The 226,894-nt window shown below is 37.8% G+C and overlaps 21 protein-coding genes and 1 long non-coding RNA gene across 37 annotated transcripts; 14 read left to right on the forward strand and 8 right to left on the reverse strand.

The window, feature by feature from the left end:
• Positions 1-4,506: 4,506 nt before the first annotated feature.
• Positions 4,507-6,092, forward strand: si:dkey-228b2.6 (uncharacterized protein LOC563918 homolog). The gene is made up of 2 exons (XM_058415856.1): positions 4,507-4,742; positions 5,802-6,092. The coding sequence occupies exons 1-2, from the start codon at positions 4,614-4,616 to the stop codon at positions 6,078-6,080; spliced, it is 408 nt and encodes a 135-aa protein (XP_058271839.1). The 5' UTR covers positions 4,507-4,613; the 3' UTR covers positions 6,081-6,092.
• A 445-nt stretch (positions 6,093-6,537) lies between these two features.
• LOC131369291 (uncharacterized) lies at positions 6,538-8,999 on the reverse strand. Its single transcript, XR_009207250.1, has 3 exons — positions 8,903-8,999; positions 8,314-8,439; positions 6,538-7,699 (listed from the first exon to the last, which is right to left on the reverse strand). It is a non-coding gene; the product is annotated as an uncharacterized LOC131369291 (long non-coding RNA).
• A 22,808-nt stretch (positions 9,000-31,807) lies between these two features.
• On the forward strand, positions 31,808-48,540 carry dub (duboraya). 3 transcript variants are annotated; one of them, XM_058415443.1, is made up of 7 exons: positions 31,808-31,944; positions 44,035-44,112; positions 45,040-45,117; positions 46,259-46,324; positions 47,043-47,237; positions 47,335-47,815; positions 47,896-48,537. In XM_058415443.1, exons 1-7 carry the CDS (start codon positions 31,939-31,941, stop codon positions 47,901-47,903), a joined length of 912 nt encoding a protein of 303 aa, XP_058271426.1. In that variant the 5' UTR covers positions 31,808-31,938; the 3' UTR covers positions 47,904-48,537. The 3 variants fall into 3 exon arrangements, with proteins under 3 accessions (XP_058271426.1, XP_058271428.1, XP_058271427.1); XM_058415444.1 differs by having other exon boundaries at positions 31,879-31,944; positions 44,038-44,112; positions 47,896-48,540; XM_058415445.1 differs by lacking the exon at positions 44,035-44,112 and having other exon boundaries at positions 31,872-31,944; positions 47,896-48,540.
• A 233-nt stretch (positions 48,541-48,773) lies between these two features.
• Positions 48,774-54,209, forward strand: guca1d (guanylate cyclase activator 1d). Its single transcript, XM_058415448.1, has 4 exons — positions 48,774-49,817; positions 50,652-50,801; positions 52,530-52,617; positions 53,325-54,209. Exons 1-4 carry the CDS (start codon positions 49,623-49,625, stop codon positions 53,468-53,470), a joined length of 579 nt encoding a protein of 192 aa, XP_058271431.1. The 5' UTR covers positions 48,774-49,622; the 3' UTR covers positions 53,471-54,209.
• An 845-nt stretch (positions 54,210-55,054) lies between these two features.
• Positions 55,055-60,914, reverse strand: alg8 (ALG8 alpha-1,3-glucosyltransferase). The gene is made up of 13 exons (XM_058415441.1): positions 60,731-60,914; positions 60,069-60,147; positions 59,735-59,928; positions 59,503-59,609; positions 59,329-59,396; positions 58,927-59,053; positions 58,069-58,172; positions 57,854-57,974; positions 56,814-56,953; positions 56,123-56,262; positions 55,942-56,039; positions 55,778-55,850; positions 55,055-55,440 (listed from the first exon to the last, which is right to left on the reverse strand). Exons 1-13 carry the CDS (start codon positions 60,817-60,819, stop codon positions 55,212-55,214), a joined length of 1,569 nt encoding a protein of 522 aa, XP_058271424.1. The 5' UTR covers positions 60,820-60,914; the 3' UTR covers positions 55,055-55,211.
• A 401-nt stretch (positions 60,915-61,315) lies between these two features.
• Positions 61,316-66,765, forward strand: ccdc90b (coiled-coil domain containing 90B). The gene is made up of 9 exons (XM_058415446.1): positions 61,316-61,733; positions 61,890-62,009; positions 63,948-64,051; positions 64,131-64,232; positions 64,593-64,634; positions 64,745-64,816; positions 64,913-64,966; positions 65,417-65,531; positions 66,659-66,765. Exons 1-9 carry the CDS (start codon positions 61,631-61,633, stop codon positions 66,712-66,714), a joined length of 768 nt encoding a protein of 255 aa, XP_058271429.1. The 5' UTR covers positions 61,316-61,630; the 3' UTR covers positions 66,715-66,765.
• A 2,386-nt stretch (positions 66,766-69,151) lies between these two features.
• On the reverse strand, positions 69,152-80,135 carry pcf11 (PCF11 cleavage and polyadenylation factor subunit). 2 transcript variants are annotated; one of them, XM_058414855.1, is made up of 16 exons: positions 79,742-80,135; positions 77,014-77,139; positions 76,577-76,759; positions 76,329-76,481; positions 75,205-76,187; positions 74,912-75,095; positions 74,263-74,494; positions 72,590-74,046; positions 72,400-72,466; positions 72,204-72,317; positions 71,816-71,936; positions 71,551-71,734; positions 71,238-71,393; positions 70,939-71,031; positions 70,821-70,856; positions 69,152-70,136 (listed from the first exon to the last, which is right to left on the reverse strand). In XM_058414855.1, the coding sequence occupies exons 1-16, from the start codon at positions 79,907-79,909 to the stop codon at positions 69,921-69,923; spliced, it is 4,473 nt and encodes a 1,490-aa protein (XP_058270838.1). In that variant the 5' UTR covers positions 79,910-80,135; the 3' UTR covers positions 69,152-69,920. The 2 variants fall into 2 exon arrangements, with proteins under 2 accessions (XP_058270838.1, XP_058270839.1); XM_058414856.1 differs by lacking the exons at positions 76,577-76,759; positions 77,014-77,139.
• A 1,393-nt stretch (positions 80,136-81,528) lies between these two features.
• ddias (DNA damage-induced apoptosis suppressor) lies at positions 81,529-88,353 on the reverse strand. Its single transcript, XM_058414857.1, has 4 exons — positions 88,118-88,353; positions 83,689-83,850; positions 83,490-83,595; positions 81,529-83,329 (listed from the first exon to the last, which is right to left on the reverse strand). The coding sequence occupies exons 1-4, from the start codon at positions 88,231-88,233 to the stop codon at positions 81,782-81,784; spliced, it is 1,932 nt and encodes a 643-aa protein (XP_058270840.1). The 5' UTR covers positions 88,234-88,353; the 3' UTR covers positions 81,529-81,781.
• Positions 88,354-89,657: 1,304 nt separating this feature from the next.
• On the forward strand, positions 89,658-107,869 carry polq (polymerase (DNA directed), theta). 2 transcript variants are annotated; one of them, XM_058416114.1, is made up of 32 exons: positions 89,658-90,074; positions 90,680-90,791; positions 90,882-91,515; positions 93,275-93,457; positions 94,409-94,539; positions 94,717-94,873; positions 94,964-95,072; positions 95,927-96,131; positions 96,228-96,369; positions 96,676-96,822; positions 97,460-97,672; positions 97,790-97,932; positions 98,339-98,519; positions 98,604-98,746; positions 99,514-99,707; positions 100,186-100,310; positions 100,418-100,661; positions 100,910-103,347; positions 103,475-103,615; positions 103,707-103,909; positions 104,387-104,627; positions 104,728-104,921; positions 105,043-105,177; positions 105,476-105,650; positions 105,750-105,876; positions 105,959-106,077; positions 106,164-106,348; positions 106,476-106,587; positions 106,675-106,799; positions 106,886-107,027; positions 107,108-107,214; positions 107,526-107,869. In XM_058416114.1, the coding sequence occupies exons 1-32, from the start codon at positions 90,016-90,018 to the stop codon at positions 107,637-107,639; spliced, it is 7,680 nt and encodes a 2,559-aa protein (XP_058272097.1). In that variant the 5' UTR covers positions 89,658-90,015; the 3' UTR covers positions 107,640-107,869. The 2 variants fall into 2 exon arrangements, with proteins under 2 accessions (XP_058272097.1, XP_058272098.1); XM_058416115.1 differs by having other exon boundaries at positions 103,710-103,909.
• A 7-nt stretch (positions 107,870-107,876) lies between these two features.
• birc2 (baculoviral IAP repeat containing 2) lies at positions 107,877-113,159 on the reverse strand. 3 transcript variants are annotated; one of them, XM_058416116.1, is made up of 9 exons: positions 113,022-113,158; positions 109,930-111,575; positions 109,745-109,844; positions 109,578-109,656; positions 109,443-109,485; positions 109,067-109,309; positions 108,720-108,974; positions 108,382-108,423; positions 107,877-108,207 (listed from the first exon to the last, which is right to left on the reverse strand). In XM_058416116.1, exons 2-9 carry the CDS (start codon positions 110,909-110,911, stop codon positions 108,014-108,016), a joined length of 1,938 nt encoding a protein of 645 aa, XP_058272099.1. In that variant the 5' UTR covers positions 110,912-111,575; positions 113,022-113,158; the 3' UTR covers positions 107,877-108,013. The 3 variants fall into 3 exon arrangements, with proteins under 3 accessions (XP_058272099.1, XP_058272100.1, XP_058272101.1); XM_058416117.1 differs by lacking the exon at positions 113,022-113,158 and adding an exon at positions 112,616-112,714; XM_058416118.1 differs by lacking the exon at positions 108,382-108,423 and having other exon boundaries at positions 113,022-113,159.
• A 1,349-nt stretch (positions 113,160-114,508) lies between these two features.
• cfap300 (cilia and flagella associated protein 300) lies at positions 114,509-125,689 on the reverse strand. Its single transcript, XM_058416119.1, has 7 exons — positions 125,518-125,689; positions 123,761-123,842; positions 123,612-123,684; positions 123,357-123,514; positions 123,089-123,261; positions 116,563-116,629; positions 114,509-116,037 (listed from the first exon to the last, which is right to left on the reverse strand). Exons 1-7 carry the CDS (start codon positions 125,640-125,642, stop codon positions 115,888-115,890), a joined length of 828 nt encoding a protein of 275 aa, XP_058272102.1. The 5' UTR covers positions 125,643-125,689; the 3' UTR covers positions 114,509-115,887.
• Positions 125,690-127,038: 1,349 nt separating this feature from the next.
• On the forward strand, positions 127,039-131,446 carry angptl5 (angiopoietin-like 5). The gene is made up of 8 exons (XM_058415854.1): positions 127,039-127,249; positions 127,558-127,729; positions 127,844-127,947; positions 128,032-128,125; positions 128,318-128,421; positions 128,522-128,642; positions 129,326-129,511; positions 131,054-131,446. The coding sequence occupies exons 1-8, from the start codon at positions 127,181-127,183 to the stop codon at positions 131,371-131,373; spliced, it is 1,170 nt and encodes a 389-aa protein (XP_058271837.1). The 5' UTR covers positions 127,039-127,180; the 3' UTR covers positions 131,374-131,446.
• Positions 131,447-134,405: 2,959 nt separating this feature from the next.
• Positions 134,406-145,631, forward strand: trpc6a (transient receptor potential cation channel, subfamily C, member 6a). 3 transcript variants are annotated; one of them, XM_058415853.1, is made up of 12 exons: positions 134,406-135,081; positions 136,247-137,000; positions 137,090-137,269; positions 138,529-138,693; positions 139,735-139,951; positions 140,072-140,299; positions 140,452-140,716; positions 141,005-141,200; positions 142,643-142,841; positions 143,098-143,142; positions 144,676-144,751; positions 144,841-144,981. In XM_058415853.1, exons 1-11 carry the CDS (start codon positions 134,939-134,941, stop codon positions 144,735-144,737), a joined length of 2,454 nt encoding a protein of 817 aa, XP_058271836.1. In that variant the 5' UTR covers positions 134,406-134,938; the 3' UTR covers positions 144,738-144,751; positions 144,841-144,981. The 3 variants fall into 3 exon arrangements, with proteins under 3 accessions (XP_058271836.1, XP_058271834.1, XP_058271835.1); XM_058415851.1 differs by having other exon boundaries at positions 134,407-135,081; positions 142,643-142,864; positions 144,841-145,631; XM_058415852.1 differs by having other exon boundaries at positions 134,409-135,081; positions 142,643-142,846; positions 144,841-145,631.
• Positions 145,541-187,620, reverse strand: arhgap42a (Rho GTPase activating protein 42a). 5 transcript variants are annotated; one of them, XM_058415845.1, is made up of 25 exons: positions 187,259-187,620; positions 183,779-183,874; positions 178,832-178,893; positions 171,869-171,940; positions 166,090-166,191; positions 165,886-165,996; positions 163,442-163,546; positions 162,030-162,159; positions 161,213-161,313; positions 160,946-161,055; positions 160,630-160,689; positions 158,718-158,796; positions 156,352-156,391; positions 156,194-156,256; positions 154,594-154,668; positions 153,940-154,024; positions 153,798-153,856; positions 153,559-153,664; positions 152,851-153,010; positions 152,488-152,644; positions 151,333-151,761; positions 150,330-150,486; positions 149,411-149,473; positions 149,019-149,098; positions 145,541-148,055 (listed from the first exon to the last, which is right to left on the reverse strand). In XM_058415845.1, exons 1-25 carry the CDS (start codon positions 187,410-187,412, stop codon positions 147,967-147,969), a joined length of 2,745 nt encoding a protein of 914 aa, XP_058271828.1. In that variant the 5' UTR covers positions 187,413-187,620; the 3' UTR covers positions 145,541-147,966. The 5 variants fall into 5 exon arrangements, with proteins under 5 accessions (XP_058271828.1, XP_058271829.1, XP_058271830.1 ...); XM_058415846.1 differs by having other exon boundaries at positions 151,333-151,731; positions 187,259-187,619; XM_058415847.1 differs by lacking the exon at positions 160,630-160,689 and having other exon boundaries at positions 187,259-187,619.
• A 1,239-nt stretch (positions 187,621-188,859) lies between these two features.
• fbxo40.2 (F-box protein 40, tandem duplicate 2) lies at positions 188,860-193,724 on the forward strand. 2 transcript variants are annotated; one of them, XM_058415843.1, is made up of 4 exons: positions 188,860-189,050; positions 189,242-189,277; positions 190,072-191,961; positions 192,560-193,724. In XM_058415843.1, the coding sequence occupies exons 2-4, from the start codon at positions 189,275-189,277 to the stop codon at positions 192,761-192,763; spliced, it is 2,097 nt and encodes a 698-aa protein (XP_058271826.1). In that variant the 5' UTR covers positions 188,860-189,050; positions 189,242-189,274; the 3' UTR covers positions 192,764-193,724. The 2 variants fall into 2 exon arrangements, with proteins under 2 accessions (XP_058271826.1, XP_058271827.1); XM_058415844.1 differs by lacking the exon at positions 188,860-189,050 and having other exon boundaries at positions 189,057-189,277.
• Positions 193,725-194,157: 433 nt separating this feature from the next.
• fbxo40.1 (F-box protein 40, tandem duplicate 1) lies at positions 194,158-197,387 on the forward strand. Its single transcript, XM_058416453.1, has 4 exons — positions 194,158-194,294; positions 194,495-194,541; positions 194,633-196,453; positions 196,541-197,387. The coding sequence occupies exons 2-4, from the start codon at positions 194,539-194,541 to the stop codon at positions 196,739-196,741; spliced, it is 2,025 nt and encodes a 674-aa protein (XP_058272436.1). The 5' UTR covers positions 194,158-194,294; positions 194,495-194,538; the 3' UTR covers positions 196,742-197,387.
• A 54-nt stretch (positions 197,388-197,441) lies between these two features.
• Positions 197,442-199,060, forward strand: c1qa (complement component 1, q subcomponent, A chain). Its single transcript, XM_058416455.1, has 3 exons — positions 197,442-197,576; positions 197,712-197,884; positions 198,271-199,060. The coding sequence occupies exons 2-3, from the start codon at positions 197,722-197,724 to the stop codon at positions 198,864-198,866; spliced, it is 759 nt and encodes a 252-aa protein (XP_058272438.1). The 5' UTR covers positions 197,442-197,576; positions 197,712-197,721; the 3' UTR covers positions 198,867-199,060.
• Positions 199,061-199,881: 821 nt separating this feature from the next.
• Positions 199,882-201,708, forward strand: c1qc (complement component 1, q subcomponent, C chain). The gene is made up of 2 exons (XM_058415493.1): positions 199,882-200,113; positions 201,029-201,708. Exons 1-2 carry the CDS (start codon positions 199,951-199,953, stop codon positions 201,577-201,579), a joined length of 714 nt encoding a protein of 237 aa, XP_058271476.1. The 5' UTR covers positions 199,882-199,950; the 3' UTR covers positions 201,580-201,708.
• Positions 201,709-203,597: 1,889 nt separating this feature from the next.
• c1qb (complement component 1, q subcomponent, B chain) lies at positions 203,598-205,121 on the forward strand. The gene is made up of 3 exons (XM_058415491.1): positions 203,598-203,752; positions 203,982-204,153; positions 204,440-205,121. The coding sequence occupies exons 1-3, from the start codon at positions 203,735-203,737 to the stop codon at positions 204,979-204,981; spliced, it is 732 nt and encodes a 243-aa protein (XP_058271474.1). The 5' UTR covers positions 203,598-203,734; the 3' UTR covers positions 204,982-205,121.
• A 137-nt stretch (positions 205,122-205,258) lies between these two features.
• On the forward strand, positions 205,259-210,205 carry si:dkeyp-69c1.9 (uncharacterized). Of its 3 annotated transcripts, none has more exons than XM_058415494.1 (6): positions 205,259-206,196; positions 207,390-207,545; positions 208,266-208,388; positions 209,008-209,242; positions 209,364-209,490; positions 209,581-210,205. In XM_058415494.1, the coding sequence occupies exons 2-6, from the start codon at positions 207,392-207,394 to the stop codon at positions 209,614-209,616; spliced, it is 675 nt and encodes a 224-aa protein (XP_058271477.1). In that variant the 5' UTR covers positions 205,259-206,196; positions 207,390-207,391; the 3' UTR covers positions 209,617-210,205. The 3 variants fall into 3 exon arrangements, with proteins under 3 accessions (XP_058271477.1, XP_058271479.1, XP_058271478.1); XM_058415496.1 differs by having other exon boundaries at positions 205,259-206,103; XM_058415495.1 differs by lacking the exon at positions 205,259-206,196 and having other exon boundaries at positions 206,214-207,545.
• Positions 210,206-210,597: 392 nt separating this feature from the next.
• bud13 (BUD13 homolog) lies at positions 210,598-216,315 on the reverse strand. The gene is made up of 11 exons (XM_058415490.1): positions 215,952-216,315; positions 215,715-215,814; positions 215,098-215,182; positions 214,845-214,887; positions 214,016-214,743; positions 213,668-213,915; positions 213,061-213,169; positions 212,812-212,950; positions 212,376-212,566; positions 211,187-211,268; positions 210,598-210,938 (listed from the first exon to the last, which is right to left on the reverse strand). Exons 1-11 carry the CDS (start codon positions 216,095-216,097, stop codon positions 210,845-210,847), a joined length of 1,965 nt encoding a protein of 654 aa, XP_058271473.1. The 5' UTR covers positions 216,098-216,315; the 3' UTR covers positions 210,598-210,844.
• Positions 216,316-219,002: 2,687 nt separating this feature from the next.
• On the forward strand, positions 219,003-224,522 carry LOC131369165 (uncharacterized). The gene is made up of 4 exons (XM_058415640.1): positions 219,003-219,064; positions 219,261-219,296; positions 221,553-222,042; positions 224,017-224,522. The coding sequence occupies exons 3-4, from the start codon at positions 221,583-221,585 to the stop codon at positions 224,505-224,507; spliced, it is 951 nt and encodes a 316-aa protein (XP_058271623.1). The 5' UTR covers positions 219,003-219,064; positions 219,261-219,296; positions 221,553-221,582; the 3' UTR covers positions 224,508-224,522.
• Positions 224,523-226,894: the final 2,372 nt, after the last annotated feature.

Raw genomic sequence — 226,894 nt, forward strand, 5'->3', positions numbered from 1 at the left:
AAGAGATAAAAAGTGATGGGGGATGAGGTTGAGGAGGGGAGAGAGGAGGAGGAAAGCAGAAACGATAATGAGAAACCAAAAAAACGGATAAGAAATAAAGAGAAAAGCACCAAGACAATGGATATGAAATGAAATTCTGGTTCCTGTCAGTAAGACAAATCTCAGTTAGCTCTTCCACCTCAGAAACAGTTCAGAACCAGCAATTTCTACTATTTGTGCTCTTTGCTATCTGCGTTTCTAGTAGGATTATGTTATCATGTTGGCTCAGGTTTATACAGATAATAAAAATGATCTCCAAAAAAAATTTTCAATGGACATTTGCTGAATCTTTCAAAAGTTTTCATATAGCTTTTTTGCAATACAAGAATTCTCCTGTAAAGGTCTTAATAAAACAACTTGCTAAATTATTTTAATATTGCAGATTTATTATTCTCAAAAGCTCTTTTCCAAAGCCAAAGGGATGTACAAAAGGAGCTATCGCACACACACAAACAAACAAGCTGCTACACATCTTACACACATCTTACACACTTATACACATCTTATCAGGCTTTAGTCCAGCATCTTAGTACACTTACACAATGTCTTTAGCAGTTTAGAAGTGTTGTGGAGGAACCTCTGATTGTCCCGACTGAGTAAGATAGACTAAGCCGTCCCTGATATTTTTTAAAAACAACCTAAATGAAGACAAGAGCATTCATTTCTCGTACTGTACTAACTTTAATAGTTCCATGCGTTTAGGACTGTGCTCAACTTGATCTAACTGAAACTCGGGTGCTGTATTTGCCATTTGATACATGCCATGGATAAATATATGACCCTTTCAGTATTTTTTCTGCAGTTCTTCCTCACTCATTCAGCTGCTGTAATCTCCGTAGTTAATAAACAGCTGCTATGTCAAAGAGTACTTGAAAGATGACCAGAAGACCAGACCCAGAGACATGTATACAGGGATCCCAGAGGCACACTTAGATTTCCTGATTATTTGGAAAATGGCAACTCACAACCACAAGAGGGAGGCAAACATACCAAATAATACAGTGTAACTAATTTATTCCCACCTCACACTCAGTGTTACCAGCATAGCCTCCAGCTCCACCACAGCCCTGACTAGGATAAATCATTTACTGAAGATAACATTTTCATTATCAGCTCTGAATTGAACATAAGGGAACATCCATCATTAAACTGGATTCAGACACGCTCATGCATCTCTCATGGAAGAAATGTTACATATACAATAGAGAAAGACAGAAAGACAGATCACCATCATATTATAATTCAATGAAGTGAACACTAGGATAGTAAGAAGTTTAGTTGGGTTTCCTGCAGATCTGAATACAGCATTGTGACCAAAGAGGAAATGACTTAACAAGACAGATAATAAAAGCAGAAAGACACCAGACCACAAAATAGAAGTGAGAAGCAGTAGAACTTTATTAGAAAGAGCAAGATTCTTTGGTCAATTATAGATTTATACATATAATAAAAGTGTCTCTAAAAAGGCATTTGAAAAACAAATATAGGGTTTAATATAGCTTTTGTACCAACATTATCTGTATTACATTATCTATATATTATTAGCCATTGCTGCGTCACTTCTTCAGTTTGAGCTCGAGGTACTGTGCATGTTTTCACACTGTTATTGTCTGCATGCAGGCACATTTCACATGTTCTTCAGCATTTCCTGTTGATGTCTCACTGATCTTTGCTGGTAGTTTTTCTCTAGTCCATATACAACACATTTCTGCACACTTGGGTCAATGCTGTCTGAACCGTTAATAATTTTATAAAACACACCAGACTTTTTCTATATCTATGTCCTCAACACAGTTACACAGACACCTGAAACTCATCTTTATAGTTTACCCAAATAATCACTTAGGAGAGGGCGGGGCACAACCTAACACTTTTTGTCTTTTTTGGTTTGTGTACTTAGAGTGTACTTAGGGTTCAAAGCATTTTATTTCTTTCACATGTTTTTATTTTATTTTATTTTATTTTATTTTATTTTATTTTATTTTATTTTATTTTATTTTTATTTATTTATATTTTTATTTTTTTATTTATTTATTTATTTATTTATTTATTTATTTATTTATTTATTTATTTATTTATTTATTTATTTATTTAGTCTTGTTTTATTAATGAAATATATGCACTTTTATATCACTATTGACACCAAAACAAGAGAAGTATGATGTTAGATCCTACACCACAGATGGGGCATGTGGTAAGGTGTGAGGGGTACATTGTAACATGTCCATGTCCAGGGATGTGGTTAGTAGCTTAGTTCAGAAGGTTGTGAGTTAGAATCCCAGGTCCACCAAGCTGCTGGGCCCCTGTGCAAGGTTCTTAACCCTCAGTTGCATAAAATGACATAAATTGTAAGTTGCTCTGGAAAGCATCTGCCAGGAATGTAAATGTCCATGTGATAGCTTGAAGCCCACTGTATCAATTAAATGTGATTTAATTAAAAATCATATGCAATAAACTATGCCAGTAAAACATTTAAAATTCTAAACAAACAAACAAACAAATGGCATGGCAGATGCTATTTAAAAGTACTGGCTTAGTATCTTGAGAATAACTACCTCCTGATCTTCTCTATATGTAACCTATAATCCTCCCAATCTTCCTGATCATTTTTTTTATCTGTTATGTAACAAATTGCATTTAAAAAACCCTAAAAGTTATTAGCTTTGTAATTATGTAAGTATGTAAGGATATATATTAATATCATTGAGCATTCACCGCTCTTTCGATCCTGAGCTCTGGTCCATTCCTCCGATGTCCTCCTATACGTGCAGGTAGGCAGATTGGCTATGCTAAGTTGTCCCTAGGTGTGAATGAGTGTGTGAATGGTGCCGTGAGACGAGCCGGAGACCCCGGCTGTATTCTCATGCCTGTTCCACTGCAACCCTGACCAGCATAAAACTTTTTGTGGTGAAAATAGTATATAAATTACAACAGAATATTAATAATTCATCCTTATATAGTGTACATATGCCTGTTTCCTTAGATAGGCCTACTTACCAGGAATTTACAGATGGATTTCATTCTGCATACAGATGAAATCAAGTAATATACAATTAGTAAAGCCACATACACTATATTGTCAAGAGTTTTGGGACACCAAATCTTTGGATTCTGGTGTTCCAATCACTTTCATGGCCACAGATGTATAAAATCAAGCACTTCTACAAACATTAGTGAAAGAATGGGTCGCTCTCAGAAGCTCAGTGGATTCAAGTGTGGTACTGTGATAGGCTGCCACCTGTGCAAGAAGTCTGTTCATGACTTTACCTCACTACTAAATATTCCATGGTCAACTGGAGTGACGAATCACACTTCTCTGTCTGGAAATCCAATGGATAAGTCTGGGTTTGCCAGGAGAACGGTACTTGACTGACTGCATTGTGCCGAGTGTAAAGTTTAAAGGAAGGGGGATTATGGTGTTGGGTTGCTTTTCAGGAGTTGGGCTTGGCCCCTTGGTTCCAGTGAAAGGAACTCTTAATGCTTCAGCATACCAAGAAATTTTGGACAATATCATGCTCCCAACTTTGTGGGAACACTTTGGGGATGACCCCTTCCTGTTCCAACATGACTGTACACCAGTGCAAAAAGCAAGGTCCATAAAGACATGGATGAGTGAGTTTGGTGTGGAGGAACTTGACTGGCCTGCACAGAATCCTGACCTGACCTCAACCTGATAGAACACCTTTAGGATGAATTATAGCAGAGACTGCGAGCCAGGCCTTCTCACCCAACATCACTGCCTGACCACACAAATGCTCTTCTAGTGGAATGGTCAAAAATTCCCATAAACACACTCCTAAACATTGTGGAAAGCTTTTATAGCTGCAAAGGGTGTGACAACTCCATCCATATTAAATTCATGTGCATGTCCCAAAACTTTTGGAAATATACTGTAAGTGTACTTTCAGTTACATTAATGAAAAAATTCTCAGTTTCAGTTTAAATGGGCTTGTGAATATTTCATACAAATGTCAATACTGTAAGAAATCATGTTTGTCTTTGTCCTAGAAGTAAGAAAGGAAATCAACTGCTGAAATATATTTACCTGCTAATATATATATATATATATATGTACATGATATCATTACCAACAACAGAATGAACTCTTCTCAGTTTTGGTATTTTGAATAATATAATACATTTATTTATATGGTTATATATTATTCTTAAATAAGTGCATTTCTTTTGTCCTTCCAAAGTAAAGAAGGTGGATGTTTCGATGTAAATGAGCTGCACATTGACAGCTGTATCGATGTTAATGGCCCATTAAGAGCACTTTCTGCTCATTAACGCCTTTAGGAAGATTAAGAGGGAGCTGTGTGAACGTTCCTGCTATAAACTTCTCGGTCTCTGCGCTCCTTCTCATTGCGTCGCCTTTAAACACCAGGTACATGATGAGTACATGTGAAGCTTGCGGGAAAACAGAGAGACACGGTGTCACGCTGCACAGGTAGATAGACATAAGAAAACACACTTTACTCACAGTGTTGGTGTTTGAATGATGAGCATGTGGATATTTCTCCTTTTACAGATTCCCACAGGAAGAGGAGCAGCTCCAGCACTGGATCTCCAGCATGCCGACTGCTGCAGGATTGAGACCTTCAGAGTCTGCACTTTTATGTTCAGATCATTTCACCTCTGACTGCTTCCACGCATCAGGACGTTTACACTCCTATGCTGTCCCCTCTGTGTTTGAGTCCACGGTAGGTCATTTTGGAGACCTCTTTACATGTGAAATAAATTCTGTTGACCACTTCATCCAGACAGATATATTTACTGAATATTTTATTTTACATCTTTTTGTAGATGTGTAAAATTATATTATGGGTTTGATACATCATTTTGTTCCTGAACTTTCCAGCAGGAAAGCACTATAATTTGACATTAGTCAGTCTTGCCTAGATATATTTATTGAATATTTTTGATTAAATTCAATCAGTGACCACTAATCTCAGCAAGGAATATTAATATAATATAATATGTTTATGGACATGTCTTGTGATTTTCACCATTATAACAACACAGACTCCCTGGCTCACAGATCTGTGAATCATTATGGCAAAAGTTTTTCATTCTTAAACATATAAAAGAGGTTATGAACATGAGTTTACCAACAGAATGAACAGTGCTGTTACTTATATGGAATATACTTTGCATTTACTTTTTTTCTTTAACATTTGATGTTAAAATTCAGTGGTCTTTGAAACTGAAACTCTGAATCACACACCATCTATACCGTCTGAATACATCTATATATATCTGATATCTGATATATATATATATATATATATACATCTGAATCACACACATCTATTACATTATGATGTAATTTTAAGACATACATAACATCACAGTTTCAAATATGTTTTGATAGTTTTGATCTCATAGAGAAAATAAAAATGGTCAAACATTTCCAACTGTTTTTTTTTTTACCTCTTATACCACAATAGTATGCTATATATTATATTGTATATGAATACCATCATAATATTTTATCTATAATATCTATTTAGTGCTACATTTCTTGACCAGTTTTGTTAGGTTATACACTTAGGTTAAATTAGGTTAGGTTATAAACAGTAATTCCCTGACCAAGTAATTCCCCTCCTCCTATCAATACAACAAAATGACAGACCAAAACACTTGATTGTTAAATAAACAACAAAACGCAGATTGTTTTTTTTAATCTTGTAGCAACCAACCTGCTGTACCTAGCAATTTATTTGCGACATCAATATATTCATCTTTTGATTCATTTATAGGAAGAAACATCAGCTACAAGCCCAGAAACTTCAGAACACGAAATGTGTGATGGTTGTGAAAAACGCCTCCATCTAATTAAAAAGTCGTACAAACTAAAATTGCTTTCAGCCCAACTGAAGGCGAAGAAATATGAAAAGGAGCTGAGTGAGCAGTCCCACAGGGTGACAAAGCTACAGAGAAAAGTGATCGTTTTACAGACTGCATTGAAGGTCATAAGCATGAAAAGAAGACAAGAATCTTCATCAAAAGACCGCCAAGTTGATGCAAAACTGCCCTGATTACAGAAGCGAGAAAGGGGCATGAGCTAAACATTTATACATTTTAAAAGGCTTTACTTAGATTTCATATGACTCGATAAAAATGTAAACATTTCATATGTATACAACACAAACTCTGTAACAAGTTTGCAGCTTTCCTTTAGACAGAATGAAAAACAGATAAATATAGTGATATAAATGGACATAGAATTCCAAACACAGTTATTAGAGAAGAAATAGTGTAATATAAAATTGGGAGCACCAACTAATGTGATCTTCAGTCTGAACATGTGCTTAGTCGCATTAAATAAACACCACACTGTGTGGCACACTAAATATGTTTTTACTGAAATATTTGTCATGTTTTCATAATTTCTTGCTTACTGTATTTTCATTATTAATAAAATCCTATTTCATTAGTCAATTCCCACTCACCAGTCACTCAGGGAGGGTGAAGGCTAACTTTCAATATACAAGAGTTCACACATGCCAGTGATTGGTTAGAGCTGCCCTGACTGACCGGGGAGAGAGAAATCCTGTCCCTCTCAGAGACAGCACAACCAGTTTTTCTCTCTTGTCTCATAACTATGGTGTTGAATTTGTAATTTCTTAATGACATGTGAAGCACTTTTCTCTTGCACCACTTATTAAGTGATAATGGTGATTAATAGGAGGAGATATAATGGTGATTAATGTGATCTATCTAACATATGGTCAGTGTTTGCTCCTCAAAAAAATATCTTCTTTCCTGCCTCACCATTTTCCAGTGATGCTCAAGGTCCTATTAGAGAGAAATCCCGTGTATAATGGGATTTGTATAATGGAGACAGCAAACACAGTGCAGCTATTCAACACGGTTGGGTCAAAGACTCAGCTCGGCTAGTCAGTGATCTATGGGATTACAAATGTGATAATGCTGAAAGAAGCTCAGAGTCCACAGATGAGGAAATGTGTGGGCTGGACACAATAATCCCCAGCTACATTACCATTTCATCATTACACTACCAGTTCAGGTTAGTTATAAATATGATGGAAAAATCTACCCTGAATGACTTCGTAATCTTGGCAGAGGCTGAGTATTTTATTTATCTGAAGAAATTTAGCAAGGCTGATGAACACCAATACAACTTTACAGAAGTTTATAAGAAACTTCTTATATTATAGACTGGTCAACTTTGGGGTTTTGATAGTGACTTAAATGTTATTCAGGTCTATGAGTAGCATTTGCTTCTGCTATTTAAGCACCGCTTCAGTCACTGTCACTTATCTAGGGCTTAAATATGGAGATCTATATGAAATTTAATGTGGAACATAATTATAATTAACGCAAGATTAGAGTGGTACTTTGGTTCTTACCCACATTCAAATAAAACTGATGAAGGTAAACTCATCACACTGTACTGTGTAAAAAAATGCACACCGGTGTCTGTGTGTGTCCTGCATCTCCTCAGTTTCGAGTGTACAGGGGTTCAGATGGCTGAGTGAGCTCTGAGTGAGCTGCGGCTGAAAGGCAAGCCCCCAAACACACTAGCATAGGAAGCTTTGAGGAACTGCACGTAGTTCTGCAGACTGTTGGTGCTGTCCGACTGTTCCAGGCGGTACTTCACGTCCCGCAGACAGCTCTGGTACCTCCTCTTTGCCTGAAAATACAGTGACAATGGACCCAGAAGAATGAATGCAGACAAAGGTTTATGAAATCTACATCTCCTTGATTAGTACTGCAGACTCTGACAAGCCTTGCACTCCTAATTTATAGCTATTTGTTCCTAGCATTATACATTGTTTTTTTCAGACACCATGCTGTAATAGTTACAGACCACAATAGTGTGTGCTATTGCACATTATATATTTGTTTAAAGCTAAAAGACTTTTTCCGTGGATTTGAAAAACAATATTCTCTTTTTACACAACAAACATGGAGGACAGAGTGGCATGAAAAAACAAACTGGCAATAAGTGATGTAAGAATATTATCATATTAAGTTGAAATGTAACTCATCTTATTTTTGAGACATTCACTGGTACATGATGAGACACACTTTGGCTACACACAGGTGTATACTTCACATCCTCATCACTAGTCTTTATCTCATCTGCATTACTGATAAAAAAATAAATCTGATCACGTTATAAGCAAGGCTAGTTAGCTGATCCTGGTTAGGACTGGTAAAGAGTGTCATTATGGCTACAGATTGCATGATGGCTGAGACACATGGTCAGTTCTTTTCTTTACACCAGTCCATCATTAAGCTTACCTCGTCTTTGGTTCTCCGCAGCTGATTGACCTCTGAAGTGGCTCAGGACAGTTGGGTCTCCAGCTCAATCATTTTGGACTGAGAGGCTCGCTCTTTAGATGCTGCTCATTCCCTTGTATTGGACACCTGTCAATGATGACTAAAAACATCAGAAATGCACAGATTCCAGCCATTGGTTGCAATTGTATAATGGACCGTTAGTTTTTCTGTATATAAATTTTATAGACAAATAAAGACAAGACAAACCATTCAATTATCATAAAAGTAATGGCACCCTATACAAGGCAGAAGTATTTGTGTCTATGGTAGCAGGCATGCTGCAATGGCTGAGCTGCATTACTGGATAAGATTTGCTAGTTTTGTCGACATTTTGCCATTTGAGAACTGTTGGTACAACCTAAGAAGCAAATGCTATGTTAAAACCTCCATCACTCTGTATAATGTGCTTTTTTTATTTAAAAATAATAGGCAGATAAGAGAGAATGTATAGTGTATTACTTGCACAGTCTTAGTTAAACACACAGACTGCTGTTCTGCTATAAGCATATAATAAGTTTTATGTAGTCTTAGGTATTGTAAATTTACAGACCTTTCATCTGGTGTCCTCTAGTGTCTCTTCTAGCTGCCGGTTTAGTGCGTTGCATTCGCAAGACTTCTGCTCTAAACGCATCTGGTTGTGAAGGATGGTCTCCTCTCACTTTACTATCATTTGCAGCTCAGCCACTACAGCATAGACCTACTCACTTCCTCCTTTTAAGGGGACATGTTACTTTTGTCCTAATTGAATGTCTTTTTTTCTTTAACTAGCGATTTGTTTTGAATCACATTGTCATTAATATGAAACAACTTAGTTCACAAAAATGTAAATTAAATTTCTGTGTAACTAACTGGATTTTCATCAATACCATATTTCTGAGGTAGATACTTCTGTGAACGATTTACAAATGAATTGCTTTGTATCTAGTTTGAGAAATGTGGCATAATCAGCATTAACAAGGTGCTGCTTGTTGTATTTGGTGTACATTGCTGTAGAGAGTGACCTTTCAAGGGACTCCACTTGGTGCTTGAGCTGGTTGTTCTCCTCCATTAGCAGTGTGTTCCTCTGTTCAACCTGCTCAAATACATCAACACATCACACCAAATACAGACCAAATTAATTTACTCATGCACCGATCCTATAGGTACTTGGAATATGACACTGTGGTAATCAGTTCCTGTGCAGAAAAAAGAAGTGGGGAAAAGCATCGCCATCTCTAGAGTTAAATCTTATTTCGTCCTTATTACTGATAATAATTAATATTTGCAGTTTGACTCCTTGTAGTGACTGCTCCGGTCATGGGTTATTGATGGTTACTGTGCAGAATTTCTTTAATTCTTATGAGAATTTATTGTATCTATATAGCTTCTAAAGTGAAGCAGTTATACACAAATTACATTAGCCATTAATCAATGTGAATACTGGTTGTGTGATATGTATGTTATGTGCTAGGCTTTGCACTAGCTCCACTGGTCATTTGGCAAAGAAAGAAATAAATGGAAGAAATTTGGAACCAACAGGACTCTTCCTAGAGTGGGCCTCCCGGCCAAACCGAGAGATTGGGGGAGAAGGGCCTTAGTCAGGGAGGTGACCAAGAAGCCTATGGTCACTCTGAAAGAGCTCCAGTGTTTCTCTGTGGAGAGAGGAGAACTTCTTTCCAGAAGAACAACCATCTATGCAGCACTCCACCCATGAGGCCTGTATGGTAGAGTGGCCAGAGGGAAGCCAATCCTCAGTAAAAGGCATGTGACAGACCATCTGGAGTTTGCCAAAAGGCTCCTAAAAGACAAAATTTTCTGGTCTGATGAAACAAAGACTGAACTCTTTGGCCTGAATGGCAAGTGTCATGTCTGCAGGAAACCAGGCACCGCTCATCACCTGGCCAATATCATCCCTACAGTGAAGCATGGTGGTGGCAGCATCAAGCTGTGGGGATGTTTTTCAGCGGCAGGAACTGGGAGACTAGTCTGGATCAAGGGAAAGATAAATGTAGCAATGTACAGAGACATGCTTTATGAAAACCTGCTCCAGAGCGCTCTGGACCTGGGGCGATCCTTGTTCACAGGACCAAAAGTACAACGATCCTAAGAACACAGCCAAGATAACAAAGGAGTGGCTACTGGACAACTCTGTGAATGTCCTTGAGTGGCCCAGCCAGAGCCTAGACTTGAACCCGGTTTAACATCTCTGGAGAGATCTGAAAATGGCTGTGCACTGACGATCCCCATCCAACCTGATGGAGCTTGAGAGGTCCTGCAAAGAAGAATAGGGGAAACAAAAATAGGTGTGCCAAGCTTGTAGCATCATGCTCAAAAAGACAACAAAGTATTTCATGTATATGTGATCCTGTGGAAATAAGAAAGCTGGCAGCAGGATTTTATACAGATTTATATGGTGCTGAAAGTTGTGACTCTAACTGATTTCGAGAACTACCTCAGTTGGAGGATGAGCAGCGGAAATGTTTGGACAATCCAGTCACATTCCAGGAGCTTACAGAGGCAATGCACCTGCTATCCAGTGGCCGATCCCCTGAAATTGACAGACTGTCTGCTGAGTTTTATTAACATTTTTGGAATATTTTAGGACGGGACTTATATGAAGTACGTCCAGAAAGCATCAAAAACAAGTTACTTCCCTCAAGCTGTTACAGAGTGGTCTTGTCCCTGCTTTCCAAGAAGATTTAGGACTTGGAGACCAGTGTCTTTGCTGTATTCAGATAATAAAACATTTTCAAGTGTTTAGCAAACAGGCTTGAGGCTCAAATGTTGTCTGGCCTCACTGATTCAGAATGACCAAACATACTGTGTACCCTAAAGATCAATTATGGACAGTCTCTTTTTAATAAGGGATGAAATTGCTTTTGATCATATAAATAATTACAACCTTGGTATTTTTCATTGGACCAAGAGAAAGCATTTGATTGCATTGATCACATGTAACTTTTTAATGTTTTAAAGAAGTTTGGGTTTGGTGACCAATTTGTTTCTTATATTCAATTGCTATACTCTGAAGCCTTTGTGACTGTTAAAACTGGTTGTGGATTACGTGCACCAGTACCTGTGTTAAGGGGCATTAGGCAAGGTTGTCCACTCTCTTGGCAATTATACAGTCTCGCTATTGACCCACTGCTGTGTGATAAGGAGGAGGATAAGGATAAGGAAGGACCTCAGTGGAACTTTTATTTCAGGCATAGATACTAGGATTAGTGACTTTAGCAGCTTATGTAGATGACGTCACATTCTTTATTACAGGACAAAACGATGTAACAGGGTTTATTATTGGCCAGTGGGACAGAACAGGACCCCCAAAACTGCTAGAAATGGTGTCTGCCCAATTGTCTAAGTGGAAATGGCTATTACAGCAATTGTCATAAAGAGGGAGAGTTCTGATTATAAACAACCTGGCTGCTTCTACCCTGTGGCATAGAACCAGGACGAAGGACAATCGTGAACTTCTTTTTGAGTGGAGAGCACTGGATTCGTGTAGCAGCACTCTATCTTCCTGTCCAGGAAGGTGGAAATGGCTTGGTGTCTGCATGCCTAGGTGCTTCATTTTATACACCTGTGGCCATGCAAGTGATTGAAACACCTGAATTCAATCATTTGGAGCTGTGTCCCAAAACATCTGGCAATATAGTGTACATTCGATCAAGCTATAAATCTATCTATAAATCTAGGTCAAGAAAGTACATTGTATATATAACAGAAACTTGTACTGGCATGACAGTAGTTTAACTCGTAGTCCGAACAAGTTTATCTGCAACTGCATTCATGTTTGCCTTATGAACGTTAACAGTAATTAGTTAACACATATCAGAAAATACAGTAGTTTTTGTTCCAGATCATGTATTAGTTACTAACTCTTCCACCAAAGTAACTGTGTGTCTGTGGATAATGAAACTCCCTGAAGCACAGAGGTCATTTTTAATGGACCATGTCAAGACTGGTGAAATTTGGCATATAATCAATTCTGATTGATTGATTTGATCTGATTGATTGATTAATTTGTGTGTGTGATGTGTCTATTTTGTAACAACTGTATTTCTCACTCCATTGCATCTTTGGTGTATTAACACTGGTGCTTTAATGTAGTTGATAGTTATATATTAAAAATGGAGCTACACTGCCATAGATTTATGCTTCTCATATCATTTTGTCTTTAAAAAAATAGTTATAATTATTATATTATTATTATAGTTATATTATTATATTAATAATTATTATTTTATTTTGTTTTATTTTTATTTTTTTTATTTGGGCCAAGCACATTTTTTCTTTATACATTTTCTTTGTTAAGGGATCAAGCACTGAATTTTATTTTTTATTTTGTCAGGTTTTTATTCTTGATTTCTATAATTATTATTATTATTATTATTATTATTATTATTATTATTATTATTATTATTATTATTGATGATGTTGTTGTTGTTATTATTATTATTATTACTTCTTCTTCTTCTTCTTCTTCTTCTTCGTCATAAACCTGGTTCCTTCTCCCAAACAAAAAAGCCTCGTGAAGAATGTGGCTCCACCCACTTAGCTTATTTGCATAATGCACAAAACCTACTTTTAAACTAGTTCTAGGATTTTTGCCGTATGTTCACAAACCTAATGTCAAACTACAATGGAGAGTTTAACCCTCCATAATTGTCAAAATAGGTCAACGTTTGTAAACAATATGGCCACCACAAGATAATCATATCTAGCAAAGCAAAGTCTAATGAAGCTGTTGTAACTCATGATTGATTGCAGTGATTTACACGAATAATGAAAGACAGGACAAGATTCTGAGGATGTCTCCAAAATGTAGGCTGGGGCTATGTTTAGTTGAAAGCCTTATTCAGAACTATATGCTGATGCTATGTGTAAAGGCTGGGGTGTGGACATTTACGGGGCAGGCGTTCGTTCACATTACATTACAGTTTGTCAGGCCCCATAAGTCTGATCAGGCTAAAATTTAGTGTACTGCATTGTTGTGCTAATCTGTGAGGAACTTTCTACTGTTAACCTGGTTCATTCAGGAACATAGTTGCTATTGGCCAATCAGCTCTTAGTGTGCACTTCACAGTATGCTACCATCACAAAACTTTTTAAAGTATACTCATCTATGGTTGCTGTTGCGTTCTATGCATCTTGGTAAGAAGTAGCCACTAGGGGGTGCTATTTGCAAAGGGTGCTTGGCAAGATTGCTGCTTGAGACTATATTTTTATTTATTTTTTAATAGTTTGACAGATTATTGTTGTGAAGATGTAAGAAAAATAAATGACATTGAAGTTTCACATCATGTCCCATTCAATCAGGGACTTCATAAATCCTTAATGCATTCATTGTAGCAGATTAAAATGTGTGCATGTGTAACAATAGTGGTATAAAATCTGGCTGGGGATGTGGAGTGTGTAGAGTTAAGGAGAAAATGCTGCAGAACAGATAAACTAATAAAAAATGCTGTTAAACCAATACTTTTTTATTCATTATCTTATTTAGATTAGGTTATTTAGGTTATTTATTTAAACTAAAATAAAATAAAATTGTGTTTAATATGAATAGAAAAAAACGATATGGACATTTTGATATGTTTTAATTGAATCATACATTATTTAAATATTTAACCATATTGTATCATACTATACCAGACTAACAGACTTTTTAACATTATGCCTTTTATAATATAGTTTTAAAATAAAGTCTTGTTTTACAGGTGCCTAGTTTGCATGCTGTAAACTTACAAAAGTTTCCTAATGTGTGACGGTTTGCGCAAAAAATTGTGTGCATGCGTCGTAACACATCAAGCAACAATTGAATGCTTTTAGAAATTGTACTACTGTAAATCCTTTTTGTTCTAAAAGTTCAATAAAGAGAGGTGTTTAACTTCCTGATGCATACAACATGTTTGGACTTACTGACCATTATACTGTTATACGGCTATTCATCTTAGAACTCTGCAATAGCATTGTTGAAAACGGACATTGAAAAATCTCCAATTCTATGACCTTACAAAAACATTAAGAAATGAAATATGTTGTTAATAAGTAAAAAAACAGACTATTCATATCATATATCTGTGTGCTGGAGGACTGGAGAGAGAGCATGGTGCAGTGCAAGGTGGAATCAGTGTTTGAAGGTAGGTGGGTGCTGGTTCCTATTTGGCTTTGTAGGCAAGTTTCAGTATTTGTAATCTGATGTAGTCAGCTACAGGAAGCTAGTGGAGGGAGTGTAGCAATGGGGTGGTGTTGGTGCACTTGAAAAGCAAAGTTAAAACACAGCTGTATTCTGGATCCGTTGCAGAGGCTGAATGGGGCACAGAAGCAGACCTGCAGAGTTGCAGTAGTCCAATCTCGAAAGAAAAATGGACTAAACAAGCACCTGAGTGTCCTGTGTGGTTAGAAATAAAGGAATTCTTCTGATATCGTGAAGCGGAAATTGATACTAGCTGGTCACCTTAGATACAGTACGTGAGAAGAAAAGGACAGCTGATTGTCCATGGTTACCCCTAGATTACATGCAGATTCATCCCCACATTTTTAAAAAACCATTAATCTCTATTGTATGAGGTTATTTTAATTGAGGTGTACGAGTTAAATGAGGTATATTGTTGGTAAAAGGTGGAAGTAATATGTTTTGAGACTCTTACAGGTTTGACCAGAAAAGAGGCAGAGAAGAGAAGACAGGAGGCAGACTTGAGACAGCTCAAACAAGGCTCATTATTTTTTCTTTTCTTTCCCTTTTCAGTGATTCTATCTGTTCTGCTCAGCTTTCTCTCTCTCTCTCTCTCTCTCTCTCTCTCTCTCATGCTCCTTACCATGTCTCACCTCCACAACTAGATTTAATGCCACTGTAGCAAGTTGGTGTTTAATTGTTGTTAATTTGATGAAAATACTTTTACAGTTTTGTCAGTATTTCATAGTAAAATGTTTGTGTTTATAGAAAAATGCTGATGCAGAATGGGATGCAGAATAAAACAGTAAGAATATAAATGCAAAAACACAGTTTGTGGTTAATTTGTGCAGGTAATTGCAATTTATAATACTGCAATTATAATTTTATACATAACTGCTCTATCACAATAAACAGTACTACCAAACTTACCATAAACAGAGCAGCAGCATTTCCTTTTTACAATTTGCAATCTAAAATGTTCATTCAGGAAATATAACAATCTGCATAATGCCATGGTTAATCAGTAAGTATTGTAGAAAGGAAATGCAAACACTCCTGTCTACCTGACCACAGCATTACTATCTTTTCTTCCATATTCAGAGTGGACGCAACTCGGTGCAATCACTTGTGAGAATGAACATAACAATAAAATCACACACTGAGATTCACATGTTATCAGTTTATTTGGCATTGCATTCATTCTATACACCAGATTATTATTAGTTCAGACTGTTATTACTTCTGTACACCAGAGCTTCAACTAAAAGTATACTTCCATGTAACTGTACGTAAAACCAATGAGAAATGCTTATAGTGTTTAGAGTTAGAAGCAGAGTAGTAGTAATGCACTACTGGTGTGTTAATCCTCTTTAATCTTAAAAACTTATGATATACATATTTACGACAATACATAAATATTTCCACCAATATACGTAACACTAAAATGAACAGCCTACACATTTTATAAAAAGAAATTTGATTTATATAAAATATAGAAACTACGTCCTTAATATACAACATCCTTCTGTAAAAGGTCTATATATTTAACACTAACTAGATGTACACAAACAAACAGGCATCAGAAAATCAGAAACAACAATTATATTAAAATCACAGTCAGAAAAATGCTGTAAAAATGTTAGATCTATTGGCAACTTTTGAGGTTATAAAGTGGAGATCAAAATTAGAAAATACTTCATAAATACTTGATTTTTCCTGAAATATTGTTCATCTTCATCGCTCAAAATGTAAAAGGAATATTAGTTGTGGATATATCACTGTTCTACTAGCATGTTTTATTAAATTATCAAGGCACTTTATCAAAAACCTTTATGTTGTGGAAAACTCAGTCATCAGAAATGAAAGAAGATTACTTTCACAATTACTAAGATTACTACAATAATCTTCTTTTGTGCTACAAAACTGTTCTCTGTTACTGTTCTCTGATATTGATCACTGTGTTTCTAACAACAGAAAGGTTTTTCTGAAGTGCCTTGGTTATTTTGTAAAACATGCCAGTAGAACAGTAGTATACCCACGGCTAATATTCCCTCAATCCCCAAATTTTGAGATTAACAATATTTCAGAAAAAATAAAGTGTTTAGAAATTCTCTCATTGTGATCTCCACTCTGCAGTAGCTACTACACAGAAATCTCCAAAATGTAACTGAGATCTGACATCTAAATGGCGAGATAGACGAAGGGGAATAATGTTTTTGTGACAAGAGATCGGATGAGTAGGTATCAAGCTGATTCTCACCACCCCATACGGTTAAAGGAATAAAATAATTGACTTAAACAGATAAAAAAAGGACTAATGCTCATATTACTAATGCCATCTGATGAGTGGCCAAACACGGTGACGTTAGTGTTGAAATGCACACGTTGTCGAGACGCAGGAGGCACAGACGGTGGGCTCATTGAAGTGGCTGGCCTCTTCAATGGGTCTCGATGTCGTGGAGGAGATGGGCTCCTGGAAGGTGGTGAGCCCCAAATAGGGGACAGGCCCCTCAGAGGTGGGGATGGGCTCCTCACAAAAGCCTCTCGCGCCTCGCCTCCATCTCGCTCTTCCTCCTGCTGACCAGACCCGCTGTCATCATCCTCATAATCGCTGAGCTCGGTGCTGTAGTAGAGCTTGCTCTGAGGAAAAAGGCCAAATGGCTCCCTCCGTCTCCCTGTGTCAAAAGATATGAACAAACCATGAGACACATCTTATAAAAAAAGAAGCAGAAACCTTTATTGTAATAGCACAGAATCTGTTTTTGTTTACCTTCCACTACACAGTCCTTTACACAAAAAGTATTTACACAAGTTATATGAATGTAATCTTCCCGTAACAATGCATACAACCTCAGTATTTACCGAACAAAACCCACAGCCTTAGTGATCATACTGTCAACACTCCTTAAAATGCTTTAATAAATGCTATAACGCTTACTTAAAAAAGTTCATTTCTGTCCACTTTATCACACAGATAAACATATAATAAACAAATAATAAGCTATTCATGTTACTGTGAGAGTTTTAACTTGTTCTAACATTAAAAACAACCTCTGAAGACTGAACACCGGCATTAGCTAGGCTAACTAGCCGTCTAGCTAATCTTCGCTAATATTCCTCCTTTGACTTTAGTGTACTTTTAGTAAACATGTTAATTATACCAGCTATTTGTCTTAAATATTCTACTCCAAGTAACTCCTTGACTTTACACAACTTTATGTCCGCTAACTTTAGGATAATGAGCCAGTAGGTGAAACCATTAGCCAAAAGCTATCGAACACACTGCTTTTCCCAAAAGCACCCAACCTTAATAAACCACTATTTCTGATTGTGTTTCCCCCTGTTTAGAGCTATTTTCACCCCTTTCTACTTAGGTTACTTTATGGAAAAGGAGAAAACTCACCATTCCAGGGGTCGTAGGCTCAGGGTTAGCACATAGATGGTCCACACCAGGATCATGACAATTAGATAAATCCTCCAACTCAGAGCTCTCTCCTCTTATTGCATTTAACAATCTTTCAGCTCTTGACAATGAAATATGCCCTAGAAATGTATCACAGAAGAAGGAAAAAAATAAAACCAAAGGAGACTCATGTTTACTACATGCAAGAAACTGTTGGTTTCTTCTCAAATCTTTCCTAGCTATGTGCTCTTACTTGAACATGTTCACATTGCATTTATACCATTATAAAGTCCCAATGTCCTCAAACGAGTACTGCCTAATTAAAAGCATCTAATCTTGTTACTATTGATAAAAACTTGTTAAATTTGTAAGCCACGTGAAACTTTAAATGTTAGTAAGCATAAATAAACAAGTTTTGACCATAGGCATTGATGATGTTTTGTACCAGTTCCACTTTTATCTCTGAATCCACTGCATTATGTGCTGACTGAGATCCAAGCCATATTGTATTTCAACTAATAAGCTGATTGTGCTTTAGCTACCACTAGATGACACTACAAAGTGTCTACAAACGAATACAAATGTCTCCTTATGAGGACGCAGGGTCTTAGGACGTTAAACCCAAACATTCCAATTCCAGCCCGCAGAGTCACGTGACATTACTGAGCCAATGACGAGCTGTTCAGACTGGACTCCGACACACACACACTCTCAACTAAATTTTAGTATGTATATATATATATATATACACTATATTGCCAAAAGTATTCGCTCACCTGCCTTGACTCGCATATGAACTTAAGTGACATCCCATTCCTAATCCATAGGGTTCAATATGACGTCGGTCCACCCTTTGCAGCTATAACAGCTTCAACTCTTCTGGGAAGGCTGTCCACAAGGTTTAGGAGTGTGTTTATGGGAATTTTTGACCATTCTTCCAGAAGCGCATTTGTGAGGTCACACACTGATGTTGGACGAGAAGGCCTGGCTCTCAGTCTGTGCTCTAATTCATCCCAAAGGTGTTCTATCGGGTTGAGGTCAGGACTCTGTGTAGGCCAGTCAAGTTCATCCACACCAGACTCTGTCATCCATGTCTTTATGGACCTTGCTTTGTGCACTGGTGCACAGTCATGTTGGAAGAGGAAGGGGCCAGCTCCAAACTGTTCCCACGGTGTTGGGAGCATGGAATTGTCCAAAATGTCTTGGTATGCTGAAGCATTCAGAGTTCCTTTCACTGGAACTAAGGGGCCAAGCCCAGCTCCTGAAAAACAACCCCACACCATAATCCCCCCTCCACCAAACTTTACACTTGGCACAATGCAGTCAGACAAGTACCATTCTCCTGGCAACCGCCAAACCCAGACTCATCCATCAGATTGCCAGATGGAGAAGCGCGATTCGTCACTCCAGAGAACGCGTCTCCACTGCTCTAGAGTCCAGTGGCGGCGTGCTTTACACCACTGCATCCGACGTTTTGCATTGCACTTGGTGATGTATGGCTTGGATGCAGCTGCTCGGCCATGGAAACCCATTCCATGAAGCTCTCTGCGCACTGTTCTGGAGCTAATCTGAAGGCCACATGAAGTTTGGAGGTCTGTAGCGATTGACTCTGCAGAAAGTTGGCGACCTCTTCGCACGATGCGCCTCAGCATCCGCTGACCCCGCTCCGTCAGTTTACGTGGCCTACCACTTCGTGGCTGAGTTGCTGTCGTTCCCAAACACTTCCACGTTCTTATAATACAGCTGACAGTTGACTGTGGAATATTTAGGAGTGAAGAAATTTCACGACTGGATTTGTTGCACAGGTGGCATCCTATCACAGTTCCACGCTGGAATTCACTGAGCTCCTGAGAGCGACCCATTCTTTCACAAATGTTTGTAAAAACAGTCTGCATGCCTAGGTGCTTGATTTTATACACCTGTGGCCATGGAAGTGATTGGAACACCTGATTCTGATTATTTGGATGGGTGAGCGAATACTTTTGGCAATATAGTATATATATATATATATATATATATATATATATATATATATATATATATATATATATATATATATATATATGTCAGATCTAGTTTTAGTTACTAGATTTAACCAGATTTAGTTAATAAAACATGACGACCGCCTAGATCTGACCTTTATATACAGCTCTGGAAAAAAAGAGACCACATCTCCAGATGTGAACCCTATTGAAAACCTCTGGAATGTCATCAAGAGGAAGATGAATGGTCACAAACCATCATGCAAATCTGAGCTGTTTGCTTTTTTTGCAAAAAGAGTGGTATAAAGTTACCCAAAAACAATGTGAAAAACTGGTAGAGAGCATGGAGCCAAAATGCATGGAAATCATGGTTATTCCACCAAATACTAATTTTTTAATGTTATTTAGCGAAAGCATTAACACAATTTGTTTACAAATTATTTGCATTTTTTTAATTTGAGTTATTAGAGCTCTGCAAATACTGCATGATCTTGGGTTATTTTGAGGTGTTGTCATTTCCTTTAAATATACACTCTAAATAACAATAGTTATATTTTGAATTTAGGAGAAATATTGTCAGCAGTTCACAAAAAATGAAACAAAACTGTTCATCTCACCAATACATGAACATGTAAGAAAAAAAACTAAAAAACTGATTATTTTGCGATTATTTTATCTTACGTTACTTCAGAAAATGAAAAGTGTATACATTCTGGATTCATTACATGTAAACTAAAATGTTCCAAGCATTTTGGATTTTAATGGTCTACACCTAAAAAAATGAATAAGCATATCTCAAAACATAAAGTCAGTGAAGACATCCGCTAGCTGGTCTGCACATTCCCTGAGCACTTTCCATGGTTTAACACTGCATGAAGTTTTCCTCACATCAGCTGTGGTTAGACAAAGTGCTTGACCACGCAAAGGTGGTCTTCCTCGCCGCCACATTTGTCAGATTTCAGATGTGCTGATCTAATTCAATTAATTTAATTCAATTTGACAAATCTGACAAATGTGGCAGCGAGGAAGACCACCTCTGCTTCACTGACTTTATCTTCAGCATCTTCAGAAGTGCTTGGAGAGGCTTGTCATGTTGCATGTAGAGACCCTACTGGAGCCCCTGCAATTTGCATGATGTCCCAAATGCTCAACAAACAATACAATTCCCACCACCCTGGATCTGGCATTTATCCACCTGGACAAAAAGGACACATGTATGCTGTTCACAGACTAAAGGGAATAGTGCACAGCATATCCCACACCACCACACTGAGTACTGGGCCCCCAGGGCTGTGTGCTCAGTCCACTACTGTTCACTTTGCTGACTCATCAATGCACAGCTTGAACCACATCATCGTATTCACCGTTCACATGACCGTGGTGGCTCTCATCAGAAAGAATCAGCATAGATAGAGGATGTGCAAAGGAACAGCCTGCTGTAGAGCCACCAGTAGATGACATGGCACCCCAAATCATCACTGACTGTGGACACTTAACACTGGAGTTCAGGTAACTTGGATTCGGTGCCTCTCCTCTCTTTCACCAGACTCTGGAACCTTCATTTCCAAACAAAATGCAAATTTTACTTTCATCTGAAAAGAGGACTTGGACCAGTGAGTAATGCTCCAGTTCTTCTTCTCCTTAACCCAGGTAAGACGCTTCAGATGTTGTCTCGGGTTCAGGAGCGGCTTGAGGTGGTGGCTCTTGATTCACTGACTCCAGCCTCAGTCTACTCTTGTGAAGCTCCCCAACTATATATATAAAATATATATATTTTAAAATTTAGTTGATAGTGTGTGTGAATCTCGGAGTCCAGTCTGAACAGCTCGTCATTAGCTTGAGAAAATTCCAGTAAAACTTGCAAGATTTCAACAACAAGCTCTCATGGCATGGACATTGGCCTATAAACATAACTTTTCCCCTAGAAGATATTATATTTGGAATAACAAAGACATTATAATATAGTTTTGGTTAGTCAGTTGATGAATAATGATTCTTGACAAATTTAAAATCCCAGTTAGATCCAGAGAATATGCCATTGTAATGGATGCTATACCGAGAAAGGTATTATATCTTCTTAAAAATGAATGCAATGAAAACCCTAATTTGGTCTATATAACTAATACAATTTTTATTGGTAATATTAATGTTTTAAAAAAACAACATACCAAATATATACATTGGAAATTTAATAAACGATGTTATATATCCTCCAGCTAGATTTTTCTGGTCATCAATATTTGGAGATTTAAATTGGCATAAGGCCTGGAAAATGGTTGATAAATTCTTTGTTAATAATAAAATAAAGGAAGTTTTGTAGCCTTTCGCCCTATGTGCGCTGGGATAGGCTCCAGCAGACCCCCGTGACCCTAGGAATCCTAGGAATAAGCGGGTATAGACAATGAATGAATGAATGAAAGTTTTGTATAAAATATTGCATAGAATTTATCCAGTGAAACATGTATTGGAACGTTTTAAATTGAATATTGACTACTCTTGTGTATTTTGTAGTAATGAAAAAGAAACAATTTTTCATATATTTTTTCATTGCATTTATACAAAGATATTTTGGGTTGATGTCGAGAATTTCATTACAAGAAAACTTAATAGAGTTGTTAAATTGGGTGGGTCTGATATAATGATATAAGTTAATGACTATGGGATAGAGAAGGATAAAGTGTATATTATTAGTTGTAATGGGGAAGTTTCATATACACAAAATGAAGTGGTCAGGGGGTAAGCCAAATTTCTTTCATTTTATCAATGAATTTAAACAATACTGCAATTTGGTAGATACATGTAAAGCTACTAAAAATACTACAATAATTATATCAAAATGTATTAAGATCATGCACACCTTGTAATTTGATTATTCGTTGTGGTATAAAACATACTAAGACTTTTATTAATGTACACTTTATTCTAAACTTTCAATAAATATATATTTTTGTTCAGCACTCGTGTCTCAAGTGTCTCTTTCTTATAAAACACTATAAGCATTTCTCATTGGTTTTACGTACAGTTACATGGAAGTATACTTTTAGTTGAAGCTCTGGTGTACAGAAGTAATAACAGTCTGAACTAATAATAATCTGGTGTATAGAATGAATGCAATGCCAAATAAACTGATAACGTGAATCTCAGTGTGTGATTTTATTGTTATGTTCATTCTCACAAGTGATTGCACCGAGTTGCGTCCACTCTGAATATGGAAGAAAAGATAGTAATGCTGTGGTCAGGTAGACAGGAGTGTTTGCATTTCCTTTCTACAATACTTACTGATTAACCATGGCATTATGCAGATTGTTATATTTCCTGAATGAACATTTTAGATTGCAAATTGTAAAAAGGAAATGCTGCTGCTCTGTTTATGGTAAGTTTGGTAGTACTGTTTATTGTGATAGAGCAGTTATGTATAAAAATTATAATTGCGGTATTATAAATTGCAATTACCTGCACAAATTAACCACAAACTGTGTTTTTGCTTTTATATTCTTACTGTTTTATTCTGCATCCCATTCTGCATCAGCATTTTTCTATAAACACAAACATATTACTATGAAATACTGACAAAACTGTAAAAGTATTTTCATCAAATTAACAACAATTAAACACCAACTTGCTACAGTGGCATTAAATCTAGTTGTGGAGGTGAGACATGGTAAGGAGCATGAGAGAGAGAGAGAGAGAGAGAGAGAGAGAGAGAGAAAGCTGAGCAGAACAGATAGAATCACTGAAAAGGGAAAGAAAAGAAAAAATAATGAGCCTTGTTTGAGCTGTCTCAAGTCTGCCTCCTGTCTTCTCTTCTCTGCCTCTTTTCTGGTCAAACCTGTAAGAGTCTCAAAACATATTACTTCCACCTTTTACCAACAATATACCTCATTTAACTCGTACACCTCAATTAAAATAACCTCATACAATAGAGATTAATGGTTTTTTAAAAATGTGGGGATGAATCTGCATGTAATCTAGGGGTAACCATGGACAATCAGCTGTCCTTTTCTTCTCACGTACTGTATCTAAGGTGACCAGCTAGTATCAATTTCCGCTTCACGATATCAGAAGAATTCCTTTATTTCTAACCACACAGGACACTCAGGTGCTTGTTTAGTCCTTTTTCATTTCGAGATTGGACTACTGCAACTCTGCAGGTCTGCTTCTGTGCCCCATTCAGCCTCTGCAACGGATCCAGAATACAGCTGTGTTTTAACTTTGCTTTTCAAGTGCACCAACACCACCCCATTGCTACACTCCCTCCACTAGCTTCCTGTAGCTGACTACATCAGATTACAAATACTGAAACTTGCCTACAAAGCCAAATAGGAACCAGCACCCACCTACCTTCAAACACTGATTCCACCTTGCACTGCACCATGCTCTCTCTCCAGTCCTCCAGCACACAGATATATGATATGAATAGTCTGTTTTTTTATTTATTAACAACATATTTCATTTCTGAATGTTTTTGTAAGGTCATAGAATTGGAGATTTTTCAATGTCAGTTTTCGACAATGCTATTGCAGAGTTCTAAGATGAATAGCCGTATAACAGTATAATGGTCAGTAAGTCCAAACATGTATGCATCAGGAATTTAAACACCTCTCTTTATTGAACTTTTAGAACAAAAAGGATTTACAGTAGTACAGTGATAATATTCTAACTGCAATAACTTTCCACAATACAACTATTTTTTGCCAAATTAACTTACTGGACATGCACATAAAAAATGCCCATAAAATATTTTTAAAAAATTGCCAAAATGTAGAAAACCAATTTCTAAAAGCATTCAATTGTTGCTTGATGTGTTACGACGCATGCACACAATTTTTTGCGCAAACAATCACACATTAGGAAACTTTTGTAAGTTTACAACATGCAAACTAGGCACCTGTAAAATAAGACTTTATTTTAAAACTATATTATAAAAGGCATAATGTTAAAAAGTCTGTTAGTCTGGTATAGTATGATACAATATGGTTAAATATTTAAATAATATATGATTAAATTAAAACATATCAAAATGTCCATATCGTTTTTCTATTCCTATTAAAAACATAAATAAATAACCTAAATAACCTAATCTAAATAAGATAATGAATTTAAAAGTATTGATTTAACAGCAATATTTTATTATTTTACCAGTTCTGCAGCATTTTCTCCTTAACTCTACACACTCCACATCTCCAGCCTGATTTTGTACCACTATTGTTACACATGCACACATTTTAATCTGCTACAATGCATGCATTAAGGATTTATGGCCGGATTGAATGGGACATGATGTGCAACTTTAATGTCATTTATTTTTCTTTCTTCTTCCCAACAAGGTCCAATGATCTGTCAAACTATTAAAAAATAAATAAAAATATAGTCCCAAGCAGCAATCTTGCCAAGCACCCTTTGCAAATAGCACCCCCTAGTGGCTACTTCTTACCAAGTTGCATAGAACACTACAGCAACCATAGAGAAAGATATTAAGTATGCTCATGATCATGTGATGTTTAAAGATAATGTAGATTATTTGTAAAGTGCAGGCAGGGACTAGCTATGACAGCGTAACTAAAAGGGAGAGTCAGAAGGTGACAGACATGAAGGCTTCCCGGGACATAAAGCATCCAACCACTTCACAGTCAGCAAACCTGAGCGACTTGTGAGGGTGGTAAGATGACAGCATCCAAACATCCCAGTACACCAAACACTCTGTGCCCATGAACCTTCCAGATCAGCTCCTTTACCTAAGAAAAACTATACATTGAAAGCTTGACTAAACAAATGCGTCTTCATTAAAACATAGAGACTGTGTCTGAATCCCGAACACTAATTGGAAGGCTGTTCCATAACTGTGGGGCTTTGTAAGAAAAAGCTCTGCCCCCTGCTGTAGCCTTTACTACTTGAAGTACTACCAAATAACCTGCACCCTTTTGATTGGAGTCAGTAACAGGATTTTATAGGTCAGTAACAGGATTTTATAAACAATGTGAAATGTGACTATGAGCCAGTGCAGTGTGGCTAAGATAGGAGTGATGTGTTCATATCTTCTGGTTCTAGTTAGGACTCTAGCTGCTGTATTCTGGACTAACTGGAGCTTGTTTATGCTGCTACAGGAACATCCACACAGTAAGGCATTACAATAATCCAACCTAGAGGTAACAAAAGCATGAACTAGTTTTTCTGCATCATGAACTGACATCATATTTCTTATCTTAGCAATATTTCTGAGATGAAAGAAGGTAACCTAGTGATATTATCTACATGAGCTTCAAACGAAAGACCAGAATCAATAATCACACCAAGATCTTTTACTGCTGGACAAGATAAAATAGAAAGACCATCCAGAGTTACTCTGTAATCAGAAAGCTTACTTCTGGCTGCATGTGGTCCTAGTACGAGCACTTCTGTCTTGTCAGAGTTAAGCAGGAGGACGTTATTCAGCATCAACTGTCCACACATCCACTGTTCACCACTGCCCAAAATATAAATACTGATTTAAAACGTCCTGATTGAGAATGTCCTGAAATGCAGCATCTGCATCAACCCTGATGTGTAGTCTTCCTGTAAAACATTCACATTCAACGAACCTTTAACTGGTAGCTGGGAAATGCAAAATAAGACTTCATGCCCATGTCAGCTGTTTCTGTCTAATCTCTAATGCTAATGACACAGTTGTCTGTGAGTGAAATTTATGAATGTATAAAATGTTGGGGTATTTTGAAACATCCAACATGGGTGGATTGAATTCTTGAAAAAGCAAGTGTGGCAAACATTTCCTTCTACATTTAGCCCACACATAGCTGATGTGCTTATAAAAAGTACAAACAGCTGAAGGTGCAGCAGTGAAGAATCTGAAAGGATTTATAACCATAACCTTTTTTAATGAAAAAAAGAGAAAGCTCGTTTTACACTGTATAATTTTCTGTTAAGTTGTCTTTATTTGTCACATATACATTACTGCACAGTGAAATTATTTCTTCACATATCCCCATCCTTAGGGGTTGGGGTCAGAGTGCAGGGTCAGCCATGATGCAGCACCCTTGGAGCAGGGTGGGTGGGTTGGTCTTGCTCAAGGGCCCAACGGTGGCAGCTTGGCAGTTATGGGACTTGAACCCTGATCTTCCTGTCAACAACCCAGAGCCTTAACCACTTGAGCTACCACCCCCAGTTGAGGTTATTTAAATGCAAAATAAGTTGTGCTCATTGGTGACTGCCAGTTTAGTGTCATTGTGAGCAAAGACAGCTGAGGAAGTCAGAAATATTGGAAATTCTTTTATTAAAATCTCATGGTGTGACCTCTGTTAGGACACTCATCTAAATACCACCTGTAGGAGGACAGTGTAGGGTAATGTGAAAATCATGTGAGTGCTACAAATGTCACCCAGTGATAATGGACAGATGTTTATAACCTCAAATTCACCTTGAAAAATGTTTGTGTCAGATCACAAGCTGGTGCATGCTGGTTGGTGATGTAGAAAACCCGAAGCAGAAAGTAATTATTAAGCATTATTATTTTCTTTGAATCACAGGTACAGTACCAGGCAAAAGTTTGGATTCATTTTCTCCTTTTTTATTACTTTCAACATCGTACATTCATACTGAAGACAAACAAACTATGAAAGAACACAAAAGAAATTATTTAATAAACAAAAAATTGTTAAGCAACCCAGAATATGTTTCATTCGAAGTAGCTTAGCCTTGATGACAGCTTGGCACACTCATGACATTCTCTCCTCAGATTCATGAGGTAGTCACTTAGAATGGTTTTAATTCAAATGTGTACCTTGTCAAGGGTTAATTTCTGACATTTCTTGACTTCCTAATTTGATTTAGACGATCAGTTGTCTTGTGGAGAGTAAGAGTGGGTCAATAGCGCTATTAATGCTACAACAACTACTGTATAAATCCATATTATGAAAAGAAACACTCAGTTAAATAAAGAGAAAAGACAGTCCATCATTACTTGGCGGTCAGTTGATCCGAAAAATCTCAAGATTTTTGAATGTATCTCCAAGTGAAGTTCGCAAAACCATAAAACACTATGATGAAACTGGCTCTCATGAGGACCATCACAGGAAAGGAAGACCAAGAGCTACCTCTGTTGCAGGGGATAAGTTTGTTAGAATCACCAGCCTCAGAAACTGCCAATTTCCAGCACTTCAGATTATAGCCCACATAAATGCTTCTCAAGAGCTCAAGTAACAGGCATATTTCAACATCAAGTGTTCAGAGGAAACTCTGTGAGTCAGGCCTTCAGGTTGAATTGTGGCAAAGAAACTATTTCTTCAGAAGAACAAGTAGAAAAGACTTGCCTGGGACAAGAAACACAAGGAATAGACATTTGATCAGTAGAAAAATGTCCTTTGGTCTGATGACCTAAATTTCGTGTCTTTGTTTAATGTAGAGAGGGTGAACGGACAGTTCCTGAATGTGTGGTTCCCACTGTGAAGCATGAAGGTGTGATAGTGTGGCATTGCTTTGCTGGTGACACTGTTGGTGACTCTGCCCTCAAAATTAAGGGCACACTTAACTAGCATGGCTACCACAGCATTTGGCAGTGACAAGCCATCCCATCTGGTTTTCCATCATTTGTTTTCCAACAGAACAATGACCCCAAACACATCTCTATGTAATGTAAGAGCAATTTCAAGGACTTTCTCAAATAGTGGGTATTTCAATTCAATTCAATTCAATTCAATTTATTTTGTATAGTGCCTTTTACAATGAACATTGTCTCAAAGCAGCTTTACAAAAGAAGAAAACAGAGAAGGGGGGGGAATGAAAAATAATAATAAAAAATAAAAAATAACTAATTAACTAGAAATAAGAATAAATTATTAAATTCTATAATTAGACTATTTTATCCTATTTTATTCCTATTTTATCCCTAATGAGCAAGCCTGTGGCAACGGTGGCAAGGAAAAACTCCCTGGGATTGAAAGGAAGAAACCTTGAGAGGAACCAGGCTCAGAAGGGAACCCATCCTCATTTGGGTGACACTAAACAGAAAATAATGTAACTGTAGCTGATTAATGTCCTTTCTACAACAGCAATCAATGACCCATAAGGAACTATTAGGTCAGTGTAGTTTCTAAGGTCATTATAAACACTAGTTCTTTGCTGTCACGGGCTGACAGATGAAATGGCATATCTGTGATGGTGTGAAAGTCCCCAAGTGGCTCTGTCCATGGCTGTCTCCTGGTCCACACAGATCCATCAACAGCATCAGTGGGCACCATCAAGCGGCGAGACTCCGGCCTTTGGCTTATTCAGTACTCAAATGTTATACACATCTATGCAATACAGTGGAATGCTGCAATATGTTTACCATCCTACCCAGTTAGTCAAATGTTTATTTTATTTTATTTATTTATTTTACTATTATACCCTCATTGGGGGCTGAGCCCCCCTTAAATGAAAATCCTAGAATCGCCCCTGCTCTTGCTCATTCACTTGCTTGTCAGGTTCTGCACATTTGCAGTTGATGACAGCTTGTGCTCCTTTTTCCCCAAATTTGGTCACTTGCCAGTTCGCACTCACCAGCCAGCTCTCCCTTATCATACAGCAGTTATCAAACAGGGAGGGTGAAGACTAACTCATTGGAGACAAGTGATGGCATCTAGCTACCTCTTTTCACACTGGTGCTCATGCCGCATCACAAGCCAAAATAAATATGGATACACAGTGTAGGTGATTTAATACACAGCACCTAAATAATAATACAATTTAAAGCCTCTGTCAGTCAGTTGTGCAAGAATTGTTTACCGCTAATATTAAAAAAAAAAAAAAAAAACCTGGATTTTATCTGTTGCCATTTTAGATAAACAATAAGCTACTTGAATGTATCAGCTACAGTGATTTTGTCTTGGATAAAAGTATTCTTAGGCACAACCTGCCCCTAATCTGAAGTTGGTGATTAGTTCCTTGCAGAAGGAACTGCAGTCCAGATCAGACCACCACTGAGGGAGCATGCTTAAATCTTAGAGAAAGAAGCTGTCTATATATTAACATTATTATTGAAATAAACAGATTGTGGTTGGATGTGGGGGGGGGGGGGGGTCCTTACTAAGAATAAAAGGTGTGACATTTTGGAAAAATTGGTTAGATGTCGAGGGATATTGGGTTAATTCCAGGAAAGTGTCAGGAATTCTAATAAAAAGCTTTTTTTAAAAAAACACCTAATGACTTTGGCAACCTTCTGAAAATGATGTGGAAATTTTGTATTGACTCTTCCTACCCGAAGCTAATTAAATGCGGTGGTAAAGGCAGTCTGCATGTTTAATCATGCTAACTAAGTGTGATTTTCCAGTAGTAGTAGTAGTAGTAGTAGTAAAAATGTCTTTGAATATCTAGTCTTAATATCAAACATCTCTGAGATATTTTTAAGTTTATTTTAGAATTGTCCCTTTGCAAGGATAGTGTACTGTACTACATACATGCATGTGCACTAGCTAAAACAGATTTACTTCCTGGTTCCACTGACCACAACAAAGAAACAGGTGAGCAAACATTAGTCAAACTCTTAATACATGAACATTACTAGTTATCTGTGTGAAAATGTGACTCTAGTGCTCAGAAGGTTGTGAGCTCAAATCCCAGCACAGCTAAGCTGCCACTGCAGGGCACTTAAGCAAAACCCTTAACAGTCACCTGCTCAGTTAATATATAAATAACATCTCTGTGGCTCTGGATAAGGACGTCTGACAAATGACACAAATGTAAATGTAGGACGGACTGAGAATTAAGCAAAAGGTCAATCCAGCTGATAAAACAGAACACACAATGATATGGATGTACTTCAGTAATAAGCATTTGTGCTTTACTTATTAAGTAAAAAAAGAAAAGAAAAAAATGACCAGGCACCACTGGGGTGGTCAGTTTTTTATGGACGAGATTAGTGTCTCTCCTACCCTCGACTTCCACTGTAAAAAAGTTTCTAGTTTTAAATAAAAGGTCTGACCCATGCTGAGATGCTGAAATTAAAAATGATAAAAAAAAATTGATGTGAAGGGATTTTTCCAGAGCACAACTTAAATGTGACTGATGAATGTTAATAGCAGTGCTAGCAAGCCAGAGGAACAATAAGTCCTTATGGACTGATGTGCAACAGTAATGATGATTTCATGTGACGCAGATATCGATGGCACTTGACTGAAGTGAAGTCACTTTTTCTAACATTAATGTCATCCCCTTCCCCCACCACCCAGCGTCTGTCAGAATGCAGCTTCCTCTTTCTTTTCCTCCATAAATGGTATTGTACTTGACACATCACAGAAACCTCAAACTGCCGTCTTTAAGCTGATCCCGCCCCTTAAGTGGCAGCGAAAGTGAGCAGTTTGTGAGCCCTTTATCTATGCACATGCTCATTATTACTGCATGTCCACATTACATTAATGAGCCATGTTATTATTATTAGTTATCATTATTAGTCCATGTTATTAGTCTTTTTACAACTTTTACAACTTACATTAAGTCACTTTGAAATTTTATTTACTTACTTATTTTTTTTATATCATTATTATTGTTGTTGTTAATGTTGTTAGCTGTTCAATTGATATTATTAGTTTTGGATATTTATTCATGTAGTTATTATTATTGATAATGATATCATTATTGATCCTGTGTGCTCCTTCACTTTCTTCTTGAGCAGTGGTCTCTCGTAGTCCTTCTGTGAGAGGCACAGCTAAATATAACTGCACTACAGCCACTCAGGCCTTCCTCATAGACACGAGGGGGCTGGTATGAGTACAGGGTTGCCAGATTGGGAGTTTCATGATTGTTACACACTTGACTACTATCACGTTAGATCGCAGTGGTTAATAAAGAAATGTTGCAGGGGTGCGAGGTAAAGATAGCTCATCATATTGGTATTGAGAGACTTCATTGTTAGGGAAGTTTTTACTCCAGGTCTTATCTAGAAACAATAAGCATCAATCTGGCAACCCTGGCATTGGGGTGGAGGGTTAGAGGAGAGCTCCAGCTTTAACTTCAGCTAGTTGATAAACTAGAGAGAAGCAAGTGTGTTCAGGGGAGCTCTCCAAACACAGGAGGGAAACATGGCGGTAAGCACCAAAAGCATGATTTAATTTGGGGTTTGTTCGTTAAATTGAGTTCAGTGATCATCTGCAGAGCTTCATGTGATAAGAACTATGTGTAAACAAACTGTTTGAGTTTTCTTTGCTAAAGTCAAGTCAAGTGAGGCAATATGATGATGAGAGCTGGATTGGCAGCATCACGTTGCGTTCAAATGGCACCAGATATAAAACAACAAAATAGAAAGACAGTTGGGAAAAGTAAATATCTGTCAATGCTATATATATATATATATATATATATATATATATATATATATATATATATATATATATATATATATATATATATATATATATATATATGAGATGTAATCATAATAGTAGATTATGACACTGGTATTGCATTGTATTATGGCAAAAATTGGCCAATGATAAAAGTAATAGCAGATTATGGTAATATCAGAAATTTAGTAAGAAAGTAAGAAGTAGTGAAAATCAGACAGATTTCACAGACTAATTTCACTTCCTTTTCTGTTATATAATTTCTAAACTCTTCTTTCCAAAAATACAGGTTCCATTAAGCTGTTATATGCTATGTATTTATATTATTTCAGTCCACATTAATAAAGTGGTCCTTCAATGGGCACATTTTTGTGTTGTGCTGTAGGACCAACCACAATTGACTTTTCACTTAAATTTAAGCATGGCTGAAATTGCAGTTAGCTAACTGCAACAGGAAGTGGTGTAACCTCATCCGCTGAAAAAATCAAAATGGCCGGGTTTATGTGTCATGCTGGTGTAAGCATGAATGTGTGAGAATGGACAATAATACAGATATGATCATAATATTTATTATGGTATGTGCAAGGCTGCTGAAGTGAAAGAGTAACAAACAGGTAATAGCAGTCACTTTAAATAGCCTGTGGCTATTTTGAGGTTTATGCCAGCAGAGATGGCCGCTGGTAAACAGGCTTTGGCTTGGCTTTAATAGATATTCATGCTGTTTTCAGGGAATGTGGGGAGATCACCTGCTCCATAATGCATAACATATTTGTATTTATGGCGTATAAAGCCACAAATGATAAATATTGATTTCATTATGAGAAGGTTATTATATAATGGGTTTGATTCTGAGGCCTGAGAGTTTTTTACTTAAAATGTTTCAACTAATGCATTTAGAAACCTTACAGCATATAACCAGCATTACTGATGTGTGCAGTGTTTATTTTAAGTGTGTGGTGTTACCAAAATGTAAATGAGGATTAAATCATGTCTGGCCATGCCGTTCCAGAAAAATAAACAACAGGGTGGTGTGGTGAAGTGGAATTTTGCTATTGCTACCATTCAAAACCTGATTATTTTCCCCAGCAACAGCATGTAGCAAAATATTTTGCTCCGGGTTATACCAAGCTAATTATTTTTACATACTAAAGAATTACTTTCTCTTGATTAGACATTAAACTTAAACTTTCATGTTACCGAGAAACTGCAAAACTCTTCATCCTGATGACCTTCCTAAGTTGGAAGCTTAAGGTTATACAGTAGCTTTACTTTTGCTGATACTGGAGACTCCTTTTTCAAGTTTCAAGATTCACTGTCACTATAGAGTACAGCGAAATCAGAGCATTCCTTACTGTGCAATTCACATATAATGTGGTGCAAACTATACATCCATTTTAACAAATGAAAAAATAAGATAAAACCAACTGCAGTCAAGGCAGTAGCAATAAATAAGTCCATTATTGCAAGTGATGTGTAAGATATAAATAAGCATGCAAATACTATTTATTACTATAGATATGAATAAATTATTACACAGTAGTTGAACATAAGGATTTGCATGTAATGAGAGGGTATTAAAATGTCGATGGGATATAAAAATAATATAATACGTCATAATAATAATATGTCAAATAATATGGAATATGAAGTGCAGCAGAATGTAAACATATTGAGTAATATATGAATAGACACATACTGAGGTATACAGAGAATGTAAACGTTTTGTGAGTGTTGTGTATAAAAATGCGTAATGTATAAATATGTAAAATATATTGTGTGTAAATATAAATATGGAGCGTCTGCCTCAAAATTTCCTGCGTAAGCTGCTACTACAGAAACTATAATGCAACGGCTGCCGCAACAATAACTGACTCGTTTTGTATTATCGTTTAAAAAAGAAAAAGTGTTACCCAATATTATATTGTGGTGTAATAACTTGCCAATCATTAGATGTTGAGCGTCTCAGATTTTCATGTAAATCAGAAATGAAGTGAGGTCAGCTCTGTCACGTGTGTAAATTAGTGCTTGCAGGTTTGTTCCACTGGCATATGGCTGCGGCTTTAAGAGCTCTGAAGTGCCGCTGATGCTGTAAGATAGTGGGTTTTACTTAATCTTTTGAGCAGCACATCAGAAAATAATGCAAACACTATACTCTTTTGTGTGTATATATAATATAAACGAGTAAATTATAGTATGTAAACAAAATACAGCAAAGCCTGAGCCATTGTTACCATTCAGCTGCTTCAAGTGAACAGTTTAATTGGCTTGAATGTGTCATGTGTGAGTAATACAACTGCGAGCGTCAGTGCTGCTACATCATTAATGTCATTACTGGCTGTTTATTCGTTTAGAGACACCACAAGAGAATTACACACACTAGCAATCACACACACACAAAAACCCCACCATGTTCCATTTTAACTGCTCTATACTTTTAAAAAGTTAAGCCTAATAATAGTAATTCATCAGCCAATATATGTTGCAATCAAGTACAGGAAGCTTGTAGCTGCCGATTTAGCATCATGCAAACAGCAGGTGTGTAAATCATCACACACTCTACCCAAAGGAATAACGTGATTTGTACATAGACTGTTTAATGAAATAATTCTGTGGTAAATAAATGTTCCTTCTGTACTGTATGTCGTTTGTGAATGTTAAGACGCATTATGTTGTCGAATCTTTGCAGAAGTGTTAGGATATCAAACTTGTTAGCTTATCAAATAAAATATTATCAGCTGGTCATTTAGCTAGCTTGTGATAGCGCGTGAGTTCATGCTAAGCAATTGCTAAAAATACATTACAATAAGTATTTTGTGTAAAAGAGTGACCTGGAATAAGCATTTCCTCCACATCAGGTCTTCCACAAAGACATAACCCCAGCTCTGTGCTCTTGTTTTCAGGATTTTACAGGTAAATTTCATGTTTTCTATCAGCTCACTCTTTCAATATTCACAGGGTTAATTCATCTACAGCTGTGTTTCTCAACCCTGGTCCTGGAGGTATCACAGCACTGAACACTGAGGTGTTTTACCTGCACCCTTTTTAGTAAGCTTTAAAAAGGTGTAAGGAGTGAGTTAGCAGAGGGAAAACACCAAAATCACAGGACAGGGATGTAAAGTTAACTGGAACTTGAAGCATATCCCTTTTTCACAAATCATATCCTCTTCCATTTAAGTGAAAGGTGTTTTTTTTTTTATTATTATTATTGTTATTTTATTTACCTCAGGTGTGATTTACAGTTGAAATGAACATGTATGAAGAACAACAAAGTCATTTCTCTTCAAAATGGAACTACGACTGTTATCAACTCTATGCCTGTCGGCTTTTATTTATAACAATATCGCACTTACATGCAGTCATATAGTCCCCTGAAAAGATGCAAGTACCATTTGTGCAAGATTATTATTAAAGCTTGGTCTGTCATGCAATATCAACTAACGAAACCAGCTCATCATCATTCAGATCTCTTCTAACATTCTACCTACAAATTAAGATCTCGCAACTAATGTTAGCATGAAGTTACAACAAGCAAGATGCTAAAAAAGAAAGTGATTTTAAAGTGTCGTACAGTGTCAGTAACCCCATAAGTGCAGCTGTTTGAGGTTATATAACATTTTGGTTTGATTTGACTTGTTTGCGGATTTAGCATGATGCTAATCTAGAACTGTAGACTGGGTTAGGGTTAGGTTTAGGTTTAATGGAGTTACTTGTTACTTGTTAGTAACATTAGAGTTGTGACACCAAACACACAGAGACACACTGAAGTGTAGCTATACTGCGTCTTTCTGTCCAGCTGTTGGCAAGTTGCTCTAGTTAAGATGAATACACCACATAAGGATGTGGTGTTAAAAGAAAATAATCAATATGAGGGAGGTAAGCTTGTGTTACAGTGTAAGATTCCAATATGGTGGACATCCTGTAAAGGAAATCCTGCAGTCAATGATTACTATGTGTTGTTATAACTAATCCCATCATGAGCTGATGTTAAAGGGCTGGTGCTAGGTGAGGGGGCTCTGTGTGTACGTGTATGTGCATGTGTGTGTGTGTGTGTGTGTGTGTATGTGCGTGTGTGTGTGTGTGTGTCTGCACCTTCCAGGCTATTTGAGTTCATTACATCCTGCATGTCAGCTATGTGAAAACTCTGGCAGGACCGAGTTATCGTCAGTCCCACCTCAGCAGCTGTCCCTGGCATGCACACACACACACACACATGGACACTCACGAAACAGAGAACAGAAAGGGACATGATCATGACTGATTACAATTTAAAAAAGAAAAGCAGTCAAAAAGTGGTTGCAGCAAACCTTCCTTCGGGAACAGAAGTCAGGCTCGACTTTCACAAGCTCTTTTCCGTTCTCTGTGTGCTGGTGAAACTTATTTATGCATGCTAAAACTTTTTAAGTTTTGTAATGGATGATGAAATAATATATCGTAACCATTTTTTTTTTTACATCAATTTTTTTTATTTCTGTTCCTCAAAATGCCATTTTGAGTTACTTCCACAGAGAAGACGCTGCTTTAAAATGGTGTTTCAGCTGGTTGGAGATCCTTTTTTTCTAGCTAGAGGGGTTTCCCATGAATCCATCACTTGCCTAAATTTCTTGTGTGTTTTATTTGGTAGAATGTATTTTCCATAACGAACAAAATAGGAATCTCTATAACACCAGTAGCGTGTATGTATTGTGCAGAGTGGCATGTGATAACTAATTGCATTACAGCTCCAGTCCATTAGCTTGAGATTTGACCTGAGCATATTCACAGAAAGCTTTTTTTAGGCCATGCAGACTGGGTGTTAGTGTGAATATGATTGCACATTCCGGCCCAGCCCTTTTGGGATGTTGCTTCAAATTGAGCAACACAATTGTATTAGGAAGTTACAAAATTCTTGTTAAATAACTCTTTTGCATGTTGTTGATGCATGGCCTGGCAGTTATTTCACTGTTGCTGACACCAGGGTTGCCAGGTCTGGAAAACACAGTACAGTGATCATTTAAACCAACTATCTAAAAGATAAAATCACCCAGACACTGAAAAAAACATTCTACTGCACTATGTACTGTACTATATTCACAAAATAACTTGTAATATTTTTTATAATGGATCAGTATTTCACATTTCCTAAACAGTTACACTGTGTACAGTATCTCATATCAGAGTAAAGTTGTTATGATGCTTGGGTAAAATATATGCAATTATAGGAAATAAGAAAAACAACAGGTGATGTGTTGCAGCCCAGTGTGAAGCGGAGTTACAGTAACCATCATGAAGTTGACTGTTTTCCAAAATGTCAGGAAATGTGTTATTCCTGAATATACCACAACATTTTGCCAACAAATAATTATAGAACAGCACATTACATTAAATGTTGTGGAACATCCACAAAACAAATCATCATCTTAAAACAGTATATTTACAGCCATGTCCATACCAGACTATTTAACAAGACAGAAAAATGCAGCTTGCCATGTTACTTAGAATCTGCCACGCTCCCCATCCTCAATATTATCCTCGGTAAGGAAGCGTAAATCAGAATCAGAATCAGCTTTATTCGCCAAAAGGTTTTTTTAAGGTGCTCATGGTACATACATGCATACATACATACATACATACATACATATATACCTATCTTGCTTGAGAACAGAAAACACTTAAATAGTGAGACTTAATAAATAATGTGTATGAGTCTGGAACAGAGGATTTATGTGCAGATTTGTGCATTATACACTCTATTTACAGCTGTATAAATAAAGATATATGCATATGTATTTACATGGTACTTGAGAAAGAGGCAGTAATTAGAGATGGAGAATGAATTACAGAACAAAGGTAATAATTCCTGTGCTAGCTGTTTAAGCTGGAGATGACATGAGGGGAATCTAGATGTTCTAGATGTTCTAGTGCACAGAGATCTGTAAAGTTACCGCAGTGTCGCTGACTGTTCGTCAGCGTTGACACTTGAGACCGTTTACAAATGCTAATGATTTATGTGGAGTGGCCACGATAACAAATTAGAACGAGCATACTGATATAAATCTTGCGGCCAGAACTAGCAACGAATCAGAATTGAGAATTCAAGATCACTGTGGTGTATATAATTTATAAAGAAATGATATACACATGTGCTTAAGCTCAATAGCGTGTATACTAAGTCATTCAAAAATCTGTAATTTGTAAGAAATAAGAAATCCAAAGTTCTGTTGTAGTTTCTTTTATTATTATTATTATCAAGTATTACAATTTCTTTACACAAGTGGTGATAAGGTCATGACGAGTGCAGGGTGAAATACAGGCATGAGGCATTTGTACCACTGACTCACACTGCATACTTTAGAGAAGGCACTAGTTTTCCGACCCAACAGCCACCTATAACAACCTGAGCCAAAGCATGAGGTCACACCTAGATAAAAGAATCTCAGAGAAGGTTCTAGCAATGAGCCGACAGCCAGGCAATACTGGTCCTTAAAGAAAGGAAATCATACTTCCATAAGTCAAATCTGCCCATTGCAACTGCATCTGGTAAAATCCAGCACAGAACCAATGGCAGCTAGTCACAGCTTTCAACGTAGAGTCTAGTATGTTTTTATCTGTCTACTTTTTTGACAGACGCTACAGACAGCTAATCACATATCACATAACTGCTTCAAACAAAACTATGGAAAAACTTTTCCCAATTCTGTCCAATGATTATATTTTCCTCCAAGAAACTCACTGTGTCACAATGGTCAAAACAATTCATGGACATTTCTTACTTTTGGTTGCAAATCATGCAAATCGTCATTTGCAAATCACTGCAAATGATGTTCATGGACCCAGTGTTTTTGGTAAGATAAGTCAGGCTGCATAAAGATGCTTAAAGACTTCGCTACTTAAGTGTGATGTCTTGACACAGTGAATATCAAGTTGCTGGAGAGTTACATGCCTTACTGAAATGGACATAAGTCAAATAAGTTCAGTTTGGAATCAGATACCGGCTGTCAAAATGTCTGAAATACTCCGCCACTAGAGTAAATAAGCTTCACTGTAAGTTGATACTAAAAAAACGTCTTGAGCTCAGAACAAGCTGTAATGTATCTTATACATTGTGTAATTGTTGTTTATGACGATGTTCCAGTGTGTAGTAGTGCATCTATGTGTGAAGTTGTAAAAGTAGCTCATTTACTGGAAATAGAAAAGAGCTATCAGAGTCCTACGTACCCTTGTGTCATGATTACACTTCATTTCAGCAACCAATGGGTTCTAATGGGTAGTTAAACACAAGTGCTGGTGTTTGCAGTATACTAGATTGTCTACTTTGTTATGATGATTCTCTCCCTGTTGCTACGATGAAGTTTCTGTTTAGTTCTGCTTTTGTTCTGCAGAAGGCTCCTGAAGCACGAGGGTACAGTTTGTGTCTGTGAAGGTTAAACAGTGGTGTGCTCCAGACTGATATAATCTACACAGGTCATTTGAAACAGAATGGGTAATATTAGAACACACTGAGAGATAAGCAGCAGAAGCAACACCCTCATACACACTGCAAACCCGTCCACTTGTTCTCAGGGGAGAGGGTCCACACCCTGCCATAGAGAGGAATGCCTGAAGCTAACTGCTCTGTTAGTCAAACCAGGCAGATCAGGACAGTCTGCACTATAACCCCTCAGTTTTTGAAACATGATATTTTAGTGCGTACAGAGAACATTTGAAGTAAATGAATTCCATTTTGCTTATATGCAATGGATATGATCAAACAAGATCTTTGCTTCTTTAGCTATATATTATAATGCAATTACACAGCCAAGTCATATTGGTATCTGACATTAGTGGTTGCTCTGTAATTAATACTTTGGGCTATTAATCAATAGATTAGTATCAGATTAGTTCAGGTCCTTGCACATGATCCACAGTTTTTATTTCTCTCTTAGAAACAAGCAATTATATGAACATAGAATTTTTCTGAATTATTTTTAGTTTGTCAATGGAGCAAAAGAGTGAAATTGAACAGAAACTTACTGAGGTGGAAGATTCATTGTTGTTCCAGTTGCTGCTGTTATAAATAGCCACTATTTATTTGGGCTGCATGAAGTAATGTAATGTGTAAAAAGACAAGATTGCTGCTTAATGCTGACAGCTTAAAAAATACTCGTGTTGTGCTATTTGAACCTTCTTTTTCATGTTTGGGTCCATAAACAAGGCCCTTAACCCTGCTCCTGTTCTCTGACCTCAACCTTCAAAGCTGGGATATGTAAATGTATGTGCTGTAATGTATGTGTGGCAATAATACTAATAATAATGCTACTACTACTACTACTACTACTACTAATAATAATAATAATAATTACTGCTTGATGTGACACTTAAATCAAGTCTCAGAATTTACCTTTACCGTGAGGTTTCTATTGCTGCTGTAAAAGTGATTGTAGAAGATTATACAGTGTATGTTAATCATTATTTTTGTGTGTCCTTATGATTGTATACACAAAGTAACAATCTGGTCAGCAGCAATGAGTCCTAGCACATTCATGATGCACACAAAACCACATTCGATCGATTCACACAGGTCGATGGTGTGACGGATGCTGTAACCAGATGCTGTAACCAGTCTTTTGCTTGTGTAAGATCTAAATATTTTCGGTTGCATCTTTTTGGAGTTTGCAATATATTAATTGTCGTATTCTGGTATGCATGCTTTTATTGCGGTTTACCAATTTCGGCTGACACATGAAGTAAAATCACATGCTGTAATAACCTAAAGCTAAGCTAAAAAAAAATCTCTGACAAGCACCTAGTACCTGAGCGTAACATCAATCACAGAAAATCACAGCTACGTGAAGTATGCTAACTGATATGCAACTATGAGACATGCTATCAGAGGTGAGAAATCTGTAGCAATATAAATATAATTATAGATTCACTGTAAAACTAGAACTACAGTATGTATCAAACCTATGTGGGATGTTACGCTGCAGTTGGCTTGGTGCTACAAACAAAATTTCCTTATAATTAACATAAGCTGAAATTAGCAGAAGTAGTCAGATAAACAACAACTAGTGATTAAGTGAATGTAATTAAGTGTGAAGTTAAAGTCTAATGTTGGTACTTTCAGACCTGACAAGGACTGTAGTAAAGGCTTCAGCTCAGGAAATAAAAGAGCATCGAATGAGAATAGGACAAACACTAAACTAGCATACACCTAGACAGATGTTTCAGAGGGAAAAAAACATGTGTAATATGGTTAAATTCTCTCTAATTCAAGTTTGGAGAGATTTGGTATGATGACAGGAGCTCAGTCTTTAACTGTTGCCTAAATAAAAACAGAAAGACAAATGGAAATATATTTGTTTAGCTTAAATGAGGTCAGAACTCTGACAGATTGTGAGAGCAGAGATCAGAGATGTTGGGTCATGCTCAGATTTTATACTCATTCCTTTTCCCTCTTGCTGGCTGCTCCTGACATCCTGGTCCAGGAAAATCTGCACAGCAGTACATGAGGTGCTGACTGACAGGAACAGATATAGTGAAGTAAACAGAACCCTCCAGACATGATACCATCTCTCTCCAGAGCTCTTTTAAACTCTTAGCAAAGACAGGTTTCCTGTCAACTCTAATACTGATACCACCAATGACTAGCCATAGAGCCCAGAATGAGCTGGGATGTCTGAGCTGGGATTTTAAAGACCAAAGGTCATGCCCATTGCAACTGCATCTGGTAAAATCCAGCACAGAACCAATGGCAGCTAGTCACAGCTTTCAACGTAGAGTCTAGTATGTTTTTATCCATCTACTTTTTTGACAGACGCTACAGACAGCTAACCACATATCACATAACTGCTTCAAACAAAATTATGGAAAAACTTTGTAATTCTGTGACCCAATTCTGTCCAATGATTATATTTTTCTCCAAGAAACTCACTGTGTCACAATGGTCAAAACAATTCATGGACATTTCTTACTTTTGGTTGCAAATCATGCAATCGTCATTTGCAAATCACTGCAAATTCAAAACCTCTGTTATTAAAATTCACATTTAATTAATAGTAATTTTGTTACCAAAATCCTATAACCTCCCAGACTGAGCCTACAGATTTAACTGAAGATACAAAATCTAGCCCAGGAAACTTTTCTTTCAGCATGTTCTGGAGGCTTCACAGGATGGTCTCGTATTATGATACTGTTGACGTGATTATCTATCTCAGATCAAACACAAACAGCAAACGCTCAAGCTGTTGCGTGTGCGCATACTGTGGTTCTGATGCAAATGTAGTGAAAGGGAACGCATGTAAGAGTAGAAATGAGAGAAAGTAGAAATGAGACACCCCATGGTCTAACACATTGCTTGCAGAGCATTGCATGGCATCTTGCACTCATTTTAATGACCATGCGTACTGATACTTGCTCTGTATACTCGTCAGCCACACTAATACTCTCAGTTAGGAATGCTGTTTAAAAAGCATCATAAATCATCATAAATATTAAACCCAGCATGAAGAGCAGCACATGACAACAACCGACATGTTCCTCATTTTAGTACTGTGTATCACTGAGTACATGTTTAAACAATAATATTGAACACAAGCTCACTTTAGGATTCCACAGCATTCTTTCTGAATTTTTTTTTTTTTTTTCAACCGCTTGAGCCAACACTCAGCACAGCTTATCGTGGTTTCCTGTTTTCTGATCTGTGCAAGGCATGTGGCAGCGTATCATAATGTCGTCTCTGGCAAGAAATCACATAAGTGTATTTTTAAGTATACATAAAGATTTTTGGATGGTGTTTAAGCATCATGTGACCTAGCTGTTGTCTTTGGAGCGTTTCTGAATCACAATTCTTTGTTCTTTCAGTGAATTAGATGTCTGATAACAAAATCTGACTAACCAGAAAACTCCAGTTTGCCAATGTAGACCATTCCTCATCAAACTGATGTGTATATCTTAATTGCTTGTAGTAGTGCAGATAATGGGCAAGGTGTTTGTGCTTGTTATTTTATTTTCTCTTGTTATATTATAATGAGCAAAATGTGCATGTTCCTATATTTTCCTATATATGTGTCCTATATTCAATTCATTTATAAGTAGCTTTATATTATTGACTGCAAGTTTGCCCAGCTTTAGTGAAATCTGAAAAAAGAAAAATATATTTAGTACCTGATTTACTAAGATTCCAAACAATTTGCTAAATTGTGGGAGAAATTCATGTAAAATTTGGGCATATTGTGGGTGATTTAAAAAGAATAGTTGTGTGTGAAGTAGGAGTAGAAAACAATATAACGACAAGAATATCACAATTTGTGATATTCTTGCCGTTATTTTAAGACATATATTTTTTTAGAATTCCCAGACCATCTCAATTAAACACCTCATTATAAAAGCCTAGGCAATTTTGTTTATCTGACTGAAACTTGTACAGTAATACTTGCTCTCTGGATGTGTTATTTTGCACATTTGATTTAATTTGCAAGTTTGCACTATAGGAGTCTAAAAAATATCTATCTACGTACTTATTCACTAACTTATTTACATACTTATTTATTGTTTTATTTTATCCATTATAGAATGGTGAAAACTACACACGTATTTTATCGTCTCATGACTGACACCAGGAATTTGGTTTGCCTGGTTCTTTCTGTCATTTACAGGTTTTAACATTTTAATAAAGCGCTCAAGGGGGTTAAGACTATTTCTGTCTTCCTGCCAGATGTCTGAAACGATGTGTGACACACACACACACACACACACACACACACACACATGCACACGCACACATAAACCAGTGTAAAAAGTTTAAGTTCCTTTTCTTCCCATTTCAGCTGGTGTTGTTGTGTGCATGCTTTAAACTCCAATAACACTGATGTATTTCAGAAGGGGTCGAGAGTCTCTGTGGCTGAGCTGGCTGGAAAGTTTTCATGTCAGACTCCCCATCGTTCAGAAGATGAAGCGGTGAGGCTTCCCAAACTGTAACTGATCAGTCTCTCCATCCTTCCTCATGCAGACTGCGTGTCTTCCTTCCTTGCGCTTACGTTTTCACTCCGCTATCTGCTTAAACAGCCTCTCTCAGTTCCTCCATCAGCCTACCCTTCCATTAGACTATTAGTCTATTATTAGTTGTTTCTAATTCACTGGTCACCGGAATAGAATAGGATTTATTTAAAGCTCAGGAACTCACAACAAACATCAGAACTGTCGTTTTGGAATCTTCACTTGCAAATGTTTAAAACAGAAAAAAATGACCTTAAATATTTGATTTATTTGTATTTAATTTGCATAATAAAGCAGTGTAACTGGTTCTTTATGTCCAAAAAAAAAATTGGTAAAAATAAATAAACAACTAGTCTCTTGAATTGAATCGGTTCAATCCAAACTTGATTAACCTAAAAATGTAATGAAAATGGCATAATTTTTTTGTATTATTATTTTTTTTTGTTTTTAGGTAAAGGGGTTCCAGGCCTCAAGAACTTTGAGTATCTTGAATCAGGCTGCTGATCTTTGCTATTTTTCCCCCCCTGCAGTGGAGCTTTGAATGAAACTATTTTTCTGCCTCTGTTTCTCACTTTCAATGCTATTATCACCAGCGATACTTTCTTTTTTCCTGATTTACTGCTTTTCTCATCCATCTCTCAATCAATCATAATGAATTTCGTAACAGACACATCACTCTGGCATTCTTTGTATTTCATTTTTTTCTTTAATTTGTGGTGCTTTCTCCAATACCTGTCTGTATTCCAATAGGGTGATAAATGATTCTTAGGTAAAGTTATACCTAATTTTCCTTTTATTGTCAAACACTTTTTACCAGCCATGTTGCCTCAGATCCAGACCTGAGAGAAACAGGGTATTTTAATATCTTGTGTTTGCTTTGTGTTTCAGAACAAGCCTGTACGGAGGAGACCTCCACGCACACTGCCACTTCTGGTCAATAATGATGTGGATAAGGGGCAGGACGAGGTGAGATGAGACGAGAAGCATGAGAAAAACCGTCTTGCAAGAACACATCTGCATGTGTTTTCTCTAATAAGCGATTTTCTGTATCTACATAATTAATGTGGTCGGTTGTACTTGGATATTTTTTCTGAAAGTAAAACCCTCTCCTGTAGGGTTATGCAATTTATAAATCATTTGAAGTTGTGCTGTTATAGGAAAGTAATCAGCAAGGGCGGAGTGGCGTTACTGTTACCACCCAAAGACAATCATTTTCATTTTTAACAGCATGGAGGGTTGCCTGCATTTTTATTTAACAAAGAACAACACAGCATACAGATATTTATCCATTTATGGTGATGTTTAATGCTGTGGAAGCCCCATAACAAGTTAGTTCTTGTTATCACAGCTCATTCCTTTATATGCCTTTAATTTTTTTTTTTAATAAGACAAAATCAGAAAGCAGAGAGAGAAATCGGAAAGCAGTCCTCTCTCCTGATAAATTGCTCTTTTTGTTAAATAATAATATGGTTTGGTCTGTTTATTGGACTATTAAGCTTGGATTATCTTGACCACTGACCATACCACTACTACTACTAGTAGATACTACTTCATGCTAGCACAATTTCTACTATTTGCACTTGTGGTAGATGCTGAACGTAGATGCTAAACAGCATTTCATTGTGCCATTCATTCATCCATCTATCCATCTATCTATCTATCTATCTATCTATCTATCTATCTATCTATCTATCTATCTATCTATCTATCTATCTATCTATCTATCTGTCTGTCTGTCTGTCTGTCTGTCTGTCTGTCTGTCTATCTATCTATCTATCTATCTATCTATCCACTAGTCCCTGTGAATGAGCTGTTACTATAGAAACAATTACATATCTGAATGAGTATGTTAATATAAACCTTGCAAAGCTGTTGTTGTAGGAAATTAATCAACATCTTCTGACAGGTCCGAGTTCAACAGCACTGCTGAAGCACGTTTAAGAGACAAACTTTAGAATGCTAAATGGAACCGTTGTTTTGTGCATTCGTACTTCTTCATCTTCTATTCTTCTGACATGATGCAGCTTTACATTTTGCATACAGCCATATCATCTTAGGGTTATTGATATGATACATTAAATGCATTATATATTTTTTTAAATAATAGAAAGCAGAAGTTGGTTCCCAGCCACCGAGAAAGAATCGAAACTCTGCCCTCATTGAGAAACTACAGGTGGGTGTGTGTTTACCACAAAGCATCTTAACGTGTTCACCAAATACAGCACTCTATCATACCATCCTCCACAACACACACACACACACACACACACACTCTAGTGGCAAGATATGTATATAGCACCTGCAAAGACAGATGTTCTTTGAAATAATGTATACAAATCCCCCCCATTGGTCTGGTTGTTTTCACATAATTCAGTTCTCGAGGTTGATGTGTTGGAAGCATGAAAAATGGGTTAGTGTAAGGATCTGAGAGACTTTGACAAGGGCAAAATTGCAATGGCTAGACTGGCATACTGGCCGATTCAGTGGCCGGTTCTGAGTCCACTCTTAACCAACCAAATAACTGAAATCAAAATTGTTCACTTCAGTGGCATCACCCTGACAGCATCAGGTTCAAATCCTTGTCTTAATGCATAAGGACAGTGAAGAAGCACATACTGTAACTTGAGCTGTGTCACTCCAGAATAGACAATAGAATAGACAAAGCTGATAGGATCAAGGGTTAGACACTGTGGCCATGGTAAACTCTAACACCAAATTCTGTGTACCCTATCAAATGTACCTCAATTCAAGGACTGCATCAAAAACTGAGACTCCAAAGATCCTAGAAGCTCTAGAGAAGAGAACATTGACATTAAACAAGAAAAATTTGATTGATTACACTTGTGGTATAATTGTGTAAGTTAGATTTTTTGATTTGATGTTTCTCACAGGCAACTCTTTCACCAACGGCCCTCCTGCCTTCCCCGTTGAGTCCAGGAGCTGGGAAACCACAGCTGCCATTTTTTCCACCTCAGTCACCCTGTAGCCCGGTCAGCCCCTCCTCAGCACCCAAACTGAGCCAGTTAGAGAGCCCAGCTAGCTTCGAGGCCCCTGCAGAAAGTCTCACCCTTCCAAACATCAACAAGGTTAAAAACTACATCTTGGTGTTTAATTAAAAACAATTTTAGAGATTTTATATTTGGAGCTTTTAAAATGTATCTGTTGCTCTGGATATGCACACAGGGTCGTGCTCGTCATTCTATCAAACGCCGTCCTCCATCTCGCCGACTCAGGAAGTCCAGCGGGGACGAAGGTGGGACTGAAGAGGAAAATGCCACCACGCCTGTCTCTGGTCCGACAACTCCAGACGGAAAGGAGAACGACGTGTTCGAAAAAAAAGAGGAGACTGACGGTGCCGACTCTGCATCTGCTACATCTCAGCAACAGCAAGATCAAGTGCAACATGAAGCTTTAGCAGATTCAGAGCAGCAGCCCGTAGCTTCAGCAGGAGGAGAAGAGAGCAGGGAGTGTGTCGTGTTGGCTGAGAAAGAGGAGACAGTAGAAGAGGAGAAGAAGACTGAGCAGCCTGAGTTAGAGAGCAGTAAAGAAGAGGCCACAAAACAAGAACCTGATGAGGAGACAGCCGTAGAGGCACAGAGCGAACCAGTAACAGCAACAGAGGAGGAGAAAACAGAGGAAGTGAAAAAGGAAGAAGAAGACAACAGTGAGTCTGTGTTTGTTATAAGAATTCCTGCTTCTTTATTTCTGGATATCTATCTAAATAGTCTGTCTCTTATATTACAGGAATGTAAAAGCAATGAAAATATGAATTCTACTCAAGGGACAGTTCACTAAATCCTAGCCATGTGGGAGAACAACAAGGCTGAAGCAGAGGCCCGGTAATAATGTGAATCAAATGCCCTCAATCAAACCTCCTAACAAAACTTTAGCACCAGTTAAAGTTTTTTAGTATTTTTTTTTTCTTTGTGTACATTAGTGCAAGTTAATCAGAAAGAAAACCATTTTTTTTCTTGTACAGTTTTGCTAAAATCTTTTTTTTTGTGATGGAGGATTTTTTTCAGATTCAGTATTTTGTATATATATGGCACTAAAGTTTAACGTTGTAGTAAAAAGATGGATGGATGTTGACAAGAACATGTTTTTTTTAATTTAAAATGCAAAACACTGGGATTTAGAGCAAGTGTATAATGTGTTGCCAGATACACAGTCAAGTATTATGTTTATAATAAAGGTTTAAATCAAAGATAAAGAAAGAAAGCATTTTTATTTTTTATTTTAATGACACCCTAGAGTGAAAAATCTTGAAAAAGTGTTGTCCTCATGTCCCAAAAATGTGTGTAGGATTTTGTGTATCTAAAGATTTCACAATATCTCTGTCACCGAAAATATACCTTTCCACATTGAGTTCTGCGTTAAATGAATCAAAATCAGTTACCATACAGCTATTTAATAATAGTACACTGAAAATATGTTCATTTATTTAAAAAAAAAAAAAGAATTGGAATAATTTTTTTAAAGTATGTGAATAAATAAAAGTCATATTGATTGTTGTGTACTTCTTTACTTCTTCCTGTAGTAGGTAACATTAGGAAAGTGGTATCATGCCATCTTGATTATAACACTACTGAGAATCTGAGGCTATGATGAGCACAGGGTCATTGAAACCGGGCAAAATCAACTGGTATTTTTCTAAACTGTCCAGTTTGGGTGAGTCTGTGCCCATGATAGCCTCAGATTCCTGTTCTTGGCTGTCAGGAGTGGAATCTGATGTGGTTGTTGTTTTGTTGTGCATGCTGAGATGCTTTCTGTTCACCAGGGATGTATAGACTGATTATTTCAGATACTATACACTTCTTATCAGCTCAAATCTGTTGTGCTTGAAATTCCCAGGAGATCAGCAGTTTCTCAAATAATCAAACCAGCCCTTCTGGTACCAATAACCCTGCCACGGTTAAAGTCACAGACATCACACTTTTCCCTCATTCTGATGTTTGATGTGAACATTAACTGAAGCTTTTGACCTGCATGTACATTTATGATTTTTATGCATTTCACTCGACTGGCTAATTAGATAACTGCATTAATGTGTAGGTGTAAAGGTGTTCCTAAAATAGTGGACGGTGAGTATAAGTGCATAAGGGTACTTAATATAGCAATGTTTTATCTATTTCAAATTTTAAAGCTTCATTGCCAAGACAAACGTAGCTGATTCTGAGCATGGAGGTGAGGTCAGGATATCTTACATAAGCATTCTCTTTTTCTGTGCCAGTTCCTCCTCGTAAAAATACACTCTGTTCGAAGCCGCCATTATCCTATTACAGGTTATTTCAAGTGATCACCCCTTTAGTATGACACCAACATAAGAGGTTTAGAAACCCTGTCTTGAGCTCAGTGTGCGACTGGTCAGCAGTGCTAAAAGAGCCACGGGCTACAGGAGGCATGTTAAATGCCTAGCTGGAGACCCGGAGTGCGAACCTGAAGAAGGTGTGGCACGAAGAATTTCCTCAGACATGGGCAACAACCACGCCACCCTGGACGACATCCTGGCCGAGGACATGCACCACTGGTACAACAAGTTCATGAAGGAGTCTCCATCAGGCTTGATCACACTCTTTGAGCTGAAGTCCATCCTCGGGCTGCAGGGGATGCCTGAGGATGCTAACGGTTATGTGGACCAGGTCTTCCACACATTTGACATGGATGGGGTGAGGACAGAATATGAGAAACCTATAATGTACCATCACGTCAAATGTAGAGCTTGGTTGAGTTTTTGCTGTCTGTGACACTGGCCGTGTCACCTAAGCCACAGCCATTATTTACTTGGCGTCAGTTTAAACGGGGTTATATACAGGTTTCTTTTATGGAATAGTCTTTCCAGAATGTGCTGTCTGAAAAATGCTGACATGGCAGATTCTGACAGGAATAAAATATAATAATAATTTCATAACCTGTTTAAACCCAATTCAGTCCAAACAGGTCTAAAGCTGAAATTATTGCATGATACAGCGAAATATGATTTTGCTTATAAGATGCACACAATAATCTTAAAACTCTTCACTGACTCTACATGTATCAATGATCATACTAAAAATACTATATGTATAATCACCTTTGCAGTTGCTTTGTATCATCCTGAATGAGAATGTGTTAAACAATAAATCTGTTACAATTTTATCACAGGGCCTTGCCTTATTTAAATATGTATGCAGTTGCTTTTATACAAAATTGCACACAAGGTAATGTAATGTAATGTAATGCAACATACAAATGTTATGTTTAACTTGTTAAAGCACTTATTTGGATGTAAAAGAGACCACATTGAAAGTATACATGCTTTGAATAATCTGATTACTAATTAAAATCTGGGTGTGTTTATTTAATCTCTGATACCGGATTTAATCCAGTTTAAAGTTGGCCGTATCCTTTGCGTGATCGCTTGAATAGGTCTGATAATGATCACATTAATACAGTGCCTGTAGATGCTCTTAATACCTGCCTCAGAGAACTGAATCCAGCTGACATCATGTTTTTCTGTTCAGGATGGATACATAGACTTTGTGGAATACATCGCTGCAATCAGTCTGATGCTTAAAGGTGAAATCAACCAGAAATTAAAATGGTATTTTAAACTCTTCGACCAGGACGGCAATGGAAAAATAGACAAAGAGGAACTGGAGACAATATTCACGGTATGCTGGATAAAACAATCCCATGTTATATATATGCGTATTAAAGTTAAAGTTCTGGGGAAAAATAAAAACTAAATACATGAGATTGAGTAATTATGACACTGATATGATATTATGCATAATAACGACAACAACAGAAAGTTATATTTATGAGAACCAGCCGCATAAACCTTGATTTCAAAGATTCTTTGCTCTGGAGTTAAGATTGTAGGCAGTCTAATATCAGAGTGAAGAGATTAAAAGAACATCATGCATTTTCATTAGAGCCGCACTGTTGTGTACAGGATATGTATCCAATCCAGGACTTAATAACAAGTTAATTTTCTTTTTATTTAAATGACTAAGCCGATGTGTGCTAATTTTTTCATACCAGCAACAAATCTCCTAACATCCTCACAGAAGCCTAAACATCAGAGGGTTTTGATGCAGTGACTGATGCAAATTGAAAATGATTCCCAGTGCATCTTGAGTGTACAAATCTTTAGCAATAAAAAGTACAGTTGACCTAAGTCATCATTTTGCCTTTTCTAAATTATGTGGAAGCTCTGAGGGTTTCTCTGTTTACCATGAACCACAGAAAATCATTTTCCCTCTGACTCCAGACGGGATGTGAAATATGATTTTGTATATTCTTTTGTATTCCCACAATATCTGATCTTGGCATGTCATTTGTCCTATTCAATTTGATCTCAAACTCTCAAAATGTACTTACAAAGTCATTTTTATAGTTATGGGACAGCTTTGAGTTTGTCCAAACCTTTAAATCTGAAATATTTTGTACATATAAAGCACACGCTAACCTACAACTTCATTTCAATTTCACTGCTCAGTTGCTCACTGCTTTACACTGTATTTTTAATGAACCTTTATTGTTATTAATATTGTCATGGTCATGGTCAGTTCCCACCCTTCATTCAGCTCTTTCTTATCGTAAAACAGCTACCAATCAGAAAGCACGAAGGCTATCTTGCACTTCCTCAAGAGTACAGGAAGTCAGCCTGCTGCTTCCTTATCATGAGCTGCTTATGCAGCGTCACAGGGTGGTGTAACAATCCATTTATTTATGCATGCATGAGCTGACAGACATAATGAATCCTTCCCTGAGGGCATGGCATTACTCTCAGGTTTAATTCTCTTGGGCTCCCCACCATGGATGGCTGTAGCATCATCAGGATTTGAGCTCATGATGTTGTTCCAGTCAGGAGCCTTGTATTTTAACTGTTTTTTGGTTTGCTTTTTTTCTGGATTTCTGTTCACACTAGAGAGCATTTAATTGGACATACCTAAGAATGATACAGGATAAGTCAGCAAAAATATTTTTGCTGTCATATTGGAAACCTAACACAAAAGCTATAAAAGAGAGAGAGAGAGAGAGAGAGAGAGAGAGAGAGAAACAAGATGCAACTAAGAATCTATTTTTTCTCACAGGTAATTGTATAAAATATGTTAATGGATTGGATCATAAAAATGATTTTTTATGTAAATATGTTAGAGTTCAGAGCAGTCCAGCATTTAAGGCCAATACTGGTCTATACATGATACCAAAACAGCTTCCTATTTAGAAACCACTTAAACGTGACAGATGTGATTCTGTCAGCAGGGCCAAGAGGTGATAGTTTAAAGGACAGACGAACAGAGAGACGGAAAGTTCCAATAACCCACCTGCAAGTCTTCTCAACCAGATGATAACAAGCCATTTTATCTACTTTTTATTTTTCATTATTACAGGCCATACAGGACATCACACAAAACCGGAGCATTGTACCAGAAGAGATAGTAGCACTTATATTTGAAAAAATTGATGTCAGTGGAGAAGGTAAACATCACTACACTTTTTTTTTTTTACATTAAATTGCTTGCAATTAATTAAAGCTTTTATTAACTAAGTTTATAGACTGCATTACATTTAATTTATCTTAATTAATCAATAAACTCTTGAAGATGATTTTGGCAAGGCACTTTTCGTGCTTGATTCTGATTGGTCAGGAGGTGATTCTTTATTTTTTTTTCTATAACAGCACCTGACAGTTTGACAAAGTATCTCAAAATTATATTTGATTCTATATTTTTTTTAAAAAATCATTATTTAACGAAACAAAAGTATAATACTAAAGTTTTCTTTACCTTGAGTCTGCAGAGTCAGAATTACAGCTGCAGATTTAGGGTTTTTGGCAAAGGAATATCTCGCAGAAAGCAGGCCTTTCCCAATTTGCTTGGCAGATTGCTGTGGTTAATGAATTAAATGTGACAACAGTAACTCCTCTTCGTCCTGGGCCACATTATATCACCCTGTTGTTCTTATCTTCCTATAACAAGAACGCCTGCTAGTGTTGTTTCTATTTTTTTCATATGATCAGTCGTTAATGTTCTGCTTTTGGTTCCTTTCTTTGGATTTTTTTTTTTTTTTTTGGTTTTGGGTCAGTCATGCCTTCTTCTGACAGACTGTATATTGAACAGTATTCAGTTTGTTTTTGTCAGCTGGACTAAATGCTCCTTTTTGCACCATTTGTTTTTCCACTAAAGGTGAATTAACACTTGAGGAATTCATTGAAGGAGCCAGAGGGCACCCAGATATAATGGAGATGCTAAAGAAAATAATGGACCTGACACCAGTGCTAGAGATTATCGTTGAAGGACGACAGAAACCAGGCAACGGCGAACAAGGCTAGACGGGAACTTAAGATCAATTTCATTCTGGAGAGGTTCACTGACACTTTAAAAACCTCATTGACAGCACAAGGCACTACAGCACAGCAATGGTACTGGAACACCAGCATAATGATGATAATGCTCAGCAAACTTCATTGTATTGAACAATAACTCTAAGAACAGTAAAAGCTAAATCACGCGTAAAAACAAAATGATAAAACCCAGAAGATTCAACCACTAACATCAGCTAAAATAGTTTCTTCCTTTCTTCTTTCATGCATCTTGAGATTTCTGATGAGCCAAAGTGTAACTTTAAGCCAGCCAGCTACTGTAACTAGCTAGACCAGAAGCTAGCTGTCCAAAACATGCAGACTTCATATACTATTCTTCAGAAGAAAAAAAAATGTTTATGCAGCTCAGATGCATAAACTGGAGGAGCTTCCTCGGGTATTTGACTGAAGAGAAGCAATGGAAAGGTAGACTGATCTTTTAATGCTTTAAGGGGCTCAAAACACTGAGAGTGACATGACAGAACTTGGCAAAGCAGTGACTGGCAACATGTTGCTTTATAAGGAAAGGCTTAGCTGTGAAAAGTCTGTGGAGACAGCAAGTGCACTAATTCAAACTTACGTTTATATTAAGAATTTATACTTTTTCATAGAGAGAATAGAAAATCCATTGGTTTTGTTACAGTACAGTCAATTATATCTTAGTATATATCTCTATATGTTAGTACAAAAATGATGGACATGGATCATACAGAAAAGCAGTTAGGGGAAGAGGTCTAGTGGAGGGCAGTGTGACATAGGATACACAGAAAGTATTGCTTTTTGTGTGTTAGATGAAGACAAAGTGCTACTCTGAAAAGCAAAATCACTATTTTGCATCAGAAATGAATGTAACTCCCCATGTGCTGCTATTGTGCCACACTGAAATGCAATCTGAAATGCAACCACTGTCCAATCACAGATATCTGGGGCATGTGTCAGGACCTCAGTGTAATTTTCCAGGAGTTCATATAAATAAATGCTACCTAGTTTCTTATATATTGCATCATTCCTATTACCATGAATTCGTAATCATCGATCCTTTCCGAATTATTACTAAACATGATAAAAGTGTTATTATGATTATGACCTAGAGCTCACAGTATGATCTAGTAGTTCTGTGTTGCATCCCACAGTCTTCAATTAAAGCAAAAAAATATCCATGGGAAAGGACGGCAAAATACAGCCATTCCTCTTAGTTTTGCTATAATCTAACCCATCTCGATTTGCCATTTTATTTCATTAAACTATGTAAAAAAAATTTCTATTAATGTAATGTTGGATCATGAAAAACGGGCTTCCCTTCAACTGTAATCTTTGAGAGACACATTATAATACACATACACATTTCATCTCATGCTTTAAAACACAGAAGGAAATACTTTTGTATCCACTTTCAAGAAAAAGTTGCGTCTTTGCCTTATTAGGAATAAAATATGGAAAGATATGAGTGTTGTATTTTATGCTCCTGGACTACAATATTACTGTATTACATTAAAGCCAAGAAAAAAATTGATGGAAACGTGAAAGTATTAGTTCTTTAATTAAAATATCACATTCAGTAGAAAATGATTGCGTACCAAAATAAAAGTACTTATACAAAGTGATAGACACCCCATCAAAAAAAAAAAAAAAGTAGTTTTATGGGTCCAAAGTAACATTTCATTGTAAACGAAAGGTAATTTGAGTGTAGTGTTTCTACTTTGTTCCTGCATTACTGGGTTTTCACTTTGCTGCAGGGAGAAGTGAACACTGATAGGTAGAGTCTGATGAAGCAGTAGACCACACCCAGGGCACAGTAGACAGAGGTGAGGAGCAGAGGGATGAAGGGAAGCGTCTGCTGCCAGCTAGTCAGTGGGTAAACAATCTCACAGATGAGCTCCAGAGGAACCAGGCCCAGGAGATACACAGCTTCCATGGAGTTCACCAACCAGCCAGCTTTACTGCAAGAAAAATGAAAAATAACAGGTCTAATGAGTCAGAGGTACTGCGCCTTTAACATGATTAACACAAAGGAAAAATTTTATATAATTACATACATATAATCTTCCTACTCCTCCAATACTTTTGGAGGAGATGGTTAGAGCACATAGTCATTTAAACAAAAAAATATCAGCACTTTTGGAAATTTTGATTATTCCTCAGAGACATGTATATTTTTGTGCCAACTTAATTGTAACATATGCATATTTGTAGCGTGTGCTACAGTAAGCCTAATCCCACAGTTACTGATCAGAATTTAAGCCGAATGTATTGTCTTAAAAAATATCTTGAACTGACCTGAAAAGCTTCTGGAATGCGGTAAAACTGAAGACCGTAAACATCAGCATAAATAGTATTTTGATAGGCAGCTCTGCATGGGAAAAAAAGAGGATATGTTCATAAAAATAACTAGACTTCGGTAATGTTGAAGCTGACAGCATGATGCAGAAATGTGTCCATACCTGGAGTCGTAAAGATTAGCGGAAAGAGGGAGAAATGGCCTGTAGTGCTGAGGATCAGAAAGGTTCGAGCATCTTCCTTACTCTCTACCGCTAACAAGCTGGAGAGAAACAGACCAAAAAAATGTACGAGCAACGAAATAAAGTTCAGTTTCTGTTCTAAAATTGTAAAGTAGAATATTACCTTAGAGGAAGTATTGCCATTAAAATGGCTTTCTCATGGACATGCCAACCAAACATGAAAGATCCCAGGGCACAAATGATCATGCAGCGCAGGAATCCACGGGCTCCGGTAGGTCTTTGCCATGTAATGAACACGACAGGCTATACGCAGGGAAAAAAGGGGGGGAAATATTGCAGGCAAAACTTTCTAGAATCTTCTGATTAGCATGATGCAGGGGGTGTGGACAAGAATTTGAAAGGATTTGATTTCTAGGGTTAAACTACTCTTTTAACAAGTACAACACGGCTCATTCAATTCATTTAAGATCAATAGGAATTCTGGTTTCTGTGTATAATTAATATAGCAATTCAAAGATGAACTGATGATTCTTAAAATTCTTAAAAACATAAATGTGCAGGTATTTTTAATTACATTTATTTCTGTTGTATAAAGAAAGCTAATATAACTTAGTATGTAATCAAAATATATTGAAAACATTTTTAATATTTAAATGATAACTATTCCTCAAGAATGCACACTTTTACTTCTTCTTTTTCCAAGTTTCACATTAGTGGAAAACATTAAGCGGAAGGCTTAATGAGGTTTTGTTATCCAAAAGCTAAGACAGTGTTGTAGTACCTTATCAAGTTATTTTAAATCACACCACCACCACCACTGTTATTTAATGAAAGTGCACAGCCAAAACACTCACCAGGATTGACAGTAAAGTACAAACAAGCGTCACTAGAGGAGACACGGGTGGAAGAACGGAGTGTTGAAATTCCTGAACCAAACCTCCAGTCATCGAGGCTTTGGGTAGTTTGTTCTGGTCAAGCAGTTTGAATTTGACACCTAAAATAAGCAATATGTGTTAGGCTGAGTTTTACTGTTAAATCATTGTCGAATTCTCAAATATGAGCAGATCCGTTTTCTTGAACTTTTTCATCTCACCATGTTGCTCACCTGCCATTTCCCACCCTCCAACCAGCTCTCTCCATCATACAACAGCTTTAAACTGGAGAAGGTGAGGGTTTACAAGACCTTCCTCTGAGATACTAAACCACATGTTTTCCAGCTGCTGCTCATGCTCTGCCACAAGGCAGCGTAACACGTACAGACTCGGATGATAACAGTGATAACTGCCTCCTTCCACACAGATGAGCTCACAGACACCTCGGATTAGCTAGGGTTACTATTATTCCTCTCCTTTCCTAATATTGCCTCTGGGAGTTTTGCTTTGCCACCGTCACCTCTGGCTTACTGAGGGATACATTTCAATTTTATCATTTATATCCTGAATTTATATATTTCTGTAAAGCTGCAAAGCTTTGTGACAGTGTCTAATGTGCTATACAAATAAAACTGAATTCAATTCAATTTAACTGATTGATAGGGGGGAGAGAGAGAGTATGTACTTCCCATCCAGATAGCATGGCTAATTTAGTCTCTTGGCACTTCTGGGTTTTGAACTCACATCTACAGATGACAGGGTTAATGAAAGGATTAATTTAATAAATAAAAAATGACTCACTCACAAATTTCTGAGGTATAAAAGGAATAAAGCACTGTATTGACAGGATGTGTTATAGGAAAATCGTCCAGGTTTGGTGTGGTTACAGTCATTGTGCTTTGGTTCAGGATGCATTACTCCACCATTACACCATTGTTGACTATCTTCCTATAACAGCACATTCCCAAGTTTTATTCCTAACAAGCAGAATGTTATACATACAGTACATATAGTTTTCTTACCAAGGACAGATAGAGCTTTGTCTGCAATGTTGTACAGTGCCCAGATATTAGGAGCCCAGTAGGCATGACATAACCCACGCTTGAAAGGGAAGAGTCTGGAAAGGACTTGTGGCATTTGACCCTTTAGAAATAGGAGAGAAAAAAAATCAATAATATTGTTTCGACAATCAGACAGAGAGCTTTTTATCAAAGAGAGAATCAAACAAGATACATACCAGTATGATAAAGGGTCCAAAAGACACAGCAAAAGTGGACAGAACAATAAACCCAAGAGCTACTAGGCGGAAAAGGCTGAAACTCCTCCACCTCACTGAGCCATCTAAAGAGAATACAAGAGTCGTGTTAGGAGGATTTTATTATTCTTTAGATTGCATGTAGTTTTGTTCCATGAAAAAGTGGACTTCATGCAAAAACTGGAAATTTCATGGTATTTATTTAAATGTTTTATAACACAATTTCTTGTAATTATTTATTCACATACAACAATTAATGAGATTGCTAAAAGGTTATGGATTCTGTTTAACATATGTAAAATAATGTTTAATTGATAAATGTTTGGGGTTTTGGAACATGTTTCATGAATGTTCCACATGAAACATTATTATTATAGTATGATGTCATTTTAATAAATAAAAATGGTATATGTTGGTAAATTGCTGTGGTTTAAAAGGGATAAAACACTGCAGGGTGTTCTGCTATTTTATTTAAATGCTGGACTGATAATTGCAGGTCTAATCGAACCTCCATGCATCCATTTTCTGTGCCACATATTCTACACATGGTCACTGGGAACCTGGAGCCTATTCCTGGTGGACACCTTGGACGTGATGCCAATCCATCACAGGGCCCAATCACACACACACACTCTCACACACTATGTTTTTGGACTGGGGAAGGAGACCAGAGAACCCAGAGGAAACCTCTGAAGCATCGAGAGAACATACAAATTCTGTTTGTCCAAACTAACATGTGAAAGTCTGAGAAGAAATATCTAATTCTTATTACTCAAACCACACTTCATAATGTACTCCATAAATGTAACAGGGCACCCAGATGTTTTTAAAAATCCATACCTGCATTATTCTCTGTGAAGCAGAAACACCTGAGCAGGAAGATTCCATAGGCAGGAGCGATGTACAGGTATATGTGCTTCATGTTTAGCAGGATGGCAAATAGTAGGGCTCCCTCGAAGTGTCTGTTCTGTTTAAACACAAGCAGAGAGAGAGAGAGAGAGAGAGAAAGAGAGAGACAGAGAAGACAAACATTTGAGAGTATTTTTAAATACATTTGCTATTTTTAAGTATTTCATATAATGATTTTGATATTGAACAGCCTTGTTTTTTTTTGCTTGCAGTCATCCTAAACTGTTAGTTGTTTTAAATAAAAGCATGTGATATGAATATAATTATGAATATGTAGATATAAAAAAAAATAATGACGAAAAAATTGAAGAGAGAGAAAAGAATCATTCACACCTGAAGATGTCGTGCAACTGACAGCAGAAGAATTCCAAAGAGGAAGCCATTGTACTGGAAATGAATGTCTACATGATGTTAGTTAAGGATTTAACACACCGACTTGAGCAGAGAAACACTATTGGGTTATTTCATATTTATGAGTAAGTCAGTGTGTCAGTTTAATAAGGATACGATCAACGATGAGAAGTCCACAGTTCCACAGCAGCAACGTGGCCAGGATGAAAGACGGCTTTGTCATCAGGTCCTTTCGTTTGTCTTCCCATGAACATTTACAACATCTAAAAACAGCACAAAATATAAACAACTGAACAGTATACACCAGTTCAGAATAATGCCAAAGGTATTTAGTTTACTGGGTCAATGTGGTGCGAGTAAGACATGATTGTACTCAACACAAACGTACTCTCTAACTGCATAAATGAAGACTACATCACTGATAATGACAGAAAGTCTCTGGAACAGCACAGTGGCAGGACTGGCATAATTCAGATTCTCAACAACCAGCATCTTCGCATCGAAGTATTTGGCGATGTGTGACAGTCCAAATTCAAACCATGCAAACAGGGGAGGATAATCCAGTGTCCACTCAGATGTGGCCTGAAAACATTAAGGCAACAAAATGAAAAACTTTCAACCTCTTAGTTGATTGTGCCGACGTAAAAAGGTTGACAGTAATTACTTAAGGATAATTCAAAGGCATCAACAATATGAGAATATCTGTAATTATTTATTGTGACCTCATAATACCACTTTGACACAGGCAGAGAGTGAGTGATAGCCAGCCAGTTCCGGTGGACTTCGAAATCTGTAGAGTGACTGGAAAAGAAGCCGTTTACGCAAATTACAAATAGCTATAGATAGAAATAAAAATCCTAAAATGTCACAAGAAAGCTATTATATCTATGAATCAGTTAAATACGTTGTTGGGTAAGTGGAGGACAAGGTTTACATTTCCTGAGCAGTTACCAGCTGCTAAAACAGTGGGTGTGGTGGTCAAACTGGTTTTGATAGCTGGTAAGTTTAGATAAAGCTGGATTTTTTAATCACAGAAATAAAACGATTAGTACTGAAATAGTTGTACAAGATGTAACTAGTTACTCTTCACAGTGATTATCAGTGGAGTTTTGGCAATACTTCATTCAAATTTCATTTACATCATTAAAATGAAGCTAATATCCTAATGTCATATTGACATTTCCTTCAGCCCTAGAGAGTGATTAAGTCTAGGTGTTATTATAACAACTGGCTGGTTGTTAGAACAAGACCCTTTTTAAAAATATATCTTCGTACAAATAGAGCAACAAGAAACCCTTTTTTTTGGTTTTGTTAAATCACTGATCAGCGATCAGACCCTGAGACATGTCGAAACTCAGTGTTGCAGGTTAAACTGTTCACTCACTATGCATTGATCAGCAGACATTTCAGAAAAGAAACTCCAAGAGCCAAGGCGACAAACCAGCTCCATCCCTGGCTTGTGGACGCCGCCATGACAGCTCACTGAATCAATAAAGTTTACTTTATTTAAAAATACACCTCACGCTAAAACGCTTGTTTCCGGAAGTATGACGAAAGTCATAAGAAATAATGGCTCCATCCCAAATGCCTTCCAACTGAATACGAAGTGCACTGAACAGGGTGCAGAAGGGTGTCGGATTCGAAACATTCAACTCCAAATCCGATTCAAGATTCTAAAGCAAATCAGGTGGTCGTGTCACTCACTACTCGAGCCAAACATGCAAACATGCGCGAAACAACGCGTTATAACATTATATGATTAGTAGTGTTATAACAGTATTATAAATACATGCCGTATAAATAAACTGCCATAAATCGTTTCAGACGAGTAGTAGATGCATTTCCGCGCATGCGCAGTACAAATCGTGTTTCCGATACGGCTTCGAGTAGTGACAAGTCAAAGCTTTGGAATCGACTCCTTATTACCCAATGCAAAGGATCGGAGAGTCGATTCTTCTGACTGGAATCGATTCTTGGCCCTAACGAAACGTTGCTCTTAGAGTATGTAGGAAGTTTAGAGTGATTTAGGATGGAACCGATATAAAGTGGTGTTATAAAGATTAGGCTGATGTGTTTCAACTTTGGCTTCTAGTATCTTTTAGAAAGAGTGACAGATTGTTAGATATTTGCGTTTTAACCCATTATTTTTGGTCTATTCATTTCCTTGCGTTAGGTCATTCAGCACTACCTCAAATGTAATGTCAGTGCCATGTTGACGAGCATACAAGTGTAATTATAGTTACTGTTTTAAAACCCTAAATAATCGGATAAATAGTTTAGAATCATGTATTTGGGATCGCTTCTGCGCAGATACTGTGCTGTTCAGATCAGACAGCAAGTCGGATCTCTACAGAGAGTCATGCCGACATCCTGTCTCTCTGCTAGAGGTACTGTAAATGGTTTTCAACCCATTTTTTCTTTTTTATGTTACGTTATTTATTTATTTGTTTGTTTGTTTGTTTGTTTGTTTATTGCATAACTGATATTATATTACAGTTTGTAATATGTACAGTTGTTTGAGCTGGTTGTATATTTGTATTCAGGGTTCCACGTGACTGACAGTAGAAGGACGTATGATGTCCGGAAAGTGGAGCTGACTCCACTGGAACAAAGAAAACTGACCTTCGACAGTCATGCTCTTGTCAAAGAGCTGGAATTAAACGGTACACTGGTGCTAAAAAGTTTGTGAACCCTGTAAATGGTTAGATACATGAATTTGACCCAAAATACACTATATTGCCAAATGTTTTGGGACACCCCTCCAAATCATTGAATTCAGGACTTGGGCTTGACCCTTTAGTTTCAGTGAAAGGAACTCTTAATGCTTCAGCATACCAAGACATTTTGGACAATTCCATGCTCCTAACTTTGCGGGAACTTTTTGGGGATGACCCCTTCCTGTTCCAACATGACTGCACACCAGTGCACAAAGCAAGGTCCATAAAGACATGGATGAGTGAGTTTGGTGTGGAGGAACTTGACTGACCTGCACAGAGTCCTGACCTCAACCTGATAGAACACCTTTGGGATGAATTAGAGCGGAGACCAAAACTGGGACGTCTGCCTTTACATGCACATGAATGTAATATGAACTTGGCCCACGCTTTGCAGCTGTAACAGCTTTAAATCTTCTGGGAAAGCTTTCCACAATGTTTAGAAGTGTGTTTATGGGATTGTTTGATCATTCCACTAGAACCTCATTTGTGAGGTCAGGCACTGATGTTGGACGAGAAGGCCTGGCTCGCTGTCTTTGCACTAATTCATCCCAAAGGTGTTCTGTCAGGTTGAGGTCAGGACCTCTTTTAAGGAAGATAAAAATACAAAATGTCAAAACTTTTTCTTTCATTTCATTTGCTGAACAAAATCATTCATTCATCTTCAGTGACACTTATCCTGGTCAGAGTTGCATTAAACCTGGAGCCCATCCTGGGACCCTGGGACATCAGGGTTACTCCCACCTAGGGGTGATTTAAAGTTATTTGCATGAGGTGGGTGGAAACCGGAGAACCCAGAAGATCCCTCACATGGACATGAGAAGAACATGCAAAACTCCACACGGATAATAACCTGAGCTCAGGATCAAACTGAAGACCCTGGAGTTATGAGACAAGCAGTGCTGCTCGTTGCACCATTGTGCTACAGTGGAAAAAAGAATAATTTAATAGTAAAATATCTGTTGAAGGGGGTGGGGTGGTATGGTGGCTCAGTGGGTAGCATGTTTTCCCTGCATCGCCAGGGTTGGGGGCTCGATTCTGCCTCTGTAATATGTGTGTGGAGTTTGCATGTTCTTCCTTTGCGTGTGGAGACCCTCTCCAGGGTCTCCTTTGCCTGGTACCCCAAGTCCTCTGGATAGATTCCAGGTTCCATGTGACCCGGATGGAAAAAGTAAGAAGCTATGTATTTTTCTGTCTGGGGTGACCCTTATGGGCAGTAATAATTGCAGGCAAATATCCAGGGCATTCATAGGTAATGTGGAGCGTTTTTAGTAATGAGTTTTGGTTCTATTTTACCCCTGTCTTATAGGAAAACCGTCTGTTGTAGGGTTTTGTATTAAACATTTCCAGCATTTGGCATACACCCTTATCCAGAGCAACTTAGATTTATCTTATTTATACAGCAGAGCAGTACAGGGTTAAGGCCTTTGCTTAAGGGCCCAGCATTGGCAGCTTGGTGGTGCTGGGATTTAAACTCACAGGCTTCCAGCACCTTAACCACTGAGCTACCACTTCCCACAAACCTTTGATGATTCCTCCATAGAGACAAACCTTAGAACCCTTAATAAGTGTACCATGGGCATGGACAAATGTTTTTGTACTGTTTTTTCCTGCCTGAAATTAGATTAAACTCCGGACTTTCTACAGTCTGTCTGGCATCTGTTTTATTGGGTATCTTGGTATGATGAACTCAAGCTTCTGTTGAAGCAATAATATTAAAGTCGAATCGTTTGGACTTTTATTGAGAACCCCTCTAGCATGTGCTGATACAATGTTGAATGGTCTTTTTTATGATTTTTGTTGAATTTATACAAAAATAAGGAGAGTTTTGAGGATCCTGTATGTCATATTTATGTTGTTTAACACTACTAGCTCCATTTTGTGCAGGGTTCGAAAAGAAGCAGGCAGAGTTGATCGTCAGTGCACTGGTCACTCTCACAACAGCCAACATGGACATTGTGTACAGGGACATGGTAACAGGAGCGCATCAGGTAAAGAATCCAACAAGAAAACGATGTAAACGTACACAAATTACAGTGTGGATTTACTTCACTGGTGCTTCTGTTGCAGGAAATTGTTCTCCAGCAAATTATGGCTCATCTGGATTCCATTAGGAAGGACATGGTTATTCTGGAGAAAAGTGAATTTGCCAACTTGAGATCGGAAAATGCTGTAGGTTTCTTGTAAACAAAATCATTATGTACACAGTGACATATACAGCTTTATATGATATATACAGCTTTATATGAACTTGAATGAAGCGGTTGTCGAGTTTTAGACGCTGATGCTGCAGCGTATTTTCAAAAGAATTATATAGAAGAACAAACAGACAAAATATTGTCGTGTGTGAAAAGTTCTCCCTTTGCGTTGGGCTTTTTTTCCCCTAAACTGTTAGCTATAGACTTGCCTTAGTTTTTAGCCTTGTCTAAAATTTGTCTTGAAATGATGCCTTGGATAATGAGTTGTGTTTTTGATTCATGGAAAGGTTTTTGTTTTGTTTTATTATTTCAACTTTTAAACCTTTCTGTTTAGAAAATGCAGACTGAACTTGAACAGATCAAGAACAGGTTGCTTGTGAGTAAAGGCTTTTCTTCCAGAATGAATAGTGGAGTTTTCAGCCAGATATTTTTCCCAACCATTATTAAAGTTACGTTGATGTTTAACATTGTGTCTTTCGATTGAAGGAGGAAAGTCAAAAAATCAGAGCAGACACAAAGTTGGATATTAATCTTGAGCGAAGTCGAGTAACTGACATGGTAAGTCAACATCTTGCTCATGTGTCCTGGTTTGTAAAAAGCATAATTAGAGACTATATTTATACATCAAATATGATTCCATTTCAAATGCCTCAGTTTACAGAGCAAGAGAAAAAACTGATGGAGGTCAGCTCTGAGTTTCATAAAAAGGTAGGCTTTTTTCTTCTCTGTTGGCACCTAGAGCCATCCTATTAAAATGGAAGGATCCCCACCAATCCACACATATTCACTTGGATTAGAGAAATGACGTCTTGTCTCTACCTTGAAAAGATTAGGTACTCATTAAGAGTACTTTAAGATGTGGCGCCCTTTCATTGATTGTTAACCACTTTAGATAATTATTATTGAACCATCTCTCCCTTATTTTTATTTTTATTTTATTTATTTTTTAACATCTGTAATTCTTATCGGATTTAATGGACAGCATGAGCACTGCTCTAGGGTTTTGTTGATAAGGGCTGGGTTTTTTTTTTTTTTTTTTAAATGTTTTCTATATGTATATTGAAAATTCCATAAAAATATTTTTTAAAAACAGCTGTTCATAAAATGTAAGAAATCAGATATATTTCGGTTCAAATCTGTCTTTTTTCTAATGTTTAGAACGCTGAAATCGAAACTAGTGCAATTGAAACCACCAAGAAAATAGACATCGAAGTGGCTTCACTGAAAACACTCCTAGAATCACTGAAGCTCCAGACGATCCGATATCTCGCAGGTACACTGAGATTAGACGCTTAAGTCATTTTGCCTTATGTACAATTGAAATCATAAGTTTACCTGCGCCTTGCAGAATCTGCAAAATGTTTATAATATAAAAAAAAAAATAATAGGAAGAAGGATGATAAAAAAGATTGCATGTAAGTTTATTTAGTTCTGCCCTGAATAAGCTGTTTTCACATAACAGATATTTCCTTATAGTCCACAAGACACAATAATAACTGCAACACAAATGAGCCAGTTGAAAAGTTTATATACACTTGATTCTTAATATTGTGTGGTGCTACCTGAATGATCAACGATTGCTTTTATATTTTGTAAGAGGTGCTCATGAGTTGGTTGGTTGTCCAGGAGGAGGATGATACTGTTGATGATGATGAGCAGTTAAAAGCACACCATTCTTAATCATCCTTCACTTTGTGGTCCTGCACATTCTTTGCTTTTCCAGCATCTTTTGTGTATTTTACCTGTATGACTTTCAGATCTTTTCAGGACGATTGATGGACTCGTAAACTACTATTACAAAAGCTGCAAAAATGCTTAAGAAGGCAACACGATTAAGACATTAAGAGCCAAGGGGGTGTGAGCGGGATGATCAGTGTAAATTATTATTTTGCTTAAATATCTTATTTCATTTAGTAATGCCCTTTAGAAGTTACATCACTTGCATATTTCAGCTTGATTTCAGCTATGGAGGAAGACTCCATCCATCTTTTGGGAGATGCTCCAGGAAGCATGGGGTGAAATCTCATCAGATTATCTTGAAAAATTGACAGCTAGAATGTCCAGGCTGTAATTGCTGCAAAAGGTGTCTTTTTTTTGATGGAGGTAATGTTTGAAGAAAACATTTCCATCAAAATCATTATTTCTAACTCTGACATGTCAGCATGTCCTGTTCTTTTGCTATATTTTCTATTAAGACTAATTTTGTGTGTTTCCTTGGAAAACTATACAATTTTTGAGTGGTAGTGTATATGAGTTATGTTTATCAGTAGACAGAATACTTGAATAAATTATTAATATTTTGCAGATTCTACAAGCCATATGGAAACAAGTGACCTCAACTGTATTACTGAATTTATCAATCCACAAAATATAAATATCTTTCTTGATCTTTTTCCACAGTGTGCATCTTCTCCTGTTTGGCAGTTGCCCTCGGGGTCTATCGTTCATGGAATTGAAATAAGTTGTCTTTTATATTCTATTCGGTCATGTACATTTTTTTTTTTAATGAACATATCCTCTTTATATTATAAATGAGTGTTGATGCACCTTCAACACCAGTCATTCCCCACTAAAATATCTGAGCAGCGTTTTTGATTCAACTTGTTCAGAGTTATTTTGTGCTTTTAACCACTGAATCCTCCTGGTCTGGAAACCTCTCTGAGGCCAGCCTATTAAATAATAATAAAACACACATTTTGATTTTGTTTGGTCATTTAACATGGACTGGAGTTTAACAGGGAATTCTTTATTGAATATCTAAACGGTAAAATATAGGTAATGAATATGTGTGCAACAATTAGGATTGATCCATACATTTAATTGCTTGGAATTAAATGAGGCAACAATCAAAGTGATTAGAAATGGAACAGGGGATAAAGTACAAGTGTATAAAAGTAATTCTTAATTTTACATTTGCGTACATAATTTAAAAAGCTAGCAAAGTGTCACTCTAATCATTAAAAACAGATCTCGTCTCAGTTATGATTCCTAAATTAACTATATTAAATAAGTTTATTCTGGGAAAACTTGACCCCTTAATAACAAATCAGAAGCTACTAAATCCTACTGGAACATACAGTGAGGGAAAAAATTATTTGATCCCCTGCTGATTTTGTATGTTTGCCCACTGACAAAGAAATGATCAGTCTGTAATTTTAATGGTAGGTGTATTTGAACATAACAAAAAAATCCAGAAAAACGCATTTCAGAAAAGTTCTACATTGATTTGCATTTTAATGAGTGAAATAAGTATTTGATCCCCTATCAAACAGAAAGATTTCTGGCTCCCAGGTGTCTTTTATACAGGTAAGGAGCTGAGATTACAGTAGGAGCACTCTCGGGGAGTGCCCTTAATCTCAGCTCATTACCTGTATGAAAGACACCCTGTCTACAGAAGGAAGCAATCAATCAGATTCCAAACTCTCCATCATGGCCAAGACCAAAGAGCTGTCCATGGATGTCAGGGACAAGACTGTAGACCTACACAAGGCTGGAATGAGCTACAAGACCATCGCCAAGCAGCTTGGTGAGAAGGTGACTACAGTTGGTGCGATTATTCCCAAATGGAAGAAACACAAAAGTACTGTCAATCTTGGTCTGGGGCTCCATGCAAGATCTCACCTCATGGAGTTTCAATGATCATGAGAACGGTGAGGAATCAGCCCAGAATTACACTGGAGGATTTTGTCAATGATCTCAAGGCAGCTGGGACCACAGTCACCAAGAAAACAATTGGTAACGCACTACTGAAATCCAGTAGCGCCCACAAGGTCCCCCTGCTAAAGAAAGCACATGTACAGGCTCATCTGAAGTTTGCCAGTGAACATCTAAATGATTCAGAGGAGAACTGGGTGAAAATGTTGTGGTCAAATGAGACCAAAATCCAGCTCTTTGGCATCAACTCAACTCGCCGTGTTTGGAGGAGGAGGAATGCTGCCTATGACTCCAAGAAAACCATCCCCACTGCCAAACATGGAGGTGGAAACTATGCTTTGGGGGTGTTTTTCTGCTAAGGGGACAGGACAACCGCACCGCATCAAAGGGACGATGGACAGGCCCCTGTACCATCAAATCTTGAGTGAGAACCTCCTTCCCTCGGCCAGGGCATTGAAAATGGGTCGTGGATGGATATTCCAGCCTGACAATGACCCAAAACACACGGCCAAGGCAACAAAGGAGTGGTTCAAAAAGAAGCATATTAAGGTCCTGTAGTGGCCTAGCCAGTCTCCAGACCTTAATCCCATAGAAAATCTGTGGAGGGAGCTGAAGGGTCAGCCACAAAACCTTAATGACTTGGAGAGGATCTGCAAAGAGGAGTGGGCCCAAATTCCTTGAGATGTGAGATGTGTGCAAACCTGGTGGCCAACTACAGGAAATGTCTGATGTCTGTGATTGCCAACAAGGGTTTGCCAACAAGTACTAAGTCATGTTTTGCAAAGGGGTCAAATACTTATTTCACTCAATAAAATGCAAATCAATGTATAACTTTTTTGAAATGTGTTTTTCTGGATTTTTTTGTTGTTATTCTGTCTCTCACTGTTCAGATAAACCTACCATTAAAATTACAGACTGATCATTTCCTTGTCAGTGGGCAAACTCAGCAGGGGATCAAATAATTTTTTCCCCCTCACTGTATTCACAGCCATAATTCTGACATGCTCTGAAAGATGTATTTGCCATGGAATAAATATCTTTTCTTGTATTTTACATTTTAGTAAATTATCGTTACAGCTTCAGACACCCCCCCCCTTCACCCCCTCAGTCCGCATCGATGTCAGATGGCTGAACTGATATCACCTTGGATGGAATTCTAAAAATAAATACACAGCTGTCATTGTTGCCACAACATGCACAGTGTCAAGTTTAAAGAAAAGACAGACCTCATGAGCCATGTATCATTAACACTAAAACTTTTATTTAGGATAAACATTTCAAAAAGCACACACGTAAACACTTTGCACACACAGACACTATTTTTTTAAATGATGATTCACTTTATTGAATATTCAGTATGTCAAGCAAACCTCTTCAAAAATTTCTGCAAAAAATGATTTTTCTTTTCTTTTTTTCCCCTATTAAACTAAACACAATTTTATTTACCAGAACCAAAAAAAAAAAACATTAGTAAACTCAACGGGCTTGACACGCATTTCATTACACATTTAGCTTAAAGATGGGGGAGAAAACTAGATCCATCTTTATCCTTAATAACTGAAAACTTCTGCCTTGTAGGAATTTCGAAAGACTGAAAGAAGGGATTATAGAACTATCGACGTGTCCTCTGTAAAAACTAGTCCGTCATCGCTGTACACTTCTCAAAAATCTATGTACAAATACCTTAGCAGGAAAACCGAAAATTCTTGGAGGATTTAAACCCAAAATTTTTGATTCTCAATATTACACAAAGAATACCAAAAATATTTCTTTATTTATAAATTAAATTATACACACATTTACCCCCAACATACAGATTTTTAAAGTACATTTCACTTGGCATTCACACAGCAAAAACACCTGAAAATTGCAGGCAGTTACAAATACAAAAATGTATTTAAATGTATGCATAGCTGAGGACCCTGCCTCAGAGCCGTCCTGTATAAAAATAGTTTTACAGAAACTCAAGTAATGACGAGAGAAGGAGGTTTTAAAGCAGCAGCACAGTTTAAAACGGAATTGCACTAATTGTTTGTGACCCTCCTTCCGAATCATCCTGAACCTCCTGTTTTACCGTTACAGCCTCGGTGTCTCCCTCAGATGGCTCTTCTTTAATACTGGAGCAAGACCCCTCATCTTCTCGCTCTTGTTTTATGAAAGCATTTAAAGGGTTTTCTGTGAGCATCTTATTGGGAGATGGGGTGGAATCCACAAAGGAAGATGTCTACAGAGTTTAGGTAAGAGGAAAAAAGAAAAAAGAGGTGTTTCGAATGAAGAACAAACACAAGAACTTCTTTACTACATCACTGACAATAGGGACTAAAAGGAGTGGTTCACAACACAATGTACTATAATCAGCCAAGACATATCTGGTGTCCAGCACTGGCTTCCTTACTTCTGCACTGGACATGTGTGCAAGTCCAGCTCATCTTTTCCAGAACCATTAATATTTACACAAGCCAACTCATGAATATTTTCAATAAGCAAATGTGTAAAAGTTGAAATGTTTGAAGAACAAGATCGCCTTCAAACTCAGATCTAAATCTAAGATATAACAGTATAGAAGACTGCTACTGGATATAGACCTGAATGTGGTTTGTGCCAGACAGGCTTGTTAGCTATATTTGTCTCAGGGAACCAGACACCATGATTTGACGTATTCTGAATCTTTAAAATTGTAAAATATATTTAAATATATTTCTAGTAGTTTTATTTCTCCTTATTCTGTGTTGATTTGTCTTAACATAATATCAGAATCACGAAACTACTTTTGTATATCATCGAAATATATCACCCACACCTATTAGAGCTTCTCTGATAGTAAATGTCAGTTAACAAATACAAATTTACTAATTATCAGTGTGTGGATGTGAATTATTCAAATTTCCAGTTTTAACCCATTACTTACATTTCTGTAGTCTTCATAACACAAAGGATGGTATGTCTGAAAGAAAAAGAGTGAATCATGAGTCTGTTGTCTGCGCTGACAAAGCCCTGATAATGAACATGTGCTTCAAATTTCATACCTTTCCATCAACTCGGATGGCATTCTTCAGATGCCATTCCTCCTCGTCTTCTTCCCAGTACATCTCAAACTGCTCTTGGCAAATCTCACAAGACTGGGGGGGGGGGGAAAGAACACATGTAAAATGCCTTTTCACGTATTTACAGGATTAATTAATCCAGCTGGCATGACTGACACAAGGGCTGGCATTATGATAAATCCAGAATGCAAGAAAGTAACAGCAAAAGATGCATCAAGTGTTGGTGGGAGGAGGCGGTGGGGAAGTTGTGTTAGGGGTTCAGCTTTAATGTGTGTACTTACTTCATGAACAACATCGGCAGCAGCCTTCACACTCTGGAATTCTCTCTCTTTGGCTGCTTCCTGGTTTTTCTGTACAACCTCCTCATGTACTTTTTCAAAAAACTGGCTCTTTGCCCTCTCCTCAAGATCAGCGATTTCTTCAAATTCAATCCAGTCCTAAAAAAAGAGCAATTTGCTTGAAGTAATATTTCATTAAGAGCATGTCTTAAGGAACAAAACCATGCCAGCATAGAAGCAGCTCACTGAGCCTGCCAATACACTGTATAGGTTCTTAAAAATAAGAAAACAATGCAGAAATAAACACTCTGCTTACTGTGAGACTGTAGTACCACCGTCTGTGCGTTATTTTCCTACTGATGTCCTTTTCTGAGCGGTTTTGTCTGTAGTGCCAATCCAAGTGATCAGCGTAAATATCAGTCTGAGATGCAGTAAAGCGCATGCCACAGGAGTAGCACTGAATTCCTGTGTACAGCTTGGTGATGACACTTTCATGTCTCCTATTAAGTGAGACAGAACCAAATCCAGTTTAAAAACACAAGACAAAATGTAAACCTAAAGACTAATTAGTGAACACGTACTGTTTCATGTCGTCTACAACGAAGCCAGTCAGGTCAGGGAGAGTATCATCCTCCTCCTGTTCCTCCTCCTCTGGTTCCTCTTCTTCTGGTAAACTTTGAGACTGAGTCACAGATGTGGACTCTGAAATAAACATGGAACATAGAAGAAACATGTTCACATATACAAAATAATCTGATAAATGCAAAATGCACTAATTTCAAGACAGACATTACATGTTTAATTCTAAAGAAAAAAAATACGCTGTGAAACCCTGTGGAATCACTTCTTCCTACATCATAGTCGTTTTTAGATTTACACACACAAACAGATCTGATGATATTGCTAGTGTGCATGCAAGTCAATCCATGTTTCCAAAAAAAAAAAAAAGCAAACAAAAAAGATGCTTACCACTGCTCGAATCCGTTTGTGTTGGTTTGATAATTCCAAAGTCTATCAGTTTAGCCATCAAATCATTGACATCCATTTGGCCCAGATGACTGTCAGGCTGCAAAAACTGGGAACCTATCATAAAAACATCTCATAAGTCGTCTTCTCAGATCACTTACCTATAGGACTTGCCTATGAAAATGTTCAAAAATCCTACCTGGTGCATTGAAAGCAGCTGGGTTTTGTTGTCCAAAGTTCTGAACCGAAGCAGACATGACGGGCATCTAAAAAAAAAAAAAAAAAAAAAAAATCATTACAAGTCTTCAAAGCCAGCCACATTCAACTATAAACTGGTTAGATTCCAGCTTTAAACTGGTTAGATTCCAGCTATAATTTTTGATACTCACATGCTGAGGGTGGTTTGCAGGAGCAGCACCAGGAAATGGAGCAACAGGCCTGTATGAATTCTGAAATCCTGATGGTGTGGGTTCTGGCACATTAAAGTTAGCACCCTGCGAGACGTTTTGCTGCACATGAAATGGCAGTGGTTGACCATCGAATGCATTAGGTGCTCCCATGTTATAATTATGGGGTGGAACACCTGAATTTAACATTGGACCCTGATTCTGAGGTTGATCAATCATCATCTGCCCTTGTGGTCTATATGAATTTTGCATGTTTGGAGGTCCACGGTATCGTGGTGGACCCTGTGGAGCAGAGTCAAATCTGGGCATGCCAGAGGGCTGTCCTTCAAATCTCATCGGTGCTGGTTGTGCTGAATTGTCAAAGCGCATCATGCCTGACTGATTGCCTGGCCCTTCATGTCTCCTTGGTCCCTCGTAATTGACCATCCCAGAAGGATACCTCATTGGGCCATCAAATCCTCCAGGAGGGCCTTGTGCCATATGGGGATTATCAAACCTGGCAGGGCCATCAAATCTATTTGACTGCATTGGGTTGGTGTAACGCATGGGTCCTGGGCCATCAAATCTTCCTGGACCTTGATGTCCCAATGGACCATCAAAACGACCTGGCCCTTCAAATCGGCTATGAGGCTCTGTAAACCTCATTGGTCCATGTGGCACTGACTGGTTATCATATCTTCCAGGACCTTTCAGCAGTGGAGGTCTTTCAAACCTGTGTGGTCCAGGACCTTCATATCGACCATGCCCCTCAAACCTAGCTGGACCGTGGGCACCAGGACCATCGTATCTCCCTGGGCCTGCATTTCCCTCATACCTCCCAGGAGGATGAGGTCTGGACGGACCTTCTGACCGTGTCTGTCCCGTAAGGCCATGTGTTCCTTCAAACTGAGGATGAGAACTCAAATGGCCATCAAATCGTGCCGGGGCATTTGCACTGTCGTGTCTCGTCATATTTACCTGCGTGTTAGGTCCATCAGAAACATGAGGTGGTGTTTGGCCAGGAGATTCATTAAGGTTTCTTCCACCTCTCCCTGGTCCTGGCATGATTTCATGTCTTGAAGAAGCATCTAAACCTAGTGGAGCATCATTGTCTGGACCTGTATCAGAGTGAACACTGTTAGGACTTTCAAACCTTGGAATGATGTCTGCATCCTCAAGTTGATCCAAATCCATGGATTGAGCTGATCCTTCAAATGGAAGACTTGAAGATTTCCCAGTGTTTACATCACAACCAGCTGGACTTGGGGAATTTCTGAAAGAGTTTCCTGTTTGAGATGGTGGTCTGTCATTTCTTCTAGGGTCATCAGACCCTGAGAATGTTTTAAAGGTGTCACTTCCCTTTTTAAGTGCATCTGAGATGAATGGATCCTCATGTTCTTGTTGAGGCCTAGTTTGTTGCACATTCTCTCTCAAAGGTGAGTTCTGGTGAATTATAAGGGCTAGAAAACATAATTAAACATTAATAACCAAACACCACAAAATATGAATAGTACATACATACACACAAATTATATATATATATATATATACACCTATATATATACCTATATATATATATATATATATATATATATATATATATATATATATATATATATACACCTATATATATACCTATAACAAATAGTGTTCTACATGAATACTTTGTATAATACCTGGGCGTTGCAGCTGTGTTCTTTTCAGCTTTGATTTGTGCTCCAGGTAAGAGAGTTCAGCATCAGACATATGTCCATGTTGTTTCTTTCTTGTGCATGCACCATCATCTGGTCCCTCCCAAGAATCAGAGCGCTGTTTTTCTTCTTGATACTGAAATATTTGCTTGATTTGATGGGCCACGTTAAGGAATTCTTCCTGAGTTAGCTCTCCATCAGCCAATCGCTGGCTAGCCTGAAAGATGACAAGATTTGCAGGTGAATAATGTGAACTAGTACAAAAAATTAAGCTGGACCTCATTTGTAGGCTGTACTATGATCTAAACATGATCAGGAAGCACATGATTTGTACAAATGGGTGTAGACGTGTATCTGGAGCACCCACAGGATACAGTGTTGTTAAAAAGATCACAATCAAACTGGTTTTGTCTAGTAATGAGAAGTGGTGCAGAGTGCATTTAGTGTGTCAGCATAAAGAAACGGTAAATCTTAGAAGACATTGAATTAACTCACTGTTACATGTAATGCAATTCAATATGACCAAAGTATATAAACAGAACTGGGTAATATGACTTTAAACAACAAATTTCAAATTTTGCTAATAGGGCACTTATTTAAAATAAATAAACAAACTTGAAAGTTTGTGTTATACCTTTCGTAAAAGATCTCTCTTGCTGGCAGAATGGAGCACGTCTGGAATCTGTAGATTGGCGTCGACACTCAGACGATGCTGTTTCGGTGTCCGTGGTGTCGGAGGTCTCTGATAGCTGTTCCATGCTTTGTGTCTTTGCAGCCCGGGTTTGCCATGTGAGGGATCTGGGTCAGGTTGTTTTAGACTGTAAACAAAAAGCATAAAAAACTACTTAAATTATGCCGTTACAAATGTACACATTTCATACAAGCTCATGCCATAAAAGGGTGAGGGTCATATATGAGGCTACTTACGGTTTATTTTCTTCCCATCCACTCCTCCATCTCTTCATGTCTTTAGCACTTTTATGCTCTACAGGTGATGCTCTCTGTGGCTGGACATCTCTGTGCTCAGGAGTTCTATCTTCCAGTGGTCTTTTTAACCGCCTCAGCTCAGAAACATTCTTCTTTGGTGTACTCCGATCCTCCCTGACATTCGCTTGATTATCGCCTTCGTTATGTTTGCTTAACAGCCTAGCCTTTCCTGATTTTGGAGGCGGAGTGATGCTCCTTGTTCTTCTCTTTGGGGACCGTCTCTCTTTTCGTTTAGGAGAGTGCTGAGGTGGAGAACGAGACCTTGACCGAGACCTTTTCCTGATGTTTGTTTTACTAACTTTGATGTCTTGCTTTTGAAAAATATCAAATCGGTCATGCTTATTCAGAGACCCATTTGCTAGCTTGCCTCTGGAGTTGCTAGATCTCGGTGGGTCGGGGCCTTTGCCGACATCTTCCCGTTCTTTCCTCTCTGTACTTCTTTTCTTTTCTTTGACTTCTTCCTCCTTCAGATCTGTCTTCTCATGCATCTGCTTTCGCAACCTTGGGTCCTTTTTATTAGCATCTAATGTCTTTGGGTGCTCAGGCTCAGAGTCTTTGCTTTTATGAAGGGCTCCTTTGCTTAATGGTGACACCGACTTGGATTTCAATTTTTCGTCGGTTGCAGAGGTATCTTTTTTTGGTATTCTCATTAGCTTAGGGGGCCTTTCTGGGGGTACATGAACTCTCTTTTCAGGTGCATTGACAACAGGTGGTGTGACATGGCTCTCCTTCCTGAATCCTCCTTGCTCCTTTGAATTTACGGACGGGCCGGAACCTCTGTTTAATCTAGGATCTCTGTTTGGTGGTGGTTTGTCTGCTTGTGGTGGATGCCATGACTTGTGTTGTGTAGAAGCTGGCTGACTCGCAGCCGGTGGATCGAACTGGGCTGGACCACTGTGGGGTGGGTGGTTTGTACTGGCCGCCTTGAGAAGAAAGAAAAATAACGTAGAGATTTACATTTATGGGCACTTTAGTTCAATACATGATGTTTTCCCCCCATTTGCAGGTTGGAATGTTTGCCAAAGTACAGACATAAAAATTCCATGATTCTACACAAGGCTTACCAGTTGTGCTTTTGTTTGCTCAAGTTCAAGCTCTATCTTCTTCTGCTGAAGTTCTAACAACTGTTTTTGCTTAGCAAGCAACTGCTGCCTTATTATTTGTTCCTCTTCCAAGTTCTTCTCACTGACTGGGGGAGGAGGAGCTACTTCTTCAGTCTACACAAAGAGAGAGACATTATGGTTAACTACTTTCCTTTCCTACAGCGAAAATTTAAGAACCAAGTTACTGTTTACTTGTTCCACAAGCTTACCGCCTTTAAAAATTTAGGGTTGACATGAATGCTCGCGTTCACATTTGGTGGTAAAGGCTTAATGGGCCAAGCAGGATCTACGGAATTCACACGAACATCCAAAGCATACAGCTTCTTCAAGGGGAAAATCTCGTCCCAGGTGGAACGCAATTTGAAGAGACATTTTCTAGTGTTTTCATCCACCTAAAGCAAGGCAGAAAAAATTAACACTCCGACATCTGTTTTTTAGTAACTATAAAAAACTATCCTAAAGTGACTAATATGACTCAACAGCCTGACCAGCAATAAGAAGTGTGCAAACCTATAACCACCACTATACCATCACGAGTTAAGGAAACATCACAGTACAGAATACATGAACAACCTAAACAAATGGAAACACTAGACACTTAATGTTCAGCAACATCATAAGAAGAAATAAGTGGAAAATTAAGTACCTTTTCAAACACACATATAAAGGATGTGATTAGGTTTTTAGTAAACACTTCAAGGTACTGTCCGCCAACATTCTTCACTATGGAATCCACTAAGTACAAAACAGGAAGCTTCTCGGCAGGAGGCGCCTACAGCGATAGAAAACTCACAAGTTTAGTACACAACATGACAAATGTGCAGTTACAGTGTCATATTAGCTTGTATGCTTCGGTGTTTTTTTTTTTTTGTTTGTTTTTAAAGGGGGGGATGAGGAAAAAAACGTCCCTCCAGCTGCCCAAAAATGCATTTCATGAAAAAAATAAAAATAAACAAAATTCTCTTCGTTTTCTTCCAAATGTTTCAGCCCTTGATTGAAAAATAAGGAAAAAAAAACCTTGAGGGGAAAAAAAGTAGACTTGCGTAGATATGGCAATTCAAAGCACCATATATTTATTCTAAAAAACACAGGAAAAATAAAGTTGTATTCCTCTTCAAAAGGAAAAAAAAAAAAAGCTCCAGTGATGAATCTTCAGTGCAGAAACTCCAGGTCAAAAAGATACACAAGATGTCCATATTTTTATTAGTTATTTGTTAAAGTCACCATTTGAGAAACATTTTGGAAATTGTTGTTTTTAAAGTAGGAATGTCTTTTATGAGGGGGGGAAGGGTTAAAAAAAAAAAAAAAAAAAAAAAAAAAAAAAAAGTCTTATTTTATTTTTAATATTTCAACAATTGACCATATTCACCTTTTGAGGAATCAAATAAAAGATTAAAAGTTGGCTTAAAAAAAAAAAAAAGTCCATTGCACTTTTAATCAAAGGTTGTTTGGAGTTTGTCCTTTAAAGTAGAGTTGGGTTTGTCTTAGAATTTTTGCCCTTCTTCCCAGGGCCACATGGCTGGCAACTTTGTTTAAAAGGATAATTAACATTTGGTTAAATTGTGGCGTTACTACGCAAAGACACTGTAGACATCTGAAGCAATGACTGATTGAAAGACCATTTCTCACAAACAAACTCAAAAGAACAGGCAGATGTTCCCACAAAAAAATTACACTGGTAAAGAAAGACAAAAGCATATTTCATATAGTTTATTGTCACATTTGTGCAGCATTTATTAACAATGAAAAAAATCAATAGAGAAAAATTACTCAGCAATCTAAAACACGCCATGAACCCTTTATTCGTTAGTAAATACAAAAATAGAAAGAGCTCGTTTTTTTATGGCCCACCAAAGTTACGACCACAAGACTATGGCATGAAAGCGATCAATAGCATGTTGACGATTATGCCGACACTTTTACATGGACAGCGGTAGTTACAGTTAGTGCAACTTTTATTGATCCGGTCACACCTTAAAAATAAATTTAACTTACAACCCCAGCTCATCTCTACCCAGTGTAGTGGCTAAGATCACTAATAACTGGTACTTGTACACTGGAAGGCATAATCTAAATTACTACTTGGTCAAACGATGATCCAATCTGCCGCGAGTCCACTGTAATTACAAGACAACAGAAAGGCAGGCTGTCTGTGTGGACCTTGCAGCTAGTCAGTGTCATAACTAATACTGGTCAGTCAGTTTTCTGGCAGTCAATGGGAACAAAGCCACAAGTTAGATTATCATGTATTCAGAATGGGGGATGGTTGGCATAGCAAGTTTTATTAAACATTAGCCACAATTTTAAAGTTAAAAAAAAACTTTGTTTTTGATATTCATCTTTTTTTGGCTCTAGTTCAGTGAGCATTTTTCCTAGAAAACACACCTACTGCTATTAGATGGATATATATATATATTTTTTTTATGTTAGAGGTTTTTGCAGCCAAACCTTTTAACTTTCAGTAAACATTGGATCCAAAAATTTTTTACGTAATAAGGTCTGAATTAATCCATTTAGTTGAAGTGACCAGTCAAACAGATTAAGATATCAAGACATCAGTACACACCCTTTAGGATCTCAAACATATGGGGAAGATCTGAATAGCCTAAAATGCAAAACTGACTGAAACTAGTGACCACTTTACAGATCAGACCTGACCGCTGGGTAACAGACACTGGAGAGGGTGCGTTGTCTTTATTTCTTTTAACCTTTTTACGTGAGATAAATCTGTGGTAAATTACCTGTACATTAATTGACATGGTATTAAAAATATATATTACGGATAAACGTAAATGCAATTTTAAAAATGGCGCCATTACATTTATTAGAGCCGTAAAGATAAATATAAAAAACGTACTGCGTCCATTCTCTCGTTTAGCTAAATTAGCCAACCTGAATTATTTTAATAATAATAATAATAATAATAATAATTCAATGTTTAGGACACTGACAAAGTTTGAAATTTACGACTAGATGTTATGAAACGATACTAGAACTGATTGAGATCCATTTTGTACAATTTTCAGTCGTTAATGCACCCTTAGCTAGGCTAACAGCTAGCTTCTTAGCTAGCGAGTCAGTGAGAAAAGAAGTTAGCTCACGTGCACGAGGCAACACATAAAGCAAAAATAAACGGCCAGAATTAGGCTCTGCGACAAAGTTGTGGACATCTCGTTAAAACTGCTCAATGTTGATGTTTAATCTTTTTTTTTTTAACGACAATTACATGTACATGTAAATGCTCGTATTATAAATAAAGGCCTTAACACACTTTCGCTGACTCTGCACATGCGCGTGCGGCCGTATTCAACGAGGACAATATGGCTGCTACGTGACAAAACAAAACAAAAAAAAAAAGCTATTTTCATAAAAACCTTGGCGATTTGTGCTTCAATTATAGCGACGATATCCTCGGCGAACTGCAGATTCTCTTCAGCGAGGATGGTCAGCATGTTGATGTGCGGTTTGCTGTTGAAAGTCAAGTCTTCCAAAGACGACTGATACTCTCGACAGGCGTCTTCCCTCGCGGCGTCGGCCGACATCTTTGAGTCGGATTTCTAATCTAAAGCAGATTAAGCGGATTTCTGATGATGTACAAGTATGAAACTCGGCACAGTCCATTTACATATTCTTCATCCTTTTTTTTTTTCTTTCGCGCTTCAAAAGCCTTTTCTTGAACAGTACCGCTCGCGCTTTCCTCTTCACTTTCAGCTCGGGATCAGACGCTAGAAAATGTCCGTCCTCCTTCAACAGTTGTTTGCGTCATACGAAATGGTTTATACGGGCCGGACGTCACCGCCTTCTGATTGGCTAATTTCCTTAGTTTTCCGGTTTGTCTTTGCAACAAGCAACCAATCAGCGTCATGTCCTCAGAGTACGGAACAGCCTTGCACACGGTCCTTCGCTGAATCACACCTGACCCTCCCGACCTCTATGTTTCAGCCTGTTTACGCATCAGGAGTGTCTGCTGCGGTCACCTGCTACACTGAATCACTGCTGGAAGTTTCCGAAATGATGTTGTAGTTATTCTGAAAAGAAAAGCACGATCCTAAAATACAGTTTACCGACGTCCACTTTATTAGGAACACCCATACACATGTACATTCGTGCAGCTGTCTAATCAGTCAACCTGGTGGCAGCAGCAGTGCAATCCATCAAGTTAATATTCACATCATACATTAGAATGAAGGAAAAAAAAAAGTGATCTCTGTGCTCTTTTTTTTTTTTTTTTAAGGCTCTGGGTTGTTGACCACAAAATTGGGATTCAAGCCCCAGCACCGCCAAGCTGCCATCGTTAGGCCTTTGTGCAAGGCCCCCAACCCACCCCCTGCTCCAGGGGTGCTGCATCATGGCTGACCCTGCGCTCTGACCCCAACCCCCAAGGATGGGATATGCGAAGAAAGAATTTCACTGTGCAGTAATGTATATGTGACAAATAAAGACTGCTTAATTGTGGCATGTATCAGAAAAGATACTTTGAATATTTTATATAAACTGCTGGCTGATCTCCTGGGATGTCTTTAAAGTTTACACAGAATGATACAAAATACACACAGTGTTTCAACATTGATCAACAATTCCAGCAGTTGTTGTATAGTGCCTCTGAAACCACTCATCCGGTTTTGTTTTGCAAGGACATTTTGTGCCAGACTGGCTTCAAGCTTGTAGGCTGTATACTAGGACTTGGAACAAACCATGAGAATTATTTGCTAACTTTTTTTTGTTGTTGTTAACAGCACTTGATGCCAACAGATTGCGATACCAGCAGAAGAATATTCAATCACATGGAAAATTTCTTTTATTATTAAAATCGGTATTGCATCAAACTTGTCCATTATACAAAAATATACCCAGTGACGTCTATTTAAATCCATACACTTTGTATATACACTTTGTATTACATTAAAATACTTGAGTTCAACATGCCCCAGCCATCATTACACATACATAGTGTTGAAGGAGGCTTGCTTTACATTACCAAAGGCCTATACTACAAAACTATATGAATTGTTACATTGCTGAGTAATCCTAGTTGCATAATAACCAACGATTTAGGTTTTGTTTCTGTCGAGTCGATATTCTCTTTCAAATAAACTTCAAATCAGAAATCATCATAGGTCTTTTCTGAAATACAAATGACTCAGAAATCTTACAGGAAGCATGACTGAAATAATTATTTATTATTGGGTCCGTCGTAGGTAAAAAAAAAAATACATCACAATCCCCTGAAAATATTTTCACATATAATAATTACTAGTAAAACAACATACCTCTGAAATTAATTTTTTACAACTCACAAAGTCTCTTCAGTAATATCTGTCATGTGTGAATTTAGAAGCTCAGCTCATAATATTTCAGAATATTAAATTGAAAAAATAATAATAAAAATGGGAAAAAAAACCCTCAATCTATACTCAGAATGAAGGATCGAAAAGGTCTCTAGAGCAGTCGTTAATGTTGGTGGGTAAAGCAGATTCTCCAGGTGTGTGTTTCACATCCACTTTCAGCTCAGAGCCACCTGCTGAAATCTCAGAGGTTTCGATAATGGGATCAGAAGTTTGAATAAATTTAGATTTGTCCAGCTGTCTTTTATTATTAGTGTTGTTTTGCAGAACTCTGATAAGGCTTGTTCGAGTAATGTTTTTTTTAGACCAATGCAAACCTGACCATTTTTTGCTGAGTTTATGTGGCTGTCTATATGGATGCTGGATGGATGGGTCCACAATAGGAGTTGACTGTAGAGAAGGAGCAAAATGGAAACTGGAAATATTAGGCTCAGAAACTTTGATATCAGCAAGACAGTCTTGCTTTTTTATATCAGCGTTCGAGAAGGAGCTCTCAGACATATCTAAAGTGTTCATGCTACTTTGGTGAAATAGGTCTGCAGAAAAATTGTAAGCATCCTCATAGCCACTGGATTGATTTTCTTGCTCTTTTGTGGCATGACTTTGCACAGGAGTACCTCCATTTCTGTTTGAGGCCACATCCTTTATATCACAGGAGAGCAACCTTTTCGAGACGCAAGATAATTTCGTCATACGCTTACACGCTGTGAAGGATTTTCGCTTTCTATTCTTTCTTTCCAGTGACTTCTCATTATTAGTAACGTCACGCAATGGTGTGAGAACAGGAAGATAAGAGTGCAGTGATCGGACTATTGAGGGATCAGTGGTGTTTTCAAGGAGGACACGGTTTTCAGTTTTGGCTTGAGCTCTTTCACTGGTGGGACTGCGTACTTTCCGGTTAACAATCTGCAGCTCTGCAGTGCTGACAAAATCTCCTAACGTTTCTGATAGCGGTGCATCCTCTAAAGTGAAACTGGTGTGATTGAAAAGTGACTTTTCAGGAAAAGATGCATTTATTTGGCTGAGACAGTCTTTTGAAGCCCACTGATTTAAGTGTTCTGATGCATGATCACAGGAGGTGGTTTTTATAGGGGATATAAATGAGGCATTAAACAAAGATTTATGAGAGGTAGAGAGTCTATTATGCTCTGAATGTTTGGATTCAGAAAGCATGAAGGGATAGAATTTGGTACTTTGCACATCATTTGGATATTGCAAGACCAAAGACTCTTGTGAGTCACTGTGTGTGTCCACTGAAACCTCGGGTAAAGAGCTTCCTCTTGTTTCCTCTGGAGAGAAACATAAGTCCAGGTTTGACACTGCATGCCATGGAGGCGGGAGCATTAAGCCGTCATCGCTGTTTATGGAGCATGACTTCTGACACAGAGGCAGAGTGTGGTCAAAGCTGCTCACCAGGGAATCTTTTTGCTGCCACTGACCGCCAGCTTTCAGGGAACAGTCCGAGCGAGCATTTGCCTGCATAAGGCTTTGCAAGTATGCAAAAACAGTGACGCCAAGAAAAGCTCCATGAGGAGGAATGACTTGACAGGACACAAACTGCACAGATTCAGCAGTATGTTGACCAAGTAAACAGCTCTCTGCATCACGGCCGGAAAGCTGTAGGACAGAAATACAAAACAACTGACTAAATCAAACTGAGATCTTCCCCCATTTTGCTCAACTACTATCTGATCACAATCAGTCACATGAGATATAAATGGGGCCATGTTCTACTTAAAATACCAAATTAGAAAAAATACCAAATAGACAAACATACCTTAAATCCAAAAACTAAACATTTTCCAATGAAGCAATCCTCCACGGCTTTGATTAGCAGTTGTTGTAAACTCTGTGGGCCTTCAAACTTTTCTGACTCCAAAAATCTAAAAAATTAAAACACAAAACAAAGTGGCAAATAAAACCCACTGGGAATTATGCACATCCTGTGCATTTGAAAGAACGTTTATGAAGCGTACCTCTGTAAGGCGCCAGCCGTAATGCCAAAAAAGGGATTCAGACAACCTCCAAAAATCGTCACCCCAAACAGACTTGTATCCCGAGACACTTTTAGTGACAGCCTGAATCGGTAGTCCACATTTTGGGTATCACACGTGAAGCCACACTTATGACACCGACTTCTGTAAGAGAATATGGTATACACTGCTAATCTGAAAATACAGTTCATACACAGGCAGATGGACAGATAGATAGATAGATAGATAGATAGATAGATAGATAGATAGATAGATAGATAGATAGATAGATAGATAGATAGACATACAGACAGACATACAGACAGACATACAGACAGACATACAGACAGACAGACATACAGACAGACATACAGACAGACATACAGACAGACATACAGACAGACATACAGACAGACAGACAGACAATCCCCCTTGGGATTACTTGGATTTCTGCATAAATTGGTCATAAAATGTGTTCTGATCTTCATCTAAGTCACAACAATAGAAAAACACAGTCTGCTTAAACTAATACCGCACAAACATTATATGTTTTCATGTTTTTATTGAACACAACATGTAAACATTCACAGTGCAGGGTGGAAAAAGTATGTGAACCCCTAGGCTAATGACTTCTCCAAGAGCTAATTGGAGCCAAGAGTCAGCCAACCTGGAGTCCAAACAATGTGATGAGATTGGATGTGGTTGGTTAAAGCTGCCCTGCCCTATAAAAAAACACACACCAGTGCAGTTCTCAAGAAGCATTGCCTGATGTGAAGCCTCACACAAAAGAGCTCTCAGAAGACCTACGATCAAGAATTGTTGACTTGCATGAAGCTGGAAAGGGTTACAAAAGTATCTCTAAAAGCCTTGATGTTCATGTGTCCACGGTAAGACAGACTGTCTACAAATGGAGAAAGTTCAGCACTGTTGCTACTCCCCCTAGGCGTGGTCATCCTGTAAAGATGACTGCAAGAGCACAGCACAGAATGATCAATGAGGTGAAGAAGAATCCTAGAGTGTCAGCTAAAGACTTACAGAAATCTCTGGCACATGCTAACATTTTTGTTGACAAATCTACAATAAAGTAAAACATTAAACAAGAATGGAGTTCATGGGAGGACACCACGGAGGAAGACACTGCTGTCCAAAAAAAACATTGCAGCACGTTTGAGGTTTGCAAAAGAGCACCTGGATGTTCCACAGCACTAAATATTCTGTGTACAAATTAAACCAAAATTGTTGTTTGGAAAGAACACAACGCTATGTGGAGAAAAAAAAAGGCACAGCACACCAACATCAAAACCTCATCCCAACTGTGAAATATGGTGGAGGGGGCATCATGGTTTGGGGCTGCTTTACTGCCTCTGGGCCTGGATGGATTGCTGTCATCAACGGAAAAATGAATTCCAAAGTTTATCAAGACATTTTGCAGAACAACTTAAGACCATCTGTCCACCAACTGAAGCTCAACAGAGGATGGGTGATGCAACAGGACAACGACCCAAAGCATAGAAGTAAATCAACAACTGAATGGCTTCAACAGAAGAAAATACGCCTTTTGGAGTGGCCCAGTCAGAGTCCTGACCTCAACCCGATTGAGATGCTGTGGCATGACCTCAAGAGAGCGATTCACACCAGGCATCCCAAGAATATTGCTGCACTGAAACAGTTTTATAAAGAGGAATGGTCCAAAATTCCTCCTGACCGTTGTGCAGGTCTGATCTGCAACTACAGGAAATGTTTGGTTGAGGTTATTGCTGCCAAAGGAGGGTCAACCAGTTATTAAACCCAAAGGTTCACATACTTTTTCCACCCTGCACTGTGAATGTTTACATGTTGTGTTCAATAAAAACATGAAAACATATAATGTTTGTGCGGTATTAGTTTAAGCAGACTGTGTTTTTCTATTGTTGTGACTTAGATGAAGATCAGAACACATTTTATGACCAATTTATGCAGAATTCCAAGTAATCTAGATAGATAGATAGATAGATAGATAGATAGATAGATAGATAGATAGATAGATAGATAGATAGATAGATAGATAGATAGATAGATAGATAGATAGATAGATAGATAGATAGATAGATAGATAGATAGATAGATAGATTATATTGCCAAAAGTATTCGCTCACCTGCCTTGACTCGCATATGAACTTAAGTGACATCCCATTCCTAATCCATAGGGTTCAATATGACGTCGGTCCACCCTTTGCAGCTATAACAGCTTCAACTCTTCTGGGAAGGCTGTCCACAAGGTTTAGGAGTGTGTTTATGGGAATTTTTGACCATTCTTCCAGAAGCGCATTGTGAGGTCACACACTGATGTTGGACGAGAAGGCCTGGCTCTCAGTCTCCACTCTAATTCATCCCAAAGGTGTTCTATCGGGTTGAGGTCAGGACTCTGTGCAGGCCAGTCAAGTTCATCCACACCAGACTCTGTCATCCATGTCTTTATGGACCTTGCTTTGTGCACTGGTGCACAGTCATGTTGGAAGAGGAAGGGGCCAGCTCCAAACTGTTCCCACAAAGTTGGGAGCATGGAATTGTCCAAAATGTCTTGGTAGGCTGAAGCATTCAGAGTTCCTTTCACTGGAACTAAGGGGCCAAGCCCAGCTCCTGAAAAACAACCCCACACCATAATCCCCCCTCCACCAACTTTACACTTGGCACAATGCAGTCAGACAAGTACCGTTCTCCTGGCAACCGCCAAACCCAGACTCGTCCATCAGATTGCCAGATGGAGAAGCGCGATTCGTCACTCCAGAGAACGCGTCTCCACTGCTCTAGAGTCCAGTGGCGGCGTGCTTTACACCACTGCATCCGACGCTTTGCATTGCACTTGGTGATGTATGGCTTGGATGCAGCTGCTCGGCCATGGAAACCCATTCCATGAAGCTCTCTGCGCACTGTTCTTGAGCTAATCTGAAGGCCACATGAAGTTTGGAGGTCTGTAGCGATTGACTCTGCAGAAAGTTGGCGACCTCTTCGCGCTATGTGCCTCAGCATCCGCTGACCCCGCTCCGTCAGTTTACGTGGCCTACCAATTCGTGGCTGAGTTGCTGTCGTCCCCAAACACTTCCACGTTCTTATAATACAGCTGACAGTTGACTGTGGAATATTTAGGAGCGAGGAAATTTCACGACTGGATTTGTTGCACAGGTGGCATCCTATCACAGTTCCACGCTGGAATTCACTGAGCTCCTGAGAGCGACCCATTCTTTCACAAATGTTTGTAAAAACAGTCTGCATGCCTAGGTGCTTGATTTTATACACCTGTGGCCATGGAAGTGATTGGAACACCTGATTCTGATTATTTGGATGGGTGAGCGAATACTTTTGGCAATATAGTGTAGATAGATAGATAGATAGATAGATAGATAGATAGATAGATAGATAGATAGATAGATAGATAGACAAACAGAGATAGATAGATAGATAGATAGATAGATAGATAGATAGATAGATAGATAGATAGATAGATAGATAGATAGACAAACAGAGATAGATAGATAGATAGATAGATAGATAGATAGATAGATAGATAGATAGATAGATAGATAGATAGATAGACAAACAGAGATAGATAGATAGATAGATAGATAGATAGATAGATAGATAGATAGATAGATAGATAGACAAACAGAGATAGATAGATAGATAGATAGATAGATAGACAAACAGATAGATAGATAGATAGATAGATAGATAGATAGATAGATAGATAGACAAACAGAGATAGATAGATAGATAGATAGATAGATAGATAGATAGATAGATAGATAGATAGATAGATAGACAAACAGAGATAGATAGATAGATAGATAGATAGATAGATAGATAGATAGATAGATAGATAGATAGACAAACAGAGATAGATAGATAGATAGATAGATAGATAGATAGATAGATAGATAGATAGATAGATAGACAAACAGAGATAGATAGATAGATAGATAGATAGATAGATAGATAGATAGATAGATAGATAGATAGACAAACAGAGATAGATAGATAGATAGATAGATAGATAGATAGATAGATAGATAGATAGATAGATAGACAAACAGAGATAGATAGATAGATAGATAGATAGATAGATAGATAGACAGGCAGACAGATAGATACACAGACAGACAGACAGACAGACAGACAGACAGACAGACAGACAGATAGATAGATAGATAGATAGATAGATAGATAGATAGATAGACAAACAGAGATAGATAGATAGATAGATAGATAGATAGATAGATAGATAGATAGATAGATAGACACACAGACAGACAGACAGACAGACAGACAGACAGACAGACAGACAGACAGACAGACAGACAGACAGACAGACAGATAGATAGATAGATAGATAGATAGATAGATAGATAGATAGATAGATAGATAGATAGATAGAGTAATAAAATGGCGAATCTACCTGGAATGAGACTCCTCTGTTAATCTGGACAGACAGAATTCACAGCACGGATACACAAACCGAGTGTCCTGCAGTGAGATAACAGTACAGCTGAGGAGCACTCGTTTAGTGGTCATGAATTCACCGAGGAATGGACATTATTACACATGCAGAATAAAATCACAACTCTGTGAAAGTGGAGTTACTGGCAAAAGAAAACAGGAAACCAGAGGTGGCTTCTTCTTTGGTGGAAAGATGTTAGCGCCACCTACTGAACTGGAGTACGTGGAGTGACCCGTGGGGGGGGCAGAAAAGTGGGCAGGCAGAGAGAGAGAGAGACAGAGAGACAGAGACATTGGTTTGTTGTTTATTGGATCCTGTTGATCCAGTAATTGTGCTGTCTATTAAATTGAGAATAACAACTACTCAACACGTTTTATGTGTGACTTCATAAATAAATCTAAATAAAATAATAGTTTGTGTTGAATATATACAACAATTGTTGAATGTGTGTAATAAATCTAAACACAAAGCCTTGTTATATATGTTTGTTATATAATGTTATATACACTAATCAGTCATAACATCATGACCACCTGCCTAATATTGTGGTAGTCCCCCTTTTGCTGCCAAAACAGCCCTGACCCGTTGAGGCATGGACCCCACTAGATCCCTAAAGGTGTGCTGTGGTACCTGACACCAAGATGTTAGCAGCAGATCGTTTAAATCCTGTAAGTTGCCAGGTGGGGCCTCCAGGGATTGGACTTGTTTGTCCAGCACATCCCACAGATGCTTGATTGGATTGAGATCTGGGGAATCTGGAGCCTCAAACTCGTTGTTGTGCTCATCAAACCAAGGTTTTCCAGCAGAACATTGCCCAACGCAGGACACTGCCTCCGCCAGCTTGCCTTCTCCCCACAGTGCATTCTGGTGCCATGTATCCCCCAGGTTAGCCACGCACACACACCCGGCCATTCACATGATGTAAAAGAAAACATGATTCATCAGACCAGGCCACCTTCATCCATTGTACCGTGGTCCATTTCTGATGCTCATGTGCCCATTGTTGGCGCTTTTGGGGGGTGCACAGGGGTCAGCATGGGCACTCTGACTGGTCTGCAGCTATGCAGCCCCATACCGTATTCTGACACCTTTCTATCAGAACCAGCATTAAGTTCTTCAGCAACTTCTTCGGCCCTTTGTTAAACTCGCTCAAATCCTTACTCTTGTCCATTTTTCCTGCTTCTAACACATCACCTTTGAGGACAAAATGTTCACTTGCTGCCTAATATATCCCACCCACTAACAGGTGCCACGATGAGGAGATCTTATTCACCTCGCCTCTCAGTGGTCATAATGTTATGCCTGATCAGTGTATATTTGTCATAAATATGTAAATGGGATTTCTCCCTTTTTTGTTTCCTTCCTTTTATTCTCACTGTTTTCCTGGCAATATTGCACTATATACAATATTGCATTCTGTACTGTTTTGTTAGAATTCTAGCATTTTTGCCCTGCAACTGTACGAGACCTGATTCCGGAACCTTTCACCCAGATCGTGTGTGTACCAACCCGGACAAACACGGTGAAACACCGCGGTCTTTTTAAGAAATTTTTTTGTTTGTTTGTTTTTATTTTATTTGCGGTTGATGTGTTAAAACTAGCGGTTTTATTTTTACACAAACACGGCCAGCTAAATGTTAAGACCTTGTAAATAACGTTTAATATTTAGTCATTCGCAAATAGCTTGTCTAAAAAGGAATATGATTGTGATACGGGATGATTAGCTGACTATATTCCGATCTCGCAAACATCTGGAAATGCGGAATTAAGAAAAATATTGTTCTGATCTCAAACACATCTGGCTTTTCTCGGTCACTGAAGAAGCTTGTAAGATTTTAACTGGCAGTCTGTGTGTGATGAATTGTTCATCAAGGACTTTCTACCTTGGACAACATCCTATAACAAAGAAAAATGGGTAAGAAAAACAACCTGTATCTAATATTTTACTTCTAAATGCTTTCTGATTGTTCTGATCACTTTAAAGCCAGGCTTCTCAAGCTTCATGTAGGCTGAGACCCTTTTAGCTGTCACAGACCCCCTTATTCAGTATTTCATGAATATTATTTAAATGTGTGCAATAATATTTTGACATTTTATTAAAATCATAGCCTTTTCCATTCTTGTACTTTCCAGCAGATGTATTACTTTCAAGTGTCCATTGCTTAAGTGAGTTGATATTTGGAGTAATCCCATTCAGTGATGTATGAAATGTCTAATCGTTTATATGGAAAGAGTCTCCAGTATGTTTTCTGTCTTATTAGACAGCTGCTATGGCATAAGTAACAGGATTTCAATTATTTTGTGGATGTTGCACAACATTGAGGGTCACTGTAAACAGTATAACGTCTAATTTAAATTAAAACATTGTGGCATAAGATGAATAATAAACACTTCAGGATGTGGTGTACTTCTAGTAACGATAACTCTGCATCTTAACATCGTGCTGTTGTTTATTTTCCTATAACATCACGCCCGCAAGTGTTTTATGCCTTCATCAGAGAGATTATTTATTTCTGTTAGATTGCCTGTGGATGAAAAACGAACGACTAGACGGTCAAGCCGTTCCCATTGTGCTAAGCCTTCCTACCATGGAATGCAGAATAGGGGAAGCTGTAATAGCACTACTACTATGGTACGTGTAAATGCTTTCATGCAGCTCAGATACAAATGTGCTACTGTTTCATCTTACCGTTTGGATCTAAAAAAAAAAATCTAATTTCAGCAAAATGAGAAGAAACAGTTGATGCCTGTGGATTCAGCATCATTGACTGATGCAGAGAATATACAAGAGTCTAAATTGTCCAAAGGAACATGTAGTATGCCTGTGAAGACGCCTAACATACCAGAGAAAAGAGCTCACCTTTCTGAGATCAGTGAAACTGGTCATCATGAATTACAAGGGCAAAGTGCAGAAAATATTACGCCTTCAGATCCAGGGCTATCAACGCCCTTAATGGAAAATGGAAGAACTAATATACATGGCAAAAAAGCAAAGGACTTGAAGGACCTGGCTCAAAGGTTGCTGTTCAGCGAAACAAAGAGCAGCAGCAGCACAGGAAGGCGTGATCACGAGTCAAAATTTGAGCAGGACACAGAAAACCGTTCACCACACAAAAAAACCTCAGAGAACAAGCCAAAGTTAAAATTCAGAAAAGAGACGTCTGCAACTGGCTTGAATGGATCTATGAACCGTTCGAAGGATTACATATTGTTTAGTCCAACACGCATGGCTGCTGCCAAAAAAAGATCTGGTTTCCAGCGACAGAAGCCGAAACATGGGAATCTGTCCGTCTCCATCCTCACTCCTCCACCTGGCCTGGATCTCAGCTCTCTGTGCAGCTCACCAACAGATGCAGGTAGAGTCATTTTGCACTCAGCACCATTAAAACAATGAAACAAGAAAAAAGTTTGACCAAAAGTAACTTTTACACAATTTTCCTAGAAATGTTTGGTGTCTATTGCACAGACTCTATGAGATTTTACTAATAAATAATGAATTCTATCAGTGTAGCATTGTCTAAATCATCACATGCCCACCTTAAAAGATAGTTTCTAAATAAACAGTTTAAAAAAAGATTGAAACGGTCTCAATCTTCACTCCCAGGGCATCTTGCGAAAGCGCGATTTACCCTCTTCTGCATGCATGAGCATACAGACTCCCACTGTTGGTTATTTTTGCTGTGATTGACAGAAGAGAAGGAGTATATCATGACTGTTGTTGCTCAGTGAACAGCTGGGCATGGATGGCAGCACTGTTTGGGATTAAATGCAACAATTCCTGATGACAGGACAAGCGTTTTTCTGTTATACTGCTTAGGAGCCCATCTGAATCACTTCCAATACACAGTTCCAGCTTCTTTGTAACTTGACGTTTATGCTTGTTTTGAGATGGAACTACAAGCTGAGGAAGAAAGTAAATGTTTAGATGATGGTTGTGCATATAAGCAATGGTCTTCCCTTCTGGAATGCATAAATTCACCTTACTTTATTTTGTACATTTTATAGATAAGTGCATTAGAAACAATATAAGCAATTAGTGTGTGATGATGTATAGATCGTTTGGATGATGGGTAAATCCCTGGTTTGATCTTAATCTCAGGTTACAGTTCTCCTTTTACAGTATCAGAAGGATTTGTCTATTTCAATCCACACAAGCCACTCAGCTACTTGTTGAGTCCTAAATTCTCCCTATCCCCTGCATTGCTACACTCCCCCCACTGGCTTTCTATAGCCACCTGCATACGATTTAAAACACTGATGCTTTCCTACAATGCCAAAAATAGACCAGCTTCCACTTTCCTTATCACCCCCTGGATTGCACCACTCTCCCTCCGATCCCACAGCAGTGCCTGACTGATCCAGGGCACATGGAAAGCATGCATTAAGACTCTTCTCTGATCTAAAACCTTTGTGGTGGAACGAACTTCCCCTAGATGTGCCCTATCCTCCTAAGACCCAAGCTTTGGTTTGGCTTGCATTTTAGATTTCTTCTAGCTATTTGGATTTAGGAGGAACTAATAAATATAATAACCAGATATTATCTTTGAACATGAAGCCACTTCTTTTGTGTACAACAGGTTTCAGTTACAAAGAATTAAGTATTATGGTGCACACAACCAAAAATGTGATGTCCATGTATTTGGACGCCAGGTTGGAGGAAGCTATAGTCACTGGCTCTCTTTATATTATGTCCTACCACTTCCTGAAGTACTTAAACTAGCACTCCACACACATACATTTATGTTGTATTTATGCTTTTCTTGTTATCTTACCTTATGAGGTAAAATAGTAGAATGTAGATTTTTAGACTGATGGTATTATTAGTCTGTGATCTAGTGAACCAGTATCACGGCGTCTTCCAAATGCCGTGAATGGAAATGGAAATGCATGGTGCCCTGGAATGGATTGACCTCCCATCCAGTGTGTATTCCTGGGAAAGACTCTGAATCCAGCACAACCCTGACCAAAATAAAGTGCTTAATGAAGATAAATAATTGTATGAATGTTTGGACGATGCTAAACTGGTGTCTGCAATCTTGTCTTTGTTTCTTCTTCCTCTTCTTGATGATGATGATGATGATTATTATTATTATTATTATATTAATCCTAAAACAGGGCACAGCATCCACATGGCAATTCCTGCTGATCAGTCAGACAAGCTGCTGCTCTCCAGCTGGGGTCTGCCCAAACCTGTTCTGGAGAAGTACCAGAGTCTGGGTGTGAAGCAGATGTTTGAGTGGCAGGCTGAATGTCTCACTCTGGGCAAAGTGTTGGAGGGAAAAAACCTTGTGTACTCGGGTAATTCAACTTTTATTTGTCTTTATTTTTTTTTAATTATATTTATTAGTGGAATATTAGAATATGTAGTGATGAAGACTTCACACTAATCTGAGATGGACATGCATAAGAATTTGATTCAACAAATGCATTTTAGTAAACACGCTGTTCATTCTCCTTTAGTTTCTTGGTCTAATCAAATTGCTTAATCAGTCAAAGGCTTTCATTTATAAACAATTTTTTTTTTTTTTCATGGGACATTTCAAATGATTCAGCAGCAACTCACGATGGCGCATGTTGTAAAATGATACCATTTGCAGCTTCGGTGCAGAAGGATGAAATTTTTATATTCGTGAATTTCACGCACTTTATAGTGTCATGGAGGCAGTCAGTCTGTGGATCCTGGATTCTTCCCTAAATTCATTTCTATGCTTTTATTGATCTGTGGCCAAATAACAATTGTGTGGTGCTCATCTGGGTCTATAAACCAGCAAAGCAAAAACACCAACCAAAATTTCAATATGTAGATATTTTCACAGATTGAGATTTATAGTATACCGCACAAACCATGAAAACTGCTTCTATATGCCACTGAGTGGTGCTGTTGAGTGAGACTGATCACAGCTTTTTACCAGTACTAGTTTCGGTTTCGGTGGGAAACCATTTCGCAAGAGGCAAAAGGATGTTTCACGTCAATTCCATACTATTAATAATGTATATAGTAGTGTAAGATCATCTTTGGATTATTACTTCATCATATCACTTATATCTTATAGTCTAGGATGAGACACCACAACGATTACACTAAAAGGCCAGCAGCATTGCTCATGAGCTCTGTGGTTGCATTGTACAATTTCTGCACTGAATGTTTCCTTATTATGAAGCTTTTATTGTTGAGCAAACAACACATAAATAGTTCTTTAACATTTGCAGTTGGTCTGTTTCACCATTGTGACCTTGGTGTCTTTTCAGCCCCAACAAGTGCTGGGAAAACTCTGGTTTCTGAGTTATTAATCTTAAAAAGAGTTTTGGAGACTAGACGTAAAGCCATATTCATCCTCCCGTTTGTTTCTGTGGCCAGAGAGAAAATGTTTTATCTACAGGTTAGTTCTCACCATTGTTCAGCATGACTATCACATTCACAGACCGAGAACCACTTATCTAGACGATTCAGATTTTATATTTTTGGAATAATTGTCATGTTCTTTTGCTGTCAGTTTTCTCACCAGTATCAATTCATTAAATACTGTGTAAGAGTTTGCATTTGTGCTTGTTACCAGAATGTGTTTCAGGAGGCAGGGGTGCGAGTCGAAGGCTATATGGGAAGCACTTCAGCCGCTGGTGGCTTCTCTGCACTCGATGTGGCTGTGTGTACAATAGAGAAAGCCAATGGACTCATCAACAGGCTGATTGAAGAGGACAGAATGGATTTGCTTGGTAATTTGCTGCACACTGCTTTATGTATTATCTGATTCATGATATCATGCATAAGGTTCCACTGTTTTATTTTGGCCTATTGCCTCATAGGGATTGTCGTGGTAGATGAGCTGCACATGCTGGGCGACTCTGGCCGTGGATATTTGTTGGAGCTCTTGCTGACTAAAATCCAGTACATTGCAAAGAAAGCAGCAGAGAAGTACGACATTTTATTAATAAATAAATATCATGGTGCTAGCTCTAACTATGCTGCTGGAAGACCTGATCCAGGACCAGATAGTTACAGATTTATCTGATAGTGTGCCAAAAAAACACCCCAAAATTAGTCACTCAGCCTAGGTTTTCGTGTGTATGGTTTTATGAATGTATTTAAATATTAATGCGCCTATAATGTTACACTGTGCATGTGTAAACATCAGGAGTAGCACAGCACTATACAGTACATTCATAACACACAAACCTTAGAGGGTGCACATTGCATTGGTTTTGTTTTCAAAGAAAATCCCTAATAATAATTTCATCATAATCTTGGTTGGTGTTATCATAGATGTTTGGTCTTCAAACATACAGTTAGGCCATCTCAAATACACTACATACAGTATGCTCACTTCCTAGGTGCTCAAACATTATTGCATTGTGCCCTATGTAGTGCACTTCATGCTCAGTAGAACATTATTTCAGTTTTATCTACTGCTCTCCTGATAACTAGTTATATATAGTAGTATTTTTAACACACAAACATGTTGTATTCATCAAAATTTAAAATATACTATTCATAATTGCAAAATTGGGCTTAAATACATAAGATTAAATTTTATTTAAAGTCTGTAACAGTAAAACAGTAAAACTGGAGATATCTGGGTAAAAATATGTCCAAGAAATGGATACTGATTTTACAGCTACCCAAAATCGCAAAACAAAAATGAAGTATGATGTGTATACAAAATACATTCTTAAATATTTTACTGTTCGGCATTGGATCGTTGGAGCCCATGTAATAATTCAGATTTAAGCTGCCCAAAAATGTAACTGGTAAAGTTTTCCCTCCTGTAGGTGCTCTGATAAAAGTGCTGTACAGCTCGTGGGAATGAGTGCCACTTTGCCAAACTTGGATCTCCTCGCTGGCTGGTTAAACGCTGAACTGTACCATACAGATTACCGTCCTGTGCCGCTGATGGAGTGGGTCAAGATAGGTGCTAAGATATACGACGGCACTATGAATCTTGTCAGACCTTTCACTCCTGCTCTCCCCGTTAAGGTGAGGAATTACAACTTCAATCAACATGCGCTATTGCTGCTGTATAGAGCTTTAAAATGTGAAGAGTATGTTTTGTGTGTGTATTTCTGTATTTAGGGTGATGATGACCACATCGTGAGCCTCTGCTTTGAGACGGTGCAGGCTGGTCACGCTGCGCTGTTGTTCTGTCCCTCGAAGAACTGGTGTGAAAAGCTGGCAGACAGCATTGCCAGGGAGTTTTACAACCTTCATCACCATGGTGTGTACACTGACCCGCTCTGAATGAACTATTATAAAAACAAGGAAAAAACCCTGATGTAATGTATTGTAGTTTACATATGTTTTAATGCTCCTGATTTTGTAGTTCAGCAACTTTTCACTGATCAACAACATAGGAAAAATTAATGATAGCATTATTTTTTACTAATGACTATTGGTGGTAGTGTTGAACTAGGTTTCATACAGAAATGTTTTGAAAGCAATTCAAGATAAGGCCATTTGAATGTAAATGGTGGTTCTATAAGTTTGAATGGTGCTGAAGATTTCCCCGTTTTTTGTGTTTTAGAGAAGCAGTCAGAATCTGGAGTGCACTCTGTGTCTCTGGACCTTGAGGGTCTCCAGGATGTTGTGGCACAGTTAAAACGAACGCCTGCAGGCCTTGATGAAATCCTGAAACGCACAGTTCCCTGGGGTGTAGCCTTCCACCACGCAGGTACCTGCAGTTTATACCAACCATCATTATCATCAGAACATAGAGGAGTGTCCAGAAAGTGTCAGTTTATGTTTTTGCCAGTGCTAATTAAACTTATTTATATATATATATATATATATATATATATATGTCCTAATAATGCAGAGAAGCATTTTTCTTTTTTTTTTTCATATAATAAAAATGGAAATAGTACATTTCCAAATTTTAATACAATATAGTTCAAACTGTATAATTGGAAAGCATATAAAGTTGTTTATTGTTTCCTGATCTTTCTGTCTGTCTGTCTGTCTGTCTGTCTGTCAGGCCCAGTCTATTTAAATTTATATGTTGACATATCAAGGAATGTAAAGTGTTTTTCTAATGTTCACCAAGTATGAATGGGCTTTCTTTCTTTCATTCTTCCTTCCATCCTTTGATTCATATCCCTTCTTTGTCCGTCTAATCTCTTTTCAGTCACTTCACTGATTCATTAAGGAAACGTATTGAATGGATGACAAATTTGTAGGAATGTATGCTTATATTATACAGTATGTATAGACAGGCTGTTTTCTGTAGATTTAAAGCAAATAAAATTAGATTTGTGTCTAATTCGGTTGAACAATTGTGATTAAATAAATGAACAAATGTTTTGATTTAGGTTTGACATTTGATGAGCGAGACATCCTGGAGGGTGCTTTCCGTCAGGGCTTCATCAGGGTCCTGGTCGCCACTTCCACTTTGTCCTCCGGTGTAAATCTGCCTGCACGCCGTGTGATTATCAGAACCCCAGTGTTTAATGGACATCTGCTGGACATACTGACCTACAAACAGATGGTGGGACGAGCAGGACGTAAAGGAGTGGACACTGTTGGTGAGTTCTGTTTTCTTTAAATATATTTTTGAAAGTAACAATGTAAAGATGTCAAAAGATGTTTACTATATCCGAATGAGCTCTCATCATCGATTATCCTTGTATATTTTGTCTCAGGTGAGAGTGTCCTGGTGTGTAAGGAATCTGAACGCATGAAGGGTATGAGTTTAATTCAAGGCTCTCTAAAGCCCATCAGCAGCTGCCTTGTGAAGCGTGAAGGAGAGGGAGTCACCACCAGCATGCTCCGAGCCATCCTGGAGGTTACAGCAACAATACAACCTTTCACCCTCATTTATGTGCTAGCTACAATGCATGCAAACTACAGTTTAAAGAAGTTTGCAGTTTGTGCAATAAATGTGGCTTGACAAAAAAAACATCAGCACTTTATTCCTGTAAGAGTAGACAAAAATAGACTAAACCCTAGACAAAAATATGTAGCATGAGAAATATCTTCCACTTGGTTATATCTCATCATAGTGAAACAACAGCATCAACCCTATGAGGTGTCGACTTAATTTTTAGTGTGGGTGCACATTTTTTGCACAATTGCCCCTTTTGCCCTCTACAGTTGTTAATTCAGAAAGTGCAAGTGTGTGTTATGAAAAGGTGAGCTCAGAGTATGACCATCTGCATCACTGTTAACTCTTTAGTCTGATCTGTCCTAAGATCATAGTGGGTGAAGTTGCCAGCACACCAGAAGAGGTGAGGATGTATGCATCGTGCACGCTGCTGGCAGCCAGCATGGCGTCCGATCAGCCCGGAGCAGCTCAGAGCCAAGGAGCCATCGAAGCCTGCATGGACTGGCTGATGGATAACGAATTTATTCATATCCAAAAGGAAGGAGACGGTGAGGAGACGTTTAGATACCGCAGATGTGTTTCACATCGTTTGGATGCCAACATGTGTGTGCAGCTGTGCTGTTCTCTTGCAGAAGAGAAGTATTGTCCTTCTCATCTGGGTTCTGCCACACTGTCGTCATCTCTGTCACCTCCAGAAGCTCTTGGGATTTTCGCCGACCTACAGAGAGCGATGAAAGGCTTTGTTCTTGAAAATGACCTCCACATTCTTTACCAGGTAGAGTTCAGTTGTTTTCAAGAGCAGAAAGTACAGTCGAGTACTTTATTAATCACTAAGTGGAAATTTGCCCCAACACAAGAGCAACACAGGGGACTAAGACTTAACAGCTCACATAACTTTAACAGTGCACAAACTCGCCACCAATAAGAAAGAAAATGTGAATTAAATATACATATGAATAAATGAATCCCTGTTATTTAAAGACTGAGATTTCGATTTTATAGGCTGCCAGGTTTTTCTTTCAGTGTTAGTAGTAATGACTTGTTAGATCATTCACCTGTTTATACCATCCACCCATCTGTCCATATCCAAGGTCAAGGTCCAGTAGTTTTTATTGTCATTTCAACCATATACATCTGGTAAAGTACACAATAAAACGAAACAACGTTCCTCCAGGACCATGGTGCTACATACAACACAGAACTACAAGAGACAACACTGAAGTACTACATGTGTGTGAATGTGTACAAACAGTACAAGACAGTGTAAATGCATAGCAAGCAAGATATGGCATTTCTTAACATTAGTTACGATTATCTAAGTAGCATAGATTCTGAGGTTTCCCCAAACATTTTATCCTACATTGTTCCCTCTATTATATTTATATGATGTCCTAATTTCCAACAGATTTGTAATGATGTAAAGTTGAAAATGCTCATCCATGATGCACCCACAAGCCTAATAGTAACGTTTGTCATTTCTAGTACAGGTTTACAATAAAAACTTTGAACTGGTTTAGAAACTGATGTCTGACTGCTTCTCAGATAACACCAGTATACGTCGACTGGACAACAATAGACTGGTACCAGTTCTTCTGTCTGTGGGAGCAGCTGCCTTCTGCCATGAAACGAGTTGCAGAGATGGTTGGAATTCAGGAGGGATTTCTGGCACGTTCTGTCGGCGGGAAATTGATCGCCAAAACAGAAAAACAGCGAAGACAGATGGCTATACACAAACGGTAATATCACATTTATTTTAGTGTAGGATTTTGAAACAAAATTGTTAAACACTCACATTTGACTAAGAAATAGAAATAAATGTCTAATTTATGAGTATTTTGCTCATTCGTGTATGCTGGTCATTTCTACTTTGGAAAACATGAACAAAATCCTTTTTTTTTCTTAGCCAAGACAAATCAGTCCCTCATTGAACATGAGTACAGTTATCATAGAAAGTAATTACATATGTGTCTTTACTGGTAATAGAAGAATCCTGTGCTTGCAGTTTCACTGATTCAAGTGGTTTTCATCAAAAAAGACCACAAAACCCTGCCAGTTATATTACAAATTACAAAAACTTGCAGGAAAATCAAGCATTTTTGGCCACAACAATCAGACAGGGACTGCTAAATGTTGGGGAGGAGTTGCCTTTCAGTTTACAAAAATTTTCCAAAATAAATGTAAAGTAATAATGTCACTTTTTTTGTTGTCTTGTAGTTTTTTCACCACGCTCGTATTGTTTGATCTGGTCAACGAGGAACCTCTTGGAGTCGTGGCGAAGAAGTACGGCTGTAGCCGAGGACAGCTGCAGTCACTTCAGCAGTCTGCCTCAACCTACGCAGGTTTCCCCTCTGTTTATTACTTCCAAATGTAAAACTGTGCAGTATTTTGTACAGAGCTATTTTAAGAACGGAATTCTGGCAGTAAGTAACATTATTCTGAATGGCAGGTATGGTTACAGTTTTCTGTAATCGACTTGGGTGGCACAACCTCGAGCTCCTTCTGGCTCAGTTCCAAAGTCGTCTGAGCTTCGGAGTGCAGCGAGAGCTGTGTGATCTGGTGCGTATTTCTTTGCTGAATGCCCAGAGAGCACGAGCACTCTACAGTGCTGGGTTGGTTACCGTGGCTGAGGTTGCACGTGCAAACGTTCCTGATGTGGAGAAAGCTTTGAGGAAAGCCGTTCCTTTTAAAAGGTAACTTGGATCATTGATCTTACAGAGGAAAGGTATTGGTGACCAAATGACTAAATGTTAAACTGACAGCCATGAGGGATTTTACTAAACTTGTACTTTTGGTTTTGAAAACAATATTTAAACAGCAAGCTGCATTCATAATGAGAGAAGCACATTTATTGATTTTAACTGTGAACAGAAATATTCAAGACTGGACACTGGATCTGAGCACTTACCTAACTAACCGCTTATGCTTTCTATTATGATAGTTCCCGGCAGGCAGTGGATGAGAGTGAGGAGGAGGCTCAGGAACGCAGAAGCATGCGCTGTATCTGGGTCAGTGGGAAAAAAGCTTTGACGGAGAGTGAGGCTGCACACCAGATTGTGTCGGAGGCCAGGCTGCTCCTCCAGCAGGACCTGGCCCTTCTCGGTGTGGAGTGGGACCCCAACTCGCCAGAAGCTATAACAAATTCTTCTGATGAATCAACAGATTCCAGTTTACAGTCTAATGCTGAGGGTTCATCCAGTGAGACTAACGGAAGAACTGAGAAACTGAGGAAGCTCGGGAAAGAACCTCATATACCAGCTGATCAAAATCCTTCATCTGATAATGCTCAAAGTCATACAAACTCAAAGTGTATGACTGTAAATGCAGAAAACACGACGGCTCCTGAACAGCAATCTAGTGCTTTACAGAAAGTTCTAAAATCCATAAGTGCCAAAGACAAAATAGGTCAGAATGGCTGCGACACTAATGAGATTTCTGCATCAGTATTTCTGGCAAACTGTAACCTCAATTCTGATTTACATCGAAACTCATGCAATGATGATCAATCTGCCACTCGATCAAGTCCATTATCTAAACGCAGACGGGTGGGGAATGAAGAAAATGAGGTGAATAATAAGGCCAGAGAAACTGAAGAAGAAAAACCCCATCTACTAACAGATGCAGATAATAGGCCAATGTCAACTGCTAAACCTGATAACAGTAGGCCACAGACATGCTGTTCATCATCTATTCCATTTCATCTTGGTAAGGCATCAGCTTTAACTAATCAGCACCAATTTTCATCTGCTGATGGAATCAGAAATGAATATCAAAGTTTAAATGAGATCAACAGGATGGCTGTTTTAGAAAAGGAAACAAAAAAGGGGAAATACACAGACAGCTACCAGAAAAAACCCAAGATTTTAAAAGAACCTTGTCCTAGTTCTTCTATGTACTTTTTGGTGAGCTCAGATGTAAAGTCTCGAGTTTTGTCTGAAGAAGTACTAATTTCAGGGGAAAAGTGTAATTCTCCAGATTTATACACTGGGGAAGTAGAAGAATTTGGCGATAGTTTTCAGCTTGACACTCAGACCGAACGAATGTTGCTGCAAGAAGACAAATTGCCTCATGGCAATAGCAATTCAAAAAGTAATCATAAATTCAAGACTACACAGAGTAATGTTGGGACTCACCAAATCTCTCATTCTGAAAATGATAATTTATTCACAGAGAAGAGGTATGAACCGAAAAACCCATATAAATCACCTTCGATTAAAGCCAAACCAAAATACAACATTTCCCTGACGGACAGTCAAATGGAGAACCTTTTGAACTTCACGAACCAAACAACTGAAACACACTTAAGTCCAAAACCCCAAGCTGAAACGGACAAGTCAGACACTGTAACAAAAAAATTACCTGAAGACATTGTAGACAACAGTCCGAACAGAAGCAGCAGTTTTCTCTTTGATAGTCTGTATGACAGCTCCATCTTGGAAGCCATGGAGGACGAGGCAGTCTTTGCTGAAGAATCTGACAATGACAAAGCTATAAATGCAGATACAAGTTCACGTTCACCAACCATGCCATTAAACGATGAGAACAAAGTAGTAGTGGAGGTGGAAGATCAAGAGGCAGTACAATGGGGCGAGTCTTCTTTTAACCTGTCCGAATGGGGCGATTCGTTACTCATAGGAGAGCACTATCTGGAGAAGCGGAACAGCGGATTTAAGGTCTGTCCCGGACCAAAAGATAAGCCTTGCTACACAGATGATGTTGTATCTGAGATACAAGTGTCTCAAACTAACGTGCCTCGTTCAGAAAGTGCCACCGATTCTTCGTATCATCTGAGCCCGGGAATGCAAGACATTTTCGATAAGTGGTCTGATCAGTTTTCAACCTTCCATGAACCTCCAGGGCAACTAGATACAAATGTGACAGAACAAACCGTGGAGTCTGCTGAAGCTGAGCCTGAGCATGCAAATCAAAAAGGTTCGGAGGATTTGCATATAGTAAAACGAAATTCGGTGAACTATGATCTTATACCTCCCACACCCGTATGTGAGCCCGTCACGCCACGAGTCAAAATGACAACTTCGGTTGTACAGTCTCCTCTTAATCACCAAACTCACATAAAGTCTCCATCTCCAAATTCTGGCCTCGAGGACAATCGGCAACTTTGTGTGGAACTGAAGGCCAAGTCACAATCAGAGACGTCCCTGACCGACGAGGGCTTTTCACTGCAGCTTTCACAGGATGCCTCCGCCTTTAGCAGTCCAGAATCCTTCTCTATTATTGACGTGGCAAGTGATAAAAGACTTTTTGAAACGTTTGTTAAGGAGTGGAAAACAAAGAAAAGATTTTCTCTAGCTGTTGCCTGTGAGAGGAAAGATGGCACAGCGCAGCCTGAATTGGTTATAGGGAGCAAATTTAAAAAAGGTAATTTGTGTATGTTGTTAAAATTGGGCATGGTATGCTGGGGGGTTTTTTAGGTGACAATCCAGATGTTTTTTTTTACTGTTTCTTTAGTAACACAGGAACTTAGCTTAATGTTTTATGTTTAAAGCAACCACACCAATGAGGACCAAAAGAAAAGATGGCTTTGCCATGAAAGGACACGAGAACCTAGTTGTAACTGGCTTATCTATATGCTGGGGAGGAAAGGATGCCTATTATATATCACTACAACAGGAACTAGCAGACACAGGTATGAAATGCATGTTTCACTTTAAATGCTCAACCTTACCGTACTCCCAATAACACTTTAAAAAAAAAAAAAAAACCCTGATATTTTCCAGCAGATATAAGTGCAAGCTTAGCACCACCTCCACTTGATGAAAATCTGGCAGTGGAAGAGAGGATGAAGAACATTCAGACCTGTGTCACAAGGTCCACTTCTGGTGCTGAGGGTGTGACCGTTACGTATGACTATATTCAGGTGTATAAGACTCTCGTCCTGGCATGTGGACTTTCAATAAGAGGCGTATTTGAGGATCCAAAGGTGAGGAACCCAACAAATCAATCCTATCATCTATGTGCCTTACAAATGATACAATGATTATATTTTCTATAACAGCAGCTCTACATGGACACAAAAAAACGGGCACAAATACCACTTTTCGGCCTCTGATAAAAACAGTTAATGCGGTCATTCTACTTAGCAATCAGTCATTCACAGAGACTTGTATAGCTCAGTAGTCTTAAACCTAAGACTAATATTACAAATTATTTACGGAAGGAGTGTCTGTGGTCAGCACTTTGCATACTTCAACGTTAGCATAATTTCTGTTTTGGTTTCTTAATAAATTCAAGAGAGGGAAAAAAGAGACGCAAGAAGATAAATAAAAGTCAGTCTTAGAAAACTGCATCATTCATTTTTTAACAGCACACCCCAAAGTATTTTTTTATTTTATCTTGGGAAAACTATGAAAGGAAATTACCTGTAAATCCTCTGAAATGAGTTGTTTGTTAATGTTAGGTTGCTTGCTGGCTTCTGGATCCTGGCTCCAAGGAACGCACCCTTCACAACATGGTGACAAACTTTACTCCGCACGACCTGCCCTTGTTGGAAGGAATTAGGACGGGACAAGGTGTGGAAAGTCTGGGAATATATGGAGACTCGGGTCATTCCGGTCGATACAGAGCAGCAATCGAGTCTGTTCTCATCTTCAGAGCCATGGCACACCTCAATGTGCTCATGGAAGAAGAAGGTTTCTTAGGTGCTTATCACAGATTTTGTGTCGCATTACATTTATAATAGCTGCTGTATAATAGTTACTGAATTGCTTGCTGTATGTGTTTGTTTTTTTTGATTGTCAGATGTATTCCAGCGAGTAGAGATGCCCACTCAGTACTGCTTGGCTCTCTTGGAGCTGAATGGTATTGGGTTTAGCGTCACTGAATGCGAAGCTCAGAAACATGTGATGCAGGCTAAACTCACTGACCTGGAAAACAAAGCCTATCAATTAGCTGGTCACAGCTTCTCTTTGACCAGTCCAGAGGATGTTGCTGAGGTCTGTTTCAATCCAGACAAACCTTATAAAAAACTGTCCATGGATTGTTTGGTGTCTGAAATGACCATGGAATCTTTACGTTTTTTTTATTTCCCCCTTTATGAACGGATCTGTTGTGTAGGTCTTATTCCTGGAACTGAAGCTACCTCCAAATGGTGATTTAAATTCTCTGAAGAATAAAAAAACCCTGGGCTACACCAGACGAGGAGGAGTAGGTGCACATGTCAAACTTTCCAAACAGTTTAGCACAACGAAGGTATTTGTCACTTGTTTATTCAGTCTAACCTTTTCCTGGCTGGTCTTTCCTATAAAACGTATCATTTACAAAAGTTTCTATCATTATTTTTTAATAAGGATATGAAAGAGGCTGGAGGAAGTGATAAAAAAAGCACAGATGTTACCAAAGAATTTTCACCTCATTTAGAAACTGATCTTTTGTTGTTCTTATGTCATTTGACCATTTTTGTGCACAGAATGAGAAGAAATTTCTACATAATTTCATTCAGTGAAGTCATTTCCAAACCATGACATATACTTACTTTTCATTGTAATAGGATGTGCTAGAAAAACTCAAGCCATTGCATCAACTTCCAGGAATCATTCTAGAGTGGAGAAGGATAACGAATGCCATGACCAAAGTGGTTTTTCCACTACAAAGAGAAAAGTGTTGGCACCCTACACTAGCGATGGACAGAATTTACCCAGTATCTCAGTCTCACACAGCAACAGGTGAAGCTTCATAGACAAGGAAGATTCATAGATAATATGCTTTCTCTCTTGTATCTGCTCGTTTCAACATATTATTTTGTCCCTCTGTGCCTCATATAGGGAGGGTGAGCTTTACAGAACCCAATATCCAGAATGTACCAAAAGACTTTGAAATCCAAATGCCAACTCTTATTGGAGAAAGCCAACCATCACAAAATAATATGGCCATTATCTCAAACAAGACAAGGTCTGTGCAAGTGGCAACCGAAAATGCAAAAATAATGCATCATGTTTTTCTATTTACTCAGGCATTTCATGTTTTTCCAAAGGGCTAAAATATCCCGGACACGCCATCAGTTGGTGTCGCTGATCAAAGATTCAGACGGGTCCCCAGAGAAGGGGATGGCTTTTTCTGTCAGCATGAGGCATGCTTTTGTTCCTTTCTCAGGTAAAGAACTACTTTTTTTGGATGGATAGATGAGTATAAAAGGTTTTAGTAGCCTTGATTAATCATTATGCTCCTTGTTTTAATAGGAGGATTAATTTTGGCTGCAGACTACTCCCAGCTGGAACTCCGTATCTTGGCTCACTTGTCCCGTGACAGGCGGCTTCTTCAGGTCCTCAACAGTGGCGAAGATGTTTTCAAAAGCATTGCTGCAGAATGGAAGATGGTGGATCTGGAGTCAGTTGATGATTGTATGAGACAACAAGCTAAACAGGTGAGACACTGCTGTGCCCCAGGGAAGTTGCAGGAAACTCCGATTACGTTCAATTTAGGTTGGTCATAATGCTGGTCAAAATTGATTCTTAAATTGAAATTAGGAAGTTGTGCTTCTGTTCCTACAGATTTGTTATGGAATAATCTATGGCATGGGAGCAAAGTCATTAGGAGAACAAATGGGTATCGATGAAAACGATGCTGCCTGTTACATTGAGACATTTAAGTCCAGATACACAGGTACATTCCAGAGCAGTTCTCAGATTTGTTACACCTTCTTGTTTTATAATTCGGTCTTGTCATTCTTTACTTTATTCTTCCTCAAAGGCATACAGGCGTTTCTTCGTGAAACCGTAAAGAACTGCAGTAAAAATGGCTTTGTGAAGACGTTACTTGGCAGGAAGCGGTTTCTGCCAGGAATCAAGGAGTCAAACATTTACATTAAGTCTCATGTAAGGTTCTTTATTAGATTTGATGGAAAGTAAAACAAACAAATAAAACTGTTCTTCCCAAGTTGACCCCCCCCCCCATTCTTCAGGCAGAGCGACAGGCAGTGAACACAACAGTCCAGGGCTCTGCAGCAGATATCGTCAAACTGGCTACTATCAATATCCAACGCAGACTGGAGGAGACTTTTCCTGAAGTGCTGCTATCACATCAGCATTACCCCAGTGGGACAGGTAAATCCTCCTGTCTTAAAGTGAAGGTGATCATTCTGCCATCAGGATATTCATGACTTATGATTTTGTTAATTTATTAGACAGAGGAAGGGGCAGGTCTCGGTCCAGATCTTTTCGAGGAGCCTTCTTTATACTTCAGCTACATGACGAACTCATCTATGAGGCGGCAGAGGAGGATATCATCCAGGTGTGTAGACTTATTTAAAATATTAAACCTCAAAACCTTACAGGGATTGATGAAGCCAGTGTCTGGAAGTCACAAGAGAATATAACTGCCCAAAAACTCTGAGGAAGAAGGGACGGCATTATTCTTTCACCCGTCAATCTTGGGTGCCTTAGGGCTCGTATACATACGAAGGCACTTACGTGAGAGTGAAAAGCCTAACTAATGAAAGACCTGGCAGATGATCAAAATTGGGAGGAAATAAGTTTTAAAAACATTAAATAATGGTCTGGTGTTTTGTTTTTTTATTTTATTTTATATCTCCTTTTCATCAGGTTGCACAAATTGTGAAACGGGAAATGGAAGCTGCTGTGAAACTGTATGTGAAGCTTTGCGTGAAGGTTAAAGTGGGCCCAAGCTGGGGAAACCTTCAGGAGTTGGATATATAATATCTATTACTATGTATTTCTTCTTCCAAATGTGCTGCTTAACAAAACCAATTCTGTGATAAGTGAATGTAAAGTCTTTAAATAACTCAAATGCACTTTCCTCATGCCTGGCATTAAACAACCATCTTAAACCATCCTTGAATTTTTAAAGAACGACTAATCATGGATTGCATGTACAGGTACTGTATTCTAAACATGAATTTTTAATCCTGTAAATAAAAACCAAAATAAGACCAATTTCAAATGACTGTTTAATAAAGACGTCACCAACACTTGCCTTTCTGATGCGAGTCTTTGAGAACTACAATATTATGCAATTATACTTCAAACAGAATGTATCTAAAGCACTTTGCAGAGATAAGAACTTTGCACAGTTAAGATAGGAATGTGCGTACAGTGCCTTTTACCAAGCCTCTACATATGGGGCACTTGCGTAATGAAGGTGCACACTCTTTACACACCACCAGGTGCCCACATGGTATAAAGACAATGTTGACCTCTTTATCCATGCATACTTTACATGTCCGTTCTTCTTGAAGTCTTCGCAGCTGTTCCTCCATTGGCAAGTCTGTAGAAAAAAAAACCCCAGAACATATTACTTTAATAAAGAGTTTCCAATATTACGCAGTCTTTCAGGGTGGGATCTGTATCTGATTCCCTTAGTGAAAAAGCTACAAACTAAACAAAAAAAAATCCCCAAAAGACTAAAAACAAAAGCAAAAACTCTCATATTTGAGGATACCTGAAAGATCTTGACTCGGTGATACAGCTTCATTTGTCTGGGCTGAAATTGCAGCGAAAAGAACATAAAATGGATTGTCAGTAATATGCTGTGGTGTACGTTTTTTTGGAATTCTCCCTGCATACTTTAAAAAAATAAATAAAAAAATCTACAGTGTCCTTTGGGCATCACCTTTTTTTTTTTTTTTTTTTTTTTTTTTTAAGGGGTATCCCCTTTGTGTGTTCCTACCCACTATAACATGTCAACTGTAACAGGTTTTACAGACACAAACACACTGAACACTCAATTTACAGACAAAAAATATAACTAAAAAAAAAATGATATAAAAGGTTAAATACCCATTAGCTCTCTTAAGAGGTACACATCATTCTTTTTGATCCAGTTGCGGAACACCTCTGCTGCCGCATTCCCCTTTGACAAGACCAAGTCGATGAGCTGACCCGTCTGCTGCTTGACTGATGTGCAGTTGCGTATCGTGTCATACTCCTTCTGTGAAATGACGTTCTCCTCCAACAGATGATCCATTAGGCTCTGGACGCTTTTCAAACGCTGTGTCAGGGCAGCATGGTGCTTCTTCAAAAATGTAAATCCATCTACAAACAAAAAAGGAAAAAAAGTTACACACTGACATTCACCACACTGGATTTGCACTGGCAAATGAACCTGCATGACGGTGAAGACACACCTGACGCCATTGCCTCTGCAAACATTTCTCGTTCCTCCTCTCTTTTTTCATCCTCAGCACTCAGCAGGTCAGACACCAGTTCCTGGACGGTTTTATAGTTCTCTCCACTAGTGAGAATTTTGCTTTGGACAGTCTGCTTCACTAAACTGCGGTCAAAGCCCATTTCTAAGGCTGCTTTCACCACAGGTGTGTTCATCATTATAGCATCTTCTGAGCGCTCTTCTCCTGGACCCAAATGTACAACTACGAATACAAATGAACAGAAAATAATCAGACACAAGTACCACTCGTTTAAACCACGGTGCTACTGAATTCTCAATCCAGGTGCCAATTCATTTTCTACAACAGCATGGAATTCTTCATATTCTTTACTTACCAGGTGGATCAACAAATTCTCTTGAGTCTCCATTGTTCAGCAGCTATGGGGATAAAATTAAGATTAAGATGAATCTCCTGTGGTAATAAAATGTTATGAAGCATACAGTATACAGATTTCTTTGCCGTGACATACCTGTTCAAACAATCTTGGAAATCTGGCTTGGATCTGATGAACAAACTCTTGCCCCTTTTCTTGCAAAAGATACTCGCATCTAGAACCAGAAAGTGATTTAATAAGAGAGAGTTTGAACCACAAAAAACTGAATAGAAAGAGACATTGAGAGACAAAAATCACTTTACCTTGGAAACCATTTGGCATGTTCAACCCAGGGATCGTCTCCTGATTCCCAACATCTGAGTCCTCCGTCACAACAGAAGCACTTTACATCATCATTGCGGCCTACAAACAAGCAATGTTCCTTAGATCTCATGCTGAACAAATACAAAAGACAAACGAAAATGAATGAAAGCTCTACTGTACTCACCAACGTAGTAAAAACCAGCCTTAGCTAGCTGGTCTGGGCGGACAGGTATTCTTGCAGGCCAGTTAACAAATGTAAGCAGCCTTTCTTCACACTGCTGCATTGCTGGGTTGGACACATTGGCCAAACCACCAGATATTGGGATGTTATCAGCTCGGTCGCCTCTCACAAAGCGGCAGTTAGGGTAATGCCTCTGGTGCTCAGATAAAGCCCTATCTCCAGGCTCCCAGTTGCTCAGATGCCCACCACAGCTGAAGCAAGCCACTCTGTCTCCTTGGCTGAGATAATAGAAACCAGCCTTGGCAAGCTCGGCAGGGGTGATTGTAGCAAGCGTCCAGTTTTGAAAGCTGTCTAAGCGGTCCTGCTCACGTCGCATACTGGGATTGTGGCAAGCGGATGGCCTCTGATGGGACATGTCTTCCACACCACGAGATGACAGAGGGCTGGAGGGGGCAAGGTTGCTCATGTTTAGATACCCAGCTTGCTCATCTGTTGGGCCTGAAGCTGAAGTGACTGCAGGAAGGTTTAGTTGCAGGATAGTAGCATTGCGGAGAGGTGAAAAGGCTGAATGGGAGGAGGACAGGAGATTGGCAGTGGAAGGCAAGCTCTGAATGAAAGTGCAGTTGGGGGACATTTGCTTGTGCCTCTCGGCTGGACATTCTCCAGACTGCCAGTTGTCAATGGTGATGTTGCAGCGGAAACACTGGACTCTGTCACCTAGGCCAGTGTAGAAAAACCCGGCACGGGCAAGGCTTCTCTCGGTCACTGGTGCTGAGGAGGGGAACTTTGCAAAGGTCGATATGCGAAACAGTTCACTTGTATTATCATATTGTAGGTCTGCTGGTGCACTCGTACGACACAGACCTCTAAGGAAAGCACTATTTTGTAAGATTTCCATTATGGAGAGAAAAATAGGGATGCCCTCAGGGAGAAGGGCTTTATTCAGCACAACCAGGGTCTTATGTACACACTGGTGACTATACATGTGAGGTAAGCACTGAACTTAGGAGAACAACTGAGCAATGATGACATAACAATAAAACCCCTACTGTAACTTTCTGATCACAAGACTAGTGGACTAGTCATGAGCTGAACAACTTCTTTTCCCTTGACTGAAAAGGAATTTCTGACTGTCATAACACAACTGATACCAACTTTCCGTAAAGTCAAACCTGAATCACACCAAACCAAACTCCAACACCAGTGTTCCACCAATAATGAGCCAAAATACCAAATCGATGCAAAAACATTGCTGCTCATGACGTCTAAACGTGAACTCAAATCCACCCACAAGCAAAAAATGTGAGTTCTGTTAAAACAGAAAACTGAACTGAGCGAGTGTTATGTGAAAACTGAACTGAGTGACCAAGTCTATCTGCCTTCACCCAGGATCATTAACAAATTCAATAAACCACCCCAGACACGATCGAAACTTTAAACAAGACATCATGTGTTAATGACAAACCCTACAGTAACAGACTTCCTGGATGCGGTAAAGAAAGCCCTTCTCCCTGAGGACATCCCTTATGGTTGGATTTACATATCCATGTGTGAAGGTTTAAGATAATTATGAAATTAAATTATGTTCCTTTGAGAGGCAGAAATCTGATTTGGTAGGAGAAATCCCTTTGCCTCAGCAGTGCAGTTACCTGGGGATAAAAACAAAAATGTCATTTGATGTTCCACTTTCTAATTGCACTGACTACACAAAGGTGTCCAGTATTCTACACAAAGGGCCAGTGTGGGTGCAGATTTTCATTTTTAACCAGCGGAATCAGATGTCATCAACTGATCTTGCCTTTCAGTAGACTCAGTTGTTGCTTCCACTTGGTTGAAATGAAAACCTGTGTCAGTATCGGCCTTTTTACTGACGCATAAGACAAAGATGATTGCATGTGGATGAACAGTATGTGTAAGCCTCCTGCCCTTATTACTCAGCAAGCATGTGTTAGTCATGGGGCTGTGTCTTAAGAACAAAATGTTTTATACAGAGGAAGTTTTGCTTTGGTGTTCTGAGTGGTTCTTCAAATAGCGTTCTGATTGGTCCTGGTCCTTCAATTAGCGTTCTGATTGGTCGTGGTCCTTCAATTAGTGTTCTGATTGGTCCAACACAATACACCATTTAAAAAAAGCCTGGTATAGCTATAATAATAGGCTTGTATGTTTGACTTACCCCACCTAGCTAGATATTAAGTATATCTAGATAGTAATTCATTATACAGTTAAAATCTGTGTAGGACATCTAGTTTAAACAAACAATGGAACGCCATAGTGACCCTATTTGGCATTGTGTAAACCGCTCACTTCCTTACAATGACAAAGAACTTCCCGGTATCTATTCAAATTACCGAGGTGTTTTACTGGCTCTTACATTTATTAAAGCTTTCAACCAAAAACGTCTAACTCAGCCCTATACATCCCCTTAAAAGCATTGCCTTCATTTCTTTCTTTTTTTTGTGTGTGTGTGTGTGTGTGAGAAAGACCACAAATTTCGCCATCTGAGCTCAGACACAGCCGAATCTGTCAGTCTCCATTTTGGAGCTGGTTTCTCTGTATCCGTATTGAGAGAATACAACGAGTAAAAACAACGATACTGAAAAAGAAACCAACAAAAAACAACAACAACAAAATCCCACTGGCTAATATTCATCGAACAAAGACTGTTTAAAAGAGTCAGAGTTAGACTCACCACATAAGGTCTACAACTGAAGACAGACGACGCTTCGAGGTTATTGGTGTTTCTTGTTCTCAAAATGGCTCCTGACGCCAGCCGAAATACTCCCTAATGTCACGTAAAGGCAATGCTATGCCAATTATGTATAGACATAGATGTATACTACAGGTATTATTTAATTACTATTTTTCTAGAAAGAGATTTTTGTAGATGGTTTTTTTTTTTTTTTTAAATCACGTTTGGTTCGTTGAAACGCCTCAGAACAGTATTATAGAGTAAAAGCTCTCTAGCGCTAAAGTTTAGGTTTATATTATTATTATTATTTTAGAATTACGTCATTAACATCGCTTAATGTGCTTTATGAATGCAGAAAGGATACTAAATATAATTTAACTGCAAGCAGAAATAAAATTTAACTTACCGTAACTTATTTGAACTTAATCCAGAAGGCTGGGTTAGTCAGCAGGTCCTCCGTATCTGCGTGCTGCTGCGGATGTGGCGTACATGGAACGTTGTGTAACTTGTATATGATTACTGGGAAGGAAGAGTCAGGTACTTTCCAGCGAATTCACCCAATGAGCGTGTACTGGTTACGTATGATTTAAACTTAGTTTGTTTATTCTTTGATCGTTTATTTTAAATATACGCAAAAAATACACTGCAAAAAAATTATAACACGGTTTTGTTTTTTTTTGTTTTTTTTTAATGACATTTTGATTCTCCATAATTGGCATATCTTGTAAACACATACACGTAGTCGCCTTTCCCATTCACACACAAAGATTTTCCGGATTATTTTCTGTTGGGGTTTTTTTTTTTTTCTTCTTCAAGTGAATTCGAATGAGGAAGAGGATCGAGGTAGACATTTCTCACTACATTTTTTATTATTTTTCTTTTTTGTAGACGTGTGCACTTTTATATCAACTATGTTGATGGACGAATGTAAACGGGATTAAAATGATTCGGAGCAATTGGATAAAACAAACAAACAAAAACGAAATGACCACTGCTGCTGTTTCCATTGCTTACATGATTAAAACGATTTTTTCCAAGCTATTTGCATACCGTTTTGCATTTTCGTTTCTTCGTTAAAGGAAACCCACCGCATACTACGTGGTTTGTACCAAAAGTTCCGTTTCCACTGACGTTGCAGTAGTTCATGAAATTCTGCTAAACAAGAACTGATTGGGTAAACAGAGTAAAAGCAATTATTTAAAAAAAAAAAAAAATTATTTTGTTGTTAAATTCAAAAATGGATATTAATTCGAATTGTTCAGTTTGTAATAAATCTGATGAGATATTTTGGGATTGCTCTCATGTAAAGTAATTTGTGTAGATTAATTGAATTGACAATATTTATGGGACTTTTTCTTTGGAATTAGAAAATGATATATTATGATTTTTCTATCTATCTATCTATCTATCTATCTATCTATCTATCTATCTATCTATCTATCTATATATATATATATAGCTAAACATCATATACATAACTGGAAATACAGTAAAACCAAGCCATTGTTTTTGATTCTTGAGATTAAATATGCAAGGAAATGGACAGTCGATTGGATTGTCCATGGTTACCATAAGGTTGCAAGCAGTGGCTGAAAGGGAGATCAGAGAGTTGTGTAGGGATATCACAAGACCCTGACCTTGGGATGAATCACCTGGAATGCCCCATATTTCAGTAGTTTCGGGTTCATAAACCATCATTTATGCTGAGATCTGAGCAAAAGCTGTGGTATGGGAGGGAAGGAGAAGATGAGTCGAGGGTCATCAGCATAACAGTGTGAAGAGAACCCATGTGAGGATATAACACTATATATATATATATATATATATATATATATATATATATATACACTTAGGATATATATATTCTACATATATAAGTATAGAGGGAGAATTGTATGTACACATATATATCTTTATCATACAAAAAAAAACAATTTTGTGGATCAGGAGTATTATTTTGAAAAAAAAAAAACATTTTTATTTGATTAAAATAACTTAAAACTTGCATTGGCTAGAGGCAATTATTGTAAATAAGTATAAATTATTTTATGTGAAAGTTGGCACAAATCCTGTGTTCGTGTGGTTGGAAATGTTGACTGATGATTACGATACAGGTACATGATGTATAGAAACAGATCACTAACCTTTCCTACACAGTGTCAAAACAAGTAACATTCTCACGTCTGTACAGCATGAACTTTAAAGCTTGCTTATCAAATGACTAAGTGTCTACGTTTATTTTCTAGATGACCTTTAGGTAAAATTATCCACCTGGTCTCTGCTGCTTTTTCTACATAGGTTCACACAAAACCTAGACACCAACTCACCACACCCACTCAGTTATTCACTATACTAACACTATAGACAATTTAGAGATGTCAATAAACATTTGTCATTCAACATTTGCATGGGAAGGAAACGCCTCAAGCTCAGGGGACAGAGTACAGGCAAATGTAATAACCACTAAGACTCCTTATATTATGTAAAATAAGTTTGGGGTTTTTTTTCTTCACACCCATGTGCATGTCCTATCAAGATCTAGGGTGTCTATAAAACATGATGACATATATATAAAATATCAACTATTGCACCTTTATCACACATCAGTTAATTAATATCCCACTTGCCCAATGAAAGCATCCAACAGAAGGAATTGATTGATGGTTGAATGTTTAAACAAAAAAAAATCCATTGTATTTTGTGTAATTAATTCTTGTATTTAAATAATGTTCCTGCATTTTAAAAGATCTTGACTTGATTCTTTGTCAAAGCAATCCAAAGACCAAGCTATAGTAAAACATGAAACTAAAATGTTACATTAAATAATCGAAAAGAGACGAGATGAGAAATGTTATATAATGGTAGCTGGAAATGATTTGTGTTGTAGAGAGGTAAGATTGTGAGGTTGTTAATGTTTTTGGACGGTATAGATATAATTACAAAAATGTATGTTGCTAACGATGGTGGGAGATGAGAGATGTGGAGATGAGGGAAGAAGCAAGGTGAGACGAGATTTTTTGTTCTTCCTTTTTTTTTTTACTGACTGTGACGTAAGTGTGGATAGGTATAGAAGGTTATTTTTCTGGCGTAGTTCAAAGTCACAAAAATTTCCCAGTGTCAGCAGGGGTTTCCTTTGTGTTATCTGTGTCAGTTCCTGCTGTAAAAACACATTTATATATGTTTAATATTTGCTACTTATATATGTAGGTAAGACTAGTTGGCAGTATATTGACAAAAGAAATACACCAAAGAAAAAAATGCTCATGAATTGTTCAGGAGCACACAACACCATTATTAGAAAACAGACCAATGCCAAAACAGTGGTATAAGACATATACGTGTCTTTTGAAAGGATCAATGCACAGATAGGCAAATGTCTGCTCGCTGTCTCTTCCAGAGGGATAACACAAGCCGTAAACATCCTGGAGAAAAGTGGAAGAGAAATTAAATACAAGAATGATATCCATTTTCTTTATTGCATTACTCTTTTATATGATTAATCTTTAAAACCAAAAGGCAGACAATGAGACATGAGAGCAATAAACAACTATTCCAGAGTATTTCATCTAACGCACTAGTCCTAAGTATAGAGTATACGTGTCAAACTGGATCCACAAGGGGCCGGTGTGCGTGCAGGTTTTCATTCTAACCAAGCAGAAGCCACGCCTGAGTCTACTGAAAGCCAAGATCAGTTGATTAAACAGGTGGAATCAGGTGTGGCTTCTGCTCGGTTGGAATGAAAACCTGCACCCACACCGGCCCCTTGTGGATCCGGTTTGACACGTAGGGTACAGAGGATCAAAAGAACAAGTGATCTTGAGCTTTGTAAAATTACTACGTGAACAGAATTGGCAAATATGTTAACTTTCTATGTGTGTATGTAATATTAAACAACAGAGGAGTGTATATATTAAAGCTCAACTTTAAATTGGATTGTAGATACATACGTAAGCAGAGACTTTCAAAATCGTTGATACGACACTGATCTCCTTTGTCTCCGAATCTTTCTGAACACTATGGAGCAATGAAATTGCATCATTAAGTTTTCAGTGCAAACATTACTGTACAGTTGACATGATGTAACTCTTTCAACATCCATTTCCGATACAGAACATACCTATACAAACAGTTCCATCTGTGCCAAAATATGTTGATTGCCTCGAACAGTTATTTATTTATAACAGTTAGTTATATATTTATTTCAAAAGCGGTTTCTGATGAGTATTTGCCTCGTCATTGTGCTCTTCTGCCTGTTGCCTACTTATCTTTTCCACTGTAGCTTCATTTCTTCTACTGTTGAAAATGAAACTTCCTACATATAAAATCCATTAGTGCCTGACTGATGATTCATTGACTATTCTTTCTTAAATAGGTTTCTGTATGATGTTAATCTTCAGGCATGTGACATCATAGTGTTAGTGATGTTATTAACAAAAGGAATTCCCAATAAGATTTACCAGCTTTCATTGCGTCATGGCATCAAAGTTTCAGGCACACTTCCACAATTTTATTGAGTTAACTCGAGTAAAAAAAAAAAACCCATGACTGCATGAGGATGTGGTTGGGAGTCATCAGGTCTCAGGTAGTTACTGATGTATTCACTGTGACATGAAAATGAGTGCTTTGAGTCTTTGTTAATAACAACACTTTTTCAGATTGGTTTATTATTCCTCTTAGATTATGTGAAGTATTCCTTCTATACATCCTTATGTCAGTTGTTGCTATAGAATTAACATAACCAATATGATCTAAAAAAAATGTCCTCATACTTTTGGCCATACTGTAGGGGTGTAAAAATACACTCTGATCACGATTTGACTTTGAAATATTTTTTATTTGTATAAATTTGAATGAAAAATTATGACTAATGATATAATTATATAATTATAAAGGTCGACATTTACCCAGGATCAGTTCATATCTTATTAACCTCTTCAAGCAAAGGGATAAGGCTTGGTCCAAATATCATTTATCTTGGGACTCTACTGAACTACAGACAACTGAGGAGTTAATGCAAAACTAAAACAAAAAATGCAAAATCCAGCTATTATAATGATTAATGAAATTATTACTGATCCTTTACTTTTTTCTTTTTTTTTTTACTTATTTTTTACTTTTTATTTAAAAGTAAAAAATTACTTTTTTTTTTTTTTTTTTAATTAAAAGTACTACTAATAGTACTATTTTTAAGCCTCAAGCATTTCTCTTCTACCTGTGGCTCCCAACCTTTATATTTATATGGTATATCTAGTTGATCTAGTTGATATATAACTGGCATATTTCATGCTACATGTATGTTTAAATCAAGTAGTAGTGCTGGCTTCCATCAAATGGTCTGAACTGGCTGCTCATGTTTTAATGTATTCCCTAGCTGACATATTTCATTTGTTTTTGTCTACAATTCCTCCATTATTGAAGTGTGCCAGTAGAGTTGGGTGATATGTCCTAAAAATTGAATCTACGCTTTTTTAAAACAAAATTCGATTTTAAAACGATTATTTTTCTGTAAAAAAAACCCCCCAAAAAAACACTAGAGACTACCTGATAGATTTTTAAAAAAAAAATTTGAGCAAAAACAATAGAACCACACATATGAACTGCAAACTTACTTTCGCTGACAAGTTTTTTGTTGTTGTTGTTATTTTACAAAATCAATAATCAACATAAAAAACCTTTTTTGGGGATTAATAAAGTGCAAACTTTCACCAGTCTTTACAAGTTCTAATTATTCTAGCAAAATAAAGTAATATAACAAAATATGAGGGATTTGTGATGTGCGAACTGCAGACTTAACTTAAATCACTTTTTTTTAAATAAAATAAATAGTTGTCACCTGGAAAAAAAAAATCCCTAAAAAAACTATTTTGTAAAGCAGTTCAACATTCAACTAACATGATCAATAAAATCAAACAGGAGCCAGACATCATTTTACAACTGTGTACATGGACACAATCAGGGGCGTGAGGGTGATAATGAGGGTATAATAGTAAAACATATAAATAAATAAATAAATAAATAAATAAATGTTTGAATAAAAGGGTAGGATGGTAAACTTATTGCAGCATTCCACTGTATTGCATAGATGTGTATAACATTTGAGTACTGAACAAGCCAAATACGATGCTTCCTGATCTCGCGCGCGCGGGCGGACACACACACACACACACACACACACACACACACACACACACACACACACACACACTTGTCCTCTGATCCACGGAGAGGACCCGTTTTCGTCGCCATTTTTAACATTTCTACTCAGAATTCTGCGATTCTTCATAAACTCTACACAAATTCATGATTGCCTCAGTTCCCTTTAAATGTCATATGAACACGGCGGCAGACTTCCGGCTCCTCCCCGTCTATCAGCGCGTTCAGGAAACTCAGAACTACGAAAGCTCCCTCTGCCAAACCACAGCGAAATCGTAAAATCGATTTTCATTTTCGACATAAACCATAAATTCGAATTAATCGCGCAGCTCTATGTGCCAGAGTTACCCATCTTTTGAAAGACAGAGAACCATCTGATGTGATTAACTATATAAACTGATTTAAATCATTTGTACTGTTGCAAAAAAAAAAAAAAAACTATTTAAGTACGTTATCTTTCATCAGTTATCACAACATATTAATTTGTTAAACTAATTTAACCACATCCCAGTTTGGACCTAACTATCCCCACCACTAGAGCTACAGAGAACATCAACGATTGCAATTTTTTTTTATTTAACCCTTTCAGTTTTTGACATGGTAGATCACCATGTTCTCCCTGATGAGCTTGATTCTAAAAGGTGAACACTTCTGGTTTAATTCCTATTATTATAATAGATACCGGTATGGTGTATTTCAAGGTTGTCAGTCTGATCAAGGGTTCCACAAGGCTACATCTTTGTTCTGTTTTTATTATTAAAGATTTACCTAAAATGTCTACAAACTGTTCTATTAACCTTTATGTGGTTGACACTGTTATTTACACCTCTAATTACAAATCCAGAATTCTGTCAGATTTGGTTCAGGACAGGTTTCATTACAAAAAAAAAAAACAAACAAAAAAAAACTTGTATTAAATAAGAAGTCCTGTGGTGTTTGCTATGTGACGGTCATCATTATCTTTTGATTTTCATATTATTTTTTAATGATAATTAAATAAATGAGCTTTTTTTAAACTATCTTGTACTGGATTGACCCTGAATTCTCCTTTATGAATCATATTGATTTCAATACAAAAAGAACATATGGCTATCTGAGCTCTCTTTATCGTTCAGTTATATCGTTTGCTTTCCCGTTTATGTCACGAAAAGAATAACTGACCAGTTAATATGACCTATTATTGTGTATTAAAATACCACCAACTCTTACATTAAATCTCCCAATGGTTTATACAATACTTGTTTCGAGGTGTCCTCATCATTGTTTTTTTGAACAAATCACTTAACTGGTTGTATGGAATAAAATCACTGTCAAAAATAATCGTAGGTAATTCAGAACATTTGTGTGTAATTTTAATTTACTCGTGCGTAATTTAAAAGTATTGTATGTAATTCTCTGTTTTGTCCGAGTTGGATTCCAAAATCTACGACCACGTCAGTTTACAGATACGAAATTTTGTGTTTGTTAGAGTACAACTCCAAAATCTACGACCACGTCAGTTTACAGATACGAAATTTTGTGTTTGTTAGAGTACAACTCCAAAATCTACGACCACGTCAGTTTACAGATACGAAATTTTGTGTTTGTTAGAGTACAACTCCAAAATCTACGACCACGTCAGTTTACAGATAAGAAATTTTGTGTTTGTTAGAGTACAACTCCAAAATCTACGACCACGACAGTTTACAGATAAGAAATTTTGTGTTTGTTAGAGTACAACTCCAAAATCTACGACCACGACAGTATACAGACACAACGCTAGTTTTCACAGTCTAGTTTTCACTGTCGTGGTCGTAGATTTTGGAATCCAACTCGGACAAAACAGAGAATTACATACAATACTTTTAAATTACGCACAAGTAAATTAAAATTACACACAAATGTTCTGAATTGCGTACGATTATTTTTGACAGTGATTTTATTCCATACCTCAGAGAGCAATTCGTTCATTTTGTATTGACCTCCTATAGGTTCTGTATGGGAAACATGATTATCTCCTAAATCATTTGTTCATCATGTGACGAGAGAGGCTTCGGTTATGCAGTCTGTTTTATTGTTCGATATTAAATATATGAAATATTGGGAAATATTAATTAGTTAATTTGCTCTTTCTCTGCTTTTGACTGTCTGTAAACAATTTTTTCCCCCTAGTGTTTGTCCTGCATGAAGGCAGGGTCCGCTGTTTTTTTGTTTTTTTTGTGACGGATCAACTGACCCGCATGATTTGGCACAGGTTTTACACCGGATGCCCTTCCTGTCGCAACCCTCCCATTTTTTATCCGCTGGACCACCAGGGTTCGTCTGTCTGTAAACAAATATTACTTAATAAAATAAACTGAGCCTACAAACATAAAGTGCCTATTGTTTGTGATTTTGCTGGTATTTCTGATTTTCCTATGCAATCTGGACATATTGTTCTAACATTTGCATAAATTGTATAAAAATTTTTTTGTATAATTAGTATAAAAAGATTTGTCATAAAGGACACAGTGGCATAACATAAAAGCAGATAACAGTATGGATTTAAATAATTAATCTAATCACTAGATTGGAATCCACTGTGAACAAGAATCAAATTTGTGTGTCCCATCATACGGATAAAGTTTAAAGCATTAATCAACTCTAACCCTGCTAAGTAGTGAATTAATCATTTCTGTTTTCTACAATTTGGCCTTGGTTGATTTATAGTTTTGTCTTACTCTAAATGTGCTCAACCTTTTGTATAAGTAGACGTGTCGAGGTAATTGGCTATTAACACATAACACTAATTATATTCTAATAAAATGAACGAAATGACCTGCACAGTGGCCAGAGGGATTTTGAGTCATTCTTCTTGCAGAATAGTGGCCAGGTCACTACGTGATGCTGGTGGAGGAAAACATTTCCTGACTCGCTCCTCCAAAACACCCCAAGTGGCTCAATAATATTTAGATCTGGTGACTGTGCAGGCCATGGGAAATGTTCAACTTCACTTTCATGTTCATCAAACCACTCTGTCACCAGTCTTGCTGTGTGTATTGGTGCATTATCATCCTGATACACGGCACCGCCTTCAGGATACAATGTTTGAACCATTGGGTGCACATGGTCCTCCAGAATGGTTCGGTAGTCCTTGGCAGTGACACGCCCATCTAGCACAAGTATTGGGCCTAGGGAATGCCATGATATTGCAGCCCAAACCATCACTGATCCACCCCCATGCTTCACTCTGGGCATGCAACAGTCTGGGTGGTACGCTTCTTTGGGGCTTCTCCACACCGTAACTCTCCCGGATGTGGGAAAGACAGTGAAGGTGGACTCATCAGAGAACAATACGTTTCATATTGTCCACAGCCCAAGATTTTCGCTGCTGGCACCATTGAAACCAACGTTTGGCATTGGCACGAGTGACCAAAGGTTTGGCTATAGCAGCCCGGCCATGGACATTGACCCTGTGGAGCTCCCGACGGACAGTTTTGGTGGAAACAGGAGAGTTGAGGTGCACATTTAATTCTGCATTGAGTTGGGCAGCTGTGGTTTTATGGATACAATCCGGGTTAGCACCCGGACACCCCTTTCAGACAGCTTCCTCTTGTGTCCACAGTTACTCCTGTTGGATGTGGTTCGTCCTTCTTGGTGGTATGCTGACATTACCCTGGATACCGTGGCTCTTGATACATCACAAAGACTTGCTGTCTTAGTCACAGATGCGCCAGCGAGACATGCACCAACAATTTGTCCTCTTTTGAACTCTGATATGTCACCCATAATGTTGTGTGCATTGCAATATTTTAAGCAAAACTGTGCTATTACTCTGCTAATTAAACCTTCACACTCTGCTCTTACTGGTGGAATGTGCAATCAATGAAGATTGGCCACCAGGCTGGTCAAATTTAGCCACAAAACCTCCAACACTAAATTGGCCAGTGTTTCAGTTTCATTGTCCAACCCCTGTATATCTGAACTCTATGATGGAGACCTCTAGTGTTCAAACAGTGCAATTGCATTAGATACATAATCCATAGAATGATTTGCAGAATGTGAATTACACATTTCCACGACACACATTGTCAATTTTTTTGCATCGCAATCTATCATATAGTGTATTAGTGTATCGTACATTAATATGAACATTAATATGAACTTGTGATTTGAATTCTAGATGGAACTACTATCAGAGCCTCTATTATAGTAAATTAATCCATACCTTCTGATCATATGAGAATTCAGAATCTGTGTGTATAATCTAAATTAAATTAAGTAAATGATATCAAGATAATTTGCCAATTAATTTTTTTAAGATAGTGATATTTTGAGTATACTATTTACTCAAAGACTTACCTCACCAATTCTTTATAAATTGTTTTTGCAGTTTCAATGTAGGGACTGATCACGTCTTCGTACTGGCAGAGTTCGCCACCCAGGACAAGGTGCTTAAACAGCCTAAACAGGAACTCCTGCCGGTCACACGGACTGACCACATGATAGTTTTCAGAAACCTCTTCAAGCAGCATCTAAAACACATCAATTAGTACACAAGGCATTTTGCTTAAATGGAGGTTAAGCAAATGTCGCCAGATCTAAAATGATTTGAGTACTGCATGTTTACCATCCGCAACTCATCAAAATCAGGATGTACTTCATGGTAACATTTGGCAATGTGACCAGAAGGATGCACAATTCCATTGGAGAAAATTGGATCAAATATGTCCAGAGACACTTTAGTGCACGGAACAAGTTCCACCTCCACACGTATAACTTCTCTGTCTATTGAAAAAAAAAAAAGGCATTTAGCAACATGTAATTCTTAACTGTACACAAACTGAATCTAAATGTAAACCTAGCTGTGACAACACCAGCTTACCCAGAGGTTTCCACACGCCTGATGTGTCCAACACACGCAAGTTGTTTTTCACACAAGGGTCCTGAAAGAATTTCTAAACAAAATACAGGTCACCTTAACAATTAATAAAATAATACTGCTGTGAATAAAATAACTAAAGCAGAACTCACCAGAGTAAAGTCATCCTTCATGTAAGACTGAAACATCTGGTCAAAGTTAAAGGCCTGGATGGAAATTCTCCCCAACATGGACCTGAAATAATATACAGAAGGAATTATAACATCAATCAGAATCAGAAACAGCAAAGACAAGATCTGGTCACATGAAGAGACTGATAATGCTTGAATCAAGGCTATATTATGGGAATAAAGGAGCTGGGTAGGCTTTTTGTCATGATAGCCATTAAATTAGTGGTTTGAGATACAGCCAGGGGCCTGCCATTTGGTTGAACTACTATTAGGCCACAGTTTGACTAGTCACTTGAATCAAATGGCTTTTATTTAAATGTCAAGGCAAATGATGATTGCTTGACCCTAAAGTCTTCTGTCCTTGGAAAGTTCAGGAATATGATTGAAATCATATTATCGTATACACTTGATTAATATTCCTAAAATAAAGCTGAGCTGAAAAGGGCTGTTAAATTCATTGGGTACAAATCATTTGAGAATCCCTAGCATTATATTTCTATACACTTAGTGTAAATGGGTTTAAACACAACAGAGCCATGTTATATTAGCTTAGACACTATTATGCCACAAATAAAACAAAAAGAAAACTATAAAAATATTAACCAGTCTTCCAACAAAACCCAAAACCTTTGTACTGAAGGTATTATTAAGAGGTTACACTTAGATCTTGGGACTGTGAATGATAATAAAATGGTGCAGTTGGTTTAAAAGGTCAGTTGTTAAACAAATATACAGTAGCACACTGCTGGGGTATTCTGACATTTTCCATCCAGAGACTGATTTAATTGTAAATTAAAGTCTACAGACACCCTTTAACACAGATTTCTTTCATGAACAAAATATAGATTGGGATTTCCAACTGTGTGCTGTACATCACAGATCCCTCTGGTCACATGAGCTCACTTTGAGAACCACCGATTTAGAGGTATCAGAACCCTGGCTATATCTATATATATATATTTAAATAATCGATTCTTAATTCACTTATTTCTAAATTTTCAAATTTTAGAGAACTTACAGTAATACCTATAGCTTGATGTTTAACCAAATATGATTTATTTAAAAATACACTATGTTGCCAGAAGTTTTGGGACACCCCTCCAGATCATTGAATTCAAGTGTTGTTTTTCAGGAGTTGGGCTCGGCCCCTTAGTTCCAGCTTCAGCATACCAAGACATTTTGGACAATTCCATGCTCCCAACTTTGTGGGAACAGTTTGGGGATGACCCCTTCCTGTTCCACCATGACTGCACACCAGTGCACAAAGCAAGGTCCATAAAGACATGGATGAGTGAGATTGTTGTGGAAGAACTTGACTGACCTGCACAGAGTCCTGACCTCAACCCCATAGAACACCTTTGGGATGAATTTGAGCAGAACCTGCGGGCCAGACCTTCTCGTCCAAACATCAGTGCCTGACCTCACAAATGTGCTTCTAGAGGAATGGTCAAAAAGTCAAACCTTCCTTAACCTAATGGAAAGCCTTCCCAGAAGAGTTGAAGCTGTTATAGCTGCAAAGGGCGGACCAACTCCATATTATGTTCATGTGCATGTAAAGGCAGACGTTCCAAAACTTTTGGCAACATAGTGTATAAAACTGTATAACGAGATTCTAGCACGTGTAGCTAGGTGACTTGGCTTGTTGCCTAGCTACCGTTTTCTGCGTTATGAGAAACCGAACTAAATAACTAGCTAAAGCGTTTAAAGAAAAAACACAGTTAACAGCGCCGTTTCCTCACCATTTCATCAACAGCTCCGATATACACGGATCTTCCAGGAACTTAAATTTTTTGTTGGGAAGCTGATTAAATATAAAGGTTTGACCGATTTCACGAGTTTCACTCGCCATGTTGGCTGTTGCCATGGAAACACTGGAACGAGCTTGTCGTGTCCAGGGCAAACGTTTTCGCTTCCCATGATCCCTTGCACCTATTACGCACACTGTAAACCTTGAAAAAGTCTGGGTTTTTTTCTATTGGAAATTATATAAAATTTACTCAAAATATTATGTCTATTTACTGCTATTAATTTATTTTCATTAATTTTCAAATGAAATTGAATCAGAAAGAAGCAGTAACAAAAATTATGCAATTAAAAAAAAAAAAAAAAATATATATATATATATATATATATATATATATATATATATATATATATATATATATATATATATATAAACACTATTATTAACAGTTATTTAATAATAAATAAATAAATAAATAAATAAATAAATAAATAAATAAATAAATGTGTAAACATTATGGAGTATAAACAAACAAACAAACAAACAAATAATCTTCAAAAGTCAGGGTCGAGTCGGAGTGAATCCAGAGCCTATCCTGGGAACACTGGGCATGGGCAGGGTAAACACCCTGGATTGGACGCTTGTCCACTGCAGGCCACCATACATACACCTAGGGGCAATTTAGTGTAGACGATCCACCCCCTGGGAGGTGGGTGAAGAAAATCTGAGAACCAAGAGGAAACCCACACACAGGGACAACATGGACTGCAACATGAGCTCAGGGTTGAACCAGAGACACTGATGGTGTGAAGTTGCAACACTTCCTGTTACATCATTGTGGCACCTAATAAACATACAAAACAGAAATACACACAACTAGGTACACACCAATTGCCTGTGTCATAGGTGTTGATAACCGTAATGTTACAGTGTACAGTATCAAATATTTTTTAGATTTCTATAATATTTCTTTAAAGAAGAAATAACTAAAATATTGTGTTTTACAGCATATAATAGCTTTGTGTATCATCTTAAACCTCTCTTAAATCACACTAGGCTAATAATTCTGCCTACGTAGATGTGGTACCCATCCGTTCCTGGTGAAAGTGCGCTTACTCAGCACAGCTATGTAATGCCCAACAGATGTGTTCCCAGAGCTCCTCTGATTGTGATGAGATTTTTTTCATACAATGAAACACACTCAGTTCTGTGTGGGCAATAATGAGGGCCAACAAAAGCAACGTCCACTTTTGCTGACATCCCACCTCACAGTGTTACTTTTGCAAAGCCAGGCTGGACCCTGCTGTGCTCCTGGAAGGAATGTGTTTTACATATGCTCCTCTCTGAGCCCTGCTGCTTTCCACCGCTTACATGGCAATCCAAAGTGTCACATTTCCATCCAACATCTGGATTTCATAGCTCATACAGGATGTTGTCAAAGTGCAATAAAACAACAGTGGTTTACAATTGTTATTGTATAGATTGTGGACAGAAAGCAAGAGAAAATTTGCCGTGGTCCAGACAGCAGTGCAGTCGCTCTTTTCTTGTACTGCGGCCAAAGAGGCAGTCCCAGAGCATACGGCTTCTCAGTATCTTCACCTTTCATTGAGAGGTGTACAGCTTCATGCGCTCACTGAGCTCAGCATAACTCAGAAAACATGATTTGGATCATCTTGTTTTGGCTTCATATGTTCCCAAATCTTCTTGCTTTACCCAACATGACTGTGGTGAGTCTTTTTTATCCTGTCAGCTCATGTTTTGCCTTGTTTTCATCCTTCATTTCAGTTTCTACTTGGCTGAAAAAAATATTCTAAACAGATTCGAAGATATGCCTTCTTGTGTTCTTGGATTGTTTCTGTTTCACTGCTATTTCGGTGTATGACGTACTCTACTGAGCATGAAAAAGTTATTTTCTTTTTTTTTTCAAACCACAAGCCTTAAGCAGACCAGTTAACATGCCATGGAATACAAAGGAATAGTTTTGCTTTTTAATTACTGTTTAATGTGCAGATCACATGACATTCTCCTAAAACAGGACATAAACAGTGCTCCACTTGATGAGCCCGTGACGTTCGCTGAGGACTTTGAGGATGCATCTGCTCGGAACCAGAAAGAAGAAATTGTCAGAAATGTGGATAGAGAAAAGTGTACAGTGCCATGTGAGATGACAGCAAAACTCATGCAGGATGAGAAGCATTCTTGGTGCAGTATGTATTTCAACATATGAATGTTTCTTAGTGTGCTTGTCATTGAGTCTGAATCAATTAGGAGATTATTAAGGTGGTTACTGTACACTTAAAAAGTGATTTGATGTAAATTAGGTAACCTCCAGCATGCCCTGACAACATATACCAGGAGCACCAGAAAACTGATCCGAGATTTGATTGATGAACAGCAGAAGACTCTGGAATTCCTCTCTAACCAGGTATTTAAGTCTCCATACTGGACCGATTTTTCCAAAGACAGTGAAGTTCCACTGCATGACATTTAACTTTTCTCCTCTTCTGAGGTAATGGAACTTACAACCAAAGTCCACAGTCTCAGTCTAGATGTGCAGAGGAGCAACAGCGAGATGTTTTCTATGAAGCCCATGCATGCTCATGGTAATAACAAACAAACAATCAAACAAACAAACAAACAAACAAACAAATAAACAACAACAATTTTTGGTTATTGCTCTATGAGTTTATAATAATAATAATAATAATAACAGTAATTGTTATTATTATTATTATTATTATTATTATTATTATTATTATTATTATTATTATTATTAAACACTAGCTTGTTCACAGGTAGAGACTGCAGTGACATCAAGGAAACACTAGAGGCAGTAACACCAAAAATTCCAAGTGGTGTTTATATTATTCAACCTGACAACTCTGAGCTTTTGTTTGAGGTAAAATGCTTTCTTCATTACATAAAATTCTGTTTTTATTCAAAACCCAAATGATAACTTGCATTTGAGTTATAAACATAAGACTTTCCACTTAATCCAGGTATTTTGTGAGATGGATTACATGGAAGGAGGCTGGACAGTCATCCAGAGGCGGACTGATGGCCTGACTGACTTTAAACGTGCATGGTCAAGCTATCTGGATGGATTTGGACCCCTTCCAGGTCTGTGGCTTAATTATCTAAATAGGGCCTTTGGCACATTTTGTTGTTTTTCGTGCTCAAACACGAACATTAATTACATGATTAGTTGAAACATGTGTGAAGGGAGAAAAAGAACAGGACAAGGGGTGCTTGAGTACCTCTGTAGCCTCAGATTCCTGTTCCTGCCTGACCCGATTTGGTTTTCTACTGTTATTGCCCATCCACCTCAAGACTTGATATGTTCATAGATGCTTTTCTGGTCAATGCAGTTGTAAAAAGTGTTTGTTTAAATTGACTGCCTTCCAATCAGCTTGTACCAGTTTGGCCATTCTCTTCTGCCACAAAACACCCTCTCATGGCATGGTTTATGTTTTATATTTTATTTATTTCCATTATATTCAAACTCTAGAGACTGTTGCACATTAAATATTCCAGGAAACGTCTGAATTCCAGCAGTTTTTGAAATACCCAACCCAGCCCATCTGGCACCAATAACCATGCCACGGTCACTGAGATCACATTTTTCCCCTTATTCTGATGTTTGTTGTGAACATTAAGAGCAGCTCTTGATCTGTATCTGCATGGTTCCATGCACTGCACTGCTGCCACGTGACTGGCCGATTGGATTATTACATGTACAGGTGTGCCTATTATAGGGGAAATAAACACAGTATTCTTGCCTCTTGTTTCTGTGTTTACTGAAGGAGAACACTGGCTCGGTTTGAGGAAGGTGCACAGTATTGTGAGTCAGAAGAACACACGCTTTAAGCTTCAAGTATCCTTCGTCTCTCAAGATGATTCCACGGCGTATGCCTCTTACGACAACTTCTGGCTTGAAGACGAGAGTAAATTCTTTGCAATTCATCTCGGCAGATATGCTGGTAGTGCAGGTGAGATACTTTGCTATTCTTTGCCACACCTGTAAATATCTGGATTAAGCACATTGGCTATGATTAAGGAACTGTTTAGGAAGGAGGTATATGCAGTTTATGTGACATGTTGATCATGGGTTATTATGATCGTATAATAGTACAAGAAAAAAAGTCTTTTTGCATTTACAAAGTCATCCCATCCAAGTATATTATAAACTCACCTTGTAATTTTCATTTATTATATGCATTTGCAAATTTGGTCTAACTTCAAAAGTCAGTTTTATTCAATACTACTTAGTTAGATTAAAGAAACACCCTTGCTAATGTTTCAAAGAAAATTATCTAGCTAAAAGACTTGGTTTTAGTGGTCCATTTGAACAATACATACAGTACCTTGTGTAAGTATTCACCCCTTGAACTGTTTTGCATTTTGTAGTCTTACAGCCTGGAACTGAAATGCACTTGATCAGGATTATATCTTAAATGTTGAATGTTGTCATTGCATAAGTATTTACCCCACATGGCTATGATTTTTTTCTGGTGCAACCATTTGTCATCAAAAGTGACATAGTTAGTTAAAAAGAGGCGACCTGTATGCCATTAAAGTGTCATGTGATCTTAATATACGTATTGTTCCTGTTCCTGGAAGGCTTCTGAGTTCGTTATTCGTTACTTCATCATGGTGCTATCAAATCAGGTCTGGACAAAGTTGTGGAAAACAACTCAAAAGGTTTGGTTAGGAAACAATGTCTCAAATGTCCCACAGATTGCTGTTAAACCCATTACTAAAACAAGAATGCAGCACATCTGCTTAGAGGAGTCTGGGAAGCAAAAATCAGTTACTGTGAATGGATATGATTAATCAAAAAAGATGTGGGAATTCCTGATTTAGTGTAACTGAATCTAAACACATCCATGGAAAGCGCATTTTAACATCTGTGCTGTTAAACTGGGACATGAGTTATTGGGCGGACATGGAGCACAGACAGCAGGCACAATAATTCCTTTAATGCATGGATTCTTACACATTTGTACTGCCTGTGTGGTTGAATATCTAAAAGATAGGGTAAAAGTTTATGTAACAGGTTCATCAGCAGTCCAAATATCACAGACTTTAGAGAGAGAGAGAGAGAGAGAGAGAGAGAGAAGAAATGGCTGTGAGCTTTTTTAGGGAGCTAAAAGTGTAAACTTTTATTTGTGAGTCGATTCACTGAAGCAGCTGAAATTCACATTAATAATAAAATGGCTTCCTTAGCGGTCTAGGCATAACCTCAAATAGGAGGGGTTTTAGTTTAACTTTACACTGAAGTAAAATACCATATGTAAAGTGTTTCTAAAATATTTTTTTCAATGCACTTGACAGAAGGATCTCTCTTAGACTGATGCATGAAATGTCTCAATACTTTATATCCTGTTTTTAGGATATAAAAAAGTCATAAAGATATGACTTTAAGTCCTGTATAGTGATGGTCAGCACATAATGGGAACTATTCTAAACTAAGTTATAATTGTTAAGCCTTTCATCACACTCATGAAGCTTTTTTGTTTCTTTACCGGCAGGTGACGCTTTTAGAGGATATGAGCAAGAGCAGAACCAGGACACGGCACCTTTCAGCACGTCAGATGTGGATAACGACGGCTGCATTCCTTTCTGTACTTTCGATGGGAAAGCCGTCGAGAGCTGCAGCGTGCAACACAACAACACAGGCTGGTGGTTTAATCAGTGCGGCCGGGCGAACCTCAACGGCTCACCGCTGGATCAAGATCGTTCTACTCAGCCGCACATTCACTGGGACACGTGGACTAAGAACGGAGAACCTGTCAGCATCAAGTCAGTGACGATGAAGATCAGGAGAGTTGAAGGCTCAAATCTGAAATAGGCGTTTCACGACTGTAAAGTTAGCAGATTGTGGAATATTTCATTTATTTCTAGTCAATTAAATCAGTCAAAAATATTGATGCAAATTTTTAAACAAACCAAAAGCATATTCATCTAATATTCCTCTTTTGATCTGAAATGTCAATTTCGTCTATAGGAACTGTTTATAACAAATTGGTATTGCAATTGATGATGCAGTGCTGGATGACTGAGAACATTCTTTAGCAAAAAATTCAGAATTGTAAATTTTTTTATTGTGGCACATTAACAGTGCATTAGTCTGCACTAAAAAAAAAAGAAAAAAGAATTAGCCATCTGAGCAGGTTTACACATAATTTAAACTAACTTGAGATAATGTCATTCCTAAGGGATCTAATTGAATGTGTTGAGGTGTAATGCAGACCATCACAAACAGTTCATCTTACCACCCTGAAGTTGAATATTTTGATCTGAATGCACACCATAAAGCGGTTTATTTCCCCAAAACAACAGCAACTTGCTACCACACTTTTCTATTCATTAAAGAACACATTACACTTGTATAAATTTAGTTGTATTTAATGATGTCTGCGAAACAAGTTCATGCTATCACGTATGTTAGAGCAGCTCTAAACTTCTTTCCATCACTTTTTTCTCTTTTATCAGTAAGGAAAAAAATCCCAGAAAACACATAGTCTTCTGTTCTAAACAATTTCCTGGGGAAACTTCAAAAAGTAAGCCAGAAAAGGAAGATAGTAAGATAGAAAACCTAGCGTCTGTTAGGAAGCACTGACACTGGAGAAAAAGAAAAAAATCTGAAAAAATTCCAGTTCTTTTTTTTTTCTTTTGGATCAGACTGACCAATCATACTTGACAATTAAGCAGCATTGTGGCATAACATAAGTTAAATCATTCTAATGTAGGTCCATTAACCTGGTAGACAAATGAAAGTAGCTGCATAGTGTGTGGCCCTCGGGTCACATCGCTGTCCTAATGTAAATACATCAGCAGTTATCTGTGTGTGTTAAACCATCTGTACAATGTCTGTTCAGAGCACTGTGATCATTTTGTCCTTTCTGAGACTAAACAAAACACCAGAGCTTCAGGGAAGCACCGTATGAACAGGATCTTACATAGCACATGACAGATAGCTTGAACATTTGGATATGAGGAGGGTCCAGACAGTAGGGACAGATAGCATGCAGTACACCTGCACCCCAGTGATGCAGAGACAGCCATTGCAGTCTGGCCTTACTTTACTTAGTTTAGGAATCTCTAAAAAGACATTGCTATGGGTCTGTGTTTGGTCTGTCTTTTTTTATTAGCAATATTAAGTATAGCAGGACATACACTATATGTCCAAAAGTTTTCGGACACTTGATCATCACATCCATATGTGGGCTTACCCCCAAAATATTGCCACACAGTTGTTTTTTCATGCTGTAGTATTAATTGGTATTTCCCCCTCACTGGGATTCAAACCTTTTCCAGCATGACAGGTTTGCCAAGATACTTGTGGTGTGGAGACCATTGACCTCAACTCCACAGGACGCCCTTGGGATGAACTGAAATGCCGACTGCACCTCAGGCGTCCTCACACAGCATCACACCTCACTAATTTTCTTTTATGGTCCATCCATCCATCCATCCATCCAAATTCTGTACTGCTGTTCCCACACAGGGTCACAGAGCGTTAAGTCTATCCTAAGGTACCCAGTGCTCAATGCAGGGGACACACTGGACAGGGTACCAACCCATCACACACACTTACACACCATTCACATGCTATTGACAATTTAGAGATGCCAATCAGCCTGTCGGTCAAATGCATGACTTTGGTCTGGGGAGGAAACTAGAATGCCTGGAGGAAACCCCTGAAGCAAAGGTGTAGGGCAAACATGCTATTTACTAATCAACTGTGCCCTACTGAATGAGCAAAGATCCAAATTACATGCCTTCCGAAAAGAATGAAGCTTAACAATCGCAAAAACGGAAATAAATCTGAAATAAGATGTTCGACAAGCATATAATGGTGTGGTGATCCGGTGTCCACAAAACATCTGGCAAAATAATGTATATGATCATGTTTTCTTTATAAAACACTTTGTAAACTTTCACAGAAAACTGGTGTTTCTTGTGAAAGCAACACGATGGAATTTAATGTTTTGTTTTAATATATATAATAATACATTTAGTTAAAAACCCAACGTGATCGAGCAGTTTTTGAAGTGGGATGATAGTGTCAGCAAAGATGCCTTATTTCAGATCTTCTTTTCTTCTGGGGCCTTATTTTATTCAAATGGAGCTTGTGGTTCAAATAAATCTTGTGAATTAATTTTTCTTGAAGCAACATATGCTCACTGTTCAAGTGATAAAAGCTGTGAGAACAAATGTTGCTATGTATAAAAAGTTACTAGAAATGAGTTTATCAGACTATTGCAAATGGCAGTAAAACATACATCAGTAACATTTACCTCAGATACGTTGGATCAATTACTGAGAAAAGACAACGAATGCTATGACTATGAATGGAACACTGAATGAACAAATATAGCATTAACATCTGTGAGGTCCACCACATTTACATACGTCATCATTGTGCCATTTTTTCCTGACTTTGTTGTCATGAGTAGGTGAAATATATGAAATGTCATAAGCTTGAACATGCCTGGAAGCCCAGTCCCTAGAAAAGGAGCTTAAAATAGTCTCTGATTGCAGCAGCCATCTGTATCAAACACTATCAACATGAGGAATGAACCAAGACAGTGGCTTCCCATGACCCTCTCTGTGGTATTTACCTTTTGACCCCATCCGTTGGGCTTATATATCCTCGAGGAGCATTTTGGACACCGGCGTAGCTGTGTGCGCACGTAGTCAGCTAATTATGTGGGTCTGCATACAAACACATAATTTAGCGGAAAAGGGAGGACTAGGAGAAAGTGAGCTACAAAATGGAGTGTCTAATATGATTGGTCAGTGTGGAATTCCATTGAAGGCATTTCCCACAGCTGGATCTGCAGCCCAGAACAAACAAATCACTTTCTTGGGAATAGAGATACGAACTCATAGACTTCTTCTTCTGCATCTTCATAGTAGGTTTTGCTGCATATGGGAAGCAAATTTTGTTCAACAATACTGTTAGTGTCTGTTTTTCTAGGTGATTTTAGCCAGTTCAGATAGCTAGCAAACAATTTTATTGTTTTTTGACCTGTTAAAAAATGTCACTTTTAAGTTGTTTCGAAGTTACTTTCCAGAAGAGTTGCATTTGAGTTAAAAAAAATAAAAGGAAAAATGCCGAGTCTCAGTCTAATTGTAGAACGTAAACAGAGGATTAGATAGACCAAGCAAAGATGTTAAATGTCTTGTTTGTTGCCAAAGGATTGAAGATGCTGCCACACTGCCAAAATTCCTAGATACTCTGTATTACCTCAAGTTTTAAACAGCAGCAGCGCACAGGACGGTAGGAGAAGGTGTTTTGTCTGAGCGTAGTACACAGTCCATCCATTCCTGCTTGATGTTTGGATTATGAGTACTGGCGGCTAATCGTGCCTTAGAGGCGCTTGGGTTTTATTGCTTCGGTTGGAAAAATGAATCAAAGGAGACCTGTTTTGGAAGAAAATAATACATCAGAATTACACTCGAATGGAAGGAGGAACAGAAGTAAAGACTGTCTTCTGGTGAACGCTGACTTCGGTGAGGACAGTTTTGGATACTATGGACATCACTATAGGTGAGTTTCCTCCTGATTTAGGGAGCAAGAAAATTACTTGAATGTAATCAACATTGTACTTAGGAAAGCTTTAGGACCGTTTAATTCATTTTCATACAGTTTAGCACTTCTCAAATAGGGTAACTATATATGCTCTAAAAGCTAGTTTATACAACAGGCAAAACGTCATAAAAAGGAAGCATCCTTAAAACATGATGTCTATAATCCAAAGCTTAAAAATATTTTTGCAAAAGCACCCTTAATGTAAATGTTTAAAATGAAAACTTCAAGAAGCTGGAAGTCCTTAAATCATTTTGGTTAGGCATTATCATATTGTACTGCATATGATTATATAAATTTCATTATCTATACATGTTTGTAAAAGTGTTTTGCTATCTTAGATCTGGGATAAATATCTGTGCTGGAGGAATATGAACTATTTAATTTTTAAAATTGAACAATACAGCAAAGAATTTTTTGGCTTAGTCTGATTAAAGGATAAAGCTATACTGCTTGCATGACTAGTTTTCCTAGTAGCTAATGAAAACTGGTAAAGAATCAAAGAATGAAATGAAACGATTTGTTACAAACAATTACGAAATGCACAGACAGGATAACTGTTGCATACTTTTTCTCAAATTTGTGTAAATGTCATAATAAGAGACAGCTTTTAACAATACCAACCATTTTAAAAGCCTGATCACAGAGCTGGTGAATTCTCTCAAAATTAAAACTCTCAAATTGGTCAAAAAGGGGTTGATTAATTGTCTAAAACTGTAGCTCTAACAGTTTTGGCTGCAAGGCAAATCACAAAGGTAAACATTAACAAAAGCTAACTTATATACTGTACATTACAGTACAATAAAATAAATATAAATATAACTATACAAAGTTACATATACCTCTCCGTAAAAATATATTACACAATTGCTATGGGTTAAGATGAATAAAACATTTCAGGACATGCTGTTATGCCAGCACACCCCTATGTGTTACATTTATTGTTTTATTACATAACAATCATGCATCCTGTATTTGTTAGTAATCATCTGACACTCATTTGACAATGATTATGCACAGTGCAGCAACTCCTTAAATTATTACCATAAATTCAAATTTTTCTGTAACTATAGAACTATTCTGTTCATATTCATTACATACTCTTACTTATACAATATGCTTTTAGTGACTGCACACATCAGTCTCGGCAGCTTGTGGCCAAGAGCAGGAGGCAGGCCTCCAGGGGTGCAGCGTATATGTTCAACGCACACCCCAACAGCCTGACAGCTGTGGAGGAGCGTTTCCTCGACGCTGCTGAATATGGAAACATCCCTGTAGTGCGGCGAATGCTTGAGGAGATCCCTGGGCTGGATGTGAACTGTGTGGACTACATGGGCCAGAATGCCTTGCAGATAGCAGTTGCGAATGAACATCTCGAGGTAACAGAACTCCTGTTGAAGAAGGACAACTTGTCTCGGATTGGCGACGCACTCCTTTTAGCTATAAGCAAAGGCTACATACGAATTGTTGAGGCCATCCTAAGTCACAAGGCCTTTGCTGACTCCCGTAGACTAACCGCCAGCCCAAGAGAGGCAGCAATGCATGATGACTTCTTTGCATATGACGAAGATGGGAGTCGCTTTTCTCATGACATCACGCCAATCATCCTGGCATCTCACTGCCATGAGTATGAGATCGTCCACATCCTCCTGGGCAGAGGAGCTAGTATCGAGCAACCCCATGACTATTTCTGTACCTGTGACACCTGCAATTACCACCAGAAATATGATTCATTCAGTCACTCATGCTCACGTATCAACGCCTACAGAGGCCTGGCCAGTCCAGCTTACCTCTCTCTGTCCAACGAAGATCCAGTGCTGGCTGCTTTAGAGCTCAGCAATGAACTTGCCTGTTTGGCAAATATTGAGAAGGAATTCAAGGTACGTCTAATATTATAGTTTAATTTTACTCCTATATGACTATATTTCTGCTTTACTAAATGGTATCCTTTATTAACCACTTTCCTAAGAATGATTATAGGAAACTCTCTATGCAATGCAAAAGCTTTGTAGTTGGGCTTCTGGATCTGTGTCGGAACACAGAGGAAGTGGAGGCCATTTTGAACGGCGAAGTCGATGAGAGCTCTGAACTACCCGGCCGACCGAGTCTCGCCAGACTGAACCTTGCAATAAAATATGAACTTAAAAAGGTAAAGTGAAGCACTATGGGGGAAGTTAAGACACAAAGGGAAGGTATTTATTATCAGGATCATCTGCATGTAAGCAATAAACATTCTGGACATCCAGAACATTCTGTTATAGGAAAATAATCGACAACCATGTAGCGTGACATTGACTTTTACCACCCCAAAGTTGATTATTTTCCTACAGTTTAATGTGGTGGAATGTCTGTGAAACAAACCATCCCTTAATCAGCCTCTTTTGTTCTTCTTCCTGAAGGTAATATGAAAAGAATGCTGCTTGTCATGTTACCAAGTAACCACAAAATCCCCTGTCCTGAAGACTATCCTATGTTTGAACATTTAAAGCTTAGAAATAAACTTTTTGGCTGTTTGAAAGTACTAACACTGGAGGCTTTTTCCAAACATGCTAAATAAACTAAATCTGCTTACAGAAACCCTCAACAATCATACTTTTTTGGAACATGTGCATTAATAGAAACCTGTGATTTGTCACAGCTACACTCAACACTTTGCAATCAATAAGAACTGAGAATTTAGCAGCTCTTTGGTATAAATAAACATTGTAGTATTTCATATTGAAGCTTGGAGACTTGGAGATTTGTGATTGGCTATAAAATGTTAGTGGTGCTTAAATCTCAAGTCTGGTGTTGGTCACGTTGTTCAGATCTGGACAGCTGCGAACTTATAACCCACCTTCCTGAAAAGGAAGAAACATGCTTTTAAATTTTGCTAGAAGATTGTGTTTTTGAGATATAGAAATATAGGCTTTTATTCTAAGAGAGGATGTGTTATGTTATGTATGAAGTGTGATTCGATACTGACACCATCTAGTCGTGAAGTTTTTTGATTAATTGTTTTAAATGCTAGAAATAATGTTTTGACTTTGTCCCTTTTTACACACATTCCTGTGACATGTCCTAATCCCCAAAGGCCTTATTACTGACCACTTAGTAGCTTTGTATGTCCATGGTTTAAATCAAATATTGTAAGTAATGGTGTCTGATTCGGAAAGTATTAGCAAAAATACTTTTATGGTGGATTCTCTGGATGATGAAGTATTTATAGAAAAATCTTAGTATACTAGCATGTAAACTCTAGTGCATGACAGTTGTTCTAGTCTAGTAGGTTTATAAACAGTTTATTAAACTACACCTCAGCTTGCAAACTCCTGAGTGATTTGTCAGGAAGACACTTATATAAAGGATATTTTCCAGTTTTGTTTAAATCCTGAATGCTGATCAATTCCATTTTTTTGTGCCAAACAGTTTGTAGCACATCCTAATTGCCAGCAGCAGCTGCTCTCAATTTGGTATGAGAATCTGCCCGGATTGAGACAGCAGACCACATCTATCAAGTTTTTGGTGGTGCTGGGTGTTGTGATAGGACTGCCCTTCTTATCCATGGTGTACTGGGTGGCACCGTGTAGTAAGGTTAGTGAACTCATAGATAACTTCATGACAAAATAGACTTCATGATAAAACTTCATGCTGATACACTCTGTTGACCCTATAGCACACAGTTATAGAAGGGACATTATTTTATAGGATTATATAGTATTACCAGGCTATCCAGTGTTACTCAGATGAGGATGAGCTCCCTTTTGAGGCTTCTTCTTCATACTGACCACTGTTTAAAGCACTATAGGAATAAAATAGAACTGAATTGAAAATAAATGCTCAGGTTACACTGTGATTAAAATGATCCATAGAGAGGCATACATTATGGTGGCTTAAAGCAAAACACATTAACAAACATCAAATCCATGAAAACACAAAACCACATTCATAAAATGAACTCAAGCGGAAAGGCCAGGTCTGAAAGACAGCAGAAAATGGAGAGCTGCAGGATATTTACTGTAAAAGGAAATGAATCTAAATGAATGTAATAATGCTTTTACTATTTTAGACCTGCTATCAGCTTATCTTTCACCCTAAAGGAAGCTGGGTTATTCAGAAGAAAAATGATTCCTCACTATAATAACATACGTTACGTCACATTAAATCATTTTTCATGATATAACAGACTGGAATTCTTCCTGGAGATAGTCACATGCTGTGTCCTATCAGCAATGATCATGTGATGTTTCATCAGGAAATCTTTCATTTCCTGAATTTGCTGTCATGTTTCCGAATTTGCTGCAGTGTTTTTTTTGGTGTGTTTATTGAGTGCTTGTCATCTTTTTGGGTTGTTAATGTGTTTTTCACTTATGAGCCTCCTTAATACAGTCTTTTTTTTTCTCTTTTTTTTTTGAAGAAGGATGTCCTTCATAGTTCCCATGGTAATTAAAAATAGCAGTGCTTAAAATAGTTTATCATGTGGCTTCATGTGAAATAAATCTATGTAAAATAAATACAACAAAAAAGCCAGTCCAGATAAACAAATCCACTAAATGAAGTTATGTACAATGATTTTAGATATACAAAAAAGCCCTTTCAGCCCTTCAGACTTTTTTTTTTTGTTCTTCTCTACAGCTGGGGAAAATTATGCGAGGCCCTTTTCTGAAGTTTGTGGCTCATGGAGCATCTTTCACTATTTTCCTTGGCTTGTTAGTGTTCAATGCAGCTGATCGCTTCGATGGGAGCAAACTGCTGCCAAATATGACCGTCCAGGACTATCCAGCACAGCTGTTCCGCATGAAAACAACTCCCTTCACATGGATGGAGATGCTCATCATCTTCTGGGTAATAGGTCAGTCTGAGACTCATGTTCAGTGACCTTGAATAATACCAGTCAATAGCATGTTCTGCTATAACTCAAAATTCTGTAAGTACATACAGTCTACCGATGACTGGCTTTTGTTTCTTTAAGGGATGATCTGGGCAGAATGCAAAGAGATCTGGTGCCAGGGTCCGAGAGAGTACCTCCTCGAACCTTGGAATATGTTGGATTTTGGAATGTTAGCCATTTTTATAGCTTCCTTTGTGACAAGGTTACTGGCTTACTGGCATGCATCGATAGCACAAAGTTATGTTGATAAATACTACACGGATATAACAAATGTAACTTTACCAGAGGAGGTTGAATACTTCAGACTGGGTGAGTAAAAGCTTATAGTTAATCCAACATTTAGGTGGAATAAATATTGGCCAGTATTTTTGTATTTAATACAGGGAATCATCTCTCTCTCTCTCTCTCTCTCTCTCTCTCTGTCTCTCTCTCTCTCTCTCTCTCTCTCTCTATCATCCTAGCTCGTCTCTCCTGGCTGCCATCAGATCCACAGCTGGTTTCTGAAGCCCTGTATGCCATTGCAGTGGTTTTGAGTTTCTCTCGAATCGCATATATCCTTCCAGCCAATGAGAGCTTTGGACCACTGCAAATCTCTTTGGGAAGGACAGTAAAAGACATCTTCAAATTCATGGTGATCTTCATTCTGGTGTTTCTAGCCTTCATGATCGGAATGTTCAACCTGTATTCGTATTATTTGGGAGCTAAACAGAACGATGCATTCACAACGTAAGTAGTCGAGAAGATGTATGGAATAAAATACTATGAGTGCAGAAAAATGATCAGTGACTGGTGATGTTCAGCAGAAATACTGTCACCAACCTGAACGTAATGTAATATGACATAATTTTTTTATATACCTTATAAAGTGACTTCATTAATTGTTTGTTACCATACACTATACTATATCAGTTCTCTCAAACAACGTTATGTTTTTTTGGTTGTAATTTGGCTGATGTGAGGAGAGTATTGTTATATAGTACATGCCATTTAAAAGCCCTCTTACAAATCCCACAGTGTAGAAGAAAGCTTCAAAACACTGTTTTGGGCCATTTTTGGACTCTCTGAGGTCAAGTCAGTGGTTGTGAACAACGGACACAAGTTCATCGAGAACACCGGTTATGTGCTCTATGGAGTGTATAACGTCACTATGGTCATTGTGTTGCTCAACATGCTGATCGCTATGATCAACAGCTCCTTTCAGGAGATTGAGGTATTTCACTTCCTTTCATTTCACATTCCTGCATGATGAGAAGAAGAATGGCTTGCCAGTTTTAGTGAGAGGAGGTGACATTTTGCTGATGTAAGCCATCCCTAAACATGCAAATACTCAGACAATGATAGGAATACTTCAGTGGCACAATATAAAACTGCAAAATCCATCTAAGTGTGAATGTCTATAAGGAACTCAGAAAATACACAGTTCATGTGACTATAAATATTGAAGACATTTACATTTACATCATTTACTGTCTGGTGTCACCCAAATGAGGAAGAGGTTCCCTTCTGAGCCTGATTCCTCTAAAGGTTTCTTCCTCATATCATCACAGGGAGTTTTTCCTTACCAGCATCGCCTCAGGCTTGCTCCTTAGTAATTTAACATGTTTCTATACTTCTGTAAAGCTGCTTTGAGATGTCAGTTGTTAAAAGCGCTTTACAAATAAATTGAATTGAATTGAATGGATACAAGAAAGTTTCATAAAGGCCTGTAACCATGCAATAATTTTAGTTTTAGTGTAACTTTAAATTAGTCATGCACATAACCATGAACAGACATAAACTAATGCTAAGTGATAATGACTAGCTCTGACGATATAAACCAGCTTGCCTGTGAGCTCCTAGCTATAAAACGTTCTAGCTATAAAAGCTTGGCTACATAAATACAAAATGCAGCCAACATGTTTTATCATGGCTTTTGCGAATATAAACAATTACTGTTCTTCTGTCCGGTCCGTCACATTTGTTAGAATTTCTTCAAACGTTTAATCAAAGATTCCTTTTAAGAAGTCAAAATTATTGAGATGGAAGATTTTGGGATTTCACCCTCTCTAGTAAACAAATGCTATTGTGAACTAATTATAAAGAACATGGGTAATGTCAGTTGTGCTGTACTCTTCCTCCACTGTGAACATTTATCTTCTGAATGATGCCAGATATAGAGAAAGTCACTCACTAACACCTCCTTTTTTCACTTACAAGCTATCATGAGTTTTCTAGCTAATCATGAAGCTGTAATATGATGATCTTTAAAGTATCTTAGTTGGTGTATAACGAATCTTACATATTTCATATTGTGAATTGCTGTTGCAGGACTGTCAGGGCGGCTCACAGCATCTCAGGAACACCATGTTAAAAATCTCATTTAACAATCATGTTTTAACAAACTAATTCTACGCACTACATTGTTAAGCATAAAGTACAGATGCCTGAAAATAATATAACAAAACAAACTAAGGACTAAGATAGCTTCCTATCCTGAAACCTTGGAACAGTATCTTCCTGACATCAGTAGTTTTCTAGAAGAGGAATTTACCTGTCTTAAATGGATGACTTAAATTTAATTGCTGTATTATCTCTAGTTATAAATATTTATCTACCTTGATCCTGCCTGTCTTCTGCAGTCTTGGTACATCCTGGTCTCTTTGATGCTTGCAGGATGATGCAGATGTGGAGTGGAAATTTGCCAGGGCCAAACTATGGTTCTCCTACTTTGAGGAGGGCAGGACCCTCCCTGTGCCATTCAACCTGGTGCCAAGCCCAAAATCTATGCTCAGCCTGGGCCTGGGTGTAAAGTCACTGCTGATGAAACTCTTTCACAAACACAGAGCCATTATGAAGACCGAGGCAGAACTCAGTGAGGTGACACATACACAAACTGTAATCCATCATCATAATCCCTCTAATTTCCTCAATAATTTCTCGTTCACATCAGCTTCTACCTTCTACTACCGACTAATTCTAAGCACTGTGTTAAAGTAAAACGTTTTTAATTGTTCTCTTATCAAATCCTGCAATTTGTAACTAACACTATGAATAAATACATGAAATATATTTTTAAATATAATAAACTTACTAACCTAATACCCTACTTTCTTGGTCAACCTGTCCAGATAGGAGAGAGCAAAAGCAACAAAATGACCAGTCATCGTTATCAGGTATGACAATTAAATCAGCTTATTGCTTTCCTATTCAGTTCACTCATCATAATCAGATTCACACGTTTCTTTTCCCTCAAATGTAGCCAGCCATGAGATGGTTGGTGTCTGTTGAGTCATTGTAACTCATTGTAATCACCGGAAGTGACACTGTGTCCAAAACCACATCTGCAGGTCTGTGTGACTTCCCTAAAGAAGTGGAAATGGTTTATGGCAGGTAGTCTTGGAGATAATTTAACCAAGACAGACTTCCTGGATCCCAAGATTCCAGGGGGAATGTTCATGCTAGGTTTTTTTTAAACTCATTAAGAACTATGACATAAGTTCCCTTAGTCTGTCAACGGTATCACGGGGCCGACCCTATGGGTACAGGCTTTTACATTTTTTTCCTCGTTCACTGCATCACTTATTAACCAGTGGAATTTAAGTTGAGGTTGATTGACTAAAAGAGCAGAAGGTTTAAGATCTGAAAGATTATAAAAATGTCACCTGGTCTTTGCTCAGTATTCAGTTGCCGAGTTTCATTGAACCTGTTACCAGTGTAGCCTCAGATTCCTGTTTCGGGCTGAGAGGAGTGGAACCTGGAGTGCTTTTCATTTGTTGTTGCCTCATGGTTTAATGTGTTGTGCATTCTGAGAACTTTTCTGTTCACTATTCTGGCCGTTCACCTCTGACCTTTTTCATCAACAAGCTGTTTTTGCAGACAAGCTCTTGACCTGCATTTGAATGGTTTTATACATTGTGCTGCTGCCACATGGTTGACTGATTGGACAATTTCGTGAATTAAATAAATTGACCTCTAGGTGTAAATGCTTCACCAACAAGTGCACTTGCACAATTTAGAGTCCTGTTACAATATGAGAGTGGCTGTTTTATTAAGTACTTCATTTAACAAAATTTAGGAACGGTTTGCTTATTTTTAGTTAAATGCGTTCGCTAGAATTAAAACACAAAAACACTCCACATTAAGAAGTTTGACGGGCAGTGTAAATACAGCCCCTAAAATCTTTTCCCTTTTATGGGAATATGTTAATAGCAGCTGTGTACGAATACACAGTTAGGCGTTGAAAACAGCGAAAAGAGAAGGAGAGAAAGCTCTGGTCTGTGTAGTGATAACCTCAGAAACTACACTGACCTAATAGTTCCTCATAGGCCATTGATTTCTGTTATAGAAAGGACATAAATCAGTTACAGTTACATTATTTACTGTTTAGTGTCACCCAAATGAGGATGGGTTCCCTTCTGAGCCTGGTTCCTCTCAAGGTTTCGTCCTCATCCCAGGGAGTTTTTCCTTGCCACTGTTGCCACAGGCTTGCTCATTAGGGATAAAATAAAATAGTTTAATCATTTAATTTAATTTAATAATTTATTCTTATTTCTGGGTATTTAGTTATTTTTTTTATTTTCATTTTTTCCCCTCCCCTTTTGCCATTTCTCTTCTTTTGTAAAGCTGCTTTGAGACAACGTTCATTGTATGCTGCATACTGCATGTATGACTAAAATGTCTTTTGAATTCATTGCAAATCTACACAGAAGATTATGAAGCGCCTGGTCAAGCGGTACATCATCAAAGCTCAAATGGACAAAGAATTTGATGAAGTTAACGAAGGTATTGCCTTTGGTTTGATGCTATTGGCTGAGGTGAATAAGTGACAGTGTATTTTATCATTAGTGAGTCACACTATGATTGTATTGCAGGTGAACTGAAGGAAATAAAGCAAGACATTTCCAGTTTGCGCTACGAGCTTCTTGAAGAAAAGACACACAACATGGAGCGCATGGCCGAACTTATCAGCAAACTTGAAAAACGCGTCTGTTTGCATGTGGAGTGACAGAAGTGTGTGTGCAAGACACACCGTCCACCAATGACCCTCACCAATCATAATAATTTGGCTTCTACTAATTTGGCAAATGAGCACAATTCAGAAAGCTGAGAAATCGGACTTTTGATGATAAATTCCTCAGCGCTGTGATTTAATTGTTTTTCTTTTACAGGATGCCTGAGGGTGCTACTGAGCATGTGCAGACTGAGTTCAGAGTGCAGAACTGTAGCCTCTTAGTCACTGGAACAATTGACAGTGTTACAACTCACGCTACTCCGCCTTATTTAAACAACAGAACCAATAACCAAGATAAAACGGTTACTAAGGATGAAAGAACGGACACTGTAAACACGCCGCATGAGCACCCAGTACGCTCCAATTCTTATGAACGTGGCCTTTTTTGTACAATGTGATACTATCTTGTGCTTGACTTAACTTGGTGTCATGAGTTTATGTGAGTTTCATATGGATTGGATTATAAGCATCTGCTGAGACGATCTGCACAAGAACCCAAGATGACTAAATGTGAAATAGAATTCTATTTTATTTTTTTTTTTTTGTAAATGGTTCATTTCATTATTTATGTAAAAACCTTTTGCAGTTTTCCATTTGTTAAACTGAAAAGGGACTGCATTTATAACACAAACTATAAATCATCATAGTTCAGTTCAGTTCTTCTCGTATCCTCTTTCACATTTCTATTTCTTTTCCCTTCCATAATCGGTGACGACGAGATTGTATGCCTCAAAGGAAGAAAAATAAAGCAAACAATAACAACACTTTATAGCAACTTTATCAGATTCGGAGAATATCAGTAACACTGAGGAGTATTCAAAGAACAGGAAAAAAACACATCAAAGAAATCCTTTTTTCTTCTTTTTTCCTTTTCAAAAGGACAATTTTCTTCTGCAGGACAATATTACAAAAAAAATAAAATAAAATAAAATAAAATACAGAAAATACAGTTTCAAATAAAAAGAAACAAACACATGGAATCAAAAACGAAACAAATACATGTAGTCAGGACCGAAACTGATCCGGAATTTAAGGCAAAAGGACTGACTGAAGAAATATGTATAATGATACGTACATTCCAAAGGGTACTGAGGGAAGTATTACAACAAACAAGCTTATTTATTCAACCAACCAATGGGTTTTTAATATTTGCTTTGGATGCTACTATTCTTAGCTAGGAACGTTTGGCCAAATATATAGCACATTAAAATATATTTTGAAGTAAAACGACCTTTTTTAGGACATTTGGTGTATGAAGATTGAGGAAGAATTTAAACAGCTTTTAAAAAAAAAAATTATAGAATTAATTGCTCAAGCCAAAAAGGCCACCTGTCTCTTTAATACATGTTGAAATGTGTAATTAAATAAAACTATGACAACCTCTCAATGTTATCATTATTATGAGGCTAACGAAAGGTGGAAGACTGGTATAAGTAAACCGTTTCGATAACACTGATGTATTTTGCCGTTTTTGTTATTATTTTTACTCTTAAACTGGGGTAAATGTTGTTTAAAATAGATTTTTGCTAAGAAAACGGTGATTCTAATAAAAACAAAACCATACAAACCTAAGAACATGGGTGAATTATGTATGACTTTGGAATGAACAGGTTAAAACATTCAGCAAAATATATTCAAATATAACATGCCCTATTATGGGCATGATGTAGGGCTTTGTGGACTATGGAATGGACAAATAATAATAATAATAATAATAATAATAATAACAATTTTGGCATTTCAGAGTGGCATTTGGGCTAATACTGGCAAGAATCATTTAAAGTTCTTTGAGAATGGCATTAGAATCATTGTAATCTACATCACTGCTCTATTTTAATCGTCCGTCCTCACGTACATTGAAATGGTAAACCAGTGTGAAATGAAATACAGCAGAATTATTAAGCAAAGGCGTGTCATTACGACGAATGCAAAACGACACGTACTATGACATCAACAGGGCTGACAACATACATTTGACATTAGCTTTTATACTTCTAATACATATCAGATGTGATTTTTTGCAGCAAGAAACTGAATTTGAATTGAAATAAATTAAAAATGGCAACAATAACAACAACAACAAAAAAATTAAGTCAGTGTAATGAAATGTGATGTTTTATGAAATGAAAGAATGAAGAGGCACAAAGAATACGCTTCGAGTACAGACTGTGTAACAGGTATCTGTGACTGTAACTGTAAGATGTAAATGTAACAAGCTGTTATATTTAGTACTTAGAGCTACATAGCAGGGATATTACTCTCAGAGCACACGTCATTACAGGTGGCACCGATTTAATGGATCGCTAATACTGACACTTACTACATTAATGCTATTAAGGAACAAATGACCTAAACAATGATGTCCTGCATCTGTTACGTCTGTTTCACCGTTTACACTAACTAAGACGAAAATGAAGGGATATACTGGAATAGGGTGGAAATGGTTCAGACACACTTTGTCAAGTCCTGGCTTCTGCTAACTCCAGTGACAGATAAAACAAAAAAAAATACATTCTAAGTTATATGGGAAAAAGTCACGTACCATCACATTCATCAGTGTGTTAATTGTAAGTTCTCCTTCATCACAGTAACTGAACTATAGTATAAGAAACAGAGACCTGCAATAAATGACAGGTCAATGTTTCTCACATTATCAGTTCAACTCATCAGATCCAGTCTGCGTGATCAGCCGCCTATAAATAATCTACCCTAGGGCTTACAGAGCCAAAGGCAAAACAGTAAGAAACAGAAAATATTATTATTATTATTATTATTATTATTATTATTATTATTATTTAGAAACCTTCTAATATCTACATCAAACATATATACTCTGTGGTTAATGTTGTATTTATAACCATTCATTTTTGAGCTACACATTCAATCTATTCACATACTGCATATCATGAATGTACAAAACAGTCCCTTTATGGAGAAATGATCACCATGGATACCATGGACTTGCTATGGCTGCTTTCAGGCCTGGCTAAAGGAACACCACGTAATTCTCTGGGATCAGTCCAGTCTTGCCATTATAAGTAGCTTGGAGCCACCCTGGTTCCACTGACGGGTGCACTGTGCAGACAAAGTAAGGAAAAAAAATTATGTCAATTAAAAAAAAAAAGGATTCACATCCAAATTTGGTCCTAATTCGATGTAGCTGTATTGTACATGTTAAGATCTTTAGACTATTTATGTGCTGTGGACTTTACATGTACAATACAGCTGCATCAGTGCAAAACAGTGCGCATAGAATACTGTGTTTATTATTTAAATACATTAACAAATGTTTTCTTTGTGTTATTGTGCATTTCTTATGTTCCGGCATCTATCAGTTTTAGTGAAGAAGACATGGTCTTTTTCCTGTCCGTCTCTCTGTAAGAGATGTGTCCATGTTCCTTCTTCCCATCAGTTCCAGAGAAGGGAAAGTTAGCTGTCGGTCTCACTTAAGACGGCGTTACTTCAGTCTCTGTCAGGCATATTGGAAAAGACTCTGCTCCTGATTCACATGCTATTGCATTTAAACTGCTATACATTGTATATTTAGGATATTTTAGTTCCATCATTTTCCTATCTGGTTTTCTTCCTTATTTGGTCTTGGCCATTTTAGACCCAACCACAAGTCAGCTTTCCTCTATCATATGACAGCTACCAAATGGGGAGGGTAAAGGCTAACACATGCTTCCTCTGAGACATGTAAAGCCAGCCACCTGCATCAATTCAAACCGCTGTGTGTCACAGAACAGAATCTGCTCTCTTCCACATACCCGAGTTCATGAATGATTGCTCAATGTCACTATGATTGACAAGGGAAAGAGTGTATGAGAGTTTCCCTCCCCCCCAGACAGGACCCCATTTTCGCTCTATTAGACTCCTGCTCCTCGTTGAGATTCGAACATTTTCTATTGCGCCACTCCAAAAGCGTTCCATCGTATTATTGCATCTGGATGTGCACGTACTGTGTGAAGAGCGCTGTAGACTTTATTCTGCAATGCATGATAATTTTATGCTGTTTTCATAAAGTGTGTGTGTATTTACCATTGTTGAAGACAGCTCCCTTAGGGAAGCTGAGTTCATGGCTGTGCTCCGCTTGGCAGGAATACATGGCTTTGGCCTCCCTGTAATCATATCAGAGGAGGTGAGTTAGAAAAAACACAGCTGGAGAGACTAGCTCGCCTGATGATAATGATGAAGTGGACAGGGTCAGAGGTGAAGTCGAGACTGAAGAGTATGCACAGGCGAAATCAACTACCAAAGATCTATTTTGAGATTACAAAACCAACAGGGCTCCTAATATAGAAAGCAAACACAAGCAAAAGCAACATTGTGTGACAATCTGTGTGAAATGTTGTGGCACAATGGGGCTAAATATTATAACAGAGTGGTGAAACTAATAGCGATCATGCTTTGCTCCATGTCTGATAATGTACCTTCCACCAGTAGACGGCTGGGAGACCACAGGGCTCTCGAACAACGCTGCTCTGGAAGCCACCCTACAACAGTAAACAGTGTGTGTCAAATACAAAGCGCGTAATGCAAATTAATCAGTTGCACTCACGAAGTTTAGTTTCTGAGCGCTTTACACGTAACCTGAGAGTGACAGTTTATTTAACGGCGGCTCCAAACAGACTCGTCTTCTCTGAAACAAGTATGATTTTTTTTTTTTTTTGCAGTAGAAGTTATGATGAAAGGCAAAAAGCATTTTAGTTTGGATACTCTATGAAAGCACTTTGGCATTGGAGACAACGTTAGCGGCCAGCACTGTGGTCTAAGGTCACCACTCAGTGATGGTCAAAACTACCCAAGAGGACTGTGTCCACGCTTTTATTCCTTTTATGCCTTTTGCATTATCAAGGTCCTGAGTTTTGTAGAATACATAAAAGACTTTGTTTCAAAAAAGGAACAATTGCTAAAGTGTTTAAAGAGCAGCGTTATTGATTTAATAAAATGATATAATTCATTTATATTATTTCTTATACCATTTTGTTGTCGTCCTCTCTCTGTGAGTAGTATTTTCTTTTATAGAGTCTGGTGGGAGTCATTAAATGTAAATCAGCTGTAGCGTTAATGGCTGATGGAACTGAGTGTTTATTTCACTGCATACAATAAAGCCATTTTGTAAAATTTATGGCAAAAACAGTTCATATTTTCAAGGAATTAAATATACACAACACCATCTGCAAGCATTTAAAGTAGTGTTGAATTGATGACATGTCTAAGTAGTTTTTGTATTGTGTGTTTGAGGTGTTTGTATTGTGCAACATGCTTCTGACACACCTGTCCCAAAGTAAATCATCAGCAATTAGTAAGAGCAGCAATGAGTAAGAGTTTGAGGTGAGGACAGCTTACACAGAGCCAGGTCTTTGGTATCCGTTGCTTCCTGATGAGTCCAGGCTGCATCTTCCTGCATCTTTAACAGGGAGGTCTGGTAAAGGCAGTGACTTCAGGCTGTCTCTGTTGCTGCCAAAAACCAGACTCTGAACTGAACCATGGCAGCTCCGGAAACCTACATGAAACACACAAAAAGCTTTTCATGTTTTTATGTGATAGAGAAGGAATTCAATTTCAGAGTGTGATGATGGGGTGGACAGATGAGGCCTGATTTAAAGACAGAGTTTCTGTTACCACTCCAAAAATGTTTTCTTCCTCTTATACCACAGCTATTTATCAATTCCTTATTTCAATTAAAGAACAGCACATTGTACTTTTTATGATATCTAACTGTTTCCTGCAGATACAACAAAACAAAAAACCTTAAAGTAACATCTTTACCTTTGACTATAACAAAGCACTGACACTAGGAATCTCCTTAAATGTTGTTGTTTTTTCAGCTGCTCCCTGTTTGGGGTCGCCACAGCAGATCATTTGGACCACATGGTTTGATTTGGCACAGGTTTTAAACCAGATTCCCTTCCTGGCACAACCCTCCCATTTTATCCAAGCTTGGGACCAGCACTGAGAGCTGAACTCTTTAGTGGCTTGGTTAGCTCCCTGCCCAGGAATCAAACCTGGGCTGCAGCAATGATAGCATGGGATCCTGCCGCTGGAACACCGGGAACCTTAACTGGAATCTCCTTAAATAAACCCTCATTATTATAAACCAGAGGTTTGCTTTGCAGCTGGGACTATTGTCAGAACTATTGAAAGAAAATGAATCACCTTCTAACCAGTAAGATTCCAGAATTCTATAGCGCTTTGGTATGAATGTAACTTAATATATCATTCAGAACCAAAACATGAATACAGAGTTATTTGCCTTTACCTTGTCTGCTATTTTCTAATATTTAAATGCTTGTATGTTAAATGTTATATATTGCTAGTATGGACTGAGTGTGCTTTTCTGTGTCCTCACCTTCAGAGATGTGTAGGGAGGTGAGGGAGGAGCAGGAGGACACACTGGACATGCGACCTGATCTCTGCACCTCTGTGTTCTCCTCCTCAGCTCTGTTAGGCAGCTCCGGAGCTGGAGAAGCTCGCTCTGGTGGGAGAACACTAAGAGCCTCCTCCCACTCTCCGTCTGTCTTAGCTGCATCCTCTTTGGAGCTGGAGTCAGGACTGGTGGTGCCACCTGGGCTCTTAGGGCCGTCAGAGGACGGGGACGGAGTGGTCCAGCACAGGCTGCCAGAGATCTTGTGTTTGGAGCGTGAGGGAGATGCTGCCTTGGAGCAGCCGTTCCTCTCTGACGAGTGAGAGGACAGAGACTCCAGGCTGCCCATGGGCGTGCTGCTGGGACTGCTGCTGAATGTGTCGCCTACGGCAGAAGAAGGGGGACAGCATGCGCCTAGATTTACAAAAGGCAAAATTAAAAAAGACTCACTGAAGTTAAAATAGCAGAAAGCTTCATCCTGGAAAGGGAGTCAACTAAAAATATTATGTTTCACTGGGAAATTTGTCATTGTGTTAATTATACATATCACATACAGGAGCAAAACCTGTTGTGGTTCAATCTGCCTCAGGGGTTATGAGACATTTTTTTGCTCACCACAGGTGTAAAGAGAGTTTATTTGAATTACTCTCAGCTTCAACCAGTCTGGCCATTCTCCTCTGACCTTATGCTTTTATAATGGCACTTCAGTACTCCTACTGTGGCAGTACCTTTTTTTGGTCTCATTACTGTTCCCATAGTTAAATATAACCTTAAAAATATGTAACATTCTGTAAATGCTGGAAGAGCAATCTTAGTGTAAAGTCTAGTGTAAAAACAGATGGTCATATTCATCAAAATGTATCAGAGTTCGAACATGTATATAGCTTTGCTACTAAGTCTTTTTGTTCTTATAGTATGAAAAATCTGATACTCTTAGAGAAATCTATTTCAGACATTTCTTTGGATCAATTCTAAACAGTTCATCTGCTGGTTACAATGATAATCCTACATAAATCATTAAATGATTTAAGATATTGTTCTAACAATAAATATAGATGGGTGAAAAGACAACCCGAAAGGCATAAAGACATAAAAATACAGCTGCAAATCATGAAAGTGAGACTGAAAATGGATACACACTGTCAGCATCAGCCAGGCAGAGAGCAGGCGTATACAGGCCTCTGGACTTGCGCGGGCCTGAGGATAGGCAGATGGCTTTGTTGCGGCGCGAGCTGGAACGAGACTGAGCCTGAGGCTGAGGTAGAGGCACGTTGGGATCTGGAGACTGATGAAAGATCTGAGGAACATCAGTGAAATTATACTCAGTATGCTTGCTGTTATAAATCACATCACACTAAACCTAAAAGCATGTCTGATAACAAAGACACTGTTGTCAGCCTATGCGGCAGGACGGTTATGAATTCTCCTCTATGTGTTTGCTAAACAGTGACACCTGCTGTTATGTTTAATTAAATAAACCAACCAACAATGAGTCAGCTTCACCTTCTCGTAGTTCTCTATGAGAATCTCCACCACAATGTTTTGAAATTTGATGTTCATCATGGCAGCCACGGTCTCCTCTTGGGAGCGCATCAGCGTAGGGCCAAAGATCACACCGAGATTGGATACCGTCATCAAATTCTTCTGGCTGTGCGTGGAAACGCTGTGAACGATGCACAAAGAAATTAGCTTCCACTACTGATGATGTACAAATTGTGAATGTAGACTGCATTATAATACTTCAAGGGTCCGTCAAGGGTTCTTTGAGCTGCTGAAGGCTCTAGTTTCACAAAGGGATCCTTTTAAACATCCCACAAAAGGATATATTGTTATAGAGCATTTAAACAGTTTCCACAGAAAGACAAAGCCAAGAAGCCTTTATGATGCTACAAATAACCTCAGACCCTAAGAGTGTAATGCGTCAATGGCCACCAGCTAGAATAAAAAATACACTTCCTAATGGAAATATGCCTACTGATTCCAATGTTTCCATCAGTCTGTTAATAGAAACCATTATTACAATATTTTATTAGATTTTTCTTACAGCAAGGCTGGATTTTATTATACTAACTCCACTGTTTATCCAAGCCCCCACAGAAAATGCCTTCTCTTGAGCCCATAATGCAGGTTTCTGCTACGTCAAGCCAAGAAACGGGCAATAATTCTCAACAGCTAGCAAAAGAAATCATGTTGCATAATTCTGTCACCTACACAAGCAGATGTTTGATCAGGATGTCCAGCATCTCTCTGTTCTTCTCTGGCAGCTTGTGCACGAGAGAGTGAACTGCACAGACCCTGTAGTTCTGATCGTCTGACTCTAAAAATGCAACAAACATTTTTTTTGGTGAAGATTTTAGGTGGTTAAAGTCATCTGCAATGCTTTAAACATTCATTTTCCACTTTCCCATTTGGAATGCTCTGAGGAACAAGTTAGGGCAGCTAGAACTCACTGACTGCCATGATGAAGTCCTTGTGAAGTCTGTAGGTTAACAGAGGTTCAGCCAGACACCTGCAGGCACAAGCAGCTGAATTATCAACTCATGCTTTTGATCTCAACTGATGAATTAAGATTTATTCGAATTATTTCCTAACCTGAGGTAATTTTTCAGTCCACTGGTGATGGTCTTATTATCCCAAGTGTCCGGGTCGAGGTCCATGTCTGCAGGAGCTTTAGCGGCTGCAAGAACAAACATCAATAAATGAATAGTGAATATAAAAGGGATTAACAAGACGGTCTGGATTCATTTTCTGTAACAGCAGTTCTGGCAATAGTTATGGCTGAAAGCCAATCACTGGCTTATAGTAATATGCCTGATCTAACTATTTCTTCATTAACCAGCTGATTCAGAGTGATTTGTACAGCAGACACTCCATATGATCTTAACATAAAAATGTTTAATTTAAGCAAGAAAAACATTATCATTGATACAGTTCTCTAAAAAGATCTCTTCAGGATAGAAGACTTCACCCTTTCTGGTTTCTCTGTACCATTATCAGCTGCAATTTTCTGATTGAGTTCAAGAGAGAGGAAAAAAAGGGCCTGGTAAAGGAAAAACTCTTTATAACTGCTAGAGTGTAAGCGATACCAGGTACAGGAACTTGTTCTGTTACAGAAAGCCTCAGGATGGTAACAGTAAATCTGCTTCATGTCATTGTTTATCACTGATTATTTCCCTATAAGCTTGCAACATAATATACAACAGTAATAAATGCTAAAGAATTGATGAAGAAGTTTAAATGCTTTACCAAACACGGAAGTCATAAGCCTCTGCACTTTAGAGTTCACACCTCCAATTCTGTACAGACCCATCGTTTGGATACCTGGGAAAGTACAAGAAAAAATATTTTTACAGGGATGAGAGGAAGAAATGCCATATCATGTACACACTGTAAGGGTGGACAAAGTTTTTTTTTTATTCAACTAGGCTCAACAGCCACAGAAAACCGTCACTAAACTTTGTGAAAAATACATTTAAAAAGAAAAAAAAGAATGTGACAATACACACTATTTCTGAACTAGTGTGCAAAAACGATCTTCTCAGTATCATGAACATGCATCATTGTGAAACAAAACTGAGCTAAATAAAATGCAGCATGAAACCGGCTACTGCTAGCACAGTGCGGACTTTTCTTCACCTCGCAGTTAGAACATACTGAGAGAAAAGAAAGACACTATATAAAGTCGTTAAATAGAATGACATCAGGACACACATCTCAGAAATGAGACGCTCTTCATTTCCTTTAGTCTGCATTAATTTACTTATCTAGCTAAGAATATGTTATTAAATTTATAGCATTTAGCAGACTCCCTTATTCAAAACAATTTACAGAAGTGCTTTCTAGGCTTTATCTAAAACATTATCATGCCAGGTCACTAGGTCAAGGATCAAGAGTTGTTACATTACATTAGCTAACAATTTATTTTACAGTTTCTATTTACGTCACTATTTAAAAAAACAAATCCTCTGATGAAAAAAATAATTTTATACCAGTTTTCCCTTACTACAAAGATTGCTGTCAATCATCCATTTATCAATTTGCTTTACTGATTATTCTGCACAGGGTTGCACACAGGGAATCCTGAAGTCTATCCCAGGGAACTCAGGGCACAAGGCAGGGGACACCCTGGACAGGTGCCAACCCATCACAGGGTGCAATCTCACACACACACACACACATGTTCATGCATTATGGACAATTTAGAGATACATGTCTTTGTACTGGGGGAGGAAACTGGAGTACCCAGAGAAATCCCCCAAAGCATGAGGAGAACATGCAAACTCTGCATGCACAAGATGCAGGTGGGATTCAACCCCCCAATCCCCCATACCCAACATCATACCCCCTGTCATCAATCAGCCAAGACCAATGTTCTGCATTAAAAAACAAATGTTCGGAATTTGAACTTGAGTAATGTGAGTCTGTCTTACCCAAAAACAGCTACTAAAATCTGAATGAGGGAAAATTGTGACAGACAAATTGCTCAAAATCGCTGCATCTATGAAGTTCCTGCATTGTTTGTGTTTAGAGACTGTAGTAAGTTTACACTGTGTCCTAAATCGCATCAGGACATCTGTGTGATATCACTGAAGAGCTTGGGTGTGGTCTGAGGTCAGATATTTACAGAGAAGATCTGGGGTTAGATAGATTCCAATTACAAGTTAAGTTCCAACATCAAAAATGTCCTGTTCCATCGACTACAACTGGGGTAAGGAGGGAAAAAGTTGTACAACTGATTTTTCAGTAAACCTTTCCTTTAAATCCGAATCACAACACAAGTATAAGCATGCATGTTTATACAGGAAGAGAAGAGATATTCATCTGGGAATGTAATTATCAGTCTCACCTCTTGTCTCTACAAGGTGAATGCACTTCTTGACGAAGTTAAACCCCGCCTCATTTAGGAATGCTGCATACACAAAAGAGAAAAAGTGTTACATTCACCTGGAATTGTTTGAACATTTCGAAATATGTGATTTGATTATATGAGAGAAGTGAACTTACTTTCTTCTTTCTTGTTCAGAAGTGCCGGAAGTGTGTAAATCTGTAGATCACGAGACGTCACACTATTAAATATATCTCAACCACATTATATATGCTACAAGACAACAATTAATACACAACTGAAATACAGTGTTCAGGCAAATCAAACCCACAGTCAGCTCTTTCTCTTTGGTGTGGGTTTTTTTGTTAGAGTTAAACTATTATGGGTAAAATCCAGCCTAACCATCGCCTTGACTGATCAAAGGTTCACAACCATAAAGAGCCATGAATGAAATATAAACAGACAGGTCTGTCATCTTCTCTTCCCGGGCCTCAAGGTTTCCACACAGCATGTCTGATCTGTCTACTGATAAAGATTAGAAGGAAAACAAACCTTATTAAAACGGTCTCTAACGTTAACAAATTTTATTTCTACCATGGCCAAATCTGACTTCCTGCATTGCTAAAAATATAAAAGTAATAATCTAACTGAATGGTAAACCATTAGCAGCTGTGCTTGCAGAAATATTTGTTTTGTCGAGACCCATTTAGATCGTACGGATGGTTGGCAAATGAAAGGCAAGTTCCTGGCCCTGTTGTGTTGTAATTTCATTTATTTTTGCTGGCATATCTACCTCCACATTGTCCCAACAGTCTTTACACTCACCAATTCTATGAATTTTCAATGCATAGAATTCTTTAATTCTGCACCTCTTCAATAAGAATTTATATTTTGAACTAAAATGTTCTCTTACTATTTGTTCATTTAACTGTATTAAAAAGCTTAAGGATGAGCCACTATACTGTACTTAAACAAGAAAATGACAAAAAATATTGAAATATTGAAAAATATTTCTGCATTTGTAAGTATTATTTAGAACTTTATTAACATATTATAAAATAATTTGATTGCTCTAGCATGAATTAAAAGGGGGGTGGGGGGCTGCTGTGCCTGTTGTTAATGAGCCAGTTAATGTTTTTTATTAAATATTTTAAAGAGGAAACAGTTTTAAATAGTTAGAAATAGTTTTAAAGATAAAATAGTGAAACCCTTTCAGAGTCAAACTGACATTTTATACGTTTCCTCTTTTTTTCTCTCTGGTTTCACTAGACATACTTTAGCAGATCCTGATTTACTTTTGTATAATTTAACAACAATGAAGTAAGCTGAAGAAACAAATATTTAAATATTCATTTAATAAATGCCCCTTTTCTAGTGCTAGTTTTGCCTCAAATGCCCAAACTATCAGCCACAGCATATATTTGCATATATTTGTCTTACAACCGATTCTAGCATCTGACAATTTTTATTAATAGTTTTTACTTGTTTCCTCTTCATTAACACCTGCAAAAGAAAATCTGAGCTCTGCCAATTACTAAGAACTAAAACAGAAACTAGGGCTATTTTAGAAATCTTGTTTAGTATACAAGGAAATATTCTTATACTAGGAAAACTAACTAAATCAAAAGTATTCATATAGCGGTGTGCATACTTAGGCAAACCGTTTTTCCCTCTATTTTTCCATAAAAATTACCCATTGTTTTCATACAAGAGTAAAATATACTAAGGGGGAGAAAAAAATGACGTGATTTATCTTGGTTTCTTTCATTTTTTTCCCATAAAAACCTGCCATTCTAACAGGGCTGTGCAGACTTTTTATATCCATTGTACATCTATTTATGTTTTAACAGAAACAGGAAGGAACTTCTCAACAGCTCAGAAACCAATCACCCAGACAAACCGGACTCTGGCTAATTGTGTTGAACCTTTTTATGAGTCTGTCCCAACAGTACCGGAAACTACAGAGACAAACCACCATAAAAACACATCTTGACACAATAAAGGGATGACCTCACACTCCTGGTTCTACTTGCCCTGTACGGAATTTATTGAATGGCTGAGAAATTCAAGCCAAACTTAAAAGCATTGTGCTATCTCTTACAATGTTTACAATGAATGTTTTCCTCTGAATATGTCACGGTGAAATACTTTACATATAATGAAATGATTAAAGGAGATAATAAATGCTCTTAGAATAACTAATGAATTCCAGATGTGTTTTATTCCACTTACAAAACACGTAGTAATTTGTTTTATAAAGTCGATGCTCTATAGTTTTTATCAGATTATAGTATTGTGGAAGCTATATAAATAATATGTATAGCTGCTTAAATAGTTGTTCCTCAGCTTCTCTGTCCTGAGTCTTTTACGTGGCAGAAATCCTAAAGGAATCGCTTTACGCCTGACTCATACAAAGTGCCGCCACTGGTGACTCCTTCCAAAAAATAATAACTTCTAACTAAATAAACTGTGATTTGAGCTACACAGATAAACATAATCTGTTCTGCTGTACAGCATGGGATTGGTGTAATGGATGTGTTCTTACTGGCTCTTTTCCATCCATGGCCTCCATCCACAGACGTCTGTTGGATTCAGACAGAGCCTGCAGGGTGATGATGCCATGCCTGAGGAACAAAATAATCACATTACAGAGGCACTGCAACTGTTGGTACACAACAACACGAGCTGGTGCACAACAGAAACTTGGATGTACTTCAAGTTCGATCCGGGTTTAAATAGTGAACGGCACAAAAGCACAAAGAACAAAACAAAGAAGTAGCAGCAAAAAAACACCAAAGAACAAACTGCACTGTAGTGATTGTAATGTTTTTGATGCATCACTCCAAAATACAGTCAACTCAGGATTATCGGCACCGATTATATAACCTAAACATTACACACAATAATTCAAACCTTCCACTCAAACATCTGGAGAAAATGACTGACACTTCTTAAAAACGTTCCAGTTTACTAGATTATTGTGATGGTGATGTTTTAAAATCATAAATACATGCTGTCTAAGAGGAAGCAGTTCACTAAATGCACTGCCAGATCCAGCTAAGTAACAGAAAACTGTAGCCTGAAACCTGGAGGTCTCTGCCAAGAGGTTAATATTTCAGTAAAATAATGAAACCCAGTGTATGACCAACTGAACACAGAAACAGTTGTGAGACACAAAATCAGTGGTTTGCAGCCAGGTTTGACGAGGCCATGTACCTTTTTTTTTTAAAATCCTGAACTGAAACTATGAACTGAAACAAACATAAGGATGAGTTTACACTACACACATGAAGATAAAACAGCTCACATGATGAGAACTATCAATAACAATGCTTTTCATAGTCCTATCCAGTATTGACTTTGCTGTAACACTTGAGGCTGAAAACAGAACAGAAGCCTTTTATTTGTCACATATAAATTAAAGCACAGTGAAATTCTTTCTTTTTTATAGCCCAACTTTGGAGGTTAGGGTCAGAGCACAGGGTCAGCCATGATACAGCGCCCCTGGAGCAGTGAGGGTTGAGAGCCTTGCTCAAGGACCCAGTTTGGCAGTGCTGGAGCTTGAACCCCAATCCTCTGATCAACAACATAGCCTTAACCACCTGAGCTACCTCAAGAGAAAATGCTGTTCATGTGACTTCTGTATGCAGCCACAGTTATCATCTCACTGCATAGTGGTGAATGCCCCGAAAAATAGACATATTGTTATTTTCATACTGCAATGTTGGAGTACTGGCAATAAAACAGTATTTTCTCAACATGCAAATCTCCTTATATTGCTCTCTAACATCACAACGCTTTGGCTGCCATGTTTGTTTATTTTGCTTATCCCTGAACTCTTGACTTGATCGGTTATTAGATAAAAAATCATGCTTAATCTCACTTCTTGCTTGTCTTGATAAACTCCTCTTTGATACTGGCAGCAGTACTTTTTAAAATATGGCTGCATTCCTCTAGCCTTATGTCCACTTCCGATAAGCAAAACTCGTGCAGTTGGTTGAAAAAACAAACAACAAACCACCAAGTGTGAAAACAATCTAAAAATACAATTGTGCAGTTGTGAACTGTGAAATAACGTCATCTTATTGTTAGATATGACAGGAAGTGATTTGGTGCTGTTATTCTAGACAAAGCTTCAACTACTCTTGTTGCAGTGGGTGCAAATAATTTTGAAATCTGCGTTCGCATTACCTAAAAAGATTTTATCCAATCTAAATTAGTAATGTGTTGAAATAAAACCAAGCATATATCTCATATCAAGGTCAGCATATTATTTATTTTCTATATCAATTTTGCTCATTTTCATGAAGGGTGCCAATAATTCTGGAGTTGACTGTACAATTAGTAGCAAGTAGCAAGGTGAAAGGTGTAAAAGTTAAGCACAGCATGTGAAAGAGCTGGGAGCATGTGGGAGCACACGTGCAATCACAACACAAAGCAGGAAAAATCGGACATACCGGTGGACTTTATAGAAACATTGAAGAGAACTGAACAGAATCCCTTGACAAGTGTTATTTCTTCAGTTATGTAGAGCAAGAAGAAAGGAAGTAGAGAAAAGAATGTTGATTGGAGTCCCTGAGAGACTTCTAAAGTTGCCAAGGAAAACATTAAAGTGGAAAATGCAATATATATATATATATTTTTTAAAAATCTCTACCACACCCTCTAAAACCAAACGTCATAATGTCCTCAATGACCTCGCGAAAGTCTGGAAGGAACTGAGGGAGAAAAAATGTGCTATAACATGCAGAAGTGCAGAAACTGAAAACAAACCTTTCCACCACTTCAATATCGAAACAGAATCGCTTGTCGATGGAGTCTGTCCTTCTCCTGATGCATGACTTGAGCTTGAATATTTCAGGTGGACTCAGAACCAGGCCGTTCTTCACAAAGTACACAAGAGTCACTTATTCAGTATAGGAAAGTACTATGAAAATGTATGACTTGGATATATGATAGATATTTAAAAGCAAAAAGAAAAGATGTATTTTATTTTATAAATTTATTTATAAGATTTATTTTATAAATACGCTGTTCTACCTGTTTGCTGCCAGATTTGATTTCAGAGCTGCTCATGGTGAACATTTTAGTCTCTTTGTCATATGTGCAATAGTGCCGACTCCATGTGAATCCCAGGGGACCTTTAAAACACGGGGAGGGTTAGATGTTCACGGGAAGAAAGAAAGAAAGAAAGAAAGAAAGAAAGACATTGGGAGCTCTTAGCCATGAAAGTGATATTTGTGAGTGTGGGGGCATTTACTGTGGGGGGAGTTTGTAAGGGGGCTTTTAGCACTGAAGGTGCCTTTTGTGGATGTAGGTGCATTTATCAGTGAGTGGGGCATTAGTGGTTGTTGGGGGGAACAGAAAATTTAAATTGGAGGGGGTATTTAAGCCGGTAGAGGTATTAATTTGATGTTTAGCCGTAGAGGTATTTATGGAAGTAGTGAGAAGGGATGGTCTATAGGACAAAAACAGTGTATTACAATTATCAAAATTTCTGTTAGGTATCACAATATATACAGGTATACTAACAATTGTCCAGTTCCATTAAAAAAATGGCTACATCTACAATTTTTTCATAAAATTGTAAAAACAGATTTCAAGGTTAAGCATAACATCTATCAAAGCAGCTGCTTCCAATCAAATTGTAAACATAACTAACTAACAAGCTAACTAACTAATCACAACATTAATATTATATTGTAATATCACCCAGCAATAGTAGATCAGGCATTATTAAACACAGAAAAGTGGGCAATAACAATAACAATAAAAAATCATCATCATCATGATCACAATAATCATATTCTTCTTGCACTTCTTCTTCTTCTTATTATTATAATACAGAGATACTCACGCTTTTCCTGTACATAAAGAAAGCCCTCCATAGTCCACTGTCCTGGAGCTTTGAAGTCCTGCTCTGCTGACCTTATCCTTCGCATCAGATTCTCCACTTCCTGTCTGGTACTCTCAAAATTATTCCTTGTCTTCAAAGAGAAAAGAGAATGAATTACTGGCTCAGGAAGCACACAGAAACATTAAAATGAATCGTTGGATGATATTGAAAGTACTAAATTTGTTTTCATCTAATCAGTGAATCCTATCAGCAGATCAGCCAGATCGATAATGAATCTCAATGTCCACTCAAATCAATAAATAACACTGTACAGGAGGCTTATGAATAAAAAAAAAAATCAAATCAGATAAACTATTGAATTGTCCAGAACCAATAGTCTAAAAAGAAAAAAGAAAAAAAAAATAACCATGTGAACCCCTTCAGGTTTAACTAGATTTGGGGATAATATTATTATCAGCTATGCAGTGGAACTGTTTAATAGCAGCTACAATGAAGAACACATCTGTTGGTACTTTCTAAATGTTCCTTTTAGAAATCAGTTTCCTGATGTCCACAGTGATGTCCAGTTTTCTCTCAAATTCTTTGAAGGCATCTGAAGTTGGCAGGAAAACACAGATGGCAGGAAAACACCAAAGAGCACTATTTATTACATTCTGATTAACCGAGTAATCAGAGTAACCATCATTACCATCTAATTATTATTACCAACAGTGGACTAATTTAATCTTTTAAGTAAATGTTTTCATCCTTTTTTCTTCTGAACTGGAAGTTCAGATGAATTTCAGTGTTAAAGGATGTGTCGTTTCATACCGGAGATTTCAAAATGGCGCACTTCACATACGCTCATCTCTCATTTTATTAAGGCAAGACTAACATTGATTCTAACTTTGTGAAACTAAATTAGATTTTCAAAAATCGGCAGGTCTGGTAATAAAGGTCACTGGATATCGGTGCACTTTAATAGCATGTAGGGATGAAAAAATTGTTATACGGCACAAGTCTCTTATACTGTCACGGGCATGCCGGTCCTAGCAGCACTACCTCGCTCACAGTCACCTGTTTATGGATCGCGCCACCTGCACTTAATTTACCCGGCGCCTATTTAAAGCGCTCACTCGTCAGTGACAACGGCGAGTATTAAGACTGCACTGGATAAAGCCACTAGTCTCCTCTCTTATGAATATTGGCCAGTCTGCCTGTTTTTGCCTTTTTTTTGCCTGCCTGCTTGAGTTCACAGTCTGCCTGAGTTACGTTTTACCTTCTGCCTGCCTGTGTTGGATTAAAGTGGCACTGAACTTGCTCTCTGCTTCCTGTGTGTGTGTGTGTGTGTGTGAGAACTGTGACATATACAGTATGCCTTTCATTTTTAATTTATTGTATCTTGTGTGGCATGGTGTGAAACATGGACTTACATTCTGTAGGTTGAACTGAAGTTGTTGTTTATACGGCTCAAATTCATGCGCCAGCTCGTAACCCTCATGGTAAAATGTGAATAGTCCTTGAAGGAAAGCCAGGAGCTGAGTGAAAGAAGAGAGAGAGAGAGAGAGAGAGAGAGGGAGGGAGGGAGAGAAATTTCAGAATGAAGATGTTTGGTATTTGACATCTCTTTTGAACTGGTTACACTGCCAGCTAACAAGTAATGGAAGTTTATCTCACCCATAAACACATGAGGTGAAATTTACAGGACATGTTCTAGTGTAAGCACGACCACATACTAGCCTTATGTCAGAAAAACAACAAATGATTCAGCTTGTCCATGCTGGCTGTGCTCATAACCTTTCGCTACATGGTGACGTATTTGTTCGTTCATGTTTATAGATTACTATAGGTCAGTTAGGTGACAGATGGGAAATCTGTAGGCGGGACAAAGAAAGAAGCACATTGTTCAGTTAAAATAAACTCCAATAAATGTTTTCTTTCCAGTTTGGTCATCTGCCAGTCACCACCCACCAGCCAGCTTTTCTCTGTCACAAGACAGCTACCAACTGCAAAGGATGAAGGCTAGCATGTGTTTCCTCTGAGACATGGTGTGAAGCCACCACATCTTTTTTTTTGAACTGCTGCTCATACTGTACCAGGCAGCTTGAACACTTGTAGGAAAGTGCTAACTGTCCTCTTTAAGAGCTTTTAGTGCATAAAGGGAGTTTTGAGCATCTATATACAATGCAACTCAGTGCAAAAATACTAGTGAACTCTTATGTAGTACAAAACTGTAAACAATGACCACAGACAAGTTTAATAATGTGCTCTATGTAAAAATAATAGTAAACTGTAAACAATGTATGCAGTCAAAAAGAGATGCAGTGGGAGATGTTGCACATGCAGTACTGTAAATTATTAATGTTTAATGCAAAGTAAAAAACAATAAAAATGAAAAGAGTGAAAACATTGTATGCAATCATACAGTGATGTAGTGGGAGATATTGCTCATACCATACACTGACAGAGTCTGATATCAGTTCTAACCCTCAGTCAGAGTCCAGTGTACATGCAAGTGATAAACAATAAAGTGCATGGAAGATAGAAAGGGTTTCATTTCGCACTGTAATGTTCAGGTGGATTACTGAGGTGTCACAAAGTCAGAGAGTCACTAAACCGATTTTGTGTCATTTATAGCACACGTTCAAAACTAAATTGTGCCTTTCCTTGTCACTGGAGTAGGGCTCTCAAGATGACAGCTTCTATACATTTAATGTGTATTTATTATATAAAAAATGCACATATTGTACAGTTAAACAAAGAGTGGTCCTTAAAATCCAATTATGTACCTAAAATCTATTCACATTACCATGCAAAAGACACACAGTAATGATAAACTATATATGTCCCCTTTGAAGGTAACACTCCAATGGTATGGAAAGGTACAGTTTAGTGTCCTTGTACCGAAAGCACAAAAGAAAGAACCATCGCTCTGAGCACTTTCCTTCACTCACTGCTTTTTACCCATTATGGTTGATTATTAATTTACAGGAAAATGGAAAAGTCTGGAAATAACTGAACTCTACTTGAAATCATTGTGCAACCTTACTCACTACGTCAGACAGGAATCCACAGAGGACATGCATGTTTCATTCTTGTTATCTTCAGATAATGATTTCTTGTTCACGTAATCTCAAAGATAACTGTCCTCTTTGGTGGAATGAAGTAACACAAATCACAATAGTAATACTAGTGAGTCTCTTGACCATGGATGGGTGTAGTTTTGAACTTGCAATCTACAGATGTTTAAATTTATTCCTTAGCCGTAATTGACGTCTTGTGCCATTTGATCGTTGATAAATGTGTTATTTTTATCACGTCATTTCCAAGAAATGTGGCACGCAATGCAGTTAATAGCATTGTTGTCTAACAGCTCCAGGGTCTCTGGTGTGGCCATGTGCTCAGGTTACTCTCTGGGTGGAATTTCAAGTGTTCTCCATGTATCTGTGTGGATTTCCTTCAGATTTTCTGATTTCACAAACATTCAACTAGCTGGAATAGCTGCACTAATATTCCTTAGATGTGTGTGAATGTGTGCTTGGTGCTCTGTGATGAACTGGGGTCCCATTCTGGGTGTATTCCTGTTCAGTGGGATCGACTATGAAACTGAGATGATTCAATGAATGAACTTCCCAGGAACACACTGCTAGCATAAATACAGCTAATGCGCCGAAAATTAATGAGATTTGCACTGCATTTTCATTGGCTGTGGATTCAGATAGTAATGAACTAAGTTGTGAAAAATAACAGATTTGGAATCATTCATTCATCGTCAGAAAATGTTTATCCTCGTCAGTGTGATTAATTGTGTGTCTCTGCTTATTTGCTGTTCAGCCAGAATTATTACAAATTTGGGAGTTGTTTTTCCCACGCTCACCGGCTCAACAAACTCAAATTTCTTTTTCTCCTGCACTTCTTGGATCTTGAAGACGTATTCAAGCGAGGCATCACAAAACATCTGTCGCTCCTTATTGATCTGGGTATCTGCCTGAGAAAGAGACAAAAAAAAAAAAAAAGAAATGAATAATCAGACCTGGTGATTATATAAAACAATAAATTTAAAAACGTTATAAAATGATACCTCTTGTAAAAAGGACTCTTTCTTTTTTGAGGACAAATTCAGGTGTTTTTCCAGAAGGGTATAATATTTCTCTGTTTCCTTGTCAAATTTCTTCTTTCCCTCCTTCAAGAAAAAAAAAAGAGATAATGTTGATAACAAAACTGGAATTTCCTTTTGCTGTAATTACAAAGATAAATGTCTTGTGAAAAAAAACCCTGTTATATAACAGGCCAAACAAACTTCGTGCAAAAGCCTCATTAAAATGTTTTGAAGATGTCCATTTGTTTACTTGTAACTTGGGTTGGATATGGACAGCATTCTGATTGGCTGTCTAACCAGCAGGTGGCGTGCTTGTTCTTGTCCATTGGACCAGCATGAAGTCAGTGACTTGATACTTCTGTTTTAATTCCATTTCAATATTAAAAAAGAAATAAATTAATGAGTAGATAAATACTTATGTGAGCATCTGGAGTGGTGACACATGTGCTGTAATAATCACAACCAAAAATCATAAGGTACATTTTTTTAGTTTCAATAAAGAGCTTTTAGTGCATAAAGGGAGTTTTGAGCATCTATATACAATGCAACTCAGTGCAAAAATACTAGTGAACTCTTATGTAGTACAAAACTGTAAACAATGACCACAGACAAGTTTAATAATGTGCTCTATGTAAAAATAATAGTAAACTGTAAACAATGTATGCAGTCAAAAAGAGATGCAGTGGGAGATGTTGCACATGCAGTACTGTAAATTATTAATGTTTAATGCAAAGTAAAAAACAATAAAAATGAAAAGAGTGAAAACATTGTATGCAATCATACAGTGATGTAGTGGGAGATATTGCTCATACCATACACTGACAGAGTCTGATATCAGTTCTAACCCTCAGTCAGAGTCCAGTGTACATGCAAGTGATAAACAATAAAGTGCATGGAAGATAGAAAGGGTTTCATTTCGCACTGTAATGTTCAGGTGGATTACTGAGGTGTCACAAAGTCAGAGAGTCACTAAACCGATTTTGTGTCATTTATAGCACACGTTCAAAACTAAATTGTGCCTTTCCTTGTCACTGGAGTAGGGCTCTCAAGATGACAGCTTCTATACATTTAATGTGTATTTATTATAAAAAAAAAGGCACATATTGTACAGTTAAACAAAGAGTGGTCCTTAAAATCCAATTATGTACCTAAAATCTATTCACATTACCATGCAAAAGACACACAGTAATGATAAACTATATATGTCCCCTTTGAAGGTAACACTCCAGTGGTATGGAAAGGTACAGTTTAGTGTCCTTGTACCGAAAGCACAAAAGAAAGAACCATCGCTCTGAGCACTTTCCTTCACTCACTGCTTTTTACCCATTATGGTTGATTATTAATTTACAGGAAAATGGAAAAGTCTGGAAATAACCGAACTCTACTTGAAAACATTGTGCAACCTTACTCACTACGTCAGACAGGAATCCACAGAGGACATGCATGTTTCATTCTTGTTATCTTCAGATAATGATTTCTTGTTCACGTAATCTCAAAGATAACAGGTTGTGTTTTTTTTACATAAAGCGAATGAATAGGGTTGTAGATAACGGGCCAAAAGAAGAATTATGCGATAACAGGTAACTAAAAATACATTTGTTGAAAAAAAAAATCTTTGTTCTACTTCTATACAGCAATGATTAGTTGTAATATAAACAATTGAGAAACAAAAAATGTGCTAGGTACATTCACACTATCTATGCAGAAGAGGAAAAGGTGTCATAAGGTCAACAAACAGATTCATCACATATTAAAGTATTAGCGTAAATAAAAACCCTGATGAGTCATTGTCAAGCCTCCGAAACAGAGAACAACAAGGAACCTAACTAACAAAAAGTATGCTAGCTACATTCTCACCGTTTATTAGAGCAAGAAAAAGGTCATAGGGTAAATTAAATAGATTTCTGACATATTCTGAGGTATGAGCATTAAAAAAAAAACATATGAATCATTGCAAGCAACCAAAAAACAGTTGAAAACACTAAGAAATTTGAGAGCAGCACTCATTATCCCTGCAATCATTATCCCTAGTAATTTAGAACTAGAAGTACAACCCCAGAAGTAGCTAGCTGGCTAACTTTGACTCTATAACTACCCATTTAGCTTTCCACATCGACTTTGACAGGAAGGCAGCTGAACTAGGAAAAAAGGTCACATTCCAAAAACTTAAGGACTATTAATCATTAATTTTTACATCTCAAATGTCTGACAATGTATAGTTATAGTAAAGCAGGACAAGAAACACAGCAGTGAGTTACTGAGGCATTAGTGTTAGCAGTTATGAAACTGATGATTCATAACAGGCATGTACAGCACCAGTCACAGAGAACTGAGAACCTTGTAGAGATTACAGCTATCAAGAAATCCATGCTTTACTAATTCTTAAACCTGTTGAATCACTTAGCTGTAAATAAATAAGTATTAAAATAAATAAATAAACCAGAATATTTATAGATAACAATATGCCTACAATACATTTAGCTAAGCGTGCCCTGTAGCCATCCACCTCTGGACATAACTATGAGAATGTTATTTTAAAGAAAACGATTGTTTTCTCCAGAGCCTTGAGTTTTCCTATTTTTGACTGTCCACAGACTTGTTAGCTAATTTTCTAGTTAACAGTAGGTCTATAGCTACACATCTACCAAAGTATCCCATTAGCAGTCTATATATGGACACAACAGTTAAGATTTTAGGTTTTTTTATAAAAGGGATAATAGTATATAACCTACATCATATTCCAAGATATTCCAAAATATTCATTATCTTTCCATTTTTTAACTGTTTCACTAATGCCGTTAAAAAATTAATAGCTATTAAGCTATTTGTTCCACTAATAAACTAGTGGAAATCACCTAGTTGTGAAATACACTACCCAGAAACCATGCTAGGTAGCTCTGCTGTATAGCTACCCTTTTAAACTCATGCTGCACACTTCTGACCAGGAAAAAATGAAGGAAATGCCCGCTCAGTTTGGAATTCTTACTTGGAAAGTCAGGAAGCTGTGTTAGACCAGAGTTCAGCATATGATAACATGGCTGCTCATGCTGTCAGACTTGATTGAAAAGTGAAAGTTTTGGTTTGTGGGATTCTACAATTTGACCGAATTCTTTTTAAGACTCTCAGGAAAAGAATTCCTTTCTTGAGACTGCATCTGAAATTTGATCCATCATGTTTGTTTTTCCTGTACGCCACTAGCCGAACCTTTCCCATGACCCTTTCACGGACACTCAGCAAACTGCAAACTTGCCAAAGGACAAAGCAGAGGAATTGCATTTCTGACATGCTTACTCCGAGTCCTCCCGTCCATCTGCTGACTAACAATGACATCACCTCTCCTGAGCCGTTAGGGCTCTTGTTTAGGAGTTCTGAGAAGAGTACACATACAGTATTCTGAGCCTGGAGCAATGAAACTCAGATGTTTGCAGTGTTAGTGTTAGTATTGGTGTGTGGTCTAATGAGGGTGTAGACATTTGTGTTTGTGGTGAGACACTGAGATGTCAGTAATGTGGTGTTTATGCCCTCATTTGTCATGTGTGTGTCTGCTCTAGTGCAGGGGGTTGAACAGCCGGACAGCCGTTCCCTTTGGCCTCTGTGGTCTGAATGTCAAAGCTGAGCGAGTTCCATTGCAGCTCTGTCTGAAGAATCTGGGACTGAAACAGCCAAATAAGGAAGCATGTTTTCAGCTTTGGATCTTTCTGCAGTGAGCTGATTCGGCAGTGCTTGGCTGGAAGGAGGTTGCACTTCCAGCTCATCAGGACTCAGCACACTGGATTTTAATTCACAAATTTTAACCATACCACTTTCCAAATCCTGGTATTGAAAATTTTCCATAATTTTAACACACCTGACCCCATCCAAATAAGTGAGTTTAAATTAGGCGTATTAAGCAGCAGTCACACCAGGGCAATACTGTGATTTTCAAGGTCGTAGAATGTTAAGGTTGTGTCTAATAATTCTTCTTTTAATGAATTTCTGACAGATAAAAATGCAGTGCTCAATATGTTAAAATCAAAGGCAGTGCTTGAGTAGCACTGCCACCTCATAGTTCCCCAGTTCGACAATGAACTTGGGTTAATGCCTGTGTAGAGTTTCCTCTGGGATCTCCGGTTTCCTTCTACCTCCCCAAAACATCTATGCCTATACAAAATTGACTGTAAGTGCCACAACACTGAGCAGAATAAACTGTTTAATAAAAATGAATGAATGAACAAAATGATCACATATTTGTTGCACCATGGTCTTGTTGAAATCCTAACCCTAACTCAAGATTTGACTTGATGAAATTGAAAGGCGTTGAATTGCAAACAACAAAACAAGCCATTAAGGAAATAACGTGGCAAACTTCTGGTGTAACTGCAACATAAAAATTCTATTTATTTGGAAAGAAAAGGCTACAGTCCAGGTTTGTGTTTCTCAAAGTTCACCTCAGTGAACTCAAACCAAAATTACCTGCTACCAGAAGCGAACTTTCACAGAGCGTTTTTATTAATGTTCAATCTGACCACTCCACTGAGAACACTGAGAGGAAAAACACTGTGGCTGGAGCCCAAATAATAGAATTTATGTCCAGTTGGTGATTTTTCTAGAAAGACCCTTGTTGTAGGAAATGTCCCAAATACTAGAACACATGGAATCCAGCCTAAAAACATTTTTAACTAGTTCTTAGGCTCTGTAATGTATTACATTTACAACATTTGGTACACATGCTCATCCAGAGCAGCGTAAATTTATCTTATTTATATAACTGATCAGTGGAGGGTTCACCAAGTGTAGCTTGGTGGTGCTGGGATTTGAACTCCCAACCTTCTGATTACTAGGCTCACGGCTTGAGTAGATGGTATAAGTAGAGACAGTTTTTAAAATATGAATGAGGCAGTGTGTATAAGTCAGCATGGAGCTTGTATTACATTAGTAGTCCTGACAGTAAAAGAGTGGTAGTCACCACAAAAATATCTGTCTTATCTGAGTCGGATACTGACAGCAGATATAGAGCATCAGAGTAACCTCAAAAATATGTTTTTTTTTTGTGTAACTCATTCAAAGGCTACACTGTGGGTGCCTCCTTATTCAAGCAGATAGAAGCCTGGTCTTAACCGAAAATAAATGTGGGAGTGTAGCCAAGATGGAAGCCAAGTAGACAGACTTTATGAGACGGACATTGTTTTAATTCTAAGAAACGTCTGTAAGCTGTGAGCTGTTTCAAAAATAACATTCAGCTGAACCGTCATATCAGCTTGTTTATTGTCTGTCTACGGTCTGCTAAGCTTTAGTCTGAGTGCCATGAATGAAGCACTCTAGCCATTAATTAATCTGGGCGCTACTAAACAGGATACAGAATTGTTTTTTGAAGTTCACACACAGGAGTTAGGATGTTCTGTTTTCAAGCAAGGATCTTGTGTAGAACCTTCTCAGACACTAGCATCTGACACACAGCGCAAAAAAAATAAAAATAATAATAATAAAAAAAAGTTCAAGGCCAGGACTATGAAGCCATTAATCTAGTAAATATATCACAGGGCTCCAGTGTCTTCACTTAATGCTGGGTCTTTTCGTTTAATGTTGAGGCATGTGGCATTACCGAATCTGGTTATAATTTTGCTGTTCCTTAACAGGTGTTTGCAATTTCCCCCCTTCCTGCAGAGTCTCAGCATGGACCTATATTAAATTATGTACAGGATTATGTCGCAATAAGGCTAAAAATGGCTCTCTGCTGAAATGTGAAGCACAGATTTTACAATGGGAATCTGGGAGAACTTACTTTGGCAGCACCGATTTGCTCCTTGCGAAACTTCTCCAGAGGAGCGATCAAGACGTCATCGGCGTTCTGTATCTGTATCAAATCACAATTTGATAAGAATGTTTAAAAGGAAACTCCTGGGCAATTCTTTGTAGATAGTTTCTCTGAATAACAAAAAAAGGCATTTGTAACTCATACAAGTTTTGGCTGGGTCTGAGGACCTTGAGAAAATATGCGGCGCAGTTTGCCCTTGTAGGATGGTTTAGACGAACATTGCTATTGTTAGGCTGCTGCATTCCTTAAAACTAAAAACTAAAATACAGTAACAGTCCATTTATACAGCAAGAAAAATATATCTGGATTATTTATATTGGCTCGCAATAGGACCGGTAACATGAGCTAGTTATAATAAGTGTCAATTTTTACTAAACTTGACATCTTACTTATTCCCATAAAAACTTTGGCGATTTGTATTAAGACCTTTCAAAATATTTGTTGCAAATCTAAAATCTGAATTTTTTCTTCAAATACATAGCTAATTATATAGATACCACAAGTCATATTTGAGGAAGTAAGAATTGCCTTTATTAATTGTTATTAATAATAATACAAATAAAATCTTGTAAAAAAAAGAAAGTAAATAATCTCAAACAAACAAAAGTAATGTGGTTGGATTTCTTTCAGTTTTGTTCAAAGGATGATGCAGTAATGTGTCATAGTAACTAAAAGCTACAAAAACCCTTCTTATCTGTCTGATCTGAACTGTGCGGGTGTGTTAGATTAAGTTCTGACAGTGGCATTTCCCCAGCAATGTAAACAGCTTATAAATAAATAAAAAAAAATAACAAAAAAAAATAATCAGCACTAAACACGCTGATAGATGTTAGTCATGAATGCTGAGTGATGTGTTGGTGTAATTTGTACATATTTATAGATACACACTGCTCATGGAAAGCAGTAACATTTTATTATCCAATTTTTATGAGTTGTGTCATGAGTTGTGCTAGTGAAGTCCAGCAAGGTCAGATTACCTTTTTGCTTTTATAATGTCATGAGATTTTATTATATAAAAGCAAAAATCTCCTGCTACCTTGGCTTTTCACTGTGCATCCACCTAACTCATGAGTATGCTGAAAAATAGATGTTAATTACATAACAATACAGCTTGCCTGTATTTTTACAGTACTAGCGATAATAATGACATCAGTCAGAGTGATTTAGCACATAAACACACTAAAGCAGCATATTTAAAATAAACATATAAATTCAACACCAGAATCTCCCAGACTGAACAGCAGCCTACAAACATAGCCGTCCAGTACTACAATCCCCAAAACACAGCTTCTCTTCCATGTTCAAAATCAGTTCATACACACAGATTGGACTCAATCACACACACACACACACACACACACACCCTATAAATACAACCATCAAACATGCATATCAAGACATAAAGTATCTCTTATACTATATTCCGGTGGTGGGCCGTGCATTTCACACCTAGGCCTTCACTGGTGTCCTTCCTGAATGAATCCACCTCTATACCATCATTATGAAGCCACGGCTAATCAACTGTTAAACAGCAAATTAAAAAAGAAATTAGGCTACAGTATTTCACACCTCACAAGGATTTTATTACAGTCCGCATTGAAAATGCATTTGTAAGGATGTCTGCGACCAAATCTTTTCCTCTGTCAGCCATTGTGAGTTAAAATATATATATTTTATTTAGTTTGTGCGGTTCGCTGCCTCTGACTAATCCAATCAAAGGATGGGAAATTGCTGACGTAATCGTATGCCTGCTAGATGGCCCCAGTGACTCCAACTCAAAATCTGATTGGTTAATTTAACAATTTCATTGCCACTTATTTTAAGCTATGGGCGCCTGCACTATTGATTCTGAAGGCCTTAAGGCAGATTTCTTTCACCCTGGCAACACATGATGTCAGCCACTGGCTGAAATATGATTGGATACTCTTATCATAAATATACACTACTGGAAGCAGCGTAACATATGAAATGTAGAGAATAGACTATTGGGAATAATATAATACACATTCATGGAAAAATATATTAAATATATTACAATGCAAGTCAGTGATTCAGATCACTGCTGTTCAGGCCAGCAGAGAAGGCCTTGCTGGCCCTGACGGTCTGCCACTGATATATTCACACATGCATTGATGTAATCACTCTAAGTCTCTAGTCTCATTCCTACTACTGGTTGCCATAGTAAATGTTTATCTGTGAGCGGTGTCGCTTGCATTCCAAATCAGTTTTCTTGTCTCCAAAATGGAACATTGTGGAGTGAGATTTGGCGTTTGTATTTTAAATTCAGCGTCATATCATGTGAGATGAAGTGATCCACTGATCACGTGTATTCTACTGTCTTCACTCCCATTGGTAGTCACTCCATATTTCCATAAAGCTAAAATTCTATTCAACAATTAAGTCCAGCATCAGTGGACACATCTAGTCACCAGCGGTTGTTGAAAATGAATGATCTCCGGTCACCATATGTGTAAACATTATATTAGCATTTATGCCTGTCGTACCAAGCCGCTATATTCAATATCCAGGTTCGTGATCTTGTTTTTTAGTTTTTTGATTCTGGTGTAGCCATGTTCAGTCTGTCGACAGCCTGGCTAACTCACTGTTTTTTAAACATATTTGTACCACATGATTTGAATTTGCTTGTCTGTCTGCTCTAAATAAAGCATTTACCTGCTGACTGACTGCAGTCTTGCTCACAGTCTGGCAAAAAAAATGCTGACTCAGCAGGAAAAAAGTCAGATTAGTTTCTGTTGTTGGGGTAATACGGGGAGCAAAAGTTATCAAAAAAGCCTTAATCTGATTGGTATTTCGCTAGTTTTGACATAACCTCTAACAATTGTTGGTTTAAAACAGAAATTCAGAAAACACAACTATGTATGTTCCTTTGCAGCAACTGGTAAAAAAAATCAGCCCATAAGCTGTAACTAAGATCATTGTGAAATTGAGTTGAGTTGAAAGAGTTTCAGACAATTCTCTGAAAAATACTTTCCTGTAAGCTTAATGATTCTGTACTTTTCTCAAAGCTGAAAATGAGTCAAATTCACCCCAAAAACATCAAAAGTTTTGGCGCCCGCAAGCTGGTTCACAGTCCTGACATCATAATTTTTCTTTTCCCGGCATTAAAACTATCACACGAAAAATGATCCAGAGCAACTCTTATTGTATACTGTACAATAATAGTACTATAATTAGCAGCACTTTCGTTTCATAGTCTCAATTGGAAAAACACACAATTACATACTTAAGTTCCTTTTATATACTTTCCCAGGCACCAAGTGGTGGGCTTCCAGTCTCACTAGAGAATTGCCCAAAATAGGTTCCACATGCTTGCCTGTGCACAGCCCTCCCCCTGCCAAACTGACGGTCTGTCTCCACAGCCCTGATCTGCCTACGTCAAAACTAATGCAACCTGAACTTCTAATGTAGTTGGTCAGACTCCAAGCAGCTCCAGATGTAAGATATGGACCTTTCAGAAAGCAGTAACAAATTTGCTGTTGAGAGATGTGTGCTTGACGTGCGTTTCCTGTACTCAAGGCTCCTGGAGTGTAACAGAACCTTAAAGAAATATTTTGCACCTCAAACGTGTAATGAATGCATAAAGGTATAATGAATCATTCTACATCACGGAAAGTCTGGGAAAAAAAAATCGGAATTTCGAAAAATATAATATTTTGAATACAAAGTCTAGAACAAACTGAGTCATGTTGAGCCTGGACACACAGGAGCTGACAGTAAGTGCTTGACTCATTAAAGCGTGTGGCCTTTCAGCACTTTGCAAGGGCTGAGGATTTCCTCATTTCAGTGGCCAGACAGTCATGCCGTCGGCTTGAGTGTATCTCTCATAACACGAGTTCCCATGGCCCCTTATAGCCCGAGAGGAAAGTCACTTCTTACATCAGTCCGATCCATCATGTGGGAAAATGCCTCCCTTTTCAAACAGATATATCTGGCCGCCTTCTTTAGCTTACAGTACGTGCTCTAATGCCACCGGATATGCAGTAAGAGAACTTCAGGTAACCTTTAGAGATACATACATGTAGTAATGTATCAGTTATTTTATTTTTTTCAATATAATAAGTAAGGAATAGAACTTGAGTATGTGCTATTATAGATGATTATTTTTAATTCCTATTATAACGTTACTCTTACTTTTATCTGTCTATAGTTGAATTCATTGCTGTGGACCATCTACAAAACAGTTTCCTGTTTTCACTTGCTTTATAGCAGCTATAAACAGAGCTTCCATCGCCAGCCTCCCTTTTTTTCTTTAAACAGCACTGACCCTGGAGACTCCTTCCACAAGGTTACATAAACATCTCAGCAGAAAGCTTTTTTACTTTGTTAAATAACTATGCATTATTGATCAGTTTATTTTCAGTCTTTGCCATCCACCAAACAATGTCTCTCTGAACAAGCTTTAACTATCGGAACGGTATAGTACATGAATGATTTACGATCGGTTATAACAGTCTCATGAATTTCTTGCGACAACAATGACGAAAACTTTCCAGCTGCTTCCCAGAGGGAGGTCAAAGTGTTCACGTGGAGTCATTCACCCCTTTTTGGTCTCGTTATTGTACATCTATGAATGAAAGCGCTGTCTGGGACTTTCTTTTTTTACGGAGGTATTTGTCATCCTGAGAGGCCTGGCACAGCAGCCTGGGAGAATGGAGCGTAGCGGAGCCACAGTCTGCAGGAAGTAGTCAGGCTGGAGGGGGCTTCTGGGTAATTCTCCCCCTGGGGCTCCTCGCACAGCTCCACTGACCTCCTCTCATTCCAATACACAACAGGGGATCGGGCTGAACAGGCAGCGTTACAGTGCAAGAGATTAAAAAAGGCCTGTTGAATTGATTCCAGATCCATCCAACGCATTTCAGTGCTCCGGGAAACGCATTACGGAATCAGAGCTTTGATGTCAGACTCAATGACCAAATTTCATTCCACATGTGTGTTAATTTTCTCCACTGTGAGTAATGGGCTGAAGCATATTTTCCACAAGGGGCAGGAGAGGACATTGAATAATACTGGCTTTTTACTCAACAGTGCATGTAGACACACAAAGATAAAACATTAGATTCAATATGTACCATAATTCCTAAGATTTGGGCTGGACAATATGATGACACAATATTAATATCAGAATAGATTACATCGCAATTCATAGATATTGTGAGATATCATGGATGTTGTCAGGATTTTTATAACAATTTCTTGATAAAAAGAACAGATTTTAACAGAAGGAATGTTAGAAACCTTACAGTTTTGGACAAAATGTCCTTTTAAATCCATTTTTACTTCTTGCAAAACTAATATGTTGTTAGCAAACCCAATTATCTTGAAATGTATTGTAATATGAAATTTTTTGTCACGTCACCCATGCCTATACTACACAAACATTCAAATAACACTAGCAGAGATGTCTATCAGTATTAAACAGGGTCTATTCCTGCTAAATAAATCCCATGCCAACTACGTAGTTTAGCAAAAATATAATGCTAATTTTCTCCCTTCAGCACTTTTTCACTGGTCTACTATAGTTAACAAGTAAGACAATGTCTCTTACCCCAAATCTTTTCCAATATTACAGGCCCAAATATTTACATCTGTCAACGTTGTTAAACTACATAATCCCAATGTTAAATAAACTACTTCAAATTCGAGTTCATTTTCCGGTGTTCAAGATGGCCACCATGTGACATTTAGTACATATTTATATGTATATTTAATACAGAGAGTTATACTCTGTCCTACCCAACAGCAGCAGAGATAACAACACTGCACAGAGAGAGAGAGAGCGAGAGAGAGAGAGACCCAACCACAGAATTTTACCACAAAACCCCTAACACATGTTACTGGGACAATGTGTGTCAAGCAGTAATAAGCAGCTCTGTTATATTTCATCATAATAAATGACCACAGATATGCCTTGATTCCTATTCTCTCACAAGATTGATTGATTTCTCAGATCAAAGTTAAGGTCTAAGGTGAGCAGAAAATAAGTAAGGCGGTCTGTAAGGTGAATTTTATTCCCTTTGCTCTGACCACTGAAAAGGTAGAAGAGCTTTCTCTGAAAAAGTAGGGAAGTGTAGTTGATGAGTGTTTCCTGTATCACTCTATCAAGTGGACAAATTTCAATGCTATGTCTAAAATGTAAACGCAGAAGAGTCTGGGACATCACTGAATTTAAATCTGGGGACTGAGAAATACCTTTACGGAAAAGATTTTGTGTTTATCATGGCTCAAGGATAAATCAGGTGAGCATTTTTTCCCCTGAAACTAAGACATATAGACAAACATAAGCTTTTGTCCGGACACTATTAGTATTAGCGCAGTATTAGTCATTACCAACATCCATCGTACATGTGTATGGATGAATCATGGGCATGACACATACTCAAATTAGAAATATATAGCAAGAACTATTGTCCTTCAAGTCAAACTTACTTGTTCTCCTTTGTTAATTCAATAGCAAATGTAATAATCCTGGAAATTATGTCACACTATCCTACTTGGGCAGCCTTTTTTTAGTTTTGATAGGCTGGGGAAAAAAAATAATAATAACAAGTGAGAAATTCCAAGGCAACAATAAAGCATCGTGGCAGCTTGCTGAAACGTGCAGTTTCCCCTCTGTCTAAAAAAGAGTCGTGACCCAAACTAAGCATCTGTTTGACCAAAGCGTGTTTCCCATAACTCTCCTGCACTTGTTAGAATAGCAGATTTAGAATAGCAGTTTTTCCCTGAGGCACAAGAGCTATATTTTTGGGGCCAAATTCTACAACGTCATTTAAGCAAAAAAAATAAAACACAGACAAAACTAATGCTGAAGTCGCAACAATGACCCAGGAACACTAGAGGAGTTTAAGACAGTAATTAAACAAGAACAAATAATATGAACAACAGAACAAGCAAGGAATCGAATGTACTTACAAGTCGTCGTCGCTCCTCTTCAACTGTGTTTAATAGCTGAGAGAATTCTTTTAATGACTGAGCTGTGACAAAAACAAACAAACAAATATTTTAGTTATTCAGCTATCACATGTACATCTCATACAACAATGGAATGTATGTTGTAATTTCTGTCCATATTTTGGTTTACAATCATTTGTTAATGTTTTAAGCAGATGTGACAAGACCACCAGAGGTAATGAGAAATTTGATGCTAAATCAAGAGTCTGACCTAAAAATGCAATAACCATACACTCAAAACAGCTAGCAAGACATTACATAAGAAATATTTAACTGTACATTATAAAATATTTCGTTCTCCTTTGTTGTTCAGGACATACACACACCCTCCACTTTATTAGGAACACCTATGATCATGGAATGGTTGTTACTACTACAAGGGCTGTTTTGAGTATTTCAGAAACTGCTGATCTCCTGGGATTTTTAGGCAAAACAGTCTAGAGTCTACACAGAATGGTGCAAAACAACAAAAAAGTGGGTGAGAGTTCTTTTGGTGGAAATGCCTTGTTGATAAGAGAGAGCAGACGAGAATGGCCAGATTGGTTCAAGCTGCCAGGAAGGATATAGTAACTCATATAATCTTTACAACCATGGTGAGCAGAAAAGCATCTCAGCATACACACAACATCAAGCCTTGAGGTGAATGAGCTACAACAACAGAAGACCACATCAGTTTCTGCTCCAGTCAGCCAAGAACAGGACTGTAAAGCTATCATGGGTACAGATTCACCAAAAAGAGACAGTTGAAAATTTGTAAAAAGAAAGAAGGAAAGGGAAAAAAAAACAGCTCAGATCAGTCTGGTCATTCTCCTCTAATCTCTCATCAACAAAGAATGTGTCTGAGGTTAAAGACTCTCTGCTCACAGGATGTTTTTTTTTGTATTTCGCACCATTTTGTGTAAACTCTAGAGACTGTTGTGTGTGAAAATCCCAGGAGATCAGCAGTTTTTGAAATACTCAAACCAGCCCATCTGCTACCCACAACCATCACAGAGTCACCAAGATCACACTTTTGCTTCAATCTGATGTTTAACGTAAACATTAACTGAAGCTCTTGGCCTGTATCTGCTCTGTGCTGCTGCCACATGATTGTATAACTGCATGAATGTCTTGGGGTACAGTTGTTCCTAATATAGTGGACAGTGAGGGTATATAAGACATAAAATCTGCAATTTCATTCGGATTCCTAAACTGTATAAGAAAGGTCAAAGACAAAATGAATTAATTTCCCATTCCCAAAGCTTTTTTTCTTGATTTTCTTTTCCATTTTCAGTTCAAGACAACAACAAAAAATGAAGGCAACATCTACAGAAACCTTCAGACCCGCTCAGACACTTTCTGTAAGGCGAGGAGATTCACAATCAGTGATGCACAGTGATGTACAGATATGAAGGCAAGAAAAAAACCCTGTATGTTCAAGATATGGAAACATGACATAATCATGAAGCATAGGTCTCTGGTGTGTTAGGGAAAAAAACGCATATCAGTCATAACATCCATCTGCTAAAGCAATTCATCCGAAAACACAAGATTTCAATCTTAATACTTCATCTATTTTGTAGATGTGCAACCTGCAGGAAAAAAACCCCTTAAAAGTTAATAACAGGAAAGTTAATAAACAGAAAAACTACATCGCTTCATCTCAGGTTGTTCAGGTCGAGTGGATTAGTGAGCTGTTTCAGCTACATCACTTCCTGCACAGAATACACAACTTTTTCCTGTTTGGCGATAAGACTGTCTCTCACCGCTCTGAGACCCCCTGGTCCTAATCTCTTGCTTTCAGCTCCTCCAAACATGCGTCCCAAGGGTACACATTTGTGGTTATTAACGCAGGCCCATGAGTAAACAGCCCTTCATCTACAGCATGACATACTTCAGCTGCGTTAATGTGCGAGAGAAGCGTAAACACCGAGACGGCATGTTCGCTCGGACTTCAGGCTTTATAAGCATCCGTGAAAAAAATCAGCACATTGCAGATGTATGAATGAGACTGAGATAGCACTTGGAAGAGTGATTTGGTTGATGTTTTTGCGAGTGACAGCAACACTGTGAAGTTTAAATCCCAGAAGTGCTACAAAACCATGGCTTGGCCATTAATGAAATCTAGAGCAGCTGTAGTAAACATTCGAATATCATGGGCATCATGGGAATATTCAAAATGCTTCCTTTATAACAACAGTAAAGCTTTTACCTATAATGAAAGGTCAAGGCTGCTTTCACACTTCAAAATCATGGGTTTTCTGGTCACAGTGGAGCTTCAATGGAATGTTGAACATTTCCAAAAAGAGCAGAATGACAACAAGAGCTTTATTACCTCCTGACCAATCAGAATGCTGCTTCAATTGCAACCGACAAACAAACCTGGTTGACTGATTGATTCTGTCTTTCTTGACTGTCTTGATTGATTCTGAGCAAATATAATGATACATATTTTGACAAAAAAGTTTTCACTGCCATACAGTCAGTTCAAGTCAACTCTTACATTAAACAGTCTTAATTATGTTACACAACCTTTATTATTAGATTTGATCATAAGAAATCAAATCTAGATAGCAAGCTAGGCTAGTTAGTTTACTGGGACTGGTAAGAGCATTGTTATAGTAATAGTGTGAGTATTATATGAGTGACGCAAAAAATAAAATAAAAAGTTGAAAAGAACCCTATGCATGCCTTGCGATGAACTGCCATCCTATCCAGGGTTTATTCCTGTCTCATGCTCAGCGTTCCTGGTAAAGACTCCAGATCCATGATAACCCTGGTGCTTGAATGAATGAATGAACGTCCTTTCAGACATGGGGCTGATTTTCCAAAGAGAACATTTGTGGCTATGTGTCATCACATATTGTGCCTTTGTGCACAGCTTAGATAAAGCACACACACACACACCCAGAACTACTTTTGACTCTATGTTATTATCAGGTGTTAGAAAGGTAAATGAAATTCCATGAGAAAATCTTCTCTCATGTTTGTTTCATCCAAACACTATTATTGTTAGTGTGTAACTCACAACTACCCTCAGACCTAAAGACATGGTTTGGTGGAAGATGGTTTCCTGTTCCTCATACACAGAAATGTGTTGAAATTTGTGGTGATGAAACACGCCACAGATGTGGGAGATGGAGATGAAATAAAATTACGCTCAATGTTTTCTTCACTCGTCAAGTGTTTAGCAAATAAATGCCTTAATAATTACTGGTAATGGCATGTTTGGGTTAAGCTGCATAACTTAACACTTGATTTAATACTGCATTCACGTTTGCAATATATTTACTTGCGCTCTTGAATAAAGGAACCGTCTAACCTGTAACTGTTATTACAGGTGCACTTTTTATTTACACTGATGGGGTTTGCTGTTAGCAGAAAATAATCAGTTACAGAATGGTGTGATGTGGCTTGATGTGAAGCGTGGTTACTCTTACCAGCTGAAAGTTGGTTATTGTCCTATAATAGCATTTTTCTAAGTGCAGGATTTTGCATAAAACAGAAAGTCTGGCTATTTACCTTTAACCTCTTTCATCAATAAGGTGTTTTTACCCCCAGAACTGTCTCTCAATGTTTTTGTTTTTTTTTTTGCTGTTTTTAACCATTATGTGTAAACTCTAGAGTTTCTGAAATACTCAAACCAGCTCATCTGGTACCAGCATCTGACCATTCGGTCCATTCTTCTGACCTGCATCTGCATCATTTTTTGTGCATCACACTGTGTACACTGTACTGGTGTTCATAATAAAGTGGGCAGTGAGTGTATGGATCAGTGTATTCTTGTTATGAGACACTCATTTTGGTTATTGCATGTGTTTTATCATTATACTGTATATACTACTGTTTTCCTCTTTGTTTAAAAGTTTCACACAAAACGTACACGTTATATGCTTGTCGTTCACAGTTGCTAGGCAACAGGGGAACGTGGGCATCGAAAGCATGAACTTTACACTGGCCAGGAAAGAGGCTCATAATTTTAACAATTGTTTTTTTATTTAAAAATTTTTTATACGGACAGCCTAAAAGGGCTAGTGACACTAATGACACCATAAAAGTATTAGGAATATTAATAATTTCCTCAGATGTATTGGTAAATTCCCAATGACATTATGACACATTCGCTATTTGCCAATTAAATGTCCATGGATTGCTCCAAACTGGAAAACGGAAATCTGAAGTCGAATTTAAGCTGTTCCAAAATTTCAGCCTCTGGTTTCTTTTGTCTTTATTACTATGTCTTATTATCTTATACCTGCCTGGTTACTTTAAGACTCTCTGACTATCCTTATTGAAGGCCCTTCGCTGCTGCATGTTTAAGTGATTTGATCAGATTTTTGTTTTTATAAAGCATTGTTTCGAAATTGTACTCTTCATCACCCCTGGGATATTACATTTCAGGCAGCACTGTGTTCCTTTGGTATGAAAAGACATCACTGTTTACCGCAGAATAGCGCTTAGACCGGTGCGTGGTGGTGCTAGTGGCAGCAGCAATGGGCAGGATTGTTTTCAGATGTGTGTCAGACAGAGCGGGTGTGCGTCTTTCGACAGCTGTGTGGCTCAGAATGAGACCATGGAAATGAAGTAACTGTGGCGACCACAGTAAAATCCACAGTATATAGTTATACTGTTTAATTAAGTGTTAATTCTATTTGCAGGACCTCGGATTAAATTAACACCTATAGGGTCAATTTAAGTCTAGATGGATCAAAATGAACACTGTACTCCTGGTAACACTGGGAATTTTGCCACAAGAGTACTTTTTTTAATATGGGTGGTTTCAATATGGAAACTGTGATAACTATCACATGTCTACTGCTTTCGGCATCATCTGATTATATGATTATTTCCCATGGTGGAAAGTCATACAGATCATCCTGCTATGAGAACTGGGTAAAATCCCACAGGGATCGGTGGTTAGTCACTTACCGATGCTAATCTCATCATCGGTTTCTGCGTCGCCGATGCATTCAAACTGAAAATCCTGAAGAGACTGTGAAAACTTCTGCACAGCTGCAGAAAGATCTGCAAAAAGAGAGACATTTTTGTATCAGTCTATCTGTCTTCATATCAGCTCATTTTTCCAGGACAACATTCCCATACGCTAAAAATACAATGATATTTATTCGCAGCACTAATAACAGCTTTCGGAAGTGAATCTCACGGACCAGATGCTACACTGGGCACATGTTTAGGCTCAAATTACTGTTCTAAAGAGACAGCTGTGGAACCTCATATGACCTTTGTGTGTTGTAGGTTCTGATCATGGTGGATCTGCCTCAAGGTTCTGCATATTGCACTTTCTGAGATGCTTTTCTGCTTACCACAGTTGTAAAGAGTGATTACTTGAGTTACTGTTGCCTTCTTGTCCCCTCTGGCCGTTCTCCTTAGACCTCTCTCATCAACAAGGCATTTCCGCCAGCAGTGAAAGTGCCGCTTACTCAGTGTTTTTTGTTTTTCCACACCACACTGTCTACAGCCTAGAGACTTTCTCATCTGTTTCTTAAGCAAGCGTTCGAGCCATGTTGCCATGGCACAGAGCAGCGAACAGAGCAGAATGGACAAAGAATGAAAGAAGACTGTGTGAGAGAAAGAAAAAAAGAAAACCACCCTTCAAGAGCACTCTCTCTCTCTCTCCCTTCTCTCTCTCTGAGAGACAGAAGAGATACCTTCATTTATATTGTTCTACTTGGTTGTAGTTAGAAGTTAGCCGCTGATTTCTATTAGCTCGGAATGTATACCACAAAACGAGGCTGTCAGTGCAGCTGCTTTTACGTTTTACCTAATAATTTGTTTACATTCTTGACGTAGTTTCGTTTTGTTTTGACTTTCCTTAAAAGTCTGGAAATGCTGTTAGGATAAATGGAGCTTTGCCTGTGTTGACCCATGAGCACATTTACTTCACAAAAAAAAAAAAAAAACGAAGCACACAAGGACAGGATTAAAAAATCACTTCAAACGCATATCAGTGCCAGTAACTTCTCCCTCATCCAGGTAATTTCTTCAGCTTTACAGCAGTTGTAGAGTTTATTTATAATACACAGAACATTTTGTGCTCATATGAATGTTGAAGTATGAATAATATTATCCCACAGTACTGGTGAACAATCAAATCTGAACGTGAATCAAAACTTGATTCATTTTCTATAAAAGCAAGTTCTATAAAAAATATGCTTAAAAAGATGGTTAATTAACATTTATAGCAAAAACTTTCCAGTGTCAGCAGCATAACAGTCTGAGTAACAGTTAATACCTCTTTAGGATAGAAGAATTTGCAGTTTCTCTGTAACATAATAATCTGCATCATTTTTGTTGCCAAGCGAAAGAAAAAGGGAAGCTGATAAAAGAGCGTCTGTCAGTAGCTGCTATAATGTAAGAGATAACAAGAGCCCAGTTGTTTGAAACCAGAGAAAAACAGGGGTATAGTTTTGCACATTCAATGCAGTGGCAGCTCAGCGGTTCAGGCACTGGTTTGTTGATTAAAATGTCATGGGTTCAAGCCCCAACTCTACCACTGTCAGGCCCTGGAGTAAGACCCTTCTTCTTCTTTATACCAGGGACACTGTGCTGGGAAATGCAAAGGGAAGAGTTCTGCTGTACTGGCTTTCTTTGTCTTAATGGTAATTTGTGGGGCACCTTTTCAAACAGTCCGGGAAAACGATTTATACAGTAAAAGGAAGAAAAATAAAAATGTTGGGAGAAAAAGAACGTTTTTTTAATACTGGTATGGTTAAGTGAGAGCGAGAGAGAGAGGCACATTGGAGAATTTTTATTTGATCATTTCCAATGCTTTTGAGAAATGTGGTCCAAAATATTATCTCTGTAACAGATGTGAAGGTAAATAAATATAAAATGAGAAGAGATCATTAAAAATTAATGATTTAAATTTAATCTTGTCATCAAACATATGTAAGGAAGTAGCTTTTGTTAAATACAAAATGAAAACAGTTTGCTACGATGTACCCTGTAGCATAGTGTTAAGGTTGTCAGAACCGAACAGTCAAGGTGAAGCAAACTGATGGACACCAACATTGGAAAGCGATTACATCACGTCTACACTGAGTTCCTCTTACAGTGACTAAAGCATTAAACTTTTATTAACATTTTGCCCAAAACTAATGAAAATACCAAGTTTTAAATACCATAATGTTACTGTGAAAGATTCCACTCAAGGAAAGTACGTCTTCTGACACAATCATAGCACAAAAACAACGTATTAAAGATCGAGAATCCTCATTATCATGTCGGACATCCTAGTTCAAGAATGTGCTGTTAGTATAGAAATACACAACATACTAGAACAAGTGCAGTGATTTTCCTTGAAGCCACACCTACTAGCAAAGCTTCCAAAAACAAGAAGAGTTCTTCAGATATCAAGGATATAAATCCTAGCTTCCTAAAGGTGTCATCTTCAAAGGGAAGTACATATTTGTATGAGGATCAATAAAATAATCATAAAACTATAAAGATTCTCCCTTAAGGGATAGCTAAAGGTCTGTTAAGAAATCTAGAAACTTTATTTTTTTATTTAAAGAGTGTATTTCGTAATAATATTGATGCATATCTATCCAAATAGTGCATGTATAAGTAACGCATTATTACACGAGATATACAATCTGAACATGAACATTAAGAATTCTGGGGCCTTTCGTGCATGCCTTTCGAAAAACTGTCCTATAAACTAATACATCTGATCTGATTTAGTCTTTAACTATTTAGTCCATTATTCTTTGATAAACATAAACATATTATAATCTAACATTATAATAATGACGCCACAGGTCAAGGATATGCTGCTCATTTTCTGTTTTTACGTTATTCCTATTATTCATACATTTTATATAGAAAAAGTTGTTAAAAAATTGCTAATAAAATAAATTTAAAAAAAGAGGAAAAATGTATATTATTATGTCCTTGAGAGCACTCAAGACTGGCTATTTTTTATTCAGATGTAATGAATAAAAAAATGTAATGTGTGTATTGTCAAAACTATTTACATTATTATTTGGTTTGAACACAAAGTCGTATATATCCATGCACTAATATTCAATAATAATAACAATAATAATAATCATTGGCAATGATGCTGGATGTCTGAAGATAGGAAAATTTAATCAGATAATAAGAAAATAAATGGAAACTCACTGATTTCTAGCAAAAGTAACCTTAAACATAATTGAGGCCCCCACCCTCGATTACTTGCAAAAGCATGACATCAACGGTGGAAGAAAAAAAAGTCTTTCCTTTCGAACCAATGCTTTTACACAACTCCTTAGATTTTTAACGTAGTAATGCATACATAAACAAAAACAAACACGACTTTTTCCATTGTAAAGTGATCTCATTCATTGTTTCATCTACAAGCTTATAATAAACTGATGTTAAAGGCAGATCCTGGGTAGAACCTACTTTTCAGGGCGCTGATGAGCATGTTGCCATCCTTAATGAGCTCCTTTATGAACTTATTGGTTCGATCCAGCTCAATTTCGTGACATTTCAGCCGATCTCTGAAGTCTGGACTGTCCAAAAACGAGTCGCTGAATTCCAGAGCGGGTAATCCCATTGTATTAGAACTGCAATCGAGGTCGAAAATGCAACAAAACCACGAAATACCCCTATTCGGTTTGGTAACGTCCCCCCCTTTTTTTCCCCCCTTCTGTCGTCAATTCCCGTTTTTTTTTTTTCTTTCTTACGACTTACAGTTACCTTTCCAACTCTTGAAACTAAGTATCCAGAAAGCCTACTTCCGGCATGTTGTTTCCCTCTCCATCACTAGGAGACGTTATTCTCTTTCACCAACTCGTGTTCAGACAAACCCTGCCTCCTCTACTGTGATTGGTTCAGAGCCCACCTACTCCTTTATTTTCCGATTGGTCAGTAATTTATCCCTCCATGCGGTCATCTGAGTTGACCGAGTGAGCATGCAATGCTGGCCTATCCCAGTGGACGGTCTGTGATTCTCCAGGAAACGCTGGACGGATAAAGAAAGAGTATTCATGATGAAAATCCCACGGGAAAAAAGAAAACGTGTTATATGGCGTCTTGTATATCCACACTTTTGGGAATAAAGCAGAGGTTGTTTCTGATTCTTGTGATAGCAGTAGCACTGTTCATGTTTTCTCTGGATAATTCATCTACAAATGTGAGGGTTTGGAAATGCAGTTGTATGAAAAGGTATAATACACTAACCCCCAACCCAAGCCTCTATTTTTCTAACTTTTGTTTGAATACTCATGAGGTTTGAGAGGTTTCATGAGTTGTGTAAAAGTTTATAGCTTCTTGAAAGTTCATCAGAAATCTATCCTAAATTGCATTACATTACAGGTATTCAGCAGGCGCCCTTATCCAGAGAAACTTACATTTTTATCCCATTTGATACAACTGAGCGTTAAGGGCCTTGCTCAGAGGCCCTGCAGTGGTAGCATGGTGGACCGGGGATTTGAACTCACAAGCTTCCCATCAGTCTGCCAACACCATAACCACTAAGCTACCACGTCCTCATCCCATGTAGTCAAATCAAAGACTTTTTCTTTGACACTTAAAAATGATAAACTTTCTTTGTTATTCAGTCGTTTATTCTGCCTTTTTGTGTGTATCTGTTAGGTAATTATATGAGTATTGTGCACCTTTCAAAATGAATGCACATAAGTGGACTTTAATAACCTCTCATGTACATGAATGAACATTCAGAGTAAAGCTTTAAAGGTGCACTACACAAACCATTTACATAATAAAAGTACAATATGAGAGTACCACCAGGGTGAAAAGGAAAAGTGTAGTTTAGGACAATTTATTAAAATAAATAAATAAAAAGTGTAGGGTGCTATATAGAACCTATTTGTTCATTAGTGCACTTTCATAAACTTAGAGGATGGACTGCCATCTAGAGGACTGCTTACAGAACATTCACTCCTAAATTGCAGGAGCATAAGAAATCAGGCTGAATATTACTGTCTAATATAATGGGATGGAAAAAACAAAAGCAAAAAAACAAACAAACAAACAAAAAAAACAACAACCCCATTTTAGACCTGATAGACAAGACCAGACCAGTCAAATACAATATGTCACGACAGTGTGACATTCAGCGATCATGTAACTTGGTACACTAAGCAGAACAGACTATTTTTAACTTCACGCTCAGCCTTTGCCTTTGGTAAGCACTTTGGACAGTTCGGAGAGTTGTTTAACTTTGTTTAAGGTAAGTTATCTCTCCTCACATATTGGCCAGAAACATGTCTTCATTCATCTCAGCATTGCTGGATGCATTGTAAGAATTACTTTAACCTGGTGCTTTTGGTTATGGCTCATAAATGATGTGAGTAGTCAGGATAAACAGGTAAACAGATCGAAACAAAAGTTTCCTGTACTAATTCATTCATCTGTTTCAAGGAGCTGCTGAAAATTCTTTTCACAGACGCACAGATGGTATGTTTATTTTATTTCCTTTTTATTATATACCCCAATGTTTAAGTCAAAAGAAATTGATTTCAGAGTTTGTCCTGTTATAACGAACAGCAAAATCAAACCAAAATCAGTTTTGAAATTTATAACAGTAACCTCTTGAACGTTGATTATAATAAATAATAAATTGCTTTATATATTGGTTTCACAAACAAATTCCATTAGAGGACAGAGAAAGCTGAGACTGTGAAGCAGACACAGCAAAACACTGTGGTTTGGTGATTTTGTGCACTAAATTAAACCTTTTAATCCACTTTTACCACCTTTTTCCTCATAAATAATAAGACAAATGTTATGGTGTCATGCTAGCCAAAAGCCCCCCCCAAAAATACAGTCCTCTTTTATAAAGGCTTTCCAATGGCACAAATTTAACTGGTTACTAGAAAGTGCTTACAATGGAGACTCTCTCCAAAAAGGGTGAATAAATGCCTACTCACAGAAAACATAATCATATAATTTTTCTTGTTCTGTAGACTAAGATTATGGGACTCTGCTATACATGTCCAGTAGTCCAAAGTTATTACTATGCAAAAGATAATGTATTAGAATGAGTGCATTAACACAAACCCGTGTTTTGCGGCTGCAATAGTGAGAGCTGCTGTTATAAGAATCTAAGTAACACCTTCAGCCCCAATCAGATTTGAGAATTCAAGAGCTATTGGTATAAAAACTATGAGTCTGAGTTATCAGTGGTGTTTATATGATAGCCAATTGAAAAGTGTGAAAAAAGTTCTTTTCTGCATTGCTTTGCCATTCAGAGCCGATATAGGAGGTCAGCGCCTGCATCTAGCAAGAGGCTGCACAGGCATTGTGAGAGCTGCCACAGCAAACACTGCAAAGCTCCCATAGAGATCACTTTGTCATGCATGATCATTAACTGCCGCTTGCTGTGTGGAGCCTCCTTTCACATGTGCAAAGAGGACGAACACATACTGCTGTGTCCTAATGAGAAGGTTCCCTGCATCAATGCCAACTCCGGCTGCCCTTTCACCATGTGTCGCTCAAAGCTGGCCAGACACCTGGAGGTGTGTCCTGCTAGTGTGGTGGTCTGCTCAATGGAGTGGAACCGTTGGCCCATCGAAGACATAAAGTCACCTTTATTTAGCAACCTCATGAAGGACGTCCGTGAGCATCAAGCTCTGGACCTGTCCATGGCTCTAAGAGATCAAAAGCAACTATGCAGCAGGCTGAAAATGAGGAGTTTCTTTCCTCAGCTGATGCAGGAACCAGAAGAACCTATTCCAGTAGAAGCAGAAGCAGAAGATGAGGCAGCATGTGGTGACTTTTTGGTTAATGGGAGTCATGTGAATTCCATGAGAGGTGAGGTTTCAGTAAATGGTCTTGTTAATGTCCAGGCAAAGGAGTCAGCTGCGATAGACCTTACTGTTGATAAAGAGAAATACAACATGTATGAGAAGATGTTTAGCAAGGAGAGAGGTGGCTGCAAGCAAGCCCAAGAAGAAGAATCAAAAAAAGGAGTTAATAAAGACAAGACTGACTCAACTAAAGATACCCATAACCCATCTACCCCTGATCAGCAAGAAACTGCTAAGCCCACAGTGGAAGATAGACCTAGAGGAAATGTTGTCCAACCAGACACCTCTAAAACAGGCTTTGCTCCTTGGCAAGAAGGAGTTCTGGAAAGACTTGGTCAAGAAGTAAATCCAAGAGAGTACAACATGTATGTAGTTCACCATGGACGCATGCTTCTTGCCTTTGGCCAGATTGAAGCTTGCACTCCTAGAGAGAAGGATTTTGTTTATGGAAGCCTGGAACCAATACCAGTTCAATCCCTTCGTTCTTTTAATGTTCCTGTCAGTTACAGGCACAAACGTATCCAGTTTAAAGATCCTGCAACCCGAGTACGCACTGAGCACAAGAGCGTGGACACGTCTGATTTGGGTGTTTCTACGTATGAGGACACTCAGATGGATGAGATGTTTGCAACTTTGCTGTGTGCTGCAGAAGAGGAGATCAGAGGACACAAGATCAGTGAATCTGTGGCCACAGATGGACTTTATATTGATATTGCAACTCAAACATATGACTTTCCAGCAGCTCCATTTAAGTACAACACCACTTTGGCTGATATCACAGAGGACAGGGATTTGAAACTTTACCTCCAGATTGATACAGAGAGCGTGACACTTAGGCACAACAAAACCACTTCGGCGTTCACTTTTATGTGTGAACATTTCTTCAGAAGGGATGAGTTTGCGTCACACTTTAAAAACGTGCACTCAGATATCCAGTCTAGTTTGAATGGCTGGTTCGAGCAGAGGTGTCCTCTTGCTTATCTGGGCTGCAGCTTCAGCCAGAGACGACTCCAGCCCTCCACACACAGAGCTTTGGTCTTCTTTAACCCGGACCTTAGCATCTTCACACTCAGACCTGATATTGACACACCTCACATGGCCGAGTCCCAAATGGTCCCAGTTGGATATGAGGATTCTCTCAGTAATCTTCCTTTTGAGGTGCTGCGTCAGATTGCCAGATACCTGGACAGCTTCTCCCTTTCCCAGCTGGCCCTGGTGTCCCGACTTTTTAGAGATGTTAGTGCCACATTCCTGCATGACAGAGGAATAGTCAGCTTGAAATGGAAGAAAAAGCTGTACACTCATGGTGGAGCCAAATGGAAATCATCCATAGTAAGTACTTTTGTGATGGATGCTGTTGTTGAACATACAGTACTAAATAAAATGCAATAGACAAATGCATAGCTAGCTGTTTTGAATCACAACCAAAGTGACATGGGCTAGGGCTAGAATACCTAAATACTAATTTAAGAAACAAAACTTTCTGAATTGGCAAAATATTCCTTCCTGCAAGATCAGTTCCAGGTGTTGGAACTGGACCTTATCTAACTACTCCAAAACAACACTGAAACAACATACATAAACACAGCCAGTCTGAACTAATTTGTCTCCACCCCTTGGACATTTGGCTTGACTTCACCTAGAAAAGAGCAGCTGGATCAGGTCTGATTCCAACCTACTGACTTTTCAATCTGCAGCAAGAGGTACTTGAAAATGGGAGGAGACCTGATTGACAGGCAAATGTACATGACACCTTGAACTGATTGGTGGGATTTTGGTGGTCTACATCCACATTAGATCAATATCAGGTGTTGGCCAATACAAAAAGGTCTCCTGTCATATATACGTGTGTGTGTGTGATTATTAATAACTATTTTTGGAATAGTGATTCTTTTTGTCTAATTTTTTCTTCATTCTCTTTCTCTCCCAGGTTTGGGAGTTCAGTAGTCTGTTCAGCAGAGTGGACACTTGGAGTATTGATGACACAGTTCCCATGGCTGAGCACCTTAAGCACTGTCCATTTTACCAAACAGAACCCAAAACCAAGCCTTTTCCACTGGCCAGGATACAGAAAAACAATAAAGGTTTAAAGGCCCAGAAAAGTCTAGTCAACCATTTTATGGGGCGGAGCTAGTGTTAAAATGATTACTAGCTTGATTTCTTGTGTCATTTTTATAATTGCAGTAATTACTGTACACTATACCGAATGAAAATGGAAGTGTAGAGATCATGAGGACATTTTTAGGATAAACTGACACTAAACTGTAATGAGGTCCATGTTGTGGTGAAATAGTAAAATGGAAGGATTATTGACATTAAGGATTCTATTCTATCACCTCACCTCTCTATCCCTTTGTGACTGTTTGATCACTACACCTGTCTGTTACTTCTTCTCATGGCAAACACTATGATCTCTGGTGCTTACCATGACTGAAAGCACTGATATTGGAGTGATACTCCTTCCAAAAATGTTAAATGTCTATGTCTCCACATAGAAAAATTCACCATAGCAATGATTATGGTCTGTTCTTTATATTCAATTCTATTACATTGCCATAAGGATGTGGACACCTGAGTATTGACCATCCAGTTCCAAAACCATGGCCATTAACAGCCTCCGTTCTTCTGGAAAGGCTGTAGGGGATTTGTGCTCATTCATTCACAAGAATGCCACAAGAAGGCATTGATTTCAGATTAGAAGACCTGTTTGATGCAGGGCATTAATTAATTACAAAAGTGTAATCTGGTTGAGGTCAGGGTTCTGTACAGGCAACCTTAAATCTTCCACACCAACTTTGGCAAACCATTTCTTAATGGATGTCACTTAGTTCACAGGGGGGATTGAACAGGTTTGGGCCTCTTACTTGCAGTGAAAGACAAACTTAATGATACAGCATATAATGACTTCCTAGACAATTGTTCGTGACAGTTTTGTGAAGACCTTCATATGGGTGCTGTGGTCAGGTGTCCGTATACTTTTGCCTATATGGTTTAATGTGATGTCATGGTTAATGTGATGCCCCTGTGAATGAGCTGTTAACCTAGAAAACGTGTGTTCATATAAACATGTTGTAAATGCCTAATGCTGAAGTGATAAATGGTATTATTTTCAAGGATTAAGTGTTGTGCTGCATTTGAATTGTGTTACATAAAGGAAAAAGCAACTAACTGTTGACATCTCAAAGAACAACACTTGACATACAAAGCTCATGGTATATAGAGAATATTTTCAGTATATAGGTATATAGAGAATATTTATACACTTACAATACACTTACAATACAACTTATTTATGTGGACATGGTCTATCTTAAAACTTGGATTTTTAGGAAAAAAATAAAGGTGATTAAATGTATACAAATCTTATAAAGCTCTGGATTAACACCATGTTTCATAACACAGAGTCTGACCTGCCCCATGGAATTCAGAGCGACTGATGACCTGTAACTAGACTCCATGTTGCAGCCGTCCTGTCACGTTATACATCTACGGTGCCAGCCTTTCTCTATTTTTAACATTCAGGCACACAGCAGATATAAGTGCACTCAGTCTTTCAGCAACAAAGCAGGACACAAGCAACACACTGACCCGCTGTTGGACAACCTTCATTTTGACCTACTTGTCCGATACCATGATCTATATTTTCCTGCCATGTTAACCTCATAGTAAGTTCAGGCTTGTATTGAATGCATGTGTGTATCTGATTTACTCATTCTGACTTGGGTTGAATGAATGGTTGCTGAATTTTGTTTCATTTTCAGCCACATGAGGGAGTTTGTGTTTTATTCTATCACTGGGTCATTTTCACAAAGGTTTACAACTGAGGTCACCTTTAGATTTTGATACAGATTCTTATACTTTTCAGACAATCCCATGATCAAGCTTTGATTAACCTACTGATTTATAGATATGGTAAGTTACAAATCTTTGTCTCAGAAGACAAATTGCATAGAAAACAAACTCAGCAAGCTTTCAAATGGCTCTCTGTTAACAATTATTTTAGGGAAGACAAAGGACTTCGGGATCTAAACTTCATAAACACTGCGAGAGCTGCCACTACAGACGGTGTAAAGTTCCCATAGAGATCTCTGTGTCATGCATGATCATCAACTGCCGCTTGCTGTGTGGAGCGTCATTTCACATGTGCAAAGAGGACGAACACATACTGCTGTGTCCTAATGAGAAGGTTCCCTGCATCAACGTGCATTACGGTTGCCCTCTCACCATGTGTCGCTCGAAGCTTGCCAAACACCTGGAAGTTTGTCCTGCTAGTGTGGTGGTCTGCTCCATGGAGTGGAACCGCTGGCCCATTGAAGAGGCAGAGCCTCCTGAGTTCTACAAAAATATCTTAAAGGAGAAGTACACCCAAGAGCCTCTGGACCTTTCCATGGCACTGCGGGATCAGAGGCATCTGTTTCAGACCCTCAAAATGAAAACTCTTTTTCCTGAACTTATTGAAAAGATTGAGGAGAAATCTGTCATTCAAGAACTTGAGGGAGCTGTTGGAGGGGTACCTAAAGATGCACAAGAAGCCTTAACATCTATAAGTGATCTCTTAGGCCTTGAACCTGAAGAGAGGGAGTTAACTCAGGAAGAGAGAGAGGCAATAGCAAGGGACACTAATATATCAGGCATTGAAAGGTATGACATCTGGGAGAGGATGTTCAGTATGGAGATGAGTGGTTGCAAGCAGACAGTTAAGTCATTAGGCACTAACCCTGCTTCCAGTAGCAAAGAGTTGAAACCCCAAGCAAATCCAAGCAAGTTGGACATCCTTAAAGAGGATATGGAAACAGCAACAGGGAATTCAGACACATTTATTTATATGCCTCGTTTCAATCCATATGAAATGGATGAAGATAAATTTTTGATAGCAGCATCCTTGTATGCGTGTGATACACGTCCAATAAAGACATTTGTATATGAACATTTGGAGCCCATGAAGATCAAAACTGTGAAAACGTTCAAAATTCCCACCAGCTTCAAGGCAAGGCCAAGTTGTATACGCAATCCTTCTCATTACAAGAAAGTTAGCAAAGCTGTGGACACAGCAGACCTGAGCATTGAAATGGATGAAATGCCAAAATGGGATGAGGTTCAAGCGACCCTTCTGTGCTCTCTGGAGAAGGAACTCAGAGGACACCTCATTGCAGAGTCCAGCGCTGCAGATGCGCTGCTTAAGGATGAAGGAACTCAGACTTATGACTTTTACTCTGCTCCTTTCAAAGCAGATGCATCTCTGGCAGATCTCACAGCCAAGAGGGCTCTGCAGCTTCATGTACAGATACAAACTGAGAGTGTCACCAATAGACATAACAAATGTAGCTCTGCATTCACATACCTTTGCAGCCATTCATACAGACGAGATGAGTTTTCTTCTCACTATAAGAACGTTCATTCAGATATCCAGTTCTCTTTAAATGGCTGGTTTGAACAAAGGTGTCCTCTGGCTTATTTGGGTTGCACCTTCAACCAGAGGCAACTCCGGCCTTCTACGCACAAAGCCATGGTCTCCTATGACAAAGACCTCAGCACATTCACCCTCAAACCTGAGGTGCCATCCATTCTCTATGAAGGTGTGGCAAAGGTGACTACAGAGAGGAAGCGTGCACGGAACCAGGATGCTCTGAGCAAGTTGCCTTTTGAGGTTCTCATCCACATTGCTGGGTTTCTGGACAGCTTTACACTGTCTCAGCTGGCTCTTGTATCCCAGTTAATGAGAGAGGTGTGCGGGGTTTTGCTGCAAGAGAGAGGCATGGTCTCGCTCAAGTGGGAAAAGAAAATCTACTCACATGGTAGATGGTGCTGGAGAACTAGACATAAGGTCAGATTTTCCAGAGAACCTAATAACCTCATGCAATCGCTTCATTTGAGTTATGATGTGCTAACAGATATTTCCAAATTCCTTTAGGTCTGGGAATTCAGCAATTTGTTTTACCCTGTGGATAACTGGTGCTTGGACAATTTCCCTTCAATGTCTGAGCACCTAAAGGTCTGCCCCTATTATGAGAAGGAGAACAGAACAGAACCAGTACCCTTAACTGGTGTCTTCGATTGTGAAGAACAAGAGAAAACACGGAGTCTTGTGTCTATGTTTAGGAGGAATAAATGACATTTGTTGAGAAAAAGTGGGGAAAATAATCAACAACAGGGTGGTTGTGATGCAGCCTCATGTTAGTTAGTGTTATCACTCTATATTAGGCTGATTATTTTCCAATAGTGGCAATAGTTTATCCCTTGAAAACCACAGCAAAAGACTCCTTCCATTAATGTATAACAAGCACTTTTTAAAATCTGTAAATTATTATTAGACTAGAAAGCCATTACCTAAGAAAATTAAGAATAAGTGCATTAATGTAAACCTCTGATTTGCAGCTGGCATTACAGTATTAAGTATTTCTAAACCCATGCAATGACATGTCCATTATCGTGATCTCTGGTCCTGATTAAAGGCTAAACTCTAATGAACCATGAATTATGTCACAATTCCACCACTCACTATTATAAAGCAATATTAGATTAATCATTTTACATTGTCTTCCTTGTATTAACATTTGTATTAACATATACTGAAAAATAATAAATTATTTTTAATTACTTGGGTTATAATGATGTTTATAATGCAGTTGTCTAGATAAAAGCTCTTTTTTTGGTGTTTTTATAATTATTATAGATTATAGAAGAATTCAATTCACAACATTTTTGACCTTTGTCATGAGGACAAGTACAATTTGCTTACTTTGTGAAACAGGAATGAAGAAGCAGAAGCAGGCTTATTGCACATATCAGCAGGTTTGCCTTGATTTTATTTTTTTTTTAACAATGTTCCTACATTTTTGGGGAACCGAAAGAATTTTTGCCCGATTGCTGTGACATAATACTATTTCCTGGTTATGTCAAGTAATGAGAGGAGAGGTCTGAATCTTTAAACCGACACTGGGAACCTGGTGAGTCTGAAACAGCTATTTACATTTGTGTGATAATGAAAAACAAAAATAGTCTGAATATTGGATGAGTTACAATAATTTGCTTTGCTGTTAAAGTTACTCTCTAATGGTTATTTATTCTCCATGACTCTTTAGATTATTCAGGATGCAGCTGTCAGTGCATCTGTTTGGAGTTGTCTGGGTAGCTGTACTGTTGTCCTTTAGTCTCTGCCAGGATATCTGTCGGGTGCAGGATGGAAAAACTGGAGTGCCAGGAGTTTCTGGGCGAGATGGCTGGCCTGGACAAAAAGGAGAGAAAGGAGAACCAGGTATGTATTCAGTTGATGTTGCTTTATTGGTTTTAAGCTTAATTACAAATTGCACCATTTAGTTATATTTATTTGCACATACATTTGAAAAGACTATATTCTGGGTGGCATGGTGATTGTTTTCCACCTCGCCACTCCAGGGTTGCTGGTTCAATCATGAGCTTGAGTTACTGTCGGTACTTCTCCACTGGGTTTCCTCCAGGTTCTTTGGTATCTGTAGAACTGGTGAACTGGCTACACCAAATTGACACTAAATTGTATAATTGATTTGCATCCAGGAGAACCAGTGCTCCCAGAATAGGCTCCTGATCCACCATGACCCTTACCAGAATAAAGAGGAATGAATACATGAATGGATGAATTAACATTGTATTGCATGGTTTTAGGTTTGCAGGTGGCGCTGAGATATGAAGACCTGAGTGCTTTCAAAGGAGATAAGGGTGAGGATGGTCCTGTAGGAGACCTTGGTGCTAAAGGTTTCCCTGGTGAACTTGGTCCCCAGGGCCCCATCGGACCTCCAGGGAATCCTGGCATGAGCGGAGCAAGTGGAAATTCCAACACAAAAAAGGCAGCCTTTACAGTGATCCGTAAGATTAATGCGAACCCCAGGTACAACAAGGCCTTGGAATTTACTGAACAACTTGCTAATTTGAATAATGACTTCAACCGCCAAACAGGTTTTTTCACATGTAGCGTTCCTGGAGTGTATTACTTTGTGTTTCATTCTGTCTCTGAAGGTGACCTTTGCTTAAAACTGGTCAGTGACAACGCAGCTAAAGTGAGCCTGATATTTTGTGACTATAACCAGCGTAGGTCAAGTGTATCACAGGTTGTGTCTGGTGGTGCAGTGATTGAGCTTGCTGCGAGAAATAAGGTGTGGCTAGAACCCTTCAAACAAATTGAACACAGAAGGGAGACAAACAAAATGTCCAAAACTGACATGACAGTGTTTAGTGGATTTCTGATTTTTGCTACTGGATAAAGAAAATAGAGATAACAGTGCATGTTAGAATGACTGCCATTGTAATATTGGTAGTGCTCCAGAAGTTTCTGCAATCATGGATTTTACTGCAACTTTACGTTAAATGTTAGATTAAGTGTCCTATGTTTTTTTTTGCAACCCAAATGGACATTTCTGTTGTAAAACGCATTCTACAATAAAACCTTTTTGCGAAACTGGTGTGTGCATTAGCCTCTGGTGTGTGTGTGTGTGTGTGAGATTCTTTTTGGATTATTCATATTGCATACATGATGGTTACATAACATAAATATACATATAAAAACAATATTTAATTGACTTCATATGTTTTGACTGATCTACAGTAAAGCAGAGAGTCTTCCAATCACAGTGTTGCTTCACCTTAAAAAATATTTTTGGGATACAGTGGCTAGCATAAATTTTTTCCATGGTTTTGTTTTCCACATTTTGTAGTGTTGTAACCTACAAGTGAAATGGACCTAACTAGAATTAGGTCAGGAATCTTTGCAAATCAATTCAGAATAATTGAAGGGGATCAGTATAGTTTGCATAAATATTTATAAATAAAAAAAGGCATAAAGTATATAAAACATATGATAGCATATAAGCCTCCCACCGATCCCCACCCCAATGCAGTGAAACAGCTAGATTAGAAAACACATCAGAAGTCATAAAGTTGAGTTGTGCAGAGTGGACCAGTGTGCAATTAAAAGGTTCTCATTATTAATTATTAATTAATTCTTATATATTTTAAAAAGCATATATATTTAAAAAGCAGCATGAAAAACTCTCAAGAGAGAAATGATTACAAAATGGAAAAAGTCTGAAACACACAAAATATAGAACGGGGTATTAATACTTATGCAACCAATGTGTAATTTCAGAAACTTTATTATTTTTGAGTTGACCGTTTTGCTCAAAAAGACTAATCTAAACAGTTCACTGCTTATGAATAACTGAAACTTCAAGCACTCGGGCTGAGTAGTGATCTAAAGGCGGTGCTTTGTGCAGTGAAGTTTTGAAAAGAGGAACACAGACTATTCGAAGCTTTAGACTTATACTGCCAAGCTGATGTTCTGCGTTAGCCATGTTTAAGCTTAAGCTTACATTCGGAGCTCTGTTGGCAGCGTTGCTTTGCCCTTTAGCTGCTCAAGACACATGTCGTGCAGGGACACCTGGACTGCCGGGTATTCCCGGAATTCCTGGACGTGATGGAAGAGATGGTGAGAAAGGGGAGAAAGGCGAGACAGGTAGGTACTTTTTGTTTAGTTCTTTCCTCAAGAGTTCACCACTTCATGTGTAACATGTTAATAGGAATACTTAAATATATAGGAATATATATATATTTTTTACATTACAGGACTATTGTAAATTTCCCACTGGGATGAATAAAGTGTCTATCTATCTATCTATCTATCTATCTATCTATCTATCTATCTATCTATCTATCTATCTATCTATCTATCTACAATCCATCTATCTATCTATCTATCTATCTATCTATCTATCTATCTATCTATCTATCTATCTATCTATCTATCTATCTATCTATCTATCTATCTATGATAGCTAATGACCAGAGAACAGAAACTGCAATGAATTGCTATTGTAGGAAGAAATAGAATAAAATATATTTAAAAAAAAAAAAAAAAATAATAATCCTAAGGGCCAGTGTGGGTGCAGTTTTTCATTACAGTTAAGCAGCAGCCACATCTGATTCCACCTGTGAATTCAGTTGAACCCGGCTTACAATAGTAAAGAAGCTCTGATTTGAACTGTTTCTGACTGAGAAATCCAGTTTTAAAGTTCCACTTAGAACCTTTTTGGAGTTCTATAAAATAAAATGTTGTCTCTTAAGGTATTTTGACTACTAGCTTTCTAAAACATTTCTAAAGAACTCTTTCTGAAACGCTTTCGAATAACTTTTAGGCTTCCTATTGAGGGAAGAATACTCAAGAACCCTTTAGAACATCAAATGACCATTCTTTTGATTGACCCACAAATTATACACATCACAGTTGACTGGATATCAGCTTTTTTTTGCAAGCAATTCTCATTTATAAATGTCATAGTAGTAAGTGTCATAGTAAACACATATTTAATGTGTTTAAACCTATTTTATGGAAGGCTGTAGTTTATTTAAGACAGTGTGTTTATCTCCACAGGGCAGACATTGGAGCTGGTGAATAAAGTGATCAAAGGGCAAAAGGGGGAAACTGGCATTAGAGGTTCTCCGGGAAAGAGGGGTGCCCCTGGCAATCATGGACCACCAGGACCACAGGGTCCACCCGGGGACATAGGAGATCAAAGTGACTCCAAACCACAATCTGCATTCTGTGTTTCTCGGGAAACCACAGCAAATCCACCCCATGACACACCAATCATCTTCCAAAATGCCATCACCAATGTCAACGGGCACTTTAATATTAGTGAGGGTAAATTTGTATGTCACATCCCTGGTACCTACTATTTTGTGTACCATGCAACATCTTATCAAAAGACACTTTGTGTTAAGTTCATGGTGGATGGAACGATGAGGGCTAGCTTCTGCGACCATATTCAAGATGACCTTAACGTGAGTTCAGGGGGATTTGCTGTGTACCTGAAGCACAACAGTAAAGTCTGGTTGGAGGCTAATGATAGGGTAAATGGCATATATGCATCTGGAAATACTGGCAACAGTGTCTTCTCTGGTTTCCTGCTTTATGCACACTGAAAGAGATCTAGTGTTTCATGAAACACACCAGATAATAAGATTTTCATTTACAGTCAATATATGTACAATCAAGAACACAAAATGTATTTCTGATTTCTGTACCACTAATAAAATGCTACTTTGACACAATTTGCTACTTTTGTTTTTATTATCTCTCCATGTCCTATCCTATCCTATCTTATCCTGTCCTATCCTATCCTATCCTATCATATCCTAGCATTTCATTTCCATACCCTATATTTCTCTCTGTAGTTCTTTAGTAAGGGTCCATTATTCGCACGCATAAAGTAAGCTCCAGATGACAATTAAGTGCAGTAATCTCACTTTTGATCCCAGACTAATGTTTCTGTCTGTCCATAATGGCTTCAACTGTGTCAGCGCAGAAGTAGCTTGTGCTTTTCTGGAAAGGACTTCCTGCATGGAGCCTTCATCAGACACAATTGATCCAAGACACTGCAAGCTGGACACAGGGTTAAGTGTTTGTCTGTTGATTTTAATGTCTGAGATGAATCCATTACTGCTGTTGGTCATTTGCTTTGTTTTTTTCTGACCTGATTTCCATTCCATATGTTCAAAAGGTGGAGTCAAGTCTTTCAACTACACTAGCAAGTTCTTTTTACTCTCCTGTTAGCCCATCTATGTTGTCAACAAAATGGAGGTTGGTGATCGTTCTACCTCCAATGCTGACAGTTCCTTCAGGGTCATCCAGGGCATCTGTAATGATGCGCTCCAGAAAGATGTTGAAGAGGAGAGGAGAGAGGGGGCATCCTTGGTGTACACCAGTTGTTGTTCTGAAGCAGTTTCTACTGGCTCAATTGTGGAGGACTGCACTGGTAGCATTGTTGTACAGATTTTGGATGAGGTTGGGTGTTTGGATGTTATATTTCTTTATAGTTGCCCTCAGAGCAGAATGCCAATCAATCAATACTCAATCAAAGGCTTTCTTGAAGTCCACAAGCACATGATACTGGTGTTGCTTATGCTGGAGGTGTTTCTCAGATATGATTTTCAGGTTAAATATTTATTCTGTGGTGTTCTGTCCTGCTGTAAATCTGGCTTGATCTTTGCTAAGATTTGTTCCAGTTAAGGTTTTAATCTATTCATTTCAGTTACTGTTGTGTTGAGCTTGGTGGTCATGGTGTCAATATCAGTACCTTTATTGTCTAAGAGGAGCAATGATGCAAATTTCCCTCCTATCGTTGTTTGGAATATTTCTTGCCAAGGTTGATCGGAAGCATCATTTCTTGATCAAGATATAGTCGATCTGGTTGTGTACCAGGAACTGTGCCAGGTCGATAATCTGGATGCCTTGTGGAGGCCAAGCATGTTTGCCAGCAAGAATTTGTTGTATCTGACAAACTCAAGGAGCCTTAAGCTTCTATCATTGCTCTCGATGTTACAGTAGGGACCGCACGTGTCCTTTGGGTAGGCATCCTCTCCAACCTTTGCACTCCAGTCTCCTTGTACAATAATGCAGTCCTTCTTGAAGCCTTGTGAAGTCTTCAACCTCACTGTCCTCATAAGTGGATGTACCCTTGCTTTCATGCAGAACAGTAAATATTTTCTTATGTGAAAGGACATGACACAATAAAAAAATAAGAACACTAAATTCTAAAAACTTTAAATGTTCAGTTGTTCCTATGGGAAAAGGTTCTACGTAGAACATACAGGAGGTTGCAAGGAGAACATAGATGTTAAAAGCTTCAAAGAAACTATCGGAAAAAAATAAAATAAATAAAACAAAGGCAGCAGCTGTAAGGAATGCAAACATTTCTCCATAAAAATAAAATTATTTCAGCTAATGGGAATTGTTACATGTCGTTTTAACTATTGGCATTAACTATCATCATTTAATACTAATACAAAGGGGTCTAAAATATTGCAAATTGTAATGTTTTCTGCACAAGATGTTCTTGTTTTTTGCTAATGCAAGCCAAAAAAATATATATTTATTTTTTTTATTTTTTTTGTTATTACTCAATCCAGGATTAATACATTGCTGAATATGCATTTTATAACTTCCTTGTCCATGTTGTGCAATGCTGATGTTCTCCATTTGAAAGAGGAAAGAAAACTAGAATGCATTCTGGTAGGAAATGATTGTTTTTAATCTCTTACACTTGAGGCTGCCGCTGATTTTTCAAGCACTGTGCAAATGGTTCTTGGAACAATGGTAAGAAATTGAACCAAATTCATCTTCATGCTGTGTAATTTAAGAAATATTCACAAAGTTAATAACAAAAAATGTTTTAATAACTGATTAGTAAAAAGTTTGTTCTAAAAAATAATTTTATTATTATTATTATTTTATTATTATTATTAGTAGTAGTAGTAGTAGTAGTAGTAGTAATACTTTAAAATAGTAGTATTAATTAAAAAAAATGTATTATTGTTAAATGCAGGTATCCTTGTCAGTGCATGCCCTTATACCTGTCAGCGTTTTGCTATGGGTTGTGACCCCGTCTGTCTCAGACAAATGTGATGGCCACACGGGTTTCCCTGGTCTGCCTGGAATCCCAGGAACTCCTGGTGCTAATGGAAATAATGGACCAAAGGGGGAAAAAGGAGACCCTGGTAAAAAGATTTTACTTTTAAAATAATTTTTTTCATGTTAAAATTTAAAAGAGTATTTAACACTATGGACAAACTCTTTATGCTGTAAATCTAAAGGAAGTAATAATTTTTCAAACATTTAAGATAAATATACAGTAATATATACATTATGTGTCTTTGTGTGTAAATATTTTACTACAGCATGATAATATAGCTATTTTCTGCTGTGCTCTGGCTAAACAGAAAACTGTCTTGGTTCAAGAAATGTAACTCTCTATTGATATGATTAATATCTATTTACATGCAGGTGAAGACACACACCCGGTAAAGGGAGCCAAGGGTGAAATGGGCTTTCCCGGACGCCCCGGCAGACCGGGCCTCATGGGGGATGTAGGGGGATTTGGTTTACCAGGTCCAAAGGGTCCAAAGGGCTCAAGGGGGCCTTTTAAGATGGTCTCAGAAGTTAATCCTGTTTTTTTCTCTAATAAAAGAAGACAACAATCCAGAACATCTGTACACCAAAATAGAATCGTTGATTTTGAAGACTCGGTGTCTCCTGAGAAGGCTGGTATTGGTCTGAGCAATGGTGTTTTCACAGCCACACAGTCAGGTGTTTATTACTTTGTGTACCATGTGTCTGCGAAGCAGACTGCTTGCCTGTGTATGAAGCAGCAGGACAAAGTGGTGTTGAATTTATGTGATTTTTCTGAAGGAGTACTGCTGACCTCTGGGTCTGTGGTCCTGGAGCTGAGGCAAGAGGACACTGTGGCTGTGTATGTGTGCACGAAAATGAGTCAGATCCTCTCTACAGATACTGATAGCATATTCACCGGCTTCCTGCTATTTTAATTAATCTCTCTTATGACAATTCAGTGATGCTTTCTGGGTTCTCTTTGCTTTTTTTCCCAGTACTTTCCAGTATCTCATAAAAAACTTTTTTCATTGAACAAATGGAATATAAGTGTTGCAAATAAATCTGTGTAATCATTTGACTGACCATTTAATGCAAACAAAAATAAAGTTGTTCTCTATGCTGAAATGTTCTTAAATTGCTGGGCAGGACATAATAGCATACTGGCACAAATAGAATGGACCATTAATAAATTAAAAATGCAAAATGACAAAACATTGTACAAATATCCAAAAAATGGCGGCGAATATTTGCAGAAAACTCACTTAATAATAATAATAATAATAATAATAATAATAATAATAATAATAATAATAATAATAATAATAATAATAATAATAATAATGTAATTATTACACACACACACAGTTTCTACAGCTTTAGCCCTCAGCACCACTTTATATCATTTACTGTGTTTTTTAATGAACACTGGTGGCACTGTTGTACTCAGTTAAAAAAAACAATCCCAACTATTCCTTTTTAAAATATAAATTTTCTACAAATAGCATGATGTGGATGCCAAAAATCAAACCTAATATTATATACTCATTCTATTGCACATTAAGATTTATGCAGCTTTTGTCTACACACACAATTTAGGTGTTGGAATTATGTTAAATTCCAATTAAAAACAATAAAAATCTGCAAAAGAAATATGACAATGCTTACTTAGGATATGGATTAGAGATTTGTAACAGATATGTGTGTTGTGTTTTATGTTGTGGTACAGCTGCCAAAAGCAAGTTTAAACATCCCAGTAGTATGACTCTATTTATCTATTATTATTATTATTATTATTATTATTATTATTATTATTATTAATAATAATATTTTGAGTATTCCCTTTCAACACATCTCTTAGTGTGTCTAAATGACTGCGCCTAAACATTACATTCACACCAAACTCCAATACAGTTAGTAACTTGGTGTCCTTCACTGCTGTGGGTCTCATTGTTCTTTAGCTGATTCCTTCACTCAAAAGGCTTTTGAAAAGAATAGACCAGCCATGGCAACCACCATCAACTAAGGCTTACAGAGGATTTCAAGCCTGGTGTAAGAATGTAAGTAAAACTGAGCTTCTACATGCTGCTTGATTAGAGAATCTACTAAACCTGAATCTCATAGGATTTCACACTGCAGCAAATACACTGAAGGTGAGCGTTTATTTGCAATAATTAATATAATAATAATAATATATAAAGTTAGTTAAAGGTTATACAGGAATATTGACCAGTTTTCAGACTTATACAAAATTATTTTCTCAGGTATCACCATATCTGTGTCTATAGAAACTGTTTTATACACAGCTTTATAAACAGTAGCAGTAAAAAAGCCAGTAGACATAATTTAGACAATTGATTATTAACCATTATCTTGAGCCAATGTTACAGAAACATAGGGTTTACTTCACAGAAGTAATGTCAATTAGCTTCAAATTATAGCTGAACCTAAAAAAAAATAGAGATGTTTTTGGTATTAAAGTGAATTTCAGTATTAATAAGGGGTGGACAGACCTTCAAAAACTCTAATATGCAGCCCTGACCAATGTTATGGTTGCCCAGAAACCTGAATGACTTGGCAAAAAAATGGTAGCATAAAGCAATTGATTATGGTGAGCTAGTTAGCTAGCTAGGCCACTAACAAACAAATTAGGATAAAAAAAAATCTGTGATGATGTAGCAGTAGGCTATATCCTTTTCTAAGAAAGTGTCTGATTTAGCACATCATGTTTGCAGTCTTGAGAAAATGACAGTAAGTCTCTGAACAATGTTTGTGCAAGGCATGTGGCGCTAGCAGGAGAGTTCAACAGTTTCCACATAGACACATGTTTTTGATTGTTATATGTACATGCAAATAAATCTGACCAGTAAAAGGTGATGTACAGTATGTAGTGTAACCAAGCATATTTTATTTAAATATACTTACGGAATAAAAACTATAAGACTATAGCAATTAAGGTTTTTCTGTCTTTGAACTGGACTGAATGTAAAATAGTAACCCAGACATGTAGTATGGGCTGTTTACTTTTTATATTTCTACAGAAAAGATTTACATTTCGAAGATTTACATTCCTCTGCCATCCACTATTAAGGAAATTTTAAGCTGAAAAAAAAAAATCTCTGTGCTTCTTAAGTGAGAATGACTGCACTATGAATGATGTTGGAGTGAAGTATCCAGACTTTGCTGTTTACTGAGTACATTGAGTACACTACAAACTGACAAAACTGTGCACTATATAACTTTTTTGATTGTGATTTAGGATGCAACATGGCAACCCAATAACTACAGACTGCATGCTGTACAGTACATTGTAAATGTGTACTAACAAACCGGTTTATCTCCTTAGTAATGGCCATGCAGAAAAGACCACTTAGAAAGCTGTTAAGTCCACTTCCTCCCCCTGGCCATGATTTCCGAGTTGGATTGCTGCAACTTAAGAACGGTCAAAGGATGAAGCCCTTGCAAGTATTCCCCCAGGTGGGAGAGCTTCCTGCTGTGGCAGGTAAAGTGCTAGCAATGTAAAACAAAAATATGCTGAAATTCAATTCAGTTAAAGCACCATTTTGGTCAGTTTACACAGTGTAGCCAAGATGAGTTTAAAGTTGCTGTAGTTTGGCGTCAGAGCTGCATTTAGTTAAGTTTGCTAATAATCATTGGTGGCATCATGTTGACTGTTTACCTAAATAAATACACACTCACCTCAAACTAAAAATCTCTCATAGTGCCTGACACTGAATGGCAGTTAACTTGTTAAGTAAAAAAAAGACAGTGTTAAAAACAGTTGTAGCCAAAACAAAATTTTATACATCTTTCTTCCTTAGAAAAAAAGTTTTAAGTTTAATTTATATAAGTAATGTTTTTTAAATGGTTTTAATGATAATTTGTGAAGCTATTTGTGTTGCTGCTTAGCTAGGTTTCCGTCCTTGTTAGCAAAGAACAACGTACCTCAAAATAATAACCATATGCCTCAAAACAATTCAGTTGGAAGTAAGCATTGAAGCTCTGGGACATATAAAAAGAAAGGATTGTAAGTGAAATAGACTACTGTTACTGAAATTAAAGATTTCAAATGATAGCATAAATGTTGGCTATATTAATTCTTCACGTAATCAGCTGACGATAAAAGCAAAAGTATTACAGATCACAGTGACTATAATGTGTGGCATGAATATAAAATAAACATCATTTTGAACTCATTCTGAATGTCTTATTTCTCTGTCAGGTTTATTGCTCTACCCAGATAAGTGTGAGAAGATGGTAACAACGTCAGAAATAGCTTTTGGTCCCAAACCTTATGCCAGGACTGAACCACAGAAGATGCTGAAGTGTAGTCTGACTCTGGAGGGTGAGCCCGATTCCTATATGTGTAATGGGCCTCGTTTATCAAGTTGGATGTGAACAAATTTATTTGTAAGCTGTTATATAGAAAAAACAATAGTGTAACTGTTGATGAGTTACTGTCATTTTTTATATGGACTATGCTGTCAAGTTTTAATTGCTTGTTTATTTCATGCTCAGATTTTAAAAAAATGTTTTGAAATTCAGTTTTGATATGAATTATTTGTAAAGAAAGCAATCTAAAACAAATTCTTGTGTTAAGACAAAAACCTAGGTATACAAAGGTAATGGTACTGTAATAATAGGAGAGTTAGTGTGTATCTAACTCTGTGGTAGGCGACACGCTGCAGTGGCTGATCTGCATTACTGGTAGATTGATCACACTGTGATCTTACCATTTAATGGTCAGGTTGTGGCTTTCTGTGCCTTTTATTATGTCATTTATGTATATAAATCAGCTACCTTGAATAAGCATAATCATTTATAGGTGACGGATATCTATCAACGTACCCACACGAGTATGAAGAAATGATCTTAGCATAAAATTGATAAATGAGGCCCTGTGTATCAGTTCACTTGTGGCCGTCTGAAATATCTAACACACTACCGAATCAAACATTATGCAGGGGATCAAAGCTACGTAACAACCAACCAAGAAGCTTATCCAGCTCAGGCTTTATACGGTGATCCGTTGATGATGATGATGATGATGAGAAAAAGCTTAGTTAGACGTGAAAGGACACCAACATCACACTACCAAACACACTACCAACAGAGCTTCGTCCGACCACAGTGTATTTATGGGAGGAGACTTCAAGCCCTGCCCCGCCCTGATAACCTCGCTATCAACCCAGCACTGAGGTAAGATCAATATCATCAATATCTCATATCCTGGATAGCATCATATTTAGGCACACCTTTATATTTGATCATGTGTGTTTTATACTTCTCAAAAAAGAAGCAATAAAATGTCGTCTTGTAGGGCTGACTTTAAGACAGTCCAAATGGAGACCTACCCAGGATGGGACACCTGTCTTTACTCTCGTCCTCTTCCGGCTAAACTGAAGGAGCAACTGTCACTTAAAGAGCAGTCACCTGCTGCAGGAATGGTATGTGTATTCTGTGCTGTTTTATCTTCTGTTTGTCTATTTATGATATAAGCTTCACATGATGTTCTTCTCTGTCGTAAATGTGTTAAGACTTCCAGAGCTGGCTCTTCGGTCAACGGCAGATGATCTGAAAATGTCCAGACTGCCCATCAGAACCATGGAATGAAGAAATACCGCTGCTTTACCAAAGTCACTATCAAATCTAGCACACTGTTAAAGGCATGATCAGGAAATTCTAATTTAAAGAGTTTTCCACTTTACTCCAAATTTAGCTCATTAAAAAGATATTCGACCTTTCATGCATATGTTAATGTTCAAAAGTGAAGAAGCATCTTCATTTTTTATTGAAGCTATAAGCCTAATGTGGTGTAAGCAGTGGATATCATTATTAACCATTTATTCACTTATAAAATGCATTTGTAAAAAAAAAAAGGTACATATTTAAGTGTAAGCACAAAGCAGGTCTGAATTATTATAGAAATCACTAATGTTGATGGAAGTGTGCTGAAGAAAATTATCAATCTAAATAGTGTCACAGTGTGTCTGGGTAACATCATCCCTACAGATCTACATACATGTGCTGGTTGTTTAAATGTGATGGTGTGCACAATTATGTAAAGTCTACACTCCGTAACACTTGTGTTCTGTTTGGGTCAATGTAAAACCATCATATTATTCTTCCCCATTGAGAAACTTTGTGATTCTTTAAATAAATAAAACAAACTTATTTTTGGTGCATCTGCTTCATGTTCTGGTCATTTAGACCCAAGAATAAAACAGATTACTGTTATTTAAGTTATCAATAACAATTAATGGCTTTCACAGAAATAAAATATAGGTCAAATCACTCTACAGTAGGTTGCCTCTAATTTGTATTTGCACACAGATGCAAGATTTGTTCAGCCGCAAACGGAACAGAACACAAGGGATAAATATCTTCTACAACAGTACAACATTTGGTGAAGAGCGCCCTCTTGTGCTTATTTAGAGTCACCCTCTATTATATTTCCAAGAAAAAGGTTCTTCAGTAAACACCCTGGGCATTAAGTACACAAAGTACACGTGATATTTTGACTTGATTTGTTAAAAATCATTTGAAATAAGACATTAAGAAAAAACACACATTTAATAAACCTCACAAAGTAAAACAGATACACATATACAACTGCTGAAAACTCACAAGATCTACTGCATGTATTTTGGTCGATCGTCGCAGTTGATATTTAATGACATTTTCATCAGAAGGTCCATTTAGACAACCTGGTCCATGCTGGTGAATTAGAGCAACATGTACACACTAGCATGCTCACACACACACATACACACACACTCACACACGTGTCCTGATAAATGTCTACATGTCCTCCACACTCCATTTGTAGGCTTCTTCTTGCGAAGCTTTCTTATCCGCCATTCTGGTGAAGCGCTTCTGCTCAAACCCGTTAGACCTAAACACCAAGAAATGAAATGTTTTATTTATTCATTTAAAAATAAGTACCTCAGGCCTGTATATTGTTGAATAGTGAATGGTGCTTGGTTCATATGTACAATTCCATGACACCATAGGGCTGCGGAACTCTTGAATCTGACTACAGGTAATTCTTTAATAATTAGAAAATCATACCATGTGTTTAATTCCTGACATCATAAATCATAAAATAACAACAACAACAACAAAAAACAACAATAGCTGTACCTGTCTACTCCATCCCAACGATATCCTGGCATGATGTTGAAGCGATTTGGGGGTGGAGGTGGACCCCGATAACGAGGATGATCTTTAAAAATAATTTTAAAAAAATGCAGATCAGTATTATATCAATATCATTATTATAGTTACATAATTATAAATATAAAATACTGCAGTGAGCATGAAACAAAATCTAGATGACTAAATTGAGACACTGGCTACTGTCTAGCAGCAACTAGCTTACACAACAAGTTCTAGTTTTTTGCATTAGCCCAGGGTTCATCAGTACCAGTCGTGGAGCTCAAAGAGTTCACAGAGCACAGTGTGGTGATGTCCCTCATCGAGGGCATCTGTTAAACCTGCTATTTCACCTCTAAGTCTGATCAGGAACAACACAGAACTATGCTGGATTTGTTCGGTCCTAGCTCTTCAGGAGAAATACCAAGGGATGTACTGATCGTCACTCCGCTGGCAGAATGGAAATCGACTTATGCAGCATTTTCAATCAGTATAAAGAAATGAATTATTTTAATCTGATTTAAAATTAGTCAGCACCCTGTTGGCTTTTAGTGCGAGTTTTAGAATTTTAGAATTTAAAATTTTAGATGCTTATGAACAAGCACCTGGGGCATCTCAGAAAGAGGAAATGGGTTTGATATCATCATTTACTTTGAAGGTTTTTTATGTTCTAACTTTTCTATGAATGTATTGCCCCTAGAAGGCTAGGTAAAACAGAAACACTTCTGAAAAGCTGCATATTCTTAAAGCCCTGAGTATCTACACTACCACTTAAAAGTTTGGGATCACTTGCATATTTCAGCTTGATTTCAGCTACGGAGGAAAACTCCATCAGCCAATCCATCTTGTGGGAGATGCTCCAGGAAGCACAGGGTAAAATCTCATCAGATTATCTTGAAAAATTGACAGCTAGAATGTCCAGGCTGTAACTGGGTCATTAACCAACACATGTCACAAGAGAAAGAAATTCAGTGCTGAATATAGGCACAACAAATCCGATGCAAATTCCATTTCTTTTGAACCTCTGGTAAAAAGCAGGTTCCCTCTAGGCGTTTCAATACTGGTGTGACTTACTGTCAACAGGATATGTGTATATACAAGGCCAGGCTCATTACTGAAGGCTTTATTACTGTCTGTGAGTTTTACTGCTCTAAAAATAACTTGAATCAGTCCTCACCTTTGATGCCTTTGGTTTTTGCATTCTTCTCCTTTTTCTTGCGCAGAAGTGCAGCCATTGGATCTCCCTCTCTTTCCTGCTCCCTCAGCATCTTGTCAAGGTCTTCATCATCAATGTGACGTGCCAGCGGCTTCTGAGCCTCTCTGAGTGCATCAGCCACGTTCTGCTCCTGCATCTGCCTCTGTGCCAGTCTGAGAGAGAGAGAGAGAGAGAGAGAGAGAAGAATGATAAACTTGTTCATAACAGCAGCCTTGATACATGGAGGTCACATCATTAAATAAATGGAAATAATTTATATTATTTTTTTTATTAAATATAGATGTACTGTTATAGAAAAAATAACAGCATGACACAACCCCACAGTTGATTATTCTCTATGGTTTTATTTCTTAAGCAATGATTTATTCCACTTTTCCACAAACTATAGAAACCTCACCCTTTGCCCCACTGTGCATATTTCTCATCCTTCTCTGCCTTCTCCCCCGCTTTCCTGCTCTGCTCCACACGTTCAGATTCAAGGTCACGCTTCTTTCCTGTTTTATCTCGAAAAATAGTCTCTGCATGACGGGACTCCTCTGGGGAAAATGATGGTCAGTAGTTAGGAACAGTTGTGGTATTGTACCTCATATAAGAACTACAGGACTATAAATCTAGCACTATTTACAAAGCTTTTTAGCAAAGAAACCTTCTAGTGGGCGGTTGAGTTTTTCCCTCCGGCGTATTTCCTCCTGCTCTTTCCGCAAGGTTTCAGAAGACACCAGACCAGCAGCTCCACCGGATAACATTTGAGGCCCCTGCCAGAAGTCAGATTAAAGACTTAAATGAATGTTAAAGAAGGATTAAAGGAAAAGTTCACTCTGAAACATTCAATATATTAAATTCTATTTAAAAAATGTCAACACTTCACTACTGAAATAAAGTTGAGCTCTGTGTCAATCAGTTCACCAGCACTATCACTCTCTCCATCTGTTCCTCTAGCTTCAAATCAGTGTATATGTAATGTTGATAACATGCCGCTTTAGAAGACTTTTTGGTCAAATTGAAAGCTTACATTTTGATGGGGTTTGCACTCATAGGTAAACATTTGAGCTAGACAGAGGATCCACCTTGCATTCACCACCCGTAATGTAAGTTTGTCTTGTGTTTCATTCCCGAATATTGGAATATATGGGGTTACAAATCGTACTAGAAAGCCTCAGAGATATTTTGGCTTTATAAGGACCTCCACCCATATATGAAGTCACTGCTGTAATCACACACATGCAGCACCCATTTATTCTGAGCATACTTACCGTCTGTGCATCAGGAGCACGAGCCCGACGAGGAGGAGAGAGATCTGAGTCTGATCCACGCTTATCCTGTGGCCTCTTCCTGGGAGGAGAGAGGTCAGAATCATACCCCCTGCCCCCCTGTGCTCTTTTTCTGGGGGGAGACAGATCAGAGTCGGAGTCCCGTCTGGTGTTAGGGCGTCTTCGTGCTGGGGAAAGGTCTGAGTCACGTCCAGTTGAAGAAGGTTTGGACTTTGCTCCCTGTGGAGAATCTGTAAAATATACAAAACATATTCTAGATGTATTCTAGAAGATTAAGCACTAATCTTGAGGGTGATGTATGAGAATAAGAAATTTTTCTAATTTCTGTACCTTTATGATGGTGTTTTTGTGTTTTTCGGGGAGGAGAAGGCGATGCAGAGTCGTGCCGTCTGGGTTTGGTGTCTGCTCTGTGTCTGGGAGGTGAAAGGTCTGGAGAATCGCGGCGAGATTTCCTCTTGGGAGAGAGATCAGGAGAGTCATGGCGAGACTTCCTCTTGGGAGAGAGATCAGGAGAGTCATGCCGAGACTTCCTCTTGGGAAAGAGATCAGGAGAGTCATGCCGAGATTTCCTCTTGGGTGAGATATCAGGAGAGTCATGCCGAGATTTCCTCTTGGGTGAGATATCAGGAGAGTCATGCCGAGATTTCCTCTTGGGTGAGATATCAGGAGAGTCATGACGAGATTTCCTCTTGGGTGAGATATCAGGAGAGTCATGACGAGATTTCCTCTTGGGTGAGATATCAGGAGAGTCATGACGAGATTTCCTCTTGGGTGAGATATCAGGAGAGTCATGACGAGATTTCCTCTTGGGTGAGATATCAGGAGAGTCATGACGAGATTTCCTCTTGGGTGAGATATCAGGAGAGTCATGACGAGATTTCCTCTTGGGTGAGATATCAGGAGAGTCATGCCGAGACTTCCTCTTGGGTGAGATATCAGGAGAGTCATGCCGAGACTTCCTCTTGGGTGAGATATCAGGAGAGTCATGGCGTCCTCTCCGTACTGGAGAACTATCAGGAGAATCGTGTCGAGTTCTTCTACTCCCCTTGACCTCTGAGCTTTAATAAATGTGAGATAAAGTAAAGTAAAGTAAAAACTTTACACTCATTGCTGATAGTGTATTGTTATTTATTTAGGGGAAAAAAACAACCTCAACTACCTTGTTTCTGAATGCAGGACTTCTTGGGATTCATCATTTGTGGCTTTGACATGGGAAAAAAAAAAATGAGAAAATGGACATTAATAATAGTAACAAAACAACTTATGTAGAAGTTAGGAATTAAATACATGGATCATGCTGTTTGAGGAAAGTAATCAAAGAAAACATGGTTTGCTGTGGTGATGATTATTGTAGAACTATCTTTATACTACGATATAAAGATGACTTAACAGTTAAATCTTTAATGTCTCACCTCCAAGAACTTTCCACTTGTTACTAGATCTAAAGACTTCAAGTTGCTTGACTTCGTCCGGACGCTCATCTATTATTTCTGCAATCTGAAGTAACAGTCAATCAAAATAAATGCAATTCACTGCACAAACTATTTTAGCACAGGAAGTAAAATGGGTGTCTAAAATTAATTTCATTTGTCTTAGTTCTAGCAGTTAGTTGACAGCATGCATTAGGAAAAACCTAAGAAATGGCACACAAAGTCATTTTTAACAATCCAGGAATCCTATTATTATTATTATTATTATTATTATTATTAAAACACAATGCTCTATTTCACTAGACTAATTTAAAAGATCTCTCTAATTAAGTGATTTCAGGTCATGCTCCAGGCAGCTACTGTCTATGGACCGGGAAATTTTCTATTTATTTCTTTTACAGTATTCTGTATACTGTAAAATAAGTATACTATCCTTGGGTTTTGAACTAGGTAGACGGGGTGAGTGTAACTGCATTATCTGCCATATTAATAAACACAGACAAAACAGAATGTACATCAATGTACAAATGCTAAAGATTTTAATGGAAGAACAGATCAACTAGTAGCTGGCCCGCCTTCATGGTTTAAATGGTAGTTACCACAGGTGCCTCCTCTTCCTCATCTTCATCCCTGTTCTCCTTCTCTTCTTTGTTCATAGCCAGTTCCCTCCAGTCAATGTCATCGTCAACAATTTTCATCCTGCAAAGTGTAATACTATAATCAACCTATTTTGTGTCGGTCACCTGGAAACAACACTGTTATTGTAAATAGTCACATGCTAAGCTAACATTCTGCCAGCTACAGCCACTGATCTAGACAATTCCATGTTGACTTACCCTCTCCCGACGACTTTAGGGCGTTTTTTCTTAACTTTCTTCTCTTTTGACCTCTTGCCATCTTCATCGTTTGATAAATAGCGCTTTAAATATTCCGCTTTTGAAATAGCAGTACTTGCGCTTATTGCGCTCTTGGAGGCAGCCATTTTGTTTGTCACCAAAAGGATAGCGCAGAGGGCCAAAAAGCACAGCGCAATATTCGCGAATGAATTGTGTGTTCAACGCAAATCCAAAGCCCCACCGTCGGCGCCGCCCACTTTTGGAAGTCGAAATTCAGGCTGATTGATCATGAAACAAGTCAAATCAGTTCCCTGCCTTAAATAATCCAGTTTTTTAAAGTTTAATGAGTATTAAGCCTATGTTCTAACTCCTTATGGCGTTTAACACTTTTTGCTGTTTGCATTTCTACACAGTGGGAAGGATCAAATAACTTTATGAGGTTTTTTTTTTCTTTTCCTACTTGATCCATTTTTTTTGTGACATGGACTAAAGTCCATTAGTCCATATAATAGATAGTAATTGTCAGATGAAAATAGACCTCTTATTCTAACAGACCATTATTTTATGGTTTATGATCCGTGATCGTACTGTATGACCTCTCAGACTCTTGTCTGAGCCTCCTGCTTTTTTTTTGTGTGTGTTAACTTTGTAATAAGGAAAGAGACAAGCAGGACTTTGAAACGTTGACTCATGACTGCTCCTTTGTCTTTACTTTCCCTTTCTCTCTTTTAACGTTGTATGAGAATGTCTGTATTTAAGCTGCCTATGAAATCAATAAAGTAAAGAGATTATGATGTGTGTGTGTATGTGTGTGTGTGTGTGTGAGGCCTCTCTCTAACTGTGTGTAGAAGACATTTCTCATCCATCCTGCACTTTGCAAACAGGAATCCTACAGTAACCATTATCCTAATGTAGTATCTGAGATATAAGTTGACGACACCACCTCCTGATAAAGGCAGGAGGAACCTCCCCAAGTCACAATACTCTGGTACAAAGAGGACTCAGACTCAATATGTAGCAAAATATCCCAACTTTATTGTCCTAGCGTGGACCATCAGACTTAAAAACACTAATTAAAACAGTGTGTCAGTAATAAAAAGCCATAAGGATAAAAACTCTCCTCAAGACTCCAAGAAGGGTTGGGCCTGCTTGCATGCACCACCTCTAAAAGAGAAAAGAAAGAAAGAACACCCGCAGCATGCACTGCAACCAAACATCTTATATGCACCACTACAGTGCCAACCATCTGATACACACCACACAGATTGTGCCACCCCACAGGGATCACCTACACCAGAGAAGGCTAAGCGTCGATGCAGGCCCAGCCCTGTACAAGACCACAATATACTACAAGTAATTTGAGGAGAGAAATCGCACAGATAATCAAAATAATACAAACAATATTTAATACAAGTCAATAAAAGATAATAAAATAAACACAGGACATATGACCAAATAGATAAGAAACAGTGGCTGGTCTGCCCTTTAGTGAAAGTCCAGTGCAGTAAACCACAGTTACCAAGTCTCAGTGCTCAATCTCACAACCAAACTCTGAATACATAGAAAATTCAGTTGTTCAACGCTCATAGATAGCTGTCAGCCCCTAGGAGTTACTGCAACAGTAAATACTTTCTATCCCTCTTTCCCACAGTGTGTGGAAACACCATCAATTAATCACCCTGGATGAAAAGCTGTAATAGGGAGAAAAGGCTGCACATTAAGCATACCTTCGGTAAACTCCCCATGCATCGCCGCAACCACTACTTATACCTTCTTAGCCATTTGACCCACACCTGAAGCTCATTACACCAGCTATCCCCCTCCCACACTAACAGTAATATATGTATAATCATTGCAATGCAATGGAAATGCAAATAAAAGTAAAATTTAACATATTCCAACCCTACACAGACTGTGGAAACGAAAGTGAAAATAAGTAAGGGACAAGACCTTATGACCTTTCATGATAACATACACTTCATAACAAAAAGTGAACACCTGACATGATCACTACCATAGGTGAGACTTCCCCAGACTGTTAATACAAAGAAGCACATATCATCTACAATTTTAGAGTATGCTATATCTTTAAGATTTCCCTTCAGTGGGAATTTAAGGGGCCTAGACCAAACCTGTTGCATCATGGCAATAACCCTGTGCACAAAGTAAGACTAGATTTGTCAAAGTTGGCGTGGATGAACAGGGTTCGTTGATTGTTTTTCTCCTAAGGTCTGTCATCCCGAGGTCCAATGCTGTGGTCATTACCATTTCTGTTATTGATCCAGTCCTGGCACAAACCTTAGCCCTGTGTACAAACCTTACTATCTCATCATAAACACTTTTCTTAATGTTTCATATTTAATATTATCCCGTTCAATTCAGTTTATACAGATTGCTGTGTTTCATTTAGTATGACTTACTTGTACCCCAGTACTTAAATTTTTATATATGTTTAACCAGAAGTTGTTGTTGAGACATGAAAATGAAAAAAAGTTGATCAAAAATAGACCAGAATTCCTTAACTGTAGTTAAAAGTGCAGTGCAACATAAGGTTTAGTTTTAAAACATTTAAAGAGTTAAAAATAAAATAAAATAAAATAAAATGTAATTTTCAAATACAACAACTAAATGAGTAATCAGCTGGCAACCACTTGTTCTCCTTGGATAACTGTTGAATATTATTGTTTGATTGTTATTTATCTTTCTCTAAGTAAACACATAAATAGCTGGACATCTTGCAATAGCATTTTTACCTTAAGTTTATGCTCCAGAAATTAAAAAAAACAAACCAACAAATTCTGTTCAAATGGCATTATTTTACATCTGTTATGACCCATAAACCCCATAATTAATTTTAAAAAGCAATTGTAAAAATTTGATATTTTAATTGTTTATACTGATTCTTGTTTTTGGGTGTATTCCAGGTAGGACAATAACATTCTTTAATTTTTTTCATCATTGGAACATAATTCAGGTTTGAAAGGGTTAATCCGTTGTTCTTTGTATTTTACTGTTTTGAATAAACACCTACAAAGACACACCCCCTATGTGTGTTTCCTTTATTAACCCACAGCTAGAACGAACTCTGCCAGACGAAGGGTCCTGTCACAGAGGTAAGATTTTTCTCATACATTTAACATTTTAACAGTGTTGTTTCCACGGTATTAATATTATATTAATTAAGGATTAATACATTTACAATATATTTCGCAAAGCTCTCCAATCTGTGACTGTTACTGTACAAAAAAGTCAAAACAAAAGTTGTGGAAAATAAAGACATCTGTATTTTTTCTTTATTCACCGTCTTAGAACGAGCTGAATCAGACTAGACGTATCATTCCTGAGGTGAGCAAATAACTTTCCTGTTTATTTTACAGTGACTGCGTGGAAATTCTTACTTTTTTATAGATAAGTACAGAATAATATATCATGCTTGTAATTCATTGCTGACTTAATAACCTTGAACGTCACTAACTACTAAATTAACTACTGATACTTTACTGTGATTTCATTTATTTGAATGATCCCAGTCTCTGTGTGACGTGTAACCGTCATCATCCCAATAACAATATTTCTTGACCTGTACATTTACACAAAGATGTAAGGTCTTTTCACATAGTGACTTTATTAACCACTACTCTCCTTTTTTATACACACACTATCACACCTCCTTATCAAACAGGTCTAATGTAGAGTTTTAATCCTGCTAACCTGTAATATTATTCCTACTATTCATATAATATGTACTGAAATCCCAGTCTCATTCTGTAAATATTGTATATGGTTATTTATTCTTTCTTATTTGTGATGTTTTGTGAGTTTATTGTGCAATTTAAAGTCTTGTGAACTGTTCAGGCGGTGTTATTCTGGTGTTGTGGCAACAAATTTCACTTTGGATTCCCTAAAATTTGAATAAGCTTAAATTTCCTCTTCTCTAGGTGTTTTATGACTGTCGAAGCTGATTTACGACATGCCTTACTCATATGAAGAGTAAGGCTTAGTCAACAATTCATATTACATCATAGATTTGACAGGTGGACTAACCTATAAAAAACATTCAAATGAATGTTTTATTCTTTACATATCTATAGCTAACACTAATTTGCCATAACATTAAAATGCCTAATATTGGGTAGATCCCCCTAGTGACAATAAAACAGCTCTGACTCGTTGAGGCATAGACTCCTTTATCCAGCACATCCCACGCATGCTTGTTTTTACTAACAGCTTTAGTCAGTTTTTTCAAAGAAACCATAACGTTCACTTTCGTTTCCTCAGCCTGTGGCATTTGTAGGTGTGGTACACAATTAAACAGACAAACGTGAGTAAGCTCTGTGTTAACCTGTGTGTGTATGCTGCAGCTGTACAGCTGTACAGTATGATGATTTTGCATCAAAATGAATGAAAAACAGCATAATTAATTTAGAGCAATATGTACATGTTTGCTTTAATGATCAACTCCAAGGACTATATAGATTTGAGTTGGACAACAAGCACTATAACTATACAGTGAACCTGAGGTTTATTATTGTTACAGAAATATTCACCATATCAAAAATAATCTATTTATTAGTGTTAAACAACAATATATTTTTCATGTTCATTGTGTTTATTATTAAGATTCATAGACTATGTAGGATGTCTGTCAAATCGAGAGAACATTATTTTGACCAGAAATGTCTACTGGACAAACAGTATACCACACCTACAAACCAGGAAACCTCTGCAAGCTGAAGAAATGAAACGGAAAGACAGTGATGAAATGAATGTGGTTTTCTTAAACAACTGACCAAAGAATCTAAATAAATTCAACTTTTACCCTTTTTTTTTAAATCAGAGAAGCTTTTATTGAAAGAAAGCTTCATGAATTCAGGATACTTTATTTGTCTAGGTTGATTTTTTGGAGCAATGAAATTGCAATGAAAAAGCAATCGTTTGTAATATTAAAATATATCTTTTTCTTTAAACATGGATAAACCTTTCTAAAGTTTTATAAAGATCTACCTGTCATTCAAATGTCATTCATCAGGAACAGGATGGTCAGGTATATTTTTGTTCCTCAAAACAGGTAAATAAATGCTGTTCAATTATCAGTAATGAAAAGACACACCCTCTGTACACTTCCTTTATTAACCCACACTAAAACCCAGCTCAGACAGACTAGTCAAGTTATTCCTAATGTAAGCTGTGAGCAAATTTTACTGTATTTTTGTTGTTTAGTTAGAGCAACTACATAGTAATTGTCCTTTATATGTAAAGAAATATATTATGCTTGTAATATATTGTAAAGAGACTTACATAATTTTCTTGAACTTACTTAACTACTAATACTTACTGATGTCATTTATTTTAAGGTCTGTGAATGACATGCAACATCTAGATATTCATCTTGCTAATGATAATATTTGTTGAACTCTACATTGACACAAAGATTTCAGGTCTTTTTACATAAAGACTGTTGAGTCTTAGTTCTCAGAGTTGTTCTGGTGTTATGGCTGTTTTTACACCAAATGTCTCCTTGGGGATGAATAAAGTACTACTTTACTCTTTGACTTTACCCAATATTTAATTAGGTTTAAATTTCATTTTCTCTTGTTGCAGTGATCTGAATATACCTCTGTAATCATCATCATGTGGGTTGAAGATGATTTGTATCCAGGAATTCCCTCTCTCGAGAGCTGTTCAGAGCCTGCTGATGGGCAAAAGTACCGAATGTATCATGGTACCTCTTCAGAAGCTGCTGAAAAAATCAAGAAAAATGGCTTTAGACCATCTGCAGGTGGCATGTTAGGGCGTGGTGTGTACCTCAGCCGAGATCTGAATAAGGCCAGTAGATACCCTTTGGATTTGCCTGAGCACCAGAGAGTTGTTATAAGGGTGAGAGTCAATGTTGGAAGAGTGAAGAAAATTGATCGTCAAGGTCATCCAATGCAGAAAACTTGGCATGATTATGGCTATGACACTGCTTGGTGTCCTCCTGGATGTGGCATGGTTCGAAGCGGTCTGGAAGAAGATTGTGTGTGGGATCCAAGTCGTATTGAATTCCTTGACATAATTCGTCCAAGATATACATCAGGACCATTCTATGACCGCTAGGTTGATAAGATCAAAACTGTCTAAAAATGGCTGTAATTAATAAAGGACTGAAAGCATCTTCACTTTTTATTTTATTTCTTTCTTGATTTGTAAACATAAACATATTATCTGTGATTTTATGTTTTTTTTTTTAAACAATGACACATTTATGATTAGAAATTATGAGCAGAAATATGATAGTATACCACACATAAGTCAAATAAAATCAAAATTTGGGGTATAAAATGAAGAGAGAGAGAGAGAGTATAGGATTTACAACACAATCTAACTCAGTGATACAGAAATAATAGAAGACTTGACACCTAGACTAACCCCTAAAGCACACCTCATATATCTGATAGAAGTTTTTAGTTATTCTGAGATATTGTATGTTTTTTAATTATTCATTTTTAAAGCCAACTTTAATGATCAACTCAGAGGAATATATAGACTTGAGTTGGACAGCATTGCACTATAACAGTACAGTGAACCTGAGGATTATCATTACAGAAATCTATCTGTTTATTTGCGTTAAAAAACAATACATTTTCCATGTTCATCATGTTTATTATTAGGATTCATAGACTATGTAGGATGTCTGCCATCTAAATCCCTGTGAAGTAGCTGTTGCTATACAATAACATATTTGACGAAGCATATTAGTAGTAACCTATGGTTTGAATTTATGTCTTGAAACCAAACCGTGTCATAAACAAACAGCAAATGTCAAACAAATCATTATTTTCACTAGAAAAATGTCTACTGGACAAACAGCATGCCACACTTACAGTCCAGGAAACTCACACCTCTGCAAGGTACAAGCTGAAGAAATGAAAGTGAAACACAGTGAAGAAATGAATGTGGTTTTCTGAAACAATTGGACACAGAATCTAAATAAATTTATATTTTACCTTTTTTTTTCAGAGAAGCTTAGGCTAAACAAAACTCTTTAATTGAAAGAAAGCATTCAGGATACTTTAAAATTCTTTAGAAATTCAGGATACTTTATTTGTCTAGGTTAAATTGCACAATTTTTTTTTTTTTTTTACAATTTTTGTGTAATATTGAATTAATGATTTTTTTTCTTTAAACACTGATAATCATTCTTAAAGTTTTATTAAGATCTACGTGTTATTTGAATGTCATTCATCAGGAACAGGATGGTCAGGTATATTTATGCTCCTCAAAACATGTAAATACGTCATGCTGTTCAAAGATCAGGAATGAAAAGACACACCCTCTGTAGGCTTCCTTTATTAACCCACACTAAAACCTGGCTCAAACAGACTAGTCAAGTCATTCCTGAGGTAAGCTGTGAGCAAATTTTACTGTATTGTTGTTGTTTATTTTAGAGCAACTACATAGTCATTGAAAGTAAAGAGACTTACATAATTACCCTGAACTTAATGAACTACTGATACTTTACTGTGATGTCATTTATTTTAATGATCTCAGTCTGTGAATGATGTGTAACATCTAGATATTCATATGATAGGTCTTTAAGGTCTTTTTACATAATGACTTTATTAATGACTACTGTACTTTTTCACACACACACACACATATGTGTGTGTGTGTGTGTGTCTTCATTCTTTAGAATTTGTATTATATTGTTAGTTTATTGTGCATTTTAAAGTCTTATGAGCTGTTAAGCCTCATTGCCACAGCCCAGGTTCAGTTCCTGGGCAGCGAGCTAACCCAACCGCTGAGGAGTTAACTCTCAGTGCCGGTCCCAAGCCCAGATTAAATGGGAGGGTTGTGTCAGGAAGGGTATCCGACGTAAAACCTGTGCCAAAACGAAACATGTGGCGACCCCAAACATGGAGCAGCCGAAAGAAAATTATCTGTTAAGTCTTAGTCTTCAGTGTTGCTCTAGTGTTGGCTGTTTTCACATCAAATGTCTCCTTGGGGATTAGGAAAGTACTCTACTGCACTTTGACTTTACCTACTATTCATTTACATTTAATTTCCTTTTTTCTTGTGCAGTGATCTGAATATACCTCTGTAATCATCATCATGTGGGTTGAGAATGATTTGCTTCCAGGAATTCCCTGTCTCGAGAGCTATTCAGAGCCTACTGATGGGAAAGTGTACCGAATGTATCATGGTACCTCTCCACTGGCTGCTGCCCAAATCATGCTCTATGGCTTTAGTCAATCTGAAGATGGCATGTTAGGGCGTGGTGTGTACCTCAGTCGAGATCTGAATAAGGCCAGTAGATACCCTTTGAATCTGCATGAGTTCCAGAGAGTTGTTATAGTTGTGAAAGTCAATGTTGGGAGAGTGAAGAAAATCGATTATCAAGGTCATCCAATGCAGAGAACCTGGCATTATCATGGCTACGACACTGCTTGGTGTCCTCCTGGATGTGGCATGGTTCGAAGCGGTCTGGAAGAAGATTGTGTGTGGGATCCAAGACGTATTGAAGTCATTGATATAATTCGTCCAAAGTCAACATCAGGACCATTCCATGACTGCTAAATTGTTGTGAAAATAATAATAATAAAGATAAAATCAAAACAAAATTTCAGGTGTGAAATATTATTATTGTTATTAATAAAGAACTAAAAGCATCTTCACTTTTTATTTTATTTCTTTCTGGATTTATAATGCACTTTTTTACTGCACTTAATAACACAGTTTTTTTTTTTACAGTGTGGGAAAATTTTTCATACATCTAATCATTAATTACGGAAGGTTAATTACCTTAACCAACTCATAAATTTGCTTTCTTTCCTTTAATCTTTAAGACAAATCTAATTCAGTTTTAATCATTAAAATAAGAACATACAAAAAACATACTAGGTAAATTGAGATAATTGATTTAATCATTAAACTCACACAGTTATGCTTAATCAAATCTATGGTGATCTTAAGGTAATATAACTATATAATATATATATAAGTTTACTTTAATCATTACCTAGCCTCATTTTCATAAACAATGTTGCCTATCTAATTAATTGTCTTACCTAATCTACTGATTATCTGATTATCTAATAATCCTTTCAGTATTAATGACCTTTTGTAATCATTAGTCAACAGCTAAACTTATAGCAAATAGATGGAATTAGCACAAAAAAAATAGACATAGAATCAGGTAAATTCTGAGTAGGTTGTTAGATGTAAAACCATGTAAGGAACCAGTTGGCTCATTAAAAGGGGAAAATAGGAAAAAAATGTATAAAACTACAAAAATAGAGATGAGCAAAACTGGCTGAGTCATGGTTAGTTGGTTAGTTAGAATTATTCTCGAACTTTCTCGGCGTTTGTGGTCTGGCTTTGGCGTAAACAACCAGAAGAAGGAAGGGCATAAGCTAGCATATATCATATCATATCATATCATATCATATCATATCATATCATATCATATCATATCATATCATATCATATCATATCATATCATATCATATCATGGAGCTGGCTCCACTAAAACAGAAAAACATGTTGGAGAAAATTCAGAATCCTTGAGCTTAGGTGTGAGAAAACCAAAACAGTCTTATCTGACATGACACTGACTCGAATGTTCGAGAGAGAGAGCTTAGGATCATTTTCTAAAAGTAAAAACTAATGTTATTAGTTATCATTATAATACTATACCACAGACACATACCACAGACAACAGCAATACATTATATTTAATATATATAATATATATATATTAGTGGTTTAGTGTTCTAACGGATCAGACTATGTGTAACATTAAGATACATGTATTATCAGACTGTTTGATCAAAAATCAGAAAGCTGTGGGACTATGAAGTATAAATTACAGTATAGTTACAACTTAGCAATCATCTCTCTTTATAAAGATTTGCCTCTCATGTCTTTGCTCTTTGGATCCGTGTTTTTCAACTGTTTAGTACCTAGAGTCAGAATTGCTCTAAGTACTCATACAAGTTAATACAAAGGCACTAGTTTTAATTTGTTATCATTTCTATAGTACTTGCACCGGAGCTGTTCTTTTATCAAACAAAGAAAACTTGACAATCAGTGATGTGATGTTATTTGTATTTTTCCTTTCACCAAATTCAGTGATCTGAATACAGTACTCCAAACACCATCATGTGGGCTGAATATGACTTGAGTCCAGGAATTCCCTCTCTCGCGAGCTGGTCAGAACCTGCTGATTGGAGAGTCTACTGAATGTATCATGGTACCTCTGCATCAGCTGCTGTACAAATCATGAGAACTGGTTTTAGACAATCTGAAGATGGCATGTTAGGGCGTGGTGTGTACCTCAGTCGGGATCTTAATAAGGCCAGTAGGTACCCTTTGGATCTGCCTGAGCACCAGAGAGTTGTTATAAGGGTGAGAGTCAATGTTGGGAGAGTGAAGAAAATCGATTATCAAGGTCACCCAATGCAAAAAACCTGGCATGATTATTGCTTCGACACTGCTTGGTGTCCTCCTGGATGCGGCATGGTTCCGAGTGGCCTGGAAGAAGATTGTGTGTGGGATCCAAGACGTATCGAAGTTATCGACATCATTCACCCAAAACCAACATCAGAAGCATTCTATGACTGCTAAATTGCTCTAGAAATTGTAGAATTGCAGTGAAATTGTCATACACTGTACAACAATAAAAGAGCTGAAATTTTATGCGTTGTTTCATTTATTGCTCTGAACATAAATGTTATCTCTTAAGTCTGTGTGGTTTACCTATTATCAGTAGGGCGTGTCTTGGAACAATGATCGCTGTTCACTTTATTAAAAACGCCCGTACCCAATGAGCCACTCATGTGGCAGCAATGCAATGCATAACATTCTGCATAACGTTACTGTTTATATTAAACTTCCAAAGTAGTCAAAACAGCCCATCTGGTTTCAACCACACTACAATCACTGACGCAAGTAAAATACTGAAC

The sequence above is a fragment of the Hemibagrus wyckioides genome, linkage group LG18, assembly GCF_019097595.1.
Source record: "Hemibagrus wyckioides isolate EC202008001 linkage group LG18, SWU_Hwy_1.0, whole genome shotgun sequence".
Taxonomy (NCBI): Eukaryota; Metazoa; Chordata; class Actinopteri; order Siluriformes; family Bagridae; genus Hemibagrus; species Hemibagrus wyckioides.

What these genes read in the sequence shown, in the direction of transcription:
- pcf11 (XM_058414855.1), bottom strand. Translation starts at nt 79,909, where the DNA reads ATGTCGGCCGACGCCGCGAGGGAAGACGCCTGTCGAGAGTATCAGTCG. An exon ending in AACACAGCTGCAACGCCCAG is followed by an intron (nt 74,047 to 74,262) that starts GTATTATACAAA and finishes TATGTTTTCTAG; the next exon opens with CCCTTATAATTCACCAGAAC. An exon ending in CCATCCGAGTTGATGGAAAG is followed by an intron (nt 70,857 to 70,938) that starts GTATGAAATTTG and finishes TTTTTCTTTCAG; the next exon opens with ACATACCATCCTTTGTGTTA.
- fbxo40.2 (XM_058415843.1), top strand. An exon ending in CCAAATGGAAATCATCCATA is followed by an intron (nt 191,962 to 192,559) that starts GTAAGTACTTTT and finishes TTTCTCTCCCAG; the next exon opens with GTTTGGGAGTTCAGTAGTCT.
- dub (XM_058415443.1), top strand. An exon ending in ATCGTTCAGAAGATGAAGCG is followed by an intron (nt 44,113 to 45,039) that starts GTGAGGCTTCCC and finishes TTTGTGTTTCAG; the next exon opens with AACAAGCCTGTACGGAGGAG. An exon ending in TGGATAAGGGGCAGGACGAG is followed by an intron (nt 45,118 to 46,258) that starts GTGAGATGAGAC and finishes TTTAAATAATAG; the next exon opens with AAAGCAGAAGTTGGTTCCCA.
- c1qa (XM_058416455.1), top strand. Translation starts at nt 197,722, where the DNA reads ATGCAGCTGTCAGTGCATCTGTTTGGAGTTGTCTGGGTAGCTGTACTG. An exon ending in AGGAGAGAAAGGAGAACCAG is followed by an intron (nt 197,885 to 198,270) that starts GTATGTATTCAG and finishes GCATGGTTTTAG; the next exon opens with GTTTGCAGGTGGCGCTGAGA.
- birc2 (XM_058416116.1), bottom strand. Translation starts at nt 110,911, where the DNA reads ATGTATAGTCACCAGTGTGTACATAAGACCCTGGTTGTGCTGAATAAA. An exon ending in TTCCAAGATTGTTTGAACAG is followed by an intron (nt 109,486 to 109,577) that starts GTATGTCACGGC and finishes TTATCCCCATAG; the next exon opens with CTGCTGAACAATGGAGACTC. An exon ending in AGAATTTGTTGATCCACCTG is followed by an intron (nt 109,310 to 109,442) that starts GTAAGTAAAGAA and finishes TTGTATTCGTAG; the next exon opens with TTGTACATTTGGGTCCAGGA.
- angptl5 (XM_058415854.1), top strand. Translation starts at nt 127,181, where the DNA reads ATGATTTGGATCATCTTGTTTTGGCTTCATATGTTCCCAAATCTTCTT. An exon ending in CTTTACCCAACATGACTGTG is followed by an intron (nt 127,250 to 127,557) that starts GTGAGTCTTTTT and finishes CTCCTAAAACAG; the next exon opens with GACATAAACAGTGCTCCACT. An exon ending in ACTCTGAGCTTTTGTTTGAG is followed by an intron (nt 128,422 to 128,521) that starts GTAAAATGCTTT and finishes CACTTAATCCAG; the next exon opens with GTATTTTGTGAGATGGATTA.
- si:dkeyp-69c1.9 (XM_058415494.1), top strand. Translation starts at nt 207,392, where the DNA reads ATGGCCATGCAGAAAAGACCACTTAGAAAGCTGTTAAGTCCACTTCCT. An exon ending in GCTATCAACCCAGCACTGAG is followed by an intron (nt 209,243 to 209,363) that starts GTAAGATCAATA and finishes GTCGTCTTGTAG; the next exon opens with GGCTGACTTTAAGACAGTCC. An exon ending in AGTCACCTGCTGCAGGAATG is followed by an intron (nt 209,491 to 209,580) that starts GTATGTGTATTC and finishes AAATGTGTTAAG; the next exon opens with ACTTCCAGAGCTGGCTCTTC.
- alg8 (XM_058415441.1), bottom strand. Translation starts at nt 60,819, where the DNA reads ATGGCGGCGTCCACAAGCCAGGGATGGAGCTGGTTTGTCGCCTTGGCT. An exon ending in CAGTTGCACGACATCTTCAG is followed by an intron (nt 59,054 to 59,328) that starts GTGTGAATGATT and finishes GTGTTTAAACAG; the next exon opens with AACAGACACTTCGAGGGAGC. An exon ending in TTGGACCCTTTATCATACTG is followed by an intron (nt 57,975 to 58,068) that starts GTATGTATCTTG and finishes CTATTTCTAAAG; the next exon opens with GGTCAAATGCCACAAGTCCT.
- bud13 (XM_058415490.1), bottom strand. Translation starts at nt 216,097, where the DNA reads ATGGCTGCCTCCAAGAGCGCAATAAGCGCAAGTACTGCTATTTCAAAA. An exon ending in ACTCAACCGCCCACTAGAAG is followed by an intron (nt 212,951 to 213,060) that starts GTTTCTTTGCTA and finishes CATTTTCCCCAG; the next exon opens with AGGAGTCCCGTCATGCAGAG. An exon ending in TATGCACAGTGGGGCAAAGG is followed by an intron (nt 212,567 to 212,811) that starts GTGAGGTTTCTA and finishes TCTCTCTCTCAG; the next exon opens with ACTGGCACAGAGGCAGATGC.
- ccdc90b (XM_058415446.1), top strand. Translation starts at nt 61,631, where the DNA reads ATGTATTTGGGATCGCTTCTGCGCAGATACTGTGCTGTTCAGATCAGA. An exon ending in AGATCAAGAACAGGTTGCTT is followed by an intron (nt 64,635 to 64,744) that starts GTGAGTAAAGGC and finishes TTTCGATTGAAG; the next exon opens with GAGGAAAGTCAAAAAATCAG. An exon ending in GACGATCCGATATCTCGCAG is followed by an intron (nt 65,532 to 66,658) that starts GTACACTGAGAT and finishes CTTTTTCCACAG; the next exon opens with TGTGCATCTTCTCCTGTTTG.
- guca1d (XM_058415448.1), top strand. Translation starts at nt 49,623, where the DNA reads ATGGGCAACAACCACGCCACCCTGGACGACATCCTGGCCGAGGACATG. An exon ending in ACACATTTGACATGGATGGG is followed by an intron (nt 49,818 to 50,651) that starts GTGAGGACAGAA and finishes TTTTCTGTTCAG; the next exon opens with GATGGATACATAGACTTTGT. An exon ending in AACTGGAGACAATATTCACG is followed by an intron (nt 50,802 to 52,529) that starts GTATGCTGGATA and finishes TCATTATTACAG; the next exon opens with GCCATACAGGACATCACACA.
- LOC131369165 (XM_058415640.1), top strand. Translation starts at nt 221,583, where the DNA reads ATGTGGGTTGAAGATGATTTGTATCCAGGAATTCCCTCTCTCGAGAGC. An exon ending in ATCAGGACCATTCTATGACC is followed by an intron (nt 222,043 to 224,016) that starts GCTAGGTTGATA and finishes TTGTGCAGTGAT; the next exon opens with CTGAATATACCTCTGTAATC.
- c1qc (XM_058415493.1), top strand. Translation starts at nt 199,951, where the DNA reads ATGTTTAAGCTTAAGCTTACATTCGGAGCTCTGTTGGCAGCGTTGCTT. An exon ending in AGGGGAGAAAGGCGAGACAG is followed by an intron (nt 200,114 to 201,028) that starts GTAGGTACTTTT and finishes TTATCTCCACAG; the next exon opens with GGCAGACATTGGAGCTGGTG.
- trpc6a (XM_058415851.1), top strand. Translation starts at nt 134,939, where the DNA reads ATGAATCAAAGGAGACCTGTTTTGGAAGAAAATAATACATCAGAATTA. An exon ending in ATATTGAGAAGGAATTCAAG is followed by an intron (nt 137,001 to 137,089) that starts GTACGTCTAATA and finishes CACTTTCCTAAG; the next exon opens with AATGATTATAGGAAACTCTC. An exon ending in CATCATCTTCTGGGTAATAG is followed by an intron (nt 139,952 to 140,071) that starts GTCAGTCTGAGA and finishes TGTTTCTTTAAG; the next exon opens with GGATGATCTGGGCAGAATGC.
- fbxo40.1 (XM_058416453.1), top strand. An exon ending in GCTGGAGAACTAGACATAAG is followed by an intron (nt 196,454 to 196,540) that starts GTCAGATTTTCC and finishes AAATTCCTTTAG; the next exon opens with GTCTGGGAATTCAGCAATTT.
- arhgap42a (XM_058415845.1), bottom strand. Translation starts at nt 187,412, where the DNA reads ATGGGATTACCCGCTCTGGAATTCAGCGACTCGTTTTTGGACAGTCCA. An exon ending in AGCAAATCGGTGCTGCCAAA is followed by an intron (nt 166,192 to 171,868) that starts GTAAGTTCTCCC and finishes TTTTTCTTGAAG; the next exon opens with GAGGGAAAGAAGAAATTTGA. An exon ending in GGACTTCATCATGGCAGTCA is followed by an intron (nt 153,665 to 153,797) that starts GTGAGTTCTAGC and finishes TTGCATTTTTAG; the next exon opens with AGTCAGACGATCAGAACTAC.
- ddias (XM_058414857.1), bottom strand. Translation starts at nt 88,233, where the DNA reads ATGACCACTAAACGAGTGCTCCTCAGCTGTACTGTTATCTCACTGCAG. An exon ending in ACAGAGGAGTCTCATTCCAG is followed by an intron (nt 83,851 to 88,117) that starts GTAGATTCGCCA and finishes ATTCTCTTACAG; the next exon opens with AAGTCGGTGTCATAAGTGTG. An exon ending in ACGGCTGGCGCCTTACAGAG is followed by an intron (nt 83,596 to 83,688) that starts GTACGCTTCATA and finishes TTAATTTTTTAG; the next exon opens with ATTTTTGGAGTCAGAAAAGT.
- si:dkey-228b2.6 (XM_058415856.1), top strand. Translation starts at nt 4,614, where the DNA reads ATGCCGACTGCTGCAGGATTGAGACCTTCAGAGTCTGCACTTTTATGT. An exon ending in CCTCTGTGTTTGAGTCCACG is followed by an intron (nt 4,743 to 5,801) that starts GTAGGTCATTTT and finishes ATTCATTTATAG; the next exon opens with GAAGAAACATCAGCTACAAG.
- cfap300 (XM_058416119.1), bottom strand. Translation starts at nt 125,642, where the DNA reads ATGGCAACAGCCAACATGGCGAGTGAAACTCGTGAAATCGGTCAAACC. An exon ending in TCGGAGCTGTTGATGAAATG is followed by an intron (nt 123,843 to 125,517) that starts GTGAGGAAACGG and finishes ATATTATTTCAG; the next exon opens with GTCCATGTTGGGGAGAATTT. An exon ending in ATTTTGATGAGTTGCGGATG is followed by an intron (nt 123,262 to 123,356) that starts GTAAACATGCAG and finishes GATGTGTTTTAG; the next exon opens with ATGCTGCTTGAAGAGGTTTC.
- polq (XM_058416114.1), top strand. Translation starts at nt 90,016, where the DNA reads ATGAATTGTTCATCAAGGACTTTCTACCTTGGACAACATCCTATAACA. An exon ending in AGAAAATGTTTTATCTACAG is followed by an intron (nt 94,540 to 94,716) that starts GTTAGTTCTCAC and finishes GCTTGTTACCAG; the next exon opens with AATGTGTTTCAGGAGGCAGG. An exon ending in GCGTATTTGAGGATCCAAAG is followed by an intron (nt 103,910 to 104,386) that starts GTGAGGAACCCA and finishes TGTTAATGTTAG; the next exon opens with GTTGCTTGCTGGCTTCTGGA.
- c1qb (XM_058415491.1), top strand. An exon ending in GGGGGAAAAAGGAGACCCTG is followed by an intron (nt 204,154 to 204,439) that starts GTAAAAAGATTT and finishes ATTTACATGCAG; the next exon opens with GTGAAGACACACACCCGGTA.